The sequence below is a fragment of the Melopsittacus undulatus genome, chromosome 4, assembly GCF_012275295.1.
Source record: "Melopsittacus undulatus isolate bMelUnd1 chromosome 4, bMelUnd1.mat.Z, whole genome shotgun sequence".
NCBI classification, from domain to species: domain Eukaryota; kingdom Metazoa; phylum Chordata; class Aves; order Psittaciformes; family Psittaculidae; genus Melopsittacus; species Melopsittacus undulatus.
In genome coordinates, this window is record NC_047530.1 from 96,842,453 (window position 1) to 97,044,478 (window position 202,026).

General features: G+C 51.7%; 7 protein-coding genes and 1 long non-coding RNA gene across 14 annotated transcripts; 6 read left to right on the top strand and 2 right to left on the bottom strand.

Annotated features, from left to right (window-relative positions):
* Positions 1–17,944: 17,944 nt before the first annotated feature.
* Positions 17,945–22,104, top strand: GOT1 (glutamic-oxaloacetic transaminase 1). The gene is made up of 9 exons (XM_034062545.1): positions 17,945–18,151; positions 18,412–18,593; positions 19,139–19,262; positions 19,428–19,540; positions 19,741–19,845; positions 20,408–20,558; positions 20,693–20,858; positions 20,987–21,129; positions 21,415–22,104. Exons 1-9 carry the CDS (start codon positions 18,037–18,039, stop codon positions 21,552–21,554), a joined length of 1,239 nt encoding a protein of 412 aa, XP_033918436.1. The 5' UTR covers positions 17,945–18,036; the 3' UTR covers positions 21,555–22,104.
* Positions 22,105–24,382: 2,278 nt separating this feature from the next.
* Positions 24,383–44,036, bottom strand: CNNM1 (cyclin and CBS domain divalent metal cation transport mediator 1). Its single transcript, XM_031044629.2, has 13 exons — positions 42,314–44,036; positions 31,874–32,017; positions 31,174–31,314; positions 30,724–30,893; positions 30,432–30,531; positions 30,224–30,271; positions 27,327–27,389; positions 26,198–26,361; positions 25,815–25,992; positions 25,412–25,525; positions 25,203–25,319; positions 24,884–25,011; positions 24,383–24,550 (listed from the first exon to the last, which is right to left on the bottom strand). The coding sequence occupies exons 1-12, from the start codon at positions 44,034–44,036 to the stop codon at positions 24,932–24,934; spliced, it is 3,042 nt and encodes a 1,013-aa protein (XP_030900489.2). The 3' UTR covers positions 24,383–24,550; positions 24,884–24,931.
* A 2-nt stretch (positions 44,037–44,038) lies between these two features.
* LOC115945665 (uncharacterized) lies at positions 44,039–47,643 on the top strand. Its single transcript, XR_004079944.2, has 2 exons — positions 44,039–44,687; positions 46,988–47,643. It is a non-coding gene; the product is annotated as an uncharacterized lncRNA (long non-coding RNA).
* Positions 47,644–54,594: 6,951 nt separating this feature from the next.
* HPSE2 (heparanase 2 (inactive)) lies at positions 54,595–163,405 on the top strand. Of its 4 annotated transcripts, XM_005144072.3 has the most exons (12): positions 54,616–55,088; positions 56,133–56,290; positions 67,249–67,410; positions 125,901–126,074; positions 126,632–126,803; positions 136,955–137,002; positions 145,058–145,151; positions 147,634–147,740; positions 148,820–148,934; positions 161,409–161,554; positions 162,543–162,689; positions 162,772–163,405. In XM_005144072.3, the coding sequence occupies exons 1-12, from the start codon at positions 54,829–54,831 to the stop codon at positions 162,935–162,937; spliced, it is 1,749 nt and encodes a 582-aa protein (XP_005144129.1). In that variant the 5' UTR covers positions 54,616–54,828; the 3' UTR covers positions 162,938–163,405. The 4 variants fall into 4 exon arrangements, with proteins under 4 accessions (XP_030900494.1, XP_030900495.1, XP_005144129.1 ...); XM_031044634.2 differs by lacking the exon at positions 136,955–137,002 and having other exon boundaries at positions 54,595–55,088; XM_031044635.2 differs by lacking the exon at positions 67,249–67,410 and having other exon boundaries at positions 54,615–55,088.
* A 414-nt stretch (positions 163,406–163,819) lies between these two features.
* HPS1 (HPS1 biogenesis of lysosomal organelles complex 3 subunit 1) lies at positions 163,820–168,484 on the top strand. 2 transcript variants are annotated; one of them, XM_034062623.1, is made up of 18 exons: positions 163,820–163,987; positions 164,066–164,203; positions 164,270–164,412; positions 164,630–164,738; positions 164,939–165,099; positions 165,176–165,278; positions 165,372–165,476; positions 165,556–165,625; positions 165,704–165,771; positions 166,322–166,489; positions 166,561–166,740; positions 166,812–166,879; positions 166,996–167,118; positions 167,220–167,285; positions 167,461–167,605; positions 167,688–167,801; positions 167,934–168,016; positions 168,271–168,484. In XM_034062623.1, the coding sequence occupies exons 1-18, from the start codon at positions 163,889–163,891 to the stop codon at positions 168,431–168,433; spliced, it is 2,106 nt and encodes a 701-aa protein (XP_033918514.1). In that variant the 5' UTR covers positions 163,820–163,888; the 3' UTR covers positions 168,434–168,484. The 2 variants fall into 2 exon arrangements, with proteins under 2 accessions (XP_033918514.1, XP_033918515.1); XM_034062624.1 differs by having other exon boundaries at positions 166,564–166,740.
* Positions 168,485–169,941: 1,457 nt separating this feature from the next.
* On the top strand, positions 169,942–174,750 carry PYROXD2 (pyridine nucleotide-disulphide oxidoreductase domain 2). Of its 2 annotated transcripts, XM_031044656.2 has the most exons (16): positions 169,942–170,321; positions 170,740–170,759; positions 170,966–171,059; positions 171,139–171,212; positions 171,323–171,469; positions 171,599–171,752; positions 171,922–171,983; positions 172,096–172,193; positions 172,611–172,752; positions 172,829–172,963; positions 173,062–173,134; positions 173,244–173,400; positions 173,530–173,684; positions 173,811–173,921; positions 174,023–174,143; positions 174,378–174,750. In XM_031044656.2, exons 1-16 carry the CDS (start codon positions 170,165–170,167, stop codon positions 174,436–174,438), a joined length of 1,761 nt encoding a protein of 586 aa, XP_030900516.2. In that variant the 5' UTR covers positions 169,942–170,164; the 3' UTR covers positions 174,439–174,750. The 2 variants fall into 2 exon arrangements, with proteins under 2 accessions (XP_030900516.2, XP_030900514.2); XM_031044654.2 differs by lacking the exon at positions 169,942–170,321 and having other exon boundaries at positions 170,538–171,059; positions 173,811–173,917.
* A 2,136-nt stretch (positions 174,751–176,886) lies between these two features.
* On the top strand, positions 176,887–183,032 carry LOXL4 (lysyl oxidase like 4). The gene is made up of 15 exons (XM_034062037.1): positions 176,887–176,944; positions 177,438–177,733; positions 177,914–178,092; positions 178,241–178,455; positions 179,004–179,042; positions 179,131–179,347; positions 179,473–179,656; positions 179,919–180,073; positions 180,327–180,494; positions 180,693–180,855; positions 180,981–181,224; positions 181,483–181,598; positions 181,695–181,831; positions 181,981–182,092; positions 182,204–183,032. Exons 2-15 carry the CDS (start codon positions 177,460–177,462, stop codon positions 182,272–182,274), a joined length of 2,274 nt encoding a protein of 757 aa, XP_033917928.1. The 5' UTR covers positions 176,887–176,944; positions 177,438–177,459; the 3' UTR covers positions 182,275–183,032.
* Positions 183,033–184,208: 1,176 nt separating this feature from the next.
* On the bottom strand, positions 184,209–195,948 carry R3HCC1L (R3H domain and coiled-coil containing 1 like). Of its 2 annotated transcripts, XM_034062626.1 has the most exons (7): positions 195,906–195,948; positions 189,192–190,624; positions 185,485–185,660; positions 185,300–185,370; positions 185,089–185,184; positions 184,784–184,924; positions 184,209–184,603 (listed from the first exon to the last, which is right to left on the bottom strand). In XM_034062626.1, exons 2-7 carry the CDS (start codon positions 190,608–190,610, stop codon positions 184,548–184,550), a joined length of 1,959 nt encoding a protein of 652 aa, XP_033918517.1. In that variant the 5' UTR covers positions 190,611–190,624; positions 195,906–195,948; the 3' UTR covers positions 184,209–184,547. The 2 variants fall into 2 exon arrangements, 1 of the variants encoding a protein (XP_033918517.1); XR_004549600.1 differs by lacking the exons at positions 184,209–184,603; positions 185,300–185,370 and having other exon boundaries at positions 185,089–185,278.
* Positions 195,949–202,026: the final 6,078 nt, after the last annotated feature.

Sequence of the window (202,026 nt, forward strand, 5' to 3'; positions counted from 1 at the left end):
TTGCTTGCAGAGGCCACCATGGGCCAGCTTCCAACTCTGTGGAGGGTTTTTCTGTGGTTGTTGCAAGTTGGTACTGTAGCATGTTCAGAGCAACACAGGCAAAGAGCTCCCTGGCTGGCTACTGTGCCTGGAAAGGTTAACGGTGGAACGTGCACTTGGTCTGCATGCTTCTAATAAACACCCATCCTTGAGTTTTCCTTTAAAATACTTTCCATATTTTGCCATGGCTGCTCGTACTGCTCCCTCCTGCGACAGCTCCTCACTGATGGCCGCTGTACAAATAGAGCAGCCCCGGGTCCCACACGCAGGCGGGCAGGTGGGAGATTTGGAAGCTTCTGTTAATAGTTTGTCTCTGAGTTCGCCTAATGAATTCTCCTCGTAATTACCGCGCAGGAATTGTTAGTGTGTCCTGATGATTCAGAACTTTCTAACAACAACTCCAGACCGAATTATAAACTGTTTTTCTATCTTTGAGTGGAGACTTGAGAGACGATTCCTAATTGTTCTCGTCCCCTCGGGGGCCAGAGCTGGATTATCCCACACAGGCTTCTCTGCAGACTTGTTTTTAGTCTATCGGTGGGCCCTCTGCCAGATCGAAGGGATGGGGAACTCAGTTTTCCAGATTTAAATCTTTCCCTCCACCCTTCCACTCCACTTACACCTCTAAGGAAGAGCATGGATTAGAAAGGATTTGCCCTTATGGGGCTTTGGTTTGGGTTTGTGAAGATCTGTCCTTAAAAGCTTTGCCTTTTTCTCTTTTTATCCCCATGTAAACCTGACTCCCAGCTTTACACTGGGAATGGGCACAACTGAAGTGATGTGCTGTGTGGAGAGCAGACATCTCCCATTTCTTTTCAAATACCTGCCTTTAAAAGGCATTTCCTCTTGGAGACAATGGCTTAACATGAAGGACAAGCAGGTGGGGACAGGTGAGGGTGGTGTTTTGAGAGCTGGGTAAGGCTAGACCCCTCCTGCTGTGATTGCTGTGATTTGGCCATGCATGAAAGAGGCTGGGTGGGACCAAGGCTAATCCAAAATGCATCCCTGTGGGAGCAGTGGCAGGGTAACCTGAGAATCTTCATATGGCTCCTGTGCTGGTGATGCCCAGCACACCAGAAGCCATGGGATGCTCTCCTCAGGACTTATCTTGGTTCTCTCTCACAGAACCCCTCCTGCACTGGGAATGACCTGTGCAGCGATGCCATGTCAGGCCAACAGTCCCAGGGCAACGGGGCCATTCCAAAGGTGGCTGGGAATTAGCATGAGGCCAAGGCAACTCTTCCCTTCCTCGTCCCCCACTTTGCTGGGGAGCCAAGAGGCCACACCACTGGCCATGCCCCATCCCGCTGGAAGGGTCGACACCTGTCTGGCTGCTGGGACACCCTGCCAGCCCCATCCCAGGCACGACCCCTGCGCCCATCAATGGTGAATGGGCACCGTGCCGCGTCCTGGGCCCAGGCGCCCTTCTCCAAACATCCCTCCTGCCACGGCTCACCATACCCCTGCGGCTCCGCCACGTCCGCCCCGTGCACCCGCCCTTGCTGACGGCAGGGAAAGTAGAAGCCATGTCCTTGCGCTGACCTTCGCCTGACCTTCCAGTAACGCTCGAGAAACCTTCGGAAAGGCTTTCTCATTGTGCAGCCCCAGGGTTTCCAGGGAATTAGTCAGCAGGCTGGAATTGTGCTCTGTGTATGTGACCCCCCTCCTCTGCTCCCCCCCCTCGCCTCTCCCATCCCTGGAGCCAGACCGGTCCAAGAGATATGTTGCCAGGGTGACAGCGAGGTGTGATGGATGGACAGAGAGTGGCTGTGGAGTGGCAGGGCCGCTGGTCAGTAACCCAGGGCTGTGTTTATAAGAAGGAAGAGGCTGTTTCCTGGAGCTAACATAATGCAGCTCTAAAAAAGGCAGGGGAAATACATCATGCGAGGAGAGCGCAGCCCTGGGAGGGGAGGGCCGCTGGGGAGCCCAGCACCAAAGCGAGCCTCCAGGTCAAGGTGCCTTTGACAGGGGCCTTTTTTATAGGCCATTTGCGTGAGAGTTTGCTGCTGTTTCTCTGCAGCCCTGACAGTGGCTCAAGGCCCAGCCGGGGTTTGGGGAGGGTCTAATCTCAACTCGCTGTTTTCCAGCCCTTCTCTTGCAGGACCCACTGATTTATTTGGAAAATAAATAATCATCACTGACTATTGTTTTGCTGCTGCACAGTGACAGTCCCCTGCCTCAGCATGGGTCTGCCCCATGTCCCACGGCAGACACTCGGAGATGCAGGGACCTCGGGAAGGACCCTGGTGCAAAGGCAGCGAGGGGCTGAGTTAGCAGCCCCTGTCTGCCCCCACTTTGCTGGACCCTAGGAAGCAGCAGTGCTCATAGCCTGCATGGGATGGGGAACTCACGACACTTCAGTTGCCTGGACTCTGAGTTAGGACAGACGTGACCATCTGGAAAGGCAAGAGGACATCTTCCTCTCCTTCCCAAACACCATCCCCAGCACTTTTCCTCCCTTTAGCCACACTACAGGTGTGTGAGCTCCTTTTGCCCCGTGATGGCATCTCCCTTGGCATGGGCTCTGCAGCCCTGTGCACATGCTGCTGTGACAACTATTGGGGTCATCCCGATGTGTGATGTCACCTCCGAGCCCGGCCAGAGGGTCTACATGTGGGAGAAACAGCAGCCTCCGGTGCCAGAGAGGGAGGTTTTCACTCCCCAGCCGGCAGCACAGGAGCTGAGCCCCGAGATGGGCTGGGACATCTCTACTCCCCCAGCCCTGTTGCTGCTCCTGGTGCTCTGCCCTCCCCTTGTGTCCACTGAGCCTAAATCATCCTGGCTGATCAGAGAACAGAGTCCCAGAAAATAGCTCCTGACTTTTCCCTGCTGGAAAAAAAACAAACAAAACCAACCAACCAACAAAAAACCCCCACAAATTTAAGCGTTTTGAAAAGAACAACAACAACAAAATAAAAAAGTCCAGGCTCATTTACTGTAAATCCCACCATTTTCTAGACAGGCACAAATTGCTTCTACTACAGCTAAAAAAGTACTGAGATTGTTGAAAATATTTTCTTCTTTCTTCAATTACTGTTATTCCTACAGCCCTTCAACTGCTATCAGTAATATTACAGGTAGGGGCGTTCTTTTTTGCCCCTTTAGCCCGAGTGCCAAAGCTTCGAAAAGTGTCAGTGCAGGGAATAAAAGATGAGAAAAGAGGAGGAAATCTGGTGCGAATGTCAGGCTGTTTTCCAGGAGCTTCGGGGCAGGGGAGAAAAAGAAGACAAGGAAAACATGAAAACGGAGAGCTTCCAAAGTCTGGAAAGCTTTCTGGTTTAGGAAAATGAAAGAAAAAGTTGTTTCAAAATAACTCATTGAAAAGTTAAATGAAAATATTTTCCATAAAATAGTTTTCAATCTCATTCTTTTTGGATAAGAAAATATTCAGTAATTTTTATATTGAATAAGTTTTATATTTATTTTTCACGTCATTAATATAATAACAAAAAATGCCAGATTTTCACATTCCCACTAAATATCTGTGTTTGTCCATGTCCTCACTACAGCAGGAGAAATTTTTTTATGTGGAGCCTCAGTTTTGGCTTGGATTTTTGCCTTTTTTTTTTTCTCGAGTGGGGGGTGTTCTGTCTTCACCATTGTTCATGCTTTCCCTGCTCTAATTCATGCGAATACTGCCACATGCTCAAATTCCTCCATGAGTTCAATATTAATCAGCAAATACTTTTTCTTGCAGCCCAGGCTGATCACTGTCTAAAAGCCACTTTCTAAATAAGTATTTGATGAATATTTGTATATTTAATGTTTGCATTGTTCTAAGTGACTTCTAACATTAGGTTCTCTCACCCACTTTTAGTTCAAATTAGCACGTTCACACACACTTCTGTTTGAATTTGTGTTCGTCCCAGATTGTGTACAGCTGTACTTCAGCAGCTTTCACAAAAACAGTCTGTATTTTGGAGTTCTATTTATATTGTCTGCATATCCATCACAGCTGTAGGAGAAGGTGATCCATGCTTCTGGAAGCCCCTTATACCAGCAGCCCAGTGCAGCGCTGCTTGTCCAGGGGCAGCTGGACCTTGAGCAGCCTCAGCCACACTGGTTGTGGGGCTGCTGAGCTGCAGCCCTCTAAGATGAGCCGTGAGCGTGGGTTGCTCACACTGTCTGTTACCATTTCCATGACCAGTTCTCATTGCATTTGCGTCACCCCCCCAGTACCCCCGGACATGCGCTGCCCGACGGGAAGTGGGGCTGTTCCCAGGAGACTGGGACAGGGCCTCATCTTTCCAGCTGATGAGGACCGCCTGGCTCCTCTTCGAGCAGCCCCAGGTGGCCATGATATTTCTAAAGGACTTGTCCATGTGCCGCAGTAAGCTCATTAGTTAATTCCCTTATTACACAGCATCAACTGAAGCATGTGTGTTTGTGCCTTTCTCCCCAGCTTTCCGCATTACTCCTTTCTCTTTGTTTTAGCTAAGCAGGCAGGTTTTGCAAAGCCCTCTTGGCCCAGCCGTTTGTAGTGCGCACTCATCCCTCCCTCAATGGTCTTGGGGTATCCACAGTGAGAGGGGCTGCTGAGGGCTGGGGCTGCAGCAGGCAGGACTCTACTTGCCCAGCAGCACAGCACAGAGCTTTCACCTCCACTAAAGTGGGTTTTCGGGCCTGTTCACATTTCCATGTCAATCTCGGAGCCCAGCCTGTTGAACAGACTGAGGTTTTGAGTCAATGTGAGGTGCGTGGAAGTTCCCAGGAATGAGGATTTGGTGTGAAGGTGCTGTGGTGCGATGTGGGGTCACTCTGGGTTTTGAGATGGGTGATGGGAATTGCTTTGCAGAGAGACATTGAGTCCCTAACACCAAACCCAGCAGACAGAGCCAGGAGTCGAAGCCTGCAGGGCCAAGTCTTTCACCCTCACACGTGGGGAGCCTGTGAGCCCTCTTCCCTCACCGCCTGCTCTGGGAGAAACCCGGTCACAACCTCTGCCTGGGGAAGAGGGACGGAGCAGACATCCCACCCTCTTCCTTCTGGGGGGCCACATGCTGCAAAATCCACCTCACGCCGGCGCTTTCCGGCTCTCTGTGAGAATGTACAGTTTGTGGCTCCTTCATTGACTTTGAAGAATGTCCCTTTATTCACAATGTTATTTCCTTTAATCACTGTGAGGTTGCAGGAAATCTTCTTGGAAAATTATTTCAGATTGGCTGGAATCACTGTACTGTTGCAGGGATGGAAAACTCACTTGAACTTGTTTTCATTTTACCCTAGAAAGTCACTGTCCCCAGAAGGTTCAGATGAATTTGGATAAACATGTGAGTTCCGAGGATTTAGCTGTTGTTGAGCAGTTGTGTCCTCTCCCCTCATTTTTTTTTCCCAAATGAACCTCTGTGGCTTTCCAAGTTCCTGAGCTTTACTCAAGTCCAGGGGTGCAGGACTGAAGGAAAAAATGGCCATTGGGATAAACAGATAAGAGACAGACAAATACACCATTAAGGGACACAACATGTGAGTAGAGATAATGAACTCTCTACTGAGGTGACAGCTTTGGCCATCAGCTAAGAGCCAAACCAACTGAATTTTCTTCTACTTGAGGGTTCCTATGATGGCTGACACAGGAAAAACAAGATGTGCTAAAACCTGACTTTCATGGGAGTTTAGTCCCATTGCCACATGAATCACAGAAAGGTTGGGGCTGGAAAGGACCTCAGGATATCATCTCTGGAGATTCAAATTCCCCTCCAAAGCAGGTTCACCTGAAGCAGGTTGCACAGGATCATATCCAGGTGGGTTTTGACTATCTCCGGAGGAGACTCCACAACCTCTCTGGGCAGCTTGTTCCAGTGCTCTGACAACCTCAAAATAAAGAAGTTCTTCCTTATATTCAGATGGAACTTTTTGCATTTCAGTTTGTGCCTGCTGCCTCTTATCCTGTCACTGGGCACCATTGAAGAGAGTCTGGCCCCATCCTCTTGACACCCATCCTTAAGATATTTGTATGTGTTGATAATAGCTCTGTCCTTTTGAGGTTAAACAGGCCCAACTCTCTCATCCTTTCCTCATAAGAGAGATGCTCCAGACCTCTGGTCATCTCTGTAGCCCTCTTCTGGACCCTCTCCAGTAGTTCCTTGTGTTTCTTCAACTGAGGAGCCCAGAACTGGACACAGTACTCCAGATGTGCCCTCACCAGGGCAGAGTACAGGGGGACGATAACGTCCTTGACCTGCTGGCCATACACTTCCTAACGCAGCCCAGGATACCATTGGCCTTCTTGGCCTCAAGGCACATTGCTGGCTCATTGACAGGTTCTTCTCTGCAGAGCTGCTTTCCAGCAGGTCAGCCCCTAACATGTACTTGTGCACTCATCTGTGCTGAGCTTCATCAGGTTCCTCTCTGCCCATCTCTCCACCCTGTCCAGGTTTCACTGAATGGCAGCACAGCCTTTTGGTGTATCAGCCACTCCTCACAGTTTTGTATCACCAGCAAACTTGCTGAGCACACACTCTGTCCCTTCGTTCACGTCACTGATGAGTAAGTTGAACAATTCTTGTGAGCAATGGAGAAATGTAGTCTGGGTGAATGTGTGGCTACATGAGAGCACAGCTGGCTGGGAAACTGTATTGAAATGCAGTTATCAATGCTCAGCTGTCAGACAGGGCCTGGGTCTAGGGCTAGTCAGTGCTTTCATCAGTGATTTTTACCTGCAGCACCAGTCTGGTAGGGTCTGCAAGAGTGCTTTTATTGAGAAATTGTAGAAATCTGAAACAAACCTGTTGATAAGAACAAGTATAAGGCTTTTCTATGAGTCAGAAACACTGGCTGGGGGATGATCAAGATTGCTCTGTGGGAAAATAACTGAAGGACGCTGGGTCCTGCAGGGAGTATGAGTCAGCAGCAGCCCAAGTGAGAAGAGCAAAATCAGACCAGGACGTACAAACAAGGTGTTTGTAAGACACCTGATCTGCTCCTGCTGCACTTAGGAAGTGTTAGCCTGAGTGCTGGGTCCCACTTGGGGCCCAGCGTTTCAAGTTGCGGCTGTTGGAGAAAGCCCAGGGAAGAGTGAGATCAGAAATACAGAAACATGACATACTGGAGAAGGCTGAAGGACCAGGGTAGCTGACTATCAAGACAAAAAGACTGCAGGGAAATAAGATAAAAGTCTTTAAATGCATAAAGCCCTGCTACAAAGCACGAGATAATGGGCTATTCCTTGTTTTCAGGGTGGGTAGAAGAAGAAGCCATAGGCTCACCCTGCAATGACTGCGGTAAAAGAGATTAAAACTTGTTTTTCCTGGGAGCCATCTTCACCACTAGAGGCTTCTTTTAGTAAGAGTTTAGACAAAAGCTCCACCAGGAAGTGTTTGCCTGGTTTGGGGGAGGCAGACAGGCTGGGTGACCTTTCAAGGGCCTTCCAGGCTTATTTTTTATGATCCTGTGAATACGGATACTAAAAAAAGAGAGAAGATCATTTTGCCTCTGGCCAGTCTATTTGGGACTGGTCCTTGTCAGGTATGTTTTGTTTCAGCTGTGAATGTTGTCCAGGTTTCCATCATATCTACCAGAGCTTTTTTATTTGTTATTTATTCCTAAGGTATTTTTTCCCTATCCCATTTTCCCATGTTTCTGTATATCCCTGTGGTCCTAATTTCCCCAGAATGGTCGTATGCCTTGTGCAGTTCCCCCAGGCCCTGCTCAGAGAGACCTTCTCTTCCCCACCTGATTCCTACCTTGGAATCCAAGAGCAGAGCCCATCTTGCTCATGAATTGGGCTGGTGACAGCCTCCTGGTATTGCAAGCTCATCTCCCTCTTGTGGTCTCACTCCTATTGCAAGGTCCCTGCGGGTCGTCCGTGGGCCGGGTGTTTTTCTGTTTCTAAAACAGGACTAACAACCGTCGTCCCCTCCGCCTGTGGGTTTGCAGATGTCAACTGTTCACTGTTTATGCTGGGTTTGTGCAATGGGAATTTTTCCGTGTATTAGTATCATGATGTATTTTTACTCACGATGTTTAAGATCAGAGTTAGATCATCTATGCTGATCTCCCCGACTGCCTCGTCTTGTTACTCTTTCTGGATCCGGATAACTTGGGGTTTCAGTAATGCACGAAAGCATCTGATTTGGAGGAGCGAGCTAGTTCATGGTTTGGTCTTACTTAATCACTGATGGTTAAACCACCAGCTAATCAGCATTGCTCTGAAAATTTATGTTGCATTTTGTATGCAGGTTTGTCTGGCTTTTAATTTCCAGCCATTGATTCTTGTTCTGCCTTTTTTGGCTGGAATAAAAACGCTTTAGCACACGGCATTTTCTTACTATGAGAGTACTTGTGCATAGCAGTCAAATTTCTTAAGCTTTTTTAAGAAGAAAACAGGTTGAGCTTGATTCTGTCACTGTGGGGTGCGTTCTCCTGCACTTGTATCTTTTCTGTGGCTCTTCTCTGCACCCTCTCTCATTTCACAGGATAATTTTGGCCTCAGGAGCTCTGGCGGTACAGCCCGCTGGTCGGGCCTCCATTTCTCAGATTTTTGCAATGTCTGAAGATGCAGATCCCACTGCCTTGCTGAGCCCCTGTGTAGTGCTCAGGTTTTAACCCACCTTGTGTGACACCCTTCCAGCCCACACCTCCCCTGCCTGGTTGCAAGGATGCTGTGGGAGATAGTGAAAGCAGGGACAAGGGGTTGGGGGGAATCACATCTATGACTCTCCCTTTATCAGCATATATATAAAAAGGGGCATCAGGCTAGTCACAGTATCTCAGGCCTGGCACCCCATCCCCTACTGTGTAAGATACTGCCTCATAGCTCTTGTTTGCTGTCCTCCCTGCTCCAACACCCAGGACCTCATTCACCATGCGGTCCTAGCATTGAGATCACCTCCAGCTGCTCACTCCCAGGACTCCACACCAACCCCTGGCACATCCACCTTGCCATCTGGCTCAGTTAAAACCCATGAGAGGGTGACACCATCCCCTCTATCACATGCTGCAGCTGAGGTTGGCAGTAGTGAGTTGGTGCTGACTCCCAGCTCACCTGAGCCTGTGTGGGTACCTAGAGTCCAGCACTGAACTTTCTTGGCACCTTTTTAGTACCATCTCTCTGTTGAGAACAACTTCTGGCGACCAGTCAGGATGTAGGCAATATGTGGTCAATCAGCACTGATTGGGACAAATACACAACTGGAATATTGTAAAGTACCTTGTAGGTACCGAAGGGTCTGATACGTTCAGCCTCACTGCTCCCTGTTGCTCTGAAGACATTGCCTTTTGTCCTACAGGCAGTTTGAGCCCCTGCTTGAATCTCACGATCAAACTTGTTTGATTCCCATTTTCAAGGAAGATTTGGAAGATCCAATAAAGAGAGCTATGGACTAATAATGTCTTCACCATATATGGCGCATTTCATCCTCAGCTGTGAGTGTGTATTACCCTACATACCACATGCAACCAGCTGCTTGCAGTGACCATGAGTTATCCAGCCCAGCACTGCTGCAATGCTGCAGAGACCTACGTCTCAGATACAAAACCAGGTACTCTTTTGGCCAGGCCCCTGCTTTTCCTTCCATGCAACATCAATGCTGGACGGGTTTGGCCTGTGCAGTGCAGATGACTGCTGGTGCTTACGTGTACTTTTATAGTGTAGCATTTCAAAGAGCTGGTTGTGAGGAGGTGCATGCACATTTCCTGTACGTCTGGCCAAAAATCCGATACTTGAGAGCACCAGAGAACCCTACAGTTTTGCAGAACATGCCATTTTGATGTTCACAAAAGACAAAGCATTGCCAAAACCTGGGAACAGTGTGGAAGCTGTCAGCATTATTTTCCTGCTCCTGATTTCGCTCGGTTTTATTTCTCACTCTGCCCCTCCATGACTATCCGGCTGGATTGGTCCTGCACTGTGCAGGTCCCAGCCCTGTGAGGGGAGATGTGACCCAGCTGGGATGGGGGCTCAGGTTAAGAGCAATGTGCTGGTGACTCAGAGGTGGCCAAGGTGTGAGGGATTGCACCAGTGCTGGTGCATGTGGTGCATGCCATGGTGGGGTAGTGCAGGTGATCGGCTCCAGGCTCAGGTATGTCACAAACTGCCAGCTGTGTTATCAGAAGCATGATTTTGCACAGGTCAGCCTCTCAAACCTGCCCAGATGTTCTGGGAGCTCTTTAATGGACCAGCAGGAGGACAGAGATGGTGCTTTCAGGTCTCCTCTCATGACATCCGCCGGGTCCTCTTCCTGCACTGATCTTGTCCTTCTATCCAAAACAATTATGGAGGGCTTGTTGGTTTTGGCACAGTCCTTTATTTACAAATCTCATCCTGCTTATAGCTCATAGTTTCATTATCCTCTAGATGTTTACAGATCTCCTTTTCTTAATATTTGTGCCATTATTTTACTAGGGACACTGGTGAGACTTTCCAGACAGTAATTGTTTGGCTCACCCTCTCCCCCACCAGCCCTATCTGCAGAAGTGCACATCTCCCTGCTGGCCCTGCCTGCACGATGTGCCCGGTGGGAGAGGGACAGGCAGGACTGTGGGCAACAGCAGCTGCTCCATTGCACCCAACGCACACACTGATGTTCTCCCAAAGCCCCACACTCCTGATGGGCACTTCCTGTGTCTCCTTTCTCCTGCACCACTGTGCTCCCTGCTCCCACGTTCAGGGCACGAGTGCACATCCCTGGCTGGGGACCTGGCTCCTCAGCAGGCTTTCTGGCTGGCTGGGGACTGTCCTGGGAAGGCAGACTGTGGCAAAGCCAGTGCTGGGATTTTGGGGTTATTAGCATGGTGCAGACGTGGGTCGGTGGCTTATGCTGTGCATTGCTCTGATGCTGGTCCCTGCCCCTGGGCTGTCTGTCACAGGGGCTTGTTTAACCTTCTTTGCCACAATATCTCGAAGTCTTTAATCTGTTTATCCTGGTAACCCCGCTATGAGGTGAAGGATAGTTATCCTCATTTCAGAGGTAGGGAACTGAAGGGATTCTTTTCAAATGTAGATCAGTGTTTAATGATGCAGAGATAAAGATTTTAAAAACACGCCTGAGACAACAGGCATATGGTGTGTAACTGAGCTGGGTGTTTCTGCAAATCCCATTAAGCACCTCTGCCTTTTTCAGCTGGTGCTGTCTCAGGGTAGAACTGGCACAGGGACCCACAGAGGTGCCAGGTGGGCTTCAGCCTCCCAGGGTCCTCAGTTGCATTTAGAGCTGAAACCTGATGTTTGTTTGTGCTGCAAGTGTGGGTATAAAAGTGTGAGGTTGGGAATACAAGGGGCTGCTTGTGCAGCATCCCTCTGGCCGTGCACTACAGGCAGCACCAAGGCCACTGGACCGCTGGATGGGAGAGCAATCACAGCAAGCTCTTGCTGCTGTCACTGCTTGGGCAATGGAAATCTGCAGTAGATGCCCTTAAAAAGCCCAAGCTGTGGTTTCTGTGCAATGATCCCCACCAGAGATGTCACTGATTGCCACGCAGGCTCTTCCCAGCAGCTGGCCGGTGGGGTTTGGTGCAGGTCTCCCTGCTGCCCCCAGGCAATTGTTGCTGTGCTTGTGGGAATGCGGTGGCTTGGGCTGTGCGGAGGTCAGTGCCTTTGTCTTGCTGCGGTGAGTTTATCTCTGCGGATCTTGCCTGCTTTCCTGGGTCAGGCTTTACCCCCGCTGTTATCAGCAAACGCAGGAACAGCCCGGTCCAGAGACGGCTGCATAGGAACCTCTCGACCCCCTTGCAGGGGGAGGCAGCACTCTCACATCTCTCCCACGATAATGGGCACAGGCCAGGCCAGAGCCTGAGGGCCGGGGATGGGACATGCCATGTCCTGTGCTTTCTGTTCCCCCTGCACCACCTCAGCAACACCATTCCCATGCACCACAGTGGTGCAGGCAGCAGCACAACTGCATGCTGGGAGCAGCCCCATGCTTGCAGCATGGCCGTGTGTTTTGCAATGGTGACTGGAAGCAGCAGTGAAGGAGGAAGCAGCAGAGCTGGTGGGACCCTTTCTGCTCCCACCTCCCATTGGGTCCTCCACCCTAAACACGGACGGGACAGATTCCCAGTGGCAGCACCAGCAGCACCAATTCCTCCTTCTCTGCCAGGTTGCTCCATCCCAGTGCAGCCTCCCCTTTTCCAGCAGCTTCGTCCGGACCCGTCCAGCTGTATTCACAAACCCAAACCATTAGCATTTCCTGCTCAAACATTTCCAATAAATAAATGGAGACATCATGCCACAAGCCCGCAAGTGACCCAGAGGCGGGTCTGAGGCCGGGATGGACACGACCACCCAGCACCCGACCCCCTGGCTGGGCGCCAGCCCTGCCTTTGTTTGAATTCCCGGGTGAGTAAGCACTCGGCTGACGCCAGCCAAAACGCTGCAAGAAATTATATTTTATATTAAATAAATTGTTTTCAGTAAATCTGTTCCTACACCGAAGTCCAGAAGCTACACGCAGCACCGGGCTCCCTGCAAGGGAGCTGGAGCCCTCTTCCCTGGCCCCATCCCGGCTGTGCTGGGCACACACCCTGCCCAGAGGGGTCCAGCTGGGACTGGCTGTGCTGCGGATGCCTCCTTCCCACTGGGACATGTCGGGTGTCTCTGTCCTGAGGCATGAACCAGGCTCACTGGTGAGGGATTAAAGGTCTGGGCAGGGGATTTGCTGCCTCTGGGATCTGCAGCTATTTCCCCACATCAGACCTCCCAAAATCAGCTTCAGTGGCTGTGTAAAAGTCCATGCCTTGACATAGCAGTGCCTGTCCAGCCCCCTGGGGCTGGTGATGCTCGGGGACCAACAGTCCAGTCTTTTGCCCATTGATCCTCTGCACCCCTGGCAGACCATCTTTAATGCACCAGGGTACCTGGCATCAGCGCCTGTCAGGCCATGGTCCATGGGCTGGTCTTCTGACATCTGCCAGCATTTGCTGATGCAAAAGGAAAAATTAAGGGAAAGCATGTCTCTGAAACACCTTTTTACCAGCCCCAGTGGCTCAATCCATGGTGAGCACCATGATCAGCCCATCCCTTCCCCCAGTCGGGGTCAGCAATCCTCTGGGTGCCTGTGCTCCTCCTGGATGCCTGAGGATGCAGAGGAGGTCAGCATGGCCATGGGGTAGGTCCTGAATGGTACATGACTGTGCTGGGACTGGAGGGACACCAGGACTGGCATGCAAAATGGGTTTCAATAGAGAAATGGTGAACCTCTGGCTGTGCCCAGGCAGCAGCAGTGGCAGGAGAAGTTTGAGCTTGACTGGCTTGGTGGATATGCTCCTTTTTGAGATGCACAGGCTTTGTCCTCACTGCTCCGAGCTACTCTCTGGCTTTCAGCTGTACGCAAAGAAGATGAGTTTAGAGCTAACCAAGCTCTGTCATGGTGGCAATTAGGAAAAATACCAGGAATATAGCTCCCAGTGATTTTTTTTTTTTAACTATGTTGTCCTGAAGTCAAAACCTCCTGCAGGAACATAATGTTTAAAGGCACAATTTTGCTGTTGAAAATTTCTGAAGCATTTAAAGAGGTTGAAATGTTCTTTGAAAGAGATGATGTAAATATTCCCCTCTGGAAGTCTTCATTCAGTGGGGTGTTATACTTCAGCATTGTAAGACTTCAGAAAATGAAATAATAGTGGAACCACATTTTAAATTATTTGTTTTATAGAGAAACTATAAAGTATTTTCTGATTTTGAATTATTTCTTCAGGGCTTCTTCCTTGGTCAAGGGAAACCCCTGCTGCTTCCACCTATAGAAGCTGAGAGAGGAGGTGGGCTGATGGGGCAGGCAACCACCATGCGCACAGTGCAAAAGCGAGTGGCTACTGAACATCCGTGTGTTTACCTGCAGCTCAGCAGAGCAGGAACTGATTTTGTTTGGTGCCGGTGGGTGAAATTCGTGGGGACACCCATGGGGCTGTGCATGGGCACTACCCATCGCAAGCCTTGCCGGGGGCTGAGCTGCTGCCAGTGTCCTGGTGCAGCAGGAACACAGAAGCGGGGCCCCTTCACAACCCCTGACGGTGCCCCTCGGCAGGACCTGCGGCCCCGGCTGCCACCAGGGCTCGGTGCCTTCAGCACTTGCAGGCGCTGACAGACGGACCCGGCGTGGGGCTGGTGGGGGCCGGAAACTCCTGATCCCTTTTTATCTGCCCCTCGCCCTGCTCTCTCATCTCCCCGTCACGCTCTTTGTCTCGCCTGGTATCTCATGCTCCTATTCCTGTGCCTCCCCGGCTGCTGGGGACTGGCCACCCTTTGCAGCACCCTGTGGCCAAGCACTGGCCCCGGGCTTCCCTATCTCAGCTACACTGTGGGGTCCTGGACCTCCCACCCCGGGACCTGCTGGGCTTGCTGCCTGCAAGAAGCAAAGGGAGGCACCTTAGGTGCTGGGTCTGCAGGAAGAGCATCAGCCACAGTGGCAGGCAGGTACCTGGGATGGGCTTTGCGGCTGTGATTTATTGCAGGTTGGAGTGGGAGGAAAGAATCAGGCCCAGCTTGGCATCGTGCACTGAGGAGGTCAAGGAGGCTTGCTGCTGTCTTCCTCAAACATGCCAGCTGCTCACCGGCTAGGGTCCAGCTGGATACCAGCTAAAAAACAACCACATGCCTTTCACTTGGCTCTCCTGGCATCCCTGATCCCCATCACTCCGTTGCAAACCCATTGCCCCAGCTGGGCAGGGTGGCAGTGGGGGGGGGGCAGGATTCACAGTTAATGTAGCTGCCCCTAAACGCACTGCCAGAGATCAGCTAATCTGATAATTACAGCTACAAAAGCCATTTAGACAAACCATGACCTGACCCCGGGAGCTTGGAATGAAAACATTTTACCCTCCTCTGTCTGGATCCTGCACTGAGAAACATCTGTATTCGGAATACGGCTGGGAAAACAGTACCCGATGGAAACAGCCACAGCTCTGCTCCCTGCCTGCATGCTGCCTGAGATGGGCAGCGCTTCAGCAAGGCAGCCTAAACCTTTACAGTGATGCTGGGACTGAGAGTGCCCCAGCACTGGGCAGGGCTTTTTGTCAAGGAAGAAGATGAGGCAGAAGCCAGAGAGGTACAAGGGTGGATCTTGTGAGGATGAGAGAAAGGGATGGGGTGAGTGGAGCACACCTGCACCCTCACAGAAAGGTTTTTCCCAGTCCCATGAGAGGCTCAATGGGGGGGAGGGCAGCACCTGGTCCTCAGTGGTCCCCACATCCCTGTGGCAGCCTGAGCTGGCTGCCAAACCCCCCTGCCCCTGGCTGCTAGGAGGGGCTGTGTGTGGGGGGCCATGCATGTGTGTGGTGTGGCAGTGCATGCCCAGGAGGGCTCTTTGCTCCAGGTAAGGTGTGCAAGCCTTTTTGCTGAGTGGCAGGTCATTGCTGGCTGTCAGTCAGAGGCAGGAGATGAAGGGAGGGATGCCTCAGGGCTGGCTCCCATGTTTCTTCTGCTTTTACATACATTTTGGTGGCACCCTTTGTGTAGGCTGTGGAGATGAAAGCTCAGGGCCAGAGGGATCTTGCTAACGCACAGCCACCCGGCTCGGGGGCCCGGCGGCCTGCTGCTTCGTGCCTGTCTGTCTCGTTCCTGCAACTGTTCCCAGTGGAGCCCCACTGTGCCGCCAAGGGCAGGGGACACCAGCCGGGCTGGGGGCAGCCAGGCACATCAGCAGGTAACTCCTGCTAGGTCAGTGACCATGGCCTCATAGGCATAGGCAGCAGCACAGACGGTCTGCACCGGATTGGCAGCGCAGAGTTCATGCTGCTCAGGAGCCCATGAGGAAGGCAGTACTGAAATGGGGAAGATGCATTTTATCCTGCAGCTGGCACTGCTCACCCTGCTCCGGCAGTCCCAAGCAGCATCTTGGTGCAGCCAGCTTGGCAGGCAGCACCCCTGCAGCTTTGTGACTTCCCTGCTCTACACTGGGAAAAAGCTTGGCTATGTCCCCAAATATCCCAGTGTTCTTTGGAGAGTGGTAGGATTAGAAACCAGTAAGTGCAGTGAGAGCCTGCCAGTCTGGGGACTCCGCAGTACTTCTGTCTGCTCCAGAAACAGGATGCACGAAGCAGCATCGGTTGGATTTTCCCATTGCAGCATCTCATTACTGCAGTGCTTTACTTTTTGTGAGCAGAAAAAAGAGACTCAACCTGTGGTGGGCTACCCCCATTTACCTCTGATGTCCATGGTCTCATCAGCTGCTTCTCTGAGAGCACTGCAGCATTTCTCACTTAGCATTATCTACAGACCTCAAGAAACCCAAGCACTCTTCATACAGTTGGGGTTAGAGTTAAGGTTAGGGTTAGAGTTAAGGGTGGGGTTCAGAGATGCCCTCACAGCACCTTGACAAGGTAAGATGTTTGCAGGGGTCCACAGCGATTGCGGCGAGCAGACCTGAACCCTTTCTGGGTTTCCATGCAGCCTTTTGTCAAGGTCTGATAGAGGTTTTACCTGAGTTGGGCTAAAAACCTCACCAGGGCTTTGGTCTAGCACTACTGCCTTGCTCCTCTGCCTTTCCCATTACACTGTTTTCTTGGGAGGCAAAAGCATCGGCATGCTGCTGTGCCGCCGGGCAGCTCTGCCTCTTCCCTACTCTCATGCTAAGCAGAAAGTGCACTGGGCAGTTCTTCCAGGTACTGCCCGGAGCTGGGGAAGGGAGGGCTGTGCCCCCGGGCTCCCTCTTAGGCAGCCGGGCTGTGGAGCCACTTTCGGCTGGGAGGGGGGCGAGGAGCCAAACTGGTTTTCAGAGGGATCTTGGCTGGGTTAACAAAGGGAGTGTATGACACAGGCTGTCTGCAAAAGCTTTTGGGGACAGCATGGCCTGTGGTTTATGTCACGAGGGGCAGAGGGGGGGCTGTCGCGCTGCCGGGGCTGTTATTCGCGACGACCTTCTAGTTTCCCTGGAAGCCTTTCCCAGATGCTGCAGGATCGAGGGCGGATTCCCACAAACTTCAAAAGCCGCCCGAGGCAGGCGGCGGTTCCTAACGGAGCCGGTCACGCAGAGACCCCCTTTCCCGGAGACAGGTGGGGGCACCCGCGGGTGCGATGCTCGGGCAGCCCCGGGCCACGTCCTGCCTGTCCCGTCCCGTCGGGGGCCGGTGGCGCCTTGCGGGCAGCTCCCCGCGGGACTGAAGGGGGCTGGCCGGCGGCGGCAGCGCGGTGTACGGGCCGGCTCTGCCCCCTGCCGGCACTGCTCGGCACAGCCGCCGCTCCCGGGATAACTGGTGACCCCGGCCGCTGCCCGCGGGCCAGCGCAGGGCCTGACTCGCCAGTGGCTCCTGCTGAGAGGGGAGGCACCCGCCAGGGACACATGGGCTCGAGGGTCTCAGGTCCGCAGGCGGGTGGGAGCCGGGATCGTGTCGTAAAACCCAGGGCAGCCACTCTGGAAGATCCCCGTAACTGCCTTGGGGACCAATCCGCACCCGGGCACGTCCCTCCTGGCACCTTCCTGCACCTCCAAGACCTGCACCCCCAGGCAGGCCCCCCCGGGGGCTGCCGTGCACGGCAGGGCTGACCTGCACACACACGTGTGCTGCACCCCCGGGGCCTCTGTGGGGCCCGTGACGGGCCCCGAGTACTGCACCCCCGAGCACTGCCGCAGAGCAGCGCTGCCTTGGGCACGGCATCCGCAGCTGCACGCCGCACCACGGGCATCGCACCGTGGGACCCCGCACCACATCGCCGGAGCTCCGGGACCCACACACACCGAACACTGCACCCCCCCTGCACACCGGTACCCGCGGGCAAAGACCCAGCCCCGGCCGCGCGCCCCGCGCGCCCCCGTAGCCCAGAGGAGAGGGTGGAGCCGAGTACAGGGGTGTCGCCAGCCGCCAATAGGCAGCGCCTGCGTCCCCGCGCCGCTTGACGTCACCTGACGCGGCCCCGCCGCCGTCCGGCGTCCTCGCCACTATTGGCTGCCCGCGCTCCGCCCGAGGGGCAGCAGGGCCGCCACTGGCTGGGGGTTGCGGGTGGGGCCGCCGGCTGCTCGCTGATTGGCTGCGGCGTGCGGCGGCTCTGCCGGTGAAGGTGAGCGTCTCCTCCAGGCGCCGTGCGCCGCCCGTAACGATCCGGAGCGGACCAGAGGGGGTCGCGCTGCCATGGCCGCCTCCATCTTCAGCGCCGTCCCCCGCGCCCCGCCGGTCGCCGTCTTCAAGCTCACGGCTGACTTCCGGGAGGACGGGGACTCGCGAAAGGTCAACCTAGGCGTTGGCGGTGAGTCCGCGGCCCCCCCGGGCCCGGCGGGGCCCCTTCCCGGCCCTCGCCCTTGCGGCGGTCCAGCACCCGTGCTGGAGCGGCCGGGCGGCAGTGACGGGCCCTGGGTCCGAGAGGTCACCGGGTCGATACGAGCGCTCGTTCGGGGGCGGGGCGGGCAGCGGGTCAGCGGCGGGCGTCAAGGTCGTGGGGGCGGCCCCTGCCCGCCGGCCTTGTGTGTCCGTGCCGCAGGCCCAGTGCGGCTCTCGCTTCCCCGGCAGCCTACCGCACGGACGAGGGGCAGCCATGGGTCCTGCCCGTGGTGAAGAAGGTGGAGCAGATGATCGCCAACGACAACAGCCTGAACCACGAGTACCTGCCTATCCTGGGCCTGCCCGAGTTCCGCGCCAATGCCTCCCGCATCGCCCTGGGTGACGACAGCCCCGCCATCAAGGAGAACCGGGTAGGCAGTGGGCAGGGGGTGAGACAGATCCTTCCTCAGAGAGCCACGGGGATCCTGGGGTTGTCTTTACAGCAGACTGAGCCCAAATGTTTAGAGTAAAGGCATTTTGGCAGGATTTGGGGATTTCTCTGATGTGTTCTTTACTGATTGTAGGTTACCTGATGAACCCATGTACTTGAAGCTGTTCGTAATTTTTGGGAAAGACTGAACGTGAGCTGAGACTGGAATTTGTTTTGTTTCCTTCATCTTTTAACAGCTGCCCCATGGGAAACTGAAGTTGGATAATAGATGACCTTTCCTGAAATAAGCTGCTAGCTGGGAACTGCTCTGTGCCAAAAAGTAACAGGAATAACTGAAGTCTATTTATAACTGTAGAAAGTGTCAGGATGGACCTGTGCATTGGAGGAGCCTGAAGACCACTGGAAGGGAATGGTGTCCTCGCTGGGGTGACCCCGGGGAGCACGTCTGGCATCCTTCTCTTGCTCTCTGTGTTCTCTGTGCACTGACAGTGAAGTTGACCCTGCTGGCACCTCTCTCTGTTGCAGATTGGAGGCGTTCAGTCCTTGGGCGGGACGGGTGCTCTGCGTATTGGTGCAGAGTTTCTGAGGCGGTGGTACAACGGAAACAACAACACAGCAACCCCGGTCTACATCTCCACTCCATCCTGGGGTGAGTGCTGTTGGCAGTGCTGCTGCCTCCTTGCAGGGAGCCCTGTGGTGAGGGGAGCATGGCTGAGTGCCTTGCAGGCAGTGGGTAAAATGAGATGGTGGGGCTGGATGAGGTGGCTTGCTGGAGGTGGGGCCTGCTTTTCTGAGAAGTGGTTTCTTTCCTCAGAGAACCACAACTCTGTGTTTGTGGATGCTGGTTTTAAAGACATTAGAACATACCACTACTGGGATGCTGCCAAGAGGGGTCTGGATCTCCAGGGGCTGCTGGATGACATGGAGGTGTGTAAAACTGGTGTGGGATGGGCTGAACTTTGTACTGTGCTGTCAGGAGCTGGCTGGGCTCTTGCATGCTGTGCCTGGAAGTAGATCTCTCTAGAGAAGACTGTTAGTGGCCAGAGGAGCTCAGGGCATCTCCCTTTGCTGTGGGTGCCCAGTTTCATCTCTGTGTGTGACCAAGATCTACTTTACTCTCTCCTCAGAAAGCCCCAGAGTTCTCCATTTTCATTCTCCATGCCTGTGCGCACAATCCAACGGGCACAGACCCTACTCCTGACCAATGGAAGCAGATTGCTGCTGTTATGAAGGTATGGACTGCTGCTGGGGCTAAAGTAGTGCTGGGGGGACAGACAGCTCTTGAGCCAGCCAGACCACTTGCATCCAAAAAGAGCTCTACAGAATGGCATGAGTTGTGGCAGGAGCTGGAAGAGTCCTGTAGGTCAGGTGTCGGAGGGAGAGGCTGATAGAGTGCTGGTTGCCTGTGCTTGGGGAATAGAAGTATCCCAGTTCTGCTTACGCTTCCAAGTTCTTACTTTCAACTCTGTAGCATGAGCTGCAGTGAGGCTTCTCATGCTGGAAAGATTATCCATGGGCACCTGCTTTTCACAGGTGCTTTATAATAGGATATAAGGTGGTGCATCTCTTGTGCCTGTGTCCTCAAATGCATTTTTTCCCTGCATTTTGTTTTTTAGTCTTCCTATTCTTTTACCCCAGTAGAAAGAGAATATCACAGGCTGGTGTTGCTGGACCATTTTTCTTTTGTATTCATTCAGAAGCTCAATGGTCATTTTTCCCTCCTATGGGGACAGTAAGGGGTAGTGTGAAGATGGTGAGGAAGAGGTTTCCCTCTAACACTGTTCCTCCTTGCAGCGCCGGTTCCTGTTTCCATTCTTCGACTCTGCGTACCAAGGGTTCGCCTCTGGCAGCCTGGACAAGGATGCCTGGGCTGTGCGATACTTTGTCTCCGAGGGCTTTGAGCTCTTCTGTGCACAGTCGTTTTCCAAGAACTTTGGGCTCTACAGTGAGTGTCTGGCAGTAAGCTGGCCCAGTAGCATCATACCCAGACAGATGGGGCTGGCATGCTGGGGGTGGGCAGAATTCTGCTTTGTCATGATGTGTGGGACCAGTGGCTCATATCTCTTGTCTTGTCCACAGATGAACGTGTGGGGAACCTGACTGTGGTGGGGAAGGACACAGACAATGTGCAGCGTGTGCTTTCCCAGATGGAGAAGATTGTGCGCACCACTTGGTCCAACCCTCCCTCCCAGGGAGCACGCATTGTGGCAACTACACTTTCTTCCCCGCAGCTCTTTGCTGAGTGGTACGTGTTGCCAGGGACAGTAGGAGAGGGAAAGCAGGGGAAGCTGTCTCCCTGAGTGCCAGGCTTGGTCAAATGGCTCCGAGCTGGATAGATGCCTTTCCTCACTCTCTGCTTCCTGCCTGCTGCAGGAAGGACAATGTGAAGACAATGGCAGATCGCGTCTTGCTGATGCGCTCAGAGCTCCGGTCTCGACTGGAGGCCCTTGGGACCCCGGGCACCTGGAACCACATCACAGAGCAGATTGGCATGTTTAGCTTCACAGGGTTGAACCGTAAGTACCAAGTAGCCTCATGAAGGGTTGATTGGGTGAGGACAGTTTTGGTGGGGGTAAGTTGGGCTGAAGCAGTCTAGGCAGGAATCTCTCGGGGACCATGCTGGAGTCTTAGCATCCCTGCCTCTCTGGGTAGGCAGGAAGGAAGCATCAGACAGCATTTTGGTGGCCAGTGCTCGAAGTTTTCTGCTTGTTATGAAAGATCCAAGCAGACCTGAAGGGTTCTTTGGGCTTTTCTGAGCTGTGGGGTTACTGCTCTGACCTGATGTCCAATTGTTTCCCCAGCTAAGCAGGTGGAGTACATGATCAAGGAAAAACACATCTACCTGATGGCTAGTGGACGCATCAACATGTGTGGCCTGACTACGAAGAACCTGGACTACGTGGCCAAGTCCATCCATGAAGCTGTCACAAAAATCCAATGAAGCACATGAACAAACAAACTTACATGAAGTCACCAAAGCTGTAGTGTGTAGTCCATGTCTTTTGCTGCTCATGGCTTGCCTTGACCCGCAGCTCTTGGGGTTTAATAAAGATGGGAGGGGCAGCTCAATCAGGGATAATCATTTTTCACCTTTTTGAAGTGCCCCTTGCAATATGGTAAGCCAGTGTTCCCGGGAGGGTGGTGGCAGCATGAGCTGCCTTGGCTCTTGTTTGACTGACAGCAGCCTGGTCTTCAGGCACTTAGGGCTGCATCTTTAGCACATCTAAGTCAACTCCGTGTAACTGATCATTTGATCTAGATGAAGTCTGGTGCCAGTGCAATGTGCTGTGGGATAACAGCTCAATCGGCTGCAATCTCATATAGCTTGTGAACTAATGTCACTTGGTAGTATTCTGGGGAGGAGTGAAGCTGTTGCTGTCATGTGTCCCCCCCCTTGGAGTTCTGAGCCTTATGCGAGCAAACATTCGTAATCGTGATTATTGCTTCTTTGTGTTGCTGACAGAAAATTAAATCTCCTTCTCTGAACACTACCCCTACCTTGTGTAATGTGCCTTCAGGCTGATCTAATGTCTTCCCAGGCTGTGGTTAAAGCCTCAGCATCCTGGTTTGTCCACTGGTTCTTACTCAGTTGGTTTCAAGGCTCTCCCTTTCTCCCTCATGGTGTGTTACGTCTCTGATGGTTATGGTTGCTGCTAATGAGGCACAAGTCTATTCAAAGAGAGTAGTTGGGAACTCCCTGTGAGTACACAAATCTGACCAGGTCCTCCCATATCCCTCTTGTGTTCCTCTTTCTGCTCCCCTGCCCTGTGCTGTTCAGCTTGCTCTGTCTGTATTTGCTTGCTTTCTGGATGGTCATGTGTTGCCCAACCATCTGGCCATCCCTCCCTGGCACAGAGCTCCTGGCTTGCTTCTGATGTGCTGAAAAGTGGATCTTTCATGTTCCTCCTTATCAGCAGGGCCCTGATGAACCAGCACCTACTCCCCTTGGCTTCAGCGGGACCTGCCAGCAATAGCCTGTTTCTGGCACAGAAAAAGAGCTGGGACCATCTGTTTCTGCTCTCTGCAGGCACTCTTTGCAGATCTATTTGCGAGCTGATATTATCACCTTGACAGAGCAGCCTCCTGCCAAGATCTTGGTGAAGAAAGGGAAACAGCCCCTTTCCTGGGATCAGTTAATAAGTCACTGATGCCCTGATGGATTTTGCTTGTTCTGCAGCTTAAACACTAAAGGCAAAAATGGTGCCTTGTACCCTTGCTGTTCCTGCGGAGAGACAGCACATGGGGTTTCTAATTTGTCATTTTTAGATGGGTCTTCATGTCATGTAAGAGAGTGAGCCAGAGGCAGCCTGGCCTCTGTGCAGGTGGGGAACTTTTTCCCTTCTTGATGTCCATCCACAGCTAGGATGATGGGGTCCTGGTTAAAGGATGACTTCTAGAGGTGATATCAGGAGAAGGAGTTGAGGGGAATGAACTGCTTTTGTTATTTCTGACATTTGTTTACACGTCTGTCGGTATGCACCTTTGGGTGTGCAGCCTGGCCCATGTGTCATCTGTACCAGTGCTTTGCTAGCCTTAGCAGCCTTGTTTTTCCTAACAAGTGACCTAAATTTCTTTCTGTGGTGTAAGCTCATTACCCATTATTCCACTTACCATGGCAACGGCGAGCAGATTTTTCCTTTCCTCTCTGCAATAGCTTTTTATGTATTTGAGAACTTCCCCTCTCCACATCCTTCACCAGTTAAGATTAAGCAACCTTGTTTCCTTCAACCTTTGGAAGAGGTTGTTTTCCAGCCCTTGCTTTCCTCTGGTGTCTTTTCAATTGCTGTGTTTTCCCTTAGAAGGGCAATGTCCAGACAGTGATGCAGTTAACTCCAGCTGAAGTTTTATCAGCATTGGTGGCCTAAGACATTTCTGTTATCTCTCAGGCTCTACTCCAGCATGTGTATCCCCCTATTGTGTTTGCAATAGCATGGTATTAACTCCTGTTCTCCCCCAGTGCTTGTCTGCACTGCTGTGGTGTAACTCTCTGCACTTCTGAGTGCCCTCATGGTAGCCGGTGTGACAGAGAGCTGAGGTTCACATGGAGAAATTGGGAAGCACTTGCTGACTTGATCTTCTACCTGTTCCTTTCAGAGTCCTGTTACTTCAGCCACCTCTGGCCATGGGAATGAGGGCAGCTGAGCCCAGTTGGAGAGGTTAACACATCTTTCCCAACACACATTGACACAGACAGGGTGTAACTCAGGGAGAAATCACTTTTAATGGTAATATCCCTGTTGCTTTCAGCCTCTACAAACACTATTGACTGATCTGTACCAACCCAAAGGCTCGGTGCGAGCCTCCCTCACACAGGCAGACATGCGCAGAGAGGAAGATGGTTCAAGGCAGTGTGGAGCCCCAGGGAGCTGTGCTCCCTGCCCTGTGCCTAGCAGGGGTCAGGAGCGCTGGGCTGTGTTGATGGTCAGTGTGTGCAAGGTGCTGCAAATGTGCGTGTCACTAGGCACGGCACAAGTGTGTGCTGGGGCCCTGAGCTGCATATGGCACCCCCCAGACAATACATTCTCTTCGTGGTGGAGACCACATCTGTGCAGCACCAGCACCAAGGGGCTCTGGGGCTCTCTGGGATGGGGATGGCAGATGATGTTAAGGGAGGTTCTGGGTTGGGCTGCCCCCACAGCTCTGCCTGCAGGGAGGCCATAACAAACACTTCTCTACTTTTCCACCTCTTCCTTGAGACCAGATGCTACCAGGGAGCAGCTGGGCAAGGGCCCTCAGACTCCATCTGGCTGGTCCAGGCTGCCTGGGTGGTTCAGCCCTGCCGGGGGCACATCCTTTCTCGCCTGGGGATGGGGCTCTGCACAAGGCCTGCAGGGAGGGGAGGCGCGAGCGGGCAGGCAGGCGGGCAGGCAGCGAGCGGGTGCAGACCTGCTGCTGTTGAACATGAGCCTCGTGGCAGGAGACCCCCATGCTGCAGACCTGGAAGACACAAAGGCAGACAGGTAGCTGGAGCTTGCCCTCCCTTAGCTGCTGCTCAAACCTGCAGCATCTTCTCAAGCCAGGCTCAGGAATATTGGTGCAGACACACATTTCTAGCTGTGAAAACATGAGTCAGGGTCTCGCTGTCTCCCACACCCCTCCCTGCCCAAAGATGGTTGGAATCTGCTGCTACATTCCTTGACCCTGCTCCAGCCCCCAACAACATGCATGCCTAACCACAGCATTTGTCTTTGCTGCTTGAAACTTGATTTTAAGCTATTGTTGAGCAATCTCTCATTTGCTGGAATATTGCACTAAGAGGCAGGTTCCTACCTCCAGTCTGCATGGGCCTCCAGCACTGTGCTCTGGCCACGCTGCTGCTCAGGTGATTAATGGGTCGAGATTGGAGCTCTCCTCTGGCAACTTCTCATCCTCCAGCGACGGCCGCTGCTTTCGCCCACCTGCAGCAGCAAGAGGGGGTGCTGGGGGCAAGGGTGCTCAGGACAGGGTGACTGGCTCTACCTGAGCTAGCCTTAGGTGCAGCATTGCCTGCTGCTGGGGTACTGCCAGGGTACTGCGTTGCCCATCAGCCCCATACAGGGTGTCCCCAGGAGCTCTCCCCTGGTGTTCCCTCCATGGGTGAGTCACTCACTCAGGGATCTCAGCAGCCTCCTGCCCAGCGTCTCCTCATTGCTACTTGGTGTTGAGCTGCTCTCAGCCTCTCTGCCCGGGGACTCTGGCTCCAGGACAGTGCTGCAGCGCTCACTGTCTGCAAAAGCCCAGTATGGCTGCAGCACCCAGGGGCACCACAGCCCTTGCCACCCACAGGGTCCTGTGTGAATGTCCCGCCTCCAGACTCACTCTGATGCTTGCTGTTCTCCTTGTTGTCAGCCGTCTCCTCCTGGATGAAGGGGATGCTCTCCATGCGCAGGAACACTGACTCACTGGGACTGTGCAGTCCTTCAGAGCGGTTGCCTGCAGGGACACAGGGCAAGCATGGCAGCAGGGCAGGGAGATGCTATGCCTGGGGCAGACGCAGCAGGATGCCAGCCATAGCAGCAGGTCCCACTGCCAGAGACCCCCAGGGAACACAAGCATACAGAGAGGAATTACATGCCTGCACACTTGCACCTATGCCCCAGGCCATGTGCAACTGTGTCTCAGCAGTGGTGTGCCCATCTTGCCAACAGATCCCAGCATGGTCCCCCCAGGGGACATGCAGCATTGGCCTATGACAGGGAAGGGATGCTGCTGGGTGACTCACACATGATGCTGTTCTTCTCATTCAGGAGGGTGGTGGGGTCCTCCTTTGGTGTCTGTGGGGTTCCCCGCAGGGTTGAGGCCTTGGTTGAATCCCTGTCGAAGGCCTCTATGTCAGGGGACTGTGGTGAGCTGTCCATGCGGCTGGCCACCAGCGCGTTGTGGTACTGCTGCCGGGTGACCTGCACAGACAGACGTGCACATCTGGCTCAGTGGGTCCACCGAGACCTCCTGGGGACTTGGTGGTACCAAACCCCAAGCCAGCAGGAGTGTGGGATTCCCCAGCACCCACTGGGCACCCGTCAGGCTCCCAGGACACAGCAGAACAAGAAGGTGCCTGGGAAGGGGTGCCCAGGGTGGGACAGTGCCTGCCAGCCCTGCCTGTACCTTGACGAACTGCACATCGCAGAGGATGTGCACGGAGTAGTCAGGGGTGTAGATGTTGTTGCTGCTGCTGTGGAGCTGCGTGTTGCTGCCCCCGTAGTCATTGTGCTCCCAGTTGGGGGACTCGGAGCGGTTGAGCCCGCTGCACCGCGATGGTGACCTGTTCACTGCGGGAGAGAACGGCAGAGAGGCAAACACTCACTTCTCACTTGTGGTGCTGTGTGGGTCTCCTGTGCTGGCGCAGGGGCAGGATGGACCTGTCACCTCCGGTGGCTGTGCCCCACGGGCACTGGGGCTGGCAGGGGCTCTGCGGGGACCTCTGCTGGGATCCTCCTCAGTGCATGCTGGCAGTGGAGACTCTGCCATGCCAGCCATGCACAAACCAAAGGGGACCGGACAGGCAGGCATCCAACCTGGCACCGGCAGCAGAGGTTAGTACTGCTGCCTTCCCATCACACTGACTGACTGACAGCTCCCCTGCTAGCACAGGCCTTCTGCATGGCATTTGGCACAAATTCCAGTTGCAGCTGGCAGCCCTCAGGGGTTTACTTAACCTGCCTTGAGGGCACACTCCTGTTCATCCCAGCAGAACAGAGGCTGCTAGGGCAAGCTAGCCCATTGCTCATGTCAACTGATGGCCTCTGACACAGGGTGTGATAGATTTTGTCTGGTCAGTGATTTATTAGGGAACAAAGGCAGCTTGCTCCCGCACAGGTGACATCAAGAACTTGTTGACTTTGCTGCTAAAACATTCTTCTATTACCCAGATTGCTAGAAAGCAAGGGAAGCAGGGCAGTGTGCATTCAGGGCTGTGGGCAGCTGTCTCAGAAGCAGCAAGTAGCGAAAAAATCTAAACACTGACTGCAGGAAAGTACAGGAGCTGCACACCAAGGAAAACCCAAGCTGTCCATGGCTCCCCACTTGTCCCCATACCATTCTTCCTGTGGCTCACATCATACTGGAAAGGCTGCTGGTGTGTCTAAACCAGTGAGGGGCTGCCAGTGTGGGGTGCCATGGGTGCTCCTCTCCTTGTGCTACCCTGCATGCAGGGTGCAGGGGCCTTGGTGCACCATGCACAGGGAGCTGGAAAGATCCTGGCACACACAGACATCCCTGCCCAAAGCCGTGTTACCTGGAGAGCCAGCCAGTGAGTCCCCTCTGCTGAAGGCGAAGGTACGGGACACTGAGACAGGCACTGCAGGGAGAAGGAAGAGAGGGAGGGAAGGAGGAAGGGGTGGACATGAGGTGGCACACAGACCAAGAGGAAGAATGAGAAAAAGAATCACGTGTCAGCAGCCCTGGGCTGAGCTCCCACACTGCCTCCATCACCACTTCCCACCCCTCTTATACCCTCCTGCTTCTGCTCCAGGGAGGCACTTGCCAGCCCTGCGGCCAAGGACACCGGCAGGGACACAGACTTGAGTGCTGTAAATCAATGGGCTGCTTTGTGACAAGGTAACCAGAGGTGAGGCTGGGGGAAACCAGCTCTTGCCAGGCCTGTCTGCCCAGCCACATACCTCCCTAGAGCCACAGCCTGGGCAGAAAGCATCTTTCATGGGCTGAGTGCTGGCACCCTGCTCCATCCCTTCACCACCCGCTGCCAGGACTTTGTGGTCAGCTTGCGTCGCCTGGGGGATGGGCAGAAGCTAAGCCAAGTGGCTGTGCTTTGCATCTGGGATGCTTCCATGTGTGCAGGCAGGTAGCAGAGAGTGAATGTGCTCTGCCTCACACAGCCCCACAGCTGCAGGCAGAGGCTGGCAGAAGCCCCTCAGCGTGATGCAAAGGTGCCAGGGATGCCTGCAGCATCCTGCGGGGCCCTGACGGGGGTCTTAACAGCCTTGGAGTGATGCCAAGAGCCACCCCACAGGGGAACCACTGTCCCATTGACAGAGAGCAAATCACAGGCCATTCACTTTGCATGTTTCACTGCTATGGGTTACAGCAGCAGTGACAATTTCAGGGATAGGCATTCCCCCTCCCTGTGACTTGCTGCCTGCAGGGAGCTGCCCCACTGCCCTCCACAGCATCCCTGGGCAATGCACTCATTAACACCTCCCAGTGCCACATCTCTGCTCTCACCACTGGCAGCACTCATCTGAGTGGCATATCCACAGGAAGATGTGAGCCCACCCATCGGCTGCCAGCTGCTTTCTCAAGCCATGGACATGCTTCCCACAGCTGCTGTCCCTCCTGCCCCAGGTGCACTGCCTTCTTTCCAGCCACTGTGCCTGCAGCACAGCAGCAACACTCCAGGGACCATCTCCTGCCTATGAGACTAATGTTTCTAAATTGCTTCAAAGGTAAAACCCCCAGGAAATGTGCCTTACAGTTCCCTCCTTCCAATCTCCCCATTCAGTTACTCCTCAGTAACTCTTCTTCATGTCCTCCTCTGAGTCAAAACCTGCTGCAAATAGAAGTCCAAGCAAAAGCACCAGCTTGAAGTGCTTCCCAGAACAACCTCATCCAACTGGAAGCAAAGGATGGGCTGATAACCACTAGCACTCCCCCTGCTTTCAGTGCCTGGCCCTCGGCAGCAATGCCCTGTGCCACCAATGCCAAAGATCACCTGGTGATTAAACAGTTGCATAACAATGGTTAATTAATAAAGAAGTGTTAAATGCTCCAGGGTTAAAGTCTGAATTCTCCGCTGTCTCACACTCACTTGTGCTGGGCTTTGCTTCACAGAGAAGGAGGACAGCGCCCTGACAAGGGAGATGCCCTGAGACCTGTGCCTACCATGGTTCCTCACTGCCAGGGGTGTGACACAGCCCACACCCCAGGGCAGGCAGGAGTGGCTGGATGGTGGAAAACACCCCATGATACAGGATCACGTGCGAGTACAGGGAGCAAATGTTCCCTGAGCAGCAGTGTCCCAGCGGGCAGCACTGTGGATATGTGTGGCTGCACTGACACTGCTCCCACTGTGGCTTATGCCCTGCCTGATGCTTGTGGGCACCACCCTCTGAGGAGCCCTGGGGATGGTCACTGAGGGCACAGGGCATTGGAGCATGCAACAACATCCTGGGGAAAATCAGCCACTTTGTTGATTTCCTCTGTTCAAACTGAGCATGCTGCAGATGCATGGAAATGAGCACTGAGGGATAATCCAGCAGTCCAGAGCCAGCCTTTCGAATGGAAGCAAGAAGCAAGAAATAGGTGAACCCTAGAGCAGCACGCAGACTGGAGCCATGGGAATGACAGTCACCTGCCCTAAGGGACTCCCTGTTCTCTCAACAGCATTCTTCCCTACACTTTCCTAAAGGTTAAACTTGACAGGTTCTTGTTTTGATTATAGGCACCCAGAACATTCTCATTGTACCATCAGCACTGCACATCCAACTGGGGTTGGGAAGAGGGATGTACCTGACCAGGGGTGAGCAACACCTCTACCCAATCACTCCTAAAGCACCAGGGATTAACCATCTGCAGGAGTGATCAGCAAAGAAAGGAGGGCACAGTCTCCCCTAAATCAGAGCTCCCTCTGCAGGCAAACTGCTCGGTAACCCATTATCTCTGCAGGCACGGAATTTATCTGGACGGGGGCATCTACTTTTAACTCAGCTGATTTCCCCCACCAACACTTGCAAATGGCTCACAGGTTCATCTCTGCAGTTCCCAAGCATTCCCTTCGTGTGGGACCCATGCTCAGCTCATTCTCCGAGGCTCAGGAACGCAAATGGGTCCAGAGATGTTACACTGAGACTCAGAGGCACTGTGCCAGAATTCACAGCGTTTACTGCTCCCATCTGCATCACCATGCTGCCACCGTGGGCAGTGCCCCTTGTAGTACCAGCCTGCTGGGATCCACCTGAAGGGATCCAGCACTTAGTTGAGACCTCAAAAAGACCTCAATGTCCTTTCTGCAGGTGGCATCAGCCCCTCAGGTCTTTCTCCACTGAGCTTTTCAAAGGGGTGATCTCAGTGGAGAGCCTGAGCTGCTCTGCACAGGGTGCAAACCCATCCCTCCTCCAGGCAGCTTGTGATGCAGAGGAGAGATTTTAGAGCTCCAACCTGTCCCAAAATACTTACATAGGAAGGAGGATCCAGCCAGGCTGCCCACTTTTCGCACATCATTATCTGAAATGAGAGCTGGAGGTGTAGGAATCGCAGAGGAAGGACTCCAGCCTGCTCCACACCCTGCAGCAGGGCCACCCCACCCCACAGCCAGCCGCAGCTTAGCCCCCATGGAGGCTGCAGAAGCAAGGGCAGGGCTGGAGTGACCTCACAGAGCCCTTACCTGAGGAAACAACAGCCATGATGGCAGGGACACCGTAGTATGTGAATGCCCCATTCTCAAACCTCAGCCCTTCCTTGCCAATTTCCACCTCCACTTTCCCCTGGAAGGAGAAGGAAAACCCGCTCAGACAGGCACCTTGCACTCCCAGCCACCAACCCACCCAGGGCTGCAGGGACCCCGCTGCCCTGTATGAGAAGAAGGGCATCTTCATTGGCAGAGGCAGCCCAGAGCAAGGTGGTGAGGAGAAGCAGGCCACCCCCTGCCATGCTCTACTCCCTGCTGCCCCAGGCACCTGCAGGATGAGGACAAAGTAGTCGACAGGGCGGTTGCGCTGGTAGAGGTAATGCTCTGCTGCCTTCTTGTTCTTGCGGTCGTACTTGAGCTCCTGGATGACGTTGGGGTGCTTGAGGAGCCGGAGCAGGATCTTCTCAGACAGGTAGGGGGACTTGAAAGGCTCCACTTCTAGAGGGGAGGCAACACACACTTGCTCAGCAGGGATGGGGTTCCCAAGAGCCCCTTATCCTCTAAGCTTCATGGTCGCTCTTCCTGCAGCCTCAGCACCCTGTGGCATGGAAGGGACCTCAACCAGACCCATGCTGGTGGGGCAGTGGGATGACCTGGGTCCAGGCAGGCAGAAACCGCTCACTGAGCAGAGGAGCCTGACCCAAGAATGGCTCAGGGTTGCCATGCAGGGGTGGTGCTATGGCAGGGAGATGCAGGGCTTGCACAAGGGCAAGGGTACCTGTTGCCATGAACCGATGGGTGGCCAGAAGGAGCTGTGGGGAGATCTTCACCTTCATCTCACTGTCCGAGAGCCTGAAGATGGAGAAGTCCTGGGGCTTGCGTCCCCGGTGGGGCACACGTTCCTTCTTCCGATTGTTTGCTGCAGGGCAGAGAGCAAAGCATTTGCCTGCATGCAGCAGCCACAGAGCTGCTGCAGCTGCAGGGCCCATACCACATGCACATGTATACAGAGAGGCACATCTTGCTGCACCCCATGGCAGGGCTGCTGTGGAGCAGCAGCTGGAGCAGCGGGGCACACAAAATCTGCCATGCGTCCCAGCCTTGGGAGCAGCTCCCTGGGGAGGGAGCAGGGTGGTAAAACACACTTCTTTCTCAGGAACAAGTCCTGGGTTGCCCTGGCTGGATGTGTCACTCAGAATTGGAAGGAGCTTGGGAACCACCCATGAGCATTTCATGCCCAATTCACGTGCCCCTGAGTAAGGGCCTGCCCAGCCACCAGCTGCTGGTGCTTTTCTATCTTCAGCATTCAAGACTCCCTGACATCTATCCATTATCCTTGTCTTTCCCACCATGACTGTTAATTGCTTTGGGGAAGGACCACAGTTTGCTCTGGCCTGTTTCCTACCCACATGTCTGTCTGTCTGTGCGGGCTCCCACCCTGGTTCCTGCAACCGCAGTAGCTGCTCTGGGACACTAACTGTACAGATCCGTCTCATCCAGGATCTCGGACTTGATGATCTCCTCAATGACATCCTCCAGGGTGACAATGCCCATCACCTCGTAGAATGGGTCTCCTTCCCCTTCGTTGTTCACCCGCTGCACGATGGCCAGGTGGGACTTCCCTGTGTGGGGAAGAGCAGAGCAGCAGTGAGCCCCCAGGCCTGGTGAGAGGGGTCCCAGCACGGCAGGCTGGCAGGGGGGCAGGGCTTGGTGGGAGGCACAGGTCACAGCCAGACCTCAGAAGCACTGAAAGCCATCCGAACCGTGCTAACCCAAAGAGAAGGGCTGCACACACAGCCCAGCCTAACAGGGCTACTACTCCCCAGGCTGACTCCCAGGTGTCACAGGGTTCTGACTGGCTCATTTTTGGGGCTTGCTTTCTTTCAGAATGGTCAGGGGTCTGGAGCATCTCTCTTATGAGGAGAGACTGTGGGAGCTGTGCCTGTTTAGTCTAGAGGAGATTGAGGGGGGTTATCATGAATGCACATAAATATCTCAAAGGTGGGTACCAGGAGGATGGTGCCAAACCCTTTCAGTGGTGCCCAGCAACAGGATTAGGACCAAAGGCCACAAACTAAAACACAGGAAGTTTCACGTGAATATGAAGAAGAACTTCTTTATGCTGAAGGTGGCAGAGCACTGAACAGGCTGCCCAGGGGGGTTGTGCAGTCTCCCTCTATGGAGATATTCAAAACCTGCTTGGACACATTCCTGTGTAACCTGCTCTAGGTGGCCCTGCCTGGGAGAGGGATTGGACTGGGTGATCTCCAGGGGTCCCTTCCAGCCCTAACGGTTCTGTGATTCTTTACCCAGGCACCCTGCTGCAAGTCACTCTGCTTAGCTCTTTGACAGCCTCCTGTGCAGGAATGATGTGTATGTTATACCAGCTGCTTCTTGCTTACCCTCAGTTTCATTGGCACAAACAACTCTTAACACAGCAATGAGACGGCATCCTCCAACACAGAAATGTGAGCATGTCCTTGGGCTCTGCTGGTTTTCCTCATCCTCCTGGTGTTTTCTCATTCTGTTGTTAATTATCCTTCCTATCAAATTGCCAGGACCAGCCTCCCCCCATATTTCTATCCATCAGTGTCTGGACCAATCCTAAAGCTTTTCTTAAAACACACACAAAGCATCCAGCTCCTTGGAACAGCAGCTGGTTTTAATGCAGAAATGCATATGTTTGTTTGCAGCTTTCAGCCCAGCTCCTGCAGAACTCTTCGGTGAACCATCTGGATGCAAAGGCTTTCCAAGCCATCAGCTTGCACCTGAATGTCTTCTCTGACCCCTGCCCTAGACAGCACCCCCTATCTATTGCCTTGAACAAGGAAACTGGGACCAGGACCTTCAGCTGCAATGATGGTGACTCCTGTTTGAAAGTCAGTGTTTCTCAATCACGTTTTCAGCTTCCTCACTTGTCCCCAGTAAACTGGCAGCTTTGCTGACACATTCTCACACTTCTCACTTTTGGCATATTTGAAATATTGCTATTTGCTTTCACATGTCCAACTCTGTAAGCTGTTTTGACTTCTTCAACTTCTCCCTTCCTTTATTGTCTGCTCTGTTTTATGTTCCTGCTCAGCAGCTTGACCAGAACCCAAATCCCAAGCCAAAAAATAACTTTTGGGTTTCTATCTGCCAATGAACAGCACTGGTTTTCTTACTGCCCCATGGCACAGGGATCTGAACCTCTAGTTTTATTTAAAACATTAAAAACGTCCTTCATGAGCACCACAGCCAACAACTTCTGCTCCCTCTGTTTGCTCTGCATCCCTAGGGTCTCCTGTCACAATGCCTGCACAAACCCAGCTGTACCATGGGCACTGCAGGCACCTCCAGGAAGATGCAAACACATTTTCCCCGTGGGCTTGGAGCTGAGCTCCTGGAGCAGCAATGGTCACCCAAAAGGGGGAGCAGGTCCCTTCTGCTATACGGCTGTCTCTGCATCTGCTTCTCCCATAAACCCTCCCTGACAAACTCGCCTGCTGCTCAGGGCAAGGGGATGTGAACAGTATTTATGCACAGAGATGCAACAGGGGTGGACTCCTGCCTGCTGCACTGCTCCCTCTTTGCCTGCTGGTGCCTTCTGCCTCATTCCTGCAGAGGGAGAGGGATGAGCACATCCAGGGCAGCCTGGCAGTCCTATCAAACGCAAACGGCAGGGGAACATGTGACCTTCAAATAACCTTGTCCTGGATCTGAGACGAGCAAGTGACATTTCTCAGATGAAGATCAGCACTATACATTTCTCACAGCAAAGCTTGGGCATTTTCCACAGTATAAATTCCCTTCTCCTCATACCAAGCTTTTATTGCAAGATTTCAGAGAGCAGCTCGCTGCCTCCCACGCCTACAGAATTAGAAACGAGAACATAACATCATAGCAAGTAGCACTGGGATGCACTTAAAAAAGACCCCAGATCAATAGCTTTGGGGCACTGGAAATTCAGCATGTTCTTTTGACCGGGTTATTTCACTCCTTTCATACCCAGGTTTGTGCTTCTCGTTTGTTCAGGGGTAATAAAGCAACACGACTTGAGACTTAAAAAGAAGAAAGCGGCAGAGTTGGCCGCAGGACAGCAGCAACAGCTACATTTCATCTTAGCAAAGTCCAACTTTTGAGTGTGTCTCCTTTGCCAAACCCCACTCCCAAACACTGGGGCCATCTGGCCTCCTCCAAGTCCTCGGGTGAGCAAGGAGAGGGGAGAAATTATTTCTTTTGGCTGAAAGCTTGTTGTTAATGACATTTACATGCAACCCAAAACCACTGAGCCCTTACAAAAAGCTTAGGTGCTACTTAAAGGCATTCAGAGAGTAATGGACGCAGTTCTTTTTCTGGCCAAACACCTACATCAACTCTGTAATTTACTCTACAGCAGCCTCAGAGAAATATGATTCCAGCTCCATATTCACATAGCAGCAAATGAGATTATATAGAAGTAACCCAGCACTGTTAGCCTGAGAGGAGACCCAGGGTTTCACTGCACTGGGGGCAGAGCCAGGAGGGCTGTTAGACTGCTCAAGAGTTCTTTATTTTCACAGAAAATAAACACCTGTAGCCGTGCCATAAACCCCCGGTTTACGTTTCCAGGCTAACGTTAGACCCACATTAGAGATGGGGCAGGTACCAAGCAACAGAAGATGGTTGCAATTCATGTGGTTGCTCCTGGCCCACACCAAGCAAACTGATCCTAGCCCCTGCCTGGCCGGCTGATACCCATAACCACAAGAAGCCCTGGCCCTCAGTCCCAGCCCTTGCAAACCACTGCCCCCACTGGGAAACGGTTGACTTGTCCTGATTTCCCACCTGAGGGACATGAGGTCGTTTTCAAAGTCCTGCCCCCTGACCTGGCTGGGTCCTCGGTTTCCTCCCTGTAGGTTTGGCAGCAGGGATGGGGGGGGGGGTTGGGCTCCCTGGCCATTATTGCTCCCTTCTGGGCTAGGGATGCTGCCAAGCTCAGCTGCATCTCCCTGCCTGGACCTGGGATCTGCTACACTTGCACAGGAGGAAAAGCAGCAGCTTTTGGAGGTGCCAGAGGGGTTGTATTCTCTTCGGCAGCCATTACCCTGCAGGTCTGCCTTGGTGGGAATACAAGAGAGGGAGATAAATCATTTAAACAAAACCCCAAACTTTATCTAAGCCAGCTTCAAGATCAGTAAAACTGGTTCCAAAAACTGTGCTATTGTAACCGTTGCTTGATAGCTCAAATGAAATGAATTATAAGGGTGAGCTGCTTCCCCACTAGCAAGCTGTCACATGTGAATTTTACAGGGTTATTGCTGATGCAGGAAAGCACAGTGAAACACTTGAGAATCAAAGCCTTGGTTTGGCAAATGCTAGAACAAATGGGCAATTAACTTCACTTGTGCGAATGGCTCCACCGGCCTCGGCAGGGCTGCTCTCGCACAGGAAGTCTATAGGTGATTAAGTGTCTGCTCAGCATGGGATACAACTGTACTAAATTCTTTATGAGCTACATGAAATCTGCTCTTTTCAAACAGCAATTTGGGTGGAAAGTTAATGCTAAATTAGAGACCTAATATAAACAGCTGAGAGCTTCTGGATGGAACAAGCATTTGAATAGATATCTAAAGCTTTCATGCCTGTTTTTAGGAGCCTTTGTATTTCATAGGTGCCTAAATGACCTTGGGCTCATAGAGCCACCTCAAAGCGTCCTCCCCAGTGGGAGAACAGGGTCTGAACACACGGAAATGCCTTTATGGGAAAGAAAGTGCTGCAAATATAGCCCAGGCTACTTCCTTACCTCTTTTTTTTTTGTGTAGGTGCTCTGCCAGAGGAATGTTAAAGATGCTTTAGCCTTGTCTCTCATTCCACGGGATAAGCATGAAATTTACTTTCATAAATTTTACAGTAAGATCTAAAGCTGTTACTGAGAGATCAAAGGTACAGGCACAAGCCACGAACCATGTACAGCTACAAAATGGAAGGCAAAACCCCCAGAGTAATTGGTAACTAAGGTTGATTTATGAAAGAACCATGATGTAACTGAAATCTGTTTTCTGTGTGCTTTCAATCAGAGCTCTTCTCTGGGTGAGGGGCTGCCAGCATCTCCATGCCCCTTTGCAGACCTGCATCTGAAGCAAGTGGGGACCCCGATTTAAACTGGAAATGTGCATGTGAGTGGTACCACGTGTGCTCTTGTGTTACCACAACCCCGCAACAAGGGTAAAACCACATGCCTGAGGAGTTGCACCTAAAGACAATCTACATTTGCATCTAAATAGGGAGGAAATAATGAAGAAGGCTGCGGGAGCACCCAACTCTATGTGAATCAGAGCTGTGCAAATGAAAATCTGTAAATTCTAATCTAATCCAATCCAGACCTTCCTCAGAGATAAGAAATTCATCTGCCTACATCTGGCTTTAGCAGGGTATAAAAGCCTTTCTCATACTTGGCTTTAGTGCTTTTCTTAATCTTAAGGAAAATTGTGGGAAAGACGGAATACTTGGAAAAGCTGATGTACTACCATTGAGAAAACAGATCAGGAGGATAAGGGGGAGGTTAGAGGGGACAAAGTCTCATCTTCCATCTGCTGTACAATAGGGTTCTGACCTCTTGGGGATTACCCTGCAAGCTCACAAGTGGTGGGTCCCCTTGCATGTTATGTGGAGCCTAAGGAAGCCTACAAGGATGCTGAAGCTTTCTCGAGCTAAAAAAACTTCTGAAGAGCCAATGCAAAATTATTTTCATTGGTGTCTGTAGCATAGGCCACTTGATCCTTTCCTACAGCTCAGTCTGAAGGTGCCTTTGGCAGCTCCCAATAGGGAGATGGGTGGCTGGGTGGGCTCTCACCAATGACACGGCTCCCCTCTTGCTTTGCTGAATGCCCTCCCAGAGCAGGCCTGTTCCTGGGCTTGCTGGGGTCGGGTAAAGCAGGATTCACTCAGGAAGATCTAGCACAGTCTGGGGGCAAAAAACAAAGTAATGTTTCAGGCAGAGTTACTGAAACCATCTTTTGTGCATGGGCACCCCACCTGCTCAGCCTTGCAGTTGCTTTGCAGGGGACCTGTACACTGTACGGGATAGACAATGCCATTGTAACTGCAGAAATCTCTTGAAGGCTGATCCACATTTCAAGCCATGCTCTGTGCTTGCAATGACTCTAGGCTCAGAAGAAGGACAGTATAAAAAGCAGCTGAAATGGTACTGACCCCTGTTTCTGGCAAGCATAAGCACCTTCTCCAGCTACTCTAGATTTGTATAAGTCTGACAGAGGCTGTGGAATATTCTGAAAAGCAAAGACAGCCTCTATGGCAGGGCTGCCCTCCACAAGACTGGCTGTTTTCCTGCTAAGTCAGGAAGTTTGGTTTTGGAGAATTTACTTTTAGTAACTCCTAGAAGATGCCAAACCACAGAAGGCTAATTTGGGTGGTACCTCGGTGTCTGCCCTGCTGCAGGAAAATGAACATCAGAGCAAACTTCTACTGTCCCTCCGACAAGACATTGCTTGCTGAAAGTTGCCACTGCTGTATAGGTACTCCAACAGGAAATTAGTCAACAAAACCCATTAATTACTTGAAGAATGGGATAAGACTATGACTTCCCAGAGGCACTACAGAACAAGGAGGTGGACCTCATGGATGAGCTTCCCACGAGAGAGCTCTTATATCATAAGACTGAAGTTGCAACACACATTGCTTTGGTTATCTTCTAGGGGTGGAGGAGGAACAGACTGCATCACCCACAGCATTTCACACTGAATGAATGCATAGATCTTTCCTCCTAGCTTCATACTCCCAAAGTGACGTTTGTCCTACTGGGACCTCATCTGCTCCTCTGCATTGATTAGCTTGCTAAATATGGTGCAGTTATTTCTCTGCTGCATTAGGCACTTCCTCCTGGCAGCCTAGAATAAAGCCAGGTACTCTGAGATGTACCAATACAAACTGCCAAGGAATTGTCTCCTAATTTTTTCACTCCTTCAGTAATTTCAGCTTATTTTAGGCTGCAGGTGGCAAAGTTAACTGTACTGGTATGTATCTTATTTCTAGAGAACTGGACATACATTCTGTGCAGTGTCCTTCACTTAGCACTTCAATGTAAATGCTGCACAACTATGCATGCCTTCTGTAATGACCCTGTCTGGCTTGCCTGAAAAAGATGGCAAACCGGGTGTTTGGACTTCATTATTTCTGAGCTCATTCCACTGAGTTTTGATGAGAATATAAATGCAAAACCATTTTCTAGCACAAGCGTTTCCTTCCTTCAGCTGGACCTGTTTTGCTCTGCTGTAATGTTGTTTTTCAATACAGTTTTTGCAGTTGCCCTCCTCTTTGGGGCGGTGGGTTGGAGTCCAAGCTATCAACCCCACACGCTGCTGCTGTTTGCAGACTTCTCTGCTGGGTTTTTCCCAGTTCCCATTAGTGCCCCCAATTTAAAAATCTTTCCCCAGGAATCAGTGCCAAAAGAAACACTGAACAATACCAAGCAGCAGCAGGCTTGTGAAGGAGCAGATGTGAAGGCTTTGACCAGTTCTGCTGTGATGCGGCAGGGGCCAGGTTTTGTCAACCAGGAGCTCAGAGCTGCTCTTGGGCACTGTAACCACATTGTGCCATCAGCTCCATAGGTGCTACCGAAGTGTATGCTACTACTTTCACACAATTTAAATGTTTTGGCAAGCTGATGCTACACAAGTGTCCTTCCCCAGGTCCATGGAGTGTAACCCCATCTACACAGGGTTGTGCTGGGGGAGAGGGGATTTGCAACCCTTCTATGGGTTAAGCTCATGGAAAACATTATGCATTTTGATGGAACTTTGCCCATACGAGATTAGGTGTAAGCATACCTAGAAAGCAATGAAGGAAAACCTCCCTTCAAACCCTGCTATAAAAGACTAGAGAGGAAAAAAAGCTGATTATCTCCATAGCTAGGATAGCACAATGAGAGAAAAGAAATGCATCGTGTAAACAAGGATGATAGTGTGATATTGTCAAGTAGGAAGAGAGACAAAACCAGGATGTGCTGCTGGAGGTGTGAGCAAGTCTCAAAGTGCTGTATTTAATCATCACTTGACATTTTCAGTAAGGAAGAACAAATGTTTGCGTACTGTGGAAAGGAATTCTGGCAGAGAAATCTTGTTACTTGTTCATTATGCAAAAAAAAAAAGACATTTTGGGCATATTGGATGTGGCAGAACATTAATCATTAGTGAAACAAATCAGAAGTATACATCGCTATTCAGGAAAGAAAGATTTAAAATGCGATGGGTATTTTGTATAAACACTGTAATAACAAAAAGAAAGAAACGATACAAAACCTGTTTGCATTAACCATGGGAGAAGGAAAAGCAAGCTGGCAAGGTTTCTCTAGAGGTTTGTCTGGGACCTAAGGACCTGGAAATGATTCTCAATGCCCATGCTTACCAGAGACTTCAATTTCCTAGAAACAGACTGGAGACGGCCTCAGTGGAGCATTTGCTGTCCTGCAGGCACCCTGCATGTGCAAAGTGATGAATGCCTTCATTAAGCACTCACTGAACCAACAAGCAGTCAGCCTACACTCTAATTAGTGGAGGTGTCACACAAGACCTGGCCATGGAAAGCAACCTTGATTGGATCAAACAAGATAACTTCACTATAATTCAAACGGACACAGAAAAGGAGACAGTGATGAAGATTCTTAATTACAAATGGGAAATCTTTATTTTAGAAATTAAATAGTCAAGTGAGCAGGGCTGAAACAGCAGGGATGGGACTGAGGGCAGCCAGGAGCAAACATCTATCGCAGTGCAGGCGCCAGCATGAGAACCTGTATTTGGAACTGGGAAAACAGATTTTAGGAGGAGTTCAGGGCTGGGCTGGGGGTTGCCTCTACAAACACAGGGTGCTGGGAGTGACTAAATGCCTGCAAATAGGGGAAAGATGAACTGGAAGAGAACAGTAACACGTGGGGAGAAGAACATTTCAGGAAAAAGCTGGAACTGATCACCATGCTGAGCTAGACACCAAGACCAAAAGCAAGGCTTTTCAGCCACGTGATTTAGAAAACATCAAAAGAAATGAGATGGGAACAGAAGTAAGTGTTAGGAAGAGTTCTACATAGGGGCAAAATGCCCCAGGAGGCCATTATGGCAAAAAGATGTAAGGGAGGAAGAGCCTGGAGCAAAATGCCAAGAGTTTAATTGAGCAAAGCTGAAGAAGGATGGACAATCTTCATTTGAGATAAGGACTAGCAAGTGAAAGTGTAGGGCAGGAAGCAAGACTTGTTAATGTACCTGTCAGCTCAGGGAGCAACACACACAAAACATTCATTTTCAAGCAGAGCAGAGAAGGGCAGCAAGTAAAGGGCAGTGAGCTAAGCAACCACAAATCCATTTCTAGAGGTTGGTTGATCCACAGTGCAGCAGGCTTTAGAACAGCTCTGGAGGGGGAAGCAGTTGAATACACCAAACTAGATCAGATAAAGTGCAGGGGAGACTGATCAAGGGGGACAAAGCCTTGCTTGGCATGCTTTAGTGTGAGGTGCCCCTGCCCATGGCAGGGGGGTTGGAACTAGATGATCTTAAGGTCCTTTCCAACCCTAACTATTCTATGATTCTATGATTCTATGTGTTAAAGTCATCTGACATCTTTGGTAGCACCAAACTCTCTAGACCAGGGAGAGGTAGCAGAGACCTCAGGTGAACTTCAGTAGTATTGTAGTGTCATGCAGAAAGCCACAGTTAAGAAAGAACTGCAAAGCACATAAGGAATTAGGAAGGTGAGAGACAACTGGTTACATTACAAGAAGCACGGGGGGAAGAGGGGGGAAATGAGGGACTACTGCAGCTCATCAGTTTGAACCCTGAGAACAATCTCAAACAAGGAATTTACTGATTTGCACCACTGGAAGTCTCCAGTCCTGCTGAGAGGGCAGTATTGTGTGCCACAGACCTCTGCTCCCTGTGATCCTGCAAGGTGGTGGGGACACAGTCCTGCATCTCCAGAGAAGATGCTGACCTGCATGCATCTGATGATCCCCTCTCTGGCACACATTCTATCCTCCTCTCTTCCTGCCTATACAAAGAGCAGGGAGATAACTCAGAGAGGCATTCTCTGTATCTGGAAGGGACCAGGTTAGCCTTCCTCACATGATCATCTCTGCCTGCGGCAGAGCAGCCCCAGGCAGCCCGGGAGCCGAATGCTGTCTTCCCACATTACATAATGCAGGATGTCACCGCTGCAGCCATTTCTTAAAGACTCACTCACCACAGTATGACGTACTGAGTAACACGCAGCAAAACACCATTCCCAGCAGGGGGGAAACCACATGCTGTGTGTATTCTCAAGATATGGTAATGAAATACAGCTCTCAGCATCTCTGGGGCTGCTGGCAGCTGCTGAATTATGAATACTGTCACAGCTGCAGAAAAAGTACAGCTCTTTCTAAGGGCTTAGGCTTTTCTTCTTTCTTTAAACCACTTGCACAGAAACATTTCCTAGACCTGATTCCCACTGCTAGGCTGAAAATGCGAGAGTTAAGTCACAAGATCTTATCTTCTGCCATTAACTCTTATGTGCAGAACAGAGTGGTGAATGCTGCCTTGCCTGGGCAGAAGTGCAAGGTAGGCACTGTGCCCATGAGGCCACGACCCCGCAGAGGCATCAGCCCTGTGGGACAGGCTCACCTTCTGAGCCAGCAACCTCTGAGGCCAAAGGCTCTTACAGTCTCCTTAACATCACAGGCACGACCAGGATTTCAGGCCCCCGATCCACCCCGAGGCTGCTCCACCAGGTGGCACCAGGGTCACCACCACACCAGCGCATGCAGGGCACAAATCCCCCCAGCATCCCTGGTACCTGCCGGGTTCAGCCAGGAGGCCACGCAGGGTGGGCCGTGGGGGCTGCTGACCTGGGAACCATTGGGGGTGCAGAGGGGTGCAGGGGGAGCCCAAGGGGTGGTGGCCCGGTGGCCTCACCCTTCTTGAACTCCTCAAGCAGCGTGTCGAGGCGCGTGTCGTTGAAGACACAGTGGAGCGGGCGGCGGTAGAAGCGGGTGACAGTCTGCAGGGGGGTGCAGTCATCGGGGTCGACGAAGGCCAGGTCCTTGACGAAGAGCAGATCGACAATGTTATCACGTCGGTCACCTTCATAGACGGGGATGCGGGTGTAGCCGGAGCGGAGGATCTCAGAGACGGTGGCAAAGTCCAGCACGGCGTCGGCACGCAGCATGAAGCAGTCGGCCAGCGGTGTCAGCACATCCTCCACCACCTTGGTGCGCAGCTCCAGCGCTCCCTGCACCATAGCCAACTCCTCCCGCACGAGGTCTCCGTGGGGGCCAGCGGCGCGCAGCGTCTCCAGCAGCCGCTCCCTCGTAGAGAAGACGCTGAGCTCCTGCCGCAGAGCCCAGTCCAGCAGCCGGCTGAGCGGGTAGCAGAGGGGGAAGGCGGCCAGCATCAGCAGCCGGGTGAGGCACAAGGTACGGGAGGCGATGGCCAGCCCGTGCCGCGAGCAGACGGAGTAGGGCAGCACCTCGCCGCCCAGGAAGACGGCGGCGGTGCACAGCAGCACCGGCAGCCAGGGAGCTCCGCGCTGCCCCGCGGCCGCCGCTGCCGCTCCGCCGCCTGGCAGCGATGCGCAGAGCCAGCCGGCCAGGGCCGCGTTGGCCCCGGCCTGCCCCAGCAGCAGCGTGCACAGCAGGTAAGTGCCGCCGCCGCCGCGCACTGCCTGCACCCGCCGCGCCTGCTCCCGCTCGGCGGCAGAGCCGCTATTGCGCAGGACGCGGAGCTCCAGCGGGTCCAGCGAGAGCAGCGAGAGGCGCAGCCCGCTGAACAGCGCCGACAGCCCCAGCAGCAGCAGGGCGCCCAGCGCCCGCAGCCAGCCCGCCTCGGGCAGCGGCAGCAGCCAGACGCCCAGCGCCGGGGAGGCGGGTCGGACCCGCAGCAGGAAGCCGCCCGCCGCGCCGTGGTGCGCCCAGGCCCGCCCGTCCCAGGCGCACAGCGAGAAGAGCCGCCCGCCCGGCGCCGCCGCCGCCTCGCCCTTGCGCGGCTCCCGTACCCGCACCTCGGCCAGAGCCGAGCCCGCCGCCCCGCCCGAGCGCAGCGGCCCCACCACCTCCACGTCCGAGGCCCAGGCGCTGCGCTCCCGGCACCGCTCCGCCGGGCCCCGCGCCGTCTTGCCCCCCGCCGCCGCCGGAGCCGCCTCCTCGATGAAGACTAGCCGCGGCTCCCGCTCCTCCGCCGGCCCACGGCTGCCGTTGCCCTCGGGCGGCGGCTGGAAGTAGAGGCGCAGGAGGAAGCGGCTCCCCTCCGCCGCCTGCACCGCGCCGCCTTCTAGGGACACCCGGCCCGGAGCCGTGTCCTCGGGCCGCAGCCCCAGCAGCCAGGCGGCCCCGGCCGGCGGCCGCGGAGACAGCGAGAAAAAGAGCAGCAGGACAGCACCCCGGCTCCGGCCCCAGCTGCCGCCGCTGCGCCCCGGGCCCGCCGCCATGCCGCTGCACCGGCACCGCAGCGCCCGCTGGCCGCCCCGGGACTGCAGCGGGGAGCCGGCACCGCACGGCACGGCGCGGCGGCACACGTGGGCCGGGGGGCGGGCAGCCGCCGCGCCACGTGCAACCGGGAGCCGGCCCGCGGCGGGAGGGGCCGGCGGAGCGGGGCTGCCGGGGGGGGGGGTTCGCGGGAGCATCCCTGCGGCCGGCGGCATCCAGCGCACCCCACATCTGGTGCGGGGCTGGCGGCGCTGCCTGGGCGCCGCTCCCACCCTCTCTGTGGAGCAGGGATTTGCAGTCAGGCTCCCTCTGTTATCTGCTGAGACCCGGCTCTTGTGCTCTTCCGTTCAAATTCATTTCCCTTCTTCCCGCGGGAGCGATTTTAATTATTTATTTATTCTTATGGGAGGGGGTTAGTCGTTAGCTTTGCAGTCTTGCTAGGAAACAAATGCAGCAGGCGGTGACTAACAGCTATTCTCCAGTCTAGACCTCATGACGAATGTGATTCACAAACGGCTTCAGAAGTGTGTGCTGAAGACGGTGCCTCAGACTCTGAAACTTTCGGGTCTTCCGTGGACCAACATCCACAAGAACCTCGAAACGAGGCTGGGGAACTGGAAAAAGAGTTGACTGCTTAACAGCTATTACAGTCTCACTGGTGGCAAAGCAGGAAGCCAATCAGAAAATGCCATGGAGGAAAAGGAAGTGCTCCGAAAATTCTCATTATTCACTCATTAGTGCACCCATGAAAATGGGCCACTTTCTGTGTCAGTATGTCAGCAGGCAGATAGGCACGAATTGCTGCCAGGGAGATCTGTGCTCCTTGCAGCTTTAGGAGAGGCTCTTCCCCCTCCTGGGAGAGGCAGGTAATTTTTTTTTCCAAATTCGATTAATTCCCTGGCATTTTGCAGGAGCTTTGTGCTGCTTCACACGCTCTTCTTGATCTTTCCCTTCTGAGCTACCTCTAAGCTCCAGTGGGGAAACTCTGCCTGCTGCTCTATCTACAAGGGTGTAACATACAGAGGAGCCAGCTGACAGCCTCCTTTTGCATACCTTACCCCAACTTATACTGCCCGAGATTACATCTTGCAAACTGCCTTAAGTGGTACCCGAAGTGACTAGGGACAAGCTCCATCTGCTCCTGCTTTCCTCTCTGCAGGTGGTGGGGACAAGCGCATGGCTGCTGCTTCCTCACTAGGGCCCTGTGGGAACTCCTGTTTGGGACCATCCCAAATTTGTGAAACTGGAGGCTGTCATCAGCACTGGATTTCCCACAGATTTCTTGATGCTGAAAATACTATAAAGATAATCTGTTTTTTATGAATCACACAGCGTTTTGGGTCGCTGTTTGGAAGCTGTGTACCCCTGCCAGTCAGTACTTGTCTTTATTAACTTGCAGGTTAGATTCCTGAAATATTTTCTGTTGGTAAGTTTCTCAGTATAGGAACCGGCGACTGTGAATTACAGGCTCGCTTTTTTAGTTAAGTAAGTACTTGGAAAGTGTTCTTGTCCATAGTACCTTTGTCACCAGAAACCCTCAGAGAGCAGTTTGGGAACCACTGGTCTAGGCTAATGCAATTAAAACCCCACACCATGGCACTGCTGGAGGAGGAACCACAAGGTGGCAATCTCTCTCCGTACTTCTGCTGGCAAAATAAACCTCTGGCAAAAAAAAACAATCTCGGACAATAACTGTCTAAAGCTGCAGAGACTGTTGGTCACACCTTGTATCTTCCAAGAGTCGCAGCAATATTCCTTTCGATGCTGGATTTTCTCTTCTGAGCACTTTTCCCTTTAGGATGAAATTCGAGGTGGCACTGGAGGTTGCTCTTTGCTGGCTTTTCTATCCTTTATCCCCAAATGGACACCAGATGTTATTTTTAGATTGGTAACTACCGGTGGTGCTTGTGTGTGTGCTGGCAGAGCTACTGTGTGCTTGGAGGCATTATCTGGTTCAGAGTGTTACTAACCTTGTTATATTGACATACAGTGAAACAATTGTGTCAGAATCCTGCTTCATGTACTGAGATACCTCAACGGGAGCAAAATAGCCTGGATGTTAGGACTAGGCAGTGACCTGTAGGTTGAGTGTGGCTTATGATCTTGAGGGGAGTGCAAAACCTCAGTAACAATAGCTCTGCTCCCAAAAAGATGTGGCCAGAGGATGTAAAAATGCAGAAGAATAACACTTAGTCTAGGATGGAGCTGCCCTGGTCCTACAGTATTACACAACCATCTGTTGTGATGAGCTCCATCTTGATCAGGACATAGTTGTGTTTTTGCCAGATGTTAGCTTGCATGTGCTATATGTAAAAGTAAACTGGTGCAAAAGCTGTGGTCTGATGTGCTTTCAGTAGGGTTTGCCCAGCATAAGTGACGACGTGCTAGCCAGCCTCTTGCTGAGAGGATGCACTCCAGAAGTTGCAGGTGTGTGGCTGGAGTGTGTTCAATGAGTCAGGATAGGAAATATCTTCCAAAGCTCCAAATAAGACAAAACAAACTAAGCTTTAGCACATGCTCAATTGATTGAGTCTTTGGCAAAGTATGATGTGAATTTGCAAGCCTCTCGCTGAGGCCCATACTGGCTGTATCCTGCTTGGTGAGTCCTTCAGCAAACTGCCCTTGTTTTCTTCTTATGCTGAAACCTGTGTCTTTTTTGACCCGTTCTCCTCTTATGACATTGTTCTTCAATTAGGAATAATAACCTGCCTCCCACTCACCAGGACTGCTCAGATTCTGATTTACACCACACTTGCCACCACTGAACTCCCTCTGTAGCTTCTGTGTCACAATGTGCAACATCCACAACCCCTGCCAGTGGTGACATCTCTGATGATGGCTGTCCTCCTCCGGCCCTGACTGTGTGGGTCCAGGCAGGACCTAGAGGAGGAGGGAAGTGTGGACACAGGGAATTTTGTAAAGTCCCTCACATTACCTTGACTTTAAGGCCTGAAGTCAGAGTCCCAGAGAAGGCAGGCTGCAGTTTGCTTCCTTTGTGGTTGATGGGAGCCCGGGGGTTCTGCTGTCTGCTGGTCCTATGGAAAAGGGCCAAGAGCCACCATGGGACTGGTAGTGGGGATAGAAATGTTAGCAATACAAATCATGATGGGAAACAGAAGGAGGAAAGAAAATGTGGATTTTAATTTATTTTTTTTTATTTTCCCAGAAAACTGGAAGAAATCAAGCAAGCACAAGGCTGGCTTCTGCCAGAACATACGTGCAATGGGATTGCCCCTAATGCTCTGTAGCCAGCTGAGAGAAGATACTTTCCCCAAGTAAGTGAAGTAAGCAGTGAGAGGTGGGATACATGATTACTTCTGAGGCAGAAGGAATAAGACCCCAGGCAAATGAGCTCCAAACAACGCATCGTGTCTTTTAATTTTTTTCCATCTCTGAGTCTGTGGTGCTCAATTAACCTCTTTGTGCTGTCCAGGGTTGCTGCATGTTTGCAAAGCTTTATGCAGCCTTCTGGATGATGAGACGTTAAGCACTCGGTTTGCAATAACCGATTTTCTCCTGAAGTCATACAAAAAAATCTGTTTGATTTAAACTGTTTCCCAAGCATCTTGGTTAATAACAAAAGACAGTCCACTCCAAGAGAATCTAACTTGAGGAAGCCATGAAATTTAATTCATTTCTGCAACTTAAATATATAATCAGTGACATATGGTAATACTAAATACGGGAGGAAATGTCATTGTTTAAGTCAAATTTCTGCATTCAGTCAAAATCCAATAGCTGTAACATCAAACTGTAGTTTCCATTGTGCAGGAAATAAAGCATCATTTTTTCAAATAAAAGAGACATGCAATTGCATGCCTATTACATTGCTTGTGTAGCTTTATTTATAGCTTCTCCACATTGCTAAAAAGGGCTAACAGAATGAAAACTGTGGAGGCAGAAGAAATGAGGCAACACCCAGATAGTGGTAGAAAGGACAAAGGAGATGTCTGCCCTATGAAAATACGCTCCTTCCCTGCAGTTGTTTCTGGGTAATAAACTACTGTGTCTGGGCTATGGATGTTACACCTTCCCCATCACTTCTGCAGGCATTCAAGCACTGAAGCAGCACTGAGGTGAAGAACTCAGTTGCTGTAAGAACTGTGGAAATGCTTGTCTCAGCCATCATGCCATCATGCAACATTTTTCTTCTGCCCCACTGGTCTCAAGACAGGGGAAGGAACTATTTGCTTGCCATTGTTGGTATGAGGGATAGGGTTTATGTCAGATTTGTGTGAAACTGCAGGCAGACCATGTGTTTGGATGGTTTCAACCTTACAAGTGATGCTTGCAGACCTTTGTCTCTCCATCACCATCTTAAAGAGCTCAGAACTTAACTGTTGTTCTTGGAATTTATGCAGGAAGGTTTTTTTCTGGATTTATTTGAGAGCTCTCATGGGGCAATGGAAGCAGAGTATTGGTTTAAGGTCTATCCAGTTTCAGCCTGTCTCCCCTTCCCTCCATTAGTACAGCTCAGTGATGTCACTGCCAGCCTCTCATCCTTTCACCAATGTCCAGTGGTGCTCATTTCTGGCCCTGCTCATCTCCTGGGCTCCTCTGGGGCATTCACTGCTTCATACACTGCTGGAATTTCACTTTGTTTCTCTTTCATCTGTCTCTCCGGTTGTCAGGCATGGCCCACAGCTCTCAGCAGTTCCTCCTCTTGCTCTCTAGCTGAGTTTCATGTGTTATTTCTGATATCTCTACAAAAAAACAATGGCTTGTAGCTTTGACATAGTTGATTACTCCTGTTGTCTATAGCAGGGCCATGCTCAGTTGTCCTGACAGAGTTGGTGACAGAGGTGCCATAATTGAATAGAGAGGACAGAGGTTTACAGTTTTATCATTACCTGAAATTCCACTTCTTCCTGTCTCTCTCATCCCAGTAACATCTCTGCCTTGAGAGCATTTTGGCTGCTCTTTCGTCCCCTGAGCTCCATCTCCTCGTTGGTTTCTGCACACAGTCCCTTCCTCTTTCTTTGTAATTGACTCGTTTGCTCCTCCAGCCTTGCACTTCATCCATCTTCCTACTTCCCCTCTCTGATCTACTCCTCATGTCCACTTCCTTCGGTTTTGCTGCTGGAATGTGAAGCATCCCTCCAGAAAAATAGGTCTCTGAACTTTTACCATCCCCCCTGTATTCCCTGTTCCTTCACCTCTATCATCTCCTCCCAGATGGTGGAACAGATACTTGTTCACATTCATTCTCAGGCTTGCAAAACTGTCATATTCACTTCTCTTTCCTTTTCACGTGATAATGTGAAATGAGGATAATTCTACACATTTCTCTGCTCCTCAGGGCTGGGCTTAGTTTGGGGGAAGTGTTTCTGAGGTTCTTGTGGTCTTTGGAGACCTGCAGAGCTCTGGTTCTCACTGGTGTGCTGTTCCTCTGACTTGCTTCTACTCAAGATACAAAAGACAACAGCTAAATCAGACCCATCCATTGATGAGTGCGGAGAAATTTGGGAATCCGAAGGGCGTTCCCTGTCAAAGGGTGTTGTGGTACACAGACGCATCCTCAGTCATTGTGTGGATGTTTCTTCTGTTTGCTGAAGAGACAATGGACAAAGGGGATTTCTGCCTGCTGGGATGGCATCTGATTTGACCAGCCTCTGGAGCAGCTTCTACAGCTTGATGGAAATTGCGTGTCTTAGTTTTTCTAGAACCAAAAAACATCTTTTGGGAGATGGACACTTTGGGAACTCCCTGTCTCTCTCTCTAGACAAATATCCAGGACTAGGGTACCTTGTGCTAGTCAGAGTATATTTGAGAACAGGATTGAGGAAAATAATAAATGCAGTTTATTTCAGCAGAGTACATGGTGTCTAACTGCTCACAGGGCTGGAAATTAAGTTACAAAAGGAAAAAAAAAGAAAAGAGATCATGAACCAGCAGCTGCCTTTAGCTTTAGTGCACCTTCAGCCCCCAGTTTCTCATGTGGCTTCCCATGGTGTGCCAGCGAGGGAGAACCCACACCCCCAGCCTGTATGAGACCAGTGCCTTCTTTTTGTTCATGTTGCCTTTTTCTATAGCTTTTTTAATTAGGCAGCTAGCGAGTACAGAATGACTCTCAAAGGAAAGCCTGGCATCACCGTGCTCTATTTTCCTATGGCTAGACTTGGAAATACCAGTTTGTGTTTGTTTCATGCTGGCAAAAAGGCAAAGACAGCACTGCCAACTGTGTTTTTTCTGACCAGGCAGTTGGTTTTGTTCGACGCCTCACTTTTTGTTCATATGGAGGAAGGAAGCACTCTCAGTAGGCTTGCTTTCCTCCTGCTGTTGCTGAGTTTCCCAGCCAGCCAGTCCTCTGAGCCCAGATATATTTGCTTGTTACAGAACTTCGCAGGTCATCTACATTAAAGAGCAATGCACCAATACTTTATTAAACTGAGTAACTGTCCTCTGCCTGCTTGTTCACGTTAGATGTGATACATAAATGTGCTAGAAAATGGTTTCAGCAGTGGAGTTCAGACTGTACAGCACCCAACTTGACACTGACAGTTTTAGGAGGTTGCATTCCAGACATTAAGGCTCTTGTGAAAATGATGAGCGCTGCAGTGCAGAAAGAGAAAAAGCCTCAATAAAAGGAATCTGTCATGCAATTGAGTGCTGTGATGACCACAGATTTACCACACTCCCTGGGCTTGCTCTTCTTCTCAGGAATTGTCATGCCATGGTACAGGGCAAGAACTTGAGAGTCTGAAAAGAAAGTGTATTTTGGTAAAGTATCTATAGATAATGCTCTTAATTGTCACTTGCTGGATTTTCTCCTTGCTGGCTTCTTTTAGAGCATCCATAACTCAGGTTTACTTGACAGCACTACAGAAACAGACATGGTTGATATCTTGGGAATCAAAGACATGATGATTGGTTTTTTTTAAAGGCTGTCTAGCCTGTTTTATCCTTCCCAGCCTAATGGAGGTTTGTTTGGTACAGCACATCCTCTGATGATAATAACTTTCATCATTTATGAGCAGAAGTTTATTTTCTAGTGAACTAAAAATGTTCGTCCTAAGGAGATTTCCCCCATTTTCTTTCGGGACGATTTGTACAGCCTGAGATCTCGGTTTAAATTTCCGCTGTGCTTTTCCTTCTCTCTCTTCCCCACCCTCTCCCTTTCCCTCCCCACCCTCCCCCACTCACCCCAGTCAGCCCTGCCGTCCAAAGAGGTTTCATGTACTGAAACCCTTCAACAACTGCTCAGACGATTTACAACAAGCACTTTCACAGGCAGTAGCTCTACAAAAGCAAGGAAAAGGCGAACTACCTATAATAACGAAGTTAAATGCAGTTTTAAGTGTTTGTGAACTGCAGCTGACTGAAAGGGTGCCAAACATTTTGCAAATATACACAAAAAGACAGGCCCCTGCTCTAATCTGCTTATAAATTAAAAGGAAAGTTCATTGGCAAGAGCAGAAGAGATGATATGACATGCTTTAAATAGTTTATAGGGAGCTGGAGGATTGTTGTTTATTTGGTGATGTTGGGAAAATATTTAATGTGCTTTGGTTAAACTCTTTATAGAAATGCTTCTCCTCCCCCGGTTTTCTTTTCCAATGACTGTTTTGGAGATTAAAACCAGCAGGTTTAGAGTAGATGGAAAAAGGAGAAACATATTTCCAAATCGACAAAACCGCGAGTAAATCTTTATAGATACCTTTTATGTGAGTCAGGCTTTCTAAACTAATTATCGTAATATAAGAAAGGACCAGCGCTTCAGCGCCCTGCGCACGGCGTGCAAGGTCGCAGCTGGTGTAAATCGAGCTGCCTCCTATCTGGTTTGCATTGCTGTGAAGGAGGTGAGCTCTGCCCCCTCCTTGCAGGTTCCTGGACCAGCCCCGAGCGGTGCCGGTGGTTCTCGGGGCTCCCGCACATCCCTTACTGCCCCACCGCTCAGAGATAATAACCAAAGCCTTTTTGCGTTTAAAGGGCTTCTATAACAAACCTACCATTTATTTTTAAACCAAACCCCCAATCTAGTTATTTTCTTGGTTCGCCTTGCCCTTGCTGTGGCGAGATGTGAAAAGGGATGCAATTGCTTTTCCGAGACCACCGGATCGGGGCCGGCTCCAGTTGTTGGTCTGGAAAGCTGAGACAGGTAAGGGAATATGTTCTTTAGCGCCTTCTTCCCAGAATCTGGAAGCCGACCCCGGCAGCTGGGAGACTTTTTGCTCCTTTCCCTGTTGTTTTATGTTGTTGGTGATGTCTCTGCAGATAAGTGACTTCGCTGCATCCGGAGTTTGCATTCGAAGCAGAGACTAATTATAAGGAACGCTTCAGAATAAACACATTTTCAAAGAAGTTTGTTTGTAAGGGGAAGATATATGTATAAGGGAGGTTAAATGGGACAATTTGTTTCCTTTCTTATCTTTTTCTACCTAACCCACTAGAGTTTCGTTTTAAAATAGAGGCATCCTTAGCAGGAGACGCGGCACAAAATTTCGGCCTGTAACCACAGCTCTGATTTGAGAAACAAATGTCCCTGAAGCCTTGCTGACATCTGATAACGCAGGGGAAAATAAAATCATAAAACCCAAGATGATTCAGAAACGCGTGGCCATTGTTTGGAGGTGACCCAAAGAACTGAGCAGCTTCCGAAGCTGAGGCTTCGGGTCCTAGGTCAGTTTTAAGCGCCATTGCAAACTGCGGCTGAAATATTTGCAGCCGAATACAAGTCTCCAGGCTTAAATTGCTTTCTTCCTGTCCCGGGATGCCAGGGCTTTGCACAGCTGAAATTGCACAGCCCTTTCCCCAGGATCCTCTTATTTCTTCTAGCGCTCGAAGCCCCGCTGCTTCGGACGTCCCTTTACTGCTTTTTGTCAGTCTGAGCTGTGCCTGGCAGCGAGGCGCGTTTTGAGCCCAGCTCCCATCTCCTCCTTACCGGGATGGGTTTCACGGCAAATCCTGGTTTGTGCTCTCCTTGCTCTCCCCTAGCAGAGCCAAAGGTATGTTTCATCCTCTCCCAGCCCCATTACTATTAATTGCACTGTGACTGAGGTCCCCCGCAAACCCTGCTTGGGTAGCCTGGGTCTGGCAGCGGGGTTGCCCCTGAATACATAGGCTTGAAGCGTTTCTTGGAGCAGAAAGGAGGGGAAAGGAGATGTCCACAGGAGACGGCACTCACCGCTGAGTTCCCCAGGATCCAGGCCCAAGCTCCTCCACTTTGTGCGGGGATCAGCCGAGCTGACAGAGCTCCGGGACCTGCCGCTGTGGGACGCAATGGGTCCTCTCCCTCTGCCTCCCGGACCCCGGCTGGGGAGGACGAAGAGCGCAGGTGGCTCCGCACTGGCACTGGGAGGAGCGGGATGGGGGTCCCAGCCGCGGGGAGCCCTGCGGGGACAACAGCCTGCCGGTGCGCCGGGAGCGCCCCTGGCCGTGCCCGCAAAGCTCGCTACTCGATCCCGACCCCGGCCGGGCTCCCCGAGGGCGGCTGGAGGGACCCTGTAGTCTGGTCCGCTCTTCCATGCGGCTCAGAGATGCCCGGCTCCGGGCGCGATTGTGCCCCTGTCCCGCAGCCCCACAGCTAGCCGCAGCTCCGGCACTTCCCGACCCCGGCGCGGGGGTGTCCGCAGGTGGGTGCCTGCTCCCAGCTGCTGCGGACCCCTCACCGGCAGATGGTGCTGCTGGAGCCCCATCCCCGGGGCTGCGGGGCCCCGAAGGGCCGCACTGGGTCCTGCTCAGCCCAGCCACCTCCACCCCCTTCGTCGCCGGGCTGGGCAGAGACACCTGAGCCCTGCGTGCTGCTTGGTCTGGGCGAAGGTGGAGCTGGGGCGGGCAAGGGCAGCGGCGGAGGGCTCAGGTATGGCACGTTACATGTCCCTGAGCTCACCGGCTACCGGTGTGCGGAACGCGGGGCTTGCCCGGAAACTGGCTGCTGGCGGGATAAGATGCCTGGTTCTCATGTAGATTCCTTGAGGTAGGCCATCGCTCCCGGGATGCTCGGCAGCGGCCACTGATGCTGGGTATGGTGTAACCAGCCTGCTCCCAGCGTCGAGAACCGTGGCCGGTTTCATCTCTACAGCACACCGAGCCCGGGCTGTCCCTCAGGCAGCGGCCACGAGCTGGCCCTGGAGCGGGCTACATCGCCGAACCGAAAGGTAGTGTCCTTTGCACCACCGATGAGGACATTTCCACAACGGCCGCCGCTACGGCCGTTCCTCTCCCTTCCCTGCTACTGGTCGGGCACCGCTGGGTCCCGAAGCGGGAGGGAGATGACGGCGAGGAGCCGAATTCCCCGGGTCTCGGTCCCCGACGGATCTTCATGTGCTGCCCGGCAGAGCCGGTAACTTTGGGCGGGGCCAGCCGCATGTGCCGGGACTGGGCTTCAGGCTGCCGGGGACCCCCAGCCCCGCTGCGCCCGTCGGGCCCCGCGGAACCGTCAGGGCTCAGTCCTGGAAGCCCCACCCGGCACGGCGGGTCCCGGATCGGTCGGGGCCGAGCTCTCCCCGTGGGTAGCGCGTTTTTGTTTGGGGGGGGGGGGGGGGGGGGGTTGGGTGTAGGTGATTAGCCTCCCTTTCCTATAGCCGGGGCCGCCAGGGCTGCCTTACCGCCTCGGCCGTTCCTGCAGCGCGGACAAGCTGGGGCCATGCTGGGCTGCCGCCGTGCTCCGGCCCCGGTCCCGCGCTCCTCGGTGTCCCAGCTCCGGCCCGGATTTGCGCGGTCCGAGAACTCCCGCCCCGGAAAGCAGCCGCCGGTGGGCTGCGGAGCCGGAGCAAAGCGAAAGCTCGGGGCGGCGGGCCCCGAGCCGAGGGGGTTAAACCAGGAGCCTCCCCTTACCTTCAAAAAGTTAAAAATGTCTGGAGCCTGCATCTCTTAAAGGGGCGGTGCTGGCTGCATGGAGTCTTGGCACCGGCTGCGAGAAAGGCTGGTCAGGGGCGTGAGTTCCCCTCCACCAGCACCAAAACATTGCAAAAAAAGGCAGAGCTCCCCACACTTTAGATAAGGACAATTAGCCACCAGCGAGCCCCTGCAGACAGCGAGCTAATTAGGGGTTTCCTGCTCTCCGGCATGCCCTGTCCCAGCTCCTGCCCCCCCGGGCTCTTAGCCCTCATGGCACCTGGGCTGGCTCTCATGGCCACCTTCTCGCTGTCCTCCCAGGCCGGGGACAGGAGAGCGCTGCCAGTGGAGAAACCTCCAGGTGTGAAGGGAAGGACTCTCATTCTCCTTGATGTCAACACCAAGAGCCCTGTCAGGATAATCAGTGAGAATTTCCTCTCCCTGCAGCTGGACCCCTCCATCATTCATGATGGCTGGCTCGATTTCTTAAGGTAAGGCAGGAGCCCCCCGGCGCCCTTCCCAAGCCGCCCGCGGGGCGCCCCGGCGGCCCCGCCGCTCAGACCCTCCGGGCTCCGCGCTGCTGGCGGCGCTCGTTGTGACGGAGGGAGCGAGGCCATGGTTTCCATTAAGATGCACATGTTTGCAATGGAGAAAGCATTTCGGAGACTTATCAGTTATGACTGCAAAAATGTCGTGCTCCCCTCCAACAACCGCTCCTCTGAACAATAAAATAATTAAGCACAACACGGGGCCGAGGCAGCACAGGGGAAAAAAGACCCTAAAAAACAAATCAAAAAGCAGCAGCAGGAACGGGGCCGCCTCCCGAGCCGAGCCTTTCCCCGGTCCCGACGGCCGGAAAGCGGGGTGTCGGCCAGGTCTTCAGAGCCCTCCGCTCCCCGGACTTCCAGCCCTGCGAGGGGGGCAGAGTCGGGCTGCAGCTGCGCTGGGCTCCACCGGCGGTGCGGAGCGGCCGCGGCCTGGAGGCGCTGGGACGGCCAGAAAGCTCTCTCCCTGCTGGGTAAGTCGGGAAGGGAGAGCGGGTCTCCACCGCACGCCCGTTCCGAGAGTCTCTTTGGCTGCAGCCGCCTCCGGGGAAGGAGAGGGCGAAGCGGAGCCGGGCTGGCTTCCACTTTCCTTTCCTCCCCTCTCCGCTTCACTCCGCTCCCCTTCCCTCCGCGGCGGCTCGGCCCGCGGCACGGTCCCGTGTTCCCGTGTGGTTCGGCAGGGCTGCGCGGGGCGCTGAGCGCTTCTGCCTCCGGGACGCTGCTGCACTTGTCCGGGGGACGCCGCGGGCGGGCGGGGAGGGGGTTATTAGCCGGGTCCCGCCGGCCTCGGGCCACCAGCGGCTGCTGGGGCGGCTCCCCGCTCCCGGGCCGCGCCGCTCAGCCGGCGCAAAGCCCCACAGCTGGACTCCGCCGTCGTGGTACCCGCAGCACACCGGGCAGCCCGGCCCTGCAGGGTACCGGATGGTTCCCTAAGCCCCGTGGCCGCCGGTCGTCCCTCGGCGCCCTCAGCCCGGTCTCTCCTTTCCCCAGCTCCCGGAGGCTGGTGACCCTGGCGCGGGGCCTGGCCCCCGCCTTCCTGCGCTTCGCGGGCAAGAGGACGGACTTTCTGCAGTTCCACAACGTGAAGAACCCGGCCAAGAGCCGCGGCGGGCCCGGCCCCGACTACTACCTCAAGAACTACGAGGACGGTGAGCTCCGGGTTCGGGACGGGGGGCGGGTGATGCAGCGGGGGTTTGCGGGCGCCGGGCCGTCCCTCTCCGCCTGCCCCGCTCTCCCTGTGCCCAGGCGGAGCCGCGCAGCTACGGGGCAGAGCTGCCGCCGGGCAGGGGAACCTCCCGCGTACTCTTTTCTTCCCGAGCGGGGCGAGCAGACGAGCTCGGCGGAGCCAGATCACTCGTTACCGGTGCATCCGGTGGATGTCGGCCCTGGGAACAAAAGGCCGGCACCGGGGAAAGAGGCTTTTCGTATTCCCCCACCGCTCTACTGCTTCCTTCGCTCTCGAGGCTTGAGCGGGCACTGCCGTCCGCAGAGTGGCTTTGCCGCTCCTGCAGGAGACCGGGCACTGCAGTCCCGGGATGCCTGTGCCCGCACAGCCCAGCCTTCCAGCGGGGAGCCCTGCTTTTCCTCAAGGACCTTGGCGTCGTTCCGCGTTTCTCCGCCCGCCGCAGTCCCGGGGCTTCTCACAGACCCTGATCGTTCCCCCTCTGGACCCCGCTGCCACCGTAGGTCTTTGCGAAAGTCAGTCCCTGACCCACGGCTTTCCGCTGCTCCTCTCCTTTCCGCACTTCTACCCTCCTCCCCCAGCTTCACCTTTTGCGGCCCTTAATTCACACAAAGAAACTTAGTAGGAAAGTCAGGGCCAAATCTCCGTCCTAAGGCGTTTATTTTAAGAAGCAGAATACCATGTCCGCATGCAAGAATTTATTGATTTTTCTCTTGCTTGTTTTTTTTTTTAAAAAAACAAAACACAAAACAACAACCCACCAAAAAAAAAAAAAACAAACAAAAAAAAAACCCACCCCAAACCAACCCAGACCTTTGGGTTTTTTTTCCTTGCTCAATGACTTACAAAAATCAGCTGAAGATATTTCCATAAGTAATTTTGAAGGCCAATTAATGCCAGACAGATCCCAGTGGGCAGGTCTGTGGAACAGAGGAAGTTTCTCAGAGATCTAGTCAGCAGCACAGTGCTGAATGGAAAAAGCAGATGCATTTGCCAGTTTTCTGATGGCCCTCGCTCCTGCTGTTCCCCCACGTAACTTCTGATCTCACCGAGATGAATGTCCCTCTATTCCCACCCGCAGGCAGGTGGGTCAGTTTGTGTGTTCTGTCTTTTGCTTGGTCTCTTGGCCGGAGCAATCCCGATGTTATTACTTGTTTTATTTCTCCTCGTAACAAATCTCAGGCGGCAGGTTTGCTGTAAACTTTGCCTGCTGAGATGCACTTCAGCAGAAAATGCTGACCAAACCTGCCGCAGCCACCTCAAACAGAAGAAATTAAGTGTAGTGCATAAAATCGGGGATGGGACTCATACAAAACATTTGTAGGAATAAATTTTCCCACTTCCAATATTTCAACAGCTTGCGGGAGACAACTTAAACTTATTAAATGTCTTCACAACAGCTTTCATGTTAGGGAAGGACTGAAAGCTTTTGGTGTTTTTTTCCAGTTTTCCTCGTAGCAATAAAGTTGAAATGTAGCAGCCCTTCAAAATGAAGCTTCTCATAGAAGCTGTAACCACAGGTCTTAACTTTTCATCACTTAAATATGGAACAGAACCATTGCAAATGTGGGTGAGGGAAGGAGGGGACACATGTGGTGTGTATCAAGCATCGGTGTAAATCAGAAAGGTGTGGTAAAAGGGATTTCCTGCCTGGAAGTAAAGCTTTTGTATTTGCTCTTCAGATCTGTGTGCAAACTCCAAGGCTGGAGTTGCTAGTACCTGGCATCTTTTTGTGCCTGGGCTGTGCTGAGCACTTCTCTAGAGGGATCCAGCTCCCCAAAATAAAATCCTGATGCCACTGCAGTTCTCTGCCCCCCTATGCTGGATCTGAGCTGCCATCTTCTCCTTTTGGAGCACTGGTCTGGTTTTTGTTCCCTTATCTGTGGTTTACCCAAGACGTGCTTGGGATCAGGGCATGCATGAATGTTCAAGTAGATGCCCTTGCTGCAAAAAACTTACAGCCTGAGCAGACAGAAGAAAGATGGCAATCAGCACCTGAGAGTGGGGGAGCCAGCAAGCATCCCGCTAGGTACCCTTCCTCCACACCAGTTTATCTGGGGTAGCTGTGGTTGTTTTCCATGTCTGTGGGCTTTTGCATGTTCAGCATTTATTTACTGAAATGTCTTCTCTAAGCTTTAGTGCCACAGGAGCAGGGAAGAAGTCAGGAGGTTCAATTAGTTACAAAAGTCAGGCAATAATTGGAAGAGAAATCAGTGCATGCCTAAGTTTTATACATCACCTGAGTGATTTTTAGTGACGTGACAAGTGATAGCTCAGTTGTTTTCTGCTTCAAGTGATTTTCTTTTTGCCTGTTCCCCCTGTGGTCGCACTCAGACCTCAGGCCTGGGATCCCACTGCCTGGATGCTCTTTGCAGCCCAAAGGATGCTCCCGTGCCTTGTGTTCCAATGTGGCCTGTGCATAGATGGGGAGGGAAGGGCACACCTTATGTTCTTGGGTGCAGCAGTTCAGCAATATGAAGGACCAAGAGGTGAAGGGCACATGTACAAGACTGCTCAGAGGATGGCAGTTACTAGTGAGTAATTCTGAGTGGTATTCATGTTACAGGCAGCTGCACTTCTCTGCATGGGCCACCCCAGTGGGGCCATCTCAGGCACTCAACAGGGCTGCTTTTCATCATCCTTCATGGATCCTCTGCCCTGTGACCATACTTGCTGGAGTTTGAATCAGTCTCTGTGCAGGGATCTTTGTGCTGTACCTCCCACTCCTTCACCCTATTTCCCTCCAGACCAGGTATTCCTTCCTCACTGCTACCTTTAATTGTCTTTTCTATCTCCATAGTGCCCCATCTTCTTGAAGATTGGTCCTCCTCAAAGGTTCATGCTATTCTTTCCCTTACATTTAAAATTATGATTATTTCCCTTTCAAACTGTTACAACCATGCTTACATCTACCTTCTGAAAACTGCCTTTATCTAGACCTGGTTTTGGGTTCTCCAGCCCATCTTTTTCTTTCTCTTCCTCCACAGAGAGCACAGGTGCTCTCTGGGGGTTGTAATAGTTGCTTTTGACTTGTATCTAAAATGTACTTATTTTTTTTTCTGAAATAAGGTGTTTCCCTTAGGCTTCAGGGTCATTATTTTCTCATACAATTTCTTCCTGGAAGCACAGACCTGGAAGTGTTGTGCAATACCAGGTGTGTGCAGCGTCTTCCCTTTGCAACTCTCAACAGCCTCACCCCAGTCCAGACCAGTCATGTTTGGGCAGTAAAGGTAACAAAGTGATTGATGAGTGATCTGTGGTGGCAGCCTGTGATGCCCATGAAGAGGGTGCATGTGGTAACTTGTTTCAGTGCTACATATAGATCTGGCACAGTAACTTCATCACCGGCTGCAGATTCATCTGTGCCTGACAGGGCAACTTTTAACATTGATTGTCTGCAATGAATGGTTTATGTGAGGTCAGTCCCTGTTGATGGTAGCATGGCTATATATATCCCCTGAACTTTGCTAAATATGAAAAGCATAAGTATTAAATGTGACTGATCTGTTATATTAACAGTGTACTCCAGGTGGCCACTATCTTCTGCTATCCCTATTTCTGTGGTCAGTCCTGGATTCCACCCTCTTTGGATATGGCATTGGCCAGCCTGAGAGCTGTTAGAAACAGCAAAGGAGTTCAATGTATGTCAGGCTCTGTGGTACCAGGAGGTGGGGCTGTGCCAGAGACATTTTGACATTTGATGATCAAGAGGTGTAACATTTTTAGCCTGAGAGACTTTTCTCTCCCTTAAATGGTGTTTATGTGCCCTGCTGAGTATTTTTAATTCGCCAGCTGTGCTGAGAGTTGTGCTTTGCCATCTCTAGATGTGCTTCTCTCCTGACATAGGCACATGTCTGATCCCTGAGCAGGTACCAAGACGTGCGGTTTCATGCTTGGTCTATGTGATAGACACGCTTCTCTTTTTGCTGTTGGGTTCTCTGCTAAGCAACCCTTTTAACCTGTCCTTTCAACTGCCTCACACACGCCAAGGACCAATTGAGTCTAAGGCATGGGACAATAAGAAACATTGGTCTCTGTGAAAACAGGTTTGAGCAGCTCCCTTTGGATGCAAACACACAGGGCTACCTGTTTGCTCACACTGTAGTTGCTGGTACAAAACCTCTTCTGCAGTTGGGTTTGTAAAAACCTGATACACGTGCTGCTCTGGAGCTTGGAGCTGGAGTGTTATGTGTGGTGTGGAAAGATGGTGTTGGTTCAGCAAGGGATGCTGCAGGTGCTGTCTCAGAGCCCAGACCCCAGTTTGGAAGCTGCCTCCTGGTGTTACAGCACAAGTTTGGTGGCATAAACCTTGCTTAGAGTTTCCTCCTGTTCATGTGTGATGAGAAGGAATGCTCAAGGGAAAAACAGAAGTTGCTCTTAGCAGGAGTTCTTCAAAACCTTGTGTTGGCCCAAGCACAGAGCTTCTCCATTGTGTCCCTTTGTGTAGCCCGCTGTGTTTGTGTGGCTGAGGAGAGACCAAAGGACATACCACACACAGCCAGTATGGCCCTGTGTGGGTCATGGGAGGGAGAGGGGAAGGGCAGCACATATGCATGCTGTAGGTAGTGCGTCAGAAAAGTTCCTGAGCTGAAGTGCATATGGACAACACATTTCAGAAATACTCTCTTAATTGCTGGTAAGTTCCTTCTGTTTTGTCTCCTTTTTTGGAGAGGAGAGTGGGCATCTGGAAAACTGGCCAATTACCACAGGAAAAAAAATGGAAAAAGACATGTTTCTTAAGCCTTCCATATTAGTCAGGAGATTTTGCTGCGTAGTGTGGGAAACTTCACATCATGCTGTGTAATCCTGGCATAAGTTTTTCTGGGCATCCTTTCAGTCTGGGATCTGTTCCTTCAGATGCCTTCAGGTACCTGGCACTGCAGCTGAACCTCAAGTTTTGTGCAGGAGTGGGAACATTACTTCACTCTTGCTCAATCTGTATTAGCTGGCAGCTTCCAGGATGCTGTGGTTTTAGAATCTCTGAGGGTCTTAGGTGGCTTGGATTTCTGCCACCAAAAGGGTTGGACCCCATGCCCTCTTTTTGTTCTGTGCTGTGTCCTTCTGCTGCTTTCCTTGTGTTGGCTCTGGCATGTTTCTTCTGATCCTCTGCTAAGCCTGCAGAAAAGTAATTCAGGAAAAAGGAAGGCAACTGTTTTACTGTGAATGTAGTGATCAGGGCCATGAAGGTCATTATGGAGCGTGAGGATGCCAGAGCAAGGGAGCGTTGTTGCCATGTGGCTGGGACTGCCCCTTTGCCTCCATTAGCTCATAAAATGTTGCAGCAGATGTTTCTGAATGAAGAACCATCCTGTTGCTCCATAAAAATGAACTAACAAGTTTTCATTTATTCAAGGATTCCCCTTTTGTTTCTGGTCACCCAGAGTACCTTTTTTGTCTGCCCTCAACAGTTTAGGTGTCTTCCTTTCAGAGATTCCAGAGGAAGTAGTTGGGTTTTGGGTTTTTTTTCACCTTCTGAGTGTTTAAAAAGCAGCTCCTTTGGGAAAGCTGCCTCATTTCCGGCATTGGAGGCTCTTGGTCCCCAAGATGAGTAGATCCTCTGAAGTCCTTCAGTTTTCTGGGATTTTCCAAATCTGGGGCTGTTCCACACCTTGGCATAAGCTCTGAGGCAGCCTCCTGCTCTCTATTTCCCAGGGGCCAAGGCTACATGGAAGGAGCTGCAACCTGCTCTGCCTGGCAGGGATTTCTGTGTAAGGAGATACAGCCCTTAGCTGTTTCCTCAGAAGAAACAATAATAATAGTGATAATAATGCTGTAGAAATCAGCTTATAGAAGGTAAGGGAGATGCCTCCTATGCAGGAGAGACTTTCAAAGATGGCCTGCTTATCTCCACTTTTTCTTTTTAAATTTCAAACTATTTTGCTATAATCATGCCTGAAAATTGCTTTAATAACTGAAGGAAATGGTGCAATCAAACAATCAGATCCGATTTGTTAACTATTTGCTGATATATGGGTGAAGCAAAAGATTTCTATTGTTATATGTTTGGTTATTTATAATAACGATCCTAAATTCTCTAAAAACCATTACAAATTTTCACTAGTTCAAAGCTTCTTTCTGTGCTGGATCTTCTTCTTTGCATGAATTACTTCTCATTCATAAGATGCTGTGCAAAAAAAAATATTTTCTGGCTTTCATGACACAAGAAATAGGGACTTTTTACATACAAAACACATAATTTATGGTTTTATATAGGGGGAAATAAATTGTGAAACTCATTGTCAGGGAGTTTTTCCCAGCTAAAAGAAAGAAACTAATGTGTCAGAAATTTGCCTATTGGAGACAGACACGCTGAGGATGTGTTTTTCTGCTTGAGAAATCTTCAGGCTTTCTAGATAGAAGCTGTGTTCCCAATTCCACAGTCACTGGGCATTTTATAGTAATTTCAGAAGAAAAATTTGTTTTTTAATAATTTTAAATGCGTTAGTTTAAAAAGTAGATATTTTACAAGTTTGGCAACCTGCAATTCATTAGAGTTTTGCCTGGTCACCTATTTAAAGATCCATTTAACTTCTGCACTAACACCACTAATATCCTATTTATTTATTTATTTATTTTTTAGAAAGAATATCACAGCTTTGTTTGCATGAAATAGTTCTGCTTATGATTTTACATTAACTTCCTAGGATTGAAATACTGAAGCAAACAGTCCCATTAGGAGGATGAGCAAACTTGGTTTGTTCTGGTGCCATGGCAGCGGACAGTGCTCAGTTCATGCATGCATAGAAAGATGCTACTTCTCTTCAGCCTTCTGTCACACATCCATTTGGCCATAGCCCTCTGGTCTGTGCCCTCCTTCCATCTCCCAGCTGATCAGCTGTAATATTCTGTGTCTGCTCTATGACTCCAGTGACTCCTGGAAGGGAATTGCCCGTGGGCAGATGGTGGCATGAGCCATGGAGTGAGTGCTTGCACACAGGCCATTAATGATGTTATGTAAATTCCCATGTGCAGAAGCTCAATGCATGGGTCAGGGAAGCCCTCCCCAGCAGGCAGCTGGGAACTGTTTTGGTGTTCTGTGTGCTGTCCTGGAGGTTTCACGGCTTGGGGAGCTCTGGCCTAGTGCTGGAACGATGGGAAATGAGTAGTGAAACCCCTTGGTTCTGGCTACTCACAGGAAAGTACTGCTAGAGCTCAGCTAGTCCCGAGATGGGCATCTTGCCCTGGGATGGGGCTGCTGTGCTTGTGTCACTCCTGAGGGGTGTTTTCTAACCTGTTCTTAGTAATTCCAGTCGGTAGATTCGGTGACCTCAGTAGGCAGTGTGTGTGTAAGCTGTGGAGACGTGCACATCCCAAGGCGGGACAGAGAAACGCGCAGGCCCTCGGAAACAAAACAGCCTTTGCCAAGCAACACCCTCCATCCAGGGCTCCGGCACCTCGGCGAGTGGGGGACGGCAGCGGGGGTGAGCCCGGGCCGGTCCCAAGGCCCGGAAACCCTCCCGTCGGTGCGGCCGCCAGCCGCAGCTCACCTGACCGCCACACGGGTGTGCTCCCGCCATACCGCACGGCGGCTGCCGGACCCGGGACCCGTGCCGCCGTCGGGCCGCCCCGGAGCGCCGCGCCACCGGGGGTCCGAGCCGTGCCGGGAGGCTGAGCTGGCCAGGGTACTGACCCGGCACGGCCCGCGCCCTCTCGGGGCAGAGCTCGCCGTCTGCCGTCTTGGGAAGCCGTGGGGCATCCTCTGGGGCTCCTGCATCTGGAGTGCTTCTCTCGCACTTCTGGCAGCAGCTGCTCGGTGCTTGTGTCCTGTTTTGCTGGGCAGTTTAAGTTCTGTTTCATTTATTTATGTATTTATTTATTTATTTTCCACCGATGTCCAGGAAGGCTGTGAGTGTCCTTCTGAAGTTCCCTCTTGAGAGGCTGCCCTGTCATAGAATGTTTTGGGTTGGAAAGTGGCTTAAGACCATATAGTTCCAAGCCACGGGCAGGGACACCTTCCCCTAGACCAGGTTGCTCAAGATCCCATCCAGCCTGGCCTCAAGCACTGCCAGAGATGGAGCATTCAAAGCTTCCCTGGGCCACCCATTCCAATGCCTCACCACTCTCACAGTAAAGAATTTCTTTCTGATACCTAACTTCAATCTGCCCTGTTTAAATTTGAAGCTCCTCCTTTCCAGTGCCTCCTGGGTACCCTCCTCCTTGAACACTTTGTGTATGTCCCTTTTTCTGTCTCATCCTTCCAAGATTTGAGGGCTGCAGGCTCCTTGCTGGCTGTTTCTCCCATGTTACTCTTGCTGAGATTTCCCCTGAGCCTCCAAAAGCTGTGGCTTGCCACCGGTATTGCCTCAGTGCTGCTGGCTCAGAAGAATGGTGAAGAGGTGCTCTTGTCTCCTCCCCTGTACCAAATGCAGCTGGGTAGGGTCAGGATGACCAGGCATGGAGCTCCATATCCCAGACATCTTCCCACTGTTATGCTATAATGAATGTGGATTCCACCTCAATTTTTAGATTTTGGGCAAGTTTCTTGTGTCCTTCATCAATCTGAGAAGTCAGGACCTTGCATGTGGTGCTTCTGCTTCCTGAATGTCTGCAGTGGCAGCTCTCTGAGGACCCCGTGAATCTGACTGCCAGAGAGTGCCCCCACTTTCTGTGTCTTCTCCCAGACTTTCCCAGGGATTTGTATTAATGTGACATGACTTCCTTGTGCTAATCCCTATCACAGCAGCTCCATTACCTAAGGACAGGACTTCAAATACTGCTTGCTTCTGGTCCTCACTCCTGTATGCGGTTCCCTGGCCTGCCCTTTGTCCCCAGACACTGCTGAGAGGGCACACAGGCCCTGTGTTTGTTGTGACCTGTGGTCCCTGAAAATGGAGGTAGGGATGTCACACAGGATCTGCTGCCACATCCCTTTGCACTCTCCAAGGTGCTGTCCTGGCCCCTGACAAGGAGGGCAGAGACCCTGATCCCAGGCCAATGGTTCCTTCACATTAGCCCTAGTTTAGATTTTAGGAGCCTTCCACTCCTTTCAGGAAACAAACTTGTTTTGACCCAGGCTGGACTCCTTCCCAGTAGTCTGAAGATAGCTGTAGACAGTGTATTGACCACCTAGTTTTAAACCTCTCTGCCTCTCAAGTCTTCTCCTTCAGGGCCTCCTTGATGTGTTTTGCTCCATTTTGCATCGGGAGTGGGAGGGTGTGCAAGTGTTGCGTTCAGTTTTGTAGAAAAGGAAATCCATCACCACAAAGGTGAATGATCGTTCATGAGCCCCAGGTGATACCAGTAGCTGTAGCAATGGCCTTTGTGGTGTGGGAGAGTGATAATGTTATGTTGCTCAGCCTTCAGCTGTCCAAATATTTCATGTAACAGGGGTTCAAGATTGTATCATTCATTAGTTGTGCGAAGTTTGGGTAAGCCCCAGACTTACTCACTGTCTGCGTAAGACATTGTACACTGAAACCACATGGCTCTGTGCGTGTGTGTTCATTGTCTGCAAAGGAACATTATCCCTTCTTCTTGCTCCATCTCGTCTCTCTACATTGAAACCCCTGTGGTAGATGTGGAAATACTGACCCGTATTGTCATGTTAGTGGGATGCTGCCCTGCCTCTGCTCCTGAGTGTGCTAGCTGTGGGTGGCAGACAGAACTTGTGTCTCAAACTACAGACCACAGGTTCTTTAATAATAATGCTGTTCTCAGTAGGTTTTTTAGGCAGGCTTTAGAGAAACTGTGTTAATCCCAAACTATCCAGTGAAGAGACAGAGCACAGCCTGACCAAGACAAATGTAGTGACTTCAGGATGAGGCTCAGAGACAGGAATATGATGTGGCTTCCAGCCCTCCATTCCATGTTTGGAGGATGCGGAGCTAAGGTTAACCTGAGGTTTAACACCTTGAAAGAAAGGAGCATGACTATCGGAAATAACTGTGCTGTTCCTTGATGTGTGTGACAATAGTGGAGCTGGAGGGTGTATTTGGAGCAAGACACGACTCTTCTGACAAGAAGCTCCTTCTGAAACTTCTTGCTAGATGGGAAATAAACCAAGCAAAGTGCAGCCTCGTGATGCAGAGGGTGACCTCATGCAGTGTGGTGGAAGAACTCCAACTTCCACCCTTCCTTATCAGTGCTGGCTGCCTAAAGTTTTCTAAGAGTTAGAGACAGCATATGCTGCTTGTGGAGCTGAGCATGTTACAGAGCTTCTTAAACTCAGAAAGGGACCTTGCAAGGACTAGTTTGCACCACTCCTCTTCTCTTTAGACTGAACACATCTTACTGATTCTTGTCTGCCCTGCTACTCCCGTCTTTCCATTTCTCCACAGATGAGTAGTTCTAGGAGAGGGAATCACATATTCTTATTTCACGATGTGACTATGAAATGTAACTATGAATTAAAAACAATTGTTAAATAATCCTCCTGTCTTGCGAATTGAATGTCAGGAATTAGAAGGATACAGACACCTATTCAGAGTCAAAAGTCCTGCTGACATACTCTAGTTGGGATATCTGCAGTGAGGATAAACAAGGTGAGAACAAGGCTTCTTCATCACCTCTTTGATAGGCAAGGGTAAATGAAAGCCAGAGGTCACCAGAATGGGATTTGGTCTTTTCTCATTGTTTACTGTCAAACTCACCAGTAACAGGGTTGTAGCATTAATGTTGTGAGATTTGCACCCTCCTGCAAGGGAAGAGTCACCATTGTAAGAGATAACTGCTAGGCAGGTGAAAGATGGAAGGGGCAGTAGGTCATGTGAACATATTAAAGTCAATGACTGTGGGAGAAAAGGAGATTTAGCAGAGGAGGTTCATTGGATAGGTGGATCCAGAAGTTTTGGACCCCTCTTTTGGGTTGCTCATGTTGGGTGATGGTTGTGTGGCTGTTGTGTTGGCTGGTGCTGATCCAAGCGTCTGGTGAAAATGAAAGCTGAGGTTTGGCCATCTCCCTTTTTTCTTTCCCTTTTGCTGTAGACATTGTTCGCAGTGACATTGCCCTGGATAAGCAGAAAGGCTGTAAGATCGCCCAGCATCCTGACATAATGTTGGAGCTACAGAGGGAAAAGGCAGCTCAGATGCACTTGGTTTTGTTAAAGGAGCAGTTTTCAAACACATACAGCAACCTCACATTAACAGGTAAGGCTGCAAGACCAGCTCTGGAGCCAGGAGCTGGGCTAGTTCTTCTAACTCATAGGTGTGTTAAAACCCTTGAGTGCTTCACCTCTGTATGCATCAGCATCTCTCTGGCTGCCTCTGTTTCCTGTAAAGATTACTGGGTGCTGGGAGGGAAAGGACCTGCAGGGTCTTGTGGTGGACTCATAAGGCCTCTGTGGCTGGCACTCACACAGACACTCTGGATTTGGTGCCCCTGGACAGAACGTTTTCTACAGTCTGACCTAAGCAGAATACCACGGCACGTGAAGTGCTGGAGAAATCTCCCTGCTAACTGTTCACGTCGATGGGGCTGCAGCAATTACTAAATTTGGAGTCCTTTAAGCTGCAGCTGATTTTTTTTTTCCTTTCCAGAGCATGCACTTTGTGTGAACCCAGTAAATATTAAAGAGCAAATATAAAGGGATAATGGCCCAGACAGAGATGAGAGGATACTCTTTTCCTGGCAACTGTTTGTATTATCCAGGGAAGAGAATCTCAAAGGATGGAGGAGGCTGCCACATTTTGGATACACATTTAATGGTGGCTGTAAAGGACTGATGTCTTTAGGCAGTAAGTGGGCAGAAGGATGGGATCCCAGCAGCCAGCAGTGTCCTTTCATAGCTGTTCTCCTTATCGCTACAGCTGGATGAGCCGCAGACGATGGGAAGGAGGAAGAGACTAATAAATCAAACAAGATCCCCTTCTCCTCTTGCCGGGTCCCTTTCCTGTGAAGGGCAGGGAGGCATCTGACTTTTATGTGAGGGAAGGTCCCATGCTCTGGCTGGGGAGGAGATGGCAAGCTCTCCCCTACCACAGGTCTGGGAGAAGCGAGTGAGTACTGTGCATCCTGCCCCCCCCCCGCTACCATCCCTAATTCAGTGCCCTGAAGCCAGCATGGATCTGCATCCTCACCAGTGCAGCAGTGAGCTCTGGCTCTCCTGGGGACACCATCTGTGCTGGACCTCTTGGGGACCCTGCAGAGATGGGATGGCAGTACCAAGGCTGGCAATGGGCTCAGCCCAGGGAAATGGTGGGCATCAGGGCCACGAGTGTGACTGAATTACTTCATTCCAGAAGGCACAGCATTTAAATGGGATCCTCAGAGCCGTTTCTCATTCTCTGTAACGTAATCCACTTGGCTGTTTATTCCCAGTACAACTGCTGGAATCAACATTGTCAGCTTTTCCCCTGACAACTTGCTTACTTTCCACTAAACAAACTTCCCTCGAGAATAGAAGCTGCTCTCCCCTGTCCTCCTTCCCTCATGGCTTCAAAAGCTCTCTGGCATTGCTCACATTTTTTAGAGAACCTGCAGAGCAGAGGTGCTACCTGGTTATCAGCTCAGCTCTTAGCCTTTCCAAGTGTGTTTACAGGATAGTTCAGCAGGTTTTAGCTCTAACTCTCCAGTGGGGAAAGAGCAATTTCACTGGAATATTACCCAAAGAGCTATTTTAATGTCCTTTAACTCTCTTTGAATGTGTGCAGAGCAACTTCATAATTGTTATGAAGTTTAATCTTTTATTTCATAGACATAGTCTGAGAACATGGACTCTAGACAGCTAAGCATAATATTTAACTGGAACTCTACTAACTTGTGTAAATATTTCCCTTCTCCGTGATGGATCTGGTGTTTGGGGTGGGCAGAGGGGGTTGTACATCTGTTGCAGAAGGGCATTCCTTACCTTCAAAATTCAATCAGGCAGAGTTTGCTTGAGGACTTCTTTTTGTTCTGCACAGTCCTTCTGCACAGTGCTGCAGGGAGTCCCCAGGTTGCAAGGTGAGGTGCAGGAGCAAGGATCCAGACCTGGTTTAGGAAGGGATGGTGAAGGACTCAGCTTGTAGGGATAGATAATCTGGGGAATCCCTGAGAACAGGATTTCCCCCTGGAGGTCTGTATCCAGGAATCACTTGGCCTCAAGCAGTGCATGTACTGTGGATGACCTGCAGCACTCTGTGTCCAGCCTAGACTGGAGCAATGATTATTCAACCCCACACCCTTGTGTAAAAGGAGCACCTCCTAATGCTGGTTCCTCCAGCGCTTTAATTGTACCAAAGAAATGCAAATGGAGTTCCTTGCCTAAGTCATGTAAGAATAAAGGTGCTTTATGATGGACTAGTTACTCTACAAGTCCTTGGGAGTAGGGATACCACCATGAAAAATCTTTATACCCATGCTACCACCACTGCCACTGTAGTGATTTGATTAAAAAGAACCTTCTCTTCCTCCTCCTCCCAGATGTTACAGTTATATGAACAACTTGAAAGAGCCTCCTTGAAAGATCAGGCCTCCCACACTGCTTGCAAATGTGGGCAAGTGATACTGCCATCAAACTTCCATGCAGGATCCTCATGGCTTTAGGAATGACAGCTCTTAAGAGTGCAGTGTGTGGTTCTGCAGTCCCTATGGCACCAGTATAAATTAGGGGCTTTTTCAAATCTATTCACCGGTTGCACATGTCTCCCAGTGTGCTCCTTATCTCAGTGATCAGGCAGGGTTGTGGTTTTGCACAGGGATTTAAGCTGCTCCCAGCAGCAGGTACCTCCGAGGTAAGAGGGTGTCCTAAAATGAAATGTATATTTTTGTGCTAAGACACAACTGAGACTGAGTGAAACCAGGCAGTCTTTCTGGCTCTCGTTCCTCCCAGAACACATGTTAGACTCTGGCTTAGGCCACTCTGGTTTCTCCAGGCAAGTATGAGCTTTCCTCAGCTCCTGTCTGCAGGCTTCTCTTGCATCTTGCATTTGCTTTCTGTACGTGATCTTTCTAGGCTTACCAAGCTTGTTTCACTGAGATGAGTGATAGTCTTTGATCTGTGACAGTTCTATTTAAATGCTGTATAACATTTTGAGGCTTATTAATCTTTGTTGTTTCTCCCTTGGTGCTTGGAGATAGGTATCTCATTTCACAGATCATCATCTCTGATGCTCTCTGTAGTAGAGCAGGGATATAGTACATAGCATTTCCTGCTCTCCACTGGGAACTGGCTCTCTCAGTTCAGCCTATAGTGGGATAAAGAAGGAGGAGAAATCTTTCCCTAGAAACACTTCTTTGCTCCTTCCCAGTCAAGTTAGGTAAAGCAAGCAGTGATGCTTTTGTGGCTTATGTATGCTAGAGTAAAAGAGGCAATCATCACAGCAGGCTCCCTGTTTTGTAGCCCTCAGGAGAAATGTCCAGGTGACAGGAAGGTGATTTTGGAGCCCTGGAGCTGAGGGGTGAATGTGCAGTGCTGGGCTGGCAGCAGGTGAGGTGTGAGGAACTGCCCGGGGCAGTGGAGACACAGTGTTTTAGGGAGTGAGCCTGTGGGGAGTGGGGCAGCAGCAGGCAGAACTTTGATAGGTTGAATCTGGATTCCTCCATCTGTGGTGCCAGTTTGGGCTGGGTTAATGTACTGCATTTGTACTTCAAGAGACAGGATATCTGCAGGTTTCTGCACTGTAATTAACTAAAGCTGGTTAAGGCAAATGGAAGAGGGAATTGGTCAGGTCAATAGACATATGTGAAAAACTCCCCCCAGTATTTACATGAAGTGTTAAGTGTAACTGAGCTTCCCAAGATATAAGTATGAACCATAAATTTCCCTCTAGGAGTTCCCATCCTGAGAAAACAAATAGTGCCCCACTTCTTATTCTGAACAATGGAGAAACATCTCTTCCTTCTGTTCTACCTTCTGCCTGAAGCTACAATGCAGGATTGCTTCACTGCATCAGGAGACTAGAGATGACGGCTCTCCAGTGCACACAGCAGGTGCACTGAAAAGCTGGTGAGGCAACTGCAGGGTATGTGATGGGAACCCTCCATCCTGTCACATTATGAGACACAGCCTCTAAAAGAAGTGGTTAAGGGAGGAGACCTTCCCCACAAAGTGCATGATGCTCTCCTTGATCCTCTGTGTTCTCACCCTGCTGACAGTGTCAGCAGGGGGTTTCTTCCAGATGCAATCCAAGCGATTTGGGGGAATTAAAATCAGGTGGGATTGGCAAGGAGCAGAGCTGAGAGCTGCCGAAGAGTGCATTTCACTGTCTGTGTCCAGCATTGCAATCAGGTGGTTTACACTGACATCCCACTGTCTCTGTTAAGATCATTAGATAACATAAACTCTGCCATAACAGCAGCTGTGAGCTCTGTCTGAGGCTTTCCTTGGAAAAGTCTACTCCTGAAGATGTTAGCAGCCAGGCAGAGACCCTCTTCATCCGGGGTAAGTGGTATGGGTACGTAAGGTGGTGGTGACAGAGCACACCAGCTCTTCCCAAGTGGGAATGCATAATGGTGGAATGAGTGGAGCAAAGCAGGGTGTGGAGGAGCAGTGCGTGTGGCTACTGTAGAGCAGCCATGTGTGGGGCAGCACAGAGCAGGGATGAGGGCAATTGTGTCTGTATGATAGGCTTGCAAGATCCTGCCCCACAGAAATAGGTTTTCCTTCTCAGATGCTTGTTCCTAAGCAGAGAATCACACAGCTCAGGTCAGGCACCTTGACATTTGTGTTTCCTGCACTTGTGAACCTTCCCCAGTGGTTTTGCGATTCCTGCTGAATGCCGTGGATCTGGGAGATGGTGGTCCTGGAGCAGGACACATCCATGGGGCCTGGGACCTGTTCTGTTGGGCACTGGGTCAGGAGGGGACTGTGGCTCAGTGCTGCCCTCACAGTTGCAGAGCATGGGACTGGGTGTGCTTTGGGTGCTGTGCTGATGGGTAGAAAGTCTGCTTTCTAAACTTCTCTGCTTGCTGTTGCTGGAGTATTACCCAGAGATACAGTTTTATCTCCAGTTACAGCCAACTCTATGGGGCTGGAGGGGGAAGGACCTTGTGAGATGGGACCTGGGAAGGTTGTTGCAGAGGTAAGTGCAGCCTCCTTGCCTTTTTGGCAGCTTGTATGCAATCAGCAGCTTAAACGCCCTGTGTTCTGTACAGCAGTGATAAGTATCATAGCTGTTTTACTGGGTGCTGCTCTGGGGTGGTCTGCACTGTGCTTGCTCTCCAGCTTTCCTTCAAGGAGAGTGCTCTCTGGGGCTGTGTAACAAGCCTGTGAGTGACTTTTGGATCAGGCTGTCTGCCTTTCTGTCCATCCCCTTATGTTATACACGTTATCTACAGCATTGTGCAAAATAGATCTGAAAAGGACCTCAAGAGGGCATCTTCTAGCCTTTTCCATGACAAATCAGCTGTACCTGGTCTCCACTCGGGAAAAGGTGTATAGGGAGAGGCTCTATCTTTTATTTGACCAGCTGATACAATTGGAAAAACAGACTCTGGGGGGCTCAAATCACTTGTCAGGGCTGAAGGAGAAAAAGCAGCGTTTAAAGCTAAATACACAGTGAAAATTACTTCCCTGAGTTTGTCTCCTCAATTAGCACAACAGGGGGACAGGTGGAGAAGTTATGTCAGGAAGGGGAAGAGAATAATGTCATCAGCTCCTATGGGGGAAAAGAGAGGGATGAGAATCGTGGTGAAACACTTGGGGTGCTCCTGGGAGGAAAGGACCAGGAGAATAGTAATATGTCATTAAAACAGTATCTGTACTGAACCTGTAGTTAATGAGGATGGTTTGCAGGTGTCTTGTGAGACCTCAGGATCAGAACTGAGAGGGATGGAGCTGGGAAAAGTAACGGGTGGAAAACAATCTTCGGTAACTGAGTGTTTTTCTGCCATTATCAGTTGTTCATATGAGCTCATTCTCAAGCAAAGCGCATGTTTGTTTGTACCACACAGTGTTCTGAGGGTGTTTGCTGCATAACTGCAATATGTTGTGTTCCTGGGCATGTCTGTGTGAAGCCAGCAGATTGTGGGGGCTCAGCAGACTGATACTGGCATTGCCTGGGTTGTGGGAGCACTGATTCAAATGTTGTGGCTTTATCCTTGTTCTTAAAACTCCTGTGGTGGGAGTGACGTACCTTCTTTGAGCAATCAGCCCTAGGGCATAATTATCTATATCATTATGGAGTTGGTGTTTTTAAGAACTCTTACTTCAATTTAAGCCCATTAAGGCATGTCCTCTCCCTGTGGACATGGTGAGCAGCTTATAGCACTCCTTTCCTCCTTGCAGAAATCTTTTACATACTTGAGGCTTGTTATCATGTCTCCCTGAAGACTTTTGTTCTCCACGCTGAACAACTGCCTTTCGTTTTCTCTTTCCTCATGGCCATGTTATTTTCAAGTTGAATGACACATGCGTGGTTGATTCTGCCTCTTGAGGTCCCTTTCAGCCCTCTTTAAAATCGTTTGTGGTTCTGTGTTTTGTTGGGGTCCCTTGGGCTCTCTCCACTTGGTCTGGGCTGTTTTTGAAGCACGTTGCCTTGAAACAAGCCCAGTATTGTAGCTGAGGCCCTTGACTGAGAAGAGCAGCAGGGTTATTTCATGTGCCTTGTGTGTGATAGTCCTGTCTCTATGCCCTTGTATAATAATGGATTTTTGGTACGGTATTGCTTGCTCATGCCTGCACTTTTGTGTGCTATTTCCCAGCCAGCTGTGTATTCCACATATGGAATTTCATCTACACTATATTTTCCTAATTTTCTAATTAAAATCTTACACGAAACTGGAGGTAAAGCCTTGTGAAAGTAAAGGTATAGAACATCTGTTGCCCATGTCTCACATTTTGCAGGTTGCCTTCGCATGGCAGGGCTGTTGCTTCCAGCCTTTCCTTGCAGAAGGATTGTTTGAAGATTTGTTTCACAATTTTTCCAGGAATTGGAGTTCTGTTGACTGACCTGCAATTTCCTCGATTCTGCAACCTGTTGAATATAGCTGCTATATTTGCCTTTATCCAGTATTTGGAAACCTCATTTGTCTTCCAGAAATTCCCAGAGATAGCTGCTGACGGACCTCAGCCCATTTGAAAACATTGAACTTCAGTAATCTTCATTCTCCTCATGTGCTACTATACTTACCTTTCTACTCTGCTTTTTAATTGCATTAACTTTGTGATCTTGGTTATCCTTTTTCCTCAAGTCTGAACCAACAAAAACATTGAACTTTTCAGCTTTAACTTTGCGAGTTGTTTGCTATTGTGAAACTGTGTCCCAGTTTATACCTCTTTGCTTCCTGAGACAGCTGTGAGTCAAACCCTGGGGATCCCTTGCCTTCTCTTACCCTAATTAGTAGTTTTACAACTCGTTGTGTGCTGACAGCATGTGTGTGTGTGTGAGAGAGGTCATGAAGGTGAATCTCTTTTTCAGGTGACACTCTCTAGTCTGTTAAGCAACACTTCAGCTTCCTCATTATCTGATTTGGTTATTGCTCTTGTAGTTGTGGGGAACGTGGCTTCTTAAGAAAGTTCAGTATTCATTGAATTCAATTTACTGTCTGATTTAAGTAGCCTCACAAGAGAAGATACTTTACAAATTGTGTACTTTAAAATAAGCAATTATATGTGCACTGTAATATGTAATGTCATTACCAGAACCAGCCAGTTCTGAGTACTGTGTAGAGAATAAAGAAAACACATAAACCTAACAGAAAACAGATTTTGGTGGGAGGGGGGAGGGTTGACACGGACTAACAGCTTTGGAAGGACTTGTGGCATGTTGAGTGGCATAAACCAATCTATTAACCTTTTCTCCCTGCTCAGGAGGTGATGAACTCTTTGGTCTGCCTCTTCCCACTGATGAAGTTATCAAATGTCTGCTCTTTACCACCGGCGATCCCTGCTGAGAGCAGTTTCTGTCGAACACTTGGCTCCTTCGCTCTGTCCCTCTTTCCTGGTGCTGTTCCTTTGTGTTCATCCACATCAGCCTGATGGAGTTTCCAATTTTCCTCTGTGTGCTGCAAGCCGTGGAGGAGCTTGTGGTTTGCCCTTGTCATACATCCCCACTTATCTTGCTGCATGTTTGCATAACACCATCTTTCCTGAAGATAAATAAAAAACTCCCTTTTTATTCTGCATGAAATCTCACTTGCCAGCCCTCCGAGCTTACTGAACCCTCAGTCCTTAGAGCACTGTTTTTACTCTGCTATTTCCCTGTTTTATTCCTTGCAAATACACTCTTTTGGGTCTCCCTTGCCCATGGTGCTTTCTCCCTTCATGGTTTTTCCTGGTTTTTCTCCATTGATGGGAGCTAAACCTTGAGGAGCCTCCTTCCTAGTATTGTTCCTGTCTTCTTTCACAATTTTTTTCTTGCTGCATTCCAGGAACTTGATGCAAGGCTGTGTCTGATGTCTTCCTTTCCCAGCAAATGTGTGGGCAGTTAAAGGTCCCTAATTACCAGAGGGTTCTGTGTTTCAGATGCTCCCAATAAGCCTGTGCTTCTGATCTCCCTGATTTTGTAGCCTAAAGCAGACCCCCAGTGTGCCAGTGTCTGGGCTCCTTCCACTCTTATGTTACACAGAGGTTTTAATACCTGTGCTTTATATTACTGAATTTCACCTCCTGCTTTTATGTCGGGCTCCAAGATCATCCAGACCTTCTTGTGTGCTATTTCTCATCCTCTGCTGTGCTGATAACTTTCCTCTTTGTCAGCACTGTGTTTAACTCTGACACCCAACCCCTGCAGCTTGCTTTGTCTCTCACCATCAGGTGAGAAACTCCTTCTCTCCCCGTGCTAATGTGATACCTACGAGCAGCAGTCAAATCTTGTGGATTTTCCTCTTTCATAAGCTGAATAGATGTGGCTCCTTAAGTCCCGCCATAGCTCCTCCTTTGTCCTGTGGCTATGCAGGACAGACATTTTCCATCCAGGAGATATGAGCTCTACACTGTTTTCCTGTACGTGTATTATCTTGCGCTTGGCTGAATTAGAGCACGCTTGATTGGATGGTGGCCATTTAACTGTACAAATTGAATCACAGGGTAAATGGGGGCTGCTTTGTTATTTACTAACCTATGTTTGTCCTATCTGCAAGCTGCCTCTAAGGAGCTTGTATTTATATTTATCTAAATGATTGGTAAAAACACTGCATCCTGTGGGATGGGAAGCAAGCGATGGATATGTTTTCATCTCATCAGCCACTTCTATCCATCTAGTTATGCCAAGTTATTTCTCTTAGCGCAAGTTCTTAAATCAAGTCGTAACATCAGTTAGAGAGGGCTTGATTCAGTACAACATATGTTGGCTGGTAATTAGCTGAAACATGAATATAATGAATTACTGGTAGATTCTCATATTGGCTTTTAATTACTCTGTCTAGGTCTGCTGTCAGGCTGATGGGCTGTTGCTCCCTAGGTCAGCTAGTCCTGCTGAAGTGCCGGCATGGGGTTAGAGCTCTCCTACCCTTCTAGAATTACTTGGCATTCCAAGATTTATTAAAAATTAGCATCAGTGGGTCAGAGATCTCCTTAGCGCACTCGGAGGTGCAAATTATCCAGGGTGGGTGATTTAACAGTGTTTATCTAAAGCAGATGTTATCTAATACACCTCTTGGTCATTAGAAAACTGTAAAGTATATCATTATCTTATGATGAGCTCATAATTGTATCCTTTCCCCAAACAGAGAATGCATATATATTTTTGAGGTTACACTGGTAATTTTACTGTGTGCACGGAATAATAGATCTATGTTTCTGTTCAAATTTCCTTTCTTTCATCTATATTTAAATTCCCACTACTAACTCGGCAAGGCATGAATCCTTCCATCACGCTTTTTAAATACTTATTAATTTTTTGCACTTTGTAATTTGCTGGTACTTGCTATTTCTTTAGCTTTACAATCATGGCTTCATTGTTTTCTGTTATTGCTATCTATACCACTGCATAAGGATAGGTTTCCAGCCAAAATCCCCTTCCAGCACAGTGGTGGAATATGCTGATTTTGGTCATCTAAACCACCAAAAAAAACCCAAAGAAAAAAAGGTCTTTAGATATTCCTTTGGATTATTCTGTCCAGTGTCTTCTTCACAATAAGTTAATTAGATGATTTTTCTCAGCCTGGAGAAGGTGAAGCACCTTATGTATGTATTTTTGACTGTGATTACAGTCCCATTATATATACAGTCCCACAATATAAATACAAGTTTTTGACTGTGATTACAGTTTCAAATGCAGGCTTTGGGAAGGCAGCTGCTGATGTGGATGGATCAGGGAACTCAGGGAACTCCATGTCTGGTGAGTTCTCTGCATTAAATAATAGGAATGGCTGTTTACATGCAGCTGGGAAGCTGTGACTTGAGGATGTGTGTCTGTGGCATGCAGGATACATCCCTGACAGACCCACACTTTGTGGCTGGGATAACTTGTGGAGAAAACCGAGGGGAGAGGTGTGGTTGGTCAGCCTGACTTGGCGGGGAGCGATCGGGATAATCTCTGCAGCGGGACCCTGGCTCCTGCCTGCCCCGCGCTGCTCGGTGGGGGCACTGCCTGCTGGTGGGAACACAGTTTGGTTCCAAGGCTTGTTCTCCGGTTGCTCACTCTAACCCCTTTTCCATCTGTCCATTCATTTATTATTTACCGCTTTCTCTTGCTCTGTTCTTTAGCTGTTTCTTGATGCTCCTGGCTCAGGAAGGGGCTGCCTTATGGTGACCATGAGGGCAGCAGCAAATGCCACTGTACTGCTCTGCCAGCCTTCCTTGTCACAGGGACAGGACTGTGTGGCATGCATGGTTAATTAAATCTTTGTAACGCCTTTTTCCAAGCTGAGAAAAGGGTCAAAATCCTGGAAACAAGAGGTTCTAGGAGTCCCCCATGCAGTACAGGCTCTGCTTTTCCAGAGGCTTGTACTGGGGATGAATGCACTGGAGTGGGATGGTAACTTGAGAGCCTGTGGATATGCAAGCTTTGTGCAGCTAAAAGTGGTGTGGGGAAGACTGAGGTTACAAGGTGTTCAAAAGAAATTTTGGATCTCTCTTTACTTCATTAAGTTTTATATGGGGGTTGCTGTGCCAAGAGCCACAATCATTGACTTTGTTAGAGAAATTAAAGACTCCATGAATTTAAATAGTCCTCTTTTTTTTGGTTTTTTTTTCCTTTTTCCTGTTGAAAAGGTGGCAAAAGCAAAGGTTTTGTTGAGAAACTGAAACCAGCTCAAACATAATTCTATTAACTAATTAGGGGAACCCTGGAAGTGGGACTGAGGCTCACAAGCCTTTTTTCTTCTCTTTGCTGGGGCACTCCAAGAATTGGATCACCTGGGGAAAGCATGTTTAAGAAATACCAGATGGTCTCTGCGATGCTCCAGCTGTGGACAATCACTCCCAGCCAGGCAATCTGCCTTGTTGTCGAAGCCCTCTAAAACTGTGCTGCCCATTTGTCATGCTTCTCCAATTGCAGCGCTCTGGATAGCTTCTTTTTTCCTTGTCTGGCTCTTCCTTTCCAGTTTTTATCACCCACCCCCTCCATGAGCTAATGTAGTAACATCCCTTCATTGGCTATAAATCCATTGAAGAGCCATATATAAAATATTACTTTGCTAGGGAAGATTGGGAAACATCTGTTTTTTACCCGTAAGAGTCAGTCTCTACTTGTCTTGTATGACGATGTGACTATTTATATATTTGTAAAGTAAAAAGGATGAGAGAAAGATTGGGATCCTAGAAACAATTTGAGTGGAGCCTCTAAATGGAGGAAACTGATTCAGCTCTGGGATTTGTTTGGATGCTAATGCTGCAGAGTGGGGGGGCACAGGACAAGGAATTGCTTAGATGTCTGACAAAGTAATCGTTGTTCGTCTAGAAACTTTGTGATCTTGTACATTCCTAGGTGCTCCCTGGCACATACCCAGGAAAGCTGTGGGTCTAAACCATTATGGATTATCTACTACATAGAACAGGAAACTGGGAATAGTAATAGTCCTTAGGTCAGCCGGAGACTATAACCATAGGAGTGTACAGGCATAGCAGTGAATGTGTGGAGGTTTACATTTAGGGTGGGTATGCCAGGGCATGACACCTGAGCCTGCTGGCATGAACTGCCTCTCCCACAACCCACTCAGCACTATTCCTTTGCAGAGCAGTCTGCTTTTGCTCACACATATGGCACTTATGTCTCCATGCCCTTGTGGGATAAGGGTGCCGGTTTCTGTGAGTACATGTGGGGCAAGAGCTAGCTCCACGTACCTCAAAGTAGCTGTGGTGGAAGAGTGGAATGCTGGAGGCTTATCATGACTGCCCTTGGCCATGACATGAGAGCTTGGGGGGATATGGGGCCTCTGGGATTGGTGTGGGAAGGCTGTCCCAAGGAGCCAGCCAGGCTTGGCACACTTTGTTCATGCTGCTGGTGTGAGCAGTGGAGTGAGATGCTCTGTCAGCTGTGCCAAGGTTGCAAGAGCATGTCTGTGTGAAGGTGCTTGGGAGAAAACATGGAAGGATGCTGCTTGGGGTGAGCTGTGTGGGCAAGAGGCTGCACCTCCAGAAGGCTGCCTATGGTGCTGGGTATCTTGCATGCCAGGCAGCCACACTGCCGGTCTCTGAGCCCCTCAGCAGGTGAATGTGGAAGATGGAAAAGGAGGTCTCAGTGCTTGCACACAGGTGGTGGCAGGGTTTGCCTGGTGGCCTGTACCACATCTGCTTTCTGTGCTCTGTGAGGCTGGCATAGAGGAAAAAAGTGCCAGAGCTGCTACTGATGGATACTATTCCATGTAGCTCTCCTCCTCTCATGTCTGGGTTCAGCACTCTCAGCTTGCCCCTTTGCTGCACAAACATGAGGTCCTGCTCTCCATTCTCTGCTCCTCAGGGTTATGGGTTGCTGAGTTCATTTGGATCCAGCTCACCCACCTGAGGTGGGGAATTCCCTCGAGGGGACTTCTTTCCTCCCTCTGCCAGCCAGCCTTGCACATCTCACATAGCCTCCATGATGGACAGCTGCCTGCTCTTCTCAGCCTGGCCAAAACCAAGCTCCATGTGTGTCTCCCCTGCTGAGCCCGCTGATGCCTTTCTGCAGGGCTGTGGCGGACAGCTGTGTCATCCCTGCAGCCTCATAACATGCTCCTGCTGCTCCTTCTCCCCTTCTCCCACACACTAGCTGCTGTCCTGCTGTCCCCTCCTGCCGTGTGAGAGCTCAGCCTGTTCTGATGGTTATCTATCTGCCCTCACCGTAGCATCATGGCCCTTCCGCTTGGCTCTTGCAGCTTTTCCTCTTTCAAGCTTCCTCTCATTCTCCTTCCCATGGTGCTGTAGCAGCCTTTTTGCTAATCAGACCTTGAGCCCTCTTCCCGCTACACAGTTTGCTGGCCAGCTGGTGTTGAGCTGTGCTCCAACCCCCCATAGCACCAGTAAAAGCTTCCCAAACCCCCCATAACACCCACTTCCAGTTGATGCTGCTGCCCTGTAACACTAGTGACAAGCAAATGGGTACTTTAAAATGGATATTAAATAGATATCGCTGCTCTAACATCTGCTGTATCTTTGTCCTCTCTGTGCCAAAGCCTTCAGTTGTCTTGCATGACATGTCAGGGTCTTCGTGTAAAATCTGCTGCTTGGCTTTGGCAAGCTCCTGCGGCAGTAAGCCCTGAGTTCTAAGGTGGCATCAGATAGTTTTACAGGTGAACACACGTGTGTTGATACTGGGTAAAAATGTGGATTTTACAGTACTAAAGAGCACAGGTTGAATTTGAGGTGGAAGCAGACAATGAAAAAGGAGTTGGAGATGTGGCAAATAGCTGGATGGGCATGAGCCATGTGAGCGGAGCAGCAGCTGGAAGGACAGCTACAACCAGAGCTCTCTAAGGTTCAATAGGCAGCTCTGATGTTGAAAATAGTATTGGTGAGGCAGTCCTGGGAACTATGTCCAGTTGTCATGTCCATATTAACAGAGGGAAGATGTTGTATAGTTGGAAAAGACTCAGGAAAGAACAATAAATGTGACCACATCTAGGAGATCTGGAACTATAGACAAGGTTTGAGTAAGATTATCTATTTAGGGAAAATTAAAAAATAACTTAATCATAATGTGCAAGTATCAACAAGGGGAAGAAAAAGCTCAGATCAAATAGCTTGAAATATTAGCAAAGAAATGTACAAAGAGAACCTATGATTTAAAGCCTAATGCAGGACAACCTCAGGCTAATAATGTGCAGATTTATAATGCTAAGCATAAAAGCTGGAATGTTTCTACCTAGGTATGATGTGGATTAACAGCCTCTGTCAGACTAAAAGCCAGACTCCTGCTGAAACTGCTGAAACTGTTTCAGACAGAAGTTATGGATTTTGTGTGGTAATTACCAGGTTAGATGCTCTAAGCCTTATCAAGCAGGAAGTAAAACTATGTTATATTAATGGTCCTTTCATCCTTACAATCTAAATAAATACGTAACATGAGTGTTGTGCCTTCTAGAGAATAGGTGATGGCAGGAATTAATTGCTCCCTGAAACCAAAGAGAATTTGTTAGCCTTTGCTAGTAACTTGGCCAAATGGACCTTTTACTCTGCTGAGAGCAAAGCTGAGCTTGGACTGCGGGATCCAGTTCTGTCCTGGTTAAGACAGGAGTTTGACTTAGCCCCTGCCTAGGCCAGGACCTGAATGGCCCTGGTGTGATGTGCATTGGTACTAGAAGAAAGAACAAGTTTAGGTCAGGGTGGTTTTGGCCAGAGGTGGTTGAATTCGGGAAAGCTTAGCTGCTTATCCTTGCTATCAGCACCCCCAGGGAGAAGTTGATCGCCGACCAGGACAGTGGAAGCAGTCTTTGTTCCCTGCCACCAAATCCTTTCCTGAAACAAGATCCAGAGACCAACCAGTTGAAACGAAAGAGCTTCCCCAAGAGGGACCTACGTTTGATACAGTAGTCTTTATTTTCCTGCTTTATTTAAAACCTTGCTCATTTCCCCCCCCAAAAAAGAGATTTAGCAGATACTTCATTGAATAAATATAGTAGAGCTACTTCTGAACTTTGGTGTCCAAAAGTTCATTTATGATCTTGCTGTATATAAATTCCCAGATCTAGGGTTTTGACACAGAAATAGTCTTCATTTGATAGAATGTTACAAATTCAAGTTTCAGAAATTATCCTCTTGAGCCATCTCCGTGGTGTTTGGCACAGTGACAAAGTCATTAGTCAATCCTGAGATAGTCATCAAGCAGAGAAACAGCTTATTTTATATACTGTTTCTTAGAGAGTTAAATATTTCCACATATTCAGGCTCTGATTGGAGTCTTGGATCCTTTCCAAATGTTCAACCTGTAAAGATATTTGAGAACCCCAGGACTTCGGCTCTTTCCAAAAAATGATAGATTTCACTTGAATTTTCACAAATGGAAAACCACAACTCCCCATAGCTGCAAAGAAGCAGCTGTCATACCAGGTACGGAGTATGAGAAAACACTTTCTAAAAGCTTCAGGGACTTCCCATTATCTGGAAGTTTTTAGTGCTCTTAAAATCTGCGAAGAAAACAGAGCTTTTTTTCCCGGCACAGCGTTGCCTCGGATAATCGGCCGCACCTGTTTGGAAGCTGTGCTTCACGTTGTTCCCTTACACAGACCCTTGCACGTGTTCCTGTTAATTTTTCCTAGAAACCTAATTGTCAACAGATCAGAACCCCCCTGCATTGCAGCTCTGTGAGATGTCCCAGACTGGTGTGCTCCTGCCATGGAAAATCTGAGGTCTGAGTGACTGAATCAACCTTAGAGTCTTGAAGCTGAGATCCTGGGGTGTGGGACACAAACAAAAAGTGATTGAAGAAATCAATGGCTCCAAATGTCAAGTTCTGCTTTAGGTTGCTGTTCCTGCTCTTCTCCTCAAAAAAAAAAAAAAAAGAAAAAGAGGAACTCTTCCAATTCAGAAATTGGAATAGGTTTTGGTAATGGGGTTTCCTTTTAGGACGGGTTAAATTTTGATGCAATTTCAGGGCAGACATGCATGATGAGAATTTGGGAAATGAGGAGTTAAGTCATGAGGATGTAAATCATTGTTCTGCATTTCAAATAATAGCGCTTGGATAATTCTGATGTTGGGGCTTCTGCTTTTAGTGGCTGAGAGGTTGCCAAAGCATATGTGCGTTGTTCTGAATTGGTAAATGATTCCTATTTATAGGACAGGTGTCTTCTGATGTTCCGAGTTCAGTCTGTTCTGTAATACCAGATCCTGTTTCTGATCTATGTTTAATAATGTGTGACAGAAGAAGACAGGAACCTTGCAGACCAAATCAGGCTAGGAATGTTCTGAATTGAGCTCTGCCCAGCTCTGTCCGCTTGTTATGCAGGGTATCCTTTCATAAGGGACTCGCCCTTCTAAAATTCATTTTTGGACTTCTTTTTTCTTTCTGAAACACGTATTCTTTTGGCTCATTTACATGTAGCCCGAAGGCTGCTGAGTGTGCCAGCCTCCTTCCTTTGCACTGACTCAAGAGGAAAAATGTTTTCTTATGTACATTATGGGGTTTTATTTACAAAGCTTTCCTAATGCAGGAGCTGCAGTGAGGCAGAGCTACAGGGAGGGATGTCGCGGCAGGAGCAGAGTTGAGGTGTAGGCGACAGCAGTCATGAAAGTAAACCCTTGTGTTTCCACCAACATCTAAATTAAACTGTGCTTTGCAGCTACTGGTTTGGGCTACGTAGTGTCATCAAAGGGCTGGATTAGTTGCAATTATTTCTGACACTGTCAAAATGACTTTTTGCCATTATCCTGAAGTCTGGTGGTGGAAGTAAAGACAGATCCAGTTATCACGATGCTGATGCTTCTGATCTGGGCATTATGCTGCATTTTTGAAAATAATTATTTAAAAAAGAAAAGCTTCTTTATGGCCTGAAATGAATGTAAAGGAGCTGTTTGATAAGACGGAAGCAATAATAGGACCAAGCTCCTTCTCTACAGAGGAGTGCAGGCTTTGGAGCTGGGGATTCAAAAGAGGCACAGGCTGTTGGGATGAAGAAGAGAAATGCATGTTCACAGGCCCCGGGAGCTCTTGAGATGACTGATTCAAGAGAAGAGGTACAGCTGCAGTGCCAGACACTGGGGTGGACGGATGAGGTGGAACTCCCTGTTCTGTCTGCTGCCCCATCACTCTCTGGTCTGGCCATTGCAGAGCTATGGGCTGCCATGGTGTGTGTGGCCATGGTATTGGGTAGTAGCAGCACCGAGGAGTCCCAAGCTGCTTCAGGGTGGGTCAGCAGAGCAGTCTGTGGGGAGCAGCTTGCCATCAGCCGAGTGCTGAAGATACCATTGTGCCAGAAAAGGAACTGGGTCTGGGGGGAGGTGGAGGTGATACCATGAGAACTGGATGGGAGGTTTGGCTGTTTTTCAAGCAGTTCCTGAAGCCAGATTAGTCCTCTTTGCCAGCTGGTGTGAAGTGTTAGGTTTGTGTTATTTCTGGCTACCCCACGGGAGTGGGAGTAACTCCATGCCTCTTGTTTCTCTTTGTAAGGACAGGATAGTCCAGAAGCAGCACAAGCTTTATGCTTCTATCTCAAAGAGATGCCAGAGCTGGTTTGCCTTCAGGTAGAACGTGTAAGGAGAAGGACCCAGGCTGCCATGCTTGTCATTCACCAATGATGCTGCGAGCTTCCTCTGCTGGCTGCATCTCCTGGGCTAGTCTGCTCTTCACATGACCATCTGTCCAGGCTTCCCTGTCCATGTCCTCTTGTCTGTCACTGTCCAGCCAAATGTGGGGGACTCAAACGTCTCCTGACCTTTCATGATGCCGTGCGTGCACAGAGACTGTGACTGAGCTGCCCCATGTCTGGGAAGCCCAGATGTGTCCACAGATGCAGGAATCCTGACAGGCAGCCAAACGTCTGGAAATGTAGCATATGCCCACATGCATAGGAGCCTTGAGCTGCTGCTTGTCTGGAAATCACTGATAGTTTTATGGGCAGGGGGTTGGACACTCTTGGGGAGTTTTGGATGGGCCAACTGTACATGTGTTATGCAATTGCTTTTAGTACACTTGAAGGAAATGCAAGATTTGAAGAGGAGCTGGTCTGTGTGTCTGAGCTGAGTGCGTTCCTAGAGTTTAGGATTAGTTTTGTTGCACATGCAGACTGCTCTGTACAAGTGTGCGCACCTTGGAAATCTCTGCCAGACTGTCCTAGTCCTTTATATTCCCTTCCTGGATGGGGATATTTTTCATCAGGAACAATAGGAAGGCCCTCTATGTTGTGGTTTTGCTTTGAGGCAAGACCTTGTATTCATCCTGTGCCTAAAATTCCTTTTTCTGCCTGAGCTTTGTACCTCCTTGCTGGGCTTCTCCATCACATTTCTGCACAGGTCCCTGCAGTGGTCTGTACCTTCCTATTCCTCTTTGAGGCAGAGAAGAGCAGAGGATGCAGGACATGGTGACTAATGTATGTTTGACATGATGCTTGCTTCCATATGGAACATGGAAGGATTGTAACTTGGGTGTAAGCTGCTGTGTTTGCACAGTGGCTTTTCTGGACCAGGATCCCAGATTTTTTTGTGACAAGCTGGAGGGGAGGAAGTATTAATAGTTTTTTTTCTCCTAGGTACAGACAAAATAGAAGCAAATTCACCATATTTTCTCTGTGGTACTTCTTCACATCCCATTTACAGGGCCATGGCATTTGGTCCTCACTCTGGAAGCTAGAACATGTTTTTCCATAGCAGCTGTCATGTGCGATGAATAGTGGAGGTCTTCCACCTTTCCAAGACCTGTTGGGTGACAACTCCCTGAGCGTGGCCAGTGCAGAAGCTGCCTTGCTCCATGAGCCCCTGTTCTGAGGTGGTGGAACTCCCGATACATTCCCTTGTTCTTCTTCTGGAAAACAGATTTGTTCTGGCATTCACCCTTGTCCACACGCTCCCCCTAGTGAATTCCAGGGTTAAAAAATCATGTAGGCTTTCCGTAAGAGCTGCCTCGTTTAATGATTCCACCTCTGAACTGGGACCCTGCTGCTTCACTGGCTGCCTTGACAATATCACATTTGTCTTTTCTTCTTTTATTTAGCTTTTCCTACATTTTTCGCACATTCTGTAGATTCTCCTGCATTCCAAGTGTCTTATATTTTCATGCCTCCTTTTATCTCTCTATTCATCTACCCCAGTATAGACAACAGAAATGCTAAGTCCACATAATCTGTAGAAAGCATGAACTGGGTTGTTAGACATTTTCCAAACATAACACTTCATGGAAATATTTTCCTGTAAGATGTAGAAATGAAACAGCTGTCTCCCACTCACTCCTGGGCTGTTCCTGTGCAGACTTTCCTGTTCTCTCTATTTACAGCACCATCTCTTGGACAAGTGACCAATGGCCAACTTCAAGCAGCTGTATTTATGATGTGCCAAGCAGTGGTGAACACGATGGTGTTTATATGCTAGTCAGATCGATGTGGTGGGATTAATGTGCTGCAAGACCTGGTGCTAAGGTTTCCAGTCAGGAGTGTTTCATCAGCAGAATTGTCACTAGGAAATCTGGCACAAATCATGGCTGATGGCTCATTGCAGTGTGGGGCAAGCAAGGATGCTCATGACTTGCGCATCCTCCTTCCTCCTGCTTGCCCCTGTCCTTCTGGCTTTGTGCTTGGCCAGACAGTGAAATCTCTCCAGCTCCTGTCAGAAGCTGAGTACCAGCATCAGTAATGAAAGGTGTGACTTGGATAACCCCGCTTGCTGGAAAACAGTAGGCTTTTGTCCTTCTCTCCCTGCCTTGTTGGGTGGCATCACCTCTGAGCTGGCCTGAGCATGGGATGGCAGCCCAAAACCCTGCTGGGATACCTGCTGACAATGGCATTGGTCAGACCCCCCCCTCCAATATAATTGCTTATTCTGCTGGCATGTTGTCTAACTTCAGCACACAGCTGAAGAGGTATTGATTGCTGGAGGGTAATTATTTCTTGATTCATATGGGATTTTACAAAAAGCTTAATGCATCAGTAGAGTTGTCTGAATTGGAAAGGTAAATCACTAAAGACAAAAACTAAACCCACACAGCAAAAATACCTGGGTGAAACAACAATCCTTCCTCTTTCACATGGAGAAGAGAATACCAGGGTTTCTGGACAGAAGTGTGAACATCAGTGTTAGTATTAGCTAGCAGAGAGTGGGCTCCTGAGCAGATGATGGAAGAGGAGAGAAATAGGGAAATTCGTATGTTACCATCTCCAAACTGAGCAACCAGAAAAAGATTAGGAGACCAGAAATTATTTGAAGATTCACTTCCCTTCAGTGTTTTTCTGGAACTGAGTGAGTAGATATTTACAGGCTGTATTCCAAGCTGAGGTTATTTCTTCAGAGCATGTTTTGGCAAAGGATTTTTGGCTACAGCCCATCCTCAACCTGAATGACTAGGTGATACCACAGGGAAGAAATCAGTTAACAGCAAATCATGGAGCTAAATTTCAGGCAGTTGTTGCCTGTGCATGTGCTATTTCTTAAACTATTTTCCTTCTATTTTCCCATATTGTAATCCAGTATGTTTGGTTTTGACCTCAATAGGATCAAGTTGAACTACTCTTACCCATAGATGCTGCTTCATGGGAAGTGTGGTGCCAATGTTCATCAGCAGGAAGAGTGATTTGCCCCCTGGGGGGATTGAATCACTGCAGAGGTGCCTGGGCAATCTCTCAGCATGTGCCACCCAAGTGTGCCATGGGCATCTTGTGGTCTGGGAGCTACTCTAGCACATGTGCTGATGAGTCACACATGCAGCTGGGGAATACCAGACACTTCAAATGGGAGCACATCTGGACATGCACAGATCACATCTGGAGCATGAGAGTTGCTGCATGCATGCAGCATCCCTATATTGTGTGTGCAATGAACTGCTTTCTATCCTTTCTGTACTCTACGGGGGAACCTTTATCATATTTACATAAAATAACATTTGGGAATCACCTTCCCTCTGCCTCCATGGCCAGACTTTGCATGTCTGTCAGTGTGAGCAGCAGGGCTGTTGCACTGAAGAAAGAGCTGTGTCAGGACTCAGTGTGAGTGCTTCAAGGTTGAGCAACTGCATTGCCTGTGTGTTGGCCAACACTTGGGTATCCAGTGGTTTCTCTGAGAAATGTTTCTCAGTGTATTTTGCTGGGTAGTCCAGAGGCCCTTTTGTATCTTTGCCAAGTGCTGGTCTTTTGTACAATTTTTCCAGGCATGATACAGCACTTGGCACAGCAGCCCTCCAGGCTTTGCCCTTGTAAAGGCTTCAGAGCTATTCTCTGGCATGCGACTGCCCTTGAAAGGGAATTTGAGGGTTGCCCACTCTGTTGCTGTGCATGTGGACAATGTAAGGCAGTTAATCTGGGTATGTACCAGGACCACATTCTTCAAAATGTGCTATTCATATGTATTGTGAGCATTTTCCATCTGTCTTCTCTGCTTTGGAGTCTCTTGACTTCTAAGAGTGGAAAGAATGTGCAATACCTCCTTCTGAACTATGTCTGGCTGTAGGGGATGATGACTATGGCCTCTTGTACACCTGGTCACTTATCTGGAGCAGTTTTGGAGATTTATGTTGTTGTTTGTGCACTGATAGGCAGTATTTGTAAGTGCACTGTGTACGTTGACATCCCTTGTCTTGGCAAGAGGGCAACTCTAGATCTTTCAGCATCTGCTGCTGGCAGTTGTGTTGTTGCCAAACCCCTGCTACCCTGGTACAGGCATGGGGTATAGCAGTCTTCCACAGCCATGGTGGGCTATAGAAGGGAGAGGTTCAGCTGGGCACTTCATGGTGTCTGGGGATGAGCATCTGGCTAAACTGAGCCTTAAATCCTAGGTGCCTGTAACAAGATAGGTAGCACTTTCATTTGCACATTATTTGCAGAGTGATCACGTCTGTAAATAGACACAGATTGGTTTGAATAAAGAGAGGAAAAGAAAATAATTTTCTAAGCTTACAGGTAGAGATAAGAAAAACCCAGGAGAAGCAGCAGAGCTCTGGAAAGTCTCTGGAAGCAAATGTCCTATGCATTCAGCACAGCTCAGATTTGCAAATATTGGAGCTGGTCTGACTGGGGATCAAAGATATCCTTGCAAGGAGATGACACAAAAGACAGATTCTATTCTGGGATTCAAATACCTTACTGGGTTTAAACAAAACTCCTGTCAACTGATATTTAAGAGAATTTTTCAGAACTTCCCTGCTCTTACATTAACTTTGTAAAAGAAAATGTTAAAAAGAAAAAAGGTGCAGGTATATTACTGATTTAAAACAAATATTTCACTATTCTTGTTCCAGAGCATTTAGGAAAACTACTTTCAGTTGATTGCTTCCTATATAACAAAAAATGCCCTTCCCTCTTTATCTGTTTCATGATGGGAAAGTTTGTAAGTCACCCTATCTCATCTCTGTAGGTATCAGGAACATCACATATGTCACTGCCTTAATGTCTTTTTTTAGTGCAATTTCCTGGCTTGCCTGCAATGTCTTTGTTGAAGCAAAGCATATTCAACCACTGGAGAGACTTGTAAGAGACCTAAATTAATCTCTTCTCCTGAGCTTTGCAAACTAGGCTAAACCAACACACAGTGCTCATGGATGTTATAAGCTCAGACTTGCACATAAAATGTGAGTCTACTGAATTAAGACATGAGTGCTGTTCACTGTTTCAACAGCTTATTGTAATTATCTCTTTATTTTCTCTGCAATTTTTGCCAGGCAAAGATTATCAGAAAATTGAAAAGGAGTTTAATATTACAATACCTGTGGTACTGTTTGTGAAAGTCTCAAAGTTTCTTCAACAGCCGAATAATGTGAAGGAAGAGCTGATCTTTAGAACACATAAGGCAAGGCATAGTAACTTGCTGGGAACTTGGGCACAAGAGTTGTTTTTCAGTGCACACAGTCAACCCCTGTTTCTGCTGCTCTTGGTGAATATTTTTTGTTCCCAAATGTTTAGTCTGGTATACCTAATGAATTTAAAGTATTTTGAAAATACTGGCTTCACCAAACACTTCAATACAGAAAGATGCTCATACTTTTAAATCTTGATACTAATACTTTACTTCAAACTTTTCCCGTCCTCTGCCATGTTAATTTAGGGACTCTCATAAGTTAACCTTGTGCCACTGTCACACTTGTACTGATGGTACTGCCTGTGTGACTTGATGTTGCTGCTACAAGACAACCAAGAAATGTTGGACAAAACATTCAAGGAGATATATATTTAAATATATATTTCCATCAAAACAAAAATAGGAGTGTGTAGCATATATCTTAAAATCAAATGTTAGTGCTCAGGTCAGCTGAGTAGATACTCAACACCTCCAGCTTAAGCTTTGTTGGCAATTAGAATTGCTACAGAGGTTACTTTACATGTTGGGATATTCAGCCCATATATGTAATCTTTAGGGGACTCATGTCCCATGAAGAGTCAGCCAGACCCCTGTGATTCTCCAGGTCAAACCCCCAACTCTCCTGAACCTCAGCACCATGGGCTGGAGCTCCAGATCTGCCCTCAGAAGTGGCCTGTGATGTACAATCTGTTGAGAAGCAAAAGCTGCTTCCTGTGAGTGGGAACCAAACAAAAGGGCTTTTTATTTTGGCTGCAGCTCTCCCATTGCAAAAAAAAGTGGTGTTAGCTAGTCATGAGGCTGAAAACAGTCCTGGAGAAGTCCAGGAGCAGATATCTGCACAGACATGCCAAGGTTGTCTTCCTAGCTAGCCCTAATGCCTTGGACAAACCAGGCAGTGCATCATCACTCTCAGAAAGGGGCCTCCAGGGCTGGTGCAAGACAAATGAGTCCCTCCTTTTCCTCCTCTCCCCCAGAACTGCATGTATCCATGTGATTTATGTGACTCCGGATTTCAGCTCATGTTTACTCTGCAGAGAGCCTGATGGCTTCTCTGTTTGCCTTGGTGCTTGCCTTAGCACATTGTTCTTGCTGCTGACAGTCATGCTGGCAGTGGTTTTATTTGTAAAGTAGCAGGGGGGTGGCAGTGAGGAAGACAGTGATGAGGAAGAGGTGTCATGCTGTGCAGAGCCAGTGCTGCCGGCTGGGCTTCCTGACCTTGGGTAGATAATTCCCACCTGTCCTGTGCTGCTCAATGGGAAGTGCAGAGACAGAGCAGTGTGTTAATGGATCAGGAACCAAAGAGGTTGGAGATGTTAGGAGTGTTTCTGCAGAGGCTAGAGAAGGATAAAAATCTGCCTCCTCCATCAAGCTGCTACCACCTGTGAGAGGAAACTGATAACCTGGGTTGAAGCAAAGTGAAAGCTGAGGAAGTTGAAAGCAACTCTTTGGATGATGTGGGACACAATCACTGCTCCATGAAAGCTTAATTGCCTGTAGGTAAAATGTGTGGTTCTGCAAATAGGGAAGAAGGAAGCACGGGGGGTTTCCAGAAGCTCATTCCCATCGGTTTGTTTTTTTCTGGGTCTTTAAGGAAGGACGGAGCAGGAAAAAGAGCCGGATCTTGTGTAAGCCTGTGCAGATCAGCGACTTCCACCAAAGCTGTGAGGAATTCTCCATCTCCCAGAGGATGGAAGAGATTTCTGTGTGAGGGGGGCTTGCATGGGCTCTGTTGCCGAAGACACATCTTGAAGTAATATGCGGCTCTTGATGACACCTCCTCAACACTTAGTAAATTTGACCTCTTCTTTCATGTGCCATTACACTGCTTCACACGGCTGCGCAGACAGCTAGCACGTTGAATCCGAATGATACATTTTCAGGCAAAAGAACATGTGCTCTTCCAAATTAAATGGTGACGCTACCAACGGCTGGCTCTACTTCCCATCACCTGGGAGGTGGGAGGTCAGTTGACAGGAGATCTCATTCCCTGTCATCCAGGAGAATTGCCATCCCTCACACAAAGGCAAGTTTGGTTTGGTTTAGGGGCCTTGTGCGTGCTGAGCAGCACAGGTGCTGCAGCCCTCCTAGAAGCACTTGGCCTTAAGTACAATGTACTCATCCTCAGTGGTGTTAAACAGCTTTTATAAACACTGCCTGAAAGTGCTCTGATTATATGTGACCTTCCCCCTCTGCGTAGTGTCATCTCATTAATCTGTGAGGTGAATAATTCTGTTTTGGGAACAGAGCAAATATAGAAAGTGCACAATGAAACACATTTAATATATTCAAACAACTTTTTCTTAATATAACCCCAATCATTTGCCATTCATTTTTTCATGTTGTGCTGAGTATTTGTATGTCAGCCTTGGAAACAGGCTGGTAATTTGGTCCTCCTTAATTTTGGCACCTGTAGTTATTTTAGAACTACAGGCTGTTTTCTGTGGCTTTACTGCTCTGTAATTCAATACCCTTTTAGGACCTTAATGCTGCCATTAGTAGCAGATTGGTCTCTATTCTGAATAAAACTCTTTATTACGTTTGTTTTTTTTTAATTTTTATTGGAGAATGGTTGCCCAACAACCACAGGGAATGAATTTCCTAGGAGGTTCAGGGGCAGTGCCTGAAATCCCCTTCCCGCAATTGCTGGTTTTAGCAGAAAAACACAAATTACTCTAAGAATCTTCAGGGGGCAGATGGTTCATTTTGAGCTTTAGGTATCCAGGTCGACAATTGTGGTAGCATCTTCTTATGAGACCCTTTCTGCACCTCAGAGTAATGCGCTTTATTACCTAATCTGTGCACAGCTGAGGGCTCAAAGTCCTGTGTATACTTTCTTCACTGACAAGTTTTTCATTTTTTCTTTTCAAGTTGGTTTTCTTCTTGTTTTTTTTTTCCTGTAAAGATACTGAAATTTGAAATCCTTCATCCATTTTGCTGACTCTGTATTAGTATAGCTTATCTGGTTTTGCCTTTCTCTATGTTTGTGGTAGCAGATGGAGGATGAGGGCTGGAAATGGAGTTGCAAAAGGAGAAGGGGATGGTGTCTGAGCCCCTTGTCTCAGCAACACTCATGCTCACCAGAGTGGTGGTTTTCACCCACAAGGGAGATTGCTTCCAGGGCTTTGTGGAGCATCAGCCGCCGCAGCTCCCCTGTAGGGAATACAGGGATGCCTGACCAGAACTGGTGCTGATGCATGTACTTAGGGTTTCAGGGTGCTGGAGTAGGGAGCTTGCTCTTTCTGCTGTGTTTTGGAAGGAGCTGCCTTGTTCTCCTGCATCCTTCCTGGCTGGTCTTGGCACCCCTATTTCCTGGGCCAGCTCTGCACTACAGCTAGGAGAAGATGCTCGGCCGTTCAGTCTCCATCTCCTTGGAGAAACACACTAGTGCAGGAGGTTGGTAGGAATGCCTTATGCCACCAATGCCCAAGAGTGTTTTGCAGCACAGCTCCATCCCAGCAGTGGTCTCCCTAAGCCCCTCTGTCTCAGGATGATAGGATGAGCTAGGAGCAAGAAAATCCAGGGAAGTTCCCCTCTCCCTGGATCTGTGCACCATTTGTGCATAGTTTTGTAGATCTCTAATGCACACAAAAAATTAAGTCCTGTTCAAGCAGACATTTGACTATGAGAACGAGCGTGCAATGCCTGCCTATGCCAGAGTGCTGCTGAGTGCCTCTGGCATAGGAAAGAGCTCAGACCTGCTAAGTTCCAGCATCTTTGGCTGTTTAGATGGGATGAAAAAAGGACCTAAACATCATGTGCACTGAAAGCCTGCTATGCAATTACTGCTCCAACCTTCTGCTGCCAGCAGTTGTTCTCTTTGCTGAAGAGACCAAGGACGATGTTGCTCCTTTAAGGACCTGAGTTAAGGTTCTGCTGCAAATGTTTGAGAGTAGTCCAGTGCATTTGTGTCATTTCATTTCTGTTTCTTTTGTTTCTGTAATGCAAGGTAATCCTAGACAACGTATCCAAAATCGTCTCTGTAAAGCTGTAGAAATCAGTTATACAAAAGTTAGAAAATACCCAGGCCCATGCGACCTTAATTCAGTTCCCTTGCATATATGCATTACAAGAGTATGTGATCATGTAATTAAAAACTATTGGCTTGGCAGGACCTTGGCTTACTCCTTGCAGAGTAAGATAGAGGACTGCAAGAACAGAGAGAATGTTTACTTGTAGTTAAGGCACGGGTGAGGGATGTGGGAGAACTGGATCCTAACCCTGGCGCTGTCACAGGATTCCTGTGTGTGATGCTGGGCAGAGCTGATCCCCCCACAGCCACGGAGGGTGTTGTACTCCATTATCAGCAGCTCGTCTGCTCTAGCTTTTTGAATATTCAACTTTCCAACCTAAAACCAATCCGTTAGCACTGGTTATTTGTATAAGATATGAATCTGAATAAACATATGCACAGACAATTGTAGGGAAAGGATGAAAACCTCTTATCAGGGGTTTTATCCCAGATTATTTCCTTCTGTAAGCACTCCACGGCCCATGAATGAGGCTGTCTGTTTTCATGTTAGAGCTCTGAAGCTTTAAGGGCTCTCTGTGTCCAATTAAACAGTAGCATATCTCTCGAATATTAACACATTAAAAGCAATATACTTCCAGCAAAGAAATCTGATCCTAATTGGCCCTGGAATATTGTATTTTCCAAACTGAGCTGTGAGCCGTTAAGCTTCCTTTTTTAAGACTAAGCAAACATTACATTCTTGGGGAAAGTCAGCCCCAGGAATAGGGAAAAATAGACTCTCAGACTGTAGATGTCAATCTTCCATTTTTCCAGCGTTTTAGCAAGAAACAAGCACAGGAACTAATTGACTTCTATCCCCTTCTCTCCTTTATTTTTTTTCCCCTTAACATAGTGACTCAAATTAAAACAAAGATAAAATTCCAGGGGAAACTGGCATTAATCAGGGTTTGGATGAAATTGAATTAAGCACTTTTTATTGAACTCAGCAGTATTAGTTATTAAAACCAGAAGGACTTTCCCAACTAGTGTAAAAAAGCAAACAATGACTCATACTGTGGCATAGGTTTTATTGGGAAATTAAACCACTCATTTTCTCTTATTTTTTCCATTTTTCTTTTTCTTCACTAACTTCAGACAAACACATGTAAACAACTGTTGGTGAGTGTGCTCATAGCCTGAAGGCACGCTGTTGTAACTGGCACTGGGGCTGTCTCTGCCATTGGTGGCACTTGATGCTGGCAGAGTGAAATTACTTATACAGAAACAGTGCTTCCACAGGCCTCCTGTGCCCTTATTTACAGGTCACAATTTGACATCAATATAAAGACAAGTCCTGTGTGGTGCTGAGCTGGCACTGGGTAGAGCTCAAGACTCTGGGCAAGCAAGATTTAGTGAGGGGTTTTCAAAGGCAGAACAAAGATGCCTGTCCTAACTTTCCAGTGTCTTTCCCACCCACAGCCATGCTCTCACCCTCTTCTCTTGCATGACACTTATTATTCTAGAGCCTGTTCAGCTCATCCCTGCTGGGCCCATGATCAGGAGCATGAATACCCTATATATGCCATGCAGTGCCAAGTCCTGTTATTAAACCTTGAGAGAGGGAGGAACCTTAGCTTTTCACATCCAAAGGGTGGTGATTTCCCTGGGACCACCTGCTCTGCTCCAAGGAAGGACAGAGAAATGTGGCAGAGCTGATGCTGTGGCACAGCAGTGGTCCAGGGGAAGCTGTGCTGGTGTGCGGTTCTGGGGAATAGGGACCATGCTGGAGCTTGGCCGGCACTGCCAAGGGTGCAGAAAACAAGGCCCTTACAAAAGCATCAAGAAGAATATGGAGCTTGTGTGTAGCTGTGGTACAAAAATGGGTTAGGGAGAGAGTATGCAGATAATCCAGTCTCTGCACCGAAACAACCATCTTCAACAGTCCATAGAGGATGAGCTGTGTCCTGGCAGAAGGGAGCACAACAAGCATAATTCTTCTTCTCTAAGAGCAGAAGACCTGGGTAATTATAAACTGATCATTTTGACTTTGACAAAGAGGAAGATACTAGAGCAAATTATGAACCAATTTAAAATCACTTCTAGGCTAATAAGATGACAAGAAACATTGGTCTAACCTAGATCAGCCAAGAACAAATTTGTTTTCTCTTTTGACATGCATTGATCTGGGAAGGTAATAGTAGCTGTGATATATTTTTGACTTTGAGGCAGTATTTGTCTCAGCAAACCAAGGACGCTTGGATTGGGTGAAATTACTCCAAAATAGGTGAAAAAATATATTCCAACAATAATTACAGCTAGTTCTCAGCCCAACTGGGAAGAGAAATCATGTAGGAAGCCTTAAGGGCCAAGTCCAGTGTTATTCAATAGTTTAATTAACTTATTTAATTCCTTCCATTCAGATTCAATTTAGAGGGGTTTCAAACAAGCACATTTCCGTTGTTCATTCCCTGTGGCACGTAAGAGTTTGTTAATGCAGACAGCTGAGAAGAAGGGAGATCAGTGGATGAGGGCTTGCAGCCTTCCCCACCGTCAGAGTGAGCGCAACGTGAGATGCTGCAGTTACTGACCTGTACCAGTATGGCTTTAAGCTCTCTTCCTCCCCCGGCACAGGTATAACCTATGGAAAAGGCTTGGAGATGAAGAAAACAGCATAAACTGAGAGCTCTTGACCAGCCAGCTCAAATTGCTTTGCAGATATAAAAGCTCTGAATTCAAGGCAGCTGGAATGATGCACTGGAAAATCTGGCAGTAGTTTGGTTGAAAAAAATATCTGTTTCCCTTAGGTGTTGGGCAGGTTTACATTACCAGTGCAGTGGCACTATGTATGTTGTTACAACACATCTGGTGCAGAGCACGTCTAGGAGAGTGAGGGTCAGTTATGAGTTTGGCTTTTGTGGGCATTGAAGGATTCTTTCCTTGTTGTTTTGAACTATTCATGGCCACTTCAAATAGAAACTGCTGTTAGCTAAGCAAGGACTAAACAGAGGAGGCTTGCTATGTCTTGTTGTAGAGCAGTGTGCCTGGCAAAACACTGTCTTTGTGTATCTGCCTGCTCTGAGGTGGTGTGTACTTGTGTGTCCTAAGCGTGTACATGAAGGAGGAAAATGTTTAAGAATCCACACAGCATAGGAACGTGGGGCACCTTGCGTCTGGATTTCGTTTGAGGGAATTAAGAGCTGATCCTTAGCTGGAATATGAATCAGATCTGATTGTGTCTGTGTTGACTAAAAGAGGTTGTGTGGTGTGTATGAGCTGGAGCTCAGTCTAATGTGGAAAAGTTTGATTCAGAGCTCTGTTTAATTTAATACTTGACTATTCTACCTATTTTAGTTCTGACTCAAGGCTCAGCATTCTTTCTCATTGGCGGTTGTTTGTATTAACAAAGGACCTGTGTGGAACCAGAGGACAAGAACCTTCATGCACCTAAACCTCAGCAAGTCTGTAATATTTTATCTCTGTTGCTAGAGGGACTGGAAGAGCTTTCCCTCCACCCTGCTGCCATGGTGGGGGGGAATTAATATCCTGTGACATCCCATCAAATCCCCAAATGCATTCATAGCACTGGGTTAGTAATCCATAGTTTTGCAAGGTTTAAAGCTCCTAATATATTTCAGATATTTTATGTGCTTCAGTAAGTCTATTGTGCTATGTTAAGGAAAAGTGCCATGATTAGTTTTAGTACCTTTTGATATCTAAATAAACACTGACTCAATAAGAATATCTATATCAAAGCAAACATTTTCAGAGTAGTTCGAAGAAATACAATTTAATGTCCTTAATATCGCTGCCTTTAATAAGAAACTTCTCTCATTACAATCATTCTTGGCTTTTAAGGTCAGTAGGCACTAATACAAAAAGCCTTGTCTATCTTGCATAATGGCATTGGACAAAAATTCTTATTCAGAAATTCCTACTTAAAACTCACAGCTTCTGGTTGAACCAGAGCAGTTTTTAATATATTTCTCTATTCATGCCTTGAAAAGATAACATGTGATGGAGAATCCTCCACAATGTAGATAAATTGGTCCAATGATTAACTGCCTTCATTGTATGTATGTATAAAAAGTGGGCTTATTTCTAGTACATACATTTGTCTTGCTTCATTCTGTTTCCAAAATTGCCCTGGCTTTGATAAATTAAAGTGTAACTTATAATTAAAAAAGAAAAGAAAATCTTTTTAATGTATTCCGGTGCTTAAGAGGTGATTGACGTTGTATCTGTCACTAGGACAAATTGAACAGCTTCAAGTTCTTTGGTATCTCACTGTGGAGTTGTTATGCCAGCATTTCTAGGAGCAAAGCCATCTTCCATTCATCTGCAAATTTCCCCTTGCTACAGGCCAAATTGAAAGCCCTCATATCCCACCCCAAGGAAATAAGTGAGTAAGAGTGGATAAGGGGAAGTAAGATTTATTTTTCTTTTTAAAATAAATATACAAATATATAATCTGTAGGCAATTTTTTTTTTTGTGGAAACCTGAGATTTTCCAGGGGGTTTTGGGCTCATATATAGGAAATGCCAACCTTCGAGTGTTGGGCTTCCTGCGTTTGTGTCCCACAAAGCCCCATTAGGTGCTTCATTCCCATGGGTATCAGGGGACCGTGGTGGCTGTGCAGCACCCTCGACCATGGAGGTCCATGTGCCCTGTTGGCTAAATCCTTTTTGTAATTTTGAGAAATGGATCAGGACTTGCTTCTGGTTAGCAGCCTAATCCCTTGGGAAGGTTCAGTGGTGAAAAACTGAGGCTGGAAATAGTACAGGGGCAAGTGAGTGGTGAGAGGGAGGGGGATGTGCAATGCTCAGAGCAGTCCAGATAAAAAGCAATAACAAAAAATAATGTCCAGCTACAAAATTACACCTCTGTTCAGCCTACACGTTTCCACCTCCCCCTCCCCCTCCATTCTTCACCACTCCCATGTTTGCATTTTTTCGCACATAGGAAAGATTAACCTTAATAATACAGCCCTGTTACAGACAGCATTGCAGCAGGCTCCCTTGGGAGGTGCCCCATGAAGCCAAGAAATTGTTGCTCAGGATGCGTACCCTGCTCCTAATTTCATCATCTGTGGTACTGTAATTAGTCTTCATGATGATGACAGGATATGCTTGGTACCAAATTACATACAATTTGTGCTGTAAGAAGACAAGGACTTGAACTGATGCACTGCCCAGTGGTTTAGGTTTTATTATGACCATGGATTTCCAGTGTGGTTGTAGGCAGAGTCCTCAACCTTTCTAGCCCCCAGAAAAATTCTTCTGGACCCCCAAAAACTGGCCTGACTCACATCTTCCCCCTCTCTGCTGTCATCCTTTATAAGTTGCGCTGGAAGTCCTCATTACTGGGACCTTTTCCCAAAGAACAGTCTCAAAGCAATAATGAGAGTGATGGCAAGTCTCATTCAGGTGTTTACCGTCACCCTTCCCTCCCCTTGGGGACTGCTTCTCCCTCCTTTGGAGGGATATCCTGCTTTAACCAAGATCCTAGAGGGGAGAGCTGTGGAATTGCAAGAGCATCACCTACAGCTGAGTGCTCATTGCTGATGGTGGATTTCTCCCTGCTCATTCATCTCAGAGTCCAGGGAATCCATCCAGCCTTGTGACACCCTCAGTGCCCTTCTGCTTGTGAGCTCCACTGCTCAATTACCTAGAGTGGGAGGGAAGCTGGTGCTGCCTGTGTGAGTTGATATCTCTAGTTTGTGATTTCCTGGTGCTGCTGTTCCCTCTGCAGTGAGGAGCAGTGACCAAAGCTCCCCTATCCTGCTTGGTTCTGCCAGCCCCTGTTGTTGCACCTCTGTTGTTGGTGCTGCGGCTGGAGACATTCCTCTGGCTCATCTGATGCAGAGCAAGGCTCTGATGTGGGAAACTTCTTAAGCTGCTTCATACACATGCCAAGAATTAATTTAGGTTTTTGCTGCAGCCTTATCTTTTTGCCTCAGTCATCTGCTGGCTCTACAGACTCTGGCAGGCTTCCTCCTTTTGATGTGTTTGAATAAAAGCTTTTATTAGTTTTTAAGCTTTTAGTAAGTTGTTTCTTAAAATCGTTTTGACTTGCTTTATTATGCTCTTGCATTTAATTTGCCAGAGTTTATGCTTTTTTCTGTGGCTTTTATTATTATTTTTTAGACAGTAGGCATGGAGCTCAGAGGAAAAAAAGCCTGATCCTTGCCCTGCAGTAAGGTGATTCTTGGAAGTTTGTTTCCCATACAGATGTCCCAGGCTGCCCTTCCTTCTCTGTGATCAATGAGCCTGTATCTAGAATTCTTTTCTGACAAGTGCTGTAGCATCTCATTCATTTCTATCCTCAACCCAGGACCCCAAGGGGCCAGTGGAGGAAAACGTGCTATTAAAATAGACCCCAGTGTCACCACACTGGGTGCAGAAATACAGAGTCTTGTATTTTATTTCAGGCCAAGCCACAGCCTTGGCCTGCTTTCTGCGTGCTGAACACTGACCAGGAGGGTGATTTAGTGCAGCACCAGGATGTGAAGATCACTCCACAAGCAAAGCCTCAGTCGTTATTTGTGTTCCTCTGATTCTATCAGAGGTGCATTAACCTTTCAGGAAACGTCCAGAAAAACACATGCACTGGGCACCACTTACACCGATACCATGAAACCAGGAGGTGCTGTGGCTACAGATGTGTTACCCTACAGTGTCCTGCTGACTCCTGTTGCGGTACAGGAGCAGACAGGCTCCTGGCTGAGAGCAAGAAGTGCTGCTGTCACCACCAGTATCCATCACTGTCAATGGGGCGGCAGCTTCCTGGGGCAGCTGTGGCAGAAGATCAGAGGGATCTTCTTGCTTGTGAGCACGATGCAGCCAGCCTCCAGCAGGGTTGGCCATGTCTCTCTTCTGTTCCTAGCTCTGATCTTTATCTCCCCTCAGCCCAAAGCTGTCTAGCTGCAGAGTTTAATCCTCTGCTGTATTGGCATAGGGATGCCTCCATCACCACGGCAGTGGTACCTAATTTAGGTGATATCTGTCCCCTCTTTTGTTCCCAGCCTGTAATCTAGGCACCAGGATATCTTACCCCTGACAGAAGCCCATCTCTGAGCTAATTGCAGTCATGTGTCCATCACTCCAAGCACCAGCCATTGTTTAATTTACTGGCGTGTGGTTTCTCGATATGTATTTACATACCACTAATTGCTAATACATAAATGCATCTCCTCTTTCCTTCAAAGATAATTATTTTGCCATTTCCTCAGCCGTCTCCAAATGAACCACTGCTGGTTTCTGGATTCATGCATGACATTTGATTACCTTTTCATAGGCGTATCTTACTTAACTGTAAGTGTTATCAATGACCATAAAATTACCCAGCCCTGAAACAAAGTAAAAATGCAATATAAGTTTTAGCCTTGGTGAACTCCTGAGAGTGCAAATCCCAGACAGGGGCTGTGTGTCACGTAGCTATGTGTTCCCTAGGGCAGTCATGTCCCATACCCCAGAAATGGTCACAGCCATTGCTTTAAAAAGCTCATGTGTGAGTTACCTCATGCATTTGGGCTGCTCACACTGCCTTTGTAGCAGGAAAGTGCATGTGCTTTTCTCCTTGTCAGACTTGTTAGTACCCTGAGTAGTAAATAGAAATAACCTGGTAGCTCTTCCAGATAGGTTTTGCTGTTAGCTATGCTCCTGCAGTTACTCTGTCCTTGTTCAAGAGCACTGCAAGGCTGAGCTGCTGCTAAGTGAATTATTCAGCTTCAAAGCCAGCTGCTTTGCAGCAGCAGAGCTGGTGGATGGTGTTTTTATTAGTGTTCGTATCACATTTATGCTGCTTTAAAATGGCAGATTTAAGTTGCAGAAACACGAGGCTTAAGGGGTTTATGCTTTGCAGAAACACTGATGGGGACCTTTTGGCACAGATCCATGCTGGTGGCTTTCTGTGGGCTGGGATCAGCACCATGCACTTTGGCACACTGTGATATGGATGCTGCCTCCTGCCTGCCTGTGGGCATGGTGGTGCCTGGAGATGGGGACCCCTCCATGGCACACATTCTTCAAAGTGGCTTCCTGAGGAAAAAGTGCTCCAACACTGTAATTCAGTGCCATCAGTCTCAGTGCCATTTGGGTTTGGGCTGTCCAGATTGTCAGCTCTCAGTACAGGAATGCAAGTCTCTGGTAGCCCCCTCCTTGGGCACTGAAGAAGTCTGATTCCCTCTGATGGAGTCTATGAACAGAAAGTTAAATATAGCCTGTGTTAAGGTTGGGACTTGAGCTTCTATGGATTTCTGTCCTTGAGAGAAAGGATTTATCTCACTGGATGAATAAGGCAATGGAAGAGATGAGGAGAATAACAAGAGGTGTGTCTTCACTTCGACTTGTTGCAAGTAAAGACAAGTGGACTGTATGCACCCCTGGGGATTTAGCTGCCACAGTGCATCTCTCATCACAGCAGATGTGTTGGCTTTGGTTTGCTCAGCATCTGAGTGCCTTGGTGTGAAACTAACTAGAGATGGACATGAAATTTTATATGCTCAGAAATAAGCTGGGTTATGAGAAGGAGCATCCCTCCCAGTGGCAATTGAGGTGTGGCCGTGTTTGGGATAACAATGATAGGAAAAGGAGACCTGGAGCTAGTGGTTCCAGTAACAGCTGGTGCCTGCTTAGGCATGTGTGTGCTGCAGCAGTTCCACTGTGTTATGATGCACGTGGCGGGGGGGTATCATATTCTGGGGAGAAAACGCAAGATTTTACTTTAAATAACTTGATGGGTGATGGGCAGGTGCAAGTCTTTGGAAAGAAATAAGAGGGCAAAACCATGACGGCTAGCGGAGATACTCATACACCAGAAAGCCTTGGGGAAAATGAAGGGATGTGGGAGGCTACATGCAAATACAAACCTCAGGCTTAGGGAAACACGGTGCTTGCCCAGGAGACAGTGCACATATGGATACCTAAGAGTTAGCTGTGCGCATCACCCACAAAGAAGTCCATCCCTCTCAGGATGCTGGTGCCTCCTGGTGTCTGAAGGAAGTTTCTGTTAAAGCAATGTAGAAGCAGGCACCTTATATACGTTGGCTGTATGAGGGTCTCATTGTAATCTTACTGCTTCCTTTAACTAAAAGCCATGCTAGAAATTAAAACTGCTGTTCTATCTCTGCTGAGTCAACTGTGTCACTACCTGTGCTGCTGAGGAAGAGCTGTGTCAGGGACCCCAGGGGCTGCTCCATCCCTTGCCCTTACACACACTGTATATAAGAGGTGCATAAAACCAGCCTTACGTAGCTCTTTATTTTTGTATATTTTTATTGCATGGTGCTTGACCTCTGCTTTGAAATGAGGAGCACACACTGCTCTGCTGCTCTGCCACTGATTTCTCACCTGCTTTGTCAGTGGCTTCTTTAGGAAGTCCAAGAGAACCTGTGAACACTTTTGTGTTAGCAATGAGCTCCTGGTGGCCCCTGAATCTTAGGCACTACCTCTGTTATTATGCTATTTACTAAGCAGCTCAAGCTAACCTTTTACAGAAAAATTATTTCTCTTAACCTGCCAATTGCTGTTACTTGCTTAATGACTATGTCCTTGCAAGTGAACGGGGGCCTAAGTTAAGTTGGAAAGTGCTGTGAAATGAAAGATGCACAGGAATCATAATAACACAATAGCACCGTGGGGTGTAGCCTGGGCAAAGAGGGGACCCCCAGTTTCTGTGCAGAAGGGACAGAGCGTGCTTGCACCCCATCTAACAGGTCTTCTCTGGAATGTAGTGCAGGTGTGGTTAGTCATGGAGGGCCTTGGGATTAGGTTTATCACAAAGCAGGTCTCAAGTGACTTAACCTGCCTGACCCCATGGATTTACAATGGTAGGGCAAAGGTATGAAATAACAAATGTATTGTCATTTAAAAATCAGGTTTGCCCTGGAGGTTGCAGTATCTGGGGGGCTTGAGCCTGGCTCATCAGTCCCTGCCACTCTCCCAGGACTGAAGTGCAGCATCTTGGTTTCTCCCATTCTTCAGACTACTGCTTACAGCAGAAATAGGTGATCTGGTTCTCTTCTAGCTTCTTTCCTCAATTTGCCTATCCCTGGGTGCCTTTGGTGGGCACTGGAATATCATAATATATGTCATTGACCATGTGGTGATCTGTTCATTTTTGTCTCTCCTTCTCTATGGTTCTCTCATTAACATTTCTGCTATACACCATCATGAGACAGGGATAATTGGGTGAATCATAAATCACCATCTGCTGTGGGAATTGTGAAGTGTGTGTTTCAATGCCCAAGATCCCACCTCATACCTGATGTCTTTGTTTACATGCTGACAGTTCATGCATGGTGGTCCACTTGTTCCAGCTGCCCCCTGTCTGGGGCTCTTGCATCCTTGCTTACACCCTGTCCCAGGAAACATTTAACCCTCCACTGAGTGGGCAGCAATACAAAAGTGGATCTGGTGTGTGTTTATTCCATTTAAGAAAACAACAATTCCTCATGCTTTTTTGCTATTGATTAAAATTCAGGTCACTGAGTTCAGTGAAGGTGGCCCTGCGAAGTACCTGGCTTTGGCTATATCTGAGGGTAGCCTAGATGATGTGATGGACTTTTCCAGCCTTCATATGGACAAAGGTTTTTTCAAGGATTGTTTTCTGTGTATTGATGTGTGAATCAAGTGCATCAACAGGGGTGGTGCTTTGGATATTGCTGTAACCGGAGATCTCTGCACTCTACAGGACAGATCTTGGTGCAACCTCCAAGCTCCATTGACTTTTCCTTGCAGCTGAGGGTTGTTTTTCCCCTTCACCTCTTCCTCCCTGGGCTCCCCATGCACTAGCTGAGGCACATATCTACTGAACACATTCCATTTGCTCTTTTGCCTGGATGTGTGCAGGTTGGAGGAGTGGATGGTGTTCACAAGGTGCCAAGTGATACTGGCTTACCATGCAGACGCAGTACCTGCTGCAGAAGCCTTCACAAATTTGATCAGTTAACTGTATCTAAAGACAACCAAAAAGTTACTTGATTTGTGTTTTCAGGAGAAAAAAAACCCCTCATATATAATCTACTGCAGAGTCTCTTAATCTAATGCCTAGCAGCAGAATAAGAATCAGGGGCTAGAAGCCAAACCGAAGGAATTTCAATTAGAAATGGGACACAAATATTTAGCAGGCTGAATAAACTACCTAAGGAAAAAAAAAAGAAAAAGAAAAAAAAAGTAGCCTCTCTTCTTCATCTTGTAATGCTTTATATTGAGTCTGGATGCCTTTCTAGCAGATACAGTTCAGCCAAATTTGAGTTACTTGGCTCAGCACGTGGATAAGTGGGTGAAATACTATAGCGTGTGATGTACAAGAGGTCAGACAAGGTGATCTGATGGTTCCTCCGGCCATGCTAAAACTTCTTAGAGGCTGTAAAGCCGGAAGGATGGGGCCAGTTAAGGTGTGAGGCTGCAACTCCATCTGTGTTCTCCTGCGACTAGCACAGGGTCTGTGTGTGACCCTGCCTCTTGTTCCTCTGATCTCAGGAGAGGATGCTCTGAAGAGAAGCTGAAGGTTATGAGTTTGGAAGCTATATATAAAACTGAATTCCCATAATCTTCTTTTTCTTTTTTCTCTTTTTTCAACCAGCACTTAAGCCATGCTTGATCCAGCCCACAGATGAGTTTGAAATGTTCCATCATGTTTTCATTATTTGTTTAAAAATGGGAATTGTCAAGATCTCTTTTGTTTTAATTACCTGGTGCTACAGGGCTTCAGAGTGCCTTTTTACACTCTCCAGAGCATGCCCTTGGGATGTGACAAGTCTGAGTTCTACAGCAGATGCTTTCAGAAGAAAGTTGTTGGCATGAGTGTCTGAAAATAGAAGCTTGTTTACAAGGCTGGTTTTGCATTATCAGCTGTAGTGCTCCAATAATTAAGGCTGTGAACTTAATTAGCTCAACACTTCATAATTCTCTTCTGCCTCTCCAGGGGCTTGTCTGCACACAGCTCTTGTGCTCCTTCAGCTTGCGCAGGAAACATCTTTATCCCAGGGTGGCTGCGTTCACACAAGTACCACCTTAACTGCCATGAATGCCATGCTCCGTTTCCAAGTGCACAAACCTTCTGTTGGGCTTTCTGGAGAGCCCATCCCTGGATTATTTGTCTGCTTTTATTAAAAACATACAAGCTGATAAAAACATACAGTACTGATCTCTACTGAAGCATCAGCAGAACTGAATGATGCCATTGTTACTACTGATTGAAAGGGTGCTTTTACACTGGCCTCAAGCTTGTGTCTGTTCTTAAGTGGAAAATGTTTCTTAATGCTGAATAATGTAGTAACATTTCTGGCCAGCACAGGCTTTTTGACAATGAAACATTGCCACATGCTTGAGAATGGACCGGAGCTGCTGCTTTCACCTCTCCCATCTGGGTTACGTGCCTTCTGAGCACAACCCAACCCTGGGCAGGGAATGGCATCCTCTCCAGCCCCAGCCTGGAATACCCCATTCCCCAGTGACCCCGCCACAGCATACCCAAGCACATCCTGTGTCTGAGACCACCCCATCCCTGGGCATTGTCTCCCATGTATTTCCTCAGAGCCAACCCACGCACAACTGGGAGATGTTTTCTGTCTCGAGCGCGTGAGCCTCAGCTGTTTCGACTATCCCGTGTGTGCGTCCTTCCTGTTTGGACAGATACTTGATACATACACCTCAAATGGAAAGGGCTGGACATGATTAAAACACACAGTCCAGCCACAGGCATCCTTTTCTCACTCAATGTCTGTCCCCACCCCCAAGCAAACCTGAGAGGTTGTAATGATATTCAGTTTCTTGTGCAAAGAGTAATTCTTTAACTGTTTTAGATGCACAGGGACAGATGCAAGGTGCTGTGTGCTGGCATGCTGTGCCTGCCTGTATCATGGCTGAGACCTGCTATGCTTACACTGAGGTACTTTGTATTTCTGCAGGAATATACAAAGGTCAAACCTTCCAGATTTATTTGGAGTTAAAGTTGGTATGTAAACTGATTAGCTTTATCAAAATACTTACGTTTTCTGAATTCCCTGAACTCCCAGGATAAATTGATGTTCCAAGCTATTAACTTGTAACATTAACATTTCCCCTTAATTGCAGGGCTGTGATGAAAGCCTCTCTCCCAGTGGGTGCGTAGCTCTAGAGCCAGCGATCATTCCTGGCACATGATTACCAGCTCTGACTCAAAGCAGGCTGGTTCTCCGGGACAAACCAGCCCTGCTGAGGGTGATGGCGTTCCTGTGGTGTATCCAACCTCACCGTTGCTCACATACAAGTGCAAAACGATATTTGTTCTACTCTTTTAAAAACAGTGCGTGCTTAGCTTGGATGCCTTGAAAGTCAAGGTAAAAGCAAATATTGGAGTGCTGGTTTACACGGGCCCCGTTGTTAAACAGTTATGTATGACATGGTTGGCAGAACATCAGCATGCTCCTACTCTCTTCTTTCTCACTGTTGTTTGTATCGTGTGGGCTCTCTGCTGCACACTGCCTTTCAGCACAGAGCTGGGCTAAGCTGCACTGTCCCAGTACAGTGGGGAATGGGACTATGGATTTATCTTCCATGTTGTCTTTCATTCTGGTTCCTGGATGCTCCAGGGAGTTAATTGCTAGCAGAGGGAGAGGGTAGGGAAGAGCCATATACAAAAGACGAAAGGGATATTTTCAGCTGGGATTGAGACAAAGACACAAGCTGTGAAGAGCAGCTATACAGAGACGCAACTCTCTGGCCTTGCAACAGGGAATGTTTCTGATGGAACCATGAAGCTGCAGGGTTGGCTTACCAAGCAGAGCCAAGAGGGTAGGTCCAGAGATGTTATGGTAGACAGAATAAAGACAGAACTTGTAATGGATAATTTATGATGTAACCCTCGCAGAAGCAGAGCCCCTCCATTTTGTGAAACAGAATGTCCTGTAGAAAATATTTGCACTTAGTTTGTACACGCAGATTCAAGGAAATTCTTTCAGGAGGGTTGGAGTCTAATAAAATGGGAATGTGTGACCTGGCCTGCACCATTATTTGCCCGGTTTTATCCTTTTGTTATTATTTCCAAATGTGGAATTCTCATTCTTCTACAATTCTGCAGGTGAAGCTAGGCCAAGAAAATACAATGGTCTCCTGCAATTACAGGGAGCACCTATTAGGGCTGTAACGAGGCTAGCAATGCCAGAACAGCCAGCATCCAGAGCAGCACATGCTCCTGAGGGGTTGTGGAAATGCCCCAGCCAGTGCCCAGGAGCCTGGTCCCTACATGGGTGAAGAGGTGATGGCTGGAGCGGTGGAACCCCAGTGGGGTTGAGTGACATTAGCTCTCTGCTCTTCTCTATGAGAAGATGGGTTGTCTTGTCCAACAGAGTGCAGCGTTTGGCTCTGATGTTCTGGGATACAACAGCTTACAGATGGTACCATCCCCTCCTCTTCCAGGATGTAAATCCTCAGGGATGGAGGCTGTGCCATGTCTACGTGCTCGTCTTGGAGTGTTGGTCCTTGCGTGATGCATTAGATGGAGCTGTTGTAAGCATACCACTGGCAAGCTCCAGGTTTTTTTCTGCTCTAGTATTTACGACTTAACCTACCAAAAGAGTTCCTTTAAATAAGTGTGAATGTTCCTACTTCTGCCTGCCAGATATTACAACTGGGTGAGCTGATCTTTCAAGCGTGTCCTTGTTTCTAGCTGTAAAGCCAAATTTGGACAGCAATATATAATATTTGCTAAGGGCTTTATGTTGGTTTTATGGCACAGACGTGGTGGGTCCTGGTGCCTGGTGTTGACTGGTGGTTGGTGGAGCTGTGGGCTGCAGCCGAGCTGCTGCTAACTTAGTGTGGAGACGCTGTGGTTGCAGGCTGAGGAGCAATCAGGATGAATGCAATGACTATTTCCCTGAATGTAAACAGGCTTGCAGCTTAATGGTTCTATTTACGTTGACAGAGATCAGGAAACACGCTTTGTTATTTTAGTCTGAATAAGCTCATGCAGATGGTAAGCAGAAGCAACGTGTTTGGAGTTTCTGGTGTTCTCTGACAAGCCAGGTTGCACATGAGTGTGTTAACCTTGCCTTTGAAAAGCGCTCGATTTTTATCAGCTTGTTTACCAAGCTGTCACAACAAGGCATAAAACCACAGAAGACTCACATGCTGATATGAGAAATGTGCGTGTTCTTGGTAGCGGAAGAAGAATAGGAGCTTTCTGCTCTTTGTTAAGTGCGGTAACAAGCCATTGTTATCTCCAAACCACAGAGCGAGCTGTCGCGCAGGGAGCCGGGGCGAGTGGAAGATGTTCCACACGACAAATTGCTCTCCTCTCCCGTCACCTCCAGCCTCCGCAGATGCATGGGGTGGGATTTGTCAAGTTGCTCAAAATAAGTAATTTGCATTGTATCGTTTACCGGGGCCAGTAAGTTCCCCATTCCCTCCTGGCTGGAGGCTTCCCATGCTGGCTGTCCGGCTCCCCGCGAGCTGGTGCTGTGGATCTGGGAGCCGAACGAGTTAAGCTGTGCTCGCTGTTCCAAGTGGGAGCAAAGAGCCATTGCAAAATGTTCCCCCCCCTTTGGCTCTGCGTGTAGTTTTAAAATTAAATTGGTTCTGGTTAGCAAACAAGAACAGGACGGCAAAATTAAATTTTCTGAGGAATGTTGTGAATCCTGTGTGAAAAATAAACCCCAAAATGTTTTTTTCCCTCCTGCACTCTTTGGCTTGCCTTCATCCCCTCTTTGCCTGCCATCCCTCTATCTTTGCTCCCCCCAAGGACATGCTGGTGGGTGGCAAGGCTGATGTCCTTATGCCAAGGTGCTGTGGTGAGCAGCAGTGGGAATTATTGTGAGCTGGGATGTTATGGCTTGGACAATAAACTAATTTCTTTTCCCCTTCTGCTTATTGTCCAGCATCTTCTTTTCTTACTCCTTTGTTCTCGCTGTCCTGAGAAACGTGATTGTTCACTCTCCAGCAGGTGAACAGAGTGCAGGTCCAGAGTACCTTGGCCATGTAGAGAATGTTGCTAGTTTTAGAGGCAGAATTGGACCTATAAAGTATGATTCAGGCCCACACAGATGACTACCACCAGCCATCTGCAACTCTTCAGTCTCACTGGAGTCCAGCACAGACTCTGCATTGAAGGAGCTACACCCACATAGGGCTCTGTGATGGACAATACAGATTTCTCCCAGTCTGCTTCCATCTTCCTTATTTATTTATTTATGTGCAGATGGAAAATCTTTGACACAAATTGGCAGTCCTTATATTCTGTTCCTCTGGAAAGCTTCTGCAGTCCTTAAAAGCTTCTCCTCCATTTGGTCAGCGCTGCAGGCATTCGCTGTACACTTCATAAGTCATTTATCTAGTCATTGCTTCAGTATTTATGTCAAGTCTTCTTGGATCTTTATTTATAATTTGGCATGAGTCTGTTCTGAGGGCTCAGCTCTTTTGTGTGAACTAGGACATCTTGCTCTCAGACCTTTAGATGGGACAGCAGGTTACTCCTGAGTTGAGTTTCATCATAGTCGTGGTGCATGTGAAGTGCTTGGGGCTATGATTATTTATTGGCCTTTGTTATTGCTTTTATTTGGGAAGTAATATGCCTCATGCCTTTTGTGCTTGTTGCTCAGTGTCACTGATTCCTGGAGGCCAGGAGTGTACACTGGAAGGTGTCATGGTGTGGTTGCCCCTCTTGTGCCCTTCTCCAGGCATCTCCTCTTTTACATTGCTGGAGATGGAAGGCTCAAACAGTCCTCCAGCACAACTTAGAGCAATGAAAATGGCTCATCTGACTGGGAAGGAGGTACAGGGTCAGACAACAGGTCTAAGAGAAGAATAAACATCTCTTCAGCATGGATCCGATGAAACCTTGCCTCCAGGTGGCATGTGAGGGTGGGACCCTCTTCCATGTGAGTAGTGTTTTCTGGAGCAGGGCTGTGTGTTGGACCCCATTTTGGAACAGGGCTGTGCCTGTCGCGGGCAGCCAGGGACCACTCCTCCCTCACCATCAGACCATTAGAATAAATAAACCAGCTCCACTTACACTGGATGAAATCAAGTCTTCTGGATTGTGGCCTAAACACGGTCAACAGCTCCCCTGAGCCCTCCAGCTGCCAATAGCTTGCACCTCCTAGCAAGTCTGTCCTTGGGAAGGAGCCATTGGAGGCTAAGGAAATTTTGCAGCTCTCCATCCTTCAAGAAGTGGGAAATCATCACTGATAGGACTTGCAGCACCTCTTGTGTCAAGGAAAGGGATATGCAGGAAACACACTGATTAGAAGCCAGTGCTCAGTGCAGTGCTCCAGCCAATGCCTTCCTGGAGCACGGTTATCAGCAGCATTGCCAAAACTCCTCCAGGGCACCGTGTGGGCTGCTTTTCCCTTCTGCTAAGGCCTTGTGGTGATTAGATCGTAGTTGGGTGAAGAGCCATCAGTAAACTAATGAGATTTTCCAGACCCCTCTCATAGTTACTGACTTATGCTGTGTTTGTTGTGCCAGGACTTGTGTGCTCTGGGGTGCCAGTAGAGTTCAACAGAAATTATGATCAACTAGGGCCCAAAAATCAGTTTAATAAACATCTCCCTGCTGCTGCCACCTCTTTTAACACAAGTGCTGCATGTACGACTTCTTGACTGCATGGCCAGAAGTGCTCTAGAAAGATGTAGCCATCCATTTCTACACACGTGCACACAAAATATGCCACATTCCTTCCTAAATAGCTGTAGGTATCTACTTATTCATCACCATCAGTGTTTGTGATCAGAGCTGTTGTGTTGCATCACAGCCAAGTCTGGTTGGTGCTGCTGGAGGTTGCTGCCACTACTGCCTTCATCCTGGGTACCCTTCATCTCTCTCTGTTTTCTCTCCAGGAGGTGTTTCTGACACCTCAATTGTCCTCCTGGTGTCCAGCTTCTCACCCTGCTTATCCCCATGGTGCTGATATAATACAAGAGCATGTGGAAACCTGTCTTGGTGGTGGCACACCTGATTTGGGTATTTATAATTTTATCCTATCATCTCTCTTAAAATGGGAATTCCTTATGTTCAAGTTTCAGACTGAGGGCCTGAGGAGATGACCTGAAATCTAAGTGAGAATCTGTTGTGTCATTTCTGAGTGCTCAGAGCATAAGTACATTTCTGAATTCTTTAAGTGTAACGTTTATCAGCTGTACAGTAATGCGCAACCGACCTCATTTTGTGGGATCAGGCTTCCAACATCCACAGCCTGCAGCAATAAATGGAGCAAGGTCATTGCTAAGCTGCAAAGTAAATGCTTTTGAAGCATATCCTCCCAGGACAAGACCGAGTCTTTTCTTCCAACTGCTAACACCTTCCTTCCTGCTTAGAGTGATCCCATAACCTTTCTCAGATACGGAAACTTTCTTGTTCTCTGCTGTCAAAAGCTTTCAGCCTTACTTTTTTTGTCTCACTTTAATCTTCCCCAGCATGCCATGATGTGTTCATCTGCCTTTCACTCAGCTCACCTTTTCTTGCACTTCCCTCTTCTAATGCTGCCCACATGGTTCCCATTTACGGAAGGTGGGAGCCAGTGGGCATATCCCATATACAATCTGAGGGCATGGGATTCTTATGTGGAATTATTTAATTAGAGACTGCCAAGCAGTTTTGGGGGGATTTATTTTAATAAGTTTTAATATTTTCCATGAATTTATTTTTCAGTGGAGATTGTGCCGTATCCAGAAAGGAAACCGTTTACTTAACCAGTGAAATTTATTCAGTTAAACCCCAAAAAATTGTGCTTCTTTAGATCAACCTTTATCCTCAAGAATTGTCTCAGAAGGCTGATCCTCTGGCTGGGGGCAGAATCCCTTTCAGAGGCTTAACGGTGGTTATTTGTTTAGCCAAGTAAGTTTAAAAAGCTGACAAGTACATTGTAAAAATCTCAGATCCCTCTCCCAGAAGGCAAGCCAATGACACCATTAGCTTAATCCAGCACCTCATATACTCAATTTTAATGCAGCTCTCTAGCTCCAGAATATGATGTATTTTCAGTTGAAGGATTTGTGTTCCAGTAGTAAGAGGGGAGAAGGAGGGAGGGCAGTGCTGTAGGTCACCCAGCAATTGGGTACACAGATGTATTAAAAACCACACAGAGGGTCTCTCCAGAAAAGAGCTGACATCTGACATCTAAATCCATTCATAGGTTGGAGTAGCTCATGGCAGAGCTTTTTGCTGTATGTTTAGCTGAATCCCACATACCACAAGTGAGTTGTGTTCTCATCTGCCTCTTCTGCCTACGTGGCTCCCTGCGTTTTTGAGAGCTACCTCTAGGCATGATACAATTAATGGATGACATTTAGAGCTACTGTCCTGGCAGGCTGTGTGATTACCCTTCTCAATCTCCACACTGACCAAGGATGTCCTAATTTGGAGGAGTTGTGCTGGCTGCTGTGGCTGCAGAGTTAACTGTTGTGAAACTTAACATCCATCCCATCTAAGCCTATATATCTGCACCACTGGTCTCCAGGCTGGAGTGGCTTTGGGTTGTTCTCCAAAAGATAGAAGTACAGAGCTCCTATAGAGTGCCACCACTTTGGGTGCTTACTGCTCAAGAAGTCACACTTCTTCTGCACAGCTCAGTTTAAAAGGATAAAGAAAGACAATGTCTCCATTGCAGTAAAGCTGGAGGAGATGTGTTCCCCTGAAATGCTGGCAAGCAGTAAAGGGAAGCTGAGGGTATCAGGGATGTGTCTGTGTCCAGGGGTGTAAAAGTTAAGTATACTTCCAATATATCAGCAGTAAAACCGTTTCAGCAAAGTGCAGTATCATTGCAACAGGCTCTGTTGATAATGGCAAAATTCTGGGTGAAAATGCAGGAAAAAGGATTTATTGAATACATATGGATCTTCTGTATCTGACAAAACAATCTGATAGATTTCAGAGTGATAACCAAGTACTTTCGTGGTTTAGATATCTCAAGTGATCATTCTTCTGTTCCTTTCCTCTTCAGATCTCCTTCTGTTTCACACTTACAATGAATATAATTAACAGCCATGTCACAGTTAATTGTTTCTATGAAAACTGAAGCAAAGAGCTGTGTCTATGTCAGTACGTTGTTTACTCTTCTGCTCTGAGTTACAGACTGGTATTTTCCTCTTTCTTCTTCTTATTTGTGTATGTATTTATAGTGTATTTTCCTGCTGTTCTTTCTGCTGCTCTCTCCCCTGGACCCACAGCACAGCTGTTGCCTCTCCATGTCTCACTGGTTGGGAAATGCTGTCTTAAACTCCTTTCCCCAGAGATCCTCTTGACCTGTGCCCTGAATTTGTTCGAATTTGTTTTTTGTGAAAGACATGCTCTTTAATCTGCTGTTCATGTTCCTTCACTGCCTTAAATTGCTGAACTTTATGGTTTTGTAATCACTTGCACTCATTTACTTCCAGTTTTGGACTATTAATCAACTTTCTGTATCAATAACATCCAAGTAATAAACATCCCCTCCTGTGCTACTCTCCCTTCTTTCTCCAGAGCAACTTCTCCCCATGCATTCCAGCAGCTTGGTGTGTCTGGGACCTGTCCCCCACAGTCTTTATCAGATGCCAGGGCAATTAAGATTACCTGTTCCTACCAACTCAAAGCATTTGGCTGCTTTAGCCAGACGTTTAAAAAGGCATTGTCCATGTCCTACTTCTGCAGTACCTCTATGGGCCATCTCCTGGGCTACTTGTATCTTTCTCTGTCCCTGGGGACAGGCACAGTCTGTTTCCCACCTCCTCTTGAGCCCAAAAGTATTCTTCATACAAACCCCCCCCCTTCCTATGTCCTTCTTCTGTTTCCTAAACAAGTTACATCTTCTCATATCAGTATTCCCCTCCAACCATGTCTCCCATGAAGCATATGTAAGGCTAAATGCTGTAGTTGTATATGAGGCTTTAAAGCAGTCTTGTTTGTTCTCCCAGCATTTCTGTGCAGACATATAATATGATCAGAAGGTTGCCCTGTTATTCTCACTCAATTTTTCTCTGAGCCTGCTGCAGTTTCCTTTTCTGTAGCCATATTCAGTTGGTGTTAGGGCACTCACAAGCTTTTGTCAGCGTTTCCCTTCAGACCTGGTTTCCAGACCTCTCTAGGTTGGAGAGGTACTAACAGTCTTCAATCAGATGCTGCCTTTTCCAGCATCCTCTCTCTCCAGAATACCATCTTGCCTGGGCAGTGAGCAGCAGACACACATGCACGGCTCTGGGCTGGTGCAGAGGAGCAGGAGTCTGAGCAGACCTGTCCTCCCTCAGCACATCAGTACTGTTTCATGAGATTCTAAATGTCACGTGTAGCAGTAGCTTGTTGACATCACTTGGTAAGACTTACACGACAGCAAAGAGCTGCATAACTGATTAGAAACTTTTAACGTCTGAAAGAATCTGAAGACCTGCAACAAATTGCTTAATGAAAGTGTATTTAGAGGAGGCATCGTCTTAACCATGAGCTATCCACAAGAAACATAAACCTAGCAGGCAGGGGGATAGCAAGATCCAATTACTAGAAGGACAAAATAGGTAAGTTTGGAAGAGAAGCAGGTGCCTATTTTGACCACAGATGTTAACAGCAAAATTTCACATGGGGATAGGCTAAATTTCCATACTTGTAGAAAATTTTAAGCTGGCAGTGAATACCTTTGCAAAAGATCAGCTCTGCTCTGCTTTGCTGAGGGACTGGGTTTGACTCCTGCATTCCTTCTGCGTGTCCCAGGCTGTATGGTGTGGGACGTTAGGGTAATGACTCTGGCTTTTTCCAGCCATTCATCTGTGCCTCCAAAATCAGGTTCAGACTCCACCCTGTGTGCTTTGGTACAAGATTCCCCCAAAGATTAACAGGAGAGAGCTCCTGCCAAACCGGGTCCCTCCAGCTGAGCCATATCTGCAAGCCCAGAGGAGCAGGAAGAGCCAGGGCCAGCTCCTTCAAATGCTTTACAGATTAGGGACTGGGATCTTTGGGAAGTCAGCAGAGTTCACAGACCCCAGTGGGTTGTGGTCCTTGCTGAAGTGCTAGTGGTCTGCACCAGGAATTGCCGTCTTTCTCATCAACCTAGCTTGGTCGTTTGCTATCATGTTCAGATGCAATGATACTCGGTGATGCGGACAAGCCCACTGACATTATTTGAGTGCAGCTGGAGGTATCTACTTTAGCCTTGAAAATGCCTCTTTCTTGGCAGCGCTTTGTGTTTATTATAATGCTGTCTGTAATGTGCAAAAGTACATTTCTGTTTTAACTTCCTTCTTTATGTACTAAAGAGTGTGGTTTTAATTAAGGATTTCAGATTGAAACATTTCCGGTTTTATGCATTGTTTTTTGGTTAGGTTCTGTTGGATTTTCTTTCTTTCTTTTTTTTTTTTTTAGGACAGTTTTCAGTTAAAATATCTCAGAGTTTTGAAAAATACCAGATGCCCAGCTCACAAAGTGTGCAAAGAGCCCCAGTCACTCCCTCTTCCTCCCAGGGAAATCAGCTGCTCCGAGTGGGAACAGCCAAGGACGGCCGATGGCGAGAATGGGGTCAGCAAGCAGAAGAGGATGGGCCAGGATTGGGATCAGCGGTTTTCAGCGCTGCGCCATGACTGCGCCTCTTTGCACAATAGGAAACGTTGACTCAGATGTGTAAAAGGAAGCACCTGATTTCTGCGCATTCTGGGTTTATTCCCCCAAAATAGCTAGGGATTGTAGAAGGAGATGGGCAGATCCTTGCTTAATGATAGAGCATCTCTTGCAGCGCAAACAGGCGAAGAGCGTCAGGCATTGCCCCTACCATCTCTGCAGCCCCCACCCATAGGGAAGCAAGGCCAACCCAAACAACTTGTAAAATAAAACAGTTGTTTTGCTGCACATCAACCTCAATTAGAAGGAAAAATAAAAACAAGCCAGATTTTCGTTCTCATGGCAATAGAGGAGCTTAGAAATGTCCTATAAAGGCACCCAAAATTTTTGAAAACACCAGGCAATGAAAATTATGTTAAACCCGGGTTTATTGAACCAGTCCCATGATTTTGGGGTGTTTGACTCATGATTTCTGAATGTTGGGGTTTGGCAACACAGAACTCCTCAGTTTGAATTTGTTCCCGATGTGGTATTTCAGGTTCGGTACAAGGCGCTGCGCCTTTCGCAGCTCCTCGGGGAGCTGTTGGGTGGGTCTGGCTCGCATCCCTGCAGGAGGCTCTTCTGAGTCGAGCTGTGTCTGCCACATGACAGAAGTTCAGGCAGCAAAACCAGAGTATGGGGCTGAAGGGAATCAGTGGGTTAGATACACAGCTTACCTGGGTTAAGCATTTTACTGAGATTAAATGAGCATGTTAAAAACATGCTTCATACCCATACATCTTTCACTCCAGTTTAGCCACGCAGCATATGCACAGGATGCTACTTAGCACATGCTGCCCAGCTTACTTTTTGCAGGAAAGCACTGAAAATATCCATCCTCTTGCTGCAGTGTTAGCACTTACGGCACAGTCTAGACAATTTATAAAGGAAACCTTTGCCTTGCAGCTGTGGTACCTTGAAAGATGGATGCAGCTTGCCCAAGCAGCAAGTGGGAGTGAGCCCCTGTTTTGGCTGCTGTCATCTTCCCCACAGGAGGAGATGAATATGGGGATAGGTATGGCATCTGCCCTTGTGCCTTCTCCCTCTGCCTTGCATTACAGTGTACGGCTCTACATGAAACTACAGCATTATCTTGTACATGCCTGTGTGGGTTTGGGCTGCATGGGTTTTGCCAGTCCTGTGAGGTGAGACTCAGTCGCAGGAGGAGATCCCCCTTCCATGTGGCTTCCTTGGCTGGGGAGCAGCACTGTACAGGAACTAGATCACCTCTCCTCACTGGCAGCACAGAAGTGCCTCACATTTATGCCTCAAACCAGCTTTAAGGCATAAGAAGCACCATTCCCCCCACCCATGGGTAATGTTCTGCAGCTGCCCAGGTACACCTGCCTCAAAGCCCCGCATTCTGATGTGATCCACAGCCCCATTCTCTCTGTGAGGCAGCTGGGGAGGGCTTTTGGTCCTCCTGTTAGCCATCCCCATCCATCTCCAGCTGCCTGCTTATTTGGGAGCTCACAAATCGCTGAGTGCTTGAAGAGCAGACCACTTCTTACCTATTTGGGAATGCTTTTAAATTGTTCCAGAAACTGCTGTTTGTTGATAAATTGGGGCGATCACAGAGAAGTGTTTTAGCTAAACTGTGTAAAAGAAGGAATGAGCTGCAGCCCAGCACTGCCAGCTGTCACTGGATTTAGAAACACACATCATAGATTTTGTTGCTTTTCAGACAGCTGCACTTATAGCTGCTCTTATAGCCATATAAAACAGTCATTCTGTCAGCAAATGGTCTGGCAGTGGAGCTGGGTTCTATCTGCAGCCGTGTTCCCAAGCCTGGTGGGTTTGCTCTTCCCACGTGCATAGGTAAGGCCTGGAGGAAGGCAGCCTGTGGTATGGGTTGTAACCTGTCCCCAGCACTGTAGCTTTGCATGGGGTAAAGAGGAAAATGCTGGGCTGTGCCCATTGCCTTTGGAAGGGATTGTGCTGACAGGGCTTGTCTTCAGCACCCCTGGTCATTAGGAATGGGTAGCTGTTGCCCTGAGAGGGTGTTCTGGGGGGGTTTACCCCAAGCCTGCAGTTACTGCTCAAGGGTTTGGCTAGCCACAAACCACAGCTAGTTATAGCAGCGCTCACAGCAGCCAGGCCCTGTCCTCTGTGGTCCATCCTATTCAGACTTTACAGGTAAAGCTGAGAGTCCCAGCAGCCAGAATTAGATTTTAAAGAACTTCCTCAAGGGAAGGGAGATAGTGCTGGTTTATCAAATTATCGCTTTCGATAAAACCTCGTCCAGGAAGGGTTTCTATGTAACAAATCAACTTTAAATGCCCACTTGCAGAAGAAGTCGAGCATTTTATACACATTTTATTTGCAATCTTTTACCCAAAGTGGGACTAGCTGTGTCAGCAGACTACTCCACAAGTGAGCTATGAGAGCAGGAATGAGTTATTGCTGCACTCGCTCTTTCACACCAGTCCCTTCTACAAGTGGTGCCAGTAACTGCAACTCAGGTTATCACTGTCTCTTCCTGGAATGAGCTGCCTCATGAAGAAGCCCCAAGGATGCCCAGTGGTGCAGGCACTGTGGAGCATGAGGATGCTGATGAACTGTACCCATGTTTTCTCTGGAGCAGTTTCCATGTCTCAAGGCCAGTGATGCGGGGTGGTCAAAAAGGTGCATAAGAGCAGGTGGTGCTCATGGTCTTATTTTCTCTTGCACTGTTCAAGCTGGCGTCTCTCTCCCCATTCACTTCCATTTCTCTCTGAAACTTCAGAAGATGCTGGATTCATCCTGATCCAAAAGAGAAAATGTCTTAAGTTATGCAGCAGAAGAAAACCACTTTCTTAGTGGTAATGTGATCTTAGTTCCTTCCCGGCTGGAACAGAGGGTTTGGAAATCTCCCCTCTGGCCATTATCTGAGCTTTACAGCAATTGGAGATTGAACCCAGATCCCACATCTCTTCTGAAGCTCTATGGCAATTTACACTTGTTCCTAGAAACCATTACTGTCCTGTGAGCTCTCAACCACGCGAGGATTGAAAACAGAGCCATTCTGCTCATTTGAACTCCTTTTTTTGCATGAAGACAGAGCTCAGGGCTCATTCCTTTTTCTCACCATCTGAGGATTAAGCCCAATCCTGACTGTTATCCGACCTCAATGCCATTTACACACTGAATCCAATGCCTATGGCTTTTATCTGAGCCCTTACAGCATTTGGAAGTGGGCCATGCCCCTTGTCTGGTATCAAAAGCATTATATTAATTTGGGATTCATTCCACAAAATGAGGCTGTCAGCCAGACTCCTTAGCAATTGGATATTGAACCCAGACCTCATGGTTGTCTTCCAAGTTATATGCCAGCTGGGAACTCAGCCTACAATCCATGGCTGCTGGCCAAGCTCCTTATTGGCAAGAGATTGACACCAAGCCCCCAGACTGCTATTTCTGTATGGTGGTGTTAAGGACTAAACCTAGCTCACGTGGTCAGCATAATCACCTCTGCATTGGCAGTGAAATGAAAAGTCTAGTTAAAGACTTGAATGAATATCGAGGGTCGATGTTCAGCTGTTTAAAGACCAGGGATGATGACAACAATTCCCTTGGAACAAGGCCCCCTCGATACTCCAAGGGGAATAGCCCCAGATCCCCCATCTGTCATCCAGCTGGATATAAAATCCAGGTTCTCATTAACACACAGTGCACAGTGTTTCTTTACTGGCTGGCAGTATTAAAGTCAGTTCCTCCATCTTTCAGGTATTCTTCAGATGGGATTAAACTAGATCCCTTTTCTATAGCACTGTTAGGCTCTGCCAAAGCACTTCTTGTCACTCAGAGCAGACCTCCAACGCTGCACTTTGCCTTGGGAAGCACTTTCCTGATGCAGCACACCCCCAGGCTTTGCTAGCCCTTGGAACCACAAGGAAGCCTGGGAGGTAAATGAGAGCAAGGGATAGTTCTGCACACCTCCATCCTCTCAGGGAGAAATCGGAAGCCTGACCAGGTAGAGGGAGCATTTCAGGTGAAATGTGTGCCTGAGGCGAGCAAACTTTTCCCTCCTGCCAGCAATTTGGCCTGGGAATTCTTCAGCATCTTTGCACTGTGTGGTTTTACTGCATAGCAAAATGCTTCAGAAGACTGAATTAAAACCAAACAGCTTCCCAGCTGGGATGGTCATCATTAGAATGCAATTCCCAGCAACTGTGTGGGTTTCGTGGTATCATCAAAATCTTTAAAATTCTCATTAAGCAGCAACTCTGAAGGAACGGCTTAACATGTAGATAGAATAGGAAAATCTTCCTATGATCCAGTGGATCAAGCTGGATATTATGGTGCATACGGACAGTGTTGGGGTCCTGCTTTTCTTCTGAGCTTGCAGTGATGATGAAGGCCACTCTTTGGTGCTCTAAATGCACAAGTTATGGAGTGTGGGGGTCTGGTTTCCCTGTCTGAAACCCTACCGTGACTGGGGATGGAATCCATGTGAAGATTCCAAACCAGTTTTGCAGACCTGTCCCATGGGTCTGGAATTACTCTGATTGCCTGTTGCATATCTTCTGATTCATATTATTTGCTAAGAAAACATTAAATCCTTGCCACACACATGTGGTTTTATGAGGATTTTCAGCCCAAGAGAGCCAGTGCAAATGGGATTCAGCTGACTATGGTGGCAATTTGTAAATAAGTTTTCCATGTACCTACTTGTTCTTCTATAAGTGGGAATACCCTTCTTTTTCCATACATTGCTCCCACAAGCCATCTTATTCACCTCTTGTCTGAACACTCTGTACTTTCTACCTCCTCCTTTTCAAGCTCTCTTTGGGCTTCTCTTTGCTCTTTGCCAGGTCTTTCCCAACCCCTTCCCTCTGCTGTCTCCCGTGGGGTGTTCAAGGGGCAGGGGATGCTGCTGGCTTTGGTGCTGGCACGAGGAGCTGTTCACAGGGATGCTCCAGGCATTGCTTAGAATTTATGGGGAATGCAGTCAAGCAATAGCAATGATCAGTTGAAATTGTTATTTCTAGAACTGCATTTCTTTGCTTTATCCACAGAAGGGTTCGTCTGTTGTGCATTTGCTTGGTCTCTCAGCTACCCTGCGAATTTGGGGAGTGTGGTGTGTGCTGCCCGCTCAGCTCTCACCCCATCCTCCTCAGTGCTGGTATGCACTGTACGTGCGAGAGATGGACGTGGTGAATAGTGGGGATAGAGGGAGAACAGGCTCTTCTTTCCTGTCCTTCTGGTTGACTTCCCAGAGTTACGAAAGCCGCTGGCACGCCGTGCCATGCCCCGCCATCCTTCATCAGCCGCTGTCTCAGTGTGCACATGCATTTCCACTCTCTGTGCTAAATCCTGCCAAAGCAAAATTCCTGAAGCAGAATAAAAAACATGGAAGACTTTCAAACCCAGAGATTATTGAGCTGTCCCTCTCACCAAATGGCAGTCAGTACTCTGCTCTTTATAAAGTCTCTAGCATAATGCTTAAGTCGGTAATTACAACTGGGAAGTCTTTCCAATTATTTTAAACTGCCAGAGATGTTTTAATGTGCCTCACATTTTGTGCTGGCATGCCACAGAGTTAAGTGCCATCCATCTTTTAGAGAACTTTAAAATCTGAAAAGGAGAAAAGTGGGAAAGAATCCCAAAAGCCATACTTGTCCCATGAACAACACCACCGTTTGTGGCCTCACAGACATCTTCTCTTGTGTTTTGATATTATTTGCCTCTCTCTGGGGAGGGCGAGGGATCCATGCAAACAGCCAAAACCTGTAATCCCTGAGCAGAGCTTCAGCTGAGGGCAGGACTGAGAGCAGATCTTCACTGGCGGCTACCCAGCTATGCATCACTGGGCAGTATTCACTTCCCAGATGCATTCAAACCTCTACAACTGCAGAAGTAGAAGGTTGAGAAAGCCCAAATATCTTCTGATTTCTCTTTTGTGCCAGGCTTTGGGGCCTTTGTCTCTGTCTGCTGGCTGCTGTTAGTCCCAAACCCAATGAGGCAGGCATCCATCCCCACTGAAACTTGCCAGCAAGCAATGCTCTGGGTGCAAGGAACAGAGCACGTAGCTTTGCTGCCTCGGTTAGCCTCACTCCAATTATGTATCAGTTGTGAGCATCAGTGAGTGGCAGAAGCTGACTCTTGGCATCCTTGAACTTTTTTTAATTATTATGTTTATTTTTATCCTCTTTATTCCTTTGCCCTTAGCTCAGTGGCTCGTGTGTGCTGAGCCTGTGCAGGCAGAGGGGGTGAAGGGGCAGGGAGAGCATCTTATAAATCCAGTTCTGCTCTATTAAGATTCATTCTGGTATGACAATGGCTTTTTCTATTGAAATGCTTTGTGAAAGCCTTGCCTAATGATCTGTTAGCTGGGGAAAGGTTAAATTCTGGCAAGATTTTCTGTGTTTGATGAAGAAAAAGCAGTGCAATTATCTGGAATTCAAAGTGAGGGCTGGCCAACTGTTAATAATACTGTGTTTCTTCATGTTCTCATTACTCAGAAATAATGTGGCCATCCCCAGCCATGGCAGTAAAGTATTTATAGTACTCTCTTTTGGCCCTGTTTGTACTCATGGAGGGCTGGATGTCACTCGAGGTCTTCTAAATATGTTTCTTTTTGTGCTTTAGACACCCATGACACTACTTACCTTACTGCAGCTGTCTGCAGCAGGGATGTCTAGTTTAAGGTGTTCATCTCAAAAGGGGTCAGACATACCCTTTAACCACTAACGGCTGTCTTGTGCAGACTGCTCGTCAAGGCTCTGCTGGAGTCATTGGAGAGAATGGTGATTCCAAGTTCATGCTATCCCAACACAGCTGCTAAGGATGAAGAAGATAAGCTGACTTGATACCTGATAGTCTTGATTCCAAGAGTGCCCATATTAACAACCTAGTTTGGTATAGAGAGAGGTTTATTGGTAGTTTTCTGCTCTTTGTGGCTTCATTGCAGTCTGCAGGTGAGTTTGTGTTCTGGGAGACCACTGGAAATGTGCAGGAGCAACCCCCAAACATCTGTGCATTTCTCCCAGCTCTCTCTCCTGATTGCTGAGGTTTCCAGCTTGGAAAGTGATGTCAGAACATGAAATACACGTGGCATCTCTGTGTCCAGGCGCACAGAAACAAAACAGGTCTCATGGGGAAAATATAATTTCACAGTGGCAGGCCCTGCATTCGGATAAACAGACGGCTTGTTTCCTCCGGTGGATGCATGGAAAATCAATTCCCAGTCCTCTGCAGAGGCTCCTAAACATGAATCAAATCCCCTCCTGTAGTACGACTGTTTTGCACCAATGAAAAGGTTTCATTTCTAGCAAGGGAACTGCAGGTGACACCTTTTTGCTATCTTCATGCTGTCATTTAGGTCCCTATCTTATCCTCTTTACAGGAGACTCATTTCAAGTGCAGCTTTCTACTTGGGGGTTTGAAGTAAATGAGTGTTAAGTAACTGTATCTGTCTCTAATTCACTAAATATCCAGAAAAAAAAACAGCTAATGTGCCTGAACCAGTGGGATGAATACATTAGATTAATCTAATTCAGCTACTTTCACTCAAACAACCAGTAGCATTTAGGAAAAGGTTGTGAAAGGGATTAGGAATTTCTTTTCCACATTTTTCCTTTCTTCTTTCCATGACTTTGCTAGTTAGCTATTCAGTTAGCTGATTTCCTTGACCCTCCTTAAAACATGACTTTTAAAATAAGTTTATTCTTTTCAGACCTCAGAGCTGGCTCCATATTCATTGAAGCTTTCAGTGTCCAGGAAGAGCAACAGGATAAATGCAGATGTACAGGCTGTGAGCAGCTTATCCCAGCTGGAGTGATCAGCTTCTGGCTGTCACCATCTCACTAGCACCTCAGTCGAGCAGAGTAGGTACAGGGAGACTCACAGCATCACCCCTGGGCTTAGAGTAATTCCCTGAACCTTCTCTCCATCCCTTCAGCTTCCTTGGCCATGCTATCCATTTAGTGCCATGGCAGGTCTGATATATGTACCCTCCTCCTTTATACCCTTCTTTACTGGAAAGGTGTAAAAAGACCCAGAGCAGGCTGCCTGACCCTTCAGTTTAACAACAAATCACTGGTAGCTGCTCTCAGTGTGCCTGTTTCTCTTTACACTTCAGGCTAGATCAGGGTTACCTTGCATTCCAAAGAGAACATTACGTGCAGTCATGTCCAAAGCCTTAAAAACAGCCAAGGTATAGGACCTAAATGGCTGCTTTGCTGCCCACAAGCTCTGCTCTTCTGTCAGTAGATTGCTTCAGTGTGATTTGTTCTTGACACATTCCTGTGGCTGTTGATCATCTCCTTATATTTTGTAAGTGCTGACAAGCAGCTTGGTTATTTGTCCAAGTATTTTTCTGGGACCTGAAGCCAGTTTGCCTATTCTAATTCCCCAGTGCCTCCTTCCCCTCTTCTGAAAGCGGAGCCCTCAGTCTGCCCCACCAGCCCCCTGGAACCTTCCCATCCCTGGTGTCTTCTCACAGTTAAGTAGTTGCATCTCCAAGGCTGCTTCAGAAAGCTCACTGAGTGTCCTGGGTTGCAATTCGACAGGCAGGGACGATTGAAAACCACGCAGTTATCTAATTACTCTCTCACCAAATCTTCTTTTGTGTGAATGTGTATCCTGCTAATGTTGGCATTAGCTTTGTCAGGCATTTGATTGCTGTTGAGTGTTTTAGGGAAGATTGAAGCAAAAAAAAAGCATTAAGGGTTTTGTCTCTCCCAGTAGTGCTCTTCCCTGAAGAGTGGGCCAGCTCTTTCTTTGTTTTCTCCTTCTGCTGCTGGCCGGTCCCCCACTGCTCACCAAGCCCACAGTGGAGCAGTGGAGACATCAGCTTTGTAGACATCAAACAGGACATGAATTCCACAAAGACCCCAGGAGGGCTTGGCCACGCTGTCACCAGGCAGGGAGCCCTCCTCTCCCTGAGCTCAAGGGGTGGCACGAAGCTCCTCTCTTTGTGTGCAGAGCAGAGGTTAGCAAGGTGCATGGTGCACACCTTGGAGGCTCTACTTGATTGTTGCTGAGGCTTGGCTACAGCACAGGGGGCTGTGGGAGTAGAGAGCAAGCTGTGGTGGCATAGGAGAGGTGGCCATGGTCTGGCAGTCTGGAGTGGTGATTTCCTCCTCTGGTCCCCAGGCACTGTAGGGATCTGCTCTGAAAAAGATGCAAGGCAGGATAAGCACAAGAAAGGGTGAACTTCCCATGCCAAGAGCAGATGAAAAGAGATGTTATAAAGCCACTTGTCTCTGGTAACACAGTCCCTAGCTCTGACACAGCGGTAGAGGGAATCCAAGTTTCATGCTGGAAAGAGATGAGCCCACACCTGGAATTCTATCCCGGTTTCAAAGGTCAGGTGCGTTTCTGCGGTTGCAGATGTCATGGGATGGCATTTGACCCTGCTTTATCCTACACAGAAAGCAAGCTCTGATGGACAGCAGGATCATTTGAACCTTCCTGGAACTGGCTTTCGTTTGAACTACAAACTGTTTTTTGTTTCTTCCCAGCCAGGTCTCTAGACAAACTCTATAACTTTGCTGACTGCTCTGGCCTTCACCTGATCTTTGCACTGAATGCTCTGCGCCGAAATCCCAACAACTCCTGGAACAGCTCCAATGCCCTCAGCCTTCTGAAGTACAGTGCCAGCAAGAAGTACAACATCTCCTGGGAGCTGGGCAATGGTGAGTGTGGGAACAGCAGAGCCACGGGAATGGAGCTCACTGTAGCACAAAGGTATTCCCTTTCAGAAGAGCATATTTGCAGACCCCAAGATGCTTTGCCAGTGCAGCTTCAGAGAGATCTAAAGGACACTGCTATAAGGCAGCACTGTCTTTTAGATGGACCTGACACATGTTAGCCCCTTAACTGGACATTTCCATCAGGTGATATTAAGCACATAGAATGTTTCTGGTCCTGCTGCTGGGTTGGCCAGACCAGCCGCTATATGGACCTGTGTGGGGCTGCAGTGCCAGGTGAGTGGGGGACCCTGCAGGGACAGGAGCGTGACACCAAGGCAGGGTACTTCACCCAGCACACAGCAAAAGGGGCACAGGAGGAGATGCTGGCACAGAAGAGCAAACGATCGCCCTCATCCACTCTGCAGAGGCTCCTTGTGCTGCTCTGCAGGAGCTCTGTGGAGCTCAAGCTGTGCGACAGCATGAGCTGTGTGTCTGTCTCCGGAAGCGCGGCTGAAGGAACGGAGCTGGCAAGCCTTGCTTGTCTATTTTTATTTTCCCAGAGCCCAATAACTATCGGACCCTGATCGGCCGCTCGGTGAACGGCAGCCAGCTGGGGAAGGACTACGTCCAGCTGAGAAGCCTGCTGCAGCTTATCCGCACTTATTCCAGGGCAAACCTCTATGGACCAAACATTGGGAGGCCCAGAAAGAACGTCATCTCTCTCCTGGAAGGGTAAGTGATGTTGCCTTGATGAAGAGATCAGAAACTCGTCCTGCAGCAGGTAGACTTGCTCCTTGGCTTCCCCATGTCCAACAGCTGCCAGGACAGTGAGGCTCTGTGTGGCTCAGCCACCACAGTACCAGGGGCTTGAGGACATGGTACCTGGTGGGATTTTGGGCTGGGCTGATGCCTCCAACTTCTCTCAGGTATTCCCAGAGTTTCCCAATTATAGGCAGACTGAGGCGCTCACCATGTTGGGACATGAAGATAATGCAGTCGTGTGGATGCAGGCTCCTGCATGCCCATGAGTTGCAGGGCTAGGAGATGGGTCCTGGCACCACTTATCAGTGTAGATGTTGTCTCAGAGTCCTTCTGAACAAATTGCTTCTCTCTTGCTATTTGGTGACTTCTCCCTGTGATTTCTCCATCTGTGCAGAGGAGGAACCTGTAGCAACTTTCTTCACTGGCTTTTTGCTTTCTGCTTTCTGCTCCTTCCTAGGAGAATTGGCATGTCTCTAGTCTGGGGAGGCCAGAGGTGAAGAAGGAATGGTGACAGTGAGGGATGCAGACACCTGGAGGTGACATTGGACAGCTACAGGAACCAGGGAGGTGTGGGAGCCTGCTGGCAGGAGGAATGGGGACTGTGAGGCTCAAAGGCCGTGCAGCAGAGGGGTAATTCCCTGCAGGACTGTAAACAGAAACTCCAGTGCAGAGGGCTGGGCAGGGGGAGGTGTGGAAGGGACTCTGCTGGGAGCAAAGCTGGGTCTAGTATTCATTAACATCTGCATGAATGATCTGGCAGAAACAATAAACAGCACACTGATGCAGTCCCTGGCGAGGCGGGGAGGGAGCCAGGGCCAGATTCTCAGCTCTGCTGCAGCAGCACAGGGAGACCATAAAGCTGATTGAACCAGCTGCGACACCAGCATCCTCCCTGCTGACAGAAGTGGAGGAGCAGGCCCCGTGCCTGCACCATGGCTGCCACCAGTGCCATATGAGTGCATCATGTTCAGTATAATGAAGGGAGAGTTATGAAATGTTGTAGTAGCCTTGATCAGCAGGAAATCCATTAGCGCTGGGAAGAGTGGGCTGAGTAAGGAAAACAGGGATGAGTGCCAAGAAGCTCTTAGAAAAAGGGAAGTTCTACTGTTGCATTTGCCCTTGGTGAGCCGCAGCCAGGTCCCAGAGAAGAGGGGTTGGAAGAGCCAGGTTGCACGGCCAGGGTGGTCCAGCAGCTCTGCAATGCTGGAGCTGCGCTGTGACTGACGGCAACCCGGGAGCAAGGCTGTAGTGTATGAGCTGATGGAGAGGATGGCAGAAACACCATCTAGAATGAAAAGGAAGGTAGGGAAGAGCTAGGGTTTGAACAGTCCTGGTGATTGGGTGGTGGGGACTCTCCAGTCGTTCAAGCAGGTGTGAAAGAGCTGTAAGGAGCATGCCATGCCTGCTCTCTAAGCTATATGCTGTTTCTCTGCTGCCATCCCTGACTGCCAGGGTGACACTGGTCCAGAGGTGCTTAAAGAGACTTCTCTCTCCCGTGGAGAAACCTTGTGTCATGCACTCTAAATCCTGGTGTTTGCAACTCATGGTGAGCAGCACATGTCTACATGACCCACGGGGTCCTGTGTGAGAAAAGAGCTGCTTGGCTTTCCACATAAAGACCCAATTATTACTAGGCAGGGCGTAAAGAGGAGGAACAAGTCTGATTACACAAAGACAAAAGGCTGAATGCTCATTGGCAGTGTTAGGAAATGGAGTTGCAAAAGGACAAATAAACAAACCTCAGTGCCTAAGCTGCTTGACAGCATGAGCTTTATTCCCAGCAGCTCCCTGAGGTCACTTGAGTACTTTCAGTTAGTGATCCTGAGAGCTCAATGGGATGTGGCTCAGCAAGTGCCTGGAGCTGTCACAGCCAGGACATGCCTCAGATCTGAATGAGCCCCACACAGTAGGCAGGCAGAAGAGAGGATAAAGAATTTAGGAAGGTGCTCTCAATGGCAAGTCTGCAGTCTGCATTGCTAGACCACTACAAGTGGTCTTACGTAGTGCTCACAGTAGGACAAAGGCTTCAGAGCAAATACGTTGTGTGCAGTTAACAGTCCTGATGATGTGAAACTGGCAAGGTTTTTCTCTTATTTTTGAAAAACTGATGGAGAGCAGAAGTCAACCAGGTAGGAAGGGATATGCCAAGTGGAGGATTATGACTCAAATGTTAAATAGGGCTGGAGGGGAGATATGAAACACCTCACAGTAGAAGACAGGATGGGTGGATTAGTCTGTCAGGCAAGCAGTGCCCTGTTACACAAAGTGAAGAGGTGGGTTTTGGTGGGGAGGAGAGATCAGAGAGGCCCAAGGAAGGATCTCCAACAGCAGGCATTAGATGTTCTCTGGGGAAAGCCTCTAGAGTTATCTGAGATCATGAAACACTGAGAGAAGAGTCTCATACTGAAGTATTACCTAAAATTACATTTTCCTGTTTCATGCTCTGTGTTGCAAACATTGTAGTCTATTGTTTAACTGTTATCTCAATCAAGCAAGCTAAACTCATTCTTTATGTTTAAACCTTGTCCTGCAACAACGGCAGCATCAGCGTGAATTGGACATTGCCCTGTGCTGTGTGCCAGGCTCTGTCTCAATGACGGGAGATGGACATCTTGAGGGCCGTTCTGATCCAGTCCTTGGGCCTGTCCTTCAGGACATGGTGGGACTCAACCTGGGATGCCATCTTTCTCTGGGGTCTGCTAAACAGCTTAGATGATGAGCACAGGTCAGGAACCTGGAGGTTTGCATCATGTAGGACTGTGTGCATGCAGTCCCACTGCACAGGCTGTCCTTAGGCAGGTGACACTGAGCTGTGCTGGTGAAACCTATGCACTGCCTGACAGTGGAGGTAGGATATGGCGAGGGGAGGAGAGCCCTGCCTGACACACAGCAGCACGGGGTTTGCACACCTTGCACTGCTGAGTTACTGCTCCTGAGCTTTTGTACCACCCTGCACAGTGCAATGGCTCAGATACACAGAGTGTGTCAGAGTCACTGCAGGCTGGCAAGTCCTAGACACTGGACCAGGATCACTACACAATGTAAGGACAGGCTCTGCAGGGATGCATTGCTCCGATGGCTGGGACCTGCTGTGCGGGAGGCTAAGAATGGTGTCTTGTGAATGCACAGGTGCAAGAGGGAATTTCTCCAGACACAACCACCAGTTGAGTTTGATGAGGTGTTAATTAGAGCATTCATGCAGCCTGAGCTGTTGGAGAGCAGACCATGTTTGCTACCTACTGCGTCTGTGGGTACAGGAATCCCAGAACTGCTTGGGATTTGCTTGGGGAGAAAATGGTGAGATTCAAAGGAATTAACATAGATTTTAACAGCAGATCAGGAATCAGACACAAAGGTTAATGCATGGCTGAATCACACATTCAGTGCTGGAAGGGGAGAAACACAAGGAAAAGTTATTAGGAAGAAGAGATGCGAACATGTGTTAAAGCTCAGAACATTTGGCACAAAACTTAAACCAGCATGTCTGGGCAGATTTGCCTGGGTGTGCTCATGACCTGTTTTCCCTCAGCTGGTGTTGCCTAGTTTTTGCCACTGGCCACTAACAAGCATTGGAGTATTAACCCAACCACAGCAGGAGCAGCAGCGGCAGGAGGATGGCAATTGTGTCCATGCTAGGCTGGCTGTTGTTGATGCTTGGTGGCTACTTTGGTTCCTGAGCCTGCTTGAAGTCACCAGAGAAGTGAAAATCTTCTTTGTGTGAAGCTATAGCGTTTCACTCCCTCCTTATCCCCCCAGCTCTCAGAGCCACCAGACCTGCTGCCTCCTTGGGTGTCTGTCTGCTCTCTTCCCAGCCTCCTTGGCCTGTTCTTACCACAGCTGTCACCACTGCACCTCTGGTCAGGTGGCAGCAGCAAGTGAAGCTGGCTCCCACGTGCTATTCCTCATCTCTCAAGGCTAAAGATTTTCTCATCCTTCATGATTTTACTACCTCCTACCCCTGGTTTGTAGTACCTGTGGGGAGTTAGCACCCATGTGGGTCACCAGCTCCTTTTGGTGGTGGTGTCATTCCACAGTGAGCTCTGAAAGGAGCCCATACAGCAGAGGAAGCATGTTTTTCAGTGCTGATGTAGTCCTTCCTCCCTGCCAGCTGCAGACATGGCAGGGTCAGGAGGGCCCATGGAGATGGTGTCTTGGTTATCTGTGGGTAGCCCAGGTAGAGGTCAGGCTAAAACCTGTTGCAGTCCTCAGCCCTGTTCTCTGCATCCATAAATCAAGCCCAAGCCCAGGTTCCTGTCTGATGTGTATGTGTAGAGACATGTTAGCTTATAGCTCATGGAATGGCACAGGCTGTACACCTGAGGTTCAACACAACCAGAGGGCTAAGCAAAATCAAAGTGCTAAAAATGGGAGAGTCCTTGGTAGTATTTTTACAATGACTGCCCATGCCTTGTGCCTGTGAAGAGGGCTGTGGCTGTCAAGCAGCACACATCTGTCAGTCCAGGCACCACTCTTTATCCAGGACTTGCTCTGGAATAACAGTGTGTAGACAGAGCTTTCTTAGTTAAATTCAAGTAGGGAAAAGAAACGAGGATAGCCTGGAGCAAGTGTTGTCCAGCAGAGGGAAGGTCTCTGGGTGGGTTTCAGGAAGATAGGTGGTATTTGTCCGGTTCTCCTGCAGACAAGGACTTCTGCCCCATTCAACACAGGGACTTGCAAGCACTGCAATTTTAGAAGCTCTGTTTTGGCTTTTTTACTTCATTTAAAAAATACATCCTCACTATGTTGGTCTAAGGCTCTTTAGTGATGCTGCAGAGGTATGTCTCAGTCAGCAGAGCCGGAAACTTCACCCTTACGCAAGCTACCACAAGGCTGGAGGCTCAGACTGTACTGGGACACTGAATAGGTCCAGAGCAAGAATTCTGTGCAAAAAATCAAGCCACAAGACTTTTAAACTAATGATACAAAGGGAGGAGGAGGTCACTGCAGCATGAACTTAAGCTCTGGTAGCATCAAACTTATGAGTGAATCTATTCATAAATACATTGAAATGAGGTGTGAAGGATGTGATGAGGCATTCTGTGGTTGGTTATATATCAGGGTCAAGGACCTGAGGTATAAGCAAAAGATTGGTATTGCTCTCTCAGGAGGAGAAAGTTAAGAAAGTTGTTGCTGAAACTTGATGTGTATGGCTGAAATGCCAAAATCATAGTCACCAGTGTAGGAAGAATAAAACGAGCAAGAAAAGACATAGATGAGATTATGCCACTGTATAAGTACATCAGAAAGATGTAATAGAACCAGCAGGGTTGCTGAAGTGCTGATTACCAAGGCTGGGCAGTCTGGAACATACAATCATAGAATAGTTAGGATTCTTTGCTAGAAGGCTTGTGTAGCCCTGGCTGGTTGCAGAAAGGTGATGCTGAGCACAGAGAGAATACACTATAGCTGTGAGTTTATATGTAGTCCCCATCAGGCTCTGCTCCCAGGGTGAGATCCCTGTCTGAAATCTGGCACTGCAGATTGAGGTCTCTGCAGCAGGCAAGCATGAGTTGGGTCTGGTAACAGCCTCTGCTGCTGCAGGTGTTTGATTGTGCTACTGGAACCTGAAGAAGTTAGTGGCTGAAGCCTGTGCTTTAGTTCCCCCTCACCAACCAATTCAGACAGGAGATGAACCTATTTTTGCCCACCACTGTTAGCTCCAAGGGCAGAAATCTGCCATCCAGCTCTAGGGATCTGCAGTGGCACCACAGGCAGACCACTGCTACGTTTGTGGCTTGGATAGGTCAGTTTGTTCTTGTAGTACTCCAGGGAATGTAGATGAAATAATCCTTGTTTTTGAAGTCCAGTACCCGGGAGTCAGCTGATGATGATAAACCCCCTGGGAGCCCATGCAATGGTAACTTGTCTCCTTGTGCAGCTGCTTGCTTTGCTACATGATCCTTTTTTTATTGTTATTATTCCAAGGATGACAATCTGCCATTACCTGCATGGGAAAGAGATTTCCAGATGCAGGTGGCTCTTTAAAGTACCTGGAATAAGCCTAGGAAGTTCCAGTGGCTGGAAGCTGAAGCCAGACACATTCAAACGAGAAATAACATACTTGGAGGCTAATTAACCATGGGAGCAATTTGTTTCAGGTTACAGTAGGTGCTGCATGACTGGCAAGTATTGAATCAGGAGATTTATTCCAGACATGCCCACACTCAAATGAAAGCTGTGGCTATGAGAGATGCTGAGGGAGAGGTCAAGTTTGAGCCATGGTTTCCAGTATAGAGTTTTGGTGTCAATAGCATCTCGTGGTATTGTGGCTCTCCTGATCCACTCTACCACAGCTCATTCCTGGCCTGTAGCGTGCTGTCCCACCTTGTCCTGGTGTTATCATTTCTGGGTCAGAGCTATGAACTGTTTGGGTGACTGAGCAATGTTAAATTACATCTTTTTCAGTACTTATTTAAAAACAAGCTTGAGCCTCAGTTCTAGCTCAATACAGGGGCCCACAAGTACTAATGCTGGCACACCAGGATCTGTAAGGGTAATCATCCTCATCATAAGGGTAATCATGTCTCATCCTCAGTATTAGAAACTCCCAGCCTGAGGTTCCTGTTCCTCCATGTGCCTTTGATGTGTCCTGTTTTCCTATCTAGAGATGGTCCCCCACAGATCTTGAGGACTTTTGCCTTTGCCCAGGTTTCTGATGTGTGGAAATACAGCCAGGGATACCCCACAGGCTGCCACCCATCTGAATTATGGGGCATCACTATAGTAGTTGACCACATTGACTGCACAACAGGGGCTCAGCTTGTCCCACTGATCCTGGGGGTGGATTTGCTACACACTGGTCAGAGAAAGCCCAAAGTGTAGGAAAATGGCAGATTTACTGCTCCATCCCATCTGTGCAGCACATGTGCAGGGATCTGAGCCCTCCTGGAAGCATCTGTTTTGCTCTACCTGCACCACACTGCAAACATGGACATCACACAGTCCAGGAAATCCCAGACAAAAACATGCCAGTGCTGATCATTAGGGCTGTATGGATATCTGGCCTTGAAACCTGTGGTGTGAGGACCACAGGTGCTACAGGAATAAATGGGATTAGTAGCATCTGTATTCCTAGACTAAGGATATTCAGATACCTGCTCATCACTGCATGTTCACCTACACTGGGCTTTTACCTCTTGTTCATGCAGTACTGCTTGTTGGCTGTTGAGCTGCTTTGGGTTCCCTTTGGAGGATACAGGCCAGTCATCTGGGGTGCTCCTGGCACAACTTTACCGTTAAGGCAAGGCTGGAAGTTTTACCAGGAACTTTTGAACTTCATCCTGCAAAAATCTCAATAAAAGGAAAAAGAAAGGGAAAAAGAGAGAAAGAAAGAAAGAGAGAGAGAAAGAGAGAGAGAAGGAAGGAAGGAAGGAAGGAGGGGAAGAAAGAAAAGAAAAGAAAAGAAAAGAAAAGAAAAGAAAAGAAAAGAAAAGAAAAGAAAAGAAAAGAAAAGAAAAGAAAAGAAAAGAAAAGAAAAGAAAAGAAAAGAAAAGAAAAGAAAAGAAAAGAAAAGAAAAGAAAAAGTAAAATTTGGCCTAGATATTTTATGGTAAAATTTTAAAATGACCAGAGCTGATTTATTTTGCTTTTATGCAGACAGAAGAGGAACACTAAAGCAAGCCAAGGCCTTTTCTGTCCTGCTTGTGGTCTGCCCAAGCGACGCCTGTGTCCTAGAACAAAATTTTCTCAGAGTTTTTTAACAACAGGCCAATTAATTACTTCCTTGAGAGATGGAGATGATGGATGTTCTGCTTCTGTTGCTCCAGCGATGCTGGAGTTATACCAAGGGCTGGCTTTGCTTGCAGTCCCGACTTAGAAATTGCTGTAGTGGATGTGCTTGCAGCAGGGTTGTAGGCACCGTGGAAGTGGTGAGAACTGCAGAGCTTCCTTCTCCAAGCTCAGTCTGCTCATGGCTTTGGACTGTGAGTGGAGAATGCCAAGCTGAGTCTGAAGAGGTGATTTAGTGAAGTCTGGGATGGTTTAGTTTGCAGCCAGAACATAAAGAATTTGAGGTTAGAAAGCAAGCTGGGCTAATCTTCAAGCTCAATTGCAATCTATTGATCTTCAAACCCAATATAGATTGTGTTAATAATTTCAGTTTAGTTCACTTTTTACACTTCATTTTAGGCATAAATCCATGTACTGAGAATTTTAAACCTGGGAGCTGGGTTTTTTTTTGTCTTTGGGGCATATTTCTGCACGCTTAATGTTATAGAACAGCAGCCTCTCCATAGCAGTATTTGCAAAACCCCTTTTTTGACTGCTGACCGGTGTGAGCTGTGAGGAGCTCTCCCTCTGGCTGCACTGGGGATGGTCTCTTCACCCTGCTCACCTGGGCAACAGCCATCCCCAAACCACCTCCCTGGCACTCATCTCCTGGACCTGGCCCTCAGGAGAGATATAAACCCATTTCTGAAATGCAAGCTTGGGAGCTGAAGCTCACAGCACTGTCAGGCAGTGGAATCAGGGCTGCATCAGAGCTAGGAGGTTGTACAGCATGTTGTTGTTTTTTTCCATTTCTAATTGTATCTCTTCCCTCTCTGTCTGCAGGGATTTATTACTGCTGCCTTTGCCAATGTCCTCTTATGCTTCACAGGGTCCAGCTGCCCTTTTGTCCCAGTTTATAATTGACCATTGTCATTAATTTAAAGTCAAAATGATTGTTCCTGAGCTATATTTAGCCCCACGCATCCTGCTCTTGTTTCAGACCTTATTAGAGGCTCGTGGCTGGAAAAGCTTGCTGCTTATCCCCGCCATGACAACTAGTCTGATAAAGGTCTCATGTCTTCACAGACATCCCTTTTCTTCCCCACCCTCAGTCATGGGGCTGTCATGGGGGACTTGGGGTCAGAGGACTCAGCACTACTCAGTCCTATGTCTCAGTGCAGTTAGGACAGTGATTCCTTCCTGGGTGATTCCTGCTCTGCTCCTGGGAAACCTGTTCATCAAAGAGCAATCTGAAACAATACAGCACCAGTTTCTTTCTCATCATATTCACTTGCTCAAGCCACTGTCTTCTGTGTGTGCCTATATTATAATTTCTGAAAAGCATCAGCTACACCGCTCACGTTACAGTACTGAACAGAAAAGTGTGCCTGTCCAGCTAATGTGTGCCTTTATGTGTTTCCATATCTGTGCCCTTAAGCGTAAGTATACAGTAACTGCTTGGGCTTCCTCTTGGGAGCTGCAATTTTCCAAGATGCAGTTTAGACCATCTTGGATTGCAGCAAGGCTATGCTAGAGGCTGCTGCAGTGGTTGTATATGGTTCCCAAGATTCAGAATTGCTTTGGTTTTGGCATTGGCAGTGTGAGCAGATACATCTGTGTAGCCTCAAGTCTGACTCAAACAGGAGCTGTCTGGAAGAGGTGTATTTTCTTTCAGGTAGTTGGGTCACAAGCCATCAGGAGACTAATAGGTATGTATAACTCACTGTAACCTGGTGCATGGAAGTGCTGTGGTTAGTCATAGGAATGGGACAAACCAGAAGTGCACCCAGGTGGAATCCCATCAGTTTGCTGACAGCCAATGCCAAAGAAAGAGCATTAAAAAAAGGGAAGCCCATAGCAGTATTTGTCCAACCTTTTCTCTCATCTTCCAATGCCCAGGGGCTTCCTGAGTTGGAGGTGGCATATTTGCATCCAATAGCTTTGCTGGGTTTTATTTCCATTTTCTTCCATTTTTCCAGTCCTTGCTTGAATCAGTCAAGGGGTTCTTCAGCTTAAATATGTGTTGGGTGAAGAAAAGTCTTCTTTGAAGATGGACACTTGGAATAAATCACTATTGAGAATTGTTGCAGTCATAGAACAAAGTACGTACCCAAGATCTTGTTTCTGAAATGCTGTTGTGCTCCAAAAGCTTTCCCTGCCTGCCTCAAAATGATGCTCAGAGCTCTGCTGCCAGTTGGGTTTCACTCCATTATTCTCACCTGTCATTCCTACAAGCATTTGGTTTAGGTATAATTTATTCCCTCCATTTAAGGTCGAGAAGATTTCATAAGAAAGGGTCGGTGAGTGAGGTGACCACCTTTGTAATCCTGTGATGTAGGATGCACATTGGTTGTTTTAGGACATCCCCTGTGACTACACTGGGCTCATGTGGTTTCTTCCTCTGTTTCCTATAGGTTTATGAAAGTGGCTGGCAGCACAGTGGATGCTGTTACCTGGCAACAGTAGGTATTCACCATTCCTTCTACTTTTTCCAACACTAATTGCAGTGATCAGACAATGCTGAGAGCAGAGCTGATGTGCTCTCTGGGTGTGAAAGGGGCAGATGTGTGACTGCCACCTCCTCTGTCCTCCTGCTCCATCTAAATAGGTGAAAGAGGCTGTGCCCCTCCTTCTGGAGCCTCTTGGAACAAATACAGGAGGGGATGTATTAACCTTTACCACTGCAGCTGAGACAGAGGCTAAAATTACCACTGCCTGCATGCCTGGCCTTTCTGATAGCTGGAAACAAAGCCCTGCACTGCACTGCCGAGTGCAACTGGGGAGACAGGCAGCTCCGGTGGTGGCTGGGATGGAGACGATAGGGAAGCAAAAGCCATGTCTGACAGATGTATGGGACGATCTGAAAGTCCTTTTCCTTTCACCCCAGTCTCCACCCCATGTCTTTCCATGACTGAGGGCGTGAAGCTTAACTGATATGGGCCAGAGGAGGGAGAGGCAGCTTAGTCCAATGGTAAATGCATAATGCCTCAGTCCCTACTCTGTTTTGTAAAGGTCCGGGATGCCTGTAGACACACCACTGCCTTATACTGCAGATGGAGCCCCAGGAGCAGATGTCACCATTGACAGGGTGGTGAGCCTTCAAGAGCCAGGCCCAGCTGGGGCAGCCAGAGTGGTGCTGATACTTGATTTTCCCACTGGTTCCTACTTGTGCTGCAGTTTGGAAGAGCAAAGCAAGCTCTGAGATGTAACATTGAGTGTGACAAACACCGAAACTGGAGGAAAAGCTTTTATTTGGGAAAAAAATCCATAATCTTCCTCCTTTGCACACTGTGGCCTGAGGCAGGGTCCCCAGCAGGCTGTGGATCTCTGCAGTGGGAGCTAGTGCAAAGGCAGTGTGTGAGCACAGCATCGACCACCAAAATTGATAGAAAAAGGCTTTGTGGGGCAGGCAGGATTCTCTCCTGCCACACAGGACATGTTTCAGAGACAAGCATTCACTGGAGCAAAACCCACAGTGAGTCCCTGCACTGTTCCCAGAAGAAGTGGATGTGCTCTGACATGGGTTAAACTTCCTATGGCTTTGAGCAGGGGAGCCAGGTTCTCAGGTCCAAGGTGGGCTTATGTGTGCTGCCCACAGGGCTTGCTCCCGGAACTGGTCCTTCACAACAACTTCGTGGGGAACTCAGGTTGCTGAGTGTAACAGCATGATCTGTAAAGACCAGCTCTTGTACAGCCCAGCTGGAGACCTGCTCTTAAAACCAGCCTGGTGGGGTTTAGGACATGAGGTTTTCTTGCAAGCTCACCCACCGTCTGTGTTGGTGTGTTAACCTTGGAGCCTCCTGCAGAAGCAGCTCTTGGTATCCCAGAGTAGGTTATCACTGCAGGGATGACCGATATCCAGCAAGTCCCATTCCTCAGGAAGCTCAGCTTACCTCACTGTGCATGCTTGGGTGTCTGGTTCCTGGGGCTTCCCCACGAGGCAGCAGCAGCTCACTGCAGTGCGGGCAGTGGGGTAGCATAGCATTTGGAGGGGGATTTGTGTTACTTACAGGCTCATGCTGTGCAACGATGATCTATGTCTCAGCTGGGAGTTTGCTATTCATGATTACATGATGTGCTGATCACATTTACTTAGTCCAGGAATTTACTTTCTGCAACAGGGCTTGATCATTGGGCCAAGCCCTTGGATAAGTTGAAGGAACAAACTTCCAGGCTTCAGATGTGGAGTTTCATCTGGTGTGCAGGGAATCTGCCCTCACGGCTGCTTTGGAACGTTTTCTTACAGGATCAGTGCAAAGTGCTTGGTGGCTCTGGTGCTGAGCAGCCGTACTGAAGGAGCAGTCTGGGAGCAGGAGATGCAGCTCTCGGTGAGGGCTGGCAGAGCTAAAATGCTGCTTGCTGATCCATTTCCACTGCAGCATAGGAACTGCTTCTCTCCCAGACTGGGTTTGCAGCTCTGGATATTGCATGCGTATGTATTTGTGAGGACTGGCAATGGCCACAGCTCCAAGCTGGGCTTCTGTGCTGTTTATGAATAAATGTCAAAATAGTGTCTCATCCCTCTGCTCCAAACAGCAAAACAAAACAAAACAAAACAAGGTCCATTGTATCCAAGAAGAAAATTATTAGCAGGAAACCAAACTGCTGTCTAACTTCAAGTATGAATATTTCTGTTCCAAACCCTAACACTCTCCTGGGATATTGGTTATAAATTTGTCAAATCTGTTATCCCTTTGAAAAAGCTGTGCTCGATCCAGAGAGGGAATTGAGGAGGGAATACACCGCAAGGATCCCTGGTCTCTGTGTGGAAACAGAGTGTATCTGAAATACATCTGACAGAAAAGTGACACTGGGTGGGAATAAGCAGCCAGCTTTCTGAGTACGGTTTCACTGACATACGTAACTGAGCACGTGTGCCTCCCGCTTCAGCAGCAATGTGTTGCTGGAAAGGGATGTGTGAAAGGCTTCAAAAGCTCAGGGAATTTCCACTAAAGGAGGGAGTGTCAGGTGGGACTGACAGTGGCTCCGGGAGCTTTGGCATTTCCCTGATGATTTAGTTTGTTATGTTTGGTTATGAGCAAATGCTCAGTCTATTGCAGACCCGCTCAGCCTCTGAATGCAGGCTTCCACTGCTCAGAAACCTCACCACAGCCATCTCTCTGCTTGGCACTGCTGTCCTCACACATGGGGAAGATTCATTGCCCACTTAGTCCGGCAGCCGTGCCCAGTTCCACCCCGATGTATGCTCTCTGTGTGTACAGCTGGTTCTACATCCATCCATCTTGTGCACAACTCCAACTTCAACATATTTGACTGGCAAATCCTTATGCAATGCGGCCTCTGAAGCAAAAATCCCTATTACTTATGGAGAAAGTAAACATTTGCATCTTCAAAGCCAGTGGAAATCTATACCTGTGCTCCTTGGAGAATGTCACATTGTCTTCCAAGATGGAAAGGCACTTGCTGTATGTGGCAAATCAGATGCCAAGCACATGTGTATCTGTGCGGGACACTGCCTAAGATGCTTTTGCCACAGTTGGTTTGGGTGACATCTCTTCTTCCTTAGACATGTTGAGTGTGCAGGTGGGGTTCTCATGAGGCAATAGCAGGTGGCAGATTTCCCAAAGTTGCTGGGGGAGCAGTTGCCCAGCATGCATGCACACACTGATGTGTATAGCAAGGATATATATTTGGGCTTGCATGAGCCTGCTGTGAGTGTTCAGAGCACAGTATCTTCAGGTTGTGCCTGGAGGAAGGAATCACTGGCCCATCTCCACCTCTAAATAAACCAGCCCAGGGCACTACTTCACCCACTGGCTTGCCATCCTCTGCAATGTCTGATGGGGGACATAGTCCCAGGTAGCATGATGGCCCTGACCACCAGCATGGTCCCGGGTGATGCAAAGGCATGGGTAGGGAGATGGCATGGGCCAGAGATGGCTCACACCAGAGGACAGACAAAGACATGAAAAGATCATGAGTGTAAATTGTGCCTTTAGAGCCAGAGAGCATCTCACAGTCATTCTTCTTTGTCAGTGCCTTCGTTAGTTGTCTGGAGGTGGGCAGCACCTCTCCCCCATGCCCACAGGTCTTCACCTGGGAGGCAGGTCCCATCCTTTCCAGGGTAGCAGGGGGGCTGCCCTGTGTCCTCTGCTGCAGACCTGGGCTCTGCCCTCTCCTCAGGAGGATGCTCAAGGATAGGGGCCACCTCTGTCAGCAGAGGTGTCTGGGTTTCACAGCTGTGGTAGCAGCGAGTGTCACGGTGTCAGTAGGGATGTGCCCCGCTCGGTGTCCCAGGTAGGCGGGTGCCCTAATTCCTAGCAGACTCTCCCCATAGCAACAGACAACAAAGTAGATCCGGAAATTCCTGAGCTTTGGGAAGTGGGCTTTAATGTAATTAACTGCAACAGAAGAAGAGGTCAGATAATGGGGGCAAAGGTTTCTCTTTAAAATGAAAGCGGAGGTAAATGAAACCAGCTGCCCAGGAACCAGTGCCTTCATTAAACATGGAATGATGCTCGTGGTCCCATGCAGCAAATTGTGAATCTTTCCAGAAAATGATTTAAAGGGAGAACAAGACCTGGGGGTGATGGGATAGAGATGTGTAGCTGGCCAAGGTTTGCTAAGTGCCTTGGTCCCTGGCACTGTCCTTCTCTGGGAGCTGTGTACACCCTGGCCTTGCTGCCCGCCAAAGAATAAGGGCATTTCTGACTGGCAGCTGTGCTCAGCTCTGCCTCAGTACTGCTCCCAACTCTTGTCTTTGTGCCTCGAGCCTCATGCTACTCTTCCAGCCAGGAACAGGGGCCAGGAATTCCTAGCACTGGCACAAATCCCTTCCCAGCCCTTGGCTGAGTCTTTCCCTGCACCGTGCTCTGGTTTGGCCACCTCTAGAGTGATACAGTCACACCTCCCTTTGCAAAATGCACTGATCCCTTTCTGGGTTTCTAGGGCATATATAAATGGGCTTTTTAGAAATGGGGTAAATTAAACAGGAGGGGAAGAGCTGGTATAGTACACTAGGGTACACATATTGGCTGTATATGGCCTTTCCTCTGAGATGTATATCCCATCTAGGATTTAGTTGCTAGCTCCCTCTTTCCCTTGGCTGGCTCTTTTCATGTCCCTGCAGATTGTCTGTCTACAGAGATAATGGCATGAAACTGGGGGGCCACAATGAGTCAGTTCTGCATGTAACTGCCTATATCCATTCTCTCCTACATTATGAGAAACAGCACACTCTGTGCCCATGGTGGGCATGCTGATATCTCCTTGGCTTTGGGACCAGCTCTGGTGCTACATCATACATATGCAGAGCCCACTGGAAGATCTGCCAGCCTGTGCTGGAGACAAAAAGCTATCCCATGAGCTACATGTCCTCTGCTGAGTCATGATGGCCAGAGACCCTGGGGAGGGTCGGTCCCCTCCTTTGGCACCTGGCAAAGCACCAGGAGAAGAGGATGTGGATGCTGCAGCCCCCGGGGCTGGCTCAGCCCGGCTGCCTGTGCGCTGTGCTGCAGCCTGGGGAGGTGCTGTCAGCGCTGAAGCTCTCTGCAGCTGCTGCTGGCTTTTCTGGAGGTTGGAGAGTTCAGGGTTTTTTCAAGTCAAGTGCACTGAGTCATTGCAAATATCAGCAAAGCTGCAGCCGTTGCTCCTGGGAATAATCCACGTCTAATGAGCGTTTCTCCTGCTTGAAATGCCTGTCGGTTGTTTACATTTTGCAGATTTCTATACTGTCTTCACTGACAGTTAAAGCTCTCAAGAACAAAAGCCCTCCTCTCAGTGACAAAAGCCTATAGCTGGAAACGGCTCACCTGTTCCTGAGTAGCCTGGTACCAGCAAAGCCCTCAGTGCCTCTGCCTCGCAAGCCTTGTGCAGTGGGTGCTATTGTCACTCTTTCCCAGTCTGGGGAGGTTGAAAGTACTTGTTGGTGTCTGAGTACCCCCTAGGCAGATCTGCGTGAGATCCTTTCTCATCTTACAGGACCTCATAATTGTCTTCAAGCTCTGCTTAAGTACTTGAAGCGGAGGCGCTCTCCTCCTCACTACCCCAGGAGGCATGCCACCAACAAGATCCTGCAGCCGGTTTCCTTTTGCCTTTCATCCCTCCACCAGTCCCCATTTCTCTGGCTTGTTAATGAAGGTGTCAAAAACCCATGACCGTGGCACTGTCCCAAGGCACTTCTCTTCCCTGCAGGGTCTCAGCTTGCTCAGCACAGCAGCACCTTCCTTTGCCTCCTCCACGCAGCCCCTGGGAGGCAGAAGCTCCTCTGGAGCTGCTCTGGAGAGATGTTCCTCTCCCTTGGCAGAGGAGCTGTAGGTTAAAGCACACTTTGTGCTTGAATGAGAGGATGAGGAGATACAAGCCTGCCTTTGCTCTCTGAGGGGCTTATTCGGAGGTCTCTCTAACTCAATCTGTTCCCAGTCAGTGCAACCTTGTTTTTTATGGCCTTTCAGCCAGTTTTGGCCCAGGTGATGGGGTTTTTGTCCACAGCAGTCTGAAAAAATCGTTTCTGTTCAGCTCTTAAGTGTTGTGCTAAAATCCAAACATCTGCCATCCCCAGAGTCCATTCCTTTGTAATTTCACTTTAAAAAGTAATCTCTGTAAACCCCACCGCTGCCTGCTGCTTACAGATCTGCTCTCCTCCTGGCATCCAGTGGTTTGACAGTGTGCAAGTGACTGGAACAACTCTGAACACTTCCTAAGTGCCCCCCTGGAGATAATCTCTGCCCTTAGCACCTTCCAGTCATCACAGACATACAGAAATGCCTCTTGCCTCCTTCCCCGGGTTACACATCATTGGAATGAAACTGGGATGTGACTGTCATGGTCCCCTGCTTTGCTGGGGATGCAGCTGGGACCGCACGCTGGAGGGAGGGCTGCCAGAGGAGATTCTTCTCATGTAATGCATTTGCAAGTTGAGCCTGTAATGCATTCCTGTTCTGGGACAGTTTGTGCTGGCACTGTTCCCCCTTCACCACAGCCCTGCACAGTTTCAAGGGCATTTATGCTGTTACCTGGAGCAGTGAGACACAAAAACCCTCAATGAGTACTCATGCATGCTGCACATGTGGTGAGTGCTCTGGTTGAGGGTGAGTTAGCTCACAGCATCCTTTGGGAATGCTCGTGCATTCCAGCACCCAAGTGAAGCAGCCATGGTGGCTGCTACAGCAGCTGTTTGGTACAGGTGAGATAGAAGTTATGGAGAAATCCATCCTGGGAAGGTGAATCCACCTTTCTTGAGACCCCAGGTCGTCATCCCATTATCCATCCCAGCACCCATGGCTGCACTGAAGCCTGTGGAGAGAAGTCAAGTGAATGTGGCTCCAGTGAGGGATGGAAGGCAATGGCTGAGCCCCAGACTCTTCCTCAGGAGGAGCTAGCTGGGATTACCTCCAGCCACAGGGTGTTTGCACTCCAGGGCAGACTGCTTCACCTTATGTCCTGAGCCAGGAGACAGTATTGAGGCATTTCAGAGCCTTCTTCCCACACTTAGAGACAGATGATTCACGTCATGATTGGCAGCACTATGGCTGTGTTTTATATAAGCAAGCACATGGATAACAGGAATCATTCTCTGTATGGGAAACACTCCTTGACATTCCAAGAGAAGAAGGGATTTCTGTGAGAGCAGGACTTGCCATGCAGGTAACAGCCATGGCATTTTTTTAAGTGGGAGATCAGCTGTGGATTTTGCTGGAAGATCAAGCAGGGGAAGTGCAGGTGTGCAGGGATGCTGGGAGCAGGGCTCACTCTGATGCTGTAGGTCCTCAGCATTTGCACTCTCTGGCTGCTAATCCTTGTTCAGGAACACCATCAGGGCTGGAGTGTTATTACTGCAGCGGGATGCTCATGAACAGTTCTGGTTCTGGCAACTCTGGACCAGTAGAGGCTCTGTGCAGTCCGCCCTGCAGACCATTAGAGAGTATCCCATGACAATGCAGTTATTCCCATGGCTGGGAGTACAGGCAGCCTCTCCCATCCCTTCCTGGGTGTTGCAATTTCCAGTGTGTCTCAGAGGGAATTTGCTGGTCAGGACCCTTCTCCCCTCTGCTGTCCAGTAGCAATCATCCTGGGATGACCCAGGGGATGGGTTCAGACGAGATGAGCCAGGTGAGTGGAAGATCTCCCAACATCTTCCTGGTTGTGGACCCCGGGCATTACTATCATAGGCATTGTGCTGGAGGTTCTCTTTCCATGGGATCTTCATGAGATCTGTGCAGAGGGTGCTGCAAAGCCTTTGTGGGTGAGGTGCTCCCAACCTTTGGCATTCTGGTCTCAGCATTTCACAGCAGTAGTTAAGAAAGTGCTAAACCTCCCATGGTTTCTGCAGTGCAGCATGCTCAGTGTTCAGGAAGCATCCACCTCACACTCTGTTTGGAGGCTGAATGCATTTGCCAGACACAGGCACAGCCAGAGGGCCAGGGCAGTTTGCAAGCAGGGACTGCCCCAGGACAGAGGAAGCCTCTTGGCATGGGGCAGCAGCAGGAGGGGAGGACATGTTTTGGGTCAGAGCTATTCCCAGCTCTCTGATCTTTGTCTTCTTGTTTTCCTTCCAGTTACTACATTGATGGCCGAGTGGCCAAAGTGACGGACTTCCTGAAAACGCGCCTGTTGGACACACTGTCTGACCAGATCAGGAAAATACAGAAAGTGCGTGAGTGCAAAGGGTCTGCAAGGGGCAAAAGGGCACCGTGAGCCCAGCCTTGGCACGAGGCCGGCAGAGGCTGTGCTCCAGCCTCAATGCAGTGAGCCCTCATGCAGGGGATGGAAGGAAAGACCAGGCAGCACAGTGCCTGGCCTGGGGTGAGATGCATGGCAGGGAGGGAGGGAAGCAGTCACAGGCTGCAGTGTGGTGCACTGGGATGCGGGCTGGATGCATGAAGCAGGGGCAGGCACTGCCATGCGAAGCCTTTCTAAAGCAGTTGGCTGGCTTGAGTCTCCCATCCGCCTGTTCCCAAAGGGAGCAGTATATAACATGGGTATTCTCTAAAACTGACTCCCAAGGACAGGGAGAAGAGGGATCAGCAAGTCATTACCAAACCATCCCAAGCACGTGCCTGCCTGGGAGGGAGCTCCTACTGCAGTATCTTGCCCCACTTGCTCACAGTGCCTGAAAATGCTGCTTGCGAAGTTGTGACAGTTGCATTTCCAGGGTGGTTTTCACCAGTGAAGAATGACGGTCATTATAAACAACTGTATTTTTGTTTCCCCGATGATCCTGTTTTGACTGTGTTATAAAACCCAGCTGTGCTGGCATGCAGTGTCAAAGCCCATGGACCTGCCTCACTAGTGCAGCCTGCTGCAAGTGCTCCTCTCCCCACTGGCCAGGCGAATGAAATTGCACCTCTAACACCTGGGTAGGTGATGGAGCTTTGCAGGGTCCCCCCACTTTGACTGATATGGGAGCCAGGGCTGTGACCTGCCTGCTCAGTTGTCAGTCCCTGAAGAAATAAGGAACACTCAGTGAGCCGGGAAGGCTTTAGGGACCAGGGGAGATGTCCATCTGTCTGTCTTGTCTAGGTTTTCATACCATATCAGTCACCACAGTGTCTTACTGTTGTAATTCCCACAGGGAGAAACCATAGGATGCGTAAACAACTCAAAGAGGCCCTAGGAAAGGGGATGTGAGGGTCGGCACAGCAAAACTGGAGGAGGCGAGCAGCTTGCTGTGTCCTCTGGCACAAGCTGGGAATCATCCACGCATGCGGATGATCCTCCTGCTGCGGGGAGGCATGGTGGGGTGTCTGGTGGGATCAGCACGGGTGACACTGAGAGGCACTGTCTGACCCCGCTCCCACTGCAGGCACAGCGTGCCACAGAAGTGGTGGCACGAGTCCCACCTCTGCTGCAGGTTGGGAACTTGCTGAGGAAGGAGCAGGACACCATCCATCCCCAGACCAGAGGCAACAAGGAGCTGCCCTCAGTGTGGGTTGGGTGAATCCCCACATCCATGGGGCAGGATTTGGTCTGTGTGAAGCAGGACCAGGGAAGGACTCCCCCAGGAATGCCAATGTGGCTAAGGAAAAGCACAGAAGTGGGTGCTAATAGCCTCCAGCTTGGCTTTGAGTCCGTGCATCCTGCCGGGGCTGATTAGAGCAGCTGGGCTTGTCCACTTCCCTGTTTTATTGCTTCCTCTCTGACTGGGGAAGGTGGCGGGCTTAGATAATTACAGGCAGGATGCCAACACCTCTGGGGCTTCAGTCAGGGATGTCGACTCTCACAAGCTGTGTGTGGGAGGCAGCCCAGAGCTGGCGTATTTAACATCTTTGAGGGATCCCAGTTCATCCAGCACATTCCAGCGCTCCTCACTAATGGGGCAGAATCTGTCAGGCTGCACAGAGCACTCCTCGGGCCACTGGGTTTGCAGACATCTGGTCACACGAGCTCACTGCCCGTCCTGCACAAGTGAGAATGCAGGAGAGAGGATGGGGCATTGCATGGTGCTGGATGTTGTCTGCATGGGGAGAGAGCAGTTCCAGCCATCCAAGACCTCCTGTCCCGCTTGGCATCTCACAGGGGTTTGTGCTGCCAGCTGGAGCCTAGTAAGGAGTGGGACAGCATGCTCAGACCTAATGTACTGCCTGTGCCAGGTGGCAAAGCAGACCCTGCTCAGCCATGGGGCTGGATCTACCCTCACCCAGCAACATCCACTGCTTTCCTCTCAAGTGCCCACCATTCCTCCATGTGCCTCCAGGGCATGTCCCAGTGCCCAAACACCACAGAGCTGTTGGGGCTCACATGTTTCCTGTGCCTGGCAGCCACCTTGCATGGGGACATGGAGAGCTGAGGTGATGTGGCAGGGCAGCCTGCAGAATGGAGAGTGTGTGGAGACCACAGGAAAGAGTGGGGTCTGGTTTGGGAGCATGAGAGTACATTTGGGATGGCATGTTTGGAGCAGCTCCAGAAGATGGGTAGTGAACATGTGGCAGCGGCAGGAGAGAAAAGAACAGTCTCCCACCACCCAGTCACGGTGAAGACACCTGGTGACCATGCCAGGGTTAGGCAGGCACTGCCTGCACTGTTACCAAAGGTCTCCGTAAGCCTTCTCAGGGCATAGCACAGGAGATGTCTGCCTTGGCTCTTAATCACAGGTTCATGAAAGCCATTTTGGTTGCTTTTGTCTCTGGCGCAGGTAGTGAACACATACACACCAGGGAAGAAGATCTGGCTGGAAGGTGTTGGTGCAACCTCAGCTGGAGGCATGAACAACCTCTCCGATTCCTATGCAGCCGGGTTCCTGTGAGTTATTCCATCTCACTGATACCAGGGTGCTGCCAACCCCACGAACTCTGAGGGCTTGGGTGCCGCAAAGCCTCTGTAACTGGGAGAGGGACAGCTCTGTGCCCAGACACCACATCTGTACCCCTCTCAGGACTCCCCAGCAGCCTGGGCACCGGTTTTTGATCTGTAGTACCCCTATCACCTCTCCTCAGCTCTGCTTTCCTGCAGGTGACCCAGCCTCTGGGATACCCAGAGAAACAGAGTAAGGAGGGGACCACTCGGGATCCCACATGGGTGCCCCCTGTGTGCTCACAGGGCATAGGTACGGGAGGGAGGTGTGATCTGAGCACGCCAGCTCTGGAACCCAGGGCTGGAATCCTGACAGGCTTGCCTTGCTCAGCAGCTCAGGATCGCCTGGGCTTCCTCCTGTTCTGCATCTTTGGTTCAGGCTGCAGCCACACATCCCTGGGTGCATTCACTCCGGGGACACCTGCCCAGGGGAGCACTTGTCAGGGCTCTGCTCTGGGAACAATTTTCTCTCCTTCCAAAGCTACAATCATTCCTGGCTCCTGGGGCTTGCCTACTGGCAGGGCCCCATGGCATGGCCATCCTGCTGCAAAGCCCAGGTTCAGGTCTTCAGAGCTGGCTGTGGTCACAAAACATGGAGGAAGATTATCCAGGTATTTTGGGGAGGTGTGGGGACATGCCTGGGGTAGTGGGGCTGTAGCAGGCTGTGAGGGTTGAAGACTTTGCCCGGGAGGTGTGAGGAGACAGGCTGGTGCAAAGGTCCAGTCCCCCTGCTGAGACACGGAGTGCAGAGCTCTGCAGTCTGGGGAGCACCCCAGGCTTTGGGCACAGGGCTGTGACACTGGGGTGCAGGCAGGGGCTGAGGCACCAGGGTGCCTGCACCAGGGGAAGGCATGCAGGCTTTCCTGGCAGGGATGGTAGGAGCTGGTTAGCACCCAGCTCACAAAACCACCTGAGAGATTGCGCCAGGTTGGGTGCGTGCGAGTGGTACCATGTGCTGGATCACATCTGTGCCACTGGGGCTGGGTGATCCCCCCACAGCATCCTGACTCTGCTCCCTCCATCCTCAGGTGGCTGAACACGCTGGGCTTGCTGGCCAGCCGGGGCATCGACGTGGTGGTGCGGCACTCCTTCCTCGACCACGGCCACAACCACCTAGTGGACCACAACTTCAACCCCTTGCCAGTAGGTCTGCCTGGGGGCATCCCTCTGGCTCTGGCTTCTTCCTGCACATTTGGGGGGATTCTCTCTTTGTGGCCTGTCTGAACGCTGTTTGATAATGAATTTTTCCAGATCTGTTTCTTGCTGCATTAACAGGAGGTGTTAGTTCATGCCAAACACATGTTGGAAGCAGATGGGAAAGCAATACCTCTTTAGCTGAAACTTCATCTAGTGCCCATACTCCATAGGACAGGAGGGAGGCTGGTGCCACCAAGGGATGCCAGCTCAAACTGCAGAGTTGGAGGGAGGAAGAGATGTGGCAGAACCACCATGCATGGCCTGGGGCTGGGTGCAGAATTGCTAGTGGTGAGCTGGGGAAGGAAGGCTGGAGCCTCAGCACCCTACTTCAGATCTCTAGAAACCAAGGTCAAGGACATTCCCAGCTTCACAGGCAGCAGAAGTCTTCACTAGCGCCCTGCAGCATCCCTCCTTCTTCAAAAATGCCAGGGCAGGGAGGAACTCCCAGCACATATGGTGCTGATAAAGAAACCATATGAAAACCCTGTTAAAAATAGCTGGAGGGGAGGCTAGTAAATACGCTGGCTTGTAAGCGGAGAGCCTGGCAGAGGAGCTGGAAGCCCTGCATCTTCCCTTGAGGGAGTTTACCGGTCCATGACCCAGCAGACACTGCTAACAGGCTGGGGATCCACGTCAGAGAGGTGCACAACCCTGATATTGTGAACTTGCCTTTGACGCTGCGCTAGGATCTCGCAGCAGCTGCAGCTCTGTCTACTCAGCCAGTGAAAACAGCATCTCCCCAACACCATCCCTGCTCATCACAGGAGGATGCAGGAGGGGTTGGTGATACAAGATCTGTGCTATCCCCCCCAGCATGGCTCCGGAGAGCAAGCCAATGAGCAAGACAGCACAGTCCCCTGCCTGTGCTACTCCTTGAGCACCCAGGGCTGCTCCCACATGCACCCCTCCTGTAAGTGCACCTGCAGTCCTGGGGGCCCTGGGCCAGGGGGAGCTTGGGGCATTTTGAATTTTGAGATGACTTTGAGGATGGGGCAAGCACTTAGCAGATTTCTTCTGAAAAGCCAATTCCCTTCCCAATCCACATCATCCGCCCATCCCCTGGGGCCTCAGCTCCTCCTTGCCCACCCCAGGATCGCTCCTGGCTGGCTGGGGGCAGTTGGTGGCCAATGGCCATCACACCCAGCACAATGGGACAGTGGGTGGCCCATACCCAGCTCTCTCAGCACAGTGGGGCAGCAGCCCTGGAGCGGCTGGAGCAGAAGTCCACTTTGGAGAGGCATTAAAGCCAGAGAAGGAGCTAGAGGAATAAATCTCAGGCTGTTAAACACAATGAAGGTCTTTAAAGTGGATTTTGCTATTGATTTAAAGATAAGTCTCCCAGTAAGTTAGATGCCAGCCTCCTCCATGGCTGTTTCCTCACTGTCCCATGTGCTTTGATGTTGACATCCCACCACTGTGTTCTTGCCCAAACACTGGCGGGTGCTTCTCTAACCCCTTTTCCTCCACTCCTGTGCTGGTAAAGAGCCACAGGCAGATGCAAACTGACGGAGGGTTTAAAAGTTGCAAACACCAAAAAGCCTAGTGAGACCGGACTGTGACCTGCTCCATGGGGCAGCAGCCGCGCAGTTCCCGTGGGAGCTATCAGGGAGATGAAAGCCGCCGACTGTACCTGCGCCGGGCCGCACTGTGAAACACAATCTGCTCATTAGCTGCCGCGACAAAGGGGTTTCCACATGCTGACTGGGCGTGAGGCAGCTGCCTGCTGAGAGAAGGGCTGCACTGACACAGCATCAATCACAGCTCTGGCTGGAAGCTCCTCAGCAAGCTGGGAGTCGGGGCTGCGCTCCCTATGGGAGCCTTTGCACCTCCTCCCCTGCCACTGCTGACCCCTGCTTGTCAGATAACAGGACAATGTGTTCTGGTGCTGACCTGAAGTGAGCTTTTTACAGCAGCATCCTTAGGTACCAGGTAGTTGCATGGTCCATGGAGAGTTTTCTGCATGGTCCAGGGATGGTGCAGTGATGCAAATACAACCGTCCATCCCTGTGCTAAAGAGCTTCCTATATAAAACCAAGTGATCTGTAGTCCATCACCATATGAGCACTACGCTGCTGCCATGTGAGCTCTCCTCCCTGTCCTTCAGCTGATCCTGAAGCTGGTCCTTTGAGTGCTGCTGGTCTTGTTCATGATAGTACTGTTTTTATTAGGGCATATTACAGCAGATGGTATAAGGAAGCTTGTGAAAAGTGGTATAGGTGATATGTTGGGGGACCAATGTGAGAGTCTCAGCTTCTACATCACATTTCTTTCTGCCTGTCCTCTGGGACTGTAGTGCTGGGGGAATTTGTTATCTTCAGGGGAAGGATCAGGCAAACCACTGCACTGTTCCATATATAGAAGGGTTATAGTCGCTGCTGTGGCCCATGCTGTGGGCTAGTGAGGGGTAGCAGCACGTCGGGTAGACATTCTGCTGCTCTCTGGGCTCAGGCACTGCACAGCAAGTGCAAGCAGCCTGGTGGGACTTGCTCTGTGTTTCCTGAGTGTCAGCCTTGGCTTGAAAATAAACTTGTAAACTCCAGCCATTTTGATGGGAAATATAAGAGCACCTGGGAACAGCTGCTTTCAGGCAGGGATGCAGTGAAACTGTGAAGGTGGAGGTTTAAGCTGATCTATCCTGGGCTCTTGTCTTTGATGGTGGTGCCACCAAAGTCCCATGTGAGGGATGGGTGCTGCATCAGGGGAAGTTGAGACCACCTCTATGAGCCTCTTTCCAGGTGCAGACCTAAGGAAATGGGTTTCTTTTGCTGGATTAATGGGGAGCAGAACAGGAGAAACTGAGCAACGTGAGGTTCCCTGACCCTGACTCAGACGTGATCAGGCTGGGGAACAGAAATTCTCCAGCTGACCTTAACGCAAGTGAGCTCAAGTGTTTTAATACTTAGTTATTTTTGAGATAACTTTTTAATGTATGGCTGGGGTGCTTTTTCTTTGTGAGCGATTGGGGCAGCCAGCTGTGTAATAGCCCGGGATTGTGCTTGAGAAGCCCTTCAGATAAAGCCTTTTGCAGGTACATCAGACTGCCCACCTGCACCTAAGCACATCTATTCATGTGTGTGGGAGAGAGGAGCAGAGGAGAGGTTAGGCAGGAGCAGCACTGACATTTGCTCTTCACAGGCCAGTGCCTCTGAAATGCTGCTCTGGCATTTAGTAGGTCTAGGCTCATTTCAGGCACACACTGTACGTACTCCATCTCTCTTTCCTTAATCTCTCTCTGAAACAGTCCAGAGGGATGTAATACGATAAATATATTGCATCTCTCTGGACTGTTTCAGAGAGAGATTAAGGAAAGAGAGATGGACTATATATACTGTACATACACACAGGTGGGTGTGAGCTTTCTCTTCAGATTGTTACTGCATGTTAAGGACCTTTCTGAACACTCTTCCACATGGCACTTGCCTCTTTTTCATCCATCCTTGGTAGTTATTTCTGCTTCCTTAATGGACAGTGTTGTAACATTATACCTATGTGTGGAAAAACTTGGGCAATACAAATCCAATGGAAACCCCAAAGCTGAAATCCTGACTGCTGTGGCTCCACTTGGACTTTCTCCTAAGGACTGTGAATGATGAGATACTTGGTTCTCCCAGGTCAAATAGATGCTAAAACTTCTTTTCTGCATATAAGTTTCATACGCCGCATGAGAAAGGCCCGGCGGGATCACAGGGTGAAGCAATAGCAGGGGCTGCCTGCTCAGCTGTGGTAGTAGAAGACAATATGATATTGCTTGTGAATTAATGGCGTCCTTGAGAAAGCATTGCAGCAGTGCAAAGGTCTGTGCCTGACAGTGCCATGGTTGGACGCTTGGATGCTGCAGGTGATTTTTCACCTCCTTTGCTTAGCCCAAAGGCACTGAGGAACTCAATGAGAAAGTTAGTGCCTGTCCTGGATGGGGAAGGACCCTGGTCTCAGATTAGGTCTGTCCTTAGTGATCTGTCCCCTTCCTAACTGGGCTTTCACAAAAGCCCTGGTGTGTACGAGCTTGGTGCCAGGCTATGGCTGTCCCCAGCATCTCTGGGTCCTTAGGGCAGAGCAATGGTGCAAGGATGCAAGCAATCCCAAGGATGCAGCTGACAATTTGGTACCAACAGCACCTACTCGACCCATCCCCAGCAGGGCACCCGTTGGCCTCCCTGGTCTCAGGGTGCACAGAGGCAGGGGGTCCTCTGGTGAGGTGCCGTGCTGGGTGCCAGGGCAGGAGCCACGCTCCCTCCCGCTGCACGTCTGCACTCCCCGGTGCTCTCATCAGCGGAGGCGCTGCTGGCTGCAGCTGGGGAGGTCCCAGCCGCCTCCCGGCCGGTGCCTGCCCTTCCGCTGTGCTGTGCAGGAGGGGACCCCCCCAGCCCAGGGCTGCGAGGCCAGGTCCTCACCCACCAGCGCCCACCCCTACCCCGCCGTCCGCTCGTCGGGTGGCTGCGGGGCTGCCGCGCAGGGCAGCGTCCAGAGGCAGAGAGGAGACCCGCCATGTATAGAGGAAAGCGCACGGAGAGCCCTTTCCTCAAGCGCTCCCGCTCCAGCCGCCGAGCCCGGCCAGCTGGCTGCGGGGCTGCGGGAATTGAGCCCCACTGCTGCTCCGGCCCATCTGCACGCCCAGCACTGAGTCACTGTGCTGCGCACATGCAGCCGGATGAGCTCCAGGGGTAGGACTGTGGCTGCTGTCCCCCCCAGCTGGGACCCTTGGCTTTGGGGTCATTGATGGGAGATTTGGGCTGCAGCATGCCATGTGCCACACAGGCATGGTCCCAAGCCTGGGAGCGACAAGGGGTGGGGAAAGGGAGCAGGTCCAGTGGAGCCTGCACACACATGGAAACTGTTCCTTATGACCATAAATCTGCCACGTGGGCGTCTGGCACCCCCATCTGCCCCACACGTTGGAGCACTGGCTCTGGTGGGAGTGATGCTTGCAGACAGAGAAGGGTGGGAGAGGCAGGAGCAGGCAGGAGGTGTGTGTACAGGACGTTCATTTGGGCCGCAGAAGGGAAGGGTAAAATCCCAGCCAGGGCAGTTGTGCACAGCAGAAAAGCTCTCCCAGGAGAGGCGCATCCAGAGCATGACCTGCTGAAGGGCAGAGTTGGAAGTGTAGCCCTGCAGAAATCTCTCTGCCAGCCTTTGTACAAGTGCCTGAAGCAGCTCTGAGCAGGGCATCCCCTCCACTGCCTTGCCCTTTCAACCATGACCAAACCATGTCTTCAGGACCCTGTCATACTCTGCTCTCTGTACCCTCGCTGCATTCAGCCTTCTAGGAGACATAAGTCTGCTCTGAGGCTTGTTTTATCTGTGAACAAGGAGACAGATTTAAAGCACCTAAACTCTGCTTGCTGTCACAGCAGATTCAGGGCCCTTTCCTTCTTAGTGCACCATAAAAGAGTCTCTGAAGTACATATGCTTGGACTCTCAAATGCATCAAAGCCATGCTGTGGCCAGCAGCTGGGGCACCCATCCGCCAGAGCTGCGGGACATGTGCAGACCCAGAGCCAGGCTGTTCCTCCTGCGCCAGAGACTGGGGCAGAAACACCCTCCACCTGGGACCAGCAGCAGCATCTTGTACTTGATAGGATCAATACAGGAACTGTCCACATCTCTCAGAGGCACCATGCTAGTGACCTGCCCTCCTCAGTGACAGAGCCATGTTGGGGCTGTGGAGGAGATGGAACAGCAAGACCATTCCCCGGGTGGTCTGGTGCTTGTCAGTGGGAGGGAGGGAAGTTGCGTTATAGTGAAAAGCAGCAGCAGAACAGAAAACAGCAAAGAAATTGCATTTGATTTCCAAGCCTTCTGATCTAGTGGCTCTGTTCCCTTCCTGTGGCCTCCATTGCCTGGTCCCTGTTAGGAGAGGTGATGACAGAAGAGAGGTTTGGCTGTTCCTCCATCTGCTCAGCTCCCCAGGAAGGTGGGGGCACTGGGGACCAGCTTGCACAGGGCAGCAATAGGCAGGGACCAATTCCCACTAGTCATTTTCACAGTGTCTGGGCAGGCTGTCCCCTTGGTGCCAGCAGTGCCTGGCAGCAATTCCTGTGGCTGCTGCTTCCACAGCAGGAATTTTGCCTTTAATGTCAGTATTTGGTCTTTCTCCAAGATGGAGAAAATGAGAAGAGACAGAGACAAGGGAGAGGGGTTGAGCAAAGGGTATAGCAGCTTGAAGGCTGGGAAGATGTGATGCTCCGTGGAGGCTTGGAGGGTTATGCTGCTGGTGCTGTTGGGGAAGATCCCTAGCTGTAGGATGAATGGTTGATGCTCACCCCAAATGGATCTTGCAGTGCTGCTGGCATCAGTGGGTGAGAATGCTGCTCTCTGAGGCCATGGGAGCATGCACATAAACAGGTTGTTAGGGATGGGAGCAGCTCTCCTGGCTGTCCCCACGTGCTGCACTTTGGGACTTATTGCAGAGCTGTTATAAAACGTGACCTGGTTTCCTTTCCCTAACCACGTGTAGATACTCAGTCCAAAGGGCTAGACAAGAGCCAGCCTGCTGTAAGCTCCCATAAGTGCACAACACAGCCACAGCAGCAACTGTTCTGTTCTGTTCTACAGAGCTGCTCCTACCCTGTTTAGTGGAGTCGCTGCCCACCCTCACTGTGCCTGCCTCCTCTCCCTCCCTAGTTGAATGGCACGGAGGTGCAGGACTGCAGGACTGCAGCCTCTTCACGTCACATTTCAGCCTAGACTGCTTGCAGCAGAGAAAGGCGATGCAGGAAAGAGTGGTGTGAGGTGAGGAGTTCACAGCCGTTAGAGCAGGAAGGAAGAGGATCAGCATGTTGAAAGCAACCCAGGCAGAGACATCAGCATCTTCGGGGGACTGGTGGTGGGCACCAGCAGGGACCAAGGATAAGCAAGAAAGAGCTGGGTAGTGTCAGCTGGTCCTTTCATAGGTGCAGGTACCTGGATCAAAGCAAGGGTCTGTCCTGTCCAGGAGGGGCAGGGAAATGTAGGCAGAGCAGAGGGAAGAGGCAAGGGGACACTTGCTGCAGCATCTCCATCTGTGCTGGCCCCATCCTCCCCTGCTGATGCCACTAGCACTTGGCAGCCTGAAACCCCCTCATCTGGGGCTGGGAGGAGTGGTGTTCCCCATTCCTAGACTCTCTCTGAGTGTCCCCATGATGCCCAGGGCACACCTGTAAATTACCCGAGGATGGCAGCAAATGCTGTAGGAGACTGCTCACCAGGCTCTCAGCTCTTCAGGGCCCCCACACAAGGGAAGTGCACACACAGAGTGGCAAAAGGCTCACATCTCTGAGGATGGGTGCAAGTGAGCTGTGAGGACAGCATCAGTGTCTGTTCCCAGAGCTGATAATTTTGGTTTCAGTGAGTATTCCCTTTGGATAGAGGCTCTGCCCCACTTTGCTGGTCACAGGACCTTGCACATGGTTTGGGTGAGAAAGCATCAAGCTCCCACAGTCCAAGAAGCCTGTAAAACTCAGGGATAATATTAACAGCGGCATTAGTCCAGGTTTGCTGAAGGAACAACCAGCCGTGGCTTGAACAGGATGTAAGGACCTCCGCAGGGAGAAAGCTTTGGATGCCGAGGATCTCTTTAATCTAGTGGAAAAGAGAAAACAAGAACCACTGGTTGGAAGCTGAAGCCAGACAAATCCAAGCTGAAAATAAGGAGTAGTATTGTTAACAGTGCTGATGTTTAACTGCTGGAATGGACTCCTTGAGAAGTGGCAGCTTCTCCATCTCTCCAAGCCCTCACAACCGCAATCACTACTTTTCTGGAAGATGCTTTTGCCAAAACAAGCCATCAGGCTCAACAGAGGAATAAAAGAGCAAAGCTCTCTGTCCTGTGATATACAGGAAGGCAGACAAGCCAGGCCTTATCTCCATGAGGATTGCTTGGACTATGAAAAAATACAGGAGAAGGTGCAGGAATGGGGCAGTCTGTAACAGGCTGATGAAACTCAAGTGTGCCTGAGGGATGGAGAAAGAGCTTGGGCAGCTTCAGAAGAGGGAAGAAGCAAGAGGAAGAGGAGGAGGGCCAGCAGCAGCCAGTTGATGCTGGTGATGACACAGGGTCACAGAGCCATGCCCCGCAGCCCCAGCCAGAGGAGGCTGTGCACCGGGGGTCAGCAGCCACTCATTTGGAGTTTGGCTGCCTTTGCTGGTTGCAGCCCCTGGGAGACTGAAGGGCTGTGGCTCCTCTACTCAGTTTTCTGGTTATGGCAATGTCTTCTCACATGTGGTGAGTTCAGAGCTGAACTCAGGTGGGCTGTGAAGCTGCTCTGCTGCCTTTGGGAGAGAGCACTGGCAATACGCTCCTGTGCCCTGCCTGATGGCTCAGGAAACCTAGTCAATAGGCCTGTTTGAAGGTCTGCCTGATCAGCCTTGTATCTCCAAAAGCTGAAGTGTCTAAAAGCTCTTGCAATGAATTGAAATGTGCAAACAGATCAAGTGGGACCCTCTGGGTCCCTGCCTGGGCTTTCACTATCTAGTGGAAAGCTTGTGGGTCTTCACTGGCCTCATGGGGTTCAGAAGATGTGGCTGGCCTGAGCTATGCACATCAGCTCACTTGAGACAAGCATCCTCTGCCCTTAAATCAGGGGTCCTGGCCAGAAACCTCCTGAGGTACAGGATGGCTCTGCCTTCAGGTGTTCCTTGCCTGCAGCTCTGGGGGCTGCAGTGGCAGCACCACTTAATAGGTCTGCAAAGTAATTAAAGCAAGAAAGCTCCCTTGGATTCCAGCAGGACGAATAGCAGACCAGACTCCTTCCTATCTGTTATTCCTCCTCTACCACTACAGCTGTATTGCTGGCTCAGCCCTCACAACAGGAGCTCTCCGTGACTCCAAAACGCAAATTCTTTCTGCTGTTGCACTGGTTGGAGACACGAGTCAAGCTGGGCACTGCCACAGCAGCCTCTGCCAGGATGCCTGGCACTGTGTTGTAAGGCAGGCACTTCTCTTTGCAAGGGGCATACGGACGCTGCCAGCCTGGGGGCCACACTCGCGCAGGGTTTGCCATATAAAAGGATGTGCCAGCTGCTGTCAGAGGTCCAGAGGGAGATCACTGATGAGTGGAAAAGCCATCCTGGTTGCAGCCAAGCTGGGTTTCAACATCAACTGCTTCTGAAGCTGGTTCCCATTTAAACAGGAGCCAGCAGCTGCAGGTGCCCAACAGCCCCTGTGCGGTTTTAGCTGGGGTTTGCTCGTACCGATGGTAGGAGCAGCCTCTGGTCCAGCTGGGAGAAGTGCTCACCCTGGCAGGTTTGTTTCCATCATGCTTGGTGTGTGCGTGTAATCCATCACCCAAGTGTTCAGCATCACCAGCTCCTGATAATTTATTGCAAGGAACATGACTTTGGCCCCTGCCACAAGTGTGCTCATGGTAATGCAAAAAGCTGCAGCTATCTTCAGTGCTTCCCTGCAGTCAGCTGAAGAGCTCAAGTGCCTCAAGGCCGGGCTGAGGACTCTCTTTCCAGCACCAAGTCATTTTTCTGACCCTCCTTTGAGCTCTCTTTGGTATTTTCCACATCCTTCCCTAAATGGAGTCTTTGGAGCTAGCCTTGCCAGCAAGCCGAGGTGAAATCATTGCTCTCCCCTCATCTCCTGCAGATGCTAGAAGGACAGGTTGATCCTCATGCTGCCCTAGGGGCATTACCTGTACCAAAATGCTGCACATTCAGAGGTGGTTATCTCACACTGCAGAACAGTTCACACCCTGCACCACTGCTGACAGCCTTACCCATCTCATGGCACCTGCACGGTAGCTCAGAAAAGCTGTGTACCCTTAGCTGGATCAGAAGCTCACAAAATGTGGCCAATGCTTCCCAGAGAGATAAGCATGTGTCCTTGTGAGATGGAGATCCTGAACAGCACAGCTTTGCCTGTGAACTGCCACAGCAGGAGCCCCAGCGTCAGCTTCCCTGCTCTGCTGGGAGCAGGGTTTGTCAGAGCACCCTTGGGAAAAGTATACCTCGAGACGTGAGATTTGGCAGCAGACTGTGGGGCTGGGCAGCTCCTCGCACCCCCACATTGCAAACGTTGCTGTTGCTGAGCCTAGAGAGTGGAGGGACACTGGCATCAAAGCAGCAAACCCCCAGGAGACCACCCTGCCCCGAGGGGTGGGTGCTCAGCCAGAGGCTGGGCCTCCTGGTGCCAGCTCCCCATTGTGACAAGGCCATTGTAAGCCCCCTACAGAACAACTCTTGAGACCCATATGGAACTTCTGAGGGTGGCCACAAGGTCTCTGGCTTATACCATTCCCATAACTTGTGAATGAAAGCAGCATCTCATCAGTGGAAATATAAGAGGTTGTGAGAAACCCCAAGGGGGCTGCTTAGAGAGACCTAAGAGGCTGAGCTGACAGGTAGCTAGAGGCAGTGAGCTCATTTACTTTTAACTCATTTATTTTTAACATGGGGCTGTGCAATCTCACCCTTGGCCTCACCATAAGCTCAGTTACTCATCCGGTGACACTTGCTAATCAGGATGGCTCCCCAGGGAGCCGGGAGTGTGCTGGGCACTGCTTCTCCTGCCTGCAGTGAGCCTGAGCAGGACGGCATAGCATAGTTTCCCACAGCAGAAGGCTGGCACAGCCCCTGCAGCATGATGCAGGCAGGGATGTCCCCAGGATGCCGAGCAGCACTGCCAAACTTCGGGGACAGGGATCCATGGGCCCCAGGGACAACACACATCTACAGTACTGAGCCACTGCTGCTTGACCTCCCTGGGACCTTTGGCCCCTTGGCTGAGCCTGCTTGGGGTGCATAAGCCTCTCACTTCACCCTGGCATCTCCTCCAGGGCCTGGGGTTTGCAGGGGAAGCAGTTACCAGGCTGGTGTGGCACAAAGCCCAGTGGTTTTGGCTGGGAGCAGCAAGGAAAAGCAGGAGGCAGCTTTTCCTCCATCGCCATGGCAAAAGCTTACACAGAAAGTGGGTCTTTGCCAGGCCAGCCTAGCGCTGCTGGAACGGACCAGCTTCATCTGAGCTGGGCTGGAGAGATGATGGGGATGTCAGTGCAGTCTGGCCAGTGGTATTCGTCTCGCATCAGTTGCTGCTGCAGCACTGCTCTGTGTTTTGTATCCTGTCCTTTCCATCCAAAACGCATGTTAATAGTGGCTCTTTGAAGGCTTCCCACCCATGGGACATATACATGTATGAGGGATCTGCACTTCCACCTGCCCACCCTGCCCTGTAGCCTGGGGCCCTGGACCCAAACCCATTACCAACACACTCCTCTGTGGTGGCATACCACATCCTGGCACTATCCTGACCAAGCAGGGCTTTTCTCATGCCTCTCCAGGCAGCATGCAGAGCCACAAGGTCCTTGAGCCATGCTCCTTTTCACACCAGCAGCACTGCTCATTATGTGGGTTGGATGCTGCCAGGCAGAACAGCCCCTGCTGGGTGTTCAACACTGCCCACAGCAATAGGGGATCACCCCAGTTTCTCTAGAGCAGCCAGTCAGGGTTGTACAGAGGGGATTATCCAAAGTGCTCATGTGTGTGAAGATGCCCCAGCACCCAGGTGCTGCCTAGTGCACCCACAGGCAGCACCTAGAGAGGCAGCATGAGAGGTTCCATTTCACTGGCATCACCAAGGTGCTTGGAGCAGCAGCAGGGCCAGAGCCCCATCCTGCAGAACAGCAGGAAAGCGCCTGAGCCTGCCCTTTCCCTTCCCACAACCCTGCTTCATTTACTGCACACCTCCCAGCTTCTGCAGCGGATGAGTGGGGGGGCCCTGCCGGCAGCGGCCTCCATCACCACACAGCCTCACCTCCCTCCCCAGGGCTTGGGGCCCATCCTGTGTGCAGAGCGAGGCAATGCCCTGGGGGAAAATGTAGTATGTGGTGATGTAATTAAAGGCTGCATCATTAACGCATGTGTGCAGGGGGTGAACAGCTCCTATTTCTAGAGCACTTGACTTTCCCGTGCTGTGTTCATGGGTGCTTAACTCCACAGGAGTTTGGGAGGTGGAGCACCCTCAGCTGCATGGCCATGAAGAGCTGGGGAGCACAGCAGGCTCTGGTGTGCTCCAGCCCCATGTAGAGAGTGGGGCTGAGAGTGACCTGTCTGCTACAGAGACATCACCATCCCATGTGCATCACCTGGAGCTGCTGCACAGGTCTGCAGCACGGCTACGTGCAGGTCTGTGGGAACATGCAAGGGCATCCAGTGCTGCTCCCCATGCTCCACAGCCCAGCCAAAATCTGAGCTCCTTTAGAGGGTATCATTGTCTCTCAGTGTAGGCAGAGTAATGTATTCCTCCCTTAATCTCTTTCCTGGAAACAGCTATGCCATTTGGGCTTTGACTGCATGAAAAAGCTCACACCAAGGCAGACTTCTGGCACACGTTTTTACCCCAGCAGCCAAAAGTTTGCTAGCAGGGAAGCCAGCCTCTCCTGCCCGCTCCCACGGCGAGCCAGGGGGGCTGTTGTGCTGCTGACTGTTCTCTCTGTCCCCCAGGACTACTGGCTGTCCCTGCTCTACAAGCGCCTCATTGGTCCCAAGGTGCTGGCAATACACGTGGCAGGTCTCCAGAGGAAGCCCCGGCCCGGCAGGGTCATTCGTGACAAGCTTCGCATTTATGCCCACTGCACCAGCTACCACAAGTAAGCGGGCTGAGGGAGGCTGGGGGGTGCAGGGTGGGGATAAGCAGGACCCCCAGCATACGGGGATCATCGCAGACATGCTGGGCAGGAGCCCAGGGGCTGAGCAAGGCGGCTTGGCTTCCCAGGGGACTGGCTCGGGTGCTGCTCTGGCCGCTGTCACAGCAGAGGGAGCACACGGGAACAGTGATGCCTCCGATGAAAGTCACGGGAAGCCCGCGCCTGGGAACGGGGCGGCCGGGGCTGGTGCAGTGGCCACCGGGCAGCCCAGGCAGCAGAGATCAAGGGGGTGGATTTCACACGAGGGGCCCCCGGTCGGTCGGGTTACCCGCAGCCCGCACTGCCAGGGAGCCCGGCCTGGTTATTGTTTCGCTGATAAGGTCTTTGAAAGCGCCCCAGCGAGCCGGGCGGGGGCAGCCACCTCCTCCGCAGACACAAGTTGCTATTGTGGAGGAGGAGAGACTGTTTCTTTACACAGACCAGATGCTTTCAACATGCCTCCAGCTCAGTAGGAAACCTTGTCCAGTAACTGACAGGTGCAAAGTGCTTTATAGCCTTTGTTTGGGGCTGCCTGATTAGGCAAGGACAGAGGATCAGTGTCTAGACCTGTCAGTTAAGTGCCCAGAGTGGTGGGGCAGATGCCACTCATGCAAAGAGTTCCCCTCCGTTCTCAGCCCCCTCATTGCAAGGCCTTGGGGGAGCTGTCCCAAGATTGCCACCCCACTCAGAACAGCAGCACAGCACCCTCTTGAGCTGTGCCACCCTTGGCTGAAGAGGGGGCGGTTGGAAAGGTGTCATTCTGGAGCTGGGCTTCATGATAGGGAGGTGGCATCTCCCTGTGGAGGGACAGCCAGGACAGTGATCCTGGATGTCCTGATCACAGTGATGTCCCCTCTGGATGGCTGGGAGAGACCTCCAAACCGCTTCTTGGAGGTGATGCTCCTGGGGTCCATGCCAGCACAGCCATCAGCTCTTGCTCTCCCCTTTGCAGCCACAACTATGTCCGTGGGTCCATCACACTTTACATCATCAACCTGCATCGATCCCGGAAGAAAATCAAGCTGGCAGGGACGCTGCGGGATAAGATTGTCCACCAGTACCTGCTGCAGCCCTACGGCAAGGACGGGCTCCACTCCAAGTAAGTGCCATGCTGGTGGCTGGGGCTGCCACCGCTGCCCTGTCCTCGATGCCACCACCCTGATCGTCTCTTGGTCATGCAGGTCGGTCCAGCTCAACGGACAGCCGTTGGCCATGGTGGACGATGGGACCCTCCCCGAGCTAAAGCCTCGTCCTCTGCGCGCTGGTCGCACCCTTGTCATCCCCCCGCTGACCATGAGCTTCTATGTGGTGAAGAACGTGAATGCGCTGGCCTGCCGGTACCGATAACCCACGGCTCAGAGCTGATCAGCCGGCCCCGCTCCTGCCCCTGCGCACTTCCCAGGACACGCTGCCTCCTCGGCAGCCCGCACAGGCGGGCCACGTCGGGCGGGCACCGTGACGTGCCGTTGTCCTCGCACCGTCCGGCTTGGCTCCCTCTCCTGCCCTATGACTGCAGAGCTCCGCTTGGCTCTGGCCACCATCCGTCGGAGCGGTGCGATGGCGAATTTGCAGGGCCTGCCGTGATCCATCCCATAAGCTGCAAGAAGCACCCAGGGTCCGGTGCCCACGGGCTGCCGGGAGGGCTGGGGCACCCTATCCCGGCCTCCTCAGGGTGACCCTCCAGCAGCCAGGTCCCCCTTTCTTTTGCACCTTCCAGGGCGGCGGGCAGCGCTGCCGGTGCAGCAAGCGCATGGAAGCAGCTCCCTCTGCTGCCGTCAGGCTGACCGGGACCGGAGCGGGGATGCTGCCGGGAGAAGGGGCGCCGGGGGCCGCACGGGGCGGGGATCGAGGGGCCGCGGCTGGAAATGCTGGGAATTAAATACTACAGCCCGGAGCGGAGCGGACGGAGGCGGTGTTGGAGGGCAGCCCCGGCCCCTCCCGGCCGGGCAGCGGCGGCCGGTGAATGTGTCCTGCCCGGGAGAGGGGCGGTGTCGGGGGCAGGAGCAGCCGGGGCGCGCCGAGGCGCTACCGGAGGTGTAATAAAGTTGGGCTGTCAAACGCGCCGGTGTCTTCTCTCCTCCACGGGCCGGGGCAGGGGCCGGAGGGGGGAGCGGGCATCCCCGACGCCGGTGACCGGGCTCCGTGGTGCAGTGCCGCGCCGGGCCGCTGGGGGCGCTGCGGGCGCTCAGGTCACGCGCGCGGAGCAGGAAGCGGAGCGGGGCGGGTGGAGCCGTGCGGTCCCGGTGCCCCTCCGCTGCCTCTGCTGCTGCTGCGGGTCGGGCCGGGCCGGGCTGGGCCATGCGGTGCGTCCTGATCGCCAGCACCGCGGCCGAGCTACTCTTCTATTGGGCTGATGCCGCCTTCCTCCGCCGGCTGCGGCCGCCCCACGGCGGGCAGGTGGGGCCGGACGGGGCGGGTGCGGGAGTGGAGGGGGTGCGTGGTGCGCGGCCGCTGACCCGGGAGCGTGTGTCCCAGGGTCCGGCGCTGGAGGACAGCCTCAACACTCTCTTCGCTCCCCTCATCATCTCCTGCACGGCGCTGCTGGAGAAGCTCGCCGACACCTACACTTGCTTTGCGACGGAGCGCGGGAGGCACCTGCACGTCCTGCACATGGTAGGACCGGTACCGGGGAGCGGAGCGTCCCCGTCGGCCCCGACCTAACCCCGCTGGCGTTTGCAGTTCGGGGACTGCCTGTACATCGCAGTGAACGGGGACGGAACGGAGAGCGAGGATGACTTGCGCCGGACGCTGTTCGTGCTGCGGCGTTTGGTGGAGGTCCACTGCGGACTCGTCACGCTCGATTCCCACCTCATCCGCAAGGAGTGAGTGGGCACGGTTGGCATGGGCTGGCCCCCCGGGTTGGAGGGGTAGCGGCCTTCATGGAGCCCCAGGGGTTGGGGGATCGGGTGTTTCCAAGCTGAGAACCCCCCCTTTGCAGCAGGACCCCGTGCCTGCTGGGCTGCAGCTGGGTCTTGGGGTGCCCGTCCCCCGCAGGGAGGTGACAGCCGTCTCTCAGTTCTCTTTCTGTGGCTGTTCCAGGTTGCGACCGGCCGATTCGGAGCAGCGGGAGCGTGTCTGGAGCCTGCTGCGCGGCCTGCTGGAGACCTACAGCCTCCTGCGGGAGGAGGACCAGAGCTTTGCGGTGGAGGTACCGTGCCCTGGGGTGTCTGTCACCTTGGGGCATCCCAGGGGTGTGCTGCTGCATGGAGTCTTGGGATGTGTGGAACAGCTTTTGGCCAGGGACTTTGGGGCAGTTCCCTGAAGCAGTGGAAGCTTCAACCTGCACCCAGGGCTGTGTGGCTGGGTCTGGGGGGGGCTTAGCAGCTTTCCCCCCTCCCTGCGTCCCAGGCCGTGGAACGGCTGATCCACCCTCAGCTGTGTGAGCAGTGCATCGAGTTCCTGGAGCAGCAGGTGGTGCAGTACATCAACTCCAGCCCCGAGCGCGGTGGGGATGAGGTGTGCCATGCCTTCCTCCTGGTGCACACCAAGCTGCTGGCTTTCTACTCCAGGTGCGCCCACCCCCACCACCCTCCTCAGGGCAGCCCCTCTCCCTCCCATCTCATCCTTCCCTTCTCTGTTCTGCAGCCGCAACACCAGTTCCATCCGCCCCGCTGACCTGCTCATCCTCATCCTCCTAGTGCAGGACCTGTACCCCAGCCAGAGCATTGAGGAGGAGCTCAGCCCCCAGGTGCTCCAGAGCAGGGTGTGGGGCGCAGTGGGTCAGGATGCCCCCATGAGATGATGTCTTGGAGGGCTTAATTTTTTTCCCTCTTTTTGGAAGCCCATAGCAGAGAAGGTGCTCCCCCAGGCACCCAAGAGAAGCGAGAGCATTCCAATGAGCAGCCCTGGCTCCCATGGAGCTGCAGAGAAGGACTCAGATGACCAGGTGAGTCCCTGGGATAGAGACCTGCAGGCTGGGCTGTCCGCATCACTCCCATTGCTAACCCAGCTATTCCTGCTGGCAGAACACAGATGATCAGTCTGTCCCTGAGGTCTACTACACTCCTGAGCCTTCTCCAGGCAGGCACAGCACAGGTGAGTGCCCAGCAGGGCAGCAGCCCCCTCCCTGCATGGGGGGCTGGCAGGGAGAGCAACCTGCCGTGCTCCCTGCAGGCAGTGAGAGCTGGTCAGAGGGCACTGAGATGCTGAGCACCGGGGAGGTGGATGCTGCAGATGTCCAGGTGAGCAAAGGGTCCTGCAGTCCCTCCTGGCCTGTCCTGGTGCTCTCTGTGGTCTCTGTTCCTTGTCACTTGTCACTTGTCACACAGAGCTGTGTGCTGTGCTGTGGGTGCCCCCAGCTCTAGGGTTAGGGGGATGCCCTGTGTCTGCCACGTTGTGCATAACTGTGACAGCTCTGACCACCCTCTGAGGCACTGCTTACAGTCTCTGTGTCCAGAAGTGTCAGCACAGAGGGGCTGGGGCTGTCTCAGAGCAGTCTGGTGTCTCCCTCTGCTGCCTCTGGGCTGCTTCCCTGACAGATGCCACAGAGCCTCACACACTGTACAAGCAACTGTGAGCCTCAGCAGAAGGCATTTGCAGCCTGTCTTTGCAAGCAGCTTACCCATTACTTGCGGCTCTTTTGGGGCCCCTGGGCACTTTGCTCACTGCTGTTCTTTTGTCACGTGGCCTCTCCAGCTCCCTTGGTTAAGTCATGCCTGTTTGCAGCTTTCAGGGCATTGCTGTGGGCTGTCTCATCTTTCTGGGGGCTGAGCATTTCCCTCCTCTCCCTAGATGGCGGAGGACTTGCTCCAGACCTTGGGGCCTCTGGTCCCTGAAGCTTCAAACCCCAGGAGGATATTCCTGGATGCCAGCCTGCGGGAAGGTTACTGCCCCTTACTGCCACACACCATGCACTGCCTCCCACTCTGGCCAGGCATCTCCCTCATCCTCCTGACCAAGGTGAGCTCACTCTAAGGCGAGGGATGTGATGCTGTGGTGGGTCCTGGCTCACCCACATCTCCCTTTCCCAGCAGGGCCCCATGACCCAGGTTGCCATCACCTTGTACCAGCTGCTGGATGGTTTCTTGGTGCTGGAGAAGAAGCTGGAAGAGGGGCCAGAGGTAGGAGCCCCACGCTCGTACCCATTCGTGGCTGAGCTGCGGCAGCGCATGGACAAGTTTGTGAAGAAGCTGAGCGGGCAGGACATCCAGGTGGGAGTGGGGACATGAGGACCCCATCCTGCTGTCCCCACTGCCTGATGCTGAGCCTGGTCTCTCTCTAGTTGCAGAACACCTGGGTGGACTTCAAAAATAAGATGTTTTCACGGACTGAGCCTGGAAGCTCCCTGGAGTGAGTATGGGATAGCTAGGGAAATTCTCCAGGGCAGGCTGGGGGCAGCATGGCTGTCCCTGCAGTGCTGGGGACCCAGGGGCCAAACTCAGCAGCATCTGTGCCTCCCTGCTCAGGCTGCTGCAGGCAGTGTCCAACATGAAGCGGCAGCTCTGCTCCATGTACCGCCAGCTCTTCCTGACTTCTGCCAGACACAGCCTTTCCCAGGGGCTGCAGGACCGTGCCCAGAAGCTGATGAAGTGAGTGCATGGGGTGGCCAGCATCCCCAGGAGGCTGCCCCATACGCAGCTCTGCTGGGGCTTGGTGGGTCCTGGCCTCCCACTGTGCTGCTTCTTGGCAGGGAGAAGCTGCTGGACTGGCGGGACTTTCTGCTGGTGAAGAGCAGGCGCAATATCACCATGGTGTCATACCCATCCCTGCAGCTGGGAGCCCAGCCCCGCAAGGAGGGGTCCCCAGGGGGGTAGCAGAGGTGGGAGTGGGACAATGTACCACATCACTGGGTGCAGGGGGAGGAGTGTGGTGGGCAAAGGGGCTGTCCTGGGAAGGCACCAAAGTTGTTGGACACCCTTAACCCACCCCACGTACCTGGAGGACTTTCCTGGCCTGGTGCACTTCATCTATGTGGACCGCACATCTGGGCAGATGATGGCACCATCGCTCAGCATCACAGAGAAGTCCAGCTCAGAGCTGGGCAAGGGGCCCCTGGCCACCTTCATCAAGAGGAAGGTACTGCTTGTGGGGCTAAGGGTGGGATGGGGGACCCCAGGAGGGGGTGATGCTCAGGTTTCAGGTGCCCCTTGTCCCCCAGGTCTGGTCCCTAATCACACTGGCCCGGCGATACCTCCAGAAGGGCTACACAACACTCATGCTACAGGATGGCGACTACTGCTGCTCCTACTTCCTCTGGTTTGAGAATGAGCTGGTATGTGGGGTCAGATAAGGGCTGAGCCTATCTTCACCAGCACCTTCTCAGGGCAGGACTGTAGGCACAGTTGGCTTCAGCTCTTCAGCAGTCTCTTGCCTGCTCCTGCCCTCTCCTGTCATCTCTCCCCAGGGCTACAAGCTGGAGGTGATGGAGGTGCCAGTTCTCTCCGATGATTCTGCTCCCATTGGGATGCTGGCAGGAGACTACTACAGGTGAGTGGTCCCCAGCCATGTTGCTTGGCACCAGGGCCTGGGGCTGTTAGTGATGCTGCCCGCACTGGGATGTCACTGCAGGATGGTACCAGTGCTGTGGTGTCACCAGGCTTGCACCAGCCCATCTCCCCAGCCTGGTGTGGGGGTCCTGTCAGTAGGCGGGCGCTGGGTCCTTGCCTTCCTTTCCCTAGAAGGTGGTTAGAAAGGAGGTACTAGTCTGCACTGTACCTGCTGAGCCCCCATCTTCTCTCCAGGAAGCTGCTGCGTTACTATAGCAAGAACCACCAGGCAGAAGTGGTGAAGTGCTACGAGCTGCTGACTGTGCACCTCGGCATCATCCCCTCCGAGCTTGTGGTCCAGCAGGCCTGCGACTTGGCCCGGCGTCTCTGGGAGCCCTCCCGCATCCCACTGCTCTGAGCTGCCTCCAGCCACTCAGGACCAGGATTAAAGCAGGGCTGTGGGTGTTCCTGATGCATGGGCTGCTTTCTCAGTGTCTATGCTGTCAGCTGTACCTGCAGGCAGCCTTCCCGTCCTCCAGCCCAGCTCCCCATGGGCTTCGCTGGCAACCAGCAGCCTTCAGGGACAGGCGGAGAGTGGGGCTGAGAGGTTGTTGGCAAATCACCATCTTGCTGAAAAGTGCGTTTCCAAAGAAGGATTTATAGCAGTAGCTTGGCATCGCTGACAGGCTTTGGCTAGAGAAGAAAACAGCGTAGCCAAACCTGTGTGGATGAACGGCCCATGATGTGCCCCCCTCTCCTCTCTCCCCAAATGTGGGGTGCAGGGCGCTCGAAGGCTTGGGCAGGGTTGGGGAGGTGCAGACCCTGGCTCCCAAGCACCACTAGGCCATATTGGCAAGCCCAGCTGTGAAGAGGGGCTGAGGCTGCTGATGTGTTTCCCAGGCACCTCTGGACTCAGTGCACACGCAAACCCACTGGGCACCATGAGGGATGGGGTCAGCCCCAAGGGACTCTGGCCGCCGCAGCCCCTTGTCACTCAGTGCTGCTCACTAGGGCTGGGTACAGCAGTTCAGGGAGCACTGGACCATGTCAGGGCCTTTGCCCCATCCTGTTGGGCAGGAATTTGCCCTGCTGAGCAACAGCACTGGGTTGGGGCCAAGCACACCCCCATGCTGCCCCTTTTCCCGCTGCTTTCAGGGCTGTGTTTTAGGCTTACCTGCCCGAGGGGGGTTAAGTTTCCCTTACCCTGCAGTGCTTGTTGGCCCATCATACCAGGCACATGTCCCTGGGTTCTTCCTGAAGCAGATCAGGGGCTGGGGGCCCCTGGGGCCCCCATCCCTGCCCAGCACCTTCCTGGGTACAGATTGGGGAAGGTGCTGGGCAGTCTTCCCCAGTGTGTACCCAGACTGGTAGAAGTCTATAACGACCACCTTCCATGCTGCTGAGCCCCCGGCAGGATCCAACCCTGTTGCGTTCTCAGTGCCGGGGCTGGCCTGCAGCCCCCCTGCACACCCTGTCATGGTTTGAGCATGTTTTGAGGGTGTTTTTGTTCAAGGTTTTTTCCAGCCAGGGGGAGTCTGGGAGGAAGGAGAGACAGGACACCTGACCCAGGCTAGCCAATGAGGTATTCCATACCATAGCACGTGATGCCCAGGATGGATACTGGGAAAGAGAAGGCGGGAGGGGTAGAGCTGTGGAGGAAAATGGAGGAGGGAGCACATGGTGCTCGGCCAGGCAGGGTGGAGTGAGTTATGGGTTGGTGGCTGGTGGGGTGTTGTATTCTTTTCACTTGCTGTTTGCTGTATCATTATTATTTGTAGTAGTAAATGGCAGCAGGGGTTTTGTGTTATGCCTTAGCAATTAAACCGTTCTTATCTCAATCCGTGGGGGCTACATTCTTTGGATTTTCCTTCCTAACTCTCCGGGAGTTGGGGGACTTGGTTTAAACCACGACACACCCTCAGCCAATCTCTGCCAGGATCAGCGCCTTGTCACAGGCAGCACCAGTGGGGCAGGGATCAGTGCGTGCCCCTGCCCTGAACAGCCTCCTGCGAGCCCTGGGACACGGTGTCCATTCTCTGAGTGCAACCGCCTTCCCCCACACCCCGTCCCGTGTCCTCCGCTTGCCCGGAAGCCCAGTGAAAGTTCCGCTGTAGAAGCAAAGTCCAGGCTGAGCGGGCGCTGCGGGGCGATGGCAGCCGGGCACGGGGCAGGAGCGGGCAGGGGCTGCGCTGCCCGCTGGCTGCGGGGCTGGCACCTTTGCCCAGCGCCGCCGGCAGCGCGGTGGGCCCATGCTGGGGGTGCAGAGCGGCTGCAGCGGGAGTACGACGCGGTGGTGATCGGGGCAGGTAATGTAGGGCGAGGGAGCCAGTGCTGGGCTGTGGGGAGCCGGTGGGGACGCCAAGCTGCCCTCCCCTCAGGGCAGGCAGGAGGGTTATGGCCGGATGGGGACCACAGCGGTGCAGGGCACACTGCAGAGCCCTGCAACGTGCCTTGTGCCAGGGAGGACGCAGGGATCTGGTATGAACAGGCATGTGTTGCATCCCCACAGCGTGCATCTGCCTTGAGCATCTCTGTCCCCTGCCCTTGCACCATTAGGTCCAGGGCTAAAGGGACGGGAGAATCCTCATTTTCACCTATATCTGTGCATCCAGAACCCCATTATTTGAGTGGTTGTGGCAGCTCCGTGGCCCAGGCATGGCAGGGTGCCCTGTGCATGGGACTGCCCCAACACTGGGCTTATCTCACCTCATTCTCTCTTTGCAGGGCACAATGGGCTGGTGGCAGTGAGTACCAAGAGCACAGTGGTGCTGTCTTTCCTCCATCCCTGGGGACAGTGGGAGAGCAGGGAGGGTGTTGGTGGCAGTGTCCATGGCGCTGGGGGCTGCCACAGGGCTGTGGGAAGCAGGGCCATCCCCGGTGAGAGGATGCTGGGGATAACAAAGACATCGCACCAGGAGCGATGGGCAGTGTGATGCCGTGTTCCCAGCAGGCTGCCTACCTGCAGCGAGCAGGGCTGCGCACAGCTGTGCTGGAGAAACGCCATGTGCTGGGCGGTGCAGCTGTCACAGAGGAGATTGTGCCAGGTACCCCTGTGTGTCCCCTGTGCCCATACCCCTGGCCAGCCCTGCACTTGGGCACCCCCCACTGCCACACAACTTTCAGGCTTCAAGTTCTCCCGGGCATCGTACCTGCTCAGCCTGCTGCGGCCACAGATCTACACCGAGCTGGAGCTGCAGGTAGCGGCACCCATCCCTCGCTGGCTGCAGGCCCCTCCTGGCACACTGGCAGGGTGAGCCCGCTGCCATCCTGTCCTCACAGCATGGGTCCTGCCATCCCTGTCTTGCAGCGGCATGGTCTGAGGGTGCTCCCACGGGACCCCTACTCCTTCACCCCACTGCTGGAGGACAGGAGCCCACCCCGCTCCCTCCTGCTGGGAAACAACAGGGCCCAGACCCAGCAGCAGATCGCTCAGTTCTCCCAGAAGGATGCCCAGGTACTGCCTGGGGGTAGGCACCCAGTATGGCAAAGCCTCCAGAGGGGCTGACCTGCCCATGGAGCTGCAGGATATCCAGCACACCCACCACGGCGCAGTCCCTGTAGTCCCCCCTCTATCCCATTTCAGGCTTATCCAGAATATGAGGCGTTCATGGAGGGTTTAGTGTCAGCCCTTGACCCGCTGCTGGATGCTGCCCCAGTGGATACAGCTGCCCTGGGGCAGGGCTCCCTGCTCCAGCGGCTCAGTGCTCTGCGATCCCTGCAGCCCCTGCTGCGGGCAGGTACATTGGTGATGCTGGAAGACCCTGATGGCTGCTCTTCCCCAGGGCACAGGCTCCTCAGGAGCCCCAGCTGGGGCCTTGATCCTACTGCCTGACCCCCAGACCCAGCTGGGCATGGGCAGCTTGCCCTGGCACAGCCACGCAGGTCTCACACCACCTCTCACCCCAGGACTGGCACTGGGGCGGCAGCTGCCCCGCTATTACGAGGTGCTCACAGCCCCTATCTCCAAGGTGAGTGCTGGCAGTGGCAGTGTGGAGCCACCAGCTGCCTTGCTGCCTGCCTGCAAGGGTACTCCAAAGCCTACAGCCCTAAACCTAATGCTCTCTTTTATTCCTGGCCCAGATCCTGGATCAGTGGTTTGAGTCAGAGCCGTTGAAAGCAACTCTGGCTACGGATGCAGTGATTGGAGCCATGACTAGCCCCCACACCCCAGGCAGTGGGTGAGGGTCCTTTCCCCCTAGGTAGCTGCATTGTCCCCCCATGTCAACCCCTGTGCAAGCAGCAAGTTGGCTCTGCTGCAGCCCGTTATCCTGTGCCCTGCCCAGCTGCCTGTCCCTCCCACTGCCTGCTCAGCCTTGCCTGGATGGCTCAGGTGTTGGGGCTGGGCAAGGGGCTGCTCCACATCCCTGCCATATGGCTCGCCTGAGTGATCCTCACCAGCCCCTTTGCTGTTTGAACACCTCTGTCCCCAGGTCAGGTCAAGTTCTGACCAGTGGGTGCTGCCTGTTACTGGGTTGGCATCCCATAAGCTGGCATGGTCCCGTCTGTGGGGGCTGTGGCACCATCCTCACTGTGCCCATGCAGGGGACAGACCTGTCACGTTGGCTGGTGGCTAACCTGGGGTCCTGCCACCACAGGTACGTGCTGTTGCACCATGTGATGGGCGAGCTGGAGGGACGGCGGGGGGCCTGGGGCTACGTGTCCGGTGGGATGGGAGCCCTGTCCCAAGCCATTGCCCATGCGGCAGCTGCCAGGGGAGCCCACATTTTTGCTGAGAAGGTACGGGGTGCCTGGGGGGCAGCCTGCAGGCACTGGGGATGCTCTTGGTGAAGTCCTGTCCTCTCTGTCCGCCCAGGCCGTGTCCCATGTGCTGCTGGGCAGGGACAGGCAGGCACAGGGCGTTGTGCTGCAGGATGGGACGGAGGTGAGGAGCAAACTGGTGCTGTCCAATGCCTCCCCCCAAATCACCTTCCTGGAGCTCATCCCCCAGGTACAGGGTGCAGGGGCTGGTGGAGGTTTGCCATTGCAGTATCCCCTGGCCACATCACCCCTCACCACCAGTCTCTGCACTGGCATCTCCCACCCCAGGAGCAGCTGCCCAAGGATTTTGTCCGGCGGATCCAGCAGGTTGACACGCGCTCCCCGGTCACCAAGATCAATGGTAGGTACTGACAGGGCTGCCTCTGCTACTGTCCCTGCTGGAGGGACACTGGCTCCAGGCTCAGCAACAGGCTGCACCCCACTTCCCCATTCCCACCACCTGTTCCCAGTGGCGGTGGATCGGCTGCCCAGCTTCCTGGCTGCTCCCAATGCCCGCGATGGCCAGCCCCTGCCCCACCACCAATGTTCCATCCATCTCAACTGTGAGGGCACCCACCTCCTGCACCAGGCCTTCACTGAGGCCACCCATGGGCACCCCTCCAGCAGGTAGGAGCCCACACCAGCACACCATGCTGCACCAGGGAAGGGGCAGCACAGCCACAACGGGTGGTGCTGGGGAAGAGGTTTGGGGTGGCTGGGTCTCCTGCCTGCCTGACTCATGTCCTGCTCCCCCAGGCCCATGATCGAGCTCTGCATCCCCTCAGCACTGGATCCAGGGCTGGCCCCACAGGGCTGCCATGTTGTGTCCCTCTTCACCCAGTACACCCCCTTCGTGCTGGCAGGTGGGCAGCACTGGGATGAGCAGGCCAGAAATGCATATGCGGACACAGGTATGTAATGCATACATGGACCCAGGTAACACCAGCAGTGCTGGTCCCTTCCTGGGGTCAGAGCTGCCCTGGAGCTGCTCAGGGGCTGGCCACCATGCCCGTGCTCACCCTTCCATCCTTTTCTAGTGTTTGACTGCATCGAAGCCTATGCCCCAGGGTTCAAGGCATCCGTCATTGGCAGAGACATCTTGACACCACCTGACCTGGAGAGCATCTTTGGGCTGCCTGGTGGGGTAGGTGCCATGCTGGCTTAGCTCTGAGCATCACTCTGGTGCCTGTGCCAGTGTGCACACAGCCCTGGGCCAGCACAGCCAACTCACATAGAGTTCTCCTTGCAGAACATCTTCCATGGAGGGATGTCTCTGGACCAACTGTACTTTGCCCGGCCAGCACCATCCTACTCAGGCTACAGGTCCCCAATTCCCGGCTTGTATCTGTGTGGAAGTGGAGCCCATCCTGGTGAGCAGTGCTGGGAGCTGGGACCCTACTGGGGAGCTGCAGAAAGGGGATGGGGATGTGTGGAAGAGATGCAAGGGCATCGGGGGGGGGGGGGGGGGGGGGGGGGGGGAGTGTGTCCGTTGCTCTCTCTGCCCTCTCAGGGGCAGGGAGATGGGGCAGCTCTGATGGTGCCACCCTGCACCCCATCTCCTAGGTGTGGAGCTGCTCACCACTGCCCGTTTCTGCTCTTTGCAGGAGGAGGAGTGATGGGAGCTGCAGGACGCAATGCTGCCCATGTGGCACTCAAGGACTTTAGGCACCTGTGATGGCAGTGATGACACCAGCTTCACTTATACAGGGCTGTGGCTGCAGTGAGCCATTTTGATCCCATGCAGAGCCCTGTCTATTCCCAGCTTGCTTCCCAGGCACCGCAGGGCAGCAGCAGCCTCTGAGAGCTTTGTGGAGGTGAAGGCTGGCAGGTCTTGTGTGCTCCCAGCTGTGCCAGCTCCTTGAACACAGAGCTACTCCCAGCACTCCTCAGTCCAGCCTTGCCTGGGTCACTCCTGGGCAGTGGCTGCCCATGGCAAGCATCACAGCCCCTGCCTATAGCTATGGAAATAAACCCTGTCTCAGGCTCTGTCCTGAGCACTCTTGCCATGATTTTGCAGCTCCTAGTGCCATCTGCACTGTGCCTGGCAATGCAGGCCTGGGTGAGCTGTCAGAGACCCACTTGTCCTAGAGCAGCAAATGGGGACAACCAGCTCATCACACTCTCCCCTCACCACTGCAGGTTCAGGAGCATGTAGGGCTCTGGTTGGAGACACCCACGCCCAGGCTGGGCTGGACCACCCCGAGGTACCTAGAACAAGTGGGGAACCAAGTTGGTTCTTGAGACCTGCTTTGCTGCCTGGAGCCAGCAGCAGCTCAAAGCCTGCGGTAGCCAGCACTGGCAGCTCCACTCCATGCCCCACACGCCCATTCCTGCTGGGAACTGGCTGCACGTGTTCCATCCCCAGGGAAGATGCTCCGTGCATCCCAGTGTCTCTCGCTGGCGCAGGGTGTGCCCCTCTCCCGGGCTGCTGCCGGGAGCCGCTCGCTGCAGATTACAGAGCTCACATCCTCTCCCTGCCCTCTTCCTCCCCTGGACAATGCTCCCAATTCAGGCTCCCGCCTCGCCTCTCGCCGGGCCCTAAATACGGTGCTTCCAGGCTGAGCTGTTGCACCTGAGCTGGCTGAATCAATATTGACCGGCCAGGAATAGTCCCGCAGCCCTCTGAGAACAGTCCCGCATCCCGCCCCCACAGCTTCCCGCACGGGGCTGCCCTGCTGCTCCAGGGTATTTTTATCCGCTGCCGGTGCTGGCTGCATGGGTTGCAGGTGCCAGCACCCGCTGAGCCCCAAAGGGTGGCAGCAACAGGCGTGACAGTGCAGGGGGTCACCTCCATGGTGACACTGAGCAGCAGGACATGGTGCCCCCACTGCTGCGGGTTGCGGCTGGCAGGTCCCGGCTGTGGGAGAGACCACCAGACCCCCCACATTGTCCTCATGAACAGAGGCAGAGCTGGAAGCGGGACCCAGCATCACCCTGCCTTTGCACCCCTGTCGGCATCTGCCCTGGGGGACCTTTGGGCGGGCTTCTCACCTCACACTTGAGTAATTGAGCTCAAAAACGTTGAGACTCACGAGTGAGTCACAGGTTACACAGCTGGCCACAGCCCTGCCCTTCCCAAGGGCTTTCCATGCACCCATGTTGGGGCCGGCCAGGGACCCCTACCCCAAGAGAGGCTCCAGCATGTCCCTGAACCAGCTAGGACATAGGGATGAGTGTGCCCCCGGGAGGGGGTCTCGGGCCGTGCACCCCTGCACGCCCAGAGATGCTGGAGGCTCCCGTGGGACGTGGCGATGAGCTCACGGGCTATTCCCGGCCAGCTGTGTTGATCCTGGCTCCTCCCGGCAGGAACCGGCTGCCTCGACTCCAAACAAACAGCCCGGTGGCCACCGGCACATTCCTGGCCGATCCCTAGCCACGGCAAGGGCACAGGGCTTCCTGTTTATCCCCGTCCCATGGCGTGGCACTGCGGGCTGTGTGGGCAGTAGGGTGCCCTGGGGACTGGCAGCACCCCAAGTCGGAGGTTGCTACCGGGGCAGGTCGGGGGGAGCATCCCCCATCTCCACGTCCCACGGAGAGGGATCCCCACAACCAGCCCGGCTCAGGGATGGCTCAGGTGATGCCCTGAGCCCTGGGAGAGCCGTGCTCTAGGCTCCCGGTGCTACCCGACAGCCTTTCCTGGTCTATGTGCCCCCAAGTCCTGGGTCCATTGCAGCAGCTCCACGTCACTGCTTGAGTTGATGCGTTGGGTTGGAAGGAGCAGGGGGTGTCCTTTTGGGGTGTCCCTATTGTGGCAGTGTCCTCTGCCTGGAGGGAGACCAGCCCCACTGTACAGCACTGCTGGGCATGGGGGGAGAGCATACCTGACTGGGGGCATTGGGCTTATTTTAGGGGAGGTTTTCCAGCCTCCCCGCAGGTAGGGGCTATCCCAGGGATGCTTGGACTCCCCCGAGGTGTTGGGGGAGAGAGAGGGGTTGGGGCAGGTTTTCCCTAGGGTGGCAGATGGGGACAGAGGGAGGCAGGGTGCAGGGCTGGGCTCCAGGCACGGTGCGGGGGGGCCGGGGCAGCGTGGGCTCCCCCGGTGCGTCCCACCCCGCCGCACCATAAAAGCGGCAGCAGGCGGTGCTCGGCAGCAGGAGCTGCTGGAGGAGCTCTTCCTCGGCACCGCTTGCCCCGTGCTCCGGACCGTCCCGCACCGCCAGCCCCGGCCACGGTGGGTGCTGCGGGTGGCTCCAGCGAGAGATTCGGGCACCTGGAGGGAGGGTGAGCAACCCCACTAGTGGGGATACGGGGAGAGGTGGGGTGATGTGGGATAGGGGCTGTGTACAGGATGGGGAGGGGACTCTGGTGTTCAGGTGGGGATAAAAGGGGGCTCTGTGGGGCCTCAGAGCATGGGGCAGGCAGGAAGCAACAGGGGCCCGGGTGGTGTTCATGGGGCAGTGGGTACCTGGAAGGTACTCCCAGTGAGGGGCAGGTGGGTGTGGGGCTGGGGCAGAGCCTCGGGATAGGGGATGCTGTGAGCTGCGGGATGCTGTGAGCTGTGCATGGCAGGGACCAGCTCTTGCATCCCCCGCAGAGCAAGGACACAGATGTCACTGCTGTACAAAGGGGTATGATGTCCCTCAAATCGTGAGGCACAGGGTGGCTGCAGCAGCACCCCTCACCCTGCCGCGGTCCCCAGGTGCTCAGTGTCGGGCTGTCTGCAGGCATCCCATCTCCAGAAGCACAATGGTGATGCCAGCTGGCGCCAGCCCCATCCTGCTGGTGCTGCTGCTCTGTCGGGTGATCCCCAGCAAGCAGGAGCCAGCCCCGGTGCAGCTGCGGCTGGCAGGGCCCCGGGGCCCAGCTGGGGAGGGACGGCTGGAGGTGCTGTACCAGGGGCGCTGGGGCACTGTCTGCGACGATGGCTTTGACTTCCATGTGGCCACCGTCGCCTGCCGGCAACTGGGCTACACCGCGGCCATCACCTGGACCCATAGTGCCACCTACGGCCAAGGGGAAGGTAGGGGGCAGGTGGGAATGGGGGGACAAGGGGTCTTGGCAAGTGCAGGGTGTTTAATGCTGGTGGGGGGAGCCTGCCTGGGACGCTGTGGGTGTCGGCAGCGTGGATGCAGCCCATGGCAATGGGGAAGGAGATGGGGGCCCCCCCAGTGGTCCCCCCATCCCCGCATGTGTCCCGCAGGCCCCATCTGGCTAGACAATGTGCGGTGTGGGGGTAGTGAGAGCTCCCTGGCAGAGTGTGTTCACAACGGCTGGGGCACCAGCGACTGCCACCACGGTGAGGATGCCGGCGTGGTGTGCTCGGGACAGCGCCTGCCCGGCGGCTCCCCCCAGGCCATCTCCTCTGATCACCTGGGAGAGGTCAGTGGGGGCCATGGGGATCTCCTATGCCCCATACGGACCTCCAGGGGGACTGGAGCAGGTTCCTCTGACTCGTCCCCATGTCCCCATCCTGAACACACTGCCCCTGATGCTGGAGCCCCCGTACCCACCCCTATTGCCACTGCAGCAGGTGCTGGGGCTGAGCCTGGAGGAGGTGCGGCTCAAGCCCATCCTGGCACGGGCCAAGCTGAGCATGCCGGTGATGGAAGGTGCTGTGGAGGTGAAGCACAAGGGGCGCTGGAGGCAGGTGTGTGATGCTGGATGGACCAGGAACAACAGCCGTGTGGTCTGCGGGATGCTGGGCTTCCCCAGGGAGAAGCACCTTGACACCAGCTTCTACCGGTAAGGGATGCAGGGGCCCACATTGCAGCTATAGGGGATGTGGGGCAGGGTGCCTGGTTGGATGCACTGTGGGACAGGAGACCACGGGAGGTGCTGGAGGGGGATGCACATATGGGTGGGTGTACTGGTATGGCCTGGCCATGCCTGGGTCCCCTTACTTGGGGCCTGGATGAGGGGCAGAGCTTGGTGCTGTGGAGATGGTCACCAGTCATGGCCAGCAGAGCATGGGTGCAGGAGAGGAAAGGCAAGTGGCCCGGTCCCCTCCGCCCCTGCCTCTGTCTGGGGCTATAAATACAACCCATAATGAGCCCCTGCCGATGCCAGGAGTCGTGCAGTCCCGCCGGGGCACACGGCACAGCCGAGCTTGGCACGGTAATTGCCAGTGGGGAGAGGACCTGTCCTCATCCTGCCGTGCCGTGGGAGGACCTCATGGCTCCAGCTCCTGCCATTGGGTGCTGGGGAGGGCAGGGATGATGACGGGGTGGGGGGTCTGGAGCCCTGCAGTTTGTGCACGGCCTCCCTGACCTCCTGGCTCTGTGTACCCACAGGAAACTCTGGAACAAGAAGCTGAAGGACCCCAGCTCCAGGTAGGGCTTAGCCTGGTTGTGAATGTTGGGCAGGGGACAGCCTGGGGCACCCAAGCTGACAGCAGACCCTGCTCCTCTCCCTTGGCAGCCTGAAGACCCTCAGCCAGAAGAACAGCTTCTGGGTCCACAGGGTGCGATGCCGGGGCACAGAGCCCCACCTGTCCCGCTGCCCCACAGAGGTGTCCCCGCCAGCCCCCCGCCAGCATGCCTGTCCCCGCGGCATGCATGCCATCGTCAGCTGCCTGCCCGGCCCTGCCTTCCAGAAGGGCACAGGCAAGGGCAGGAGCAAGAGCCCTCCAGGAAAGGTGAGCCCCAGCATAACCCCATCCTGCCGAAGGATGGTGCTGGAGCCAGGCAGCACCCAGGCACCCCATGGTGCATGCAGGAGGCCATGCCTTGGAGCCACTGACTGGCTGTTCCCCATGCCCAGGGGCTGCCAGTGCGGCTGCGAGCAGGCACCCACGCCGGCGAGGGACGGGTGGAGGTGCTGCGCCATGGGCAGTGGGGCACTGTGTGTGACAAGCAGTGGGACCTGGCTGCAGCCAGCGTGGTGTGCCGGCAGCTGGGCTATGGGACAGCAAAGCAGGCCCTGCTGGGAGCCCAGATGGGCCAAGGTGAGATGGGCAGCATGGCAGGGACTAGGGGTGTCACTGGGCTTGGAGGGGCAAAAAGGGGGAAACCCCTGGTTTAATGGGTGCTGCTCGAGCACCCTGGGATATCCAGGCAGCTCCAGACTGCACTGGGATAGGTCTCCCCTGGCTGCTCCTGCTATGGGCAGCTCCATTCCCACAGGGAATGCACACATGAGGGGAAGGAGGGCAAGGGTTCTCCCTGCTCCAGTATGAGCATGGAGAGTTGACTGTCCTTCTCATTCAGGCCTGGGGCCCATCCACATGAGCGAGGTACAGTGCACTGGCCACGAGCGCTCCCTGGGCGAGTGCCGCTTCCAGGATGCTGAACAGAGCGGGTGCCGGCATGAGGCTGATGCTGCCGTCCGCTGCCACATCCCCAACATGGACTTCAGGAGCCAGGTGAGCCTCTGAGTCCTCCCCAGAGCCTGTGGAGCCCCATTGCACAGCCCGTGCCCCCCAGTCTCTGTGCCTGGTGTGGATGCTCAGAGCAGCATGCATATGCAGGGTGGCAAAAGTGGTCCTGTAAGAAAAGGAGGAAGACAAAGGCAGAGATGTTCACCTGGATGTATGGGGCTGCCTGTCCCATTGAACTGCTGGATGGGGGACCTGAGGGCCTGCCTCACACTGCAGCTCAGCCCCTCTTTGCCCTCAGGTTCGTCTGGCAGGGGGCCGCAGCCCCGATGAGGGAGTTGTGGAAGTGCTGGTGCCGGTGCAAGGGCAGCTGCAGTGGGGTGCAGTGTGCGGTGCACAATGGGGGCTCAATGAGGCCATGGTGGTCTGCAGGCAGCTGGGGCTGGGCTTTGCCAGCCATGCCCTACAGGTGAGTGGGGTCCCAGGGGGGCCTGGGTTGCAAGGGGTCCTATGGGATGTGAGGTGTGGGCATGGGGTGGCCAGAGGCTCTGGGATGGGACAGCTCCTGGGGACAAGCCCTGGTGGCAGTGCAGGGGCAGGGGAGGTGGGGTGGGTGCTGGTACGGATGCAAGAGCTGATCTGAGCACTGTGCTCCTCCTCTGCGCAGGAGACGTGGTACTGGGCAGGCAGCCCCGATGCCGCCCGGGTGGTGATGAGTGGGGTGCGCTGTGCCGGCACCGAGCTGGCCCTCCAGCAGTGCCAGCACCATGGCCCCATCCACTGCCCCAGTGGTGGCGGGCGCTTCTCAGCAGGGGTCACCTGCACTGCCCGTGAGTACCATGAGCCTATGGATTAAAATGCTGCGCAGCACCCCTTCCCCTGGCACAGAGAGATGGGGGTGCTCTGCAAGGTGGGAATCGTGTGCTCCGTGCCTGCCAATGCTTCTCCATGCCAGATGCCCCAGACCTGGTGATGAATGCCCAGCTGGTGCAGGAGACAGCCTACCTGGAGGACCGGCCGCTGGACCTGCTGTACTGTGCCCATGAGGAGCGCTGCCTCTCCCTCTCCGCCGACCACATGCAGTGGCCCTACGGCCATCGCCGCCTCCTCCGCTTCTCCTCCCAGATCCACAACCTGGGCAGAGCTGATTTCCGACCCAGGATGGGACGCCACGCCTGGACCTGGCACCAGTGCCACCGGTGAGTGTCCTGTGAGTAGCGGCTGGCAGGGAGCTGCCCCCGAGCCGAGCAGGACACACTGGCACCCATCCCACAGAGGCTGGCCCGCCCGGGGTAATGAGCAGCATCCGCACCAGCACTGTCATTACAGCTTTATTTGGCTTCAGGGCTGTAATTTGCTCGGAGCTATGGGTGCTGCCTGCTCCCAGCTGGGCGGCTGTGCCAGTCATGTGCTCCCCAGCCGGGCACCAGCCCCACTCTCATCCCCTGTCTCTGCAGGCATTTCCACAGCATCGAGGTCTTCACCCACTATGACCTTCTGACACTCAATGGTTCCAAGGTGGCTGAAGGGCACAAGGCCAGCTTTTGCCTGGAGGACACCAACTGCCCCGAGGGTAGGTGCCAGCTGCAGAGCTGCCAGCAAAGCCCCATCCTGCTCCCTGAGGGGGGGCTCTGCTCGTGCCCTCCCTCACATCACCTCCCTTTCGCAGGGCTGCAGCGACGCTTCGCCTGCGCCAACTTTGGGGAGCAGGGGGTGAGCGTGGGGTGCTGGGACACCTACCGCCATGACATCGACTGCCAGTGGATTGACATCACTGATGTGCCACCAGGCAGTTACACCTTCCAGGTATGGGGATGGAGGGGCACTGAGCCACTGGAGCTCAGCATGGACACCACCAGCACCCCTCACCCTCTACATCGAGGTGCTGTTCTGCACCCTACCATGCATGCTACAGCCCTGCCTGGCACAGCAGCACTGCCCTTCACCCTCCCCAGGTGGTTGTGAACCCTAAGCACGAGGTGGCAGAGTCAGACTTCTCCAACAATGTGATGCGGTGCCAGTGCAAGTACGATGGGCAGCGCATCTGGATGCATGGATGCCACACAAGTACGGAGAGACGGGAGCATAAGGGGCACAGCAGGCAGACGGAAGAGATGGGCTGGGGTTCTGCAGGTCCCATGTCCCCCCCCCACCAACCCATGCTGTTGATCTTCCCAGGTGATGCCTATGGTGCGGATGTAGTGAATGACCTGGAGCGACGGGAGCGTCTGGCCAACAACCTTGTGTAACCCCATGGCATTGGCACGCTCCCAGCAGTGCCACAGGGCTGCCCAGCTCCCACACCCCAGTTCCTGTGCCCTGGCAGCACCACACTGAGCTCAGGGACTTGAAGACTTGTATTTATTGATGCTGCTGCAGCAGATGGAGACAAGCACCAGGGCAGGTGGGGAGTGCCCGGGGGGTGCTCAGCCCTGCACCATCAGGACCTGCAAGAGGGGCCCAGGTACCACAGCAGCCCCCCCCTTGGTGGCTCTGGTCCCCCCCAGGATGACTACCTCAGCCTGCTGCCTCAGGACAGGCCCTGGCCACTGCCACCTGTGCACCAGTCATGTCCTTAATAAAGGTGCTGTGCTGTGGGAGATGGGGTAACCTCTTATCAACCCCACCATCCCCTGCTCCTTCCTCTGCACTCTTCCCGACCAGGACCATGAAGCCAGTCCCCAGCCAGGATCAGCCCTGGTCCAGGTGATGTGCCCCCAGCCAGGCAGTGTCCGGCTCTGCCACCCGGAGCCACCAGCTCCTGGCTGCCTGCGTGTGGCTGGTGCCAAGCAGCCCTGGCTTGCCACCAGCAGTCCCCACCAGCCAGGGCACCCTGGCCCTGAACTGGCTGACCTCATGCACACAAGGGGCCGTGGCCAGCTCTGTGGCAGCACGGGCCGGCCGCCAGCCCAGCAGCCACTGCGGCTGCAGCCATCATGCTGGGTTTTCCCAGGCTGCCCTGGCAGCTTCCCAGCCCTAGAGCGGGAATGGGGCCGCTCAGCCCCTTGAAGCCCTGGCTCCTGCGCACGGGGAGGGGATGCAGTGGACACCATGCCCCTGCTCTCAGTACTTCTCTCCCCCCGTGGTTTCTAGGTTGGTTAATTTTTTAAATAAAAGGAAATAAATGGAATACCAGCAGCCCACTCTGTCCTGCCTGGCCTCTGGTGAGTCAGCTACTGAGCAGTGCCACCCCTTTCATTGCACACCTCTGCCTATGGCACCCCACTGCTAGGCACCAGCCCAGGGCAGGGGGCTGCAGCAGCCAGGGTAGGCTGGGCTGAACCCCCACATGGTGTGTGGTTCACATGTGGAGGAGCCACCAGGGATGGTGCTGACGCACTGGGGTGACCCAGGACCAGAGTCTGCGGCAAGACACATACCGGTGAAGGCTTGCTCTGCCGGTGTGAGGGTACAAGGGATTCTGGATAGTGGGGAAGATGTTTTCCACATGAGAGCATCTTCACACCCTGGTATTTCCACTGGCTGAGCCACAAGCAGCCAGGAGCAGTGGCTGAGATGCTGGCAGCACTACCAGAACAGGGGCAGGCAGCCACTACTGCGAGGTCATGACCAGCTCCACTGCCGCCAGGCTGGGGGACAGCCAGGGGACATGGAGCAGCCATAAGAGCACTTCAGTACAGGCTGGGGTGAGGCAGCTACAATGGAAAACACAGACCATGGGCAGGGGTGGAGGAAAAGCATCATCCCCGTCCTCACCTGCTGCAAAGGGCACAGGAACTCCACGAACCTTGGCCCCAAGAGCGTGGGTGGGCTACAGGGCAGGACTGCTGGGGCACACAGGGATGGGGTTTGGGTACTGAGAGATGATGCCAAGCAGGTCCCAGCCGCCTGCCTGTACCCCCGCCCCAGGGCAGGGCAGGAAGCCCCCAGCTCACCAGTGCCGGCAGTGCAGCCACATCACAGCCCTGGGCCGAGCCGGGAACGCAGCCCTGCCCATGCACCAACAAGGGCCCCGCTGTTCAGGCTCTGCGGAAGTAAACAGGGACCCTGCCAGCACATTCCTGCTGCTGCCCTGCCTGACCCCTCCTGCCTGCACCTCACCTCCCCCCCCGCCCCCAGGGACACCCATCCCCATGGCAGCATGGACAACGTGCAGCAGCCCCCAGGGTGCACACCCTGCCCCGGCACGCAGGGGCACGGAGAGACACAGCCTGGCCAGGCAAACAAAATAGATGGTATTTATTAGCAAAATAAATGTCAAACTCTCACTCAAAGGCCCTGCCAGGTGGCCAGGGCCACCCCACACAGCCCCATGCTGCTGCTTCCAGTGCCAAAGGCAGGTCCTGCTCTGGGTAGGATGGGCAGCGCTGCCCAATGGGCCACAGCACTCGGAAGGCACCAACCAGCCTGCGTGCATCCTGTTCAGCCCTTTCAGTGGAGCGGCTTTTGGACGCAGTGCAGGATCCGTCCCAGCTCTGAGATGCCGGGTGCCCTGCCTGCCCATAGAAGGGCCTGGCACCCAGTGGGGTTGCCAGTGGGGCTGAAAGTGCAGCCTCCTGGCTCAGTCTCGGCCCTCCCAGGCATCCTCCCGCTGCTTGTTCTCCAGGCGCTTCCTCTCTGCAGAGACAAGAGGAGTGTCAACCCCATGTCCCCATCACCACACAGGTACCCACCCCATGGAGGTGGCTGTAGCCCACCCTGCAGCAGACCCCTCCCACCCAGCACCCAGTGAGAAAGCATACCCATGAGCAGGGTTCCCCCCACAACTGCAGCCTCCCTGGGGAATCCAAATCTCACCTTGGGCTTCTTGCAGCTTCCTCCGCTCAGCCTCGCGCTGGGCTGGTGTCTGCTTGCTGCGTACGCCCAGGGCACCGATCACCAGCCGTCTGGCCAGGGCCGCTGATGTTTCGGGGCGCTCTTTGGCTGGCTGCAGGAATTCTGGGTGAGCAGAGATGGGGGACATCAGTAACAGCATCCCAGGAGGATGCAGCACTTAAGTGCTGTGGAGCTATGCAAGCTGCCCTGTCCCTCCCCGGTTATCAGGATGAAGATGCTATAGCATAGCACCATGGCACAAGCCGGCATGGGGCAGTACCACTCACCAGCGTATGCCCTGGCTTTGGCTTTAGAGGCACGGGTACCCTGGGACAGTGGACGTGTCTTCACCATCAGGTGCTTGGTGCTGAGGGCATCGCGTGCTGCAGGGAGAGAGTGGTGGTGTCCATGTGTGAGGCCAGCCACATGGCCATCTGGCCACGGAAGAGGCAGGGATGCCTCCCCTCTGCCCATCCCCTGCCAAGTAGGGAGCAATACCTGTTATGGGGCTGGAGAAGACACCCAGGGCATGTGTATCATCCACCCACTTAATATCAAAGCCTTTTTTCCTGCCAGAGAGAGGGAAGCTCAGCAAGGCATCAGCACTGAGTGGGGAGGGGTCTGAAGCAGAGCCCAGGTAGGGGACCCCAGTGCCGGTGACAGAGTATTGCAGGCAGACTCACTGATAGCTGCAGAAGACACGCATCAGGTCCTCGGTGCGGAAATCCGAGGGGAAGTCATAGATCTCGATGACATGGGGCAGCTCATCATCACTGATGTCTGGTGCAGCAGGCTCAGCCCCGTAGTAGTCAAAGCGAGGTGACTGCTGGCTCTCCTGCCTCTTCTCGCCCCCTGAGAGCTGCAGGAGTGGGAGAGGCACAGCACTGAGCAACCCCTGCCCGCCTGCCCCATGCCAGCTCCCAACCCATGGCAAGTGGTCCCTGGGAAGTGGTTCTGCCTCCACGGCCCACCCCAACACTGCAGATGGATTCATGGCATTGAGATACTAGGAGTTATTGACTGGAGCTCTCATGCTATGCACTTGCTTTTGCCATTACCGGCATCCCTCCACTTGCTGCGCTCTGCAGTCCCGCCGAAGACACAGTAGGAATGGCAGCAGTGACACAGTGTGTGCACCCACAAGCACAACTCTCCTTCTGCAGTGACCCAAAATACATTTGGAGAACCACAAGGGGCAGGACAGCAAGGCCAGGAGGAAAGGTTGATGTCTGCCTGCCATGCGGGAGCACTGGGCTTGGCATGCCCCTGCTGCAGCACATGCACTGGAGCAGCCCATCAGCACCCCAGCTGCCAATGTGGAAAAGCTGGCGCTCTCCGGAGGAGCAAGTTCTGGTGGTTAATCACCTGCACAGCTAAAATTTATGCCTTATTCCTCATTTGAATTTGTCAGTCTCTGCTTCCCAGACGGTGGATCTTGTTCTGTCTCTCTGTTGGATTAAAGAGCTCTGAGTCCCCAGTCTCCTCCCCGTGATGGCACTTACTCATGCTAAGCAAGTCCCTTCTCAATCTTCTTCCTGATAAGTGAAACAGTTTGTGCGTCTTTAGTATCTCACAGTGGGGCACTTCCTCCAGCCCTAAAACATGATGGCTGTACACTTTGTTACCTCTCCTGTTTCTCAACCTTCATTTTAAAACATGGGCAGTAGTCTTCCACTCCCATGACATGGGACTGCAGCTGCCCCCTACTCCCCTCTGTCCCACAGCATCGATGCCAGTATGCCTCCCTGCACCACTCTGCCCAGTGAGCTACCCTGCGTCGCTTCCTGCACTCCTCTTTCCCAATGGCAAAGGGTGCTGCAGCTGAGACACTGGGCCAGGCACAGCCCAAAGCCATCAGAGGTCCCTCATCCTCCCTGGAGGATGGAGCCATGGACCAGGTACATAACTCAGCCAGGTTCCCAGCCTGATCCCCCAAGCGATCGTAGCAGAACACACCGTGGCTGGAAGAGTTCATAAATCCCAGCCAGCTCAGTCAATAAAAAGTGCTCATTCCGACAATTTTATGGAGAAGATGGATTCACAGCAGGTGAGGGGGTGCTGCTGGGGCGGCTGGATGCTGGCGGAGGGTAGAGCTGAGTGATGAAGCTCACGGGACAGACCAGCACTGCTGGCAGAGCCACCTGCCCTGCCACCATCACCCTTTAACTGAGCGCACCCCTGCCTGCTCAGGAAAGCGAAGGAGCCATCCCCGGGCAGGATGAAGCCCTGCGGTGCTGCTTGAGTGAGCAGAGCGCTCAGGTAGTGCCAGGCGCAGGGAAGATGATTAGAGAGCAGGAGCACAGAGCGCCAGAGCAGTCCTTGACCTTCACAAATCACCAAGTGTGGTGGGGCAGCAAGGACAGGAGCCGTCTGGCTGCAGGCTCAGCTGTGCAGCAGACATGGCTCAACAGGTCCCCCCTGCACTGCGAGCCCAGGCACACAGTGTGCCCAGAGCCCCCAGCCATGGGGCAGGGCAGGGAGCAGGAACTGGGGTACGGCTGATGGATGGAGACAGGGAGAGCAGAGATGGGCACCATGGAAAACAAAGCCTTCATAGCACACCTTGCTGCTTGCTAAAGACAGACCTTCATCAGAGCACGTTAGAGGGATCTGTGGCTGCTTCCTTACACTCCTGCCCACTTGCTGATAGTGCACCTCCAGAGCTGGAGGGCAGGTGTGTGCTGGCACACACACCATGGCCCCGGCACACGTACACCATGGTCCCCACCTCGCTGCACCGGCTCGTGGAGAGTCCTCCAAGCCCACATGGAAATGGTCGCAGTGCTTAATTATCCTCTGTGCTCGAACTGATTTCTGCTCTGAATTTGTCTGGTTTCGGCTTCCAGCCAATGGATCTCGCTACAGTGTTTTTTCCTGCTAGATTAAAGAGCCTTCCACTATCAGAAATCTCTCCTCCATGCAGACCGTCATAAATCTTGCTCTCTGCCAGCGATCTGCATCGCATAAGGATTCAGTTACGAGGAAGAACGTTACTAATTTTCTTGTCCTTTTTGTTAATTAACAACAGCTCCCTCACCCCCAGAGCCTGTGCCCCCCCTCAGCAGCCACATCTGCCTGCCGAGAGCTCAGAGGGCTCAGGAAGCACCACACTCAGCACGGGAACCTGCAGGGGGGAAGATGGGAAGTTTTAATCGATAAAACCCCTTTTCAGGCTCTTATTTACCCATTTGGGGAAGCTCCCTGGAAAGCTCAAACTTCGCTCAAAGCTAATGTGGATACTCCAGAGCTCCTTGGAGTTAGCATCTGTGCTGCACAGCACAACCTTGCCCACAGCAACCTATGGCTGCACCATAACATGGGCCCTCCCAGGGCCAGGCAGCTACTCAGCTGCATCCAAGGACAGAACCGTGCCCACCGTACCACCCCATGGAAAGCCAGTGTCCGCACAACATGTACCCTCAGAGCAGCAGCACTGTGGCCCTTGCACCAGTGCTCACCACAACCTCCCTGCTGGGGCCGCAGCAGGGGGGAGCAGAGCCAAGCAGGGAGGGGGGTACCCACACCCTCCCATAGTCTCCCTCCAAGCAGCCACAGAGGCAAGCCCCATGTGCCCCACACCCAGCCCCATACTGGGCTCAGAGAGGGCACAGAAGCCAGAGCACAGCCCCATGGACAAGGTGGGTACCAGCACCCTTTGGTAAAGATGCAGTCATCAGGCACCATGAACTACTTCACACCCTGCTTCCAGCTCGGGGTTCACAGACACTGGAGGTACCAATATTAGTGCTGTTTGTTACTCTGGGCATGTTAATGCTGCTCAGAATATTACCGTGTTGATGCTACTGATTTAAAATGCAATAAGGGCCATCCAGCCTTGCTGCAGAGGCTGAGCCTTCCTCACAAGCAGCAGGAAAACAGAGTAGGTCTTGGTGCTAAGCAGCTAATTGTAGTAAATCCAGCTGCACACATGTGGGAGGGGATGGTAATGAGCCACAGCTGATTGAGAAGCCGTGGTTTTGAGGAAACGTCCTGTTGCTATTTCAATGGGAGCCCATACATCTCAGCCCATTTCTTTATCACCGGCCCTGGTTTCACAAGGGTGCAGTTGCAGTTTATGGTGCTCAAGCAGGTTTTACTGGGTGCACTTTATGTACTGTAAAAGTAAAGATCCCCCCAAACCAGCAGGGGGGTTAAGGTGGAGATCCCTGACACTGCAGGCAGCTCCTGCCCTTACTGAGAGCTGCTGGTACCAGCAGGCAGTACAGCCAGGCTGGCTGTATGCCCTGGGTGCATGCCCTGTGTATGCCCTGCCCCACCATGCACCCACCTGGGAGGACACAGGGACAACTGACCCCCTCGGACCCTTGTCCCCCACAGCAGTAGCCACCACCCCTGCAAACCCCCAGGGGTGCTGTCTCGCAGGACATACCTCCTCCAGCAGCCGCGGGTCCAGGCAGTCTCCATCATCATTGAACAGCATGTCCCAGCTCTCCTCAGCACCTGGGCTGGCCTGGTTTGGGGTTCTGGCACTGGTGCTGGTCTGCTCTTCCTCTGGGGAGCTGCTATGGAGACCTCTTTCCTCCTCCTTGGTCTCCTGGCTGCACTGGTGCTGCTGTGGCAAGCCTGCCTCCTCATCTGCCCCCACTGGCTCCTCAGCCCAGGCCGTGGGCAAGAGTTCCTCTACACCATAGCACAGCAGCTCCACGGATGCTGGGGCCTCCCGGATCTCCGAGGGTGCCCCATCCCATGATCCACTCACCAGCTCCTCGCTAGCACCCAGCCAGCCACTCTCAGCCCCAGTGCTGCTGTCTGTGCAGGCAGAACGGCTGCCCGCTCCTGCCACAGCAGGCAGCGGGTCTCCCTCCCCACTGGGATGCGCAGCACATGCACTGTTCTCTTCCTTGCCAGATGGAAGCTGGGATGGTCTGCCCATTCCCTGCCCCGGGGTGCTCTTCCCTGGGAGCACTGGAGCATCATCCATGCCACCACCTGAGCGCTCAGATTCACAGCTGGCTCCCGGTGCACCCAAGGCATGCTCTGCCATTCCTCCCCACTTCTCCTCATCCTCTGGCACCTCAGTGGCACAGCCTTCACTCTGCTCTGCCTGAAGAGAACTCCCACGCTCCCTCTCCTCCTCCTGGGCTTTCGGACCCACAGCCTCCCATGCCAGCATGTGCATACTGCCTGGGTCACCCAGCCCTGCCGGCTGCAGGACATCCTCTCCCAGGCTCTGGGAGACATCCCTATCTGGTCCTGGGGGCATGTCTGACACACCACTCAGCCCTATCTGACATGATGGCGTTGGGCTAGTGGCAGGCATTAGGCTAGTGGGGTCACTCCCCAGCTTGGGGGTAGCCTCCATGGCCGCAGGCCGGGCACTCAGTGTGGACGGAGGATCAGGCTCAGTCCTCATCATCCGTCGGCCGTGGCTGACCTCCCCAAGTCCTTCATCGTGGGATTCTTTCTCCTGGGCAACAGCTGGATCCAAGCACGACTCCCGCATGCTGGGTGATGCTCTTAGGCTCTCTGGTGCAATGGGGCAGTTGCCTCCCAACCTCGAGCAGTAGCCAGCAGAGGCTGCCCATGGCTCCTTTGGGCCAGCATCCCCCTTGTTCTCCCTCCTCGCCATTCTGCCCCCCTGTGTCCTGGCACGGGGGCTTTGCCTCTGCCCCTCACTGCTGGCCTGGCAAGTGTCCTGCACCAGGTGGTGGCTCCCAGGCTCCCGGCGCTGCCTGGCTGGTGTGCTGCCCGCTGCTTGCGCTGCTCTCTCCCTCCTCGCTTTGGGCACATAGAGGGCCATGTCAGGCTTCCTGCGGCGCGGCCGGCTGCCCTCAGCTTCCTGCTGCATGGTGCCACCGCTGCCTGCCAAGGAGAGACAGTGTTACTGCCCTGCCTGCACCCAGCAGCCACTGAGCACATGGTGGGCAGCCCCTGCCCGGGTCCCAGCCTGGCACCCACCCTCTCTCCAACAGCAGTTGGCACACAGCAATGGACAACAGAGCCCCAACACTGCACCCACCACAGCAGGTCTACAGATGGAATCTGGCACTTGGAGCATCCCGCAGCCCTACAGCCTTTGGTGGAGTTTACCAGGCCTGGGTGAAGCAGGGAAACCCTTCCAGTATCACTGGGATGCCTGTTCCACTCTGGTAGCTGCTGCCTGGAACCCACAAGCCCCAGGGGCCAGCATCTACAGCTGAAGTAGGACACACAGCCCTTGAACCATTCATGCATCAAAATCTGTGGAGAAGCTGGTGGCAGGCACAGAGCACCATAAACACAACTCCAGCCCAGGGACACCCGAGCACAGGACCAGGGCTGCCACCCCCGCATGCCACAGCCCTGATCACCTGCTGCCCTGTCCTGGCAGAGATTTATGTTTCATCAGCTTTGGCAGAAGCAGGATACCACAAGCTGCCAGGCCCCCAGTCCCTATAAATATGCATCAGACAGAGCTTACAGAGATGGATGGCGTGGGGGGCTGCGCTGCGGTTGAGGGGAAAGCAGAGCGGGGCTGGGCTGGGGCCCCATGATTAATCACTGCCCACTCCATTTAGGGGGATTCATCACAGGCCGCTGTCAGGTAAATCACTGGAAAAACACCTCTTCAGTAATTAATGTGAAGTGACGGATGGACAGCCCCCAGGCCCATTAATCTGGACCATCAGTGCCGACCGAGATTATGAATGTCAGGATGCATAAACTGCCGGCGGATCAATAGGGCCAGGAACCCATCCAAGGCTCTCATTTCCGAGGCACCTCCGGTACATTAGCCTCCCCTGCACGCAGCCCCCGACCAAGGCGCGAATGCTCCCCGTGGCCCCTCACCGACAGCCAGCAGTGGTGCCAGGAAGGCGAGGGGAGGCCAACCACTGGCTGGAAAGCGGCCGGGGCAGCCCCGGCATCATCCCCTCCTCCTGACAGACAGGTGGACAGATGGCTCCCTCAGTGTGATAGATGGATAGCTCTCGTGGCTCTCTGGAAACCACTGGCAAGCCAGGCCAGGGCAGTGCTCCCCAGCATCACCGCGGCATCCGTGCCTGTGCCTCGTGCCAGTGCACTCCTGCCCACATCTGTGGCACAAAGCACGGGCACGGGTGCTGCAGGGGTGCTGGACACAGTCCCAGGGCTGCCCCAACCATTTTTCTGTCTCCGCAGCTCTTGTCATTTTTCCCCCTCTTTGATACACTAATTTTGCTGGCAGAACGATCCACTTTATCGACCGTGAGAAAGGAACGTATCCTACAAACCCTCCAAGGTCTGGATTAGTCATTTTTCAAGACCAAGGCATTATACATTTTCTCACTGAGCAGCAGCCCGGGTGCAGGAGAGGAGGGGGCACCAGTAGACCCCTGGCACCGCTATTTGCAACCACACAGAGCTTCCAACTGCACTGAAGCACATTCTGCTAAAGGACTTTTCCCAGCCAAGCCCATGGGATATCACTAAACAGCTTGGGGAGAGGAACACTGATCCCCCCAGGCTCTGCTTCCCGAGAATTTCCAGCATGGAGAGCAGCCAGGAGCAGCATTACTCCATGCACATCCCAAGTCACCTCCAAGAAGAGCCTTCACATGCAGGATTTATGGGCTCCTCGAAAGCTTGCCATTCACCTTGCCTCACCCTCCAAAAGCAGATGGTGCAGCATGAGCCAGACGGCTGGTGCTGGGAGCATCCTCTCCCAGCGCAGCTTTGCCTCTGTCTGCCACTCACTAAGGGGGAAGAGCCACATCCCACTGCCCTGGGAGAAGCACAGCAAGGTGGTGGCTGGCCCACGCTGGCAAACAAGTGCTGCAGCACTTTGTTTCCTCCCCACAGGGCAGCCCCCAACCTATTACACACTTCATCGATGCCACAGCCACACGTAGGCACCGACTGATTACATGCTCTGGGAGGCAAAGCAACAGCCCTGGCTTCGCATCTCATTCACACTACACCGGACAGGACCAAGCTCACCCTGCAAAGCCAGGCAGCAATGGCCAGCACAGCCCCAAAAGGGCCCATGATGCTTTGAGTGCTGCCCTGCTTTTTGAAGCCAGAAAGCAAAACAGCTTGGCATTACAGCATCAAGCAGGTAAAGGCATGCCATGGTACCATGGTGGTGGGAGAGCTGCCCAGCCACCTGGCACTTAATGCCCACCAGTCCAGCACAACACAGCCTGGTGTGGCCAGGGGATGCTGGAGCATCAGCCAGAAGGAGGCCAGAGTTCCCTACGGGCACAGACTCCCTTCACACCATCCCCAGGACTATGGGGCTCATGGGGAGCTTGTGCTTGTGGCATGAGTTTGTGAGGCCTCAGAGCAGCTGCTCAGGCAATGTGCCAGCCTGCTTTTCTCCTCTAGTGACCATCTGCAGCACAGACGGGCAGCATTTTCTCCCTGATTTCTCACCCCTTCCTGTCCAGGGAAGGGCTCCACAAACAGCAGCAAGACAGGGCTGACCACATCACAGACCAGACTGCACAGCACATCACCAATCCTCCATCATCTGCATCCCTGCCCAGCAGGTGAGGACACCTACACCACAGCTCCAGTGGCAAAGCCAGGGCCTCTGCTGCCAGCAGAGATACCAGCCACAGTCCCACCTGGGGAAGCTGGGAACAGGCACGGATGCTGGGCTGCAGGGTTCACCTGGAGCGTGCCAGTTCCCAGAAAAGTTTCGGTGCCACCCAGCGCCCTCCCAGCAGGCTGCCGCATTTCCTGGCAGGGAGCTGTATTTTTAGCCTTCGAGGTTTCTAATTCCACTCAATCCATACTCCCATCAATAGAGCAGATAACCTTAAAGCCTTGACAGCACGGGACCGGGAGCCTTGGGGAACCTGTGTGCAGCCTCGGCACGCAGCTCGCGCCCCCACAATGTCACTCTTTACAGCCTGACACAGACTGGGCTCTTTGGAGGGGCAAAATAAATAAACACAAGAACATGGCCAATAAACAGGCAGGTACAAGGAGATTCTAAACAGCCCCGCTGGGGAAGCTGCCACTCGCAGGGCTCATCCCATGCCAGGCACGTGCCTTGGCACACTCGCTGACTGCACAACACTGGTGCCCAGCAGCCTGGGTGAGGACTGTGTGGGGTTTTGGTTACCTGCACCTCTCCTGCTCCCAACAGATACCCAGCCCAGTCCGTCTGCCTCACACAGCAGGCAACGGAGCCAGGGAAGGGCCTGGGCACCTGGCAGGGAAAGGCAGAGAAAAGCAAAGAGCACAAGGCAAGGCAAAGCGCTTCAAGGAGCAGAGAGATGCATCCTGTCCAATGCCTGCCCACAGCCCCATGGGCTTTAAGACAGCCCTGTCCCCTGCTGCCAGGAGAAGGATGTTCCCCAGCAGCTGGAGCAAACACTGGCTATGAGAGGAGGCAATAAAGGCATCAAAGGCACAAAGAAAAAAGAGATTTCAATTGTGCCTTTCATTTTCAGTGCTCTTAGGAGATATCTAGACAAGAGGAGGGTGAGCAGTCTCAGACAGGAGGAGGATTTGTAAGTCACTAGTGTCTGCTCACAGCTGCAGGAGAGAAAAGGGACAACACACCAGCAGAAGGAGTTAACAGCTGGAGAGCTAAGTGGAATACAAAGAACTTTACAAATAAACCCAGCAGAATCAGCACAAAAGTGAAAAGATCTATTAATAAACAAGGAGGGAAAGAAAATTAATGATGGCTCAAAAATAAAGATGACTCAAAAGGGCAAAATTACTGTTTTTAACCAGAAAAATGCAAATGAGGCAGAGGCCTCACAAAAACAGCTGCAGGGAAAGCAAAAACAGCATCTCCACATAGACACGATCACCTGGCCAGTGTGGCGGTGCCAAGATGAACCCATGGACCCGCCAACACATACGTGGTGCCAGGAAGAAACCAGTGCCCTGGTGACAGGCAGCGCAAACCAGGCACTGATTTTCTGTGTGAGAAAGGGTAATAAACCTGGAGCCAGTGCAGGATAAACCCTGTGCCCATTCCTAGCACAGAACACAACAGGCAGAGGAAGGAGCCTGCACACCCACTGCAATGGGCCCTCAGATGAAGGACATTGGCTAGCCCAGCAGGAGGAATTTCAGAATTGCTGGACAAAGCTTTTGGACAAGGTAAACAAGGTGCATTTCAGCCGAACTTCACGGTATTATTCCATACCATCTCCCAAGCTTTCATTTGAATAGTGAAATGTAATTCAATTTGCAGATGGTACTGAGCAGAGAGGTGTTGCAAACACTGGCCAGAACAGGGAAATCATTCAAAGGATCTGAAATGTAGGAAATGCAGGTAGGAAACAAAGTGAGACCCAGTCTGGAAAATTAAGGTAAAATAACCCAAGGCAGCCACTTGGTGGGCAGGAACAGCCTGAAAAGCAAAGCCCAGAGCCCTGTGGTGCACTCAAAAAGCAGGTGGCTGGGGTGACCACCCCAGAATGTGCAAGGGGCAGAAGCTGGTCATCAGCATCACACCATGGGCCAGGCCAGGGCTATGACAGCCCCAGAGTGGGCTGCAAGCAGAGCTGTGTGAAGGATGGAGGGGATGCCTAGGGCAGGCAGCTGTGAAAAACAGCATCCAGCACCTGCGAGCAGCGGGCACGTGTTTTATGAGCCATGGGAGCCCAGCACACCAAGCACCCGGGGACGCTGTATAACTCCTGTGCCCTCAAGGCTGTCCCTGCCAGCATCGTTCAGTGACTCAATAAGCTGGGGAGAGTTATGGGGTGTGCAATGTGCCATGTTATCTGGGTGCTCCAGGGGCTGTGTGCCAGAGGAGAGTGGGACCAGGCTAGGCCATGGGGTGGGGGTCGGGGCTGAGACACGGGGCTGGGGCTAGGACAGGGAATAGGGGGTCAGAGCTGGCACGTGGGGTGGGGGCTGGGGAAGGGAACAGAGACTGGGACAAGGAACAGGGCTCAGGGCTGGGACAGGGAATAGGGGCTGGGACAGCGGATGGGAGTCAGGGCTGGGACGTGGGGTGGGGGCTGGAACAGAGATAGGGGTCGGGGCTGGGACAGCGGGGTGAGGGACAGGGCTGGGGCAGGGGGGCACAGTGGGTCAGGGGCACAGTGTGCAGCCCTGGGACCGGGCCGGGCGCGCACCGCGGGCTGCTGTGCCCCCGTCCCGAGCTCCCGGCCGAGCCGCGCCGTGCCGCCTGCCAGGCCGCCGCCGTTACCAGTGGCCGCGCCGGGTCCCCCGCCGCTCCGCGCCGCCGCCACCGCTTCCGCCGCGCCGGGCCCGCCCCATCCCGCCCCACCGCGGGGAGCGCCGGGACCTGTAGTGCGGCACCGGCACCGGCTCCGCTCTCTGGCGGCCGCTCGTATCCGGCTGGGCAGCCCCGCGGCTCCTCCAGCCACTCTGGCATCCCCGTGTCCCCCCGGTCCTCTGCGCATCCCCGGAGCTGGGACCACCACGGGCATCCCCGGGACCACCGCGGTCCTTCCTGCCCCAGGCACCACCGAGGGGAGGACTCTCCGTGGCGGGGGGTGATGGAAATGGGGCTGCAGGAGGGAGAGCGAGCCCTGCTGTCGCCTGCCCGAGGCACCGGGGCATTGCCGGGGGCTGAGGTCCCACCCCGGCGTGCCGGCCCCCCAGACACGCAGCCCGGGGGAGGTGTCTGCGCCGGTTCGCTCCGCTGCCTTCCCGCGGCTTGGCGAGGCGCAGCCTGCCCGTGCCCCGCACGTAACGAGCGGGGCCTCTCCGCTCTCGCACACCCGCAGGCGGCTTGGGCAGTGGCCGGGTATCCTCCGGGTCCCAGTGAAGCGCTGGTGCTGCAGAGCGCTCCCGAGCGGGCCTCTACCTGCAGGGGAAGGATGGGGGAACAGGGCTGGATTCTCCCACAGGCAAGGCGAGCTCTGGCAGGGGAGAGGGGCGGCCCAGGGGACCTAGGCGGGTGTGGGGCTCGCTGTCCGTGCGGGCCGATGGCTGGTGCAGCCGCCCTGGTTTGTCTGGTTGATGGACAGAGACAGGGACAGGGTCTCATCCCCTCCTTCCCCTCCCAGGACCTGCTTCCTAACAAGCCAAAGCTTTCCGATACAACTCCCAAACAGCTGCTTCCCAGGCAGCCTCATGCTGCAGGTGAGGGAGGAGTGATGCCCTGTAACATGCACACTGCCTGGTATGGTGGGATGCAAGGCTGGTGCCCAGGCAGCTGAGGAGCTGAGGGACCAGGGACCTGCCTCCCTGTCAAGGTGTCACTGAGGCACTGCATGGGGTATCAGTGCATGGGGTTGTGCCGAGCATTTTACCCCTCCTTGGGTGCAGCTACAGCGTTGGGACTGCTGATGCCTGAGATCTCAGATGCTCTGAAGTACTCTGCTATACTGGGACCACTACTGGGACTATGGTAGACCCAGTGGCTCAGACTTGGGTAGATAGGGTCATCCCACCCCAGCTACATTCCCTGGAGCAGGATAAGGAAGGCTCACACCAGGCAGGGCCACCCAGCACCCCTTGGGGAGTAGCACCTGCTCCAGCCCACAGTGGTGCACAGGGGACCGTGGTCCCTCTTGCAGGTAATCGATGGCAACAGATTTTGATCACTTTCATTATTATTATTATTATTGTTATTATTTTCTTATGCATGTGCACACAGGAGATTTATTACCAGCTATGGAGGCAAAATCAATTATTCATGTTACAAATTAGAAAATGATTTATGTCTGTGGGAGGCCAAGCAGCGTGGAGCCCCTGGCCACGTGGGAGCTGGGTTTGTCTGCAAATGGCACCAGACACCCCCTGCCAGCACTTCCCTGGGCTTTCTGTCCCTGCCACATGGATGGGGTGCCCCCATCCCATCACAGCCCAGGGCGACCCAGGGATGGTGGCTGGCAGGAAGCACCCAGCCTCTCCTGCTCTGTCAAGCCAGGTGCCCTCAGACAAAGCCCAGGGAAGGCTGGGGACAGCAGTGGCCTGGTCACCCCGGCCAGTGTGGCAGGATGATGCTCCACAGCAGTTTCCATGGCAGCAACAGCATCGCGGTCCAAGCACTGTGAGGTGTGGGCTGCAGAAGGTCCCCCTCGCTTTTTCCCACTGGAGACATTCACATGTGTCCTCTCCAGCCCCAGAAGCTGTATCTGTGCTCCTGTCTCACACAAAGGTCATGGTGGTACTCTCTAGACTGCTTCCCATGGGGACAAGGACCTATTGCACTGCTGACACCTCCATGCTCCCTGCAAAAGAGGAGAAAGCTGAGGGCAAGGAGGCAGCAGTGTAAAGGCACACCACTTGCACCAGCTCCTGAGGTCAGCTACGCAGACTGGAGCTGCAAGGCTTTGCTTGACTGCGGCCCATCTTCTGTGCTAAGGGGACCTCAGGTGTCCTGGGAGTTTTCCCAGGTGTGGAGACCCTATTCTCCAAGAGCTGGATGATGTTCTGTACAGAGTAGGGTGGCAATGGGCTCCCAGTGCTGGGGCAGGGGTTAGCTGCTGCAACCAGGTCTGCCCCAGGCACTCAGCCTGGGTTGGTGGGAGCTGCAGCATCCCATGGCTCTGCACTGGGGGACTAGCACTCCAGTTCTGGCTGCCTTGGCATCCTAAACCCCACTGCCCATGTCACACAGCCAGTGGGAATGAGTGCCAGGAGCTGGCCAGCCGGTCTCTGCTGATAGCCAGGGCTGCTCTTGCTTCTGAAGAGTTTTGATCTAAAGCTGCTGTGTCTGTATCTCCCCGGGGACAGCAGAGCGGGCTGGGAGTGCTGCTTGGCTCTCCTTGTCTGTTCATCTGCAGCTGCGTCAACTGGGGCCATGGGGAGACACAGGCTGAAAGGAACAGCACAGGAGAGAAAGGAGCTGTCAGCAGCCCCAGATCTGGGGCTGATCACAGGAGAGCCGTGCATCCAGCTCCTGCTCCTGCACATCCGGCTCTGGGAGGATCTCTGGCCGTTGGGATGGGAAGGAGAGGCAGCACAGGGCAACCTCAGCTCTTCGCGGGTGCCCTGAGCAGCCTTTTCTCTCACAGCCTCTGAGCCTTGAAGCCTCCTCCCAGGCACCTGAGATCCTGTCACCCCCTGCGACCTACAGGGCTCTGAGGGAGCTGAGAGCTTTCTGGCTCAACCCACACATGGGAGTGTCAGAGGGTGCAGGGGTTTTGGCTGCCCCCGGCTCCCCGCCAGGCTGTGAGCAGGAGGAGCACTGACAGGCACAATCCTGGGGCACTGCAGCCACACCAGCCCCCAGACAGGACTTAGGGCCCTCTGGGACTGCACCCTGGGTGCAGAGGAGTCTCTGCTTGCTCTGCTCTGGCTGTAAAGCAGACAGACAACCTGGGGAGGTCAGAGAACTGCTGCTGTGGCCTGGGACCCCACTGAGCTGTGGGCACTGGGCATCGCACTGAAATGCCAGGAAATAAATGAGCCATGGTCCAGGGCCAAGCATCACCTCAGGTGCCTCACTGCACCCCAGTCCCGGGGAGTCCAGTGCCAGCCCATGCTCATGTGGGCATCCCTCTGATATATCGCTGCAGAGCAAATGCTTACTGAGTGCTTTTGGCAGAGAAAAGCCCTGGGGAGCTGCAGCAGGCACGCAGAGGCAAGGAGGGAATTGCCCATCTGCTGCAGTGTGTCAGGGGCACCCAGAGCACCCGCAGCCCTGGGTCTGTCCCCTACCCGCAGCCAGGGGACACACTCAGCCCATGGTTTGGGTCTGTGGAGAGCTCAGGGCTGGGGTGGATTAGATCTGCTTTGCATTATTGCACCAAACACCTGGGGACTCGGCAGCTCGTGACGGTGCTGTGTAATGTGGGGAAGCAGCTCGTGGTGCGGGCTGGTGCTGCCGGCGGCTCACAGGCAGGGAGGTGATTGCAGGCTGGTTGTGGAGGGGGAAGCCGAGTTCTCTTGCTCCCTGATTTCCTGCGTATCTACAGTGAATAGGCACAGAAGGCTGCACTTGTGCTGCAGGAATCAATACTGCTCCAGGAATGGCCTGGGTGCTCCTCCCTGTGCTCCCTTGGGAGCCTGCCCCTCTCCCTGAGCTGCGGCTGTTGTCTCCTTTGAGCTATTGTCTTGAATTCCAGCACTCTCAGCAGGACCATGCAGCAGCATGGTGTGGCTGGTGACAGCCCTGGGACTGAGGATCTTGCTAACCCGGATAGCCTGGCTCCTTCAGGAGATGCAGGGGAATAAGCAAGAGAGACCTTCTGGGTAAGATCCAGGTTTTATCCTGACTCGAGGTAACCCCCTTTGGCACCGTGTCACAGCCTGCTCCATCATGACCTATCCTGCCATGGTCCCTAAGAGGTACCAGGGCACAGTGGCCAGCTCCGGAAGGCAGAGATGCTGCCAGGATGCTGTTTCTGCCTGGCAGACAGCGCTCAGGGATGCTGCAACTGGAAGCAGCTCCAGATCTTGCCCAGTGCTGCCCATGGCAGTGCCTCTGCATCAGGTGACAACTGCTGCCTCATGGGAAGGAATCTGGCAGCTTTCAATAGGCCGTGATTGAATTGATTCATCAGTGGGATCCGCTTGGAGCTGATCAGTCTTTCAGGAGCCCTGGCAGAGGAGGCAGAATTGGGCAGGCTGGGCATGTCCCTGCCTCCATGAAGTTGCATGGCTCTTCCGAAGCAGCCGGCTGCCCTGAGCATGTACTGGCCCCAAGGGTCCTGACAGCCCCACATGGCTTCCACCAGCGCCCCAGTTGTTCCCATAGCCTGTTTGCTCTTCTCCAGACAAGGATACTGCCCAGGATGGCTACAGCAGAGTCTGCTGTCTCTTCCCTGGCAAGACCCTGCAGCCAGGGAGCACCAGTCCAGTGCTTCTTTCATTGAGGAGCCCCATCGTTCCTGGCTCCGTTGCAGTGCCACTGCAGGCACTCCTCTACCCTCCTCTACCCTCTCCTGGCATGGGGCAGGGTTGTCCCCAGGATGAGATTGGCACTGGTGCATCTCTGTGTCAGCCACAGCTCCAGGATCACAAGGCAGGACAAGGCCAGCTCATCCCATGGGATGTGGGGGACTGCCCTCACTCCCCTACCCTGTGCCCCAGCAAGGGAAAGCAGGGACAACAGGGACCATGAAGCAGGAGACAAGCACGGGCAGATCCGGTTACAGGCAGCACGGGGCAGAGAGATAGGCAGAGAACAGCAATGCAGCAAAAAGGGCTTTTAGTGATAATAAATAATTAACATTTCTAATGATGTCCCGGCGACAGGAAGAGTCCATACAGGGACCCAGGGGCACTGCACATGGTGACAGGAGCACCTGGGGACCTTGCGTGGACTGGGGAGGCTGTGCAGAGCCAGGGGCTGGAATGGGAGAGACACGCAGGGCTGGGGGTCCCAGGGCAGGAGAGGGCACTCCTGGGTGGGCAGCACGTGGGGCCCAGCTTTTGCACTCTGCTGCCACTGAGGGTGCGGTAAATGCTGTGATGAAGAGGATGGGAAGAGGAAATTTAACACCCTTCAGGGTTGACCTGGCCTCTGGTCAACTGGAGGCATAAGATAATGCTGTGCCAGGGGTTCTTGTGCCTGGTGAGCACCTGAAATGGACCTGGCTGGCAGGAGGAGGAGACCAGGGAAGGGTGCTGGGAGGCAGCAGCTCAATGGGAAGGATTGCAGTCACCACGGCACTGCCAACTCTGGCACGAAGTTCCCCAGACTGGGAGCTGTCCGGGCACAGGGAGCAGTGAGCTGGCCTGGGATGCAGGACCAGGGCAGGCAAGGGTCCATGGGCAAGACAGGTCAGGCACTGCAGGACAGTGACAGGAAGGGGACAGCAGGGAGAAGAGGGACCAAGGAAGCAGGCGTTTGAGCATGGTAGTCCATTGCTGTGAGCTACCACACCATGAGCATGCAGTCATGGGAGAGGGAAAAGCAGTCGTAGGAGGAACCAGGGGAGGCAACTTGCTTGTGTTCCTGCATAGGCCCCAGGGAACCTGCCTGTGCTGGAGCCAGCCTGGGAGAGAAGCAGGGACATCACAGGGGATGGCAGAGCTCAAGGGACCCATGATGGGAGGACAGTGGCTCATGCCCAACACTGCGCAGGCTGCAGGGGAACAGAGCACTTGCTATAAATACATCAGCGGGTTAAACACCAGGGAGGAGGAGAAGAGCTATTTCAGCTAGAAGACAATGTTAGCACAGGAATGACTGGGGAGCAGGAAGGTCCCAGCACAGTCTCTCCAGAGAAGGAAGCAGGGCCAGGCAGGAGAGGGGTCAATGGCTGAGGGATTCTGTAGCAGTGGCAGCATGTGTCCACTTCTAGTGTCAGAAAGCAGCAAGGGTGTCTGGCGCAGCCCGCCTGGCTGTGCTAGTGGGTGCAGCGAGCAGCAGCATGCAGAGCAGCGTGCATGATAGGGTTCATGTG

What these genes read in the sequence shown, in the direction of transcription:
- GOT1 (XM_034062545.1), top strand. Translation starts at nt 18,037, where the DNA reads ATGGCCGCCTCCATCTTCAGCGCCGTCCCCCGCGCCCCGCCGGTCGCC. An exon ending in CCGCCATCAAGGAGAACCGG is followed by an intron (nt 18,594 to 19,138) that starts GTAGGCAGTGGG and finishes TCTCTGTTGCAG; the next exon opens with ATTGGAGGCGTTCAGTCCTT. An exon ending in CCGCAGCTCTTTGCTGAGTG is followed by an intron (nt 20,859 to 20,986) that starts GTACGTGTTGCC and finishes TGCCTGCTGCAG; the next exon opens with GAAGGACAATGTGAAGACAA.
- CNNM1 (XM_031044629.2), bottom strand. Translation starts at nt 44,036, where the DNA reads ATGCCGCCGGCCGCAGGGATGCTCCCGCGAACCCCCCCCCCCGGCAGC. An exon ending in CATGGCTGTTGTTTCCTCAG is followed by an intron (nt 30,272 to 30,431) that starts GTAAGGGCTCTG and finishes CTCTCATTTCAG; the next exon opens with ATAATGATGTGCGAAAAGTG. An exon ending in CTCACTGGCTGGCTCTCCAG is followed by an intron (nt 26,362 to 27,326) that starts GTAACACGGCTT and finishes TCTCTCCCGCAG; the next exon opens with TGAACAGGTCACCATCGCGG.
- HPSE2 (XM_005144072.3), top strand. Translation starts at nt 54,829, where the DNA reads ATGCCCTGTCCCAGCTCCTGCCCCCCCGGGCTCTTAGCCCTCATGGCA. An exon ending in AGATCAGGAAAATACAGAAA is followed by an intron (nt 145,152 to 147,633) that starts GTGCGTGAGTGC and finishes TCTCTGGCGCAG; the next exon opens with GTAGTGAACACATACACACC. An exon ending in TCCTATGCAGCCGGGTTCCT is followed by an intron (nt 147,741 to 148,819) that starts GTGAGTTATTCC and finishes CTCCATCCTCAG; the next exon opens with GTGGCTGAACACGCTGGGCT.
- HPS1 (XM_034062623.1), top strand. Translation starts at nt 163,889, where the DNA reads ATGCGGTGCGTCCTGATCGCCAGCACCGCGGCCGAGCTACTCTTCTAT. An exon ending in GAGCCTGGAAGCTCCCTGGA is followed by an intron (nt 166,880 to 166,995) that starts GTGAGTATGGGA and finishes CTCCCTGCTCAG; the next exon opens with GCTGCTGCAGGCAGTGTCCA. An exon ending in TCTGGTTTGAGAATGAGCTG is followed by an intron (nt 167,802 to 167,933) that starts GTATGTGGGGTC and finishes ATCTCTCCCCAG; the next exon opens with GGCTACAAGCTGGAGGTGAT.
- PYROXD2 (XM_031044656.2), top strand. Translation starts at nt 170,165, where the DNA reads ATGGCAGCCGGGCACGGGGCAGGAGCGGGCAGGGGCTGCGCTGCCCGC. An exon ending in CGCGGTGGTGATCGGGGCAG is followed by an intron (nt 170,322 to 170,739) that starts GTAATGTAGGGC and finishes CTCTCTTTGCAG; the next exon opens with GGCACAATGGGCTGGTGGCA. An exon ending in GCAGCCCCTGCTGCGGGCAG is followed by an intron (nt 171,753 to 171,921) that starts GTACATTGGTGA and finishes CTCTCACCCCAG; the next exon opens with GACTGGCACTGGGGCGGCAG.
- LOXL4 (XM_034062037.1), top strand. Translation starts at nt 177,460, where the DNA reads ATGGTGATGCCAGCTGGCGCCAGCCCCATCCTGCTGGTGCTGCTGCTC. An exon ending in GGGAGCCCAGATGGGCCAAG is followed by an intron (nt 179,657 to 179,918) that starts GTGAGATGGGCA and finishes CTTCTCATTCAG; the next exon opens with GCCTGGGGCCCATCCACATG. An exon ending in GATGCATGGATGCCACACAA is followed by an intron (nt 182,093 to 182,203) that starts GTACGGAGAGAC and finishes TGATCTTCCCAG; the next exon opens with GTGATGCCTATGGTGCGGAT.
- R3HCC1L (XM_034062626.1), bottom strand. Translation starts at nt 190,610, where the DNA reads ATGCAGCAGGAAGCTGAGGGCAGCCGGCCGCGCCGCAGGAAGCCTGAC. An exon ending in CGTGTCTTCTGCAGCTATCA is followed by an intron (nt 185,371 to 185,484) that starts GTGAGTCTGCCT and finishes TCTCTCTGGCAG; the next exon opens with GAAAAAAGGCTTTGATATTA. An exon ending in CAAAGCCAGGGCATACGCTG is followed by an intron (nt 184,925 to 185,088) that starts GTGAGTGGTACT and finishes CTGCTCACCCAG; the next exon opens with AATTCCTGCAGCCAGCCAAA.